This window comes from Bufo gargarizans, chromosome 3 (genome assembly GCF_014858855.1).
Source record: "Bufo gargarizans isolate SCDJY-AF-19 chromosome 3, ASM1485885v1, whole genome shotgun sequence".
NCBI lineage: Eukaryota > Metazoa > Chordata > Amphibia > Anura > Bufonidae > Bufo > Bufo gargarizans.
The window spans coordinates 127,002,314-127,290,671 of record NC_058082.1 but is presented as its reverse complement, the minus strand read 5'-3'; the positions used below and the strand labels follow the sequence as shown (position 1 = coordinate 127,290,671).

Below are 288,358 nucleotides of genomic sequence, written 5' to 3'. Positions count from 1 at the left end.
TGTTTTTTCCATAGTAAAAACAAAAAAAAGGTTCAAGTAAAAAAAAGGCCCCTTTCCCAAAACAAAAAATAAAATTGTAAAAAAAAATGATAAAAATTTAAAAACAGACATATTTGGTATCGCCACGTCTATAAAAATGTCACATGGCCTAACTCCTCAGGTGAACAATTAAAAAAAAATATAAAACATTCTTTGTCACCTTACATCACAAAAAGTGTATTAGCGAGCAATCAAAAAGTCAAATGCACCCCAAAATAGTGCCAATCAAACCGTCTTCTCATCCCGCAAAAATTATACCCTACCTAAGACAATAGAAGAAAACGTAAGGCAGCTCTCACCTGCGGTAGTGAAATCACCAGAGGTGCACGGATGCCGCTCCTGGATGCGGTATATACAATAAGAAAGAGAAGAAAATCCAGCTCTCTCCGGTGAAAAAATGAAAAACTTTAATCCAGCAAGTTTAAAATCCATACAGGTGTACAAATAACAGTCAACGCGTTTCAGACCTCAGAGAAATATGGGTCCTTCCTCATGACAAACGTTTGTCATGAGGAAGGACCCATATTTCTCTGAGGTCTGAAACGCGATCAAAAAGTCATATGCACCCTAAAATAGTACCATTCAAGCCGTCATCTCATACCCAAAAAAATGAGCCCTACATAAGACAATCGCCCAAAAAAATAAAAATTAACTATGGCTTTCAGAATATGTTTTATTATTTATTTGGTCATATTTAGTTTTAACAACCTGCTCTATAAAAATAGCTCATGATCTAACCTGTCAGATGAATGTTGTAAATAACAATAAATAAAAACATTGCCTAAACAGCAATTTTTGGGTTACCTTGCCCCACAAAAAGTGTAATATAGACCAACCAAAAATCATATGTACCCTAAAAATAGACCATACCAGCCAGTCTTGAGTGGGACTCGCAGACTCCTCCCATTGCTTGCATGGTAGATGCTGGAGTTAACTGGTGAGTTGTCTGTGAGTCGAACCTCACACTCCTGTAATTCGCCCACTGGCCCCTGGTATTGCCCATACGGCTCAGGTAGGTGAGTGTCAGGATTCGAGCTACTTGAGAAACCTTGACGCGGTGCTCGGGTTCAGACATGTCCTCCTGGTGGGATATGTTTGCTAATCTCTCAATTTTAACATCAGTTTGAGGGCTTAGGAAGATCGCAGCGTGCACCTGTCCTTGTTGTTATTATATTGTTTATCACATCCACATAATTGCTATCTTGTGTAGGATGTGCTTTGTGGAACTTGTGGTCCGCTGCAGGCATCCTCCACTGTATGCATTTTTGCTGGGGATTGCCATTAGCAACGGGCCACAAGTGCAGGATTTGCTTCCCTGTATATATATATATGCACAACTGCATATGGGTTTGAGCACTTCCTGCCTGTTTAACACCACGCTATTCTTGTTAGTACCCTAAAATAGTATCAACAAAACTGCCACCTTATCCCATAGTTTCCAAAATGGGGTCACTTTTTTGGAGTTTCTATTCTAGGGATGCATCAGGGGGGCTTCAAATGTGACATGGCAAGTTAAAATTATCCCAGTGAAATCTGCCCTCCAAAAACAATATGGGGTTCCTTTCCTTCTGCGCCCTGCCATGTGGCCTGTACAGCAGTTTATGACCACATATGGGGAGCTTCTGTTAACTACAGAATCAGGGTAATAAATATTGAGTTTTATTTGGCTGTTAACCCTTGCTTTGTTACTGGAAAAAAATTGAATAAAATGGAAAATCTGCCAAAAAAGTTAAATTTTGACATTTAATTTATATATTCCTTTAATTCTTGTGGAACACCTAAAAGGTAAGAAAGTTTGTAAAATCAGTTTTGAATACCTTGAGGGGTGCGTTTTCCAAAATGGGGTCCCTTTTTAGGAGTTTCTACTCTAGGGGTGCATCAGGTGGTCTCCAAATGTGACATGGCAACTTAAAATTATCCCAGTGAAATCCTGCCCTCCAAAAACCATATGGCGTTCCTTTCCTTCTGTGCCCTGCGGCGTGCCAGTACAGCAGTTTACGACCACATATGGGGTGTTTCTGTAAACTAAAGAATCAGGGCAATAAATATTGAGTTTTATTTGGCTGTTAACCCTTGCTTTGCTATTGGAAAAAATTTATTAAAATGGAAAATCTGCCAAAAAAGTGAAATTCTGAAATTTTATCTACATTTTCCTTTAATTCTTGTGGAACACCTAAAGTTTGTAAAATCAGTTTTTAATACCTTGATGGGTGTAGTTTCTAAACTGTGGTTTCTATTATGTAAGCCTGACAAAGTGACTTTACACCTGAACTGGTCCGAGGTTTTGGAAATTTCCTGAAAAATTTAAAGATTTGCTTCTAAACTTCTAAGCCTTCTAACTTCCCCCCAAAAAAAGGCATTCACAAAATAATCCAAACATAGTAGACATATGGGAAATGTAAAGTAATAACTATTATATGAGGTATCACTATCTGTTAGCAGGGAAATGGAAATTTGGAAAGTTGCAATTTTTTCTGTAAATTATTATATATTTTTTTTAATAGAAATGAAAAATATTGACTGAAATTTACCACTATCATGAAGTACAATGTGTCACAAGAAAGCATTCTCAGGGTTTAAATATACGAATACAGAATAATAAAAAGTAAATAAACATCACTAGCCTAAATGGGGTCGAGACTCCATCGATCATGCTATAACCCATGGCTGTTATAACACATCACTGACACCCCAGGATGTATAAGAGATAGGGCAAGTCATACTTACATCCTACCTAGGATGAAGTCTTCAATGGATTTTCCTGAGGGAATGTGTGTCACAATGTTTAAACCTGTTAGCCACTCCTCCAGTGTGCAGCACGCATGTCTTTGAGATCACTCAGGAATGTAGTCTTATCAGCACAATGGGGATGGGTACTATCGCTAACCCACTTCATTACAAGAGAAACTTATAAACTATTACACAGAGTATTAAACAGAATTAAAGGGAACAGTACTTAAAAATACACTTACAATACAAATATATATACATATATATATATATAAATATCAAAAGGATGAGGCAGCACTCCAGGTAAAGTGAAAATGGTGGATCTTTTATTCCCTCTGCAACGTTTCAACCGTCTCAATGCAGTCTTTCTCAAAGACCGCATTGAGACGGTTGAAACGTTGCAGAGGGAATAAAAGATCCACCATTTTCACTTTACCTGGAGTGCTGCCTCATCCTTTTGATATTTATCCATCCATAGCCGTTTGAGCCCACGGCTGAGAGGACTTGCACCTATATTTCTGTCTTGTGCTGCTGGGACCCGCATTTTGGTTTCTACATATATATATATATATATATATATATACATACATACACACATATATTTATACACATATATACATATATACACACAAATTTTTGGTATCCTTTATTTAAAGAAAGAAAAACCCACAGTGGTCACTGAAATAACTAGAAACTGACAAAAGTAATAATGATTATAAAAAATTACTGAAAATTAACTAATAAAAATTAGACATTACTTTTGAATTATGGTTCAACAGAATAATTTATGATACAAACTATTGAATCTCGCTTGGAAAAAATGATGGTACCCTTAACAATATTTTGTTGAACAACCTTTTAAGGCAATCACTGCAATCAAGCGATTTCTGCAACTCTCAATGAGACTTCTCCACCTGTCCACAGGTATTTTTTGTCCACTCCTCATGAGCAAACTGCTTCAGCTGTCTCAGGTTTGAAGGGTGACTTCTCCAGACATCATGTTTCAACTCCATCCACAGATGTTCAATAGGATTTAAATCAGGACTCATAGAAGTCCCTTCAGAATATTCAAAATGCTTCACTCTTAGCCATTCTTGGATATTTTTAGTTGTGTGTTTTGGAAAATGAAATGTGGAATCTTATTGGTTGCTATGGGCAACTAAGCCAGTTTTCCGTTACACCAGTTTTGATAAATCTCCCCCAATGAGTACATATATTCACAGATCAGGTTTCTTTTCACTGACCATCTATCCATTTACCGAAAATCACAGCATGTTCCATTTTATTTATTTTTCACAACCAAATTTCCCAATTAAGTCAAGGGGTTAATGGAAAAAACTGTGCATGGACACCATCAGTGTGTGGGGGCCATTTTTCAATGATGGTTGCTAAGGGTTGAGCTCTGCATTCTTCAGTTTTTTTTCACCAACATGGCATACTGATGCCACACGGATGGAAAAAATGGACAAACCGAATGTAGTCACATGAATAGAAAGTCGTTAATCTGAAAGTGGTGTAATTGATCTTTACCTCAAAATGCCCCTCATGGATGTTTAGACTTTACAATGAGAATTCATAAGGTTCCCTTTTCAGTGTAGGCATCAACTGAAAAAACTGAAGGCTTGCAAGTGGTAGAAATTGTCAGACGCATGACCATACAAGTCCAAGGTCAAGAATGGCAGAGTTCATGCAAAACAGATATGGGTTAGACCAGTGATCAATAAACGTAATTGGGAAACAGTCCAAGAATATCCAGATGAGCCAATATATAGGACTTCTACAAACTCAAAGAAATCAAAGAACCTTGGTGCTCAGACAATGCATGAGGATCCTTAATAATAATATATAAATAATCAGAGGTGCTAAGTAGAGATAGCCTTGCAGCTCGCCCGGTGGTCGTTTCGCAGCAAACTTTGCGCTGTTCGCGGTTTGCCGAACGGGCGAACAGATAGAGATGTCCACCGGCGCCATATTCTTTTACATTGTAAAGAACTTTGACCCATGACACATCCATCAGGTGGTACAGGACAGCCAATTGAGACGTTTCAGCACATGGATATACCCCCTACCTTATAAATAAACCTGATTTGGCCACCATTTTACATTTAATCTTTTGCCAGTGTTAGAGAGAGGTTGCTCTGTGGAGCAGGGACAGACTGTTAGGGACACCAAACGCTAGCTAATAGGGTCACAAAAGTCCTTTTAAGGACTGGTATAGGTGTGCTATCGAAAGGTGTGACTTACTGAGGGGTATAATATAGTTATAATATACTTACTAACATAGAAAGTATATTATAGTGCATTGGTATTGTGCAGTTGTTGTGTCCGGTTCTGCTGCGATACTGCAGCTACACAGAGTGACAAACGCTATTAGAACTTTCTACTGGTGGGATATACCAGTTGCCCCACAAAAAAACTGATTGAAGCAGGGGTGTTATATACCAATTATATACTTTCTATATAGTGCATTTGGGTAGTGCAGCATTTGTTTGCAGTTTAGCTGCGTTACCTCAGCTACAGATAGTGACAAACGCCATTGGAACTAATAATTTCTACTGCTGTGATATACCAGTTGCCCCCCCAAAAAAGTGATTGAAGCAGGGGTGTTATATACCAATTATATACTTTCTATATAGTGCAGTTGGGTGGTGCAGCATTTGTTTGCGGTTTAGCTGCATTACCTCAGCTACAGATAGTGACAAACGACAGTGGAACAACGTACTCCAGTGGCCTAAAATAATTTTTTTCTAGGCTCAAACAGGACACATTTCAGAGAATTTCCCTTTAAGATGCATAAAAATGTCAACTGATACATATTTTTTGTTGAAATTTTTGTCATTGATCCGCCTCTAGTAAGTCTCTGTCCATGTTGTGAGACTATTTGTACACTTCTACTAAGTATTTGGTGGCTGCAAATATGAGCTGAAGGTTTTTCAGGTTCGACTGCCATTAAAGTGAATGGAGCCTGCCGCGAACGTGCGGTTTGCGAACATTTGATCTCGTTCCCGAACCGTCCTGGCCGATGTTCGTCCATCACTAGTGCTAAGCCATAAGCTGATCATCCATCAGTTGATTTAACCAGGCTTTTCGTAAGTAGAGTGCTGTTAGGAAGGAAGGCATAGGCACCGGCATCCCATTATAATTGCAAGACAAGGTAAATTTTGGATGCATTATTCAGAGTGCCATAATGTGACATACAATGCCAAGTAGTAATATATATTACCCAATTAAAAGTGCACTATATGAGCATGCAGTACTAATATAATGCATTACATCGGACAGATAAATAGTGAGTACAACGTGCAGATTCAGTATCGCAAAATTATCATACATTGCCCAAATAAACAATGTACACATTACACTAATTATCACGACCGGCGTGCCGATCACATACGTGACGGAAAGGGAGGGAAAAGGGAAGGCCCTGTCCAAGGGAGAGGGAAAGGTGGTTACCCCTATCTCACCTTGAGGCTGGCACCTGACTGCCCTGATGTCACTAGATGGGTTTTTCACCTGTACTCCGATCACGTGCCTAAACCCTGGCTTTCCTTAAGATGAGCCCTAAGTAGTGAATAGGGCAGTGAGAACACTAGTCCGTGCCACTAACACTAAAGGGAAACACCAGGGAGAGGACAGACAATACTGACGGAACATATAATCCCAGGTGGGCGACAACAGCGGACAACAAAAGACCAACAGGGTTCCGGAGGGTAATGCTTTGGTACGACAAACAGGAATAACAGCTACACAGCTCCAGTGGGTCAGTATAGAAGTCCAGGCAGAAAGCTCTATATCTGGCAACCAGAGAAGTGGGAGAGGGGAATATAAAGAGGTTGGGAGTGCCGGACAAGAAACAGCTGAGGAGAAGAAGCTACGGATCCCTCGGTGAGACAAAAAGGATTGCAAGGCAAACACAGAATGCTACCATTAAGTAACAGCGCGATCTTTAGACATAGAGCGTGCAGACACACTCGTGACAGTACCCCCCTTTCCACGAGGGGCCTCCAGACACTCAGGACCAGGTCTCTCAAGATGAGAGTGTCACGAGGGTGTCAAGAGCCACATCTGACTCCGTTATATCCGGGGTCAGGAAGTCGCAGCGGGTGGCAGGGAATTGTGCTAGAGGTCTATTTGCAGTGTTATGGGGGATCTGTGGATGGCACTGTTATGGGGGATCTGTGGATGGCACTGTTATGGGGGATCTGTGGATGGCACTGTTATGGGGGATCTGTGGATGGCACTGTTATGGGGGATCTGTGGGTGTCACTGTTATGGGGGATCTGTGGTTGGCACTGTTATGAAGGATCTGTGGTTGGCACTGTTATGAAGGATCTGTGGTTGGCACTGTTATGAAGGATCTGTGGATGTCACTGTTATGGGGATCTGTGGATGGCACTGGTATGGGGATCTGTGGTTGGCACTGTTATGGGGATCTGTGGATGGCACTGTTATGGGGGATGTGTGCTATGACACATAGGGCCATGAGGGGGGCCAGCATAAGATGCTATATGTGTCACAGCATTACTTTATAAATGTCCCCTCATGTATCCTAAACCACGCACAAAACTGTCTTTTTATGCAAAGTCTTTCTTTACTGCTGAAACAATCGCTCTCCTATTGAAACTCCTATTGATATTGAAAATCACCAGCCTCTCTGTACTCAGCCTCCTACCTGACACACAGCCCTGAACAGCCGGATGACAGCTCTGCAGTCCAGTGGCGTTGCTAGGGCTGGTGTCACCCAGTGCGGTAGAAAATGGTGTCACTCCCCCCCCCCCCCCCGAAGCAATAATTTTTTAGCCATATATGGGGGCTATGGTGGTGCTACTGCCATAGGGGACATCCGTTAACTCAGCAGACCCCCCTAGCAGTCAGAGCCTGGTCTCGGGAGGGGCACTTCCAGATTATTTTCTGTCCGCCGCCACAAAACAATGGTGCTTATAGAACAGACTACACAGTGTAGTGGTATACTGTATATTGGGTGTGCACAGTGTATGTTATATGTGTATAACAAACATATTTCATATGAAGTAAGGAGAGAAAAGAAGAAATGAATCACACATCCACTGCTAATGCTATGATCTCATCCCTGCATTCCTGCAGGAGACAGCAATAAATAGCGCATGTGTACCACCTCCAAGCTACATGCTAAATGAGGCATTTGTGTACATTTTGATCAAAAGGCAATAAGCCCATTCACCACGCCAAGGTTGCCTCTATGAGTGGGTCCTAACCTAAAATTGGCGCGGCGCTACACGGCGACCACCAGCGCTGTGGTGCCATCCCGGCCGGTGGCGGGACCCAGTGGCCAAACAGCACCCTTGCTGCTTGACCATGCCATACCTAGCTCAGATTACCTAGATTTCATAATAAGGATTTGGAGAATGGGCAGAGGGATAGCAGAGCAGGGAGAGGCTGTGCTACTACTAGGGGGTCATACCATGGGGGAGTAATAAAGCCCACTATAATGCCCCCCACCCCAGTAGAAATAATTCTCCTTATAATGTGACAGATGAGCTAATGTCCCCATAGTGCCCCCATGATGTCCCAATATAAAATACCCCTATATAGTGCCCCCAGTAAATTCGCCCATAGTGCTACTCTCCCCCCTTTCTCCTAGTGCCCCCCATAATGTACCAGTATCAAATGCCCCATATATAGTGCCCCAGTAGATGCCCTCAGTGTCCGACCTCTGATAGGCTGCCGGCCTAGTGTCCCCCATAATGCCCCCCAATAATGTGCCAGTAAGTGTCCCCATAGATGCCCCCCATCATGTGCCAGTATCAAGTGCCTCTCTCCTCCCCCCCACATGTCCCAGTATCAAGTGCCTCTCTCCTTTCCACCCCCCACGTGCCAGTATAATAGTGCCAAACCCCCCTTCTGCCAGTATCAAGTGCCTCTCTCCTTTCCCCCCATGTCCGAGTATCATAGTGCCATCTCCCCCCCCCAAAAAGTGCCAGTATCAAGTGTCTCTCTCCCCCCATGTGCCAGTATCATAGTGCCATCTCCCCCCCAATATGTGAGTATTAAGTGCCTCCCCCCCCAATATGTGAGTATTAAGTGCCTCCCCCCCATGTGCCAGTATCATAGTGCCATCTCCCCCCCAAAAAGTGCCAGTATGAAGTGCCTCTCTCCTTCCCACCCCCATGTGCCAGTATTAAGTGCCTCTCCCCCCATGTGCCAGTATCATAGTGCCATCTCCCCCCCCCAATGTGCCAGTATTAAGTGCCTCTCCCCCCCATGTGCCAGTATCATAGTGCCATCTCCCCCCCCAAAAAGTGCCAGTATCAAGTGCCTCTCTCCTTCCCACCCCCATGTGCCAGTATCATAGTGCCAAACCCCCCATGTCCCAGTATCATAGTGCTATCTCCCCCCAAAATAAAGTGCTAGTATCAAGTGCCTTCCCCCATGTGCCAGTATCATAGTGCCATCCCCCCCCAAAAGTGCCAGTATCAAGTGCCTCTCTCCTTCCCACCCCCCATGTGCCAGTATCATAGTGCCAAACCCCCCCATGTGCCAGTATCAAGTGCCAAACCCCCCATGTGCCAGTATCATAGTGCCATCTCCCCACCCCCAAAAGTGCCAGTATAAAGTGCCTCTGTCCTTCCCACCCCCCATGTGCCAGTATCATAGTGCCAAACCCCCCCATGTGCCAGTATCAAGTGCCAACCCCCCCATGTGCCAGTATCAAGTGCCTCTCTCCTCCCCCCATGTCCGTATCATAGTGCCATCCCCCCAAAAGTGCCAGTATCAAGTGCCTCTCTCCCCCCCATGTGCCAGTATCAAGTGCCTCTCTCCTCCCCCCCATGTGCCAGTATCAAATGCCTCTCTCCTTCCCCCATGTGCCAGTATCGTAGTGCCAACCCCCCCATGTGCCAGTAACAGGTGCCAACCCCCCCCCCCTCATGTGCCAGTATCAGGTGCCTCTCTCCTTCCCCCATGTGCCAGTATCAAAGTGCCAACCCCCCATGTGCCAGTATCAGGTGCCAACCCCCCATGGCAGTAACAGTCGGTTATTAAAAAAAAAAAACCACTTATACTTACCTCCATGTTAGTGATGTGATGCAGCCTCTTCCTGTGTCCTGCCCTGTATGTCCATATATGGAGTCAGTGCTTGTGTATTCTAATTTAGCCTATATTTCAGAAAAGCTTCTGCTGGGATTCAAACCTACAACCTTTGGTATCAGAGGGAAAGCACTTACCCACACAGTCATAAGAGCCGCATTGACAGTGACTGAAAAAATATGAGACTTCTACTGTTATAGCTGGCTAAGTGTATATCTATACACATGACAGCTGCCCTAACACACCCAGCACTGCTATATCTCTATATGACAGCTGTCCCAGCACACTCCGCTATATCTCTATATATGATGTACACTTAGCCTGCTATAACAGTAGAAGTCTCATATTTTTTCAATCAGAGACATTGCAGCTCTTATGGCTGTGTGGGTAAGTGCTTTGCCTTTGATACAAAAGGTTTTGATTCAGAAGGTCGTGGGTTCGAATCCCAGAATTGGCAAGTTGCCTGCTGGCTCCTCTCTCTGTCAGTCACTCTGTGTAATATACTGCACCAGCCAAGGATCCTCCCCACTGTCGGTGCGGCAGTCAAGGCTACCGGCCTAGCGGGAATCTTCCCCTGACCGGATCACCCACATTCTCCAGGGAAACTACGAGATAATGCATCTGCCTTGGTATTTTTTGCTGATGAAAAAGTTAAACCTGGTAAAAAATAGAGACCACCTAGCTTGTCTAGGGGTGAGATGCTTAGCTGATTCGAGGTACAGAAGGATTTTGTGGTCCGTAATCACTGTGACGGGGTGGACTGCCCCCTCTAAAAAGTGACGCCATTCTTCAAACGCTAGTTTAATAGCTAATAGTTCCCTATTGCCAATATCATAGTTCTTCTCCGCTGCAGAGTTTTTTAGAAAAGAAAGCGCAATGACGCCATTTGCCAGGAGACGGATCCTGAGATAGTACAGCCCCCACTCCCACCTCTGACGCATCTACTTCCACAATAAAAGGCTGGGTGACATCAGGTTGGATTAGTACAGGTGCTGAGGTAAACCTCTCTTTAAGGCTCCTTCCACACTAGCGTTTATTGCCCCTCACATTAGATATGCTCACATATGTGCCCCTCACATTGGTTATGCCAGATTAGGCTCCTTTCACACTAGCGTTCGTCGGTCCGCTCGTGAGCTCCGTTTGAAGGAGCTCACGAGCGGACCCGAACGCCTCCGTCCAGCCCTGATGCAGTCTGAATGGAGCGGATCCGCTCAGACTGCATCAGTCTGGCGGCGTTCAGCCTCCGCTCCGCTCGCCTCCGCACGGACAGGCGGACAGCTGAACGCTGCTTGCAGCGTTCAGCTGTCCGCCTGGCCGTGCGGAGGCGAGCGGATCCGTTCAGACTTACAATGTAAGTCAATGGGAACGGATCCGCTTGAAGATGTCACCATATGGCTCAATCTTCAAGCGGATCCGTCCCCCATTGACTTTACATTGAAAGTCTGAACGGATCCGCTCAGGCTACTTTCACACTTAGAATTTTTTCTAAGTTATTAATGCAGACGGATCCGTACTGAACGGAGCCTCCGTCTGCATTAATATGATCGGATCCGTTCAGAACGGATCCGATCGAACGCTAGTGTGAAAGTAGCCTTAGAGAGGAAAATGCTATTTTGGCGGCTTCAGACCATATAGAAAAATCAGTCCCCTTCCTAGTCATGTCGGTAAGGGGTTTGACAATCACAGAATAATTTTTAATGAATTTTCTATAGAAATTAGCGAAACCCAAGAACCGTTGCAGTGCTTTAAGGTTCTCAGGAAGGTCCCAATCTAAAATTGCCTGGACTTTCCTAGGATCCATACGGAAACCTGAAGCAGATAATAGATATAATTATAGATATAATTTATTCGTCCGTAGGACCCGAAGTACCTGTCTGACATGTACCTCGTGTGTCTTCAGATCAGACGAGTAAATTAAAATATCATCTAGGTATATCACCACAAACCTGCCGATAAGAAGACTAAAAATATCATTAACTAAATATTGGAAGACAGCAGGAGCATTGGTCAGACCGAAAGGCATGACTAGATTTTCATAATGCCCCTCAAGGGTGTTAAAAGCTGTCTTCCACTCATCCCCTTCCTTGATACGAATCAGATTGTAGGCCCCCCTAAGATCAAGTTTGGAGAACCACCTAGCACCCGCAATCTGATAAAACAGATCAGGAATGAGAGAAAGAGGGTATGGGTCTCAGATGGTTATCCAGTTTAGTTCGCGGAAATCTAGGCAAGGACTCAGGCCCCCCATCTTTCTTTTTAACAAAGAAAAACCCTGCAGCCACGGGTGATGAAGAGGGTCTGATGTGTCCCTTAGCCAAGCTCTTGGAGATATAATCTTTCATGGCTTGTCTCTCGGGACCCGAAAGATTATATAACCTGGCCTTGGGTAATTTTGCACCGGGAATCAGGTTAACCAGGCAATCATAAGGACAGTGAGGTGGTAACTTCTGACACCCCTCTTCAGAGAAAACGTCCTCAAAGTCCGAAACAAATGTAGGTAGAGTAGCTATGGAGGTGACTAAGCAATTGCTATTTAAGCAATTTTCTCTGCAATGCTCACTGCACTCCAATATCTCCGTGGCCTGCCAATCCACCACTGGATTGTGCGCTACCAACCAGGGAAAACCCAATACCACAGGAGAGGGAAGGCCCTCCAGAACATAACATAAAAAGACACTCGTTATGGCGGTCCCCTACCCGAAGGTGTAAGTTATGGACAATGTGAGTAAGGTTTCTCTGAGACAGAGGAGCAGAGTCAATAGCGAAAATGGTAATAGGTTTCTGTAGCGTACAGAAAGACAAACCCATAGTCTGGGCAAACTGGGCATCTATCAAATTTACTCCTGCTCCACTGTCTAGGAAGAAAGAAATAGTCTCCGTCTTAACGCCAAAAACAACAACCGCTGGCAACACAAATTGAGATGTTCGTATGGAGGAAACATATACCCCCCGGCTGACATACTCCACACAGCCTGGGGTTAGTAGTTTTCCAACGGTCTTTTGTTTTTGAGTATGGAAGGACAGACATTAATGAAATGACCCCTCCCCTCACAGAAAAAACAAATCCCACGCCTACGATGAGCCTCAGGAGGACGGACCTGACGAGTAGTTCCTCCTAGCTGCATAGGTTCGTCTAGGTCTGTACAGACTAGCTGCTGCTTGGGAGGGGTTACTAATTGCTCAGGATCTTTCAATCTGTCCCTAAGACGTCTATCTATTCTGATAGAAAGGGACATAACAGCATTAAGGGAAAAGGGGGTCTCATACAGCACAAGCACATCCTTAACCCTTTCAGATAACCCTGAGCAAAACTGACTCCTGAGAGCCGGATCGTTCCACTGGGTATCCGTAGCCCACCTACGGAACTCTGAGCAATGCTCCTCTGCTGGCCGCTCTCCCTGTAGGAGTCTCCGTAACTTCGACTCATCCAGGGCGACTCGGTCAGGGTCATCATATATGAGACCCAAGGCCCCAAAAAGTTCCTCCACAAACCGGAGAGCCAGAGAATCAGTGGGTAAAGAAAACGCCCAGGATTGCGGGTCCGCCTGCAGCAGGGAAATAACAATCCCCACTCGCTGTTCTTCATTACCAGAGGAGTAGGGGCGCAGCCTAAAATATAACTAACAGGCCTCACGAAACGTCACAAATTTGTCCCTTCCCCCAGAAAATCTGTCAGGAAGAACAACCTTGGGTTCTGGAGGAACCTGGTTACCCATAGCAACTGCTGGGCTTGCGGTCTTCTGCAATTGCTGCTGTTGCTGGAGGACCGACGCCTTCAAGCCTGCCACCTCCAGGCCTTGAAGTTGCTTTGTCAAAGCGGCAATAGGATCCATGCTGGATTCTAAATAGGCAGGGGGGGGGGGGGGGGAAATAGGCAGGGGATTGAAAGGCAAACACAGAAAGCTACCATTAAGTAACAGTGTGATCTTTAGACATAGAGCCACCCGCTGCGACTTCCTGACCTCGGGTATAACTGAGTCAGACGTGGCTCTTGACACCCTCGTGACACTAATACTGTAAATAGTGTTGACAGTCCTCATATAGTACATGTAAGGGCATATTCACACAACCGTATGTGTTTTGCAGTCCGCAAAACATGGATACCGGCTGTGTGCGTTATATGATAGAAATGCATATTCTTGTCCGCAATTGTGGGCAAGAATTGGACATGCTGTATCTTTTTTGCATGGAATGGAAATATGGATCTGGACAGCACAGTGTTCTGTATGCATTTCATTGAAATGAATTTTGTGGAATGGATGCAGACCTGTTGTATAGTAAAAGTGGAATCTTTTTTTACATGACTTTTTTTAAACACATTAGATCACTACTGTAATTATCATTCATATTGACTTCTAATCTAGGTTCTTCTGGTGTGTGTCTCCCTCTTCAGGAGCCAAGCAGGATTACACCATTATAGGAATAAGTCAATACAAAATGTAAATCAGCTTACATTTTGAAATGTTTGAAGGAATACAAAAATCTACTACTGAATGAGACAAAATAAAAACATGGAAACTGACTAAAATCTGAACTACAAAAACAAATTCAAATCCCAGCCTTCATCTTGAAATCAGCAACAGCTAAATGACTGCTGGAATTAGACTGGTTTCAAGCTCCATTTTTCTGATTAGATTTCATAAAGAAGTACTTTTTTGCCTGCCATGTAGATCATGATCTTGTGGTCACCTTGCACATAAATAGGGCTTTGTGACTTTTTGAGCTTACTTGTGTAAATCATTTGTGACATTTTGCACTTTTACACCTCTCACTTTTTTTTTTCCCTTCAAATATCATTTTTATTGAAATAGATAGATCATATCCAGTTAATACAATGCAAGACAATACATATGATTACATCATCCATTTGTATCCTTACACATATGCATTTCCTGGTGTTTTACATCAATAATGCATTTCAACATGCAGCGTACAGATCTCATTGCATAAGTGTCACATTCTTTTGCATTGCATATAGCCGCCTTGCAAATCCTTTGTGAACATACGTCTATCTATTTTTTTTTTCCATCTTTAATCCTCGAAAGACCCCAACTAAACCCCCCCTCCCCCAACTCCTCCAGGTCCGCTATATATACCTATATCTCTTCTAATGTGTTAAATATTAAGTTACCCACTCCTCATTAGTCCACCTGCATCCTCCCTAGGGTGTTCTTTAACCTTATTTTCAAATACCACTCTGAGCCTGTGAATGGTTGCATAGTTTCTAGCAGCTCAGCATTACTTAGGGCAACTTTTATGAATGGTTCCCATCTGCTAAAGAAGACATTAACCCACTTTCCCTTGAGATGTTCTGCTTCCGCTCTTTCAAGCAGAAAACACGCCTTAGTTTGTATGAAAACTTCGTCCATTGAGGGAGTTGTAGGCTGAAGCCAATTCTTGAAGAGACATCTTTTAACTGCTAACAACAGTAAGTGCACCAACGGGGTTACCTTTTGTCCCTCGGGGGCCGCCTGAAATATCAACAGCTCCGATACCATCGAGATTTCTATTTTCAGGTGGTTCTTAATTTGGAGAGTAACCTTTGCCCAACATTTTTTAGTCTCCGTACAAGACCATACCCCATGGAATAGGTCCGTACCGATTTCGTGGCACTTTGGACATTCAGTGATCCTGTTAGTTTGGGACACCCGAGGAGCAAAACGAAAACCATAAATAGCTTTGTGCATCATTCTAAAGTATACATATTAGGTATCACCGCATCCGTAACAACCTGCTCTATAAAAATACTACATGACCTAACCCCTCAGGTGAACAGTGTAAAAAAAAAAGAAACTTCGCAAAAAAAGCAATTTTTTAATCACCTTACATCACAAAAAGTATAATAGCAAGTGATCAGAAAGTCATACGCACCCCAAAATTGTACCAATCAAACCGTCATCTCACCTTAAAAAAATTATATCCTTATAAAAAAAAAAAAAACAACTCTGGCTCTCAGACTATGGAGACACTAAAACATGATTTTTCTTTTTGTTTCAAAAATGATATTAGTGTCTAAAACTTAAATAAATAAAAAAGTATACATATTAAGTATCTACATATTAAATATCACATGATTTAACCCCTCAGCTAAACATCGCAAAAAAATCTAATAAAAATGGTGTCAAAAAGCCATTTTGTCACATTACATCACAAAAAGTGTAATAGCAAGTGATCAAAAAGTCATACCCACCCCAAAATAGGCTAATCAAACCATCACCTGACCCCGCAAAAATTATACCCTACCTTAGATCGCTAAAAAAAAAAATATAGCTCTCAGACTATGGAGACACAAAAACATGATGTTTTTGTTTGTTTCAAAAAATATATTATTGTGCAAAACTTAAATAAATAAAAAAAGTATACATATTAGGTATTTCCACGTCCGTAACGACCTGCTCTATAAAAATATCACATTAACTAATCCTTCAGGTGAATACCGTAAAAAAAAGAAAAACTGTATCAAAAAAGCTATTTTTTGGTCGCCTTACATCACAAAAAGTGTAATACCAAGTGATCAAAAAGTCATAGGCACCCCAAAATCGTACCAATCAAACTGTCATCTCATAGCAAAAAAGAATGAGCCCCTACATAAGACAGTCGCCCCCCAAAAAAACTAAAAACTATGGCTTTCTGAATATGAAGACACTAAAACATGATTTTTTTGTTTAAAAAATGCTGTAATTGTGTGAAACTTAAATAAATAAATAAAAAGTATACATATTAGGTATTGCCATGTCCGTAATGACCTGCTCTATAAAAATATCACATGACCTAACCTCTCAGGTGAACACCGTAAAAAAAAAAGCGGTGTCAAAAAAGATTTTTTTTTGTCACCTTACATCACAAATACCAAGCAGTCAAAAAGTCATAAGCACCCTAAAATAGTACCAATCAAACCGTCATCTCATAGCGAAAAAATGAGCCCCTACATAAGACAGTCGCCCCCCCAAAAAAAACTTTGGCTTTCTGAATATGGAGACACTGAATAACCATATTTGGTATTGTCACGTCCCTAACAACCAGTTCTATAAATAAAATAGCTCATGATCTAACCTGTCAGATGAACGTTGTAAATAACAAAAAATAAAAACAGTGCCAAAACAGCCATTTTTTATTACCTTGCCTCACAAAAATCATCTGTACCCTAAAATAGTACCAACAAAACTGCCACCTTATCCCGTAGTTTCCAAATAGGGGTAACTTTTTGGGAGTTTCTACTCTAGGGTGCATCAGGTGGTCTTCAAATGTGACATGGTAAGTTAAAATTATCCCAGTGAAATCTGCCCATTTCTGTCCAGACAGGATATCAGATACACAGAAAAATAAACAAACATGTATCTAGGCAAGAAGCTGGGGATAAGGGTCACCTCCTGACAAATCCCTACCAGCTCTCCCTATACTGCTATGCCCACGTTCAGACCCTTAAGGTGGGAATAATGTGTCCTTGTGCCTGGGCTGAAAATACCCTAAAATCCCTAAGATGGTGAAGGGGAATAAAGTCAGCCTGCTCCCTCAGAACCTGGAGGGGACAGGCGTCTCTCCAACAGCCTAGACAGCAAACAACAAGAAAACAACAAGCAACTTATCTTTTCTGAGCAGGAACAGCCAATCCTTTCTTCCTTGCTTTCACAGAGCCAGACAGAAGCTATAACCCACACTGAACACTGGGAGTGGGTGTAATTTAAACCAACGACCCCACCCAGTGCACCTGAAGGGAGGCGGATCTAGCTAGACTCCAAAACAAAAGACTAGACACTTGCTGCTAATCTGGCAGACCTCCGCACGTAGCCCGAGCTGGGCATGACAGTACCCCCCCTTCTACGGGTGACCTCCGGACACCCCGGACCAACCTTATCCGGGTGGGATCTGTGAAAAGCCCTCACCAGTCGCCTGGCACTGACATCCAGCGCCGGAACCCACATCCTTTCCTCAGGCGCGTATCCCCTCCAGTGTAGAGCAGGGCATGACAATTTATTTCCTTCTGCGCCCTGCCATGTGCCCGTACAGCAGTTTACTACCACATATGGGGTGTTTCTATAAACTACAGAATCAGCGCAATAAATATTGAGTTTTGTTTGGCTGTTAACCCTTGCTTTGTTAGCTGCAAAAAAATGATTAAAATGGAAAATCTGCCAAAAAAGTGAAATTCTGAAATTTAATCTCCATTTTCCATTTCCATTTCATCTCCATGATCTGCAGGAGCCTGTCCGCCCCAGCACCCCACCTACTCTGTCCCGGATGAAGGGAGAATAAAGAGAAACACTTTTGTTACTTCGGTGAGTGCCGCATGTTTCTTTCAGCTGTTTCCTCTACATTGTTGCATCAACACTAATTATAACCTAAGAGATACTGGATGAAAAGAAAGGCAGATCAGGTAAAGAATCTCTAGGTTATAAGGGTACTGGTCTAAAAAAAATATATATATATTTTATAATTGTGTGAAGTCATAACAACTTGCCATTTAATCACTTTCCGAAGGAGTGCCGTTGCAGCCACTGGTTTACTGTCACCATAGGTGGACTCGCTGGAAAAAAAATCTAAAAGTTGCCCTATGTTGTAAGTGAGTCCAAATTTACTGAAAGTCAGCCAACACAAATAGGACAACAGAAGCCTGCAGTACTGTAGTGCAGCAAAAAATACCGCTCCAACAGAACCAAATAGCACAAAATACTGTCTCAGCAGAAGCAAATACTACAGTGCAACACAAAATGCAATGTATTCAACTGTACAACTGTCCTGAGGAAGGCAATATAGTTAAGTTCAGGAGGGCATCTGAGGTTGTTGGCCAGGTGCATAATTAATGTTTAGAGCATCAGATTGTTATGTATCTAGCTGGCAGCCGAGAGGAGTGTTAGGGTGACCCCCTGGGCATCAACCCACCAAGAAAATTCGCTGTAGGGTCTATGGACAACCTGCCCCTGACTGCCATCTTAGACCTTATAGAGTCAAATTCTGGGAAAGCAAAGGAGTGATTCAATGTGACAAAGAAAAAGTTGATTCTGGGATCTGTGCTGCCCACAAATGATAGACTAAAAATAGGAGAGTTGCCAAAGGATATTGATTAAATTAATAAATACATACTTTATTCAACTTTCCCGTTATGTGTTTTTAGGTGATTAATATATTTTTTATATATCCTTTGGGAACTCTATTCGGGAACAATTTTTTATTACTATTGGCTTTGATTAGTGGGTTATGTAGAATCCAAGAACAGACTTTATCTTTTTTCCATTGGCACATTCTACCTAAGGAACAGTAGATGGCACTATGTGAACAATGCCAAATGCAAGCTAGCCAGCAAGCTACAAATCTTTTTTAATTTAGCTATGGTCCGCATACAGCTAACATATTGCATTCCCGCAGAGCTGATATTAGGCATGTAGGAAAGCCATACCTAAATGCTGTAATTCGTGAAATGATAAAACTGCACTGTATCTGATGTTTCGATAGGACCTTAGTGGAACATTATACTAAATGAAATTTATCTTAATGTAATGTACAATGTCTGAACAACAGAAAGTAAGACAGCAAAGAGACTACTGCAAGGAACAAAATGAATGAATAACAGGCAATTTTCCATATGTCTTATTAGGGTGTACAGAGGTAATTGCAATTAGCAGAGCAGAGAGCAGCTCTTCTTGCATCAGTGCACTACACAATACAGAAGCACTGTCTGTTTCAATTAAAATTCAATATTATCAGCAGTGTTCTTGATTGCATGTGCGTCTGTGCCTGTGTTTCTATGGGGGGAAGGGGTGGGGGGTCAACCCAGTAGCTGAGCTCTCTTTGGTCATTTACCTGCTGAGGGATATGCTCACAGAAACCACAACCCACCTAAGATAAGAGACTAGCCAACACCTCCTCAATTTATTAGAGTGATATTGCTACTCCACCACTACCAACTGCATTGGAAGAACGGCCCCTTTTTAAGATGTGAGTGGTGCAGCTGTTCCATTGAGTGAAGTCCTGACCTCGAGATAGGGAAGCAATCCGGCCACTAGATGGTGTTGATGCGTCACAAATAAGGATGCTGCACTGCTCTCCTGCAGGTAGAGAGCTGTAAGCCATGTACCGGGGTGGGCTCCCCAGGATACAGCAAAGTCACGAACGTGGAAAACCACTCCAACACCAGTTTTTGCCAAAACAGTATTTTGAGTAAATAATTACAAGAATAGGTACACTACTGTGGTGGATGCAAACAATAACATCTGACTAAACCCTCACAAATCTGACTAAACCCTCACATTGATGTTAAAAATTAGACTTTAGCCAGTATATTCTTATATTAAGGACATACCTGAGCCTGCGCACCACGTCAAGGTTTCTCAAGTGGCACGGGACCTAACGCTAAACCTACCTGTACCAGGAGCCAGTGGGCAAATTACAGCAGCGTGAGGTCCGACTCACAGCAAACAGCTCCTATTTCCCTCCAGTGTGACTAACCACACATGCAATGGGAGGAGGAAGGAGGCTTAGAGTCCCACCCATGGCTGGCTGATATGTTGTAGGCCTCACAGGTGCACCTAAATACTGCCTATGGATGGTAATCAAGGCCCATTTAGAATGGAGTTTATACACCTCCACAAAACAGTATTTTACTTAAATGTGGTAATGAGCACAACCATATATTCTGGTAACATGCAAATAAATGTACATACACCCAGCCAGAAGGCTTTGATTCTTGTGCTGCACAGCGCAGCACCCTCCGGTGGATGCTGGAGGTAAGAGTGGTAATTTACCTACTGGCAGGTACAAATAAAACAGCCACGCCTTACCTGTTATTACCGTAAAATCAGGAACAACTGTTTGGGTGCGTGGTGCTGGCTAGCCTGCGGTACAGCACAACAGCTTACAATCTTATTATACTCTATAGTATTCCCCCTCAAATAACTTGTCATGTTGCACATGCCTTAGTGTTTCTTCTGAGTAAACGCCAGCCTGGCTTGAGTTTGTGGTGCAGCTTATCAGTGAATTAAGTGTAATGAACAGTTAACAATCCTTGTGGCCTGACCTCACTCTAAAATGGCTGCTGGAACACTTAATCCTCCAGACTTTTGTTTAACTCCACCCCTGAGTTTCCAACAGCACATGAAAAGCAGTCTGTTGCTGTGCTTAGAAAACAGCAGCCTCTTGTGATCAAACAGTAGAATGTCAGGCCAGATCATTTAACTTCATTTTCACAAACACAGTGTGCACACAATGATAGTTGTTTCCCCGTCTCACAGAGCAGTGAAAGATGAGCATGATTTTCTGTTTGGTACAGTTATATCAAAATTTCACATGTATAACCCAACTGGTCATGCACCAGAAGAATAGTGCGGTACATGCTGTGTATACGCCAGAGGCCACATGCATTCCCCTACTTGGGTGCAGCAAGAGTGGGCTACAAACAAGGCATCAGTGAATCCCCTAGTTTGGGATGTCGAACAGCAGCCACCATGGCGTTTTTGACTTAAAGTGATGCTGCAATAACATGATGTGGAATGGCTACAGGTACTGCAACGTGGGAGAAGAGGGAGTCTTCCTCTCTACAGGTGTGTCACTGAAGACAGTTGCAGATGTGATTGGCTGTAGCAAAATTCGATATCCTGTAGATGAGCTGCATTGATGAGTGAAGTGTTAGGTGAGATGGGTCCCTTAAGAGATTAAGCACTAGGGTTAGTACGACATTGCCCAAAAAGGAACCAATGCCCTGACCTGTGTATCAGCCAGTCGGAACACTGAACTATCAGGAGGAGTAATGACCTGGGCAAGTGTGACAGTTACAAAGTAAGCGGGGACCCCAGGGTAAGGCACTTAAGCCTAGTGGTCAAATATCCCTGAAATAGGGAGGTGCCTCTTGGGACTAGTATCATTGACTGTAAATGACTTGCCCTACATGAGTAGCTATACACTTAGTGTCCCCTGGACTGTAGAGGAATAGTTTTCAATTAATTCTATTTTTTTTATTCGTCCCATATGAATCACATAAAATGGTGTCTGCTAAGTCAGAGAAGAAGGCATCTTCCATATACAGGTAAAGCTTGAAAAATTAGAATATCGTCCAAAAGTTCATTTATTTCTGTAATGCAACTAAAAAGCAGTTGCATTAATGCAACTTAAATATTAGAATATTGTGAAAAGGTTCAATATTCTAGGCTCAAAGTGCCACACTGTAGTCAGCTAATTAATCCATACCCCCTGAGAAAAGGGTACCTGAGATTGTGACTTTGGGGTTTTCATAAACTGTAATCTATAATGATCCAAATTATATAAAGGCTTGAAATTAGAATTGAGCGGACACCTGGATGTTCATAAAAATAAAAAATAATAATCTTGATCTGTGAGAAGGAGGTCCATAAGGAGTAGGAGGTTGAGGAGGCAGTGGATGTGGCAGTGTAAGTGGAAGCGGCAGTGGAGGAGGTAGCCAACACTGTTTTTTGTTTTTGTTTTTTATTTTATTATTAATATTTTTTTGTTTAAATTTGGGTAGACCCCAAAACATTGGGAAATATAAAAAATAAAACAAGGAGAAAGTGCGCTGGAGTACAACAATGGCTGGGTGAGGCCGGTATACATGTCTATTCTGCAAGTCCTGTGGGATCCCTGCCTGGTTTATTTTAATGAACGTGAGCTTGTCCACATTGGCTGTGGACAGGCGGCTGCGCTTGTCTGTGATAACCCCCTCCTGCCGTGCTAAACGAACGTTCAGACAATACACTGGCTGCAGGGCAGGCCAGCACCTCCAAGGCGTAAGGGGCAAGCTCAGGCCATGTGCCCAATTTGATGACCCAGAAGTTGAAGGGGGCAGACCCATCAGTCAGTACGTGTAGGCGTGTGCACACATACTGCTCAACCATGTCGCACGTCCCCGTGACGTCCACGATCTAATTGGATATCTTCCTTATCAACTTTTGATGTTCTTTTATGCGCCTACCATGGTGATAACGGGTAACGGGGAATCAGAGTTCTATGCCGGAGAAGGAGCCTGAGAAAGGGATACCACATCCAAGGGAGGTGAATGGCTGAAATGTGATCGAGCGGAAATATAGGACAAGTTATTGAAGGAGAAGCATCGAAGTAAAGAAGGGGGCGCGAGGCAATTACCCACTCTCGAGTCAGGGAGGTAGTGACGATAAATAACAATACAGGACTCTTAAGATGCTCTGTTATTGGAATGATTAATAAAAATTTACAGGGAATGTCACTGCAGTATTTTGGATTAGGAAACGTTAGACAGGAGAGGTCCTGCTGCCTCTTTGTTGACTATAGATAACTTCTGGCTGATCGCACGTCCCCGTGAAGTATATGATCCAATTGGATATCTTCTTTCTCAACTTTCAATGTTCTTTTATGCGCCTACCATGGTGATCACGGGTAACGGGGAATCAGGGTTCCATGCCGGAGAGGGAGCGTGAGAAAGGGATACCACATCCAAGGGAGGTCAATGGCTGAAATGTGATCGAGCAGAAATGTGGGACAAGTTATTAAAGCGGAAGAATCGAATGAAAGGAGGGAGCACGTGTCAATTAAAGATGAATTTTAGAAATTTAAGTCCCTGTCACCTATGCAGAGCAGGGGTTTTTCAACTGCAAAAATGGGTTAATGTCACCTACCAATGGAATAGACGATTTTTTTTAAAATTTCGGTCCCTGTCAACTATGCAGAGCAGGGGTTTATTCACTGCAAAACTGGGTTCATGTCACCCACCAATTGAACAGACGATTTTACAAAAATTAGGTCCTTGTTACCTATGCAGCGCAGGGGTTTGTATATGGCAAAATGGCACCTGAGAATGTAACAGACGATTTTTCGAAAATTTAGGTCCCTGTCACCTATGCAGAGCAGGGGTGTATTCACGGCAAAAATTTTAAAATGTCACCTAAGAATGTAACAGACGCTGTGCTGGTGCCTCTGTGCGACCACTGCCTCTTCCTCCAAACTGCACACGTCACTCGCATGACCTTGATTCCATGTGGGGTCTAGTACCTGAATCAGTGTATATATATACTCACAAGCACTTCCTAGTTTGCTCTTGCTATATATGTGCTGTGAACTGTGAATAGTAATGCCTTCTAGTGCAATGTTTAGTTTTTTTCTAGTGTAATGCTTTAGTTTAAATGTCAGTTCTTGTTCCTCTGTCCATGGCATCTGGCCTCACCATTCGTACTGCCCTAAATGCAGTGTAGGCCGCAAATGTACTTTCTAGCGCAAAAGATGAGAATTTGTCACTCAACAATGTAACAGACACATTTCTAACATTTATTTCCCTCTCCACTATGTAGAGCAGGGGTATATCACAGCCAAAACCTGGTGAATGTCACCCAACAATGTAACAGAAAAATTCATGAAATGTATTTTCCTGTCCACAATGTAGAGCAGGGGCATATTACAGTCAAAAATTGGTGAATGCCACACAACAATGTAACAGACGAATTAATGAAATGTATTTCCCTGTCCACTATGCAGAGCTGGGGTATACCACAGCCAAAAATTGGTGACTGTCACCCAACAATGTAATAGATGAATTAGTGACATGTATTTCCCTGTCCACTAGGTAGAGCAGGGGTATATCACAGCCAAAAATTGGTGAATGTCACACAACAATGTGTCAGACGAATTAGTGAAATGACTTAAAATAACATAAAATATGTAAAAATAAAAAATAATAATCTTGATTTAGAAGGTGGAGGTCCATATGGAGTAGGAGGTTGAGGAGGGGATGGACGTGGCGGTGTAGGTTGAAGCGGCGGTGGAAGAGTAGGAGGTAGCTAACCCTGGTATTTTATTTATTTTTTATTTATTTTTGTTGTTGTTTAAATTAGGGTACACCCCAAAACATTGGGAAATATAAAAAAATAAAACTATGAGAAAGTGTGCTGGAGTATAACAATGGCTGGCATACATGTCTATTCTGCACAAGGTACAGACAAGTCCTGTAGGATCCATGCCTGGTTCATTTTAATGAAAGCAAGCTTGTCCACATTGGCTGTGGACAGGCGGCTGCGCTTGTCTGTGATAATGCCCCCTGCCATGCTAAACACGCGTTCAGACAATACACTGGCTGAAGGGCAAGCAAGCACCTCCAAGACATGAAGGGCAAGATCAGGCCATATGCCAAATTTGGAGACCCAGAAGTTGAAGGGGGCAGACCTGTCATTTACTATGTGTAGGCGTGTGCACACATAATGCTCCACCATGTTGCTGAAATGCTGCCTCCTGCTAAGACGTTCCTTATCAGCTGGTGGTGCTGGTTGCTGTGGCGTGCTGGCAAAGCTTTTCCACATTTTGGCCATGCTAACCCTGCCGTCTGAGGTGCTGGCGGAGCCCCAGCTGCTTTGGTGACCTCTTCCTCCTCCTCTGCCTTCGCCTTGTGCTTCCACTGTGCCCCCACTGTCAGGTGGGAATGCCATCAGCAGTGTGTCAACCAGCATGCACTCGTACTCGCGCATCTTATGATCATGTTCTAGTGACGGAATGAAGGATGATACATTGTCTTCGTAACGGGGATCCAGCAGCGTCGCCACCCAGTAATCAGCACAAGTTAGAATGTGTCCAACTCGGTGGTCATTGTGGAGACACTGCAGCATGTAATCGCTCATGTGTGCCAAGCTGCCCAGAGGCAACGACAAGCGGTCCTCTGTGGGAGGTGTATCATCTGTGTCCTCTGTATCCCCCAGCCACGCAACATTGATGGCCATGAGATGGTTTGGGTGCCACCCTGCTGTGAACACGGTTCCTCCTCCTCCCTCTTATCCTTCACTTCATCATCCTCCAGAACTTTGCCCTGGCTGGACAATTGTGTACCTGGCGTATGTTGGTGCAGGAACCCACCCTCGAAGCCACTTGTGAATGACTGGCCTGAAAAACTTGTAAATGATCCCTCTTCCTCCTCCTCCTGTGACACATCCTCTTCCATCATCGCCTGATGTTTTTTCAAGGAGGCATAGAAGTGGGATAGTAACGCTGAGAACGGCGTCATCGGCACTGGCCATGTTGGTGGAGTACTCGAAACAGCGCAACAAGGCACACAGGTCTCGCATGGAGGCCCACTCATTGGTGGTGAAGTGGTGCTGTTCCGCAAAGTGACTTATCCTTGCGTACTGCTCGCACAGTCTGGCCAGCATGTGCAAGGTGGAGTTCCACCTTGTGGGAACATCACATATGCGGCGATCGGCGGGAAGGCCGAAGTTATGCTGCAGCGCTGATAGGCGAACAGCAGCAGGGTGAGAACGCCAAAAGCGCGCACAGACGGCCAGCACTTTCTGCAGCAGCTCTGACATATTGGGGTAATTTTTCAGGAAATTCTGCACCACCAAATTCAGCACGTGCGCCTGGCAAGGGATGTGCATCAAACCGGCTAGGCCCAGAGCTGCTAAGAGATTTTGCCCATTATCACACACCACCAGGCCGGGCTTGTGGCTCACTGGCACCAACCACTCATCGGTCTGTTGTTCCATGCCCGTGCACAGCTCCTGCGCGGTGTGGGGTTTGTCCCTGAAACAGATACGTTTTAAAACTGCCTGCTGTCATTTACCCATTGGCTGTGCTGAAGTTGGTAGTGAAGGTGTTATGTTGACCGGATTAGGAGGCGGTAGAGGATGAGGAAGTATAACATCCTGAAGTATGTCACTAAACTTCTGTCACCCTGCTTCATAATATGTTAAGTGTATGTATTATCATCTTGTGTAGTCTTGCTCTGCATTTTCCATTATATGTATTTTCTATGCCTGTTTCATATTATTGCTGTAATTTTCCATGTATACCAGCAGGTGGCAGCAATGTGTAAGCAGTCCATGGTTAGTTAAGTATATCTAGGCTGGAATAGTCCATTCCAGTCTAGGCTCCCCTGTGTGAGCAGAAGTGAGACGTTCCCATGTCCTGTCTTATGAGGAGGAGAAGGAAGTGTAGTCAGTGTACCAGCCACCCCTGGTACACTGGTGGTCTGGTCACGTGAGGCCATGACTCACCACCCAATCCCTTTAGCTCCAGACTGGAGGCGGAGACTTAGTCCCTGCTGCTGGCTGCTCCGCCGTGGCGCCACTCACCAGGCTGCGGTGAGTCACACACCCCCTTTTACCACGTGACGACGGGGCACTGACGTGCTTGCTAACTAAGCAGCGCAGTTGTAAGTTGTTCTGAAGACTGCTGCGCTGCTGCCTGCTGCATAAAATTAGTGAATGGACGGGAGTCGGGATTCGGGAAACGGAACTCCCTTGGGCCCCCAGGAGCAACTGGGCCCAGGGCAGCTGCCCCTTTTGCCCTGCGGCAAAGATGGCCCCTGGCTGGCACATCCTCTGTTTGCGAGTTGGCAGGTGCCACTGGCACTCCAGAGGGGGATGAAGAGGCCGAGACTGCAGCAGAAGAGGAAGCAGGAGGAGCCAGAGAACTTTCTTGGTTTTTGAGTTGTCTACTCCACTGCAGCTCGTGCTTTGCACTTAGATGCCTGGTCATGCAGGTTGTGCTCAGGTTTAGAACGTTTATGCCTCGCTTCAGGCTCTGATTGCACAGCATGCAAACCACTCTTGTCTTGTCGTCAGCACATTGTCTGAAGAACTGCCATGCCAGGAAACTCCTTGGTGCTGGCTTTGGTGTGCTCGGTCCCTTGCTGCGTTGGGCAGTAGCAGGAGTACTGTCTAGGAGACGGCCGCTCCGCTTTTGCACCCTGCTCCCTCTTTTGCTGTGCTGGTGGCTCTGTGCGACCACCGCCTCTTCCTCCGAACTATACAAGTCACTCGCATGACCTTGATTCCTCATCGTCCTCCACATCATCTTCTACCAAGTCTTCACCCCTGCCCTCCTTGTCGGTCTGCACACTGCAGAAAGCCACAGCAGTTGGCACCTGTGTTTCGTCATCATCCGAGACGTGCTGCGGTGGTCCTCCCATGTACTCATCCTGAAATATAAGTAGTTGGTCATCGGTGCACTCAATCTCTTCCACTTCTGGGGCAGGGCTATGTGGATGGCCCTGGGAAACCCTGCTAGCAGAGTCATCAAAAAAGATAAGAGACTGCTGCATGACTTGGGGCTCAGACTGCTTGGCCGATTTGCAAGGAGGTGAGGTGAAAGACTGATGGCCATGGGCTGCAGGTGCCAACTCTGATCTTTCAGCAAGGGACTGGGTGGGAGACAATGTGAAGGAACTGGAGGCACTGTCAGCAACCCAATCTACTATCGCCTGTACTTCTGGCCTCACCATTCATAGAGCCGCATTCGGCCCTACCAAATAACGCTGAAGGTTCTGTTGCCTACTCGCACCTGAGGAAGGTGTTTCACTTGTGCGTGTAGCTGGCACAGATCGACCACGTCTTCTCCCTGCAACAGGTAGCTCCAACAACACCAGCAGCACCACGACCAGGGCCACGTCCCTTATTTGACGCTCTCCTCATTCTTTGCGTTCACCCACCAAACTAACAGATGATTTATGTCAGGCGACAATGTAACCGCCAATAGTCAACAATTAAGTTCACTGACAGTAAGGCTGTGCCGGTGTCATAGAGAGAAAAAAAATTCTTGAGGTGAATTCTTGATGCGAATTTTATGCAATTACTTCACGGTCACAAAAAATTTGAATTTGTCAACCAACAATGTAACAGCAGTATTGACTGGTTGTATTGGACTGTCAGAAATGCAGCGCAGGCCGCAAATGTACTATCTAGCACAAAATGTGTGTTTTTTTCAAACAAAAATTTAATATATTATTATATGTATATATTATATATAGATGTTATATATATAACAGTAGTTTTTAAACGGTTGTATTGGACTGTCAGAAATGCAGCAAAGGCCGCAAATGTAGTATCTAGCACAATATGGTTGTTTTTTTCAAACAAAAATTTAACAGCAGTATTTAACGGTTGTATTGGACTGTCAGAAAGGCAGCAAAGGAGCAAATGTAGTATCTAGCACAAAATGGGTGTTTTTTTCAAACAAAAATGTAACAGCAGTATTTACCGATTGTATTGGACTGTCATAAATGCAGCAAAGGTAGCAAATGTATCTAGCACAAAATGGGTGTTTTTTTAAAACCACAAAATAACAGCAATATATAAAGGCTGTATTGGACTGTCAGAAATGCAGCAAAGGCCGCAAATGTAGTATCTAGCACAAAATGGGTGTTTTTTTCAAGCAAAAATTTTACAGCAGTATTTAACGCTTGTATTGGACTGTCAGAAATGCAGCAAAGGCCGCAAATGTAGTATCTAACACAAAAAGGGTGTTTTTTTTGCAAACAAAAATAGAACAGCAGTATTTAACGGTTGTATTGGACTGTCAGAAATGCAGTGCAGGCCGCAAGGGTACTTTATGGAAAGAAATATATGATTTTTTTCACCCACAGTGAAACAGATTGATTTACTAATTTTGTTTCACTATCAGATTTGCAGTGCAGGCCGCAAAGGTACTTTATGGAAAAAAAATATAGGATTTGTTCACCCACAATTAAACAGATGGATTTAACTGATTTTCTTTCACTATTCCCTTCCCCTGGCACATATGCAGTGCTGGTTCACTGAACTTGCACAAAATGGACGCCGATGCCCACCTAACTAACAGACGGATAAAACAGTATTTTTATATCTGTGTCACTGGGCTCAGGGCAGGGTAGAAAAATGTTGCATTGCACCCACAAAAAAAATCATTGTAGATCGCAGAGTTAACAACAAGTTCTGATATCAGATAGATTCTTTCCTATTCTCTCCCTCACAGCAGCAGCATCCTATCTCTACACTAGTAAGAGCAGAGTGACGTGTGACGCTACGTGACTCCAGCTTATATAGAGTCTGGGTCACATGCTGCACTGGCCAATCACAGCTATGCCATTAGTAGGCATGACTGTGATGGCATCTAAGGGCACACGAGTTAAACGCTTGTTGATTGGCTGCTCTGCAGCCTTTCAAAAAGCGCAATTAAATCACTGAACACTGAACTCGAACCTGAACTTTTGCTGAAATGTTTGGGTTTGGGTCCGGGGTCAAAAAATCCTAAAGTTCGTGACGAACCCGAACTTTACAGTTCAGGTACGCTCAACCATACTTGAAATATCTCACTGCATGTAATGAGTCTATCCCATATATTAGTTTCACCTTTTAAGTTGCATTACTGAAATAAATGAACTTTGCACAATATTAAAATTTTCACCTGTAGATAGTTTTTAGAATTTTTTCTTTTTCTTTAAATCAGCTAGAGTGCTGATTATCTATATAGCTGTCACATTGACATTAGTAGTGCTGTCTTGGTGTTAAAGATATTGAAAGGGGTTGGATATACTATAGAGTGTCATACATGATTTTTAGGGCAATCGGGACACTTTTGATTGGGACCACATCAAAATGAATTTTGGGAAATTTGCTTATCTCTACATGAAACTAGAAAATGTGCATAAAAGTTAAAAGGGTTGTCTCATCTCGACTTAGTAACGCGAGATGAGACAACCCCATTAATATTTATTTTTTATCATTTTTTTAATGGGAGAATACATACAATTCTATCGTTTTTTTAAGGGTTTTATACTGTTTTGTGACTTTGAAAAAACATGTTTAAAAATATGCAAAGCTGCCCACCCACTGATTGTCACGGCTGAGGATGGGGAAAACCCTCAGCCGTGCGATGCCAGAAGATGTTAATGGCTGCTCGACCAGGACGACAGAATTAGGGAGCAGGTCACCTCCTAATCGTATCCCTAATCTGACCCTGACTCCTAGCTGTATGAGCCGACCCTGATGGTAGGAGGGCTTATACTCCGGAACCTTGAAGTCCCTGCTAGCCCTCAGGGTGGCCCTAAACTAGGAGCAGGGTAAGACGACCTGTTCCTTCTGTATATGGAGGAACAGGAGTCTCACTGGCCAAGCTGCAAGGAAGGGGGAACATATACAACTTATGGCAATGGCAGGTACATGCCACAAACACAACATTCACCTGCCACAGACACAAAGCCTGGAACCCGTGTGCAAGTGCTGCTGTCCACAACAACACAAACAGACACAGCACACACCACACATCACACCGGAACCGAGGACCATAAGCTGCAAAGAATAAAGACCAAACAAACATCTTCATAACATAAACCTATGACCACAAGGGTGGCCCCCACTGGCAGATGGTATAACACAGGAGGATGACTCCAGCTAGCCATGGCTGAAGTACCCCTCAGACTACTGATCTTAACTGAGGCTTTATAGCCCATGTAGCCACACCCACACACAGACACACCCAGTGCACACACACTAGGAAGGAAGTTAACCCTTCCAAACACAAGGCAAGGGAAGATTGCCACTTAAAGGGGAAGTACACACATAAGCACACACTTCTCCTGTTGCCGCGGGCAACGGCATGCGTGGCAACCATGTCCTGGGGATCAGCCAGAAGGCCGAGACACTGCCACCACATGCATACAACACCAAATCACATTAAAAAGGTTGGAAACAGGTGATTTGAAGCGATGAGACAAAAGTCAATAGACTGGGCTCTGATGGGTCTAAAAGATACAAGGGAAAAAAGGGCTAGCGGATTGAGAAATTTAAGGAACTGTCAAGTTCGGTGGAGGAAGCCTGATGATACGGGGTTGTTTCACAGCCAAAGGCGTTGGATACTTGACCAGAATTGATGGTGGTCCCAATGCTGAGCTATATGTTAGTATCTTACGAGTTACTTTATACACTCGAGTACTGTGGGTATGAAAAAGATGACATAGTGTTCCAGCAGGACAATGACCTGAATAATATATCGAGATTGGTGAAGAAATGGTTCAATGACAAAGTTAGGAGTAACAGCAATGTCCCTGTTGTACCTAGCGGCTTATTTACATATATTAAAACATTATTTTTCTCAGGCATGTGGTCACATATGAACATGGGACCAACACAAATGCCTTCAGCTACCAAGTGCTCATGCAACAGGTTAGCCAGTTTCATAGATACAAATCTGCTGACATATGCCCTTTAAAGGGTTAATAAAGTTTGGGGGCAGTGGGCATGAAACCAGGGAAGCTGTTGTGGTGTACATACAGCTTTAGAGTGATAGTTGTACAACTGATATATAGAGTTTGTCCATCTTTGTCTGCACTGGGCAGTAGTGGTATTTTTCATTAAAGGGGTTGGCCACTATATCAGTACTTTACACAACATTGTTGGAGGCAGGGTAAAAAAGAGATTCCAAATATACTTTATTTAAAAAATCTGTCTGGTTTATAGTAAGCCACGCCCCCTGAGCCCCACTCTGCCGTGCAACCAGTTCGTCCATTGCTGCACACGACATGGAGAAAGCTCGCCCATGCCTTTATTGTACCTGCACATGTGCTGCTTTTCCTAATCTGCCTAAGAGCAGCGCATGTCCAGTCTGCCCCCCCAGGGATCGCTCTGATTGGCTAGTCCGTACAGACTAGTCAATCACACGGTCCTAATGCTGGCTGAAAGGTTCTGATCCCCACAGTCTGCGACTGTGGGGATCAGAACCTTCTAAAATGTGTGCATAAATAATATCCCCCCTGTAGGCTCCAGCCCCTATTGTGCCCCCCTAATTTCAGGATGGCCGGCGGTAGCGCTGCTGATCCCCCTTCCGCCCACCCTTCCGCCCCGATCTGTTTCAGGATGGCCGAGCGGTTAGCAGAGTGTCAGCTACAATATACATCTCACACTCTGCTTGAAATGACCATAGGGACTGGACTGCTGTATGGAAGGGGTTAAGGGATGGAGTGAGCTCCCTCCTTCTCCCATCGGGCTGCTGCTGTGCTGTGGCAGCGGCCCGATGCTTGATGGGTTAAAATAGGCAGGGAGCTCCCTCCCAATACAAGCGTGAAATAAAGTAAAAAGTTAAATAAAAAATCTGCACATTTATAATTGATTAAAAAATATATATATATATATAATGAATACACTACACATGTTTGGTATCATCGCGTCTGTAACAACCGCACGGTGAACTCCATAAAAAAAAAACTGAAAAACTATGATGGAATTGAAAATTTCCCCACCTCACTTCCCAAAAAAGGTATTAAACGTGATCAAAAAAGTAGTATGTACCCAAAGATAGTACCAATCAAACCTCTACATGAGACAATCGCCCAAAAAAATAAAATGGCCTTCCGAAAAAGGAGAGACAAAAAATATTTTTTTTTCTAAAATGCTTTTATTGTGTAAAGCCAAAATATTAAAAAAAGACAAATTAGGTATCGCTACATCAGAAACGACTTGCTCTTTAAAAATATCATACACTCTTCCGCCAAAGGGTAAATGCCGAAACAAAATAAAATTAAAAGTGTGCCAAAACAACCAATTTTATTTGTCTATTTGCCCAATAAAGTGTAATATTGAATGATCAAAAAATATTATGTACCCAAAAATGGGACCAATAAGAATGGCAACTATTCCCACAAAAAAAGAGCCCCTGCACAAGACGATTGGCAGAAAAATAGAAAAAAATGTCCTTTAGAAAATGGAGACACAAAAACATGATTTTTTTTTCAAAAATGCTTTATTATGTAAAACTGAAACAAAGAAAGTAGACATATTTGATATAATCGCGTCCGTAACAATCTGCTCTATAAAAATAACCCATGATCTAACCTCTCAGATAAACATTGTAAAAAACTAAAAATGAAAACTGTGCCAGAGCAGCCATTTTTGGTTACCTTGCCCAACAAAAAGCGTAATATAAAGCGATCAAAAAGTCATATGTAGCCAAAAATAGTATCAATAAAGAAAAATCATCTCATCCTGCAAAAAATTAACCCCTACATAAGACAATCGCCCAAAAAATTTAAAATATGTATTTCAGAAAAAGGATACACTAAAACATTAGATTTTTTTCAAAAATGCTTTCATTGTGTAATTTCTTTTAAAAAGTAGACATATTAGGTATCGCTGCATTTGCAACGACATGTTCTATAAAAATATCACATGGTCTAGCGCCTCAGGTGAATGGCGTAAAACAATAAAATAAAAACTGTGTCAAAACCAATTTTTTTGGTCACCTTGACCAAGTAATATTGAATGATCCAAAAATCATATGTACCCAAAAATGGTACCTATAAAAACATCAACTCTTCCTGCAAAAAATGACCCTGTGCACAAATGATTGTGCGAAGTATAGCTTTCAGAGAATGGTGACACAGAAAAAACTGGATTTGTTTTGTTTGGCCAGGGATGTCATTTGATCACTCCTCTGAAGATGCTTGTTGTGATGCAGTGATGCATGCTGGGATTTTTACTTTCACTTTGAAGCTGCTCCGTCCACACAGCCTCTCATCAATGAGAGCATGCTATGCTGAACACATTAGAAAAATTATATGTACACAGTATATCTCTCATGATACAAATACCTTGTGGCTTTAGTTATTATCTGGGACCCTTTATTTTTTGTATGGTGGTCAACCCCTTTGATTTCCTTTTTTGTGTATTTTATTTTATTGAATATTTGAGATCAAAGAAGCAACTGTATGCTGTGAAGTGTAAATTTTAACTAGCAGAATTTTAAAAATGGAGTGGAGTTCTACTTTAATGTAAGCACAATAGAAACACCCATCAGACAACCATCTAATGTGTATCAGGGTGTTCCAACACTCCCCATGGCAGCATTACAAGGGAAAGAACACATGCATATCAGAATAAGAAAGAATAGCTGCCAATTCTAACAACAGTTTAGTTGACAGCTATATAAGGTGCCAGGCAACCTTTATACTATGCCTACATAGTGATCTTCAGTCTCTTACAACATCACTTTAGTTGCTTCTTATGAGTAAAAATAGCCAGCCTTGTTAAAAATTTCAGACCATTATTAATAATATGAATTTACCCTTAAAGGGGTTGTCTAACTTCAGCAAATGGCATTTATCACGTAGATAAAGTTAATATAAAGCACTGACTAATCTATTGTGATTAATATTGTGGCTAAATTAATTTTTCCATTACAATATACACTGCTTGTTTCCATGGCTATGACCACCCTGCTATCCATAAGCAGTGGTCGTGTTTGCACAATATATGGAAAAGTGCACGGCTTTCTGGTGGCCCAGACCGCGGAAGTAGACATAGTCCAGTAATTTTTTCTATAGTGTGCAAGGACAACCACTGCTAATGGATTGAAGAGTGGCCGTAACCATGGAAACAAGCAGTGTATAATCTGATGAAAAAATGAATCAGGACAGCAAAGGAGGCAATATGGATAATCACAATATATTTGTAAGTGCCTTGTATCAACTTTATCTACATGATAAATTCTATTTGCATAAATGAGACAACCCCTTTAAAGGTGATACCAGAAACCCCTCTTGATATTTCCAGGCACGGTGCAGGGCTCTTGTTCCTACACTGAACTCCCCTCTCCTCCGCCTCTGGTCCCAACTGGACCAGAAGTGTGACGTGCCATCTTACATGCACATCATCGCTGCTGGCCAATTAATGGCCTTAAGCAGCGGTCATGAGCTGTGCCTGTACACATCACTGCTGAGAGTACTGATTGGCTGGCAGTCATGATGTGCGCCTAAACGGCACGTCACACTTCCAGTCCAGCGGATACCAGAAGAGGAAGGGACCCATTGACTTGAATGGAGCCACGGAACATGATTTGCGGGCAATAATAGGACATGGTCTATCTTTCAACGGAACGGAAAAACTGAAATACGGAATGCATGAGGAGTACATTCTGTTTTTTTTTTTGCGGAACCATTGAAATGAATGGTTCTGTATATGGACCGTATACGGAATGCAAAAACGAAAAAAAAAAAAGAACTGTAGAACCTAAGTCTGTATATGTTAAATTTTTTGGGTAAATAAATTCAATTAATCCATTCACAATGTCATGCTCGTCCGGAGGTCTTTGTAAGATTATTGGGCAGTTTCTCTGCCTACAAGATATTATCACAGATGCTTGGTTTACTTTTGCAGTTCTCAAAACTGAATTTGACTCAGCAGAGATCACATGCCTCTTCTTCACAGCAAATATGTTATAACATAAACAGAGTTGAGAAAAATACCTTAATCCTAACTTCTACAAACCTATGAATACAGAATCAACCTAATCAAACTAATATGAAAAGTTATTCTAAAAATCTTCATTACTTCCATATTATAAGTTATACCAGCAAGAATTAGTCTTTATGTAGAAAACTATGATTTAAATCAAGCCTTACAGTGACCACAATCTGCACATTTGAGGTCTTCCTTTCTTAGCACTTTTAGCACTCTTCTGCCATAGTATCTTGACTATAGATGCTATAATTCTCTTTGCCTCATCTTTACTATTTCACTGAGATTACTTTCAGGGAAAGTTCCGTAAGCCTTTGAACACACTTTATCTTCTAAACAGGGAAGCCTAATATCTAATTTGTCAAGTCTCCTTAGTTGCTTATTTCCCAACTGAGAGTAAAGACTGCAAGTTACCGCTATAGGTGTATTTTTGAGTATGGTTAGTATATCTTCTTTCTTTTACTCCAAATGTATCACAGTCGTCTCTAAGTAAAAATCAGTAGCTGTTAATTTCATCAGAGCTAAAAATCATCTCACCTGACACATCATTTGTTTCAGTTCTGCTATTTTTATGCTGCAAAAACAAGAAAGAATTAGTCAGAGCCACAATATATTTGATGGAGGCGACCATTTATCTTATAAGTGTCCCTCTGGAAATTCTCCTGCATTAAACTTTTAAGAGTGCTGCATTTTTTTTAGTTTTCACCAATAAAACTCTTTTAATCTCTTAGTGTTCGAGCACAGTAAATTGTATTTCAATCTTGCCAATCTTTCTGCTGTTTTTTGCATTAGGAGAGATCTTTTGGAGCACATAAACCCATTAACAACACACCGAGGATCCTTTGCAGTAGCACTGCACATTTTTATGAGCAATTGCACATCTTTCTTCACATAGTGCATGCACGGCTTTTCAGCCAAATTGTACTTTTGATGGCTGCCTATGGAATTTGTGGAGAAATTTGAAGATTATCACCACATGACAGAAAAGCACACACCAGTGAGGAAAAATAACATCATGCAGAGCTACACCTGGCAACAACTAATTCTCTTATGTGTATTTTTTTGTAGTCTTTTTGTATCTTTGATGTACCTTTTCAGGACCAGAAACCATTCATGTGTTTTAGAAAAAAAAATTCTATAAGTGAATTCGTATTTCATAGCTTAGGAAACGTTTCTGTTGCTGGTAGAGATGAGCAAATCAATTCTAAAGTAATTGAATTCACTAGGTATCTTCCTAAAAATTCAGATTCTAGTGTATAGGATGAATCGGTCAAAACGGGGGCACCCATTTTACAGGTCAGAAGACAGAGAAGAAGGCATCCATAATCGTATTTGGACTTTTTAATAGATAACAAAATCATCTCTCCAATGTGTCTGTCTGTTACTACTGGCTACCATGCATTGGGATTGGACACAGTCCTAGGAGACCTCAGAGTATCATGAACAACTTTTCAGGCAATTGAGGCACTTTCAATTCAGGTCAAATTTATTCAGACCCAAATTGAATCAGACAACTTATTCATGCTAATGGGACACAAAATTAATTTCAAGAGATGTGCTTATCTCTAGTTGTAGGTTATAATAGTCCTCCTATCGCAACACAAGGAAATATAATTTTTGGTTTGTCTATAATATAATGCATACCTTGAGGAAAATGGACTAGTGAAGAACCAAAATTCATTACCCTTGGTTATTTCACTTTGTAATCTAAAGTGCTTGGTAGTGTATATCCAAAGAAATCTACCACATAAACTAAAGCTGGATTTATACGTCCAGATAATCGGAACTAATGTTCCTGCAAACACTCATTCCTGATAATCTGCCCATGTAAAGGTGCCACATATCACCTGATGAACGAGATAAATCCTTGTTCATCAGGTTAAATGATTGTTAGTGCAAATACATAAATTTATGTTTCTGGGCAGCAGATCGTGCTCTAAATAACGATCTGCTGCCCAGAAACAATGCACTCCGTTTCGTTTACAGTTTTTGTCCCCATTGACAATGAATTGGGACAATACGAAAGCGTTTTCCCCCGCTATTGAGATCCTATGACGGATCTCAATAGCGGTAAGGAAAAGCGCAGATGTGAAAGTAGCCTAAGCAAGTTTGAGCACCAGGGAACAGTGTTGAATCTTTGGAGCACCGCTTTGAAACAACCCCGTGCTCTACACACTGCCCCTACCCTTGATTGACAAGACTAGACAACAGCATGCTGAGGGCAGAGCTGTGTCCAAGCATGTACATATCATATATACTCTCTACCATCTGTTGCCTCCAAGACCCAGAAGCTGCTACCACCCTATATAACACCACAATAAGTACAGCTCTAGACACTGTTGCCCCCCTCACACACAACAAAATCCGGAAAATCAACAGACAACCCTGGCACACCAACCTGACCCAAAAACTCAGACAAGCTTGCAGGGCTGCTGAGCGGCGATGGAAGAAATCCCATTCTAAAGATCATTTCACTGCATACAAGCAATCCCTCCTCATTTTCAAATCCTCACTCGCTGACGCAAAACAGGCCTACTTCTCATCTCTCATATCTTCCCTGTCACACAGCCCTAAACAACTTTTTAACTCCCTTCTCCATCCCCCAGCGCCCCCACCCTCTCCTCTCTGCTCAGCTGAGGACTTTGCCAAATATTTCAAACAAAAGATAGTCCACATCAGAGAAAGCTTTACTGCACAGTACCCACAGACCCTTTACACAACTGCTCAGTTCTCTTCTCCCAAAACCTGCTTCTCCACCATTACAGAAGAAAAACTCTCCACTCTACTCTCCAAATCTACAAACCGGATTCCAAAAAAGTTGGGACACTATACAAATCGTGAATAAAAACTGAATGCAATGATGTGGAGGGGCCAACTTCTAATATTTTATTCAGAATAGAACATAAATCACGGAACAAAAGTTTAAACTGAGACATTGTACCATTTTAAAGGAAAAATATGTTGAATCAGAATTTTATGGTGTCAACAAATCCCCAAAAAGTTATGACAAGGCCAATTTCACCACTGTGTGGCATCTCCCCTTCTTCTTACAACACTCAACAGACGTCTGGGGACCGAGGAGACCAGTTTCTCAAGTTTAGAAATAGGAATGCTCTCCCATTCTTGTCTAATACAGGCCTCTAACTGTTCAATCGTCTTGGGCCTTCTTTGTTGCACCTTCCTCTTTATGCCAAATGTTCTCTATAGGTGAAAGATCTGGACTGCAGACTGGCCATTTCAGTACCCAGATCCTTCTCCTATGCAGCCATGATGTTGTGATTGATGCAGAATGTGGTCTGGCATTATCTTGTTGAAAAATGCAGGGTCTTCCCTGAAAGAGATGACGTCTAGATGGGAGCATATGTTGTTCTAGAACCTGAATATATTTTTCTGCATTGATGGTACCTTTCCAGACATGCAAGCTGCCCATGCCACACGCACTCATGCAACCCCATACCATCAGAGATGCAGGCTTCTGAACTGAGCGTTGATAACAACTTGGGTTGTCCTTGTCCTCTTTGGTCCGGATGACATGGCGTCCCAGATTTCCAAAAAGAACTTTGAATCGTGACTTCCATTTTGCCACACTCCATTTTAAATGATCCCTGGCCCGCCTGAGCTTGTGGATCTTGCTTAGAAATGGCTTCTTCTTTGCACTGTAGAGTTTTTAGCTGGCAACGGCGGATGGCACGGTGGATTGTGTACACTGACAATGGTTTCTGGAAGTATTCCTGAGCCCATTCTGTGATTTCCTTTACAGTAGCATTCCTGTTATGGTGCAGTGTCGTTTAAGGGCCCGGAGATCACGGGCATCCAGTATGGTTTTACGGCCTTGACCCTTACGCACAGAGATTGTTCCAGATTCTTTGAATCTTCGGATGATGTTATGCACAGTTGATGATGATAGATGCAAAGTCTTTGCAATTTTTCACTGGGTAACACCTTTCTGATATTGCTCCACTATCTTTCTGTGCAACATTGTGGGAATTGGTGATCCTCTACCCATCTTGGCTTCTGAGAGACACTGCCACTCTGAGAAGCTCTTTTTATACCCAATCATGTTGCCAATTGACCTAATTAGTGTTAATTGGTCTTCCAGCTCTTTGTTATGCTCAAATTTACTTTTTCCAGCCTCTTATTGCTACTTGTCCCAACTTTTTGGGGATTTGTTGACACCGTGAAAATTTGAATCAATGTATTTTTCCTTTAAAATGATAGATTTGCTCAGATTAAACATTTGATCTGTCATCTACGTTCTATTACAAATAAAATATTGACATTTGCTATCTCCACATCATTGCATTCAGTTTTTATTCACAATTTGTTTAGTGTCCCAACTTTTTGGGAATCTGGTTTGTAATCTGACCACCTGTGCACTTGACCCAATCCCATCCCACCTCATCCCTTGCCACAGTGTTTATCCCAGCCCTAACTCATCTCTTCAACCTATCACTAAACTCTGGTGTCTTCCCCTCTGCTTTTAAACATGCTACCATTACACCCATCCTCAAAAAGCCTTCACTTGACCCATCTTCCTTGTCCAGTTATCGCCCCATATCACTTCTTCCGTATGCCTCAAAGCTACTTGAACAAAATGTCCATTCAGAATTGTCCTGCCACCTCTCCTCCTGCTCCCTCTTTGACCGCCTACAATCTGGCTTCCGACCCCACCACTCGACTGAGACTACCCTTACCAAAGTCACCCATGACCTACTGACAGCCAAAACCAAGAAACAATACTCTGTCCTCCTTCTCCTTGACCTGTCGTCTGCCTTTGACACTGTTGACCACTCCCTTCTGTTGCAAAGTCTCTCATCTCTTGGCATCACTGAACTGGCCCTTTCCTGAATCACATCATACCTCACAGACCGGATGTTTAGCGTCTCCCACTCCTGCACCACCTTCTCGCCTCATTCCCTCTCTGTTGGTGTCCCGCAAGGCTCTGTTCTAGGACCCCCGCTCTTCTCTATCTACACTTTTGGCCTGTGACAGCTCATCGAGTCCCATGGCTTTCAGTATCACTCCTACGCTGACGACACACAAATCTACCTCTCTGGTCCAAACATCACCACCTTACTATCAAGAATCCCACAATGTCTATCTTCTATATCATCCTTCTTCGCCTCTCGCTTTCTTAAACTTAACATGGATAAGACAGAATTCATAATCTTTCCCCCATCTTGTTCAACCCCCCCAACAGACCTATCTATCATGATCAATGGCTGCACACTCTCCCCAGTCAACAAAGCCCGCTGCCTTGGAGTGACCTTGGATTCTGCCCTTTCCTTCCGACCAAACATCCAAGCCCTTTCAACACCACCTGCTGCCTCCAACTCAAAAATATCTCCCACATTCCGGCCGGGGAATGTCCTTCCCGATACAACCCCACACGCACTCTCCGATCCTCACAAGACCTCCTTCTCTCCTCTCCTCTTATTGCCTCTTCCCACAATCGACTCCAAGATTTCTCCCGTGAATCCCCCATACTCTGGAGCTCGCTACCCCAACATATCAGACTCTCACCTACAGTGGAATCCTTCAAGAGAAACCTGAAAACCCACCTCTTCAGACAAGCCTACAACCCGTGACCCTGCTGCCTCATCTGCTACTGCCATGACCTACTTAACCCGCACCTACTGTGTCCTTCTCCCATACCATGTAGATTGTAAGCCCTCACGGGCAGGGCCCTCTCTCCTTCTGTACCAGTTTGTAACATCTTGTTTATGATTAGTGCAATTGTCTGCATTATGTGTGTGCACCCCTTATCATATGTACAGCGCTATGGAATGACTGGCGCTTTAATAATAAATAGTAATAATAATAATAATAATATACACTACTTATTATAGCCTTCCATAATGAGAAGAGTGGATTTCTTTGAAAGCTAATATATATTACTGCTTTATATCCAGGAACAATATCATTTTAAAGAAACCAGAAATATGTATTAGCTTTTTAATTATAGAAAAACACAGTCCTCATTATGAGGCTGTAGCCTGGAGGTAAGTAGTCTACCTTCCATGTACAGTATAATTATTTGGAGAGACTTTTAGATTTTTTTTTTCTTCAGATATTTTTTAATCCCTCATTTAACCCATGATAAAAGGCTATACCGTTATCATATTGAGAATAATGTATGTTAGCTCCTCACTCTTCTCAATGTGGCAAGGCTACAGTAAATAGTGTATATGATGCTAGGATACAGCTCTTGGACACAGCTCTACCCTCAGCATGCTGATGTCTAGCCCTGTCAATCAAGGGGAAGGGGAGTGTGCAGAGCACAAGGGGGTGTTGCAAAAGCAGTGCTACAAGGATTCAGCCCTGCCCCCTGATGCTAGTTTGCACATGAATAAAAACTCAGATATCATTGCAGCTGTTTACAAACAAACAAAAAGACAGGTATTGTTTAATCACCATAAAGAATCCTACCAGGCATTATGCCTGGTTTAATAGGGTTGATCATGCTGACAAAGCTTTATTAAAGGGACACTGACAGGCCGTTAGAGCATATAAAGTGACATATATTCTTCTATTGGTCTTAATAGGCCTAACTAGAAAACTAGAGGAATGGTCAAAAATCTGGCAACTAAAATTTATAAAATCAGTGATACAGTCCTAACCTCAGTATCTGAGGAAAGGGATTTAGGGATTATTATTTCAGAAGACTTAAGGGTAGGCAGACAATGTCACAGAGCAGCAGGAAATGCTAGCAGAATGCTTGGGTGTATAGGGAGAGGCATTACTAGTAGAAAGAGTGAGGTGCTCATGCCGCTCTACAGAGCACTAGTGAGACCTCATTTGGAGTATTGTGCGCAGTACTGGAGACCATATCTCCAGAAGGATATTGATACTTTGGAGAGAGTTCAGAGAAGAGCTACTAAACTGGTACATGGATTGCAGGATAAAACTTACCAGGAAAGATTAAAGGACCTTAACATGTATAGCTTGGAAGAAAGACGAGACAGAGGGGATATGATAGAAACTTTTAACTACATAAAGGGAATCAACAAGGTAAAAGAGGAGAGAATATTTAAAAGAAGAAAAACTGCTACAAGAGTTTTAAATTAGAGGGGCAAAGGTTTAAAAGTAATATCAGGAAGTATTACTTTACTGAGAGAGTAGTGGATGCATGGAATAGCCTTTCTGCAGAAGTGGCAGCTGCAAATACAGTGGAGGAGTTTAAGCATGCATGGGATAGGCATAAGGCCATCCTTCATATAAGATAGGGCCAGGGGCTATCAATAGTATTTAGTATATTGGGCAGACTAGATGGGCCAAATGGTTCTTATCTGCCGACACATTCTATGTTTCTTTGTTCTATGTAATTAAACTATACTATTAAAATATGCAAATAACCTTACTTTGTGCCCAAGGGGCTGTCCCTCATTTAGTTCTGTGCCCAGCCGCGCCCCAACTGCTATCTCCTAGTGCCGCCCAGCTCATTAGTATTCACTGCACTGGGTGGCTTTTTTTTTTTTTCCCGATGCGGCGAAATCCTGCACATGCCCAGCACTATCTTCCTGGCATCAGCCTCATCTTGTCACTCCGTGCCCGTGCCGGATAATTTCCCCGACACCCTCCAGCTCCAGTAGAAGATAGTACTGGGCATGTGTGGGATTTCACTGCGTCGGGAGAAAAAAAAAAAAGCCGCCCAGTGCAGTGAATAGTAATGAGCTGGGCGGCACTAGGAGACGGCAGTTGGGGCGCGGCTGGGCACAGAACTGAATGAGGGACAGCCCCTTGGGAGCAAAGTAAGGTAATTTGCATATTGATAAAAACACTTTTTATAAGTAACGGAAAGGCAGCGAGGGGTGATAATGGTATAGTTTAATTAAGCATATTAAGACCAATAGAAGAATATATGTCACTTTATATGCTCTAACGGCCTGTCAGTGTCTCTTTAAAGGTGTCCTCTCTGGTAATTAATAAAATTGCTGAAAATACCTAAATATTAAATTTATTTTTTTATAAACACAGATTCAAATATCTTTCATAATTTCTAATGGTTCATTTTGTCTAGTGGGCATTTATTAGAGGAACTACCGTAAAATTACCACCATCACATTAGTACACACAAAACCCATCATAATCGTACAACAGAACAGGCTGCTTTAGAACACATAACTAGATCTGCATTATCTGTTCCTCTGCCCTGCCTTCTCATGAAGACAAAGCTGAAATTCAGAGAGGAAGTAATATTTAAGTATTTTCTGTCATTTTATATTATTTATACCCAGAGACCCAGTCAGTCATTCCTTTTTTGTAAATATGAGAAGATGTAAATTGCAGATATATCCGTTCACACAAATGTCCCGACTCGTTTTGTTGGCACCTGCCAAATCCTCAGGGGACCAATATTATACTGATGCCAATAAGCCCCAGCAAATGCTATGGCCACAATCAACAGTTTTAAAGTAAACATATACCAATGAAACACATCAGAACATTTGTGTGAACTGATATATGTGTGTACCTTTTTTTTCTCTTCAATTTTCTGACGAAGCTAGGCAGTCATTGCCGGTTTCAAAGGGATACCAAGGGACACATAGAAAGGAAGGATATAGGAGATAGATACTGGGATATGTAGGGTAAGAGACCCAGCACCTGTGTCCCTCTAACACTATATTATTACTATCCCCTCCTCTGCTTCTTTTCCATTTCTGGATGCCTAATGAAACTGGCATGCAAGCTATTGGTTGCACTTGTTTGGTGCAACTTTTGTGAAGTTATTTTAGAGATTGTGTATTTTTGTTTATGGGCCTATTTCTTAATATATTAGATATTAAATGTTAAGTTTTAACATGGTCACCTACTCTTGTGATTTAGTAATCTAAACTCTTGGGTTACCCATGACGATATCAGTAACTGACCTCAGCAATCTGGTCGTGTGAGAATCTTTCACACTGCTAAAAAATAAAATTTTAGCCTGACATAATGTCATAAAATCATTCTAATCCAGATAATACTCTCATAAATCTAACAGATAATATCTGTTACTGTTGGGCTATGACCCAATACGTCAAATCCTCAATAAAAGAAAGCCACATCTAGCCAAAGTGGAGGAGATGTGAATGAGGTGATGCTCAACTTTAAAATTCCCATCCTCTTTCAACATTTCCCACCAAAATGAGTGTATGCACAACATGCCACCAGCTTCTATGCAAGAAAACAAATCATTAGTAACAAATGTCAAATACCAGCTCACCTAATTTTAGTTTTTAATGGTGTCTATTTAAATCTGGTTCATCCTAAATTTACAGCTGGAAGGAAGACAAAACAGTCAAAATTTCCCATTAGGGCCATTAAGAATATGGGGCCAATCACTAGTTTTTATTGGCTGTAAAGTTTTTTATTATCTTTTTTTTTTTTTACAATATGTAATCTTTTCAGCTATGAGAATACTCTCTGTAGTCTTCTTTAATGGCAATCATGAAAATATATGCCCCCTAATTACTACTTTATCTCTCATATCTCCATTTCTCAGAACCTGCACATTATAAGTATTCATTAACAAAAAGTTTGTGATATTTGGCTTGTGGGTGAAATATCAGGATGAACCTAAAATGTACTCTAGCCTTTACAGGTGAACTTAATATGACCTTGTCGAAACTTTTGAATGCACATGTTCAACAGTTTAGTGTTTCAGTACTTTTTGCACATCTTGCCGTTCTCTAAAAAGGAACTTAACGGCAAAATTCACAACAGGTGCTTGACCCATGAATTGCCTAATAAATTTCCTGGTTTAATTAAAATTGGTATTTAAACAGTCCTTCTCATCATGCTGTTCACATTTTGACATCATGAGACCAAGAGGACACTTCAAGGCTTTAAGCAGCTGTTCAAAGATTTTCTCAGACAGAAGTGGCCACTAGAGTCTAGAGTGTCAAGGAGTGTCATCAGCAGGTTGCAACAGAGATAGAGAGACTGGAAGAGTCACAGAAAGGCATAGAAGTAGACGTCCTCTGGCCACATCCCACATTGATGACCACTTTATTGGGAACAATGCCCTGTGGAACCGAATGATGAATGCCTAACAACTCCAGGCACATTTAAGGGAAGTGAGAGGCACCCAAGTGTCAAGTCAGACCATTCAAAACCATTTACAGTACATCAGCGTGGTCTGCTTGCTAGACAACCTGCAAGGGTACTTGACCACACCACCAGGCACAGGCATCATCGTCTTGCATTGACCAGAAAGCTTCTACGCTGGACGAAGGACATGAAAAAAGTCGATTCATGCTGAGCAGAAATGATAGCCGCCAACGATGTTAGAGACGTCAAGCAGAGCACTATGTGTCAGCCACCATTGTCACCAGACAAGCCTCTGGTGGTGGTGATATTACAGTGGGGCAGGTGTGTCTGGTCAATATAGAATTTCCCTACACTCTGTAAATTGTACAGTGACAAGCCCATACTACTTGAATAACATCATTAAAGGAGTTACCCAACCCCAAAAATGCCTTGCCCCCAAATGCCAAGGTCCCTACGAGGGTGACTCTAGGGAGGCTCATTCCCATCGCTTCCTGCTTTTGGCTGCTGCTCGCAGCAGCTCCCGTGTGGGCATCAAAAGTGACATGAGTGTCAGGGAGCAAGGTAAGTACAATGTGTGTGAGGGGCCTGGGTATTTGGGGTGCATTTTTGGGGTTGAATAACCCCTTTAATCCAGTCATTGTACTTCTGCATGAACAACACAGGTCTAATTTTATCTTCGTGGAGGACAATTTGCCAGCTCATCGAGGTCGCATCATTAGGGAATGGCTGCTGGAGACTGGGGTACGTCAAATGGAGTGGCCTGCACTTTCTCCAGACCTGAATCCAACTGAAAACCTATGCTGCTGAGTCGCCCTGTAGAGGCTTGTAACTCTGTACCCCAGAACTTCAATGACCTGAGGGCTCACCTTCAAGAACAGGGATGCCATGCCCTACTTTCATGATACAATATCACTGTAGTGTGAACTTTTTACGTTTTCCATAAATTTAACCCAGAAGCCAAATATCCCTAACTTTTTGTGAGTAGTATAGCATTTGTTGTCAGCTTAGCTTTAAAGCTAGGGCTACATGGCGTCATGATTGTTGTGCGACAAAAAGAGAACAACTACACTGCGACAATGCGAGATGTGTTGCGTGACAATCATGTCGTGCAACATTTTTTGTAATGACAGTCAATGGTGTTGCACTGCAACATGCTGCAACTGCAAAGTGACAGTCGCACAAAAATCTAATTTGGATGGATGTATTACATCTGTCGTGTTGCAGTCGCAGCATGTTGCAGTGAGACCATATCATTATAAAAAATGTCTTGTGGCAGGAAGTCGCCGTGTAGCCCTAGCCTAAAGGGGTTTACTCATCTCAGCAGTTCAGGGCTGCTGCTGTTCCCAATGCCATGAATTATCTGCTGCATAGGGGCTGTCAATCCAATTTGAATTAGTGGCCCAAGCAAAAAGATAAAAGGAGGAACTTTGGATGAAGGACATATATTAGTAAATGGATTATATTGAGTTGGGCATGTTGAAAGCAATTTAATTAGGTGAGACACCCCCATTCAAACTCTTAAAAAATTGTTTCTAATCCTGACATGTCTGCACATGGCCATAAGTGTTTTGCGTTGTGTTTACACAGATATTGGTCGAGTATATGCCGCCATTTTTTTTTTACTCCTGCAGAAATGTCCTATCCTTGTCCCCAAAATGGACAAGAATAGGACATGCTGTATCTTTTTGCAGGGCCGCAGAACAGACTTACGGATGTGGAAATGAATGGGTTTGGAGGATTGGATGTGGACCAGAACTTCAGCCATGTGCATGATCCCTTAGGATATCTGTTATATGCTGAGACTATGGGACAGATAACCCATGGTCAGGTTGGAACTCACAGCATAATAGATCATGATGATGCAGTGATTTTAGGTCAGCTGAGCTGCTATCGGTCCAGGAAATGTGGCTGTCACATGGACTGTTTTTTCTGGCCTGCACAAGGCCACGTGAAACTGGTCTTAAAGTGTAACTGTCATTTCAGTTTATTTTTAATATAGTGTAAGGATGGGGATGTTAAAAAGTCTTAGCAAAGCTCTAACTGAACATAAGTCTGTCTTCTGTTCTGCTAAGTGCTGAAGGCACCTGTGTGTAACATAAATAAGCTTTCTGCCTCTTGTCATTACCCCAGTCCCTGTCTATGTACATGTCCACTAGTACTCTCCACCACCCTGACTTATTATACATAGGCGTCTTCAGCACTCAGTAGAATGCTGAAGACAGATTCTTGATTGCAAATCTAAGGCTACGGTACTTTCACACTAGCGCTTCTATTTCCTGGTATTGAGATCCATCTTACCTCCTTAATATCTGAGAAAAACACTTCCATTTTGTCCCCATTCATTGTCAATGGGGACAAAACGTAATTGAGCAGAACAGAATGCGACAGTTACACTTTAAATAAAAGTTAAAAGTCCTGTCACAATAATAAGATGTGCATTGCAATGCATTGACTATTATAAACTACAAAGTGTAGTAAACCGTTTCCATTAAAAATAACATTGTTGGATATATAAATAATAAAAACTACATAAAACCATTTAGACAATAGCTTCTTTTAAAGATAATGGATTTACAAATAATAAAAGCACCAGAAAAACACTTAAACAGAAGGGGCACAATACATAGGGGTTAACAACAACCTTCAAAACTTTCAAGGTAAGTTCAGATAGATATACTCTTAATAATATTGCAGCAATAAAATGAAATGTATTTCTTTGTTAAGTCAAGTAATAACATTTGAACAGTAACCTCCTCACCCAAAGTATCTGTACGTCTCTGGAACAATCATTTTATAGAACATTCAGCTACATCTTTAGCTACATACCTCACTGTCAAACAGAAAATTTTATGGCTTTATATATGAGTGGGATCACAATGAACAAATAATAAAGGGATTTTTTGTTACGTTCAGTTTAACAGATACCTTTGATTTTCTAGCTGTCTTCAGCCATCATGAAAAATGATAAACTGATTTTTTAAATAGGATAGAATAGAATAACAGCAGCTTGCATAATAAAATACCTCTGTAACGTCTCCTATGCCTGTTTTTGCATTCTCCATGTAACAACAATTCTGGAGGATTATTTTATTCCTGCAAGAATTTATGAATGAATCGCTAGCAGTTTTGCAATAAAGGTCCAGAAGAGTGTTACCAGTTGGGGGTGTCCCTCACAAGGGCAGTGGCAGCACTAATTGGATAATTTCAGACTGTGCAGGGACAACCTCACCCTCTAAACTAGTTAGGCTACTTTCACACTGGTGTTTTGGCTTTCCGTTTGTGAGATCCGTTCAGGGCTCTTACAAGCGGTCCAAAACCGATCAGTTTTGCCGTAATGCATTCTGAATGGAAAAGGATCCGCTCAGAATGCATCAGTTTGCTTCCGTTCAGTGACGAAGCGGAGCCAAACGGACACAAGCAGAGCCAAACGTTTTCTCTGACACAATCTGGCACAATAGAAATCCATCATGGCTATAGAAGACATAATACAACTGGATCCGTTCATGACGGATGCATGCGGGTGTATTATTGTAACGGAATCGTTTTTGCAGATCCATGACGGACTGTCATTGCCAACTGCTCGCAATTTATTCATAACTTCTAGCAGGAATAGTAACCAAAGGGTAGATCTTAGAGTGATAAGAACACATGCTCCAGAATCGTTATAACATGGGGGATGTATGTAATTGATAAAACAAAAAGTCTGGTACCGTGTTAGCCAATAGAAAAATAGTTTAGTGCTCTCAGGTATTGCAGGTATCAAACCTGCAATACTCTTATTTTGTTTCTCTTAATGAGAGCACTAAACTATTGATAAAACACACATGGCAGAAGAGGTGACAGGGCCTCGCTAAATCCCCTACTGCTCCAGGAGGTGTTTTTCTTTGCTTTTTTGCTTACAGTCATTGGACATCCAGAGTCAGTCTCCATCATTGTTATCTGCCGTGTAGTCACAGATCAGTGATGAGCACTGGAGCACGGGTCAGACATTTTCATATCTTTTGATATTTGCTCTGATTATTCCAGCAAATTCTTCTTTGTCTGAGCAATAATATCCCTTGATGACAACTTTCTTGTGTACTTTTTGGAACTGTGTGCTGATTGTGAGTACTGGCTACTGTATAACACTAATAATGATTGGTGTTTTGTTTGTGTGCTCCATTGTATCACTGTAGGTTTTTCCTCAGGTGGGCTATCCAATATTTAGTTTTTGCTTACATTTTGCTACTGTATCTCACATGTGTTTCACCTTGGTTTCCATTAAAGGGGTTGTCCAGGTTCAGAACTGAACCTGGACATCCCTCCATTTTCACCCCGGCAGCCCCCCTGACATGAGCATCGGAGCAGTTCATGCTCCGATGCTCTCCTTTGCCCTGCGCTAAATCGCGCAGGGCAAAGGCATTTTTCTGAGTTCCGGTGACATACCGGGCTCTCTATGAGGCTGACAGGCAGCCCGGTGACGTCACTGGCACTGATGGGCGGGATTTGGCTCTGCCCTAGCCAGTAAAACGGCTAGGGCAGAGCAAAAGCCCGCCCCTCAGAGCCGGTGACGTCACCGAACACACTGCTGGGCGGAAGTTACCGCCCGGCAGTGTGTTATTGTAAACACAAGAGCCTGTGCCCTGCGCGATCTAGCGCAGGGCACTGGAGCGCATCGGAGCATGAGATGCTCCGATGCCAGGCTCAGGAGGGCTGCCGGGGTGAAAATAAGGGTATGTCCGGGTTCAGCTCTGAACCCGGACAACCCCTTTAAAGAAGCACTCCCACTGGCCCGGTGTATGATGTAAACCATGGTAAAGGTAGGTTACTTACAGGTGACTGTATTTGTTAGTTATCCACTCCATTCTGATCCTCAGCTGTGTCATGTCACCAACACTCTGTTCAGCTGACACAGCGTCTTATGTGTGGACAGGAAGTAGGTGTCTAGGTTCATTCCTATGAGACAAGGTTCTAATAATAATAAAGGGGTGCACTCCCTCTGTCCCTGTCACTAGTGACTGAAGGCCACCACGTACATATGGATGTATGTGTGTATGCATTTTGCAATGTTAAATCACTGATGAGAGTGGCAGGGAGATGCATGGTTAGCTCTCCCCTCAAATCAGATCCAAAAGGGTATATAAATATGTATATATGCAACGTACTACGCATTATTAGATGGCATAATAACACATATTTAAGGTATCAGATATGCTACCGACATATCCTTCTGGCTGTGTGCAACTCCACCCCAGACTTCAACACGTTTCACACTCTCACTACATTAAGGGGTGAGAGTGAGAGTGTCAAATGATTAATGGGGTTTGAGAGCTGTACCCCTTTGCGTATGATCGGCTTCATTTGGCTTTCCTCAGAGTCACATGCAGTGGGCAGATCTACAGAAAGTATATGAGAGCGAACACTGCTCTGCTTGCTTGTCCAAGAAGAATTGAGCAGACCCCAACACAGCATGAAGGGCACAGCGCTCAGCTGAGAGATACCGCCCCTTCATTTCAGCAATTAGTGGGGAGCTCAGGAGCCAGATTCATACAGATCAAAACTTCGGAAGTGTCAGAAACTTTTCAAATGTTTAACATCTTCCTATAATAAATAATTTACTTATTGGATTAAACTCTGTTTACATTTCCATTGGAAGCCATAACCCTGTGTCAGATCCAACACATGACTGCCATGACTTATAACATTATATAATTATGTACAGTGTCTAAAAAAAAAACCTTGCAAAATAGTCTTGGCTTAAAAATGTGTTTATTGCAATGTACAATTAAAGGGGACGGTTTCTTTGAACAATCATGACTTAATCATGGGCAGTTATAAGGATCCCCTGACACTTAGCCGATCAGAAATTTTCTCCCTGCTAAGGCTACATGCACACGACCATGCCGTTTTTTGCGGTCCACAAAAAACGGAAGCCGCCCATGTGCCTTCCGCAATTGGCGGAACGGAACCGGCGGCCCATTGTAGAAATGCCTATTCTTGTCCGCAAAACGGACAAGAATAGGACATGCTATATTTTTTTGCGGGGTCACGGAACAGTGCAACGGATGCGGCCTCATTGAAGTGAATGGGTTCGCATTCATGCGGACCAAAACAACGGTCATGTGAATGAGGCCTAAAACCCCCAGCTATCCGCAATACCCTTGGGGGAAAATGGCAGCAAATGTTCAATTTCCATGCAGCACCACCACAGGGGAAGTGAAGGACCAAATGGCGCCTATTAAAACAATAGGTTCGTTAATATAGTACCTCTTGTTCACAGAATAATACTAAGTCATAAGTCCTTAAAAAATCTAAAAAAATTTAAATAGGAATTCAAATGTCCCTTTCTTATAGGCAAATCACAATCTAATGGGTCAGCTTATAAATGGATCGTGCCCATTTCAAAATTGCAGTCCTTGCTTGCTATCTATATCCACCAAGAGAATCCTATCCTCAATTAATTTAAACAGTACTTTATTTTGTATACACAGAATCACAGTGGGGTATATTTTTATTATATTTTTATTCTATTCTTATTATATCCTGTTTTCTCCTTTATCTTTATCTCTATTTATTTATTTTTTTAACGTACTTTTACAATGTGATTACTGCATACTGCCGCCAATCTCTCGTGCCGCATTATACTGCTCACATTGAGAAGTAATATATGTATTCAGTCAAAATTGTATACATTTTAATACAATTGCGGAATATGCAGATTAATCATTTCTGTTGAATAAAATATTATTTTTTAACTATATGTTGGGTTTCCATGTCAATACCAGATAATTGAGTGCCTTCCACATTTTCTTCATTATTATTATTATTACAAATTGGAAAGGGTGTTGTCATAGGTGAGTGCATCTAATTCCATATACCTGTGTTGGATGAGCCACTGTCTGTTTAGTCCTTTTTAAAACAATAGGTTGGTTATGTAATGCTGGACAGGACATGTCCCCCTGAGTAAGACATGGTCTTTGTAACCTTTCCCCCCACTTCCCTGATCAAGAGATGTGAATTCCAAACAGAATTCCCTAATAGCATATGTACAAATTAGTTTCTGAACTGGACAACCCCTTTAGGGCTCATGCCCATGGCCGTGTGCTGGCTGCGCCCGTGCTGCGGACTGCAAATTGCGGTCTGCAATGCACGGGCACCTGACCGTGGGGCAGCCGCATGCGGATCGCGGACCCATTCACTTTAATGTATTCCATGATCCGCATCCCATGGTCCGCACCACAAAAAAGTAGTGCATGCAGTACTTTTTTGCGGTGCGGAGGCACGTCCAGAAACACCACGGAAGCTCCGTAGTGCTTTTGTCGGGTTCCGATCCGTGCTTCCGCACCGCATCTCCGGATTTGCTGACCTATTCAAGTGAATGAGTCCGCATCTGTGATGCGGGGTTCACACGGTCGGTGACCCGTGTATTGTGGACCCGCAACGGCCGTGTGCATGAGCCTTTAGGTAGTACCCTTAAACAGTTCTGTAAAGGAGCAGCACAGGCACAATACAGATTAAACCTGTTTGCCTGTTATTAATGTTAAAGCAAGTGGTGGAAATATAGATGAAATAATGGCCATAAACTCAACATTTAGGTGGCACAAGTTGACCATCTGTGGTATATAGTGTCAATTATTAGTATAGTTTCTCAGATTTATTATAAGCATTGTGTACCGGGGTATTATGGCTCTTTTCTATACATGTACATGTCACAACATTTGGAGAAATGAAACCTTACAGACCAATGACTAGATACTACTGAGAGTGATTTCAGGGGCGTTACTATAATTCATAGGGCCCCAGAGCAAAATAGGATGGGACCTCCACCACATAGTATAAGAAAATTAAAATAAGCATACTGTAAGTAGCATACAGCAATAGCACCATGTATCAGAAAAAAACACATTATAGCAAAATGCACTGTATTGTTACCACAAAAGGGTACACTGTTCTTGCACCTGGTAGGGCCCCCCATCCTCTGGGCCCCATAGAAAGTGCTATGGCTTATCTGGCTATAGTTACTCTCATGAGTGATTTAAACATGAATATACAGTACAAGAGATGACTGACACAATTGCTCACACAACCCATCGTTCCTAATTACAGTAAGCTGAAAGTACTGATCGTTTTCTTTTCTGCAAATCCTTTTAGAATTTCTTATAGAATTCAACTTTGCATGGCTGTAGGTGGACATCACTTCTTGAGTGAACTCTAAGCCTTGAAGAGAAGGAAATATTTCTGTAATTAATAACTTTGCCTTATGTTGCACCTAAATCATATACAGTGAGCATGAAAACTGGACATATCTGTACATTTTATGTAGTGTTAGCAAAAACGTGATTATGGGATAGGAATTGTATTCATGGAATTGTTGTTAAAATTTCTCATACCAATGCATAAACGTATACACAGTTCAATTATATAACAAATTATATCCTTTATCAGTATGAAATACATAAACTTTAAATATCAGTAGCAGCAGCAATCATGTATTAATAAATAGGAATAATACAGGTGGTATACGTAAATACCAATCAAACTATATAGGGCCCCTCAGAATGCTGATACAAATACTACTAGCCTGAACCAGTGAGCAAACAGCTCTACTGCCCATACAGGTAAAGTGCAGGGTGCATCAGACACATAATAAATGTACCGGGGATAAAAGGTCGAGAGAATATACCGACCAGTATACTCCTAGTCTTGACGCGCATTTTGCATATCGCTTCCTTAGGGGATGTTTTTCATGTAAGCAATTTGTAATTAACGATGAACAAATCGATACATACAAATCGATTCCTGACAGCTTCCCCATCTTGCGCTGCCTTGATAATCTTACACATGCGCCGTTACTGCGTGTATTTTTCCGTGCGCAGATGATATGCCTATAAATCTACATCAATGAATTTGCATACGCCGCTAAAAGGATTTTAGAGGCCCGCTCAAAATCACTGATTTGTTTTTGTAGGCATATCATCTTTTGCACACGTGCATATACTTGAAGATATGCAACCAGGCATGGGATTTAGCCAGTTCCCTTCAGTTCTCCAGATCCGGTTGTTAAAATTAGAGCAAATAGACATTGGGTAGAGTTAGAGGTGTGGGCCAACACTGTAAAAAACTTAGGCTTTTAAAAAGTTGGGCAGTATGTGTGTGTAGTGTATATATATATATATATATATATGGTGTATTTATGTATGTGTACCATGTATATGGTGTATTTATGTGTATGTGTGTTGCATATATGTATATGGTGTATGTATATATGTGTCATGATGCCGCATGTCCACCGTTGAGTAGGGAACCTGCAGGGCCAGCGCCACCTGTAAGGCGACCTAGGCATCCGCCTAGGGCACAATTTAGCAGGGGGCGCCGGCACCGTGTGGTTTTAAAAAAAAGCGTTGGCTAAGTGGTGGCCGGGCCGGTCCTGCCGCAAGTTTTTTTTTTAAAGTACGGCGGCGGGCCCTCCCCTGCACCGGGCGGCTGGCTTGTCTATGATTGTGCACCGCCCGGGCGCAGCCTAAAAAGAGGGACTGACAGGAGGGAAGCGCCTCTTATGTAGCCTGGCCGAGCTCTGTTCGGTCCGCGGTACAGGAGCTTTTGTTTCCTGTACCCGGCCGGACTGCATAGACAAAAAAATTCCACAGAAAACACTAAGATAAAAACATCCTGCACGATATGATATACACATGTGCAGATGTCCCTGGCCATATTATTGAAGAAAACCACAGAAATAAGATAATAATTCACTTAGTAAAGTAGATGCAAGCACTATATATGGACAAAGTCCTTACTCTGATATGATAATATCTGAGACACTTAGTCAATATATTTTGATCAAAACACATCTAAGCCCGCCTACCGAACGCCAAGGTGGTCTCAGGTCAGGCGGGTCCTATGCTAAACCTACCTAAGCCGTTGGGCTCTGTTTCTGTGGATTTTTTTTGCTTGAGGGAGTGGCACCTTCAAGTGTGAATGCGCACCTATTTTATCTTGGGAGTAGCATTACTCTGCACTTTTGCCCTTCCTATCCAATAGAGCGCCTTGATTAGGTGGTACATATGGCTGTGCTTGCTCCTTCTCCCATTGGTTGCTTGATGCACATGGAGGTGACTAGGAGCACCACACCATATGTGCGGCGTCTGCGCTCCTGAACATAGAAGCCCAACGGCTTAGGTAGGTTTAGCGTAGGACCGGCGTGACGTGAGACCACCTTGGCATTCGGTAGGCGGGCTTAGATGTGTTTTGATCAAAATATATTGACTAAGTGTCTCAGATATTATCATATCAGAGTGAGGACTTTGTCCATATATAGTGCTTGCATCTACTTTACTAAGTGCATTATTATCTTATTTCTGTGGTTTTCTTCAATAATATGGCCAGGGATATCTGCACATTTGTATATCATATTGTGCAGGATGTTTTTATCTTAGTTTTTTCTGTGGAATTTTTTTGAATATTATTATTACCAGAGACCAGGGGTGTAACAATCGCGATTGTAGAGGGTGCAATCTTGACCAGGCCCAGCAGGGGGTTACCGATCCACAGTTTGCCCTGGGGTCGTAGAACTCCAGTTATGCTGCTGTCTTCAATGATTATGAAGTAATTGCATATCCTAACAATACTCTATTTTCAGAAGAATGTAGCACTCGTGTGCTGGTTTGAGTGCTCTAGTCGTGGGGTCCCAACCCCGTAAACGTAAATAGAGAAAATAGACTTAGGCACTCCTGAAGATTCATTGAAAAAACAGTGCTAACTTTTATTTGGTTTTCTTATGCCAGGCAACATCAATGTGTACGTGTAACGTTTTTCAAACACTGATTGACAAATTCACAAAATAATATGTGAATAACACAGACAATTAGAAGATCAATAAGAAGAACAATAAGAAACCAAATTGTTTGGAGTCTATATATGTTAAAGTAGAGATAGATCAGGATAATACAGTAGGGTCCTATGGGGACCTGCATCGTCTAAACTTAACATGATATTTCACATATTATGGTAAAGAGTATATATATAGTAAGTGTAAACAGATTCATATGGCAGGGACATCAATGTCATAGATATCATCTACATGAAAATACAGTAATGTAATGCATATTAGGCATAGACAAATTCAGAAATCTTCTTAATCCATCCTCTGATAATGGTTTCATTAGGTAATTCATACCATCTGTATATATTCGGAAAAGGTTGTGAACAAAGGTTAAGGACATCAACAGTAGTTTGATATAATTAGCAGATACACTGTTAGATCCAAGTATCGAGTTCCCTGGGTAGTAGAACAAATGAAACTCACCTAGTTGCCATAGGGAAGAAGAAAGTAGAGGATGAGAGTTGTGGAAATGTGTATTCACACCATGTGCTAGGCTGATGTCTGTATTAAACCATCAGAGTATGGATTAGGATATTTCTGAATTTGTCTATGCATAATATGCATGACATTACAGTATTTTCATGTAGATGATATCTATATGACATTGTTGTCCCTGCCATATGAATCTGTATATATATATACAGTACAGACCAAAAGTTTGGACACACCTTTTCATTCAAAGAGTTTTCTTTATTTTCATGACTATGAAAATTGTAGATTCACACTGAAGGCATCAAAAATATGAATTAACACATGTGGAATTATACACATAACAAAAAAGTGTGAAACAACTGAAAATATGTCATATTCTAGGTTCTTCAAAGTAGCCACCTTTTGCTTTGATTACTGCTTTGCACACTCTTGGCATTCTCTTGATGAACTTCAAAAGGTAGTCACCTGAAATGGTTTTCACTTCACAGGTGTGCCCTGTCAGGTTTAATAAGTGGGATTTCTTGCCTTATAAATGGGGTTGGGACCATCAGTTGCGTTGTGGAGAAGTCAGGTTGGATACACAGCTGATAGTCCTACTGAATAGAATTTGTATTATGGCAAGAAAAAAGCAGCTAAGTAAAGAAAAACGAGTGGCCATCATTATTTTAAGAAATGAAGGTCAGTCAGTCCGAAAAATTGGGAAAACTTTGAAAGTGTCCCCAAGTGCAGTCACAAAAACCATCAAGCGCTACAAAGAAACTGTCTCACATGCGGACCGCCCCAGAAAAGGAAGACCAAGAGTCACCTCTGCTGCGGACGATAAGTTCATCCGTGTCACCAGCCTCAGAAATCGCAGGTTAACAGCAGCTCAGATTAGAGACCAGGTCAATGCCACACAGAGTTCTAGCAGCAGACACATCTCTAGAACAACTGTTAAGAGGAGACTGTGTGAATCAGGCCTTCATGGTACAATATCTGCTAGGAAACCACTGCTAAGGACAGGCAACAAGCAGAAGAGACTTGTTTGGGCTAAAGAACACAAGGAATGGACATTACACCAGTGGAAATCTATGCTTTGATCTGATGAGTCCAAATTTGAGATCTTTGGTTCCAACCACCGTGTCTTTGTGTGACGCAGAAAAGGTGAACGGATAGACTCTACATGCCTGGTTCCCATCGTGAAGCATGGAGGAGGAGGTGTGATGGCGTGGGGGTGCTTTGCTGGTGACTTTGTTGGGGATTTATTCAAAATTAAAGGCATACTGAACCAGCATGTCTACCACAGCATCTTGCAATGGCATGCTATTCCATCCGGTTTGCGTTTAGTTGGACCATCATTTATTTTTCAACAGGACAATGACCCCAAACACACCTCCAGGCTGTGTAAGGGCTATTTGACCATAAAGGAGAGTGATGGGGTGCTGCGCCAGATTACCTGGCCTCCACAGTCACCGGACCTGAATCCAATCGAGATGGTTTGGGGTGAGCTGGACCGCAGAGTGAAGGCAAAAGGGCCAACAAGTTCTCTGGGAACTCCTTCAAGAATGTTGGAAGACCATTTCAGGTGACTACCTCTTGAAGCTCATCAAGAGAATGCCAAGAGTGTGCAAAGCAGTAATCAAAGCAAAAGGTGGCTACTTTGAAGAACCTAGAATATGAAATATTTTCAGTTGTTTCACACTTTTTTGTTATGTATATAATTCCACATGTGTAAATTCATATTTTTGATGCCTTCAGTGTGAATCTACAATTTTCATAGTCATGAAAATAAAGAACACTCTTTGAATGAGAAGGTGTGTCCAAACTTTTGGTCTGTACTGTATATATATATTCTATCCCATAATATGAGAGATATCATCTTAAGTATAGACGTAGCAGGTCCCCATATGACCCTACTGTATTATCCTGATCTATCTCTACTTTAACATATAAAGACTCCAAACAATTTGGTTTCTTATTGATCTTCTTATTGATCTTCTAATTGTCTGTGTTAGTCACATATTATTTTGTGATTTTGTCATTCAGTGTTTGAAAAAGGTCTATGTCTGACCAAAATGTCACATGTACACATTGATGTTGTCTGGCATAAGAAAACCAAATAAAAGTAAGCACTGTAATTTCAATGAATCTTCAGGAGTGCCTAAGTCTATTTTCTCTACCCACAATACTCTATGCCATCACTTAATAACATATGAATAATCTTTTAACTGTACAGTATTGTGACCACAGCAACCCTTAGCTGTTCAATAAGCAATGGACACTGATATTCATTCCTAGAAATCATGAGATATGATGCCTGGGTGACAATATAATAATCTCTAGGATAGCTAAATAGCCTTGCCTCCAAAGGGGACATTTTAGACATGTGATGATGCTTCCAGAACTGGGAGATCCAGATACTTATGTGACCTGTTTTGCAAGTCTGTTTGACTTTTAGATTAAGGTTAGCTCTGGTTTGAAGGATACCAACTACAGAAGGGTGTTAAAATCTACAACTCTGTCTGCAAACTATAAATGGACTGTGCTTATCGGCTAATACAGTATCTTGAAAGTTTTCCAGAGGTAGGCAATAGAGCTATATGAGTGCATACATAAGCATACACAAAGAAGTCCAATTAGGCACCTGTAATCTCCCACAATCACCTTTTGACTTTCTTTGTACACTTTTTCCTTAGTTTCCTGTACAGGTCCTTCTAAAAATAATTAGCATATTGTGATAAAGTTCATTATTTTCTGTAATGTACTGATAAACATTAGATTTTCATATATTTTAGATTCATTACACACAACTGAAGTAGTTCAAGCCTTTTATTGTTTTAATATTGATGATTTTGGCATACAGCTCATTAAAACCCAAAATTCCTATCTAAAAAAATTAGCATATCATGAAAACTTTCTCTAAACGAGCTATTAACCTAATCATCTGAATCAACTAATTAACTCTAAACACCTGCAAAAGATTCCTGAGGCTTTTAAAAACTCCCAGCCTGGTTCATTACTCAAAACCGCAATCATGGGTAAGACTGCTGACCTGACTGCTGTCCAGAAGGCCATCATTGACACCCTCAAGCAAGAGGGTAAGACACAGAAATACATTTCTGAACGAATAGGCTGTTCCCAGAGTGCTGTATCAAGGCACCTCAGTGGGAAGTCTGTGGGAAGGAAAAAGTGTGGCAGAAAACGCCGCACAACGAGAAGAGGTGACCGGACTCTGAGGAAGATTGTGGAGAAGGACCGATTCCAGACCTTGGGGGACCTGCGGAAGCAGTGGACTGAGTCTGGAGTAGAAACATCCAGAGCCACCGTGTACAGGCGTGTGCAGGAAATGGGCTACAGGTGCCGCTTTCCCCAGGTCAAGCCACTTTTGAACCAGAAACAGCGGCAGAAGCGCCTGACCTGGTCTACAGAGAAGCAGCACTGGACTGTTGCTCAGTGGTCCAAAGTACTTTTTTCGGATGAAAGCTAATTTTGCATGTCATTCGGAAATCAAGGTGCCAGAGTCTGGAGGAAGACTGGGGAGAGGTAAATGCCAAAATGCCTGAAGTCCAGTGTCAAGTACCCACAGTCAGTGATGGTCTGGGGTGCCATGTCAGCTGCTGGTGTTGGTCCACTGTGTTTTATCAAGGGCAGGGTCAATGCAGCTAGCTATCAGGAGATTTTGGAGCACTTCATGCTTCCATCTGCTGAAAAGCTTTATGGAGATGAAGATTTCATTTTTCAGCACGACCTGACACCTGCTCACAGTGCCAAAACCACTGGTAAATGGTTTACTGACCATGGTATTACTGAGCTCAATTGGCCTGCCAACTCTCCTGACCTGAACCCCATAGAGAATCTGTGGGATATTGGGAAGAGAAAGTTGAGAGACGCAAGACCCAACACTCTGGATGAGCTTAAGGCCGCTATCGAAGCATCCTGGGCCTCCATAACACCTCAGCAGTGCCACAGGCTGATTGCTTCCATGCCACGCCGCATTGAAGCAGTCATTTCTGCAAAAGGATTCCCGACCAAGTATTGAGTGCATAACTGAACATAATTATTTGAAGGTTGACTTTTTTTGTATTAAAAACACTTTTCTTTTATTGGTCGGATGAAATATGCTAATTTTTTTAGATAGGAATTTGGGGTTTTCATGAGCTGTATGCCAAAATCATCAATATTAAAACAATAAAAGGCTTGAACTACTTCAGTTGTGTGTAATGAATCTAAAATATATGAATATCTAATGTTTATCAGTACATTACAGAAAATAATGAACTTTATCACAATATGCTAATTTTTTTAGAAGGACCTGTATATACTGCATTTACAGTATACCCTTGGTATAATATACCCTTTAAAAATCCAGTTGTCTTTTATCAAAACACCCCATCAGGTTCTACAAGGGGAGCTTTGTGAAACCACAGTATATTGGTTTCTTGTTTTCCATTTGTTGATTTGATGAAGGTGGGGTGCTAGCTATCCTTTATGGGTGTACATATCCACCAGTAATTGTGAGCCATGGATGAGACTAGCTTATTACATGTGATCTAATAGACAATATCGAGCACAATCTTTTTTTAAGGTTGACTGCACTACTTATTAATTTCTAGAACTGGATAATTATAAATGGAAATATTTCTTATATTGCTTCACATATTTTATGTGCCTTGGTTGTAATATCCAACTGCATGATCAAAGAGCAGCCATAGTCAATTTGATGAATAACTTTATCATGTAAATTGTATTAAACCTTTTTGTAAATCCATATTTATTCAGATGTGCTGGATGTCATAAATTATATGCCCTAAGGGCTCTTATTTACTACATAAAACTATATAAAATAATGCAATTGAAGAAAGAATACTGGAAGCTTAATATGACTCTCACCCATGTGTTTGACTCTCCAGAATATTCGTTTTGGCTAGTGTTTTGCCTTTGAAGTCTATCCAGGAAAGCATTGTTCACTCTTTAAAATATAAGAACATAATGCCATTAGATATTTTTTAATAAAATGTTGTAATTCTAAACATAGGCATTTACCTGACTTTCAGTGACAGTACCAAAATGTAAGACATAGTAAGCACTTGGTAGTAGGAATAACTTCTGCCCAAGAAGCTGAAAAGATCTATCTCTCTAGCTATCTATCTTGTTTTATACAGCATACTTACAAGTATTATTGTATATGTATCCATGATCATTACAGTTTTTACGATCTGCTATTGACATTTAATATCCAGTATAAAGCTAGAGATGTGAGATGGAAACTTCAGTAATTTTCATGAAAATTACTGAAACTTGCTTCGCCACATCTCCAACTTCAGCCCAATCATAAGAACAATTTAAGTGGCAAGATGGACTTGAAACGTGATAGTGAGCTAAAGGAGAATAGGTTAATCCCAGGACCCATCTTACCCACCACCAGAACCATTTAGGAAAAGAAGTTACAGCAACTACTTGAAAGGTAGCAGCTGATGGAAAATGGAGGTGGACATGAGGCGAGTATCCAGATACTGAAGATGAAGGAGTTCAAGTGAAGAATTTGCTAGATATGATATGTAAGGTGAACTTAAAAAAAAAAGGTTTTGACAGTTACAGCCAAAAATATATATATATATATATATATATTTTATCAGATAGTAGCTTTCAGCTTCTCAATGATCTTCTTTACTATGGTATGTTCTCCGAAGGTCAAAAAACACAAATTCCTGCATGTCTTGGTGCTGACTTTAATTAAAATTTAAAAGATGATATGGAGATAAGGTCTTCTTTTGACCAGACAGCAGTTTACAGAAATGGAAAAAAAAGCAAGACTTTGAGATCCAAAAGCCAGGAAAAGGCAATGTAGAAAATAACATAATGACCTACAAATCTCCAGCTAACCAACACAAAGCTGGTGTGTTTTTGAAGCAGAGAACACCACTGCAGCATGATGACACCTCTACTGAATACTTTTCTGATCTGCTGACTTAATATGCCCTAGAAATGAGCAGTACACAAAAGAGACATATATAGGGGGCTGCTGGTTATTCCAGCGAGTTTCAGAATTTATGATATTGGAACTAGAAAGAGGATGCAGGAACAAATTATCTGTACTTCTTCAGACTTATGTTTATTATATTAGCCTTTGTTGCCCTTGTCTAGATCACAGTAAAGAAGAGCTCAGAAAACCCTTACTACCTCTTGCTGAAGTGCCACAACCATAGTGTAAAAAATTGACATTGACAGTAATAGGGTAAGGTATGTTCTCTAAGAGGAATGGGCAGATGCAGATTTCGAAGTGGTTCTAATTATGCAAGACTCTAAATGCACGCTTACATTTTTCTTTTTGGAATGATAAGGCAAATATTGCTTTTTTTTTTTCAAAACTGGTGCAATTTTACATAACTTTTTAACCTGTGCAGTCAGGCGTAAACCAAATAATGCATTATATACAATATATGCAGTCATGTATCAATCTGATCAGCACTTGATCCCATAGTAGTGCTGCAGCTGGAAAGGGCAATCCCCAAGCTATGTAATCCAAGCAAGTTTGCACTTTATTTCACTTCATAGAGTACAGTGTCAGGACTCAGCCCATTCAGCCTTTCTCAACTGATACACGCATAACGTAGACACGGTATCTTATACAGTGAAAGGTGTTGAGCAGAGGTGACCTCGGACACTCCTAGAATGGCACCAGATTCAAAATCGACAACACATCAAAAGCAAACAATACAGAAAAAGCTGTATAAGATACCCTGTCTGCGTTACGCACGTATCACTTGAGAAAGGCTGGACAGGCTAAAATGCTTCCTGACACTGTACTCTAGGAAGTGAAATAAAGTACAAACCTGTTTGGATTACATAGCAGCTGCTGGGATTTCTTTGCTTCTGTTTGTGCAATTTCTTAATATCTTATAAGTGAATTGCACTTCATATTAAGAGCTGTAATCCACAGTTTGTGAACAGACTGTTTACTACTACTGAAAGATAATAGGCTTGAAAGAGGTTATAAAATTCCTACAAAAATGCATCATACCTCCTGCGTTCCTCTTCTTGAGAAAGTGTATTTTCCTCTTGATGCTGCTTGAGTGCTTCAGCCTAGAAAAACCAAAACACTTTCTTATAAACCTAATGCTCTTTTAATAATCCCAGAATTCTTCTAGTCTGGGCGGTGGGGTTTACAAGATCAAAACTGTTGTCAATGGAAATGTAATTTATTGTGTATATAAGAATATCAGTATAGCATATCTATCTATCTATCTTTATTTTATACACTGGAGTCATATTATTATGACCACTTCCTACTTTTGACATCAGCAACAGGTAAGTTCATAAAGGAAGTGTGTGATAGACTGTCTGCACACAAATCCCTTGTGGCTGTCATGTGTAAAAGGGGCAATGGATCAGAGTTGCAAAAAGGGGTGATTCTTGGCTTTCGGTGTAAGGGTGGCAGTATTTCTGAAACTGTGCAGTTTGTGAACAGTTTGCGTGCTGCTGTGGTGAAAGTGTATCATTAATGTGGACCAATGGCACCATTGTGAATAAACAACGGAGCACCATGTACCATTTATGTGAGAGATGGAAGGTATAAGAGCAGATCAAAAGAAGGAACAAGGGCGGACCAACACGCTACAGTGGAGCAGCTCACCACCAAAATGAACCAGGGGACTACCAGACATGTGTCTAAAACAGTTCAGTGAACTCTATTGTGTATGAGCCTCAGAAGCAGACAAATGGTCACTGAACCTCTGCTAACAAAGTTAGATCGGCAGAAAAGGCTTCAATTTTTGTGACAGTATCAGAATTGGACCTCCTCTGATTAGCAAAGGGTTGCCTTCTCTAATGAGTCATGTTTTCTGCTTTATCGAATGGATGGACATTGGTACATCAGGCGAGAAACATCAGAGATCACACCCTATAACCATTGCTGGAAGAATACAAGCTGGTGGTGGCAGTGTTATTGTCACAGTGTAGGGGGAGGAAAGGAACACCAGAATGAGAACAGAAGGGAAATGACCAGCAAACTAGGCCTCAAGGCTAGGGAAAGGGAAATGGTGAACATCTAAGGAAATCTGAAACCTAGAGTGAGTGCAGACTAAATAGAGGAGCAGTAATGGCCATAAGCTACACCTGAGACAAGAGGCGTGGTCATTGCCAACAACAACACTGCAACAAGTGAAAACAGATAGGCTGTCTTCTAACCTCTGTCACTGGAGGGACCTTGACAGTTATGGTCTGAGGAATGTTTTTGTTGCATTCTCTGACCCATTTTGGTATGAATCATCCTTACAGATCACGGACACCCATACATGCTGATTGTCTAGCCAGGGGTGGGGAAAGACAATGCAACGTTTCACATGGCTATAAATGTCCGACATTGGTTGGAAGAGCATGATTACGATTTCCAAGTGCTACTCTGTCTCCCCAATTCCACAGACTTGAACCCAACTGAGCATGGGTGGGACCACCTTGATCATCGTATTTGCCCTACAGATCCTCCTTCACGCACACCCTCCAGCAGCTGTGGGATGCACTGCAGTCAGCATGGCTCCAGATACCTGTGACAACCTACCAGGATCTTATTAACTCCCAGCCTGTCTAGATGCTATCTGTGCTGCACTCAGCGGTTACACAGATTATATTAGCTGGTGGTCATAATAATGTGACTCAACCGTGTATTAATTGATGCAAGATGTGGTAAATACCCTTTAATACTTTGAACATGAAACATTTTTTAACTGTCATTTCAGTTCAATTTTAATATAGTGTAGTGAGTGTGATGCTTAAATTTTTTATTATATACTTAATTAGGTCAAGATGTTGCTTTGTACTAGAAAGCTGGGTTTAAAGAGTTTTCTTAGCGAAACTCTGAGCATTGCAAAGTAAAGTCAGTCTTTAGCAGTCTACTTAGTGCTGAGTCTGTGTGTAGCAAGTCAGAGAGGCAAGGAGATGGGCAGTGATAGGGCACATGTAAATAGTCATGGACTGATCTAGTGACAAGAACAGGCTGGATGTCTGTGTATGTTACAAACAAGCATCTTCAGCGCTCACTAGGACTGAAGACAGAATCTCCTTAATGCTCAGTTAGAGCTTTGCTAAAAATTATTTTTACTTCCTGTTTTCTAGCACAAAGAAATATATTTCCCCAAATAAAGTATATTACAAAAATGTTTAGCATCCCTGTCCTTACACTATATAAAAATGACAGTTACACTATAAGTAAATATTCACATGTAAAGAAATGCTAAAGTGCCAAATATTTACACAAAATGTTGTCAATTGCTACATATTATTTGTTATAAAATCAGCAATGGGGGCAAAGGTCAAGGTCAAAATAAGAATAAACTAATTTTGCAACCGAAAGAGGATACTGTACTTTCATAATTCATAAAATATTTCACACTGCATGCATACATAAATCAAATAAATAGAACTATACCTGCACCTCTTCATATAATCTAAAATACACCCTACTGCATTATAGATCAAATGAGATTTATTTAGACTGACAGTTGTAAGTCTCTTGACTCAGGAAGAATTTATTTGGACCCAAAACTAATCGCCCCCGAATCGAGAAATTCACTCATCTCTAAGAGTGGGTGATGAATGCTTGCACTATATATCTCCCAGCAGGATTTGGCAGAGTGAAATGGACAGACAGAACCCTCATCACAGTCTTCTAACCAGATACCATTTTCAGTTGGATGGCGAGGAATGTGATCTTTTCCTCAGTCTCTGGTTCTAGGGCTGGTTAGCTAAGGTTCTCTTCAGCCACAAGTTTACCCTTTTATAGATGCCCTTGTTAATGGACAGTAATGCTTTAACCACCTCAGCCCCCCTAGCTTAAACCCCCTTAATGACCAGACCACATTTTACAATTCTGCACTACACTACTTTCACGGTTTATTGCTTGGTCATACAACTTACCACCCAAATGAATTTTACCTCCTTTTCTTCTCACTAATAGAGCTTTCATGTGGTGGTATTTCATTGCTGCTGACATTTTTTCTTTTTTTATATTAATCAAAATTAACAGAAATTTTAACAAAAAAATGAAATTTTTCACTTTCTGTTGTAAAATTTTTCAAATAAAACTCCATTTCTATATACATTTTTCTCTAAATTTATTGTTCTACATGTCTTTGATAAAAAAAATGCAATAAGTGTATATTTATTGGTTTAGGTAAAAGTTATAGCGTTTACAAACTATGGTGCAAAAATGTGAATTTACGCACTTTGACTTTCTGAGCACCTGCCATGTTTCCTGAGGTTCTACAATGCCCAGACAGTAGAAACACCCCACAAATGACCCCATTTCGGAAAGTAGACACTCTAAGGTATTCGCTGATGGGCATAGTGAGTTCATGGAAGTTTTTATTTTTTGTCACAAGTTAGCGGAAAATGATTATTATTATTATTTTTTTCTTACAAAGTCTCATATTCCACTAACTTGTGACAAAAAATTAAATTTTACATGAACTCACCATACCCCTCATGGAATACCTTGGGGTGTCTTCTTTCCAAAATGGGGTCAATTGTGGGGTATTTAAGCTGCCCTGGCATTTTAGGGGACCTAAAGCGTGAGAAGTAGTTTGGAATACAAATGCGTAAAAATTGCCCTGTGAAATTGTAAAGATACTTATTGGAATTTGGGCCCCTTTGCCCACCTAAGCTGCAAAAAAGTGTCACAAATGTGGTATCGCTGTACTCAGGAGAAGTAGGGTAATGTGATTTGGGGTGTATTTTTACATATACCCACTGTGTGAGATAAATATCTCTGTAAAAGACAACTTTTCCCTTTTTTTATACAAAGTTGTCATTTTACAGAGATATTTCTCTCACCCAGCATGGGTATATGTAAAAAGACACCCCAAAACACATTGCCCTACTTCTCCTGAATACGGCGATTCCACATGTGTGACACTTTTTTGCAGCCTAGGTGTGCAAAGGGGCCCAAATTCCAATGAGTACCTTTTTTTTTTTGGGCACAAGTTAGCGGAAATTTTTGTTTTTTTTCTTTACGCACCTAGGCTACAAGAAAATGTCACACATGTGGTATTGCCATACTCAGGAGAAGTAGGGCAATGTGTTTTGGGGTGTATTTTTACATATAACCATGCTGGGTGAGAGAAATATCTCTGTAAAATGACAACTTTGTATAAAAAAAATGGGAAAAGTTGTCTTTTACAGAGATATTTAGCTCACCCAGCATGGGTATATGTAAAAATACACCCCAAAACGCATTGCCCTACTTCTCCTGAGTATGGCGATACCACATGTGTGACACTTTTTTGCAGCCTAGGTGCGTAAAGAAAAAAAAAGAAAAATTTCTGCTAACTTGTGCCCAAAAAAAAATAATTCTATGAACTCGCCATGCCCCTCATGAAATACCTTGGGGTGTCTTATTTCCAAAATGGGGTCACATGTGGGCTATTTATTTGGGCCCGCAAAGGGGCCCAAATTCCTTTTAGGAGGGCATTTTTAGACATTTGGATTCCAGACTTCTTCTCACACTTTAGGGCCCCTAAAATGCCAGGACAGTATAAATACCCCACAAGTAACCCCATTTTGGAAAGAAGACACCCCAAGGTACTCCGTGAGGGGCATGGCGAGTTCCTAGAATATATTTTTTGCACACGTTAGCGGAAAATGATTTTTTTTCTCTTGCAAAGTCTCATATTCCACTAACTTGTGACAAAAAATAAAATTTTACAACTCGCCATGCCCCTCACAAAATACCTTGGGGTGTCTTCTTTCCAAAATGGGGTCACTTGTGGGGTATTTATACTGCCCTGGCATTTTAGGGGCCCTAAAGCATGAGAAGAAGACTGGAATATAAATGTCTAAAAAATGTTACGCATTTGGATTCTGTGAGGGGTATGGCGAGTTCATGTAAGACTTTATTTTTTGTCACAAGTTAGTGGAATATGAGACTTTGTAAGAAAAAACAAAAACAAAAAGATTTCTGCTAACTTGTGCCAAAAAAAAATCTTCTATGGACTCCCATGCCCCTCAAAAGTGATCTTTCTATAGCGCCGCAGCGATTTTATGGTGTTTTTGCAGTGATCAGAAAAAGAAATCCTGTCACTGCGGTGGGGCGGACTGAACGCAAGTGTGCGCACAAGATCAGGCCTGATCGGGCAAACACTGCGGTTTTTGTAGAGCCTATAGAACATGTCCTATTCTTGTCCGCAATTGCGGACAAGAAAAGGCATTTTCTATGTAGTACTGGCAATGTGCGGATCCGCAAAATGCGGAAAGCACATTGCCGGTGTCCGTGTTTTGCAGATCCGCGGATCCGTAAAACACATATGGACGTCTGAATGGAGCCTTACAGGGGGGTGATCAAAGACAGGGGGGTGATCAGGGGTTAATAAGGGGTTAATAAGTGACCGGGGGGTGTAGTGTAGTGTGGTGCTTGGTGCTACTTATTACAGAGCTGCCTGTGTCCTCTGGTGGTCTAACAAAACAGCGTCTGATATACCTTTCAAGGGTTAAAAAAAAATCGCATCTACAGCCTGCCAGCGAATGATCGCCGCTGGTAGGCTGTAGATCAACTGGTTTACCTTCCGATCCTGAGAACGCGTGCTGACGCGCCGGCGTGTCAAGGAGGAATAAACCGACCGCCCGCAGGATGCAATCCTGCGTTAGGTGGTCGGGAGGTGGTTAAAGTGTAACTGCCATTTCACTACCAAAAATGGAATCCCTAACATATGTGATGCTGAAGGGAAAGTATTCATGAAGCTGCATTTTTCAGCTAATTTTATCTTTCTGATGTCTGTATTCAGCCCTTAGCAACCATATTTCTCTGTGCCTCTATTTCTTCCTAAGATGGCATCTGCTGCTCTTCCTGTGATGATCTTTGCCCTTCCTTGAGGCTATCCTGTATTTCCTTCACTTCCCATAAGCCCTTGCTCTCCTGAGTCTCCTCACATGAGCTAGCAGGACCAATCATAACGCAGATAACTTCCCACAGTACCCAGAGCAGTTTGTATCCTCACATACAGCTAACCAGAGACAAGCCCTGCAATTACATTAAATCAGTAAGCATTTCTTTTAACCTCTTAATAGCCAGCTGTCCCTCATTCTCTTCCAGACTGACAGGGAAGAGAATGATTTAGCTGCTTATATCTCTGGTTTAGTACCAGCTAGAAATATGTATAGAAATATGTTATATTGTCTGAAAGCTAACATTCCAAACTTTCAGACAATAACAGAATGACATAAATCTGTTCAGTACAGGGAAATATAGCAATGATAGAAATCGGGATGCTGTGAATGAAGCTGAAAGTAAAAGCAGATTTTACCTGCGATTATTCCTGACTCTATTTCTAACAGTGATTTCTCCTCTGTTGCCTGGACTAGAATTGTCATTCTGGTCTTGTATGAAAGCCTGGACTGTCAGCTTATTACATGCATATTTCTAGCTGCTACCATTGAGAAGATATCACCATCTATAGTAGCCCTCCCCCCTCCACTTTCTGCCTCAGCCCAGCTCCAGGCTTTTAGGACTGAGCTCCTCCTCCCAGAGCTCATCCGTCTCTTGTTATAATACTGAGAAGACGGACTGCACATGGCAACGCTGGGAGATGAGAGCTGCTGAATAGGAAAGTAGCATGCATTTGTGGGAGTTATTAGCAGGTAAAACTAAAAATGATCAAATTTTAAATCACAAAAGCACTTATACAGCAGGGTGTACTATTCCATTAGGGAATAAAAAATGAAACGGCAGTTACACTTTAAGCATCAGCATAGGATGTCTTCAAGGTAACCTTACCCTGCATTAACAGCTTTTCTACAGTATTATCTACAGTAGATCCACTATCAAGGCACAATAAAGGCAGTCACTGATGGAAATCAACTTGGCAAACCACCAAGGGTTTTTGACTTGTTATAATTTTACATTCTAATGTTAATTAATACCTTAAATCTACTATTTGGGTTGGCAATGAGATGTGTCAGAAATTACATCAGCTAGAACCCAAGCAAAGGGACACACTGGTAGACTGGAGAAGTCAAGTTTCAATGTGATGTTAGGCAAGTGCAAATTGCTCCCTTTCATAACTGACCTCTGTATATATGAGGGTGTGGGGGGAAGGGCTCACATGAAATGTTAGAAGTGAGATTTCCCTTTAAAGAATATCACCTGCTTACTACTGATATTAATTATCTGCTGGTTCCAGTTGTGCAGTGTGACTTTTATATTAAGACAGAGTGATTCTTTAAATGCTTTAATTCATTCATGCTTATAGAGAATATTGTAGTACTTAAAAATAGACCAACAGTGCAGTGCTAGAAAACTGATGTGCATCAGAGTAAAACCTTTAGAATTTATATTAAGTGTAGAAGAAATATCATTACAATTTAAAAACAAGTTAAAAACCTCAAGTCGTTCTGGAATAGCCAGAGGTTTATCTGAAGTTGATGAAACACCGGGAAGAATAAAAGGTGATTTAACAAATGTGGAAGCCAGTCATCGGGATGATTAGGGTAATGCAAAAAAGAAAAATGGTTTGAAGGGAACATAAAAGATACATCATAGGAGAGAAGAATGATTGATGCAATGAGTTAAAAAAAAACTTGTAATGCAATATTAAGTAGAAAAAAAATCTGTGTCTTTCTGGAACAAGGATGGTAAATGTGAGCGGCTGACAGAAGCTAATGCAATAACACCTTGGTGACAGATTTATAAATGCTTAGGAAAATAAAGGTTAGCTAACAAAACTAATCAATTATATATGTCAGCTGCTCAGGGATTTATGTTACAATTTCAATATACGGTACATGTTACACCAGTTGTATGCCAAAATCAAAAACACCCGACAGGGTCGGGCTACTAAGCTGACTAATGGCTAGTAGAAAAACACAAGATGAGGCCATAGTCTCTGTTACTAGTAATATTTATAATATTAAATGGTGGAAGTTCATAATTTCATAATAGAGCAAATTTTTATGGAATAAAATTCATTACAAAGGATATTCTGACAAGTTATATATTTTGTAGGGGGAATAGCTTAAGACCGGCGTTGATTCCATCTGTCTTAATAGCAAATACCACTGGCGTACGATGCACCAGAATTATTAGGAGGTAATAATTCTGGCTCATCATCAGGATCTCCATGTACCAGGAAAATAAAACTATGCCAATGAGGGAGCTGGCATACGTTTCTAAAGTGCCCCATATACATGATGGATATCTTGTAAAGTGAGTCAGGTTGCAGAGGTCTCAACTAGTGTTGATCGAGCACCAAAGGGCTCGGGTGTTCGGGTTCACCAGAGGACAATCAAAATCAATGGGAGGGTGTTTGGATCAAAGGAAAATGTCAGAAATGTATGGAAACACCACCTAAATGGTTCGGGAACAGCATGGGGAGAAAGTCTGGATGCATCTTGGACTCCCCGGTCGCTGCTGGGAACGATGTTGTCCGAGTAGTACGCCACTTTTACAGACTGACAATAATATGCACAAAAGCGAAGCTAAAATTGATTTTTCTGTATATTTACTTGTATATAAAGTGCAAGTGCTGCCAGAAATTACAAGGAAGAGGCACTCCGATACAACCTGTATATCACATAAATAAGAGCCTCATTCACATTGTGGTACAATTTTTCAGGTAGTGGGACTCCTACACTCATAAAGCCTATGCACTAAGTGTAAGGGTTTCCAAAAATTACAAAGAACCGGCACTCCAATACACCCTTTATTACACATAAAGGAGGGCATTCTACACCTTTAAAAAATTATGATTGACAGTTTGCTGGTGACCCTCAAAAACATTAGGCGCAAGGGCCTGCTCGTGACCCTCTAAAACATTATGGGCGAGGGCCTGCTGCTGAGCTGACCATCTAAAACATTAGGGGTGAGGGTCTGTTGCAGAGCTGACTCTCTAAAACATTAGGGGCGAGTGCCTGCTGCTGATCTGACCATTGAAAAAATTATGGGCGAGGGCCTGCTGGTGAGCTGACCCTGTAAAACATTATGGTAGAAGGCCTGCTGGTGAGTTGACCCTCTAAAAGATTGTAGGTGAAGCCTGCTGGTGAGCTGACCCTCTAAAACATTATATGCGAGGGCCTGAAGGTGAGCTGACCCTTTAAAAGATTGTAGGTGAGGGCCTGCTGGTGAGCTGACCCTCTAAAACATCACCTGCAAGGGCCTGCAGGTGAGCTGACCCTCTAAAAGATTGTAGGTGAGGGCCTGCTGGTGAGCTGACCCTCTAAAACATTACATGAAAGGGCCTGCAGGAGAGCTGACCCCTAAAACATTATATGCGAGGGCCTGCAGGTGAGCTGATCCTCCAAAAGATTGTAGGTGAGCGCCTGCTGGTGAGCTGACCCTCTAAAACATTATATGCGAGGGCCTGCAGGTGAGCTGACCCTCTACAATATTAAGAGCGAGGGCAGACTAATAAGCATGTTGATAAGATGGAAGAGGAGGAGGAGGAGGAGGATGACAAGAAAAGGAAGATTAAACCATATAGCCTTTTTTGTGGTGGAAGGGGTGCATTGGAATACAGTGTATTCAGTACATTATAAAAAACACATTTAAAGTACCTTTATGCTCCGCCGCTTTCCTCTGATGGAGTAGAGAAGTCAGGGGCAATCCAGGCCTTGTTCATTTTTATAAGAGTCAACCTGTCAGCATTTTCAGTTGACAGGCGGATGAGCTTATCAGTTATTATGCTCCCTGCAGCACTAAATACCCACTCTGACAAAACGCTGGCGGGAGGGCAGGCCAGCACCTCCAAGGCGTAGAGTGTCAGCTTGTGCCACGTGTCCAGCTTGGACACCCAGTAGTTTTAAGGCACATAGGGATCATTGATGATGCTGACGCTGTTTGCTACGTACTCCTTCACCATCTTCCAAAATGTTTCCCTCCTTGTGACACTAGGCCACGCATCAGGGTGAGGGTGCTGGCGGGGTGTCATGAAACTGTCCCAGGCTTTAAAGAGTGTTACCCTGCCTCTGTTGGAACTGCTGTGTGTTGCCCTCGTCTCCCCTCTTCGGTTGCCCAAGGAACTATGTACTCTGCTGCCAGCATTGTCAGCTGGAAATATTTGGAGCAACAAGGACCTTCTGCTATTGCACCATTTTGTTCATCCTCTCTACCACAGGAATGAGAGATGAGAAGTTCTCTTTGCAGCGGAGGTCAAGAAGGGTGAACAACCAGTAATCGGTGTTGTCCAAAATGCGTAAAATGCGTGGGTCACAGGAAAGGTAGCCTAAAATAAAGTCAGCCATGTGTGCCAGAGTCCCAACAGGCAAGACTTCGCTGTCATCATCAGGAGGAAGAATCTCAATCTCCTCATCCTCTTCCTCCTCTTCTGCCCATCCACGCTGAACAGATGTGCAATGAGCAGGATACGGGTACGCGCTGACACCACTTATGCAGTGGATCAAGATATGGGTGGTTAATAGTCTATAGTTTGTTTGTGACGCCAATTGCAGCGTGCACAGGGTACTATCACAGGGCCCTCCCAAGGTTTATAACGCACATCCAAGGTTTGAATGCCAGAGTGGTGTAATGGCCTATAATGTCTCTGTATGGTGATAATAATGGTGTCAACGGTGTCTCCTACCTGGGTACGGATGGACTCCTGGCTCCTGGCTCACTTGCAATAAATTGAGTGTAGTGATAGTAGGAGTAATAGAGGGATTTTACAGCAGAAATTGATGTCCAGACCTTTAGGTGAAAAAACTTGTCTTTCCTGAAGATAACTTTTATCCAAGCAGAATACAGTTGTGGTCTTTGGTCCCAGCAGGTTTTGGCAATGGTTGCCAGGAATGAATCTTCTGCACTATAAATCTGGAGCTTGCAGGATAAGACGTCTGCTTAGTAGCTCTGTAACTGTGGCAGGAATTTATCTTCTGTGCTTCTCTCTATCTTCTGCTTTGTTGGGACAGACTAGCTGAGGAGGATATGGCTTCTCCTAGGTCTCTAGACTTGACTCTCAGATAGGCTCTCAGGGAATGCTTTCATCCTGGAACTCTGGAGGTTGTCTGTTTTCTTGTCATCCAGCTGAGGCTGCAGGGCTCAGTCTGGGTATGTGATCAATGTCTCAGCTGAGACAAGATCATGGCTTTCTTCCCTATGCAGGGGGACTCCTGAACTCTATCACACATCCTTCCCCAACAGGGCTGGCTGGCACACTACCTAACTTCCTTCTCCTCCCATACTGCAGGATGTGGAAACAGTCCACACCTCCACAGAAGGGGAGCTAAGCTTGAATAATCCATTGCAGTCTAGATATACTAATCTGTAACTAGTTCCTTACCAATGCATTGCTGCCACCTGCTGGGGAACATGGAAAATTACAAGGAAATTTAAATTTAACATAGTTTTAAATGCACAGTTGTGAAGACATGAGCAAAATCATTTCAGATGACAGGCTAAAGGCTCTTAAGAGATAGTAGCGGGGTAGAGGAGTGTTGCAGATGGAATTAAACTTCCATGGGTACTACCCTCTGTAGCAGAGGCAACAGTTTCCTGCTCCTCCTACTCTTCCTCCTCATCATCCAATTTGCGCTGAGAAGACGAACGGAGGGTGGTCTGGCTATCACCCTGTGTAATGTCTTCCACCTATTGCACATGCAAAGCGTCAGCATTAATTGTGAGCAGCGAGCGTTTGAGTAGACACAGAATTGGGATTGTGACGTCGATAATAGCGTTATTGCCGCTCACCATCTGTGTTGATTCCTCATAGTTTCTTAAAACCTCACAGAGGTCAAACATCCATGCCCACTCCTCGCTTGTGAAGAGCGGAAGCTGACTGGAAAGGCGACGACCATGTTGCAGCTGGTATTCCACTAATGCCCTCTGCTGCTCACAAAGCCTGGCCAACATGTGGAACGTCGAGTTCCAGTGCATGCTCATGTCGCACAACAATCGGTAAGCTGGCAATTGCAAGCACTGCTGCAGTGTTGACAGACCGGTGGAAGCTGTCGATGACTTGCGGAAATTGGCACACACGCGGCGCACCTTCACCAGTAGCTCAGGCAAATTAGGGTAGGTTTTGAGAAACCGCTGAACCACTAAGTTGGAGATGTGGGCTAGGCATGGGATGTGTGTGAGCTTGCCGAGCTCCAAAGCCACCACCAAGTTAAGGCCATTATCAGACACAACCATGCCTGGTTCAAGGTTGAGTGGCGAGAGCCACAACTCAGCCTGGTCTCTTCTCCCCTGCCACAGCTCTACGGTGGTATGTTATTTGTCACCTAAGAAGATCACCTTAAGCATGGCCTGTTACACTGACGGCTGACTGGTGCTGCAAGAGGATAATTCTGAGGTGGAAGTGGAGGAGAAGTGGGGGTTCGAGCCACTAACATAGGTGGTGGCGGAAACCCTGATGGAATTAGGGCCCGCAATCCTTGACGGCAGTAGCAACTGTGCCATCCCAGGGTATGACTCCCTCCTGGCCTCCCCAACGTTCACCCAGTGTGCCGCCATCGAAATGTACTGTCCCTGACTGAAAGCACTTGTCCATGTTGATTTCCCCAGTAACTGCATTGGTCAGGGCACGGGTGATGTTACGGGACACATGCTGGTGTAAGGTGCGCACGCCACACTGTGAAAAATAATGGCGGCTGGGGACTCTGTAATGAGGGATGGCCGCCGACATCAGGCTGCGGAAGGCCTCAGTGTCCACAAGCCTAAATGGCAACATTTCCAGGGCCAGTAAATTGGAAAGTTGCGCATTTAGTGGTATAGCCTGTGGGTAGGTAGCTGGGTATTTGTGCTTGCTTTCAAATGCCTGGGGTAAGGACATTTGTATTCTGCGCTGGGACACAGAAGTGGATGTGGTCGCTGATGGTGATTGCAAAGGTCCAGGTGCAGGGCAGGAGGGATCCGGGCCTGCGCCTTCTACAGGGGATTAGCCAGCACGTAACACAGGGGAAGAGGAGGCAGTGGTGTGACCCGCAGACACAGATTTTGGACCCAGGCATTAGGCCCACTTATTACGGTGCTTTGATGCCATATGGCTGGGCATGCTGGTGGTGGCGAGGTTGCTAGTGTACACGCCCCTGCTCATTTTTGTATGGCACAGGTTTAAAATAGAATTCTTTTGTCGTCCACACTTTCCTCAAAAAAGCGCCAGACTGCAGAACACCTACCCCTTAGCAAGGGAGATTTTCCGCAAGGGTGTGCCCCGGGGAACATTTGTGGGCCTTTTTGGTGTGGCGCGCCTTCTCCTTTTTGCCACCCCACTGCCTCTTCCAGCATGTTGCAGTGCTACAGATCCCTCCTCCTCTGTACTGCTGTCCTCGCTCGGCTTACCACCTTCCCAGGTTGGGTCAGTGACTTCATCGTCTACAACCTCCTCTTCCACTTCCTCACTCTGCTCATCCTCCTGACTTGTTAACCTAACAACAACCTCAGTTATTGACAACTGTGTCTTATCCTCATCATCACCCTCTTTTGAGACACTAATTGCCGTTGACTTATTGGCAACCGTGTCTCATCCTCATCATCCCCCTTGTGAAACACTAATTGCCGTTCCCCACCGTCATCTTCTTGTGACTGTGAATGCTCAAAAGTTTGGGAATCAGGGCACAAGATCTCATGTCCCTCTTCAAGCGGGCTTGTCGAGAAGCTGAAATGAAGGAATGGCGCCGAAAAGAGCTCCTCAGAATATCAGAGTGTGCAATCACTTGTTTGGCAAGACTATCCATTGTGGGAGGAAGGAGGATTAGGGTGAGGATTGTGTTGACCAGACTCTTGGCTACTGAGACTGGACTTGGTGGAAGACAGGGTCATTCTTAACCGACTGGAAGCATTATATGATGCAATCCAACCGACCACCTGGTTGCACTGGTCTGACTTTGAGAGTCTGACTTTGAGAGCGTTGTCCTGCATCGCCCTGCAAAATGGGACATGAAGCTAGGTATCGTGGATAATAGTTTTTCTTGTGCTCTGGCAGCAGGCACAGTTTGAATGCGCACAGGGTCACCGCCTCTGCGTGCACCATCAGCATCACGGCCACTTCCCTGTCCCTTACTGCTCGGCTTCTTTATATTAAATGTTATATATGCTTGAAAGTATGTCACACATAGAGTAGTGTAGGATTTGTAAGTGTATGCGGCAAAAAATTAAGAAAGGTATTTGGGATGTGGAAACGTCATACAGGAGATATACCGCAAATAATGTCACTGATTTCAGCAGCGGCTAATAAAAAAAATTACAGGGAATGTCACAGGTATTTGGGATGTAGAAACATTACACAGGAGAAATATTGCAGATAATGTCGCTGATGTCAGCAGTGGCTAATATAAAAACACAGTGAATGTCACAGGAATTTGGGATGTGGAAACGTTACACAGGAGATGTAGCGCAGCTAATGTCACTGTCCGCAGTGAACATCGTCTACGGAAAAAGTACACTGGATGTGACAGATATTTTTGGGATGCGCACACGTTACACAGGAGATGTAGCGCAGATAATGTCACTACTGCAAGCTATTTAGCGCAGGATGTGCTAAAAATATATATTTCTGCCACACACAATAGTGCTTAAAAGGACTTTTGGTATTTGTAAAGTTTAAGCAATTTAGCGCAGGTTGCTGCCACACATAATAGTCCTCAAAAAGACTTTTGGGTCTCTGACAAGTTTTTTAACTTACAAAAAATTTTTTTCACTCCCTACACTATCTTTCTCTTTTTCAGCACAGCTCTCCCTGACTAACACTAAGCCAAAACACGTGTCATCGGGTGCTATATAGCACCCGATGACGCTTTCTGGCCAGCCAATCACTGTAATGCCACTAACCAACATGGCTACGGCATTACAGTGAAGGGCAGAACTTACCTGCATGTTTATTGGCTGTGTAGCCAACAAACGTGCGGGGAGGAGACTCGAGCATTGCGCTCAAGCACATGCGGTATTCGGCCGAATACCGCCATGTGCCGAGCATCGAGATGCTTGAACCGAAGTGGTGTTCGGCCGATCATGCTCGATCAACACTAGTCTCAACCTCTGCCCACTTCCTCCTACCCATGCCCCACCAATTATTGTTTGTTGAAACATGGCAATGGCACCAAAAACTGAGGAGGAAAAGCACCTAAAAAAAAATACTGTTTGTAGTGTATTTCATATTAAGCTAACATCTATCCCAGTGAAAAATGTGGGGAAAAAGAAGCTTTTCACTAAAAATGCTGTTGGATGAAACCTTCCCAAATGTTGTTTTAGAAAACTACAGCTGAAGCACTGTAGATATTTAAGCTCTTGTGTAGGGAAGAGTTCATTAAATTATGTCCATAACTCTTTTTTTCATTTTAGCCAGCGCTTTTGATAAACTCAACCATTGTGTATGTGATGTAAGAAGATTTCTTAGGGAAATGGTCAATATAATTTTTCATTTAAATGTTACTATTGTACATGCATTCACTTGTGAATATATACTATATATTATGCATGTTTTTTTATTTTAAATGGGGGTGGGGCTAGTTTCTACCTCTAGATCACCAGCTTATAGTGAAAATCGTTCATGCTATATTTAATGCAGGAATATTCCTTATTGGATCTCAAAATCTGTATTGTATAGATGACTGACCTTCACAAACAGGTACTTAAATTGGGGTATACAGAAGAAAATTACATATAACCTAGTGAATAGAATTGCACCCAACTTACACTATTACATACAATATCTCTTTTCTTGACTTTATTATAGACTTTGCTGCTAAAATCACTTCATTCACATATGAAAATAAAAATTATAATGCCCTATATCAGCGGTCCCCAACCACCGGGCCGGGGACCAGTACTGGGCCACAGATCATCTGGTACTGGTCTGCGGGGAGTGTTGAATGGCAGGGACAGTAACTGTTGGCTCCTGTGTTCTGTTGTTTAGCCTCATAGGCTTAAGGCCACTAGACTAAAGTGCTAAGGTGCGTCATCGTGACTTCCTGTGCCGGGTCAGAGGCAGTGTGACAACAACATCACGCCGCCAGAGACCCAGCGCAGGAGTCGTGGCCGCCTGTACTGTAAAGCAGGGAGCCTGGGCAGCAGGCTGGAAGAGGCCTGCAACACAGACAGCCAGATAGGGTTGAGCATTTTGCTCTCTTTTTTTATTTTTGCATTTAACCTTTTTTTATTTTTGCTTTTTTTTTTCCATTGTGAACACTACAGGGTCACCAAGGAGCCAAGGAGGATACTGAAAAGGTCTTCCAACAGTCTTGAAGGAGTTCCCAGAGACGCTTAGCACTTGTTGGCCCTTTTGCCTTCACTCTGCGGTCCAGCTCACCCCAAACAATCTCGATTGGGTTCAGGTCCGGTGACTGTGGAGGCCAGGTCATCTGGCGCAGAACCCCATCACTCTCCTTCATGGTCAAATAGCCCTTACACAGCCTGGAGGTGTGTTTGGGGTCATTGTCCTGTTGAAAAACAATGATGGTCCAACTTAACGCAAACCGGATGGAATAGCATGCCGCTGCAAGATGCTGTGGTAGCCATGCTGGTTCAGTTTGCCTTCAATTTTGAATAAATCCCCAACAGTGTCACCAGCAAAGCACCCCCACACCTCCTCCTCCATGCTTCACGGTGGGAACCAGGCATGTAGAGTCTATCCGTTCACCTTTTCTGCGTCGCACAAAGACACGGTGGTTGAAACCAAAGATCTCAAATTTGGTTTCATCAGACCAAAGCACAGATTTCCACTGGTCTAATGTCCATTCCTTGTGTTCTTTAGCCCAAACAAGTCTCTTCTGCTTGTTGCCTGTCCTTAGCAGTGGTTTCCTAGCAGATATTCTACCATTAAGGCCTGATTCACACAGTCTCCTCTTAACAGTTGTTCTAGAGATGTGTCTGCTGCTAGAACTCTGTGTGGCATTGACCTGGTCTCTAATCTGAGCTGCTGTTAACCTGTGATTTATGAGGCTGGTGACTCGGATGAACTTATCCTCCGCAGCAGAGGTGACTCTTGGTCTTCCTTTCCTGGGGCGGTCCGCATGTGAGCCAGTTTATTTGTAGCATTTGATGGTTTTTGTGACTGCACTTGGGGACACTTTCAAAGTTTTCCCAATTTTTTCGGACTGACTGACCTTCATTTCTTAAAATAATAATGGCCACTCGTTTTTCTTTACTTAGCTGCTTTTTTCTTGCCATAATACAAATTCTAACAGTCTATTCAGTAGGACTATCAGCTGTGTATCCACCTGACTTCTCCACAACGCAACTGATGGTCCCAACCCCATTTATAAGGCAATAAATCCCACTTATTAAACCTGACAGGGCACACCTGTGAAGTGAAAAGCATTTCAGGTGACTACCTCTTGAAGCTCATCAAGAGAATGCCAAGAGTGTGCAAAGCAGTAATCAAAGCAAAAGGTGGCTACTTTGAAGAAACTAGAATATGACATATTTTCAGTTGTTTCACACTTTTTTGTTATGTATATAATTCCACATGTGTTAATTCATAGTTTTGATGCCTTCAGTGTGAATCTACAATTTTCATAGTCATGAAAATAAAGAAAACTCTTTGAATGAGAAGGTGTGTCCAAACTTTTGGTCTGTACTGTATAATTATATATATATATATATATATATATATATAGTGGTAATGTGTACCGTATAGTGGTGAAAGGCATGTATATCCCACCCAGATACCTCCGCTGGGGAAGATAACTGGAATCCAGAAAGCTGCAGTGGTTTCAGCAAAGTGTAGTTTGATGAGACAGTTTTGTCTAGATTTTGTTCTGGGCTGGATTTTATTTGGACTGGTGGATAGGTTTGGGAGTGGGATCTATCAGTCCACAACCTTCCAGTACATGTATTGCCTCAAGCTGAGGAGATCGCAAGTAAGGCCTGCTTTTGTAATCACGGAGGGATAAAACAACCCTCTGTGTATGACTGTGAGAGAGAGGACCGGATGATCGGCGGCGCACTCCGGAAATGCAGATGCGGAGAGCATATACTGTGCTCTCCGCATCCATTCCGTCGCCATAGAGAATGAATGGGTCCACACCCGTTCTGCAATTTGCAGAACGGATGCGGACCCATTATTACGGACATGTGAATGGAGCCTTAATGTTGGGCCGGGATTTCCCCTAGTTCTGGGAGTTGTGGGGAAATGGAGACACTTCTGCAGAAAGTGACGAAACTCCTGCAGAACCTGTGCCTATCTTTTAAATGAAGGTGTAGGGGAGATGCACAGTATACACAATGGTTTAGATGAAACTACCATTGAAAACAATGGTGCAGATGAGGTGCAAAGTGAACCTGGCAAGCTAATTAAAATGCATAATGAAAATGCGGAGTCATGTGAAATATGTGATGATGATGATTACACCCTCTTTCCTTTGCAGGTTGTGATCAGGGAAGAAGCTCCCCCTGCTGGTAAAGATGTATGGGATTTAGAAATGCTGATTGATGTTGAGCGCACACAGCTGAGGGAACCCACTGTGATAATTGTGCACGAAAGTGTGCCAGTGCTAGAGGGTGTACTACGCATACCAGGTTGCGGATAAGCAGTCTCCGCTGTGTTCTATGGTTAGCAAGCTCGGGTGCAGGGTTGTTGAAGGTGTTGTGACATACAATGTGAACCAGACACATGAAAGAGCCTGACTTGGATCAGGACATGAACCTGATCAATCTGGCAGAAGTCAGCATAGAGTCCTGACAGCTATATCCAGGCAGTGGAAGACTGCCTGGCATATCAGTATAGCTGCAAACATGAGGATGACATTTCTCATCTAGTAGAGAAGAAGGTAAATAGAAAACCTGAGGAGGAGAGTCTGAAAAGATGCAAATAAGTCCAAGTCAGAGCATGTTGAGAATGGGTCTGGAAATGGTGACACAGTGTTGCTGGCGAAGGCAGAGAAAATGGAACAAGTTCCTGCTCTTTCAACATCTGCTGAACAAGTTGATGGGGCTGATGTGGATCCAGAAGCCAAGAGACTTATGGTAGTGATGTCACTGCCAGATCTCTGAGAAGCTCTGACAGACGTTCTTCAGTGCCTCTTGCTTGAGGTTCTTTTGTTTTGGTTTCGTTTTGTCATCTCGTTTCCCTCTCTCAGCTGTCATCTAGTTGCACTGATTGCATCCCTTTATATCCTCTCCCATACTGCATCACTTTGCGGTTTATACAACTTCCTGGATTGTGCTCACTGCTAAATGCTGCAACTGCTGGTTCCTCAGCTAAGTTTTTTCCTTTATTTGTGTTTTCCTGTTGGCTTGATTCTAAGTGACCCTGACTCCCTCCGTATTAAGTGCAGGGAGCCGGTGGTCGTGTCCCCTCACTATTGTAGGGTTTTCAGGTGTCACTCAGTCTAGGTACGAGGGCATGCAATTTTCTATCATTAAGGTCTTTCCATGGGCTGAGCAGGGAGAGCTCTAGGGCTTTTATAGGGCTCACCATATGTTCCTTAGTTTCGGATCAAGTCAGTTCGATCTTTATTTGTGACTTCTAGTTTCCTGCAACACCATCTGTGACAAGTGAGTAGCCAGGACCTGGTCATGAAAGACAATCGCTCTGTCGTCGACACTTTCAAGGAAGCTAGCAGCCTTCTGGGGAAGAAATATGGGAAGACGGCTGACCAGTGTGCTGATGCCGTCTACTATTATGGAATGGCTCTTCTGGAGCTTGTATGAATGGAGAACAATGTCCTGGGTAACACTCTGGAGGGAATGCCATAAGAGGAAGATGAAGAGTCTGATAAGGACTCCAATATCCCCAGTGCCTCCAACCTCAATAAGAGAGAAAGGGAGTAGTAAAGAGTGTAGGTATAGGATGCCATGTTCGAGAAGGATAAGAAGGCTAACAAAGGGAATGTAGACTCCAAAGAGATAAAGGCTGAAGAAGCTAGAGCAGAGGAATTGGAGTGGGAGAAATCCTCAGATGCTGCAGCGACCAAAGATGAGGCTAAAGGCATCTAGGCAGAAGTGGAAAAAGCCACTGAAGAAGCAGAGGACTCTAAAGCTGTTGCCAAACCTGAGAAAACCACTGCTGAAGAGAAGGAAGAGCGTGTAAATGGAGCTTCTGATCATTCCAGAACTAGCAAGTCAGGAAGCAGAGATGCTGAAAGATCTATCAAAAAAGAAGTTGAAACAATATTGAGGTCCCTGGAAGGGAAACTGAAAAAAGCCTAAGAAGATGTGAACCAGATCCGTCTAAAAGGAGTGAGCAGCGACAAGCATGCTCTGCGGAAGAAGCTCTGCAAAGCAAAGGTAAAAGTGTCTGGACACGACCATGACTGGTAACAACTATGCGAACAGTTCAATCAAGAGCTGAAGCAGTCCAAGAAAGGGCCTGAGCATGTGCGAGAGCCAGAGAAGTTAAAGGGAGAGCCTGTCGTTTGGACAAAAATATCTTCTGAAAGGTGTTCCATAGGCCAAGATCGAAACTCTGAGAATAAAGAGAGAAGAGAGATGCGATCTTTTGATAAAATAAAGAAACAAAGAGAGCATAAATGCCAGAAAGACAATGAGAACGAGGTAAAAGAATGTGAGAGCGCATCATTGTCGCTCGTGAAAGAGTAGGACGAGTAAGAGTGTCTGGTCCGTTAGATGGGCACTGTAACAGTGGTTGTGGTGTGCCGCTGTTCCCCCGATTACTGCTGCAGTCCAGGACACTCTGTTTGTATAAGTGATATTGCTTCTGAGGATTCCGCTCCACAGCTTCTATTCAGCCCTGGACACAGACTGAGTTTGGCTGGTGTCATGTTTCCCTGCTCTAGAGGCGACACGCATCACTCCCCGGGCGGGCTGGGTTAGGTCAGGTGACCTCTCTGACCAACCCTGGCTCTCCTGCAGGTATTTAAGTGGTTCAGCCCTTCTCCCAGACACCTCAGTGTTAAGGTCTTTGTCTTTTGCTAAAGAGCCTGTGAACCACTGGTGCTCCTGACTTGTACTTTGTTTCTGGACTTTGCTTATCGTGTGATCCCTGCCTGTTTGATTCGTATTTGATACCTGGGTAGGTACCGCAAGTACAAGCGTAGCCAGGTGGCAGAGGCGTTACCAGGAGCGACAATGCAGGACCGAAGGATAAGGTAGAGATGAAGTCAGACAGGCAGAGGATCAGGGCAGGTGGCACAAAAGCAGGTCAGGCAATCCGGGTTGGCAACAGGAGATACGAATCAAACAGGCAGGGATCAGAAGATAAGCAAAGTCCAGAAACAAAGTACAAGTCAGAAGCACCAGTGGTTGACAGGCTCTTTAGCAAAAGACAAGGACCTTAACACTGAGGTGTCTGGGAGAAGGGCTGAAACACTTAAATACCTGCAGGAGAGCCAGGGTTGTTCAGCAAGGTCACCTGACCTAACCCGGCCCACCCGGGGAGTGATGCGCGTCGCCCCTAGAGCAGGGAAACATGACACCAGCCGAACTCAGGCTGTGTCCAGGGCTGAATAGAAGCTGTGGAGCGGAATCCTCAGAATCAATATCACTTATACAAACAGAGTGTCCTGGATTGCAGCAGTAATCGGGGGAACAGCAGCGCACCGCAGTTGCTGTTACAGGCAATGGCGTCCCTTAGATGTTATCTAGTGGTAGAAAGTCAATGTTGGTGACAAACCAAGCTCTGCTGGCTTGGGTGTGGCAGAATAAAGGGAAAAGTGTGACTCTGGCCGCATCTTCTGGAGGACACGGTGCGATGTGGAAAAATGTTCAGACCTCCGGTCTGAAGAAGAGGGGGGCATCATATGTTCACAGGGCATTAATGGTGGGCATTACATCTACTGTTGCCTAAATGGGCATAAAAGGAGGCGCTAATACTAAATATCTGTGTTCTGTTTGTTCAATTATGTAAAAAGAAGTTGTGGTCAGGAGATGTCATTAGAGCAATCTGTGCAAGACCGAGAAAAAAGTGAACAATTCCAATCAGAGTAGACATTACCTGTAAGTCATTGAGTGGGGTTCTATACGGATTCCTTAATTACTGTATCTTGGACCCCCCAGTCCGCAAGATAATAGTTTTGTGTGAAACTGGTCACTGGCACAAAAAAGGTTGGGGACCACTGCCCATATTTCAGATGACTTTATACGCTGATTTCTAGCGGTGCTGTTGTGAGTATAATAAAGCGTTTATTTTTGACATATTCACGGGTACTGCACTATGTTGCTGATCTTTTGAAGGGTCACCGCTGTCCTGTGAAGTTTCGATCGGCAGTGTGGCGTGTGTCTGTGCGGAAGTTTCAGCGTGGGATATGATTTAACTGCGCTTTTCTTCTACAAGGCGTTTCCAAACTACATCTCCTTTGAAGTGCGGACCTGGACTTTGGTTTATTGATTGCATGTGATAAGGAGGTTGGACTCCTATTCTCAGGACTGCTGCTTAGTTTGCGATATTGACACATAGAACAATTTATTTTCTTCTCTATTTGACCCCCATAACAGTTCCTATAAAATAGTACTTGGGCTTCAGCGAACCGAAGTCAGTTCATTAAAATACCTTGATTTTAATGCTTTTTCCAAACAGCAATAAAATGTATTGGCTCAGTGGAGTGAAAGTTGGTCTCGCCTGAAGTCACGCAAGACTTCTGTGAATTACTACTATATTCATATATGTGTAGTGTAGAGTTGAGCGAACACCTGGATGTTCGGGTTCGAGAAGTTCGGCCGAACTTCCCGGAAATGTTCGGGTTCGGAATCCGAACCCGACCCGAACTTCGTCCCGAACCCGAACCCCATTGAAGTCAATGGGGACCCAAACTTTTCGGCACTAAAAAGGCTGTAAAACAGCCCAGGAAAGAGCTAGAGGGCTGCAAACAAACAAATGTGGATAGGGAAATGAATAAAAATAAAATAAATAAAAATTAACCAATATCAATTGGAGAGAGGTCCCATAGCAGAGAATCTGGCTTCACGTCACCCACCACTGTAACAGTCCATTGTCAGATATTTAGTCCAAGGCACCCAGGCAGAGGAGAGAGGTCCCTTAACAGAGAATCTGGCTTCATGTCAGCAGAGAATCAGTCTGCATGTCATAGCAGAGAATCTGGCTTCACGTCAGCCACCACTGTAACAGTCCATTGTCATATATTTAGGTCCAGGCACCCAGGCAGAGGAGAGAGGTCACATAACAGAGAATCTGGCTTCATGTCAGCAGAGAATCAGTCTGCATGTCATAGCAGAGAATCATGATTTACGTCACCCAACACTGTAACAGTCCATTGTCATATATTTAGGCCCAGGCACCCAGGCAGAGGAGAGAGGTCCCGTAAAAGAGAATCTGGCTTCATGTCAGCAGAGAATCAGTCTGCATGTCCTAGCAGAGAATCAGGCTTCACGTCAGCAATCACTGTAACAGTCCATTGTCATATATTTAGGCCCAGGCACCCAGGCAGAGGAGAGAGGTTCCGTAACAGAGAATCTGGCTTCATGTCAGCAGAGAATCAGTCTGCATGTCATAGCAGAGAATCATGCTTTACGTCACCCAACACTGTAACAGTCCATTGTCATATATTTAGGCCCAGGCACCCAGGCAGAGGAGAGAGGTCCCGTAAAAGAGAATCTGGCTTCATGTCAGCAGAGAATCAGTCTGCATGTCCTAGCAGAGAATCATGCTTTACGTCACCCAACATTGGAACAGTCCATTGTCCTATATTTAGGCCCCGGCACCCAGACAGAGGAGAGGTTCATTCAACTTTGGGTTGCCTCGCAATATAATGGTAAAATGAAAATAAAAATAGGATTGAATGAGGAAGTGCCCTGGAGTACAATAATATATGGTTAAGGGGAGGTAGTTAATGTCTAATCTGCACAAGGGATGGACAGGTCCTTTGGGATCCATGCCTGGTTCATTTTTATGAACGTCAGCTTGTCCACATTCGCTGTAGACAGGCCGCTGCGTTTGTCTGTAATGACGCCCCCTGCCGTGCTGAATACACGTTCAGACAAAACGCTGGCCGCCGGGCAGGCCAGCACCTCCAAGGCATAAAAGGCTAGCTCTGGCCACGTGGACAATTTAGAGACCCAGAAGTTGAATGGGGCCAAACCATCAGTCAGTACGTGTAGGGGTGTGCACACGTACTGTTCCACCATGTTAGTGAAATGTTGCCTCCTGCTAACACGTTGCGTATCAGGTGGTGGTGCAGTTAGCTGTGGCGTGTTGACAAAACTTTTCCACAACTCTGCCATGCTAACCCTGCCCTCAGAGGAGCTGGCCGTGACACAGCTGCCTTGGTGACCTCTTGCTCCTCCTCTGCCTTGGCCTTGGGCTTCCACTTGTTCCCCTGTGACATTTGGGAATGCTCTCAGTAGCGCGTCTACCAACGTGCGCTTGTACTCGCGCATCTTCCTATCACGCTCCAGTGCAGGAAGTAAGGTGGGCACATTGTCTTTGTACCGTGGATCCAGCAGGGTGGCAACCCAGTAGTCCGGCAGCAGCAGAAGAGGCCGAGGCGGCAGCAGCAGAAGAGGTAGCAGGGGGAGCCTGAGTGACTTCCTTGTTTTTAAGGTGTTTACTTCACTGCAGTTCATGCTTTGCATGCAGGTGCCTGGTCATGCAGGTTGTGCTAAGGTTCAGAACGTTAATGCCTCGCTTCAGGCTCTGATGGCACAGCGTGCAAACCACTCGGGTCTTGTTGTCAGCACATTGTTTGAAGAAGTGCCATGCCAGGGAACTCCTTGAAGCTGCCTTTGGGGTGCTCGGTCCCAGATGGCGGCGGTCAGTAGCAGGCGGAGTCTCTTGGCGGCGGGTGTTCTGCTTTTGCCCACTGCTCCCTCTTTTGCTACGCTGTTGGCTCGGTCTCACCACTGCCTCTTCCTCCGAACTGTGAAAGTCAGTGGCACGACCTTCATTCCATGTGGGGTCTAGGACCTCATCGTCCCCTGCATCGTCTTCCACCCAGTCTTGATCCCTGACCTCCTGTTCAGTCTGCACACTGCAGAAAGACGCAGCAGTTGGCACCTGTGTTTCGTCATCATCAGAGACGTGCTGAGGTGGTATTCCCATGTCCTCATCATCAGGAAACATAAGTGGTTGTGCGTCAGTGCATTCTATGTCTTCCACCGCTGGGGAAGGGCTAGGTGGATGCCCTTGGGAAACCCTGCCAGCGGAGTCTTCAAACAGCATAAGAGACTGCTGCATAACTTGAGGCTCAGACAGTTTCCCTGGTATGCATGGGGGTGATGTGACAGACTGATGGGCTTGGTTTTCAGGCGCCATCTGTGCGCTTTCTGCAGAAGACTGGGTGGGAGATAATGTGAACGTGCTGGATCCACTGTCGGCCACCCAATTGACTAATGCCTGTACCTGCTCAGGCCTTACCATCCTTAGAACGGCATTGGGGCCCACCAAATATAGCTGTAAATTATGGTGGCTACTGGGACCTGAGGTAGTTGGTACACTAGGACATGTGGCTGTGGCAGAATGGCCACGTCCTCTCCCAGCACCAGAGGGTCCACTAACACCACCACGACCATGTTCGCATCCTTTACTAGATGTTTTCCTCATTGTTATCGTTCACCACAACAAGTATACGTTTACAGACAGAATTAGACTGGGATATGCACAGTAGCGTGTGTGTGAAGTTATTTAGAATGACCCTATGTGCACCTTGAATCTTATATACCCTTTTAGGGATAGATTTAAAGTAGGTCTGATACAGCAGAAACCACTAAATTAGGAAATTGCAAAATTGGGAATTGTATTTCAACCCAGAACAAAAACTGTGCTTTGACGGACACTAAATAACTTGACCAGCTACAGCAATAATGACAGATTTGGATGAATATAAATTTGAGGCCTATTATTTAGGCGCTGGGTGACAGGTATACGTTTACAGACAGAATTAGACTGGGATATGCACAGTAGCGTGTGTGTGAAGTTATTGAGAATGGCCCTATCTGCACCTTGAATCTTATATACCCTTTTAGGGATACATTTAAAGTAGGCCTGATACAGCAGGAACCACTAATTTAGAGAATTGCTAAATTGGGTATTGTATTTCAACCCAGAACAAAAACTGTGCTTTGACGGACACTAAATAACTTGACCAGCTACAGCAATAATGACAGATTTGGATGAATATAAATTTGAGGCCTATTATTTAGGCGCTGGGTGACAGGTATACGTTTACGGACAGAATTAGACTGGGATATGCACAGTAGTGTGTGTGTGAAGTTATTGAGAATGACCCTATCAGCACCTTGAATCTAATATACCCTTTTAGGGATAGATTTAAAGTAGGCCTGATACAGCAGAAACCACTAATTTAGAGAATTGCTAAATTGGGAATTGTATTTCAACCCAGAACAAAAACTGTGCTTTGACGGACACTAAATAACTTGCCCAGCTACAGCAATAACCACAGATTTATCTGACTATAAATTTGAGGCCTATTATTTAGGCGCTGGGTGACAGGTATACGTTTACAGACAGAATTAGACTAGGATATGGCCAAAAAATAACCACACTATTGATGGTTAAATGCACTTGGTGTGACAGCTTCGCCCTGATGTAGGATATAGCCAAAAAACAACCACACTATTGAGGGTTAAATGCACTTGGTGACAGGCTCAGCTTGCCCCTGATGTAGTATATGGCCAAAAAATAACCACACTATTGATGGTTAAATGCACTTGGTGTGACAGCTTCACCCTGATGTAGGATATAGCCAAAAAACAACCACACTATTGAGGGTTAAATGCACTTGGTGACATGCTCAGCTTGCCCCTGATGTAGTATATGGCCAAAAAAGTAACCACACTATTTATGGTTAAATGCACTTGGTGTGACAGCTTCACCCTGATGTAGGATATAGTCAAAAAACAACCACACTATTGAGGGTTAAATGCACTTGGTGACAGCTTGCCCCTGATGTAGTATATGGCCAAAAAATAACCACACTATTTATGGTTAAATGCACTTGGTGTGACAGCTTCACCCTGATGTAGGATATAGTCAAAAAACAACCACACTATTGAGGGTTAAATGCACTTGGTTACAGCTTGCCCCTGATGTAGGATATAGCCAAAAAATAACCACACTATTGAGGGTTAAATGTACTTGGTGGCAGCTTGTGCTGGTGCACCACAAGACACAAAATGGCCGCCGATCACCCCAGAAAAAAGTGAATGAAAAACGCTCTGGGCAGCCTAAAAACAGTGAGCAATTGAATAGCAGCAGTTCAATCATCCACAGCTGCAGATCGATCTCTGAATGAAGTCTTTTGGAGGAGTTAATCACTGCCTAATTTTGCCCTAACGTGGCAGCTGCAACCTCTCCCTACACTGATCAGAGCAGAGTGACGTGCGGCGCTACTTGACTCCAGCTTAAATAGAGGCTGGGTCACATGCTGCACTGGCCAATCACAGCCATGCCAATAGTAGCCATGGCTGTGACGGCCTCTTAGGGCAAGTAGTATGACGCTTGTTGATTGGCTGCTTTGCAGCCTTTCAAAAAGCGCCAAGAAAGCGACGAACACCGAACCCGAACCCGGACTTTTACGAAAATGTATATACAGTTCGGGTTACGCTCATCCCTAGTGTAGTGAAAACAAGTTTAAATAACAAGCTGAAGTGGGATTTGGTGCCGAGGTACCAGCCAGTACCAAAGTCCACTTCGGATTGCTATTTTAAATTGTTTTAAATAAGCAGATATGAATACAGTAGTAATTCACCAAAGTTTCGCGCAACTTTGGGCAAGATGAACTTTGGCTCCACAGATACATTTGAACGTATTGACTTCTACCCACAGAAGGTCATATTAATGCCCTTTTAATAGGACCTGACATACTTCCTATATAATAATTCAAGCCACAATGTCTATATAATAACATAAACTCTGACATTAGGCTTCTCTCAAGCTGAAAATTAAAAGTTACATGCTAATTAATGAAAAGATGAATGAGAATATTAACTATTGTGATGTTTACTACATAGAAGTATACTGTGTTTAGCAAAATTTTAGTTTCTAAAATAATCAATTGGGTTATTTGAGCTTAGGAAGGATGGCTGTAAGGTAGAATTATTTTTTATCACACAGGAGCATACACAGATCTCATAATCTTCAGGTAATTGGATTCCAGCTCACCCGCCTTCTCTTTGAAAGGTGCACGAAAAAAAAAGGATGAAGCCCTGTTGTAGTAATTGTGTATGAATTGAAAAAAATACAAATAACTGCTCGGGGAGGAGATTTGAAAAAACGCATTGTGTGCAGAGAGGCTTACTGGATCTTACGTCTGAAAACTAGAAGTCCAGCAGGACTTAATGTTAGAAAAGAAATAATGCATGTGTACTAGTTATGTTATCATGAAGTTCTTTCTGACCGTATTACATATAATATGGTTTGACAGTATGCATAGACTTTCAGCTAATTTAAATAGAGTCTCTATATGCCATGCTTTTTGTCAATACTTGGTTTTATAATACCCATTTGTATATGGACCAGTAAGAAGACCTAGCGGTTATTTAACCATGATAGCCAACACACATCTGAACTTTATTTAATCATGTCGATTTGTTTCACTGGGCATATAGAGTATTTTACGATGCCCACACACATAGAGATATACATATAGAAGGGTTGGGGCTCTGCGGGCCAGTCCATATATCCATGTCCATGAAATCCATGAAATCACACCCGCACCTGTTAATCCACTCCCAAAGGAGCGGCTAGGGGAGAAGGCAGGGAGGATTTATTTTCCTATAAAAGTGTCAACTTCAGAATACTCCTCAGTCATGAATAAGAACGTTGTCGTTTGACACGCGTAGACTGACAAGGGCATCCCTGGTTATGAATCACCCTGTACCTCTGTACCTATAATGCATGACCAAATAAAGGAACCTACGACTTCACCAATTTGAGCGCCGGATTTCCTTTTTACTAAATTACAGATCTCATAATGCCCCACAGCAAAACTTAGTACGAGCCCCTGTGCCCCACTTAGTTTCCCAGTACGATGCAAACATCACTCCCAGACAGGACAAAGTGCAACTTCCCAGATTTCAGCCGAATTTACTTTTTTTTTTTTTTATTAATGCGGAAATAATATTACTTAAATTTTTTTTATAAAAAGTCGCCCTCCATTTCACCCACTTTACCCAACTTCTATGTCAGAAAAATCAGAATAAGTCCATACTGTAAATATGACAACATATTTGTCAATGTAATAACACCAGACAACTAGCAAAATAGATCAATAAAGCTGCTTCCCTTCTATTGTAAAGCTACCTCTTGCAGCCACCACTAGGGGAGTTCAGTGCATAGGACTTCATACAATTACCATTGCCTTTATGTAAAGTCCGGTCTAAAGCCCACACTCCGCGAAGATATAAGTGAGGGACATGAACATGTGGAGTCACTGTGGGTAGAGATACATGGAGCTAAAAACAACAATAAATTACTAATAGGAGTTTACTATAAACCACCTAATATTCCAGAGTCCATAGAAAATCTACTACTAAACGAGATAGACGAGGCGGCAAACCATAATGAGGTGGTTATTATGGGGGACTTCAACTACCCAGATATAGACTGGGAAACTGAAACTTGTATATCTCATAAGGGAAACATGTTCTTGGCAATAACCAAAAACAATTACCTCTCCCAACTGGTTCAGGACCCGACTAGAGGGACGGCCATACTGGACTTAGCATTAACCAATAGGCCCGACAGAACAACAGACGTGCAGGTTGGGGGACACCTGGGAAATAGTGACCATAAAGTAATAACCTTCCAATTATCATTCAAAAGAGCATTTCTACAGGGAGGAACAAAAATACCAAACTTCAAAAAGCTAAATTTAGCCAACTAAGAGAGGCCATAGGCCAAACTAACTGGGACAAAGTCCTCAAAAATAAAAATACAGCCACAAAATGGGATATCTTTAAAAACATCCTAAAATCTCATTGTGAGAGGTACATACCGTATGGTAATAAAAGGTTAAGGAACAAAAAGAAACCAATGTGGATAAATAGAACTGTAAAGAAAGCAATAAATGACAAAAAGAAAGCATATAATTCACTGAAACAGGAGGGTAGCACGGAAGCACTGAAAAACTATAAAGAAAAAAATAGAACATGTAAAAAACAAATAAAAGCGGCCAAACTAGAGACTGAGAGATTAATTGCCAAAGAGAGTAAAACTAACCCTAAAATGTTCTTCAATTATATAAATGTTAAAAAGTATAAATCTGAAGGTGTCGGCCCTTTAAAGAGTAATGAGGGGGAAGTCGCAGAGAGCGATGAGGAGAAAGCAAAGCTGTTAAATATTTTTTCTCCAATGTATTCACTGAGGAAAATAAATTGTCAGATGACATGCAGAATGCAAAAATAAATTCCCCATTAAAAGTGTCCTGTCTGACCCAGGAAGAAGTACATCAGCGACTTAAACTTAAAAAGATTAAAATAGACAAAATCGCCAGGACCGGATGGCATACACCCCCATATCCTAAAGGAATTAAGTAATGTCATAGCCAGACCCTTATTTCTGATATTTGCAGACTCTATACTGACAGGGAATGCCCCACAGGATTGGCGCATGTCATATGTGGTGCCAATATTCAAAAAGGGGCCAAAAACAGAGCCTGGAAACTATAGGCCGGTAAGTTTAACATCTGTTGTGGGTAAACTGTTTGAAGGTTTTCTGAGAGATGCTATGTTAGAGCATCTCAACGGAAATAAGCAAATAACGCCATATCAGCATGGCTTCGTGAGGGATCGGTCATGTCAGACTAATTTAATCAGTTTCTATGAGGAGGTAAGTTCTAGACTTGACAGCGCGAATCAATGGATGTCGTATATCTGGACTTCTCCAAAGCATTTGACACTGTACCACATAAAAGGTTAGTATATAAAATGAGAATGCTCGGACTGGGAGAAAACATCTGTATGTGGGTAAGTAACTGGCTCAGTGATAGAAAACAGAGGGTGGTTATTAACGGTACACACAGATTGGGTCACTGTCACTAGTGGGGTACCTCAGGGGTCAGTATTGGGCCCTATTCTCTTCAATATATTTATTAATGATCTTGTAGAAGGCTTGCATAGTAAAGTATCAATTTTCGCAGATGACACTAAACTGTGTAAAGTAATTTACACTGATGAGGACAGTATACTACTACAGAGAGATCTGGATAGATTGGAGGCTTGGGCAGATAAGTGGCAGATGAGGTTTAACACTGATAAATGTAAAGTTACGCACATGGGAAGGAAAAATGCAAGTCACCCGTACATACTAAATGGTAAAACACTCTGTAACACTGACATGGAAAAGGATCTAGGAATTGTAATAAACAGCAAACTAAGCTGCAAAAACCAGTGTCGGGCAGCTGCTGCCAAGGCCAACAAGATAATGGGTTGCATCAGAAGGGGCGTAGATTCCTGTGATAAGAACATAGTCCTACCACTTTACAAATCGCTAGTCAGACCACACATGGAGTACTGTGTACAGTTCTGGGCTCCTGTAAACAAGGCAGACATAGCAGAGCTATAGAAGGTCCAGAGGAGGGCATCTAAAGTAATAACTGGAATGGGGCAACTACATTACCCTGAAAGATGATCAAAATTAGGGTTATTCACTTTAGAAAAAAGATGACTGAGGGGAGATCTAATTACTATGTATAAATATAGGGGATTCACAGACTGAACATACAACCCTGTTCACGGGATTATAGTAGAATTAGGTCAAATTTACAAACGGGTGTCACAGAAGGAACCATTTAATTCTAAAGCTTCACTTTTAATATTTATATTTAAAATTAACGCCCCATGATGTATAAGAAATATGTAAACAAAAAAAGAGAAAATAAAGCAAACATAAATCTATCCCACTTGACTTCTTGGATGTAGGAGATCAAGTGAATGATGAATATGGGGCAGTGTCCCTAATGGATTCCCCTACAATTAAGGCCCTGCCTGAAAACGGAATGGCCGCCCCGATAGGGGCGATCCCGTATCTCGTACCTCCTGTAATGCCCTGGAGGACCCTGATACAGGTGACTGATGAAAATGATCCTATGGGGAGACCAGTACTAGTCTACAGGTGTGCCAAAAATAAGAAATGCTTTATTTATACAAATAACACCCCAACCCCCATATGGTAGAGGTAAAAAAAATGACAAAGACAAAGTGCGATTGTGATGTGTTTGTATAGAGCGTCCCTACGCGTTTCGCCCTGTTGATATTGGGCTCCTCAGGGGACAAAAACCAGAATAGCACACGGGGTGTGTCACATACAATTACAAAGACAGCAAAGCAGCCACCAAAAACAATACTAATTAAGTGACTGAATATAGTATGATAGACTGGTCACTTAATTATGAATAATTATTAGAGAATAAGACACATAAGACTCCAGTAATACAGTGAGGCAGGAGGTATGCCGGACAGCACAACTGGAGGGTGATGATATATCCCTGATCACAACATAATGAGCCAACAATCACAGTAGTGACACATGTCCTATCATTTGTTAATAATATGGATGGACAATTGTGTAGGTATAACAAGTGATGGCGGTCTATTCCAACTATAGTTATAGCTGAGAAATTGAATATAATAATATTATTAGAAAGTCTGTTAGTATGTCGCAGTGGTCTATGCTGAGTGTATATAGAGCTATCAATATATAGGGATTATCTATCCCCTTTAGCTGTATCGACAGTCAGACCCCAATATTTGCATTATGGCGGCATGCTAAAGCTAAAACAGACCAATCAGCTATTATATAGTGGCAATGCACATGGAAACTTGCGTGTCCGGGAGATGATAAAGATTATTCCATTGATGTCTGGCCCACACCGGTAAGTAAAGATATCCTGATGGTGGAGGGCTGCAAGGAATGGTGTCACGAAGTCTCGGCGTGACCGCTCGCCCAGATGAAGACGCGGCCGCAGCTGGAGAGCGGCGTCTGTGCTTAAATCAGCACCACTTCCGGGTATGACGCGCGGACATGTGATCGCAAGGCAGCGGTCACGTGACTTCCAGTGACGTCATGAGGACAAGGCCCGCATACTGCATCGGCAACTAGGGAGAGACGACTATTGCGATGCGAATAACCGATCGCTGAGCTGTTAAAGCTTGTAGTCTATAGGATGTTAGGATGTTAGTATGCGGAGGCCCCATGTACAAATGTAATTCCATAGGGTCGCAGAAGGGCCATCAGTATCTATATCAATTTCTATTAACAAGTATATATGATTTTGATCCGAACAGAATCTGGTATCTGATCTTATTTTTATTTAATATTAAGCAAAATATTGTATCAAATCCTATAAGGGACACCCATATGATGTGATTTAGATACACAATATATAGTGTAATGCAGTAATTAATCTGATAAATGCCGGTAAATACAAAGCAGGTAGATAAGGTTATCAGGTTATAGTGTCATATATGATGATCATCACCTATGTCCTAATCATGTTCTATAGTCGGCTAGTGCTCCATAATATAATTAGAGACTGTCGTACAAATTGATGGGTCCAAAATAATAAATAAACAGTATTTAGATAAAAATTGAGAAAATTATTCTCTATTTGATATGTTGGTATGATACCACTGGTCTACAGATTACCAGTATTAAGATCTCTATATATTTGATTTTTGACCTCTTCATAAAAAGCACGCAAAATCAATGTGTTCGTTTAGTCCAGCCGGTGTAGTGGTATTAAGTCTAAAAATCCATTTAGATTCTTTTTGTTTTAGGAGTTTATCTATGTCTCCTTTTCTGGTTGTGAGTTTCAGTACCTCAATCACTGAGAATCGGACAACTTCAGGATTCCCGGCGTGGTTAGACCAAACATGGCGGGAAATTGGTTTATCACGTCTTTTACGGATATCTCCAATATGTTCCAAGACTCTTACTTTAAATGATCTCTTTGTTTTCCCTATATACTTAAGGTCACAGGGACATGTGGCCATATAGATCACACCCATAGTGTTGCAGTTGGCGAAGCTGCGGACGTGAAATGTTTTCTCGTTCGAGCTATTCTGAAATGTATTGCCTGGAGACAGAAAACTGCAGGCTTTACATTTCCCACATCTGAAGGTGCCCACTTGTCTATTTGTAAGCCATGTATTTGATACTGGGGGGTCAAAATGACTATGCACCAGAGTGTCCCCTATACTGCGTCCTCGTCTGAATGTGATGGATGGATTCTCTGGCAGGACATGTGTCAAATCTGGGTCTGTTTTAATTAAAGACCAATAACGACTCAGAATGTCCCGGACCTGTTGGGACTCAGAGTCAAACGTACCAATGATTCTGATCGGTCCTGGAGTGTTCGTTATTTCTTTTTTTGGAGTTTGTAAGAGGGAGGGGCAGTCCCTCGATTTGGCCCAGTTCAGGCCTCATAAAGGCAATGGTCGGGTACCCCCTTTCCTTAAAACGATGGAATAGTTTTGAGGATTCCCTCACAAAGGTTTCCGGGTCCGAACAATTACGTCGCACCCTCAGGAATTGACCTTTGGGGATGCCCTTTTTGAGGGACCTCGGGTGGAAGCTCTCCCACCGGAGAAGACTATTGGTGGAAGTCTTTTTTCTGAACAACGTTGTTTTAATATAATTATTTATGTCCCGTTCGAGGGTCACATCTAAAAACGTAATTCGACTATGATGTATTTCTGACGTGAAAAATAGTCCTATCTGATTAGAATTCAATGTATCCATAAATAGATGAAATTCCTGTTCTGTTCCAGACCATAGAAGCAGGATGTCATCTATGAATCTGGACCAAAGAGATATATGTTTGGTCCACTGATTCATAGCTTCAGAGAAGACTATCACGTCTTCCCACCAGCCCAGGAGCAAATTTGCATATGTCGGTGCACACGGGCTACCCATAGCGGTGCCCCTGAGCTGGTGGTAGAGGCGACCATCAAAAACAAAATAATTATGTGTTAGAACAAACTTAAGTAGTTCGAGAACAAAGTTATTGTGATGAACCATGTTAGTGGATCGAGTCTCCAAAAAATATTTTGCTGATATCAGACCTTTATCGTGGGGGATCGATGTGTAGAGTGCCTCTACATCAATCGAGGCGAACCAGGTGTATGGTTCCAGAGAGATGCCTTCTAGTCTTTTAAGCAAGTCGGTGGTGTCGCGAAGATAGGAGGGTAGAGCGGATACAAATGGTCGTAGGATGTAATCAATGTAGGTCCCTACATGTTGGGTGAGGCTATCAATACCAGAGACAATAGGACGTCCCTTCAATGGAACTGTTCCCTTATGGATTTTTGGAAGTCCATAAAAGGTCGCTATTTTTGGATTAGTTGGTAGTAAAAATTCGGATTCTTTTTTGTCTATACATTTGTTGAGAAGGCCCCATTGTATGATTTCAGTCAGTTCAGCTAGATAGGTTGGTGTGGGGTCATTTTTCAAGCGTTCATAACTATTTGTATCTGATACAAGGGTATAGCACATGTCCCTATATTGTTGGAGGGAAAGGATAACAATGTTTCCCCCCTTATCTGATGGTTTCACTACAATGTTACTATTTTTATTGAGATTTTGTAGTGCTGTCATTTCAGAATAAGTATAGTTTTTATGTATGTTTTGTTCTTCAAGCTTGTGTAAATCGCGTGTTACTGATCTCAAAAAAGTTTCAATGTTGGCATCGTTAAGGGTTTTCGGTGGCATTTTAATGCTTCTGTTTTTAAGAGACGTGAAAGGGCCTTGTCCAATGGGGCGTTCATTTTCATCTAGTAACTCAGTGAGATTGTTCAAACTATCTAGATCTTCCCTATTGATCCCCAGTTCTAGGCATCTTTTTTGATCTGTTGTGGCAAAAATTTTATGCCAACGAAGTTTTCTAGTGAAGAGATTTAGATCCTTGATCCAATTGAAACAATTGTAACGTGTAGTTGGAACAAAGGTCAGGCCCCTTCTTAAAATGGATATTTCGTCTCTGGATAATGTAATATCTGAGAGGTTAATAATAGACATGTCAGATGAAGTACAACTTATTTCTTGTTTAGTTGATGAGGTAGAGGGCGATCCCTCAGTCCATAGATGTTTCCTTGTGGTGGGCCTAAAAAAGGCAAGGAGTTGGAAGTTGGTATACCAGAGTGTGTAGAGGGCCCCAATGTACAGCCATCTGAAGTATATTCCTGCCTTCTGTCGTCTCGTGTTCTGTCTCCTCTCTCCTCCATATTTTGTGACTCCCATTGTCTCTGATATTGAAAGCCTGTCGATTGTTCCCCCCTACCGGTGGGTCTGGGTCCCAAATATCTGCTCCGTCCCCTCCTGCGACCTCTCCCTCTCCAATTAGTTCTTGGGTGGGTGTAAGTCTGACGATATGTGGTAGACTCTGGATCAGAACTCTCTGCCTCTGAGGCAGATGTGTCAGTAATGAAACCCCTTTGGTCTGTTCTTATGCTCGTGTAGGCTGTGTTGCTTCTAAATTCTGTAAGGTCTTTGGTAAATTGGCGGTGTTTCCTTTCTACCAAATTATTCCTAAATTTTTCGATGTTGTTTTGAAGTTCGAGTTCTTTTTTGGGGAATTCAGTATGATCTTTGAATTTAAGGGCTTGCTCGGTTAGGTTTTGTTTACGTTTATCTAGTTGTTGAATATTGTTTTTTTCCTGATCTAGTAATAAACGCATGAACCTGACTGAGCTCGCTGTGGCCTCAGCCTCCCATTTCATCAGTAGTTCAACGTTACTGATGCGTGCGGCTGGGCGTATGAAAATTCGAAGACAGTCTCTAATTATATTATGGAGCACTAGCCGACTATAGAACATGATTAGGACATAGGTGATGATCATCATATATGACACTATAACCTGATAACCTTATCTACCTGCTTTGTATTTACCGGCATTTATCAGATTAATTACTGCATTACACTATATATTGTGTATCTAAATCACATCATATGGGTGTCCCTTATAGGATTTGATACAATATTTTGCTTAATATTAAATAAAAATAAGATCAGATACCAGATTCTGTTCGGATCAAAATCATATATACTTGTTAATAGAAATTGATATAGATACTGATGGCCCTTCTGCGACCCTATGGAATTACATTTGTACATGGGGCCTCCGCATACTAACATCCTAACATCCTATAGACTACAAGCTTTAACAGCTCAGCGATCGGTTATTCGCATCGCAATAGTCGTCTCTCCCTAGTTGCCGATGCAGTATGCGGGCCTTGTCCTCATGACGTCACTGGAAGTCACGTGACCGCTGCCTTGCGATCACATGTCCGCGCGTCATACCCGGAAGTGGTGCTGATTTAAGCACAGACGCCGCTCTCCAGCTGCGGCCGCGTCTTCATCTGAGCGAGCGGTCACGCCGAGACTTCGTGACACCATTCCTTGCAGCCCTCCACCATCAGGATATCTTTACTTACCGGTGTGGGCCAGACATCAATGGAATAATCTTTATCATCTCCCGGACACGCAAGTTTCCATGTGCATTGCCACTATATAATAGCTGATTGGTCTGTTTTAGCTTTAGCATGCCGCCATAATGCAAATATTGGGGTCTGACTGTCGATACAGCTAAAGGGGATAGATAATCCCTATATATTGATAGCTCTATATACACTCAGCATAGACCACTGCGACATACTAACAGACTTACTAATAATATTATTATATTCAATTTCTCAGCTATAACTATAGTTGGAATAGACCGCCATCACTTGTTATACCTACACAATTGTCCATCCATATTATTAACAAATGATAGGACATGTGTCACTACTGTGATTGTTGGCTCATTATGTTGTGATCAGGGATATATCATCACCCTCCAGTTGTGCTGTCCGGCATACCTCCTGCCTCACTGTATTACTGGAGTCTTATGTGTCTTATTCTCTAATAATTATTCATAATTAAGTGACCAGTCTATCATACTATATTCAGTCACTTAATTAGTATTGTTTTTGGTGGCTGCTTTGCTGTCTTTGTAATTGTATGTGACACACCCCGTGTGCTATTCTGGTTTTTGTCCCCTGAGGAGCCCAATACCAACAGGGCGAAACGCGTAGGGACGCTCTATACAAACACATCACAATCGCACTTTGTCTTTGTCATTTTTTTTACCTCTACCATATGGGGGTTGGGGTGTTATTTGTATAAATAAAGCATTTCTTATTTTTGGCACACCTGTAGACTAGTACTGGTCTCCCCATAGGATCATTTTCATCGGTCACCTGTATCAGGGTCCTCCAGGGCATTACAGGAGGTACGAGATACGGGATCGCCCCTATCGGGGCGGCCATTCCGTTTTCAGGCAGGGCCTTAATTGTAGGGGAATCCATTAGGGACACTGCCCCATATTCATCATTCACTTGATCTCCTACATCCAAGAAGTCAAGTGGGATAGATTTATGTTTGCTTTATTTTCTCTTTTTTTGTTTACATATTTCTTATACATCATGGGGCGTTAATTTTAAATATAAATATTAAAAGTGAAGCTTTAGAATTAAATGGTTCCTTCTGTGACACCCCTATGTATAAATATATCAGGGGTCAGTACAGAGATCTCTCCCATCATCTGTTTATCCCCAGGACTGTGACTGTGACGAGGGGACATCCTCTGCGTCTGGAGGAAAGAAGGTTTGTACACAAACATAGAAGAGGATTCTTTACGGTAAGAGCAGTGAGACTATGGAACTCTCTGCCTGAGGAGGTGGTGATGGGGAGTACACTAAAGGAATTCAAGAGGGGCCTGGACGTATTTCTGGAGCGTAATAATATTACAGGATATAGCTACTAGAGAGGGGTCGTTGATCCAGGGAGATATTCTGATTGCCTGATTGGAGTCGGGAAGGAATTTTTTATTCCCCTAAAGTGGAGAAAATTGGCTTCTACCTTACAGGTTTTTTTTTTTGCCTTCCTCTGGATCAACTTGCAGGATGACAGGCCGAACTGGATGGACAAATGTCTTTTTTCGGCCTTATGTACTATGTTACTATGTTAACTGGAATGGGCACTGAAATAATCTTTTGGCGTTGAGCTCCCCCTAGTTGTGGGTGCAGTGTTTATTTGTAGAGAAAAGAGAAAGGAGGTTGGGTCCCCCTCCCCTGGGCCCCAAAATAGTCATACAGTCTGCCTCCATTGAAGATTGACTACTGTTATCACAGTATATCACGCTCTCACCTTTTTGCACTGCTCTGCTTTCATCTCTTTCAGTCTTCTTTCCTCTTCTTCTTTTTGCTGTTGTCTGTAAGTCTGATGCTTTGACTGTAATATATTACATAAGGAATAGTAGTTATGGATAATTTGTGTTTTATAAAATAACAAGATTCTGAGAAACAGAATTGATTACGAGAAATAACTAATAACCAGGCAACATTGACAAGTGATGAAATACTTAATCAATCCTGAAAGTCCTGTAGTATGCTGGGAAAAGACCATCAACAGTGGTACAGTGGATTATTCATCTAGAATCAATAAAGGCCACTGAAGAAAAATAATTTTTTGTACGCTTTATACTTCAGAATCAGCTATCCTGGGTTTATTAAATGTTTTAGTGTAGAGATGGTGTGTTTCCATCCTTGATGACACTTTACATCTTCATTGTGCATGTCTTATTTTTTATTTGCTCATGTTATTCTATGTCCAGCATATATGCATTTTTACTTGCCATCAATCAGAGTCAGTCGGGCAGTGGGAGGGCAAATAAAGCCACATGAGCTGCCTTGTTCATACGAATGTTCATTCCAGCTGCTCAGAATCTTTTTACTTGGCTAAAGATCTCCATATGTGGATGTTTATGGTAAATCGCAGTGACTTTTATTGACTTGTACTGAAAAATTATCAAATGAAAAACAATCTATAAAAGAGGTCAGCAACTCTGGCACTCCAACTCCCATCATGCTCCAGTCAGTTTGATGAGTGTTCTGCGAACAGCCGAGCCAGAATGCATGCTTGGAGATAGTCAGGTTGCTGTTGACCCATTGCTCTATAACGTGAAAGTTAAAGTGTAACTGTCGTTTCAGTTTAAAGAGTCTTCTATCAAAGCTGTAACCAAGAGTGACTAAGGAAAGTCTGTCTTCAGCATTTTACTGAGCACTAAAGATGCCTGTGTGTAACAAGTCAGGCAGATAGACAGTGATAGTTAGGCTGCATGTCAATAGTCAGGGACTGAGGTACTGAGAATAGGTGGCTAGAGGCCGCTGCAAGTCTGCATGTTACACACAGGCGTCTTCTGCAGACTGAATACTGATTCTCGTTAGCAACACTGTTAGAGCTTTGGTAAGAAGCAGGGGCATTGCTAGGTTAAAACATTCGGGGCCTGGGCCCCTGATGTTTTGTCCCAGGACCCGAATGTACTGCCTGCCAGACATATCCAACTGTATTGCCATCCTCAGGACGGCAATACAATTGAACCTAATGCCCTGCAAGATCTGAAGGACCTGTGATGACATCACAGTCCATGTGATCAGTTCTGAATGCAGTAGCTGAAAAGGACCTGCGATGATGTCACTGTCATGTGACCAGTGCAGGAGAGGATGGTTAAGCAGTGAAAATAAGTCATGGGAAGTAGCTGTGGTGAGGTCTGCTACATGAGGAGAGGTAAGTGAAGGGGTAGATGACTCAGTGTGAGAAGCAGAGCAATGTTATTTACATGGGACTACATGTTGGAGGTGGATGGGGAGGGGGTGATTTTATTTATATGGGACTGTATGTAGAAGGTGTATGGGGAGGGAGTGATGTTATTTACATGGGACTGAATATTGAGGGGGTGATGTTCTTAACATGGGACGGTATGTTGAAGGCGGCTTGGGAGTGGATGATGTTATTTACGTGGGACTGTATATTGGAGGGGCAGGAGAGATGATATGATGTTATTTACATGGGACTGTACTTTGGAGGGGATGAGGAATTTTAATATTTGAGGACAGTAAACGGATGAATATAACTACAGGGGGTACTGCAGGGGGCATTATAAATTCTGGGGGCGCTTCAGGGTGAGCATTATAACAGTAGGGGGCAATATGAATACTGGCGACACTTCAGGGTAAGCATTATAACAGTAGGAGGCAATATAAATACTGGGGGCAATGTGGGGGCATTTTAAATCTAGGGGACATTAAGCGTTCTTATTGCTACTGAGGGCTCTATAGGAGGGACTTATAGATCTGCATTATTTCTACTTATATTCTACTAATATAGCACTATGGGGGCCTTATTACTAATGAGGGGTCTGTAGAGATCTTTATTACCACTGGGGAACAATAGGGGGCCTTATTTCTACAGGGGGCTCTGTAAGGGCATTATTAATACTGGAGGGCTCTTCTACTAATGTGAGCACTCTTGGGGAAGCACTATCACTTTTGGGGCACTGTAGGGGGCAGTATTAGTAATGAGGGCATTCTAGAAGGTAATTACTATTGGTGGGACTATGAGGAGTACCGTTACTATGGGGGGCACTCATTTTTCTTCAGCATAGTATTTGGGGGTACAGAAAAGGGAGGAAGCCAAGATGTCTGTGTGTCACACTCTGCAGAGACGAGGCACGGCTGAGAGAAGTTATTCGGACCGAATGGAGAAGATGATGACAGAAAAGATCTACATCAGAGGAGACATCGCCTGGAGGCACTGGATGTGAAAGGTAAGTGCTGCTGTATAGCTGTACAGCAAATACAGTAAAATGTCTTCAGAGCTAGTGTTTGGGGCGGTCGGTCGACTTAGAGAATTGGGCCATATGCATTGGGGCTTGGGCCCCAGATCTTTTGAGACTATAGCAATGCCTCTGATAAAAAGACTCTTTACCCTCTGTTTTCTGATAGAAAGAAAAGCAAATTTCCCTAATTAAGTGCATTACAAAAATGTTTAACATCCCTGTCCCTACACAATGTTAAAAAATAAACAGAACAGTTTAATAGTTACAGTACAAGTAAATATTCACATGTAAAAGAAATGCTGAAGCGTCAAATATTTATACAAATTTACAAATTCACTAAATTTACTACACAAGATATAATTGAATGTGTAACCATATTAATGTAAAAGGTCTACATGTAAGTGGCTGCATCACAAGCTTGCTAAGAGTTACAGAAAATTGCTTAGAAACTGCAAGAAGACAAGCCTAAGGGAAGCTACTAAGGGGCAACAAGATTTTACAGTAACTCTTACGTAGGTGCTTCAACAGGGAACGCATTGGGGGAGAGTACCAGTCATGGGGAAGAATAAACATTAACATTGAAAAAGCATAATAGTGGCGGTATAATGTTTAGCTCAGTCCCTGGCTTGTGAATGTAGAAAGAAAAACAAAATACAAAGAAAAACCTGCTGCACTATGCAAGAAAACTGCATATTGGCAGAGTAAAGCATGAAAGTGTCTACAACTGGACACAGCAGAAATATTTTTCTAAAGAACAGAAAAAACTGTTGTCCTTCTGTGTAAAATAATAGAGACCCTTACACAAATATATGCTCTGATTTATTCAAACTGATATAGAGGAAAACTGGCTTAATTGCCCACAGCAACCAATCAGATTCCACCTTTAATTTTTCAGAACTCGTTTAGAAAATGATGGAATCTGATTGGTTTCTATGGGAAACTGAGCCAGTTTCCCTTTACACCAGTTTTGATAAATCAGAGCCATAGTGTACAAAGCTGTAATTTGTATATAGTAATAGCTGTGCATTTAAACATGTATTCTGTTTAATAGTTGTAATGATTGTTTATCTCTTTGTAAAGATCTGATTGATTCAATATTACATAAGACTTCTTTGTTTATTAGTGTAAAAAAACGCAGCTAAATCTGATGTCATTCCATGTTGTTACACAATGAAACATGAAAAAGTTCACAGCAGGGGTGCCAAACACATTTACGGGGAATTACACCAGTTTCTTCAAAGACTTATAGTATGAGTATATTTTTCAAGAACGAAGAAATGCACTTAAGTACGATCAAACAAATGTTGCAAAGAAATACATTCAGAAATAGATAAATCATATTCACTGATCAATGAATGCTTTAAACAACAAACGTTTGAGATTTGTCCTCTGTCAGAGAACATCAATATCCCATCAATATACTTCAACATCAGGAAAGCTTTTGAACCTCTAAATGTTGTAAATGGAGGTCAGCAGGCAAAAAAGGAAAGAAAACTTCATATTCAAGACATTTTCTCATATGAGCACTTTTTATACTGAATAGGGTGTCATAGCATAATGTATGACACAGGGTGATTAAAAAGAATGGTGCAAAATTATAGTCCCAGTGTTCATAAAAGAGAATATAAGTCAGATTTATTAACATGAAAAAACACACTGTCTATCCAAGTTTTATCTATACACTTCCAATGTTTGATGTGAGCTCCACTGGTGACATGGCAGATGTCTAAGTGGTAGTCCAGACTCATATTCTCGGATATGGACTCCACATTTAAAGTGATCTCAGGTCGCTGAGATCATGTGGCCAGGGGAGGGAGGGGCAGAAACACAGAGTCCCTGATGTAACCTCACAGAAAAAAGTTGTAGGTTGTTAGATCTGGTGATCGTGGAGGCCTGCTCAACATTTATTATGGCCCTGCTGATCCAACATGCTCAACATTTGTTATTTATTATGGCCCTGCTGATCCAACGGTCCAGTAGAGTTTCATTCAGGTATCAACGAACATCCAATTGGAAATGAGGAGGAGCACCATCCTACCAATAAACTATGGCAGATATTCCTCTATTTGTGCCATAACCCATTCCCTTAACCTTTCCAGGTATTAATGCCCAGTATCCTCAGCAAATAAGAAGGGACAGTAGCCTTTGTGCCTGCTCATTGCAAAGAATACTTTTACTTTGGGGCTCCATGTACTCGATAAGGCATGTGGGTTTTCTGAGCCCTATATTCTAACTTTGTGTATGCCGACCTTCCCACTGAGTTAGTTCCATACCAGTTAGCCAGGTCCACTTGCTAGGGCTATGCTCATACACGACTCCAATCAATTTCACTGTCTCCTCAGAAGTCTTTAGGTGTCACACAGGCTTTTCCCATTACATACAGAAAACAGCCAGTGGTTTCAAATTGCTTCACGCAACATTAAATGAAGTTTCTATGTGGATCAGGGGCAGATTGGCCATAGACCCTACAGGGAAATTTCCCGGTGGTCTGATGCCTAGGGGGCCACTCAAGCCCTTTTGGTGGCCGCAGGCCAGATACATAATTATCTGATGCTCAACGACCACAGTTCCCTCCTGCAAAGCTTTTTCTTGCTGTGATGTTGCCATCTTAAACCTGCCCCATTGTGTTGTTCAAATACTTTTATTGAAAAGGACAGGAAAAAAGTTCACTAGATAACGACTTTGAAGTGTATCAAGTTACTGTCATTAGTATATTCCACAACAGAATGAGTTCTTTTGAAAACTTTCAGTAAAGGTCAGAATTTTCTCATTTTCTTTCTAGAACGTATCTCGAGAGCTTGATGTAGTTGACGTCAGTCAGGCAGCCGTGAGGTGTGGTATTTGTCACACATGGGTAGTAAGTAGAAAACCTCAAAACTTAGGCCTGAGTAACCAGTGAAGGTGATCGCTTGTCTGAATACCCATGTGTGACGAATACTGCACCTCACGGCCGCCTGGCGTCAGCTACATCGAGCTCTCGAGATACATTTTAGCAAGAAAATGAGAAAATTATGACCTTTACAGAAAGTTTTCAAAATAAATCATTCTGCTGTGGAATATAATAAAAGTACTCAAGATGAGGTCTTGGAGAACAGTAACGTAAATAATTATAGTACCACAGGAGCAGACATTGAAGATTAAAGGAGACTCGATTTCACTTGATGTGCCTTTAACCTGCATGCACTTGTGAGTATATCAGCGCATTTTTACTTGACATCTAAATAGCTGTGTTTCACTATTTGGCGCAATTTGATGTTCCACAGGATTTTCTAAAGTAGAGGACGTCTGTGGGACCTGGCTTCTCTTTGATGCAGTGGGAGTGGTTATACCATTATTTGGGAGAACTGAAACATGCGCAGTCTCATTAATCTACTAACGCTCTGTGTGAAATGTACCCACATCACTCCGGAGACTCGCTGCACATTCCATCGAAACTAATGGACTTGATTCATTCTATTTATTATTGAGATGGGTAACCCTGGCTGCTGCATTAAGAAATGATTGGAGAGGGGAGAGTCTGGTGAGGGGGAGACCTATTAATAGTGAGTTACACTAGTCAAGGTGGGAATGGATCAGGCAACAATGAGAGTTTTTGTTGTTTCCATAGTGAGAAAGGGGCAGATTCTGGAGATGTTTGTGAGGTGCAGGCGACATGAACGGGAGAGAGACTGGATCTAGGAGGTGAAGGATAGATCAGTGTCAAATGTCACCTCGAGACAGTAGGCATGCTGCCTAGGCTTGATAGTAGTGCCACACACTGAGAGGGTGATATCAGGTTTAGGTAGTTTAGTAGATGGAGAGAACACAAGAAGTTCAGTTTTTGAAAGATTTCATTTCAGATAGAGAGAGGACATGATATTAGAGGTGGCAGACAGGCAGTCACTGGTGTTCTGTACTACAGCATGGGTGATGTCGGGGGATGACGTGTATAGTTGTGTGTCATCAGCATAGAGATGGTACTGGAAACCAAATCTGCTGATGGTCTGTCCAATTGGGGCTGTGTAGAGAGAGAGGAGGAGAGGGACTAGGATTGAACCCTGAGGAACTCCAACAGCGAAAGGGAGCCAGTGAATGATACACTGAAAGAGTGGCAAGAGAGATAGGAAAAAAACAGGAGAAGGCATTGTCCTTTAGGCCGTTGGATTGGAGCACTGTGAGTAGGAAATGGTGGTCTACAGTGTCAAAAGCTGCAGAGAGGTCAAGGAGAATGAGCAGAGAGTAGTCACTATTGCTGTTTGCTGTCAGGAGGTAATTTGTCACTTTGGTGAGGGCAGTTTCTGTCAAGTGTAGGGTGCAGAAGCCAGATTGTAGTGGATCAAGGAGAAAGCGAGCAGAGAGATAGCAGATAAGGTGAGAGTAGACCAGACGCTCCAAGAGTATAGAGATGATGGGAAGATTGGAGACTGGTCTATAGTTAGTTGTGCAGGTTGGGTCAAGAGAAGTTTTTTTTTAATAATGGAGTAATGATGTAGTGTTTAAAAGAGGAGGGAAAGATACTAGAATATAGGGAGAGGTTGAAGATTTTTCTTAGGTAAGTGGTAACAGCCGGAGAGAGAGGCTAGAGTAGGTGTGAGGGAATGGGGTCAGAAGTGCATGTGGTAGGACAAGAAGAAGAGAGGAGCCTGGAGAATATTCTTCTGTGACTGGGTCAAATGTGGAAGGTGAGCTAGAGTAGATGAGTGGGAAAATGGTGTTCAATAGTACTGATTGGCTGGGAGCTGATTTCATGCCATATGTCTCTATTTTCTCTCCGAAGTAGGCGGCTAGTTCTTCAGCAGAGAGTTCTGTGATGGGTATCTAGGTACGACCAGATAAGCGGCTTGAAAAAAGAATTTCAGGAGGCCCCTTTTTAGGGTAGAGCTGTATACTGGGAGAATAGATAGCACAGCCTCCTCAAGGGTCCATTGCAAGGTGCTGTCGCTTATCTGGTTGTATAAAGTAGAGGTGGGACGATGAATCCGGCGAATCCACGAATCCCTCGAATCTTGCTGGATTCGTGGACTCGAATCCCGACGTTCGATAATGGGATTCGTTATCGAATAATCGGCTGATTCGTTGCTATGTGGGCGGGAGCGGGCGGTTTAGTTTAACTTTAAATCAGTGCATCTTTATTACCTTACAATGAAGCTCCAGTAACAGGCAGAGCGGGCGGCGGCATAACATCACTTACTCACGTGATGCGCCTGCTCCGCCTGCTTCATTCATAAAGCGGGCGGAGCAGGGCATCACGTGAGTGAGTGACGTTACGCCGCTGCCCGCTCTACCTGTTACTGGAGCTTCATTGTAAGGTCATAAAGAAGCGCTGAACCTGATTTAAAGTTAAAGTAAAAGTTACTGCCGGGCCGGGGCTGTTATGGGGAGGGGGATCTGTGGATAGCACTGTTATGGGTGATCTGTGGATGGTGTTGTTATGGGGGGATCTGTGGATGGCGCTGTTATGGGGATCTGTGGATGGTGCCGTTATGTCATCCACAGATCCCCTCCATAACAGTGTCATCCACAGATCCCCCTCCCCATAACAGTGCCATACAGATCCCCTCCAGAACAGCACCATCCACAGATCCCCCTCCCCATAACAGTGTCATGCACAGCTCCCCCTCCCCATAACAGTGCCATCCACAGATCCCCTCCATAACAATACCATCCACAGATCCCCCCATAACAGTGCCATCTACAGATCCCCATAACAGTGTCATCCACAGATCCCCCATAACAGTGTCATCCACAGATCCCTCCCATAACAGCGCCATCCATCCAGAATGTGAAGCTATAATGGAGCATCTTTTGAAATGCCGGGGGCTGGCAGGACTTACCGGCATTGGATATTGGTTAATTCTTGATTAATCTAAATTATGGACTAATATTCTGGTGAGGGTTCGGGGCTCAGGACCTTGGGGGGTCTGGGCATCGGGTGTGACCCGGGATGCGGCTTTTTCTCTTGGACGTGAGTTTCTACCACGGGCAGTGAGCTGACTCGGGTGTGGTTTGGGTCCCGTCATTTGTCCCTTCTTAATGAACTGGAGTTTATGCTGGGCACGGTTCTCTTAATGAGACAGTGCTGGCTGGTTACGTTTTTTTCTTGTCTTCTCAAGTGCTGGAGATTGTTGAGTGACACTTTGATTGTGTCCTCTCTTCACGAGATACCGCGGTGAACCCATGCGAGTCATGCTTAAACAGGCTATTATCATTTAATCCAACTTTATGGGGATGAGGCAGGAAATCCTGGGAGTGGGTTTTATACCACTGGGATAGAAGACTGCTGGACCCCCTTTTGTTCTTCTCCGGTTCTATGGAAGGGTGCGATTAAAGATCGCTATGAGCCTGCCCCAGATGGGATAGGTGTGCATCAGAGGACTCGCCCCACGGGTCTTGGTCCTGTCCGTGGCGCTTGCTTACGTCTGAGAGAGGCCGTGGCAGGTGCGTGTTCGCTGCTTGGCGGGCCCCCCGGGCCTCGGGCCTATGCTCCCTCCCAGTATAGAGATAATTATAATAAATAAGATGTCTCCTTCTATCTGTAATTCTAAACCCTTCAATGCCGGGTGGGTCCTGCTTCCCCCTCAGGCAGAGAGACCTCTATCTGAGTTTGGTCAATATCTATTTAATTATGGGTATTTGCATGAAATCATATTTAACTATGCTTTATGGACTAGAACTGACGGACACTTGGATCTTATTGCATTGTAAATGGTATATTGTCATGTATCTTTTTGTATGATAACTAAAAAAAATAAAATAAAAGTTTATATAAAAAAAAAAAAAAAAATAACAGCGCCATCCACAGATCCCTCCCATAACAGCGCCATCCACAGATCCCCCATAACCGTGTCATCCACAGATCCCCCATAATAGTGTGTCATCCACAGATCACTTTGTTTCTAACACCGTTCACACAATTCTTATGTACAGGATTCGTAGGATTCGAGATTCAAAAGATTCAATATATTCGAGAACCTTTTCGGATTCGGATTCGAAAAAAAATTGGATTCATCCCACCTCTAGTTTAAATCATTCAAGGACCTCCAGAAAGGCGGCACCCGAACATATTGCCACCATATGTGGGACATAGTACCCACCTTCATGCCGCAGTGCCAGCACAAATCCAAACATGAGGGGTAGAATGAGTGTAGAAGTGCAGGAGTCCTGTAACATCTGGATATTATCTTGAAGTTCTTCTCCTGGAGTCTACAGCTAATCGACGACTTGTGCGACAAAATGAATGCCTTCTCGCATTGGTCCGAGGAGAAAGATCTCCCCAACTCTCTCCCATGCTGCCACATACGGCAGCGAAGATGGGGTTCCCCCATTCCCCTGGACCAACCCGTAGACCAGAGACACCTAATGTATGGGTGGAGTGGATTGAAGGCAGATAGATTCAAAAGGGGTAAGGTCTCTATAAAGAGTTGAAAGGGGGCCCAGAGAGGAAATAAAGCTTTTGAGTCTGACATATTGATACCATGCCCCACTACTGCTCCCCCCAGGGAATGAGTCAAGTGGACGCAAGGCCGAGTCCTTGAGAAAGTGGTGTACCCAAGGACTGTCCTCTTTCATAAGACCCAATATCGCTGATTGCTTCACTCCAAGGGGGAAATCTGGGTTATTAAAGACAGGGGTCATGGGTCCTGGGTAGGTAGTTTGGCCCATAGACAACGCATATCTATCCCAGGTTTGCAATATTCCCATTGTCAGCAGGGCGAGGTGTGGGGGTCTGTCAGACTTTTTAATCCAGAGCCTGTCCTGGGCTGGCAGTCTCACTTCCTGCCTTTCAAACTGAGTCCATCTTTTAGATGATCCAAAGTAGAACCAATCTAGGACATACGAAAAGATTGCGGCTTTGTGGTAAAGTTGAAAGTTAGGAAGACCCACCCCTCCCCTATGCTTACCACAGGTTAAGAAACGTATACCTAGTCTAGGGGATGTGCCTGTCCATACAAAATCCAGGAACATTGAGCGGAAGGCCCTAAAGAATTTAGTTGGTAAGGGGATTGGAATAGTTCTAAAGAAATATAATATTCACAGAAGAATATTCTTTTTAGAGTATGAATCCTCCCAAACCAAGATAATGGTATTTTATTCCAAGACTGGAGATGTTTCTTAATCTCCTTGCTAATGGGGGAGAAGTTGGTAGAGTAAAGATCAGCTAATTGTGTCGGGATAGCTGTGCCCAGGTAAGTGATATGTCCCTTTGCTCACTGAAAGGGGAATGAAGACTGCAACATAAATACAGTAACAGAAGGTATAGATATGTTAAGAATCTCGGATTTGTGGAGATTTACTTTAAAGTTGCTGAGGTATCCGAAGGTCGAGAACTCCCTCAAAATATTGGGGAAATCAATAACTGGGTTAGAACAATAGATGAGTAGATCGTTTGCGATGGTCTGCGTAACTTGGACTCCAGTTCCCTCAGTTTGAATCCTCTGATAGATTCATTGGCACTTAGGGCCCTGGCCAGAAACTGCATGACCATTATGTATAACAGTGGGGAGAGTGGGCACCCCTGCCTGGTACCATTATGTATTGCAAAGGGGGAGGACAAAGAGCCATTGACACGAACCTGGGTTCTAGGGTTGTTGTATAGAGCCAAAATGCGAGTTACCATGCAGGGTCCCAAGCCAAAGGATCTCAGGGCCTCCCTCAAGAAGTGCCAGTCCACTTGGTCAAAGGCTTTTTCAGCATCAATCGAGAGAAGACAAAGGGGGGAAGCGGTCTTATGGACCTGCGCAATGAGGGCCAGAGAGCCTATTATATTGTCTCTCGTTTCCAATCCCGGGACAAAGCCCACCTGGTCACTATGTATTAAAAGAAGACATACAGATCTTCAGCCTATTGGCCAGAATTTTAGCATAGATCTTTACGTCTATGTTGATCAATGATATTGGCCGGTAGTTACTACAGATCAGGAGATCTTTGCCCGGTTTAGAAATTACATATATGTGTGCAGTCAATGCCTGATCGGGGAAGGAAGAACCTTCAGTGAGCGAGTTGCACATTCTAGTAATAAGGTTAGAGACATTATCCAGGAACATCTTGTAAAGGCGGGGTGTGAATCCATCAGAGCCTGGACATTTACCAACATTTACCAAATTTGCAAGGTTATCTCTCTTTCCAGGGTATCCTTATTAGTCATAGATATCAGTCATAGAGAGGCTGGGGCCTAATAGGTTCAAGATGTAGTCCCTAATAGTCCCTGAGTCTTAGGTTCTGTGGAAATATCTGCAAATTTACCTTTCAGGTTATAAAGAATCTCGTAGTAGGATTGGAATTCCTGCAGAATGTCCTTAGTGGCGTGAATGCGGCCTCCCTCCCTACGATTAAGAGTGGAGATGAAAGAGGTAGCTTGTCTGGGCTTGAACATCCTCGCCAACAACCTGCCGCTCTTGTTCAAATGGTAATACAAAAGTGTCTTGAGCTTGTCTCTAGCTCAAAAATATGTTTGATCTATCAGTTTCCTGAGGGCAGTCCTCGTGTCGCACAGCTCCTGGTAGGCCTCAGAAGAGAGGAAGCCTTTAAGTCGCCTCTCCATCACGGATAGTTTTTAAAGAAGTATTTGAATCTCCGCAGACCACATTTTCTTAAGTGTAGAAACGTGCGATATGAGTCTACCCCATACCACACACTTTAGGGCTTCCCATTGAATTGTGGGGCTAGAGGTATCTATCGTGATAGTGGATCTATTATCTGCCACGCAAGTTAAGCTTCCATGAGTCCCTAGGATGTGTAGGTTCCCCCAACCTCAGGGACATCCAGGTAAAGGAGTGGTCAGAGAAGAGAATTGGTTCAACGCCTGCCGCAGGGGAGAACTCGAGAAGTGAATGTGAAATAAAAAGGTAGTCAAGTTGGTAATATGAGTTGTGAGTAGTAGAGAAAAAGGTGAAATCTTTTGTGGTGGGAAAGAATACCATTCTCAAGGACTGTAGGTGTCTTCTGAATCTACGGATCGCCCCAGCAGACATAGAGGACCTACCTGTTGAGGTGTCTAATGCAGTATCTAAAGGAAAGTTGAGCTCGCCTCCCAGGATGATCGGAAGGCCATGTGCAAAGTCATCCAAATCAGCAAACACTGAGGAGGTGAATGGGATCTGCCCCTTATTAGGGAAGTAGACAAGTGTCCTAGAAGAAAGGGAGAGTTTAAAAAAGAGGTACCGGCCTAAATCATCTGATTTGGTGTCCAGTATGGTGCAAGGGACCGATTTATGAATGGCTATGGAGACCCCTCTGGCCTTACCATCAGCAAACGTACTATGGGACCACACTGAGAAAAACCTGTTCCTGCAAGAGGGAACGTGTCCTGATTTAAAGTGCATTTCTTGCGGGAGGGCTATAGTAATCCTCTGCTTATGGAGGTTATACAGGATTTGGTTCCTCTTGGTGGGTTCATTTAAGCCAGTCCCATTGTATGAGCATATTTTGATAGAAGTCATGTGTCTGTAGGAAAAAGCATATGCACTAGCACCATGCACCAGGAAGTAGGAAGGGGTGGTAAAAACATAAGGGAGGATGAAACAGACAAAGGGGAACAAACAAACAGCTCACTGAAGCACATGTGAGCCACTAGACTGAGATACAAATACCAGACAAATCAGTAGCACAAGGGGAAAAAAAACCTTCTGCCACCACTATCAAAGCAAGGGGTAATTAAAAACCTTGACGAAGCGAAAAGGCTGGATAGGTGCATCCCCAACTTCTCTGATTGATGAGCAGCCCTCAGAATGTCCTCCTTTATTTTGAAAAACTGCACCCGGCATACTATGTCTTTATGTCTAGATGCATCAGTTGGCGTGGGGCCCAAAGCCCTGTTGCGGTCCAGTTCAATAGGGAGTGGCACAGTGCCATTCAGCAAGGAGTCAAATAGGGTCTGGATCATGGCCTCTAGGTCGCCCGCCTGGACAGTTTCAGTGACCCCTCTTATCCGCAGATTATTCCTGCGGTGGCGGTTGTCTATATTGTCCAGGTGGGACAGTAGCTGAGTAATATTCTAGGAATGGGCCTGCAGTACCTTCTGGTGTTTGTCTAAATGAGTGTGCATAGCCTCCTGTGTCTTTTCTGAGGCCTTTACACGGTGGCCCAAGTGCTGTATTTCACCTTTTAATACCTACATCTCCATGCGGTATGTCTGCTCCAGTCAAAAAAACTGATTTCTCCAAGTCCTCTTTTGTGGGCAGAGCCTGAAGCTGGGCCCAAAGGTGCCATCCTACAGTAGAGGGGCATGAGGAGGGGCTCCCTGGGTCTCTTTCAGGCGTCAAGGAGCGCAGATTATGATCTGAGGCCAGGGAAGACGTGTCGGCGGCCATCTTGGGGGAAGCTGAAGGCCCTGTTGCAGGCGTCTGGGATCCAAAGAACTTTTGGATACCAGCATTATCAGGCTGTTGGCCAGTGTCAGGGGTGCCCTTGGCTGTTTTACGACCCATCTGGTCGGTGTGCAGGTCAGGGAATGTAGCTGGGTAGCTGTAAAGGCAGAAGCGAAGGGAGAGCTGCAGTTCCACACGTCCTACTCCGCCATAAGCAAGCCATGCCCCCAAACTACCCCATTGTGTACAGGTTTAAACTGTACACAATGTTTTTTTTGTAAAAACTGACTTTGTTGCCCATAGCAACCAATCACAGCACTGCTTTCATAACAACTAACCACAGCACAGCTTTCTAGTAACCGCACTGCTTTCATTTTTTTAGGAGCTGAATTAGTTTACTTTAACTACAGGCCCTTACCTTTGCACCTTTTTTAATTGCCCTGTATAAGTAAAAAGTATATAGTGGACACATGGATGATGTACAACAGCGAATCTATCATCCGTTCAGGCTTCTTTAAATAAGTTAACGTCACCCAAAGTAGTTTGTGCAAATACTTCTGCCAAAGAGTTACACTAATGTGATAAAATAATCATGTTACATATACCATTAAAGCAGGGTGGTTTAAAAGGAGTTTCTAAGCATGTCCGAAGATCCTGTTTTGCATTACTCACTGGCTAAAACAAGTGAAATAGTAACCCTTTGGAATGGGGGAAAGAACAATAAATGGATTTTTTTTAAGTCTTTATTTTAAATCTCTCTATAATTTGCCAAAATGTGTAAAAATGTGGCAAAGCCTTTTTTTATGAATCATGAAAGTTTTACCTTATAACTAATATTTTCCGTGAAAGATAAGTTGTTGTTTTTTTTCTCCATGTTCCTGAGATTCTTTTCTGGATCTTGTGTATACTGAAAGAGTTTAGTTAAAATTACACAATTTATTTCTTCTTTTTCAAAAATCATAGAAATAAGTCATGAACGAATTTACAGATAGTAGGCAACCCTAGTACTTATATTCAACTCTGGCATTCACATGAAACACCACTGCATTGCTGCGTTTGCCATCATTTGACCTCAGAGTATATTCACACATCATTAGCGTTTGAATTTTTCCCATAATTTCAGAAAATCATTGCAAAAAAACACAATATGATGGTGACATGTGAGTATACCCTAAGGGCTCCTTCATAACAGGATATAAAAATACGGATCAATTAAGGATGCACAATACAGGTCTTTTTTTTCTAAAATTTATTCTTTTAGGTTCTGTATTATATATACGTTTGTGTTCCGCATTTTGCTATATGCTGTCAGATTTCATGCATTTTTATTGCTGGTTTAGTATTGTTGTTGAAGTATGGATATTAAATGCTGTATATGTAACTATGCACATGTGCTCTAAATCAAATATGGAACATATGTTTTTACGTTCAACCAACTGACCTCTATGGGCTAAAAGCCGTACCAGAAACCACCAACCATCATGTGTCATTTGGGACCATCAGTCACAAGAGTCGCTTATTAGCAATCATCTTGCAGCGTAATACTGTTGCCGATTGCCAGATGAACGAGCAAATGCTTGTTAATCAGGCAATTCTTATTTTTAAGCATGCTTAAAAATCAGAGCTTGTTGGCAGTAGATCATGCTGTCTAATAGTGATCTACCGCCAGCAAGCAACTTGACTAGGCATGCTCAACCTGCGGCCCTCCAGCTGTTGCAGAACTACAACTCCCATCATTCCCTGACAGCCTACAGCTATCATTCTACTGAAGGGCATCGTGGGAGTTGTAGTTTTACAACAGCTGGAGGGCCGCAGGTTGAGCATGCCTGCACTAGACGGTAGGGGCCAAGCGATGGCATAGCGATAGCTCTTCCCCATGCTGTGGAGGAGATCACTGCATGTAATAGCAGTGGTCTCCTCCGTTAGCTAGCAAGCGATTTCCAGGAGGTAACGCTTCCCTCACGACAATCGCTTGCTCAATCAAGCTTAAGAATGCTTTAAAATAGTGTTAATAGATTATTTTTATCAATGAAAAAAGTGCAACATGAACTAGAAAAGCTACAATTTATGAGGAAATTGTGTGAAGTGTTCTTGCCTCCACCAGTAGTTTACAACTGGAGTGGGCAGAGTAACTGGGTGGAGTGGCTTGAGTAACTGTTGTGTGGTTGGAGTGGCTGGAGTAACTGTGGAAAGGTTGGACTAGGCAGAGTAACTTTATGGAGTGGGCAGAGTAACTGTGTGGAGTGTTTGGAGTGAGTAAAGATAGTAATTGATTGATCAAATTTAAAAAGTGCAAATGGCAAGCTTGATAGAGTGAGAAATGCATTTCAACTTTTATTTATTTATTTATATAGCATAACATACACTTATAAAAAACATTAGCAGCCAATATGTGTAGGTGGGCTTGAAAATGAGGGACTGGTGGCAGTTTAGAAATTATGTCCTGATTTTTCAGTTCACACTCTAGCTTTTGTCACTTTGCTGGCTGCTCACACACCTTTGTTCCTATGGCAACTTACTCTACAGCAAGGGCAGAGAAGAGCGGTTAAAAAATCGAACTGCTCCAACTTGCTCACTTCACTGGCGGTTGCCATCTTCAAACTGTTGTAGTTAAAAAAAATTATAAATCCTACAGCGAAGAGCTTTATATTGTGAAAATCACAAGACCCAGACCTACATGCACAGTATGTCTCTAAAATATTTAAAATGAAGGCACAGTCTCAGTTTAGAAATTGCTCTTCAAATTTCAAGTCAGACTCTACCATCATCAATGCAAGATCTTGGTAAAAAATGAATGCAACACTGGATGGAAATAAATCTTGTGACATTGCAGAAGCTTATCGAAACAATGCCTCAGAGAATGCGTGCCATAATCAAAGCTAAAGGCTTTTTTTTGGTGGCGATTTTTTTGGACATTCATTTTGGTGGCGATTCATTTAAATTCCTGTTCATTCTGGGCTTTGAAGTCAAGAGACGTTCCTATCAATGATTGACTTCCCTCTATGACTGTGTATACACAGTCTGCTCAGCTCCTCTTGCTTTGTAAGATGCAGCAGATCAAACACCACATGGATAGATAGATAGATAGATAGATAGATAGATAGATGGATAGATAGATCTCAACTACATGGACTTATTCATTTCTTACTTATGTAACCTGAATTGCATTGGACTTTATAATAAATATCACAAACAGTGATGGCCAGCGAACACATGCGGGCTGCTATCTTGACTCACAAGTCCGGCTTACCTGTGCATCGCCGGACTTGTGAGTCAAGATGCGAACTGGCCATCACTGATCAAATACTACTGGAAAGTACATTAATTCTAGTCTTTCCTGCTTGTGTTGAGGCATTTTAATTTCCTGTAATCTATTTTGTTCCTCAATTTTTTGCTGTAGAGTTGTATAGAAATTATGAATTACTGAAAAACCAAGAGCTCATGCTATATCAGTGCAAATGTAATTGTAGTAATGAATAATTGTGAATATAGTTTTATAGGTTAAAGGAGATTGTCACCTCCTCCAACATCTGCAGCTTTCTTTACTTTGGTCTAGCTACCACTCCACATATTTGATATTTTTTTTCTAGGCCCCACTCTATTAGTTTTACTGATGAGGAGTGAACCTAAGCACTCAGAGTCTGTGGAGTGGTGGCTATACCCAGGTAAAAAGAGCTGCAGTTGTTGGAGAAACTCTGTTTAAGGGCTCATGCACACGACCGTATGTATTTTGCGGTCCGCAAAAAACGTACGCGCAAAAAATATGGATGACATCCGTGTGCATTCTGTATTTTACGGAACAGAACAGCTGGCCCCTAATAGAACAGTACTATCCTTGTCCGTGATGCAGGCAATAATAGGACATGTTCTATTTTTTTGCAGAACGTAAATACGGACATACGGAAATGGAATGCATACGGAGTAACTTACATTTTTTTTGCGGACCCATTGAAATTAATGTTTCCGCATACGTTCCGCAAAAAAACCGGAACGGACACGGTAATAAAATAGGTTCATGTGCATGAGCCCTAAGGGCTTGTTCACATGACCGTGTGCAGCCCATGCTGTGGACCGCAAATCGTCACAGTCATCACATGATCCATCACATGATCTTTTACCATGGTGATGGATCATATGATGACCGAGGTGACGTCACCACAGGTCCTTGTTGCTGCACAAAGCTAAGATGAAGACAGAAGGAGATGCCGGGCAGCGAACACAAGTGTGCAAACAAGTGGACTAAGGTGAGTTAAATTTTATTTTTATTTTTTAACCCCTCCAGCGCTATTGTACTATGCATTCTGTATTCAGAATGCTATTATTTTCACTTATAACCATGTTATAAGTGAAAATAATACAATCTACAGAACACCGATCCCAAGTCCGAACTTCTGTGAAGAAAAAACAACCTGCACTGTTTACTAAGAATACTACCTGAAGCATGAAACTATGTGTAAATAAAATGTGTAAATAAAACTGATCAATGTGGCTGTTTAACATGTGATATTTCAGCAGTTTTATTGTTGCAAAGGTTGCACCATGTTTTATTCATTTCACAAAGAAAGATCAATTCTATTTTGTGGATCAATGAAAGGGAAATGTCTTAGTGGAACTGAGTATTTCTAGTCTGGTGCAGAATAAGGACATTAAGAAAATGTACCTAACTGCTGCAGATATATTTTTCTATTCTCGTTAGCCTGTAACACAATGTGATTTTGGTTCTAGATGAACAGGTGTGAATATAAGAACGATTCTAATGAATTCACCTAGCGCTCCTGCGCTTGATTTACATGCTGTTACTTTTTTTTCATCTCAGTTCTGTTTCAAACTTTGTTCTTTCCATTTCTTTCCATTAGATCACCCCTGTTTCTTAAGGCTAAATGCACACAATCAGGATTGCCTATGGGTTTTCCACGTGGATTGGTGTGCAGAAAATCCGCACCGTAGGTCATGTACATTGTATTCTATGAGAAATTGAAATTCTCATGTACAGTACATGGTGAAGATTTTTTTAATATATGGGCACTGTCAGTGTGAATTCCGTATCACGGTTGCGGACCTATTGACTTGAATGGGTACACAATCCGCAAGATACAGAGCGGAGGCATGATTTGGAAGCCCACGGAAGCGCTTCAATGGGCTTTGGGTTCCGTGCTTCAGCACAGCAAAAGATAGGACATGTCCTATCTTTTGCCGTATATTGTGGATTTCGGACCCAATCAAATCAATGGGTCCTCGCCACAATACAGGATTCACACAGCCAGTGCTTGTGCATTGCGGACCGCTATTAGTGTTCTGCAGCATGGGCACAGATGGCTTACATTCATATGGATGAGGCCTTACTGTATTAATGAGGCGTGGCATGGAAGTGATCAGCCTGTGGCACTGCTGGGGTGTTATAGAATCTAAGTTTAGTTTGGTAGCAGCCTTCAGCTTGTCTGCATTGTTGGGTCTGGTGTCTCTCATCTTACTGTTGACAATAGAGAATCTATAGGGTTTAAATCAGGAGAGTTTCCTGCCCAATCAAGCACAGTGATACCATGGTTATTAAACCTGGTATTGGTACTTTTGGCAGTGTGGGCAGGTGCCAAGTCCTGCTGGGAAATTAAATCAGCATCTCCATAAAGCTTGTCAGAAGAGGGAAGCATGAAGTACTCTAAAATATCCTGATAGATGGCGTTGCTCAATTTGGCCTTAATAAAGCACAATAGACCAACACCAAGGGATGACATGGCTCCCCAAACCATCACTGACTGTGGACACTTCACACTGGACCTCAAGCAACTTGGATTGTGTGCATCCCCACTCTTCCTGCGGACTATGGGATCTTGATTTCCAAATGAAATGCAAAATATGCTTTCATCTGAAAACAGAACTTTGGACCACTGACAACAGTCCAGACCTTTTTCTCCTGATCCCAAATAAGACGCTTCTGACATAGTTTCTGGGTCATGAGTGGCTTGACATAAGGAATGTGACAGTTGTAGCTCATGTCCTGGATACATCTGTATGTGGTGGCTCTTGAAGCGCTGACTCCAGTTGCAGTCCACACCTTGTGAATCTCCTCCAAATTATTGAGTGGCCTTTTCTTGAAAATACAACTCAACTTTCAATTAATATGCTTGGATACAGCACTCTGTTAACAGCCAGCTTCTTTAGCAATAACATTTTGTGGCTTACGATCCTTGCGGAAGGTGTCAATGACTGTCTTCTGGACAGCCGCCTGGTTAGCAATCTTCACCATTATTGTGTAGTCTGCTGAACCAGACTGAGGGATCATTTAAAGGTTTAGTAAACATTTGCAGGTGTTAGCTGATTAGAGTGTGACACCATGAGTCTACAATATTGAACTTTTTCACAATATTGAAATTTTCTGAGATACAGACTTTTGTTTTTTTTATTAGCTGTAAGCCATAATCATCAGCGCTAGAAGAAATAAACGCTTGCAATAAATCACTCTGTGTGTAATAAACCTAGATATTATGTGAGTTTCACATTTTTTATTGAATTACTTAAATAAATAACTTTATGAGGATATTGTAATTTATTGAGAAGCACCTGTATATCAAACTACTGAAACTAATGGAAAAAGTGTGTTGTATAGCGGCACTATAAATGTGTACGCTATAGCAGTAGTGCAGTAAAATGGTATGGATGTTACATTTTATTTTATAGGGGGAACAAATTAAGTTTTGTGTGTGTACGGTATGAACAAACTGAATCTTTGGCCAGGTTATAAAATGTCCAGCTACGACTGTGCCAGCCAGAAGTACCAAGAAGATAAAGAGTTGAGATACCCTACTGCCACATTAAGCAGCATTCTAGTACAAAAGGTTGGACAACCCCTATCAGGATCAATCAAGGCTGCCTACCATTTTTGTAAACATTCAGAAGGACAAAGACCTGTATTACAGAATCAGAACCAAATTTATATTAAACCAGAAAGAGATGAAGAAAAGTCTTGATTAGCATCTATCTGATATTTAAATTTTTTATGCTCTATATATATACTCATACCATTTTATGAGAAAGTTTCAGCGGTTGTTCTGACTTCCAGTCCTCGTCTTGTTCTTGATTAGTAGCCTGCAATGTAAATCAAACACACTGTAACTTTGGTATTATTATGGGTCAATTGGAAGAAGTAAAGAAATCAGTGTGTATGGCTATTTATCTATACCATCTTTTTTCTCATAGTGTGAATTGTCTTCTACTTTTATTTTTAATGTGCCCCTTTACTGCAAGGTGATGGTCTCCAACCTGATGCTCCCCAGCTCTTGTAAAACTACAACTTCCAGCAAACTTTTACATCCTGCTAGGAGGTATAGTTTTGCAACAGCTGGGGAGCCACAGACTGGAGACCACAACTTTAATGATATGGCATCATTTAGGGCAATCAACCACACAAAAGGATTGATAAAGCAGTGAATGTGTTAAGAATAGCACAGTTAATAACTTTTAAAAAAATGGGATGAATCCTTGCTGATTCAACAGTGGGAATATTCTTTAAAAAAAGCTATGGATGTTCATGCCTTGGTAAAATAATTAATGTGGATACATTTTGATACTTTATTTTTATACCTAAACAACATTTGAAAAGTGGACGTGGTTAGCTATGTTAATGATTTTCACTCCAGACTTATCATTGGGACTTTTTTTAAAAGTCGCAAAAAAGTTGCAGAATCACTCCAATAGGGCAGTGTAGTTTAAAAAATACTGTGTGTGTAGGAGTTCTTGTCTCACTAAGATAACGTCTTTAAAAAAAAGGGTCCTGATTGTTTGTCCTCTCACCTCAGGAGGACAAATTTAATTAAAGGTCCCTTTACATGGCCCAATGGAATAGATGATTGTTGGTAAGGAAGCATTCCTTCCTGACAACTACCTGCTTGTCTGAGAATGAAACCACTGTATAGTATGGGGAGGAACAATTGCCAATGCCATTATTCACCCCAGAATCACAGTTGGCCAGCAGCAGAGTGCTGCGGCTAAACGATGATTAAGGTGTCTGCATGAACAATGCTATTACCCAATGAATGATCGTTTTGCTTGTTCATTGGGTAATTGGCAGCACCTTTATCACAGCAGATTATCGCTAATGAGAATTTATACTTACGAACGCTCATTAGTGAAAATCTGGCAGTGTAAAGGGGCTTTAAGTGTGGCCATGTAGTCCATGAATAGACTGGGTCTGCCAAAGCAACTCTCTGTTCTTACTCATAGAGGGTGGTCCTGAGTGGGAAGCCGCGTCTATAATATCCATGCGCACTAATTGCCTTCATGAGACAAGCTCTTTAAATAATTTTGTGTATTATTGATGGACTGTGTTAGCGTTTAATCACAGCTATTTACCCATTCATTCAGTTGTCCGAAACGTCTGTCATATGTATGGTTTGTAGGTTGAAATCGATCCAAAAAGTGATTGTTTCTCCTAGTTAAAAGTAAAATAACATGAAAATTACCCAATTTTCTTGATTTTGAATATTTTTTTGTTAAAAAATCATACCTCAGTTGGTTATTTTATCATTTTCAGAACAAATGTGTTAAAGGGCTTCTGTCACCCCACTAAACGCATTTTTTTTTTTGTCTACTTATAATCCCTATCCTGCCATATTGCCATACATTATGTTATTAATAATTTTCGTTCAGTAGATTTAGCCAAAAACGTACTTTTATGATATGATAATTACCTTTCTACCAGCAAGTAGGACGTCTACTTGCTGGTAGCAGCCGCAGAAAACCGCCCCCTCCTTGTGTTGATTGACAGGGCCAGCCTGCGATCTCCTCCTTCAGCCGGCCCTGTCAGCATTTCAAAAATCGCGCGCCTGTGTTTATTCGGCGCAGGCGCTCTGAGAGAAGGAGGCTTGCCTCCTCAGCACTCCCTCAGTGCGCCTGCGCCGATGACGTCTTCTCTTTCGGTGACGTCATCGGTGCAGGCGCACTGAGGGAGTGCTGAGGAGGCGAGCCTCCTTCTCTCAGAGCCCCTGCGCCAAATCAACACAGGTGCGCGATTTTTGAAATGCTGAGAGGGCCGGCCAGAGGAGGAGATCGCGGCTGGCCCTCTCAATCAACACAAGGAGGGGGCGGTTTTTTGCGGCTGTTACCAGCAAGTAGACGCCCTACTTGCTGGTAGAAAGGTAATTAGCATATCATAAAAGTAAGTTTTTGGCTAAATCTACTGAACGAAAATTATTAATAACATAATGTATGGCAATATGGCAGGATAGGGATTATAAGTAGACAAAAAAAAAATATGCGTTTAGTGGGGTGACAGAAGCCCTTTAAGCTTCTCAGTTTAATAAATAAATTGTATGAAAAATATAATTTATGGGCCTAACATTTTTTTTGGTTTGGCTATCAATCAGTTGCAGAAACTATATAGCTAATATCCTATTCTGCTTCATCCTGTATAATATTTAAAGAATAATAGGCCGGTATGGGTATAAGAAAATCCCCAGTGACATCGAGAAAGATTGTCTAGAAATGATTCTCTTGTAATTCTTACTTCTTTTACAACCATTTATATAATACTATATCAGTTATAGTACTATATCAGCACAAACTAAAAAAAAAATGTTGTACACCAAGATCATGGTGGAATGTGTGGGATAATCATTCACCATCTATAAGTCATAAATAAGGACAAAAACAAAACTTGTTTTAAAATTCACCTTTTGAGTCAAATTACAAATATAAACATTTTAGTTTTCCTTTTGGTATTTAAATTCCAAACCCTGTTTTAATACCAGAATAACACATATACTGTACTTACTCGAATAGGAAAATGTCTATGGTTTAAAGGTTTTGCATGGTAGACGAGTAGTGGAAGTCCTGGATAATGTGTTAGTAGGCACTTAGGAGAAGCTTGGTAAAGCTAAGATTGATTGTGATTCACAGTAATGGGTAGCCAGCAGAGAGACTAAAGTTGGCCATGCACAATAGATAAATGTTGGATCAATCCACTGATTTCGGCTGACCATCAAATATGTATGGGGGCACCTAACTCTCCCCCAACAGCTGGTGTCAGGGAAGATAAAAAATTAATTTCAAATGCCTGATCCTTTTGTTCTGGGTAGATAAGCCCTGTTGAGCCAAGCGTTTGTGTGTACATAGGAGTGTAAAAGTTGGATAAGATAGCTGTTGACCGAAAAAGTGTTTTGCCAACAGCAGTCTAATGTGTGTAGCCATCTTATCACAGAGCTTTGGCATTTAGGGTAGGGGCAAATGGTGTGGACAGCAACGTACAGAAGACCACATCCACTGTCTTGTGCCAAAGGCTGCACAAAGAAAATTATGGGCCTGGCCGATTGGGTGTGGCAGGCCGCAGCTTGGAGGACAATTTAGCCGTAATCTTAAGTAGAGATGAGTGAATTTTTCAAAAATGCAATTCGCCGGTTCGCCAATTATAATTTTTTATTTTATTTGGTTCGATCCGAATATATTCACGGCAAGTTTTGTTAAACATCTATTTCTTGGTTGCAGACAGCCTTTATAGTGGTGTAGAACATTGTGCCTGCAGTAACACGCATAGGGAGTCTGCTTTGGTAGTGAAATAATACTGCGAGTCCGTATACAATGCAGATGACAGGCGTCGCTCTTAGAATCACTGCACACTTCACTTATTTGGGCATTCGCGGGGCCAAAACTGACCAAATAACTTATGGTGAGTAAGTATGAACTCAGCCTTACAGGTCGAAGTTAGCGCCAAGAAGAAGCACACTCCTTTTACACCATCGTCAGCTGATTCCACATAGATGACTACAAAACCTGTTCTATTAAACGCTTATACAAGTAGAGCCCCGCGACAGAGTGGAGAGGGTGTCAGCAGTAAGTTTGTGTTGATGTCACTGATTATTTTGCCCTTCCTCTGATCTGTCAAAACAATAACCCCCAAAAAAAGGATCCTGTCTGTTGAGGATCGGCCTTAGAACATATAACTGCACCACTGAATATATTTTTCTTTTTTCCACTTATACACTCCACAAAAGGGCTTTAGAACATAACTGCACCGCTGAACGGCAAATAGTCCCTTATTTTTTTCCACTTATACACGACACAAAAGGCTTTAGAACATATAACTGCACCGCAGAACGGCAAATATATTTTTTCTTTTTCCGCTAATACACACCACAAATGTCTTTATAACATATAACTGCACCTCTGACCGGCAAGTATATTTTTTCTTTTTCCACTAATACATGCCACAAAAGGCTTTAGAACATATAACTGCACTGCTGATCGGCAAATAGGCCCTCACTTTTTCCCACTTATACATGCCACAAAAGGCTTTAGAACATATAACTGCACCGCTGAACGGCAAATAATATGTATTTTTTTGCCACTAATACATGCCAAAAAGGGCTTTAGAACATATAAATGCACCGCTGAACGGCAAATATATATTTTTTGGCCACTAATACACGCCAAAAAGGGCTTTAGAACATATAACTGCACCGCTGAACGGCAAATATACCCGTATTTTCTGGCGCATAAGACGACTGGGCATATAAGACGACCCCCAACTTTTCCAGTTAAAATATAGGGTTTGGGCTATACTCGCCGTATAAAACTACCCCTCTTCCAACGCCATTTATTTTGTCATCAAGATATGCAGGTAATTGTTGTGCAATTTTCGTCTTTTGCCTCAGCACCATATTATGCCTTTTCCAAGAATCTGGTACACCAGGATACAGTGGCCTTAAATCTGTTGCTGTGATCTGGGTTAGATTTGTCCCACTGAAGTGCAAACAAACGTATTTTATTTCGTGTCACTACATAACCGTTTTGGCGATGCTCATTCACCATGTCTGCGGGGGTGTGGGGTGCCTCTTCTTAATGCACACTTACCCCTTGGCATACTCTTTAATGCTTTTTCCTGCTTGGATTGGGTGGGTCAGCTCTCCCTTCCTGCCCAGCCCTCCCTGTCTTAAAGACGATCTGAGCAGTAGTACGCAATGTGATACTGCCGGCATGAGAAAACCACTGAGAGCAGGGAAAGGGGGCTGTTTCAGGAGCGGCTGGCCGTGATGCAGCACACGGTGGCTCAGCTAGAGGGTGCCTGTCCCTGAAGCTGGAGAAGGACAGCTTCTCCAGTCCAGCTAGGAAGTAAGTTTCAGCACGCAGTATACCGGCATATAAGACGACACCCGGCGTATAAGACGACCCCCGACTTTTGAGAAGATTTTCATGTGTTAAAAAGTAGTCTTATACACAGGAAAATACAGTATATTTTTTGCCACTAATACATACCAAAAAGGGCTATATACTTTTCTCACTTCACCACACAATGGCAAATACTTTTTTTGTGCCACTAATATATGCAAAAAAGTACTTTAGAACATATACCTGCACCTGTGAACGGCAAATAATATATTTTTTTGTTGCCACTAATGCACGCCAAAAAGGGCTTTTGAACATATAACTGCACCGCTGACCGGCAAATATATTTTTTCTTTTTCAACTAATACATGACAAAAAGGGCTTTAGAACATATAACTGCACCACTGAACGGCAAATATATTTTACTTTTGCCACTAATACACGACAAAAAGGGCTGTAATTTTAGCACTTCACCACACAACGGCTAATAAGCCCTTTTTTCCCACTAATACAAGCAAAAAAATGTTTTAGAACATATAACTGCATCGCACAAGGGCAAATAAGACGTAGAAATATCTCCTTGCAATAACCCCTGTTAATGCCTGTATCAAACAGCACTTGCACCCTAATAAGAACAGTTTGATGGAATTACAGAGCTGTATAATGCCAATTTGAATCCCCAGTCAGTGCAGCAAGGTGTAATAGGAATGTTCCTATTACCCAGGCTGTAACCTCCCCTACTGAACCCTGTTCTACATAAATGCTCTGGAATAATTCCTCCCTATCCTTTCTCTACACCTTAAATAATCTTGCCCTGCACTTGTAAATCGTTTTTTTTAGCCCAATTAAGTTTTTTCTATCACTGTCCCTAGCGCCTGCAGACACGTCTCTCCCTGCACTAAATGGCAGAATCTAAGATGGCTGACGCTATTTATTGGGCTGTGACATCACAGGGCTGGCTGGCTGCTTATTGGTTGCATGCATGGCATTATGGGTGATCCTGCCTTCCCTGAGTTCCTTTCTACATGTCCTCACACGTGCAGCAGCCATTTTAGGAAAAAATGCAATTTGTTACCATGAAGCGCAAGGAAATTTGGCTTCGGTGAGAATCAAATTTTTCCTGAAATTCTGATCGAATTCCACTTCGTCAGTTTGGATTTGCTCATCTCTAATCTTAAGGTAAGAGAAGGGAGGTTGATAAAAGGTGTTGCAGTAGTTAAAGGGAACCTGTCACCAGTTTTATTGTGTCCTAACTAAGGGCAACATAAATAAGTGACTGATTCTCTTAGCAAAATGCTGGGTCACTTTCTTTAATTGACCCAGTCAATCTGCCAACATCTTGTATTGAAAAGCTCCAGCTGATAATGATGAGTCATGAATATTCATAAGCTTCTGACTCTTCCCGTCTACCGGCTGCAGATTGTCAGTTCTTTTCCATATGAATCAGCAGCAGGTGGGCAGGGGAGTGGCTATAGCTCTGAATTAAATAAACGCTGGACTCAATGACATCACGCTGGACTCAAATCAGCTCATTAGCATGCGGCATGAGGCATCTTTGTGTGTATATTATGAGGTAACCATCTGTCACACCAGTAAGTGAATACATCTAAGGTACTTTTTAAAAGTTAATGATTGTATATAATTAGTTAGATTATAATCAAATATCAACATGACAGGTTCCCTTTAAGGCATACTTTGAGAACAGCATGGTTTAGCATTTTGGTTGCATCATGCATGAGCAAAGAATAACATGGGAAATGCTAGAGTTGGATAAGGCAGGTTATGGCTAGTATGTGATGTTTATGTTAGCTCGGAGCACCAGTTTGTGAAGAAGGGTTTAGTCGGGTTAGTGCTGTCTCTGTAGTGACATCATCAAAGAAAAATTTGGGCTCAGAGAACACTCATAAAGCAGTGTTCATAGAGTATAGATACCAGGGGGCAGTCTACAGACACGCTATTCATGTTATTGATCACTTTTTACTGGGTTATAAGAAAACGTTTTCTATATTTCTAATTATCATCAAGAAGATTTGGCTATAGCATAGGTTAGGCCTATGATACTTAAAGTATTCACTAAACAGCTATATCATCATCATATTTGTAAAAATAAAATTATACTTAAAATAAGTGTTTTTATGTATTGAAACATGTAAAAATCACTACCAACTATTCAAATAAATGAGCCATACAAATAGAAAAAATAACAATAAACTCTTAAAATGTTTTGCTAGTCTCATATTGGCATACATCAATTGATATTATGTTTGCATTCATAAGGCAAAGTACGATCCCAATTAGCTGGTGCAATCTGTTTGCACACTTTACACAAGCAAGCACGGTTAGATTAATGTGCACAGCTTGGAAAGCAAGCTCATAGGCATTCAATAAATTGCTTTCATTATTACACTCTGGAGAGCCTCTTCAAAAGCACATAAAAGCCTAGTTTTCTGCCTGTTAGCTAAATAATTGACCTGCTTTTAAATCATCAGGAGGGAGTAATTTGCCTAAAACTAAAGATATAATAAACTATTCAGGAAAATAAGTTACATTGTATCAAGTAAAACAGGCACATGTGGAAAAGGGTTGACAGAGCTCTTTATGAAGTGCACATTTTGGTCTTCCGATTTTCCCATATGGTGGTGTGGTCTTGGTGAGTGTATCATTTGTCTCCCTGGCAGATGGTTAAAGTTGCACTCTACATTTGGAAAAGCTTTGATATGTCATTGCAACATATGAAAAAAGTCTGGATTTGTGGGGGTCTGAGTGATGATACACCCGGTAATCTCTATGACATATTACAATTTTCCCAAAGTACAGTGCCACTTTAAGGGGTTAAAATATGCAGTATGGGGAGATCTATCAAGACTGGTGTAAAGTAAAATTGGCTTTGTTGCTGATAACAACCAAATTTCACCTTTCATTTTCCCAAGGAGCTGAAAGGTGGTATCTGATTGATTGCTAGGGGCAATTAAGCCAATTCTACCTTTACAAAATTTCAATAAATCTCTCCCTATGGGGGTCATTTATTAAAATCTGTTATGCCAGTTTTGTGGCATAAAATAAGACGCAAGTGATGCACACGTACAATTTTTTGCAGCATTTGGTCACATTTTGCAACATTTGATGAGCCTCACTACCTTTAGAAGTGTAGTGAAAAGAAGATCAGGATTTCAGATTAAAACACCTTTAAATTTCATTTATGTGTAACTTTTTAAAACATCACATCTCCATGCCAGGTAACTTAATTTCACAGACACAGCATACACCACATTGCACTTGCGCCAAATATATAATTACTCCACTGGCGCACCATTAATATAGACAGACTTAAGCTTGTTTTACACTACTGGTACATCCTTCCAGCAGGCTGTTCCAGCATACAATGGCAGGAATCAGGCAGGCAAAAACTGCTACACACAGCCGTATTTGTCCGGTTGATTCTCGGCATATTTGCTACTTTTCAGCCAGATCTCCACTGGACCCAATTTTAGTTAATCTGTCAAAGCGAAAAACTGTCAAAGCAGGAGTCAAACAAGCCTTAAAACTGACACTAAAACTATAGCAAACAATAACTTCTTCCCTATGTGTTTTCATATTCTGCTCCTAATCAGCATTACTGCATTTCATTGCTGTCATTAAAGGACCTGCTGAGATCATTTCAGTAATCATCTTGTTAACTCAGGTGAGAATGTTGACGAGCACAAGGCTGGAGATCATTATGTCAGGTTGATTGGGTTAAAATGGCAGACTTGACCTGTTAAAAGGAGGGTGATGCTTGAAATCATTGTTCTTCCATTGTTAACCATGGTGACCTGCAAAGAAACCCGTGCAGCCATCATTGCGTTGCATAAAAATGGCTTCACAGGCAAGGATATTGTGGCTACTAAGATTGCACCACAATCAACAATTTATAGGATCATCAAGAACTTCAAGGAAAGAGGTTCAATTCTTGTTAAGAAGGCTTCAGGGCGTCCAAGAAAGTCCAGCAAGTGTCAGGATCGTCTCCTAAAGAGGATTCAGCTGCGAGATCGGAGTGCCACCAGTGCAGAGCTTGCTCAGGAATGGCAGCAGGCAGGTGTGAGCGCATCTGCACGCACAGTGAGGCGAAGACTTTTGGAAGATGGCCTGGTGTCAAGAAGGGCAGCAAAGAAGCCACTTCTCTCCAAAAAAAACATCAGGGACAGATTGATCTTCTGCAGAAAATATGGTGAATGGACTGCTGAGGACTGGGGCAAAGTCAGATTCTCCGATGAAGGAAAAAGGCTTGTCTGGAGAAGAAAAGGTGAGCGCTACCATCAGTCCTGTGTCATGCCAACAGTAAAGCATCCTGAGACCATTCATGTGTGGGGTTGCTTCTCATCCAAGGGAGTGGGCTCACTCACAATTTTGTCCAAAAACACAGCCATGAATAAAGAATGGTACCAAAACACCCTCCAACAGCAACTTCTTCCAACAATCCAACAACAGTTTGGTGAAGAACAATGCATTTTCCAGCACAATGGAGCACCGTGCCATAAGGCAAAAGTGATAACTAAGTGGCTCGGGGACCAAAACGTTGACATTTTGGGTCCATTGCCTGGAAACTCCCCAGATCTTTTTTTTAATAGCGTTTATTTAGACATTTTCAGTTTTTTTATTACAACACTCCCAGAGGGAGAACACAAAAAACAGTTCAACACGACGCCCCCATTCACTGCAGCAAGTACATCGTCATACTATATCATGACCATAAAAGACAGCAATACACTATCAATACAAGTTTCTCCTACCATCACTAACGGATATCCGTGACTCGCTCAACCACACACACACTCTCACACACACGTTGGGTGATACAGTCTCCACCGGTAACAATTCAAGTCGTACCTTCAGCCTGGACCCAAAGACCCCAGATCTTGTCAAAGCGATCAGGCATCCCTCTTGCCTCATACGTCAGCTTATACATCTGAAGGTCCTTATTAACCACCTCCCGACCGCTGTACGCACCGATGCGTCCGGGAGGTGGTTGATTAGTTCCTCCTGGACGCATCGGCGCGTCTTCTCGCGAGACGCGAGATTACGTCACAGCCGGCCCGCGCATGCGCATCGCGGGCCGGCATTTCACTGCAGAGTATTTCGTCAGCAGCCTGCCGGCCACGATCATTGGCTGGCAGGCTGCTGATTTTCTAAAAAATCAATCAGCAGCCATTTAACCCCACATATTAGTAAATATGATGGGGTTATATGGCTGCTGTGCTCCTCTGCTCCTTCTTTTGGTCGGTTGGTTCCAGCAGAGGAGCAGAGGAGCACATCATTACTGTGAGTACCCACTACACCACACTTAGCCCCCAGATCACCCCAATTAACCCTTTGATCACCCCTTTTATCCCCCCTGTCAATCACTAGTGAAAGGAAAAAAGTGATCAGTGCAAACTGTCACTTTTTTTTTTCACTGGTATTGACCGTTAGGTTTCAGTATAGTTTAGGCCCCTTGGTTAGGTAGTTTAGGGATCGGTTAGCGCCCAGCCCACCGCACCGCAGTCCGTTATTCGCTGATTAGCGTATCGCTAATCAGCATTTGTACTTTTATAGTATCTGGAAGTGATCAAAACTGATCACGGTCAGATCTATAATAGTACTAGTGTCACTTTAGTTCGCCCTCCACCCAAAACGCAGTGTTTGCCCAATCAGGCCTGATCGGTCGCCCACACGTGCGTACACCCACGCCCGCCCCACCGCAGTGACAAAAAAAAATTTTTTTTTTTGATCGCTGCACATTCACTTTACACGCACTGCGGCGATAAAAAAAATCAGTTTTGATATTTTTTATCAACCGCAGCAGCCTCCGGTACTTCGCTAGCCTCCCATTTGTAAGACAGGCTTGCTTTTTTTTTCTTGGGTAGTCTCAGGGAATACCCCGAAATTTAGTTGCCCACATGTCTAACAGGGGCTATTCTTCTGAAGAGGCCTACAGGCTTCTGACCCAGTCGGATGAGGAGTGGGAACCCTCATCTGATGAATCCAGCGGGTCAGAATACGAACCTGTAGAAAGCAGTGGCTCTCTGACCCAAAGTTCGGACGAGGAGGCTGAGGTCCCTGATAGCACCAGGCGTACCCGGCCCCGTGTCGCTAGACCGCAGGTTGCGCAGGATCCGCTTCAAGAGCAGCAGAGTGGGGCTGGTGCTGTCGGATTACGTGGTGAGGCATACACCAGCAGCCCAGCCCTTCCTGGACCTAGTACCAGCACTGCCGTACAACCTGGTGAAGTAGCGAGCACCAGAAAGGCAGTTGAAGCTGGTACGGTGGCACGTGCAGTAGTGACCCCGTCGCAGCCACCGCAAAGACGTGCCCGTAGAGCCCCTAGAATCCCAGAGGTGCTGGCAAACCCTGATTGGCAGTCCCCAACTTCAGCCGCACCCGTAGTTTTCCCTTTCACCGCCCAGTCTGGAGTTCGGGTTGAGACAGCTCAGATCGATTCGGCCCTGGGATTTTTTGAGCTGTTCTTGACTGCGGAGCTTTTAGACTTAGTCGTGGCAGAGACAAACAGGTATGCCACACAATTTATCACCGCTAACCCGGAAAGCTTTTATGCCCAGCCTTTCCGGTGGAAACCAGTCCAAGTTTCCGAATTTAAAACTTTTCTGGGCCTCCTCCTCAACATGGGCCTGACAAAAAAGCATGAATTGCGGTCATATTGGTCCACGAACCCGATTCATCACATGCCCATGTTCTCTGCTGCTATGTCCAGGACACGATTTGAGGTCATCCTGCGTTTCCTGCACTTTAGCGACAACACCGCCTCCCGTCCCAGGGGCCACCCTGCTTTTGACCGGCTCCACAAAATTCGGCCCCTCATAGACCATTTCAACCAGAAATTTGCAGATTTGTATACCCCTGAGCAAAACATCTGCATAGACGAGTCCCTGATACATTTTACCGGGCGCCTTGGCTTCAAACAATACATCCCAAGCAAGCGCGCCCGGTATGGGGTCAAATTGTATAAGCTCTGTGAAAGGGCCACAGGCTATACCCACAAATTTCGGGTCTATGAGGGAAAAGATCAGACCCTGGAGCCGGTCGGTTGCCCTGACTACCTGGGGAGCAGTGGGAAGACAGTTTGGGACTTGGTGTCACCCTTATTCGGCAAGGGGTACCATCTTTATGTGGACAATTTCTACACAAGTGTGGCCCTCTTTAGGCATTTGTTTCTAGAACGGATTGGCGCCTGTGGTACCGCGCGAACTAGTCGCGCGGGCTTCCCCCAACGGCTCGTTAGCACCCGTCTTGCAAGGGGGCAGAGGGCCGCACTGTGTAACGAAGAACTGCTCGCGGTGAAATGGAGAGACAAGCGTGACGTTTACATGCTCTCCTCCATTCACGCAGACACGACAATACAAATTGAGCGAGCAACCCGTGTCATTGAAAAGCCCCTCTCAGTCCACGACTATAACCTCCACATGGGAGGGGTCGACTTCAATGACCAGATGTTGGCTCCGTATTTAGTTTCCCGACGCACCAGACGCTGGTATAAGAAGGTGTCTGTATATTTAATTCAATTGGCTCTGTACAATAGTTTTGTTCTCTACAGTAAGGCTGGGAGAACTGGATCCTTCCTCAAATTTCAGGAAGAGATCATCGCGAACCTCCTGTATCCAGGAGGTTCCGTGGCCCCATCCACCAGTGTAGTTAGCCGTCTACACGAGCGACACTTCCCCAGTGTCGTTGCTGGTACCTCAAACCGACCGCCACCCCGAAAAGAATGTCGTGTCTGTAGCAGGAGTGGAATAAGGCGTGACACCCGCTATTTCTGTCCTGACTGTCCCGACCACCCTGCCCTATGCTTAGGGGAGTGTTTCCGAAAGTACCACACACAGGTACACCTAGCATAGGGATCACATCTCACCAGGATAGGCACACAGGGCTATTAGGGCCCATTCACTCACAGCTGCTGCAAACGTCTCCTTTCACATGGGACAAAGTGCATAACGCACTTCGCCACATCTTTGGGCGATTTGCGCTTTGCACATTGACCCATGGGGAAGGAGAGGTTTGTTCTATAAAGGTAAAAAAACAAAAAAAAAAAAAAAAAAACAGGTAAGCAAACAGGTTAATGTTTAGTTCCAAAAGTTAAAGTTACATGTTCTGTTCCAAAGTTAATAAAATTATTGCGTTGTGGCCTGGTTTTTTTTTTTTTTTTTGTCTTTTTACCTTCCAGGTGGACCAACCGATCTACTAGCTGCAGCACCGATGTGCATTCTGACAGAAGCATTGCGCTGCTGTCAGATTACACGCAAGTCGGTGTATGCGGCGCTGCAAGACGGGATTTTCTCCTCTGCAGTGACAGATACGTTTGCCGAGGCATACGAGCTGAGGAGGAGGCGGCGTTCCTATGCTTTGGCAAGCACTTTGTATGTATATATATATATATATATAAAAAAACAAAATCCCGGCAATGATTTATTCATCCACATCGATTGATGCGAATGGAGAAATCTGGTTTGCCAGGGCATACGAGCTAAGTGGGTATGGATGTAGGGCGGAGCTCCTATGTCCTGGCAGACGCCTTTCCCCTCCATTTTTTTTTTTGGCAGAGATTTTTTCATCCACATTGATCGATGCGAATGAAGAAATCTGTGCCGTTCATTTTTTTCTTTCAGCCCAGAGGCTGAACGGAAAAAAAAATCTCATTACCTGTATGCTCAATATAAGGAGGATAGCAGAAACTCCTAATGCTGGCCATACATGTAATGATTGCGGAGACCCTCAAATGCCAGGGCAGTACAAACACCCCACAACTGACCCCATTTTGGAAAGAAGACACCCCAAGGTATTTGCTGAGGGGCATATTGAGTCCATGAAAGATTGAAATTTTTGTCCTAAGTTAGCGGAAAGTGAGACTTTGTGAGAAAAAACAAAAAAAAATCAATTTCCGCTAACTTATGCGAAAAAAAAAAATTCTATGAACTTGCCAGGCCCCTCATTGGATACCTTGGGGTGTCTTCTTTCCAAAGTGGGGTCACATGTGGGGTATTTATACTGCCCTGGCTTTTTAGGGGCCCTAAAGCGTGAGAAGAAGTCTGGGATCCAAATGTCTAAAAATGCCCTCCTAAAAGGAATTTGGGCACCTTTGCGCATCTAGGCTGCAAAAAAGTGTGACACATCTGGTATCGCCGTACTCAGAAGAAGTTGGGGAATGTGTTTTGGGGTGTCATTTTACATATACCCATGCTGGGTGAGATAAATATCTTGGTCAAATGCCAACTTTGTATAAAAAAATGGGAAAAGTTGTCTTTTGCCAACATATTTCTCTCACCCAGCATGGGTATATGTAAAATGGCACCCCAAAACACATTCCCCAACTTCTCCTGAGTACGGCGATACCAGATGTGTGACACTTTTTTGATGCCAAGGTGGGCAAAGGGGCACATATTCCAAAGTGCACCTTTCGGATTTTGCAGGCCATTTTTTACACATTTTGATTGCAAAGTACTTCTCACACATTTGGGCCCCTAAATTGCCAGGGCAGTATAACTACCCCACAAGTGACCCCATTTTGGAAAGAAGACACCCCAAGGTATTCTGTGAGGGGCATGGTGAGTTCCTAGAATTTTTTATTTTTTGTCGCAAGTTAGTGGAATATGAGACTTTGTAAGAAAAAAAAAAAAAAAAAAAAATCATCATTTTCCGCTAACTTGTGACAAAAAAAAAAAATTCTAGGAACTCGCAGTGCCCCTCACGGAATACCTTAGGGTGTCTTCTTTCCAAAATGGGGTCACTTGTGGCGTAGTTATACTGCCCTGGCAATTTAGGGGCCCATATGTGTGAGAAGTACTTTGCAATCAAAATCTGTAAAAAATGACCTGCAAAATCCGAAAGGTGCACTTTGGAATATGTGCCCCTTTGCCCACCTTGGCAGCAAAAAAGTGTGACACATCTGGTATCGCCGTATTCAGGAGAAGTTGGGGAATGTGTTTTGGGGTGTCATTTTACATATACCCATGCTGGGTGAGAAAAATATCTTGGTCAAATGCCAACTTTGTATAAAAAAATGGGAAAAGTTGTCTTTTGCCAAGATATTTCTCTCACCCAGCATGGGTATATGTAAAATGACACCCCAAAACACATTCCCCAACTTCTCCTGAGTACGGCGATACCACATGTGTGACACTTTTTTGCTGCCAAGGTGGGCAAAGGGGCGCATATTCCAAAGTGCACCTTTCGGATTTCACCGGTCATTTCTTACACATTTTGATTGCAAAGTTCTTCTCACACATTTGGGCCCCTAAATTGCCAGGGCAGTATAACTACCCCACAAGTGACCCCATTTTGGAAAGAAGACACCCCAAGGTATTCTGTGAGGGGCATGGTGAGTTCCTAGAATTTTTTATTTTTTGTCGCAAGTTAGTGCAATATGAGACTTTGTAAGAAAAAAAATAAAATAAATCATCATCATTTTCCGCTAACTTGTGACAAAAAATAAAAAGTTCTATGAACTCACTATGCCCATCAGCGAATACCTTAGGGTGTCTACTTTCCGAAATGGGGTCATTTGTGGGGTAGTTATACTGTTTGGGCATTGTAGAACCTCAGGAAACATGACAGGTGCTCAGAAAATCAGAGCAGTTTCAAAAAGCGGAAATTCACATTTTTGTACCATAGTTTGTAAATGCTATAACTTTTACCCAAACCATTTTTTTTTTTGCCCAAACATTTTTTTTTTATCAAAGACATGTAGAACTATAAATTTAGCGAAAAATTTATATATGGATGTCGTTTTTTTTGCAAAATTTCACAGCTGAAAGTGAAAAATGTCATTTTTTTTGCAAAAAAATCGTTACATTTTGATTAATAACAAAAAAAGTAAAAATGTCAGCAGCAATAAAATACCACCAAATGAAAGCTCTATTAGTGAGAAGAAAAGGAGGTAAAATTCATTTGGGTGGTAAGTTGCATGACCGAGCGATAAACGGTGAAAGGAGTGTAGTGCCGAAGTGTAAAAAGTGGCCTGGTCATGAAGGGGGTTTCACCTAGCGGGGCTGAAGTGGTTAATGAGGAGTACCTACTGGCTCACAGTAGGACACTTGGGCGGTTTCCAGTTCAGGAGTATATTTTTCCTACCATAGAACATCAACAACCGCAACAGTATTCTGTTATATTTGGAGGGCGTAGCTTCGGACACTAGCCCTAGCATACAGATTGCCGGGCTACAAATCCCTGGGAGCCCCAACTTAGCGTTAATAAAGTCACATATGCCCTTCCAATACGTCTTCATCACCGGGCAAAGCCACACCATATGGAAAAAGGAGCCTATAGCCTCCCCACATCTATCGCAACCAGGCGTCGGAATTTGCCGCATCCGATGAAGACGCAGCGGGGTCAAGTACACTCTATGCATCCATTTAGCTTGAATGAGCTGATCCCTAGCACTTATAACCGATGTCTTCCACCTCAGACGCCACTCCTCCAAATGAGAGTCCTCCAGCTCCGGGATATCCACAGCCCATTTAGCAAAGGACCGCTTAATAGGAGAATCCTGCATTCGGACAATTTCAGTATAAAAGGAAGAAATTGGTTTGTGTGGGATAACCCTCCTAGCTACCGACTCTAGTGGGCCGCACTCTAAGTTTAAGGACAGGGATTTAAACTGCTTCTCACAGGCATGCCTCAGTTGGAGATAGCGGTAAAAGCACGTCCGGGGCAGCTGAAACTCAGTGCGTAGGGTCTCAAAAGAACGGAAGATCCCTTCATGAAACAGTTGTGTTAAATATTTAAGGCCACTCCTAGCCCAGAATTCAAAATCCGGGAGATGCAAGAGCTCTGGGGGGAGCTTGTTCCGCCAGAGCGGAATGTATGGAGACCAGGTGTCACCTGTCTGACCCTCAGTATGTATCTCCACAAATTTTACCCAAGCCTCGATAACTGTTACCATGTTATCCGAACTCCCCAGATCTTAATCCCATTGAGAACTTGTGGTCAATCCTCAAGAGGCGGGTGGACAAACAAAAACCCACTAATTCTGACAAACTCCAAGAAGTGATTATGAAAGAATGGGTTGCTATCAGTCAGGAATTGGCCCAGAAGTTGATTGAGAGCATGCCCAGTCGAATTGCAGAGGTCCTGAAAAAGAAGGGCCAACACTGCAAATACTGACTCTTTGCATAAATGTCATGTAATTGTCGATAAAAGCCTTTGAAACGTATGAAGTGCGTGTAATTATACTGCATCACAGAAACAACTGAAACAAAGATCTAAAAGCAGTTTAGCAGCTGTTTAAGCTGAGCAAAACTTTTGGCCACGACTGTATGCTACATACATGCATACATACATACATACATAAAGCTGTGATGTCACAAGTTCACAACAATACTTAGTGCACCAATCACTAATATGTAGTCAGACCTGTTAAAATGTGAAGTTGCACGTATTGCGCCAAAATATTTACATCATTATGCCGATTTCACAATCGCAAATACAAACCGGATTCCAAAAAAGTTGGGACACTATACAAATCGTGAATAAAAACTGAATGCAATAATGTGGAGGTGCGAACTTCTAATATTTTATTCAGAATAGAACACAAATCACAGAACAAAAGTTTAAACTGAGAAAATGTACCATTTTAAGGGGAAAATATGTTGAATCAGAATTTCATGGTGTCAACAAATCCCCAAAAAGTTGGGACAAGGCCATTTTCACCACTGTGTGGCATCTCCCCTTCTTCTTACAACACTCAACAGACGTCTGGGGACCGAGGAGACCAGTTTCTCAAGTTTAGAAATAGGAATGCTCTCCCATTCTTGTCTAATACAGGCCTCTAACTGTTCAATTGTCTTGGGCCTTCTTTGTTGCACCTTCCTCTTTATGATGCGCCAAATGTTCTCTATAGGTGAAAGATCTGGACTGCAGACTGGCCATTTCAGTACCCGGGTCCTTCTTCTACGCAGCCATGATGTTGTGATTGATGCAGAATGTGGTCTGGCATTATCTTGTTGAAAAATGCAGGGTCTTCCCTGAAAGACATGACGTCTGGATGGGAGCATATGTTGTTCTAGAACCTGAATATATTTTTCTGCATTGATGGTGCCTTTCCAGACATGCAAGCTGCCCATGCCACACGCACTCATGCAACCCCATACCATTAAAGATGCAGGCTTCTGAACTGAGCGTTGATAACAACTTGGTTTGTCCTTGTACTCTTTGGTCCGGATGACATGGCGTCCCAGATTTCCAAAAAGAACTTCGAATCGTGACTCGTCTGACCACAGAACAGTCTTCCATTTTGCCACACTCCATTTTAAATGATCCCTGGCCCAGTGAAAACGCCCGAGCTTGTGGATCTTGCTTAGAAATGGCTTCTTCTTTGCCCTGTAGAGTTTCAGCTGGCAACGGCGGATGGCACGGTGGATTGTGTTCACTGACAATGGTTTCTGGAAGTATTCCTGAGCCCATTCTGTGATTTCCTTTACAGTAGCATTCCTGTATTCCAGATTCTCTGAATCTTCGGATGATGTTATGCACAGTTGATGATGATAGATGCAAAGTCTTTGCAATTTTTCTCTGGGTAACACCTTTCTGATATTGCTCCACTATCTTTCTGCGCAACATTGTGGGAATTGGTGATCCTCTACCCATCTTGGCTTCTGAGAGACACTGCCACTCTGAGAAGCTCTTTTTATACCCAATCATGTTGCCAATTGACCTAATTAGTGTTAATTGGTCTTCCAGCTCTTCGTTATGCTCAAATTTACTTTTTCCAGCCTCTTATTGCTACTTGTCCCAACTTTTTGGGGATTTGTTGACACCGTTAAAATTTGAATCAACGTATTTTTCCTTTAAAATGATACATTTACTCGGATTAAACATTTGATCTGTCATCTACGTTCTATTACAAATAAAATATTGACATTTGCCATCTCCACATCATTGCATTCAGTTTTTATTCACAATTTGTTTAGTTTCCCAACTTTTTGGGAATCCGGTTTGTATATTGGAGAACTCTATCTGTATATAAAGCTATCGTAATAAAGAGATTTTAGGAAAAAGCAGCTCTCACCTGCTAGCTGTTTAAGCTGAGCACGGACGACGGCCCCTGGGCTTAGCCGTTCCAACGAAAATAAAAAAAAACTTTAGAAGTCCAGCTCATAGCATAAAACAGAGGGATCTTTATTTCAGCGGTTAAAAACTTCCAAAACAGGATACAATGTTATGCGTTTCAGACCTTCTTTAATTCGGGTCCTTCATCATGACACACCAAAACCTCAAATGAGTGCACCATATATGCTAACCCACCACCTGGCCCAAAATCAGCGGATCACGTGATCGGAGCACACAAAGCACAATCAAGGAACACATGTGCATAAACATTAGCAAAAGGTGTGCAATTAAAATCATATAGCTCAGAACAATATCAAAGTAAAGCGAGTCTATTAATACTGTAATATTAAATCATGCCTCTTATTGAGGCCAGTCGGATGACAAGTAGCTAGCTGAAACATCCAGAACGCCTCCCTGTTTAATAATTTCCTTTTGTATTCTCCCCCTCTTACAGGCATCCTGACTATTTATACAGACCTGGTGTCCTGTATAAATCTAGGAATAAGAGGGATCAATGGCTGTAGAATTGAGTCAAAAATCTCTCTGAGTAAGATCCTATGCCTCCTATAATTTGTCTCAGTGGAGGAGGAAAAACATTCTTGTGGATTTTAGGCAGAGCATGAAAAATAGAGACGACCGGATGGGTTATGTATATATGCTCAGATTCTTTTTTATTCAAAATACCTTTTTCGAAGCCCATAGACAATATTTTGGCCTACTTTTTTTGGAAAGAGGGGAGGGGATTGCCAGCAAGAACAGCGTAGACCGTAGTATCATTTAACATATTTTATACCTGTGATTTGTAGATCTCACTGTCCAAGATGACAACCACACCTCCCTTATCCGCTTGTCTGATAATTAGGTTGTCTCTACTTTGCAGGGTCCGCAGAGCATTAAACTCACAATAGGTCAAATTTGCCTGCTTGCCTGTATGTATACAAAGATAGGGAAGGATCATACTGGTTTCTATTTGACACATTTCTATCCTTTAAAGCAAACAGGTCCCTCTCTACTAGCTCCTGATATTTATCTAGGGCTGTGGACCTTGATTGTAAAGGATAGAAGTCCCTATTAGAGGTTTTAAATAATACAGAATTATTCACCAACATTTGGTCATCTTGTTGTGACCGCATTTCCTGCAAAGAAACCACATGAACCATTTCCCCAAAAGACAAAACATTTAGTAGAAGGTGACAAAGCAGTGGCCTCATCAACAGTAAAAGAAGTAGCTAAATCCATCTCTGCAACATTTTCAGATGCAAAATGCCTTTTTAAGGTGAGGTTCTGTGCAAGTCTATTCACTTCCATAATTGGTCGATACAAGTCAAAATGATGTGTGGGGGCAAACCTTTTTTCAAAACATTGATCTGATCTGCTGTTAATATCGAGGCAGATAAATTAATAATTTGTATATCATCTATCTTCTCCTGTATCGAGAGGGATAACGGCGAGCATTTTCTTTCGTGTTTCTTACCTGCTCTCCGTTTTTTGAGTTCCTTTGCTTCAGAGAGGCTGCCTTGGAGTCACCTGTAGTTGTTGTGCTTGTTGTCAGTGAATGATCACCAGAGGAAGAATTAGATGAGTCCGCATCAGTAGAGCTAAAAGACACTTTTTTTGTGATTGCTTTCTTCTAGTGCGAGATTTCCTCAAAATAGACCATGGTGTATTAGCTCTAGCCTCAAACCAGGTGTATACTGTGTTGGCATTAGAATCCAGCAGATCCCTGATATATTTGTTTTGTTTAAACTGGATAAGATTATCCTCCAGTTTATTGAGGTTTTCATTTGTCATTCAATTGAATGAATGCAGGGTTATCCACAAGTAATTTGAGACTGTCTTGCGTGATTTTAAGCTTGCTGTTTGTGTTGGACTATCAGCTGCATCAGTTTTATAGAGCACTCTGAGAGAATTGTTTGCCATTGTAAAGTGAAGGACTCTGAATAAACAGTTGTTGGTTTCTTTTAGAGCCTTAGACCTCGTGGAATCATATTTTTTTTAATATATCTTTGAAGTGAGGTCAGGTCCCACCATGTACGTAGCTTCTTCACTAAGAGCTTTTCAAGCGTAGACATGAGTCCTTTTAAATTGAGGTTGTCCTGTATTGACTGGTCAGGGATATCAAATATGGCATTCATTTTTTGCATGCGATTACCCATCTCATCCATGGAGCGCAATTATGCGCGTGCCATATCCCGGACCAACTCGGAAGAAAAAACGCAATATACGATTATCCACCAAATGCTCTCTACCCCAGTCAAAGCAATAAAGAGGTTTTAGGAAAAAGCATCTCTCACTTGCTACCTGTTTATGCTGGGCTTAGCCGTTCCAGCTCATAGCATAAAACAGAGGAATCTTTATTTCAGCGGTTGAAAACTTCCAAAACAGGATCCAATGTTACGCATTTCAGACCTTCATTAATTCGGGTCCTTCATCATGACACACCAAACACTCAAATGAGTGCACCATATGTGCTAACCCACCACCTGGCCCAAAATCAGCAGATCACGTGATCGGAGCACACAAAGTGCAATCAAGGAACACATGTGCACATAAAAAAAATGCATAAACATTAGCAAAACGTGTGCAATTAAAATCATATAGCTCAGAACAATATTAAAGTCGAGTGCCTCCCTATTTAATAATTTCCTTTTATAGTCTCCCCCTCTTACAGGCATCCTGACTCTCTCAATCCCCCGCGCCTTAAGTCCTGACGTATTTCCACCATGCACAACCCCAAAGTGCAGACTGCAGACACATTGCGGTACCGACAAAGGTGGTGGTATGTCTCCTATGATGGTTTTGCTTGCTCAGAGTATCAGAATGTCGCTTAACTGGAAAAATTAACTCCCTCCTATCCATAGCAGATATGTCTTTGTTCTGTCATCCGCTGGCGTGAATATGATCTATTAGATATACACTCACCTAAATAATTATTAGGAACACCTGTTCTATTTCTCATTAATGCGATTATCTAGTCAACCAATCACATGGCTTGGGCCCCAGATATTTTGCCCAGAGCCTCAAACGTGGTTGCCGTCTCAGATCCAAATAATTTTCCCCAATCTCTTAGGCCCAGGTCACTAGGCATGAAGCCTATGGGGCAGCACAGGTGGTCGTTAAGAAATGATTTTCCTGCAACCACCTGCGACAGGTCTCAGTTGACGCAATGACATCATTGTGACTGTTACTGATTAGTGGTCACTTTTAGGGTGGTTTTTATCTGTAATTGTTATGAAGAATCTTTGTTGTCCCTGGTATGGGGTCAGATGCTGCCTGACAGTTTTTTTTACAGTGGTTTGTGGTGGACACTGTCTTAAAGGTCTATGACTGACATGGTTTTATTTATGGCTGAAGTTGAAACTGCTATGAATGTACAGTATGTGGCTGTAACTGTTATGGGGGTATTGTGGCAGGCATTAATATAAGGGACTGTCACTGTTATTAGTGAGAAAGCTCAACCCAAGTAAAACATTAAATGTGCTCATCCCCTTTCTATAGCAAACAAACAAAAAACTATTAAATAAATCTGGCTATACTCCTTAAAGGGTCACTAATTTGTCACAAAACTTTTGATGGATACATCATGGAGACATTAAAAGCTGTGTTTGGTGGAGGTCTGAGTGCTGATAGAGTTGGCCTTGCGGTTCGCCTGCCGGTCATTTCACAGAGAACTTTGCTCGTTCGCAATTAGACCGAACATGCGAACATATGGCGATATTCGCACGCGCCATATTTGCGCCGAACTTTGATCCATGACACATCCATTAGGTGGGACAGCCAATTGAGACGTTTCAGCACATGGACATACCCCCTACCCTAAAAATAAACCTGATCTGGCCGCCATTTTACATTCAGTCTTTTGCCGGTGTAGGGAGAGGTTGCTGTGTGGAGCAGGGACAGACTGCTAGGGACACCAACCGCTAGCTAATAGGGCCACAAAAGTCCTTTTAAGGGCTGGTACAGGTGTGCTATCGATAGGTGTGACATAGTGAGGGGCGTGATATACTTATAATATACTTTCTAACATAGAAAGTATATTATAGTTAATTTGTATTGTTCAGCAGTTGTGTGCGGTTCTGATGAGATACCTCAGCTATACAGAGGGACAAACGTCATTGGAACAACTAATTGCAACTGGTGTGATATACCAGTTGCCCCTCCAAAAAACAGATTAAGGGGTTCTATATACCTATAGAACCCTTTAATCAGTTTTTTTGAGGGGCAACTGGTATATCACACCAGTTGCAATTAGTTGTTCCAATGACGTTTGTCCCTCTGTATAGCTGAGGTATCCCAGCAGAACCGCACACAAATGCTGCACTATACAAATGCACTATACAGAAATTATATTCCACAAATACTGCTCTTCTATAGGGACTTTGTCACAGGGTCATTTTGAAAATGACAGGCAGAGGAAGAGCCAGGCCATTCCGCAGGGGTGGCCAGAGCCTAAGTGGGAAGTTAGAGAAGGTCTGTGAGATTACGTGAAAGGACGCACCAGAGTTGGTTGAGTGGCTCATTCAGCCTTCTGCTTTTGCACCCTCCTCATCCTCTGTATCTGCACCCCCAAAGACACCACCACCATAGCCCCTCCACTCAAGTCAGAGGAATTATTTTTCCATCAATTCCCAGACCTTACCGATGCGCAGCCATTCTTGGCATTGGATGAGGAAGAGGAGGTAGCAAGGGCCGCCAGCCAGTGGTCTGACGACAGTACCTAGATCAGTCCGAGGAGGGTGGTCCTCACTGTTGCTGCCTACTCCGAGATCTCTAATGTCAGTGGTGATGAAGGTGACGATGATGACGTGTCGATGGACGTCACGTGGGTGCCCACAAGAGAGGAAGAGGAGGGGAGTTCAGAGGGAGAGACGGAGCAGCAGATAGGGAGGAGAAGGAGGAGAAGCAGGCAGAACTTGCAGTGCACAGGAGGCAAAAAGCGGACTGCAAATGTATCTGGAGCGAGCCATCCACCACACACAGTCACATCTTGCGCTCCCAGGATGCCGGCACATGGCTCCACAGTGTGGGCTTTTTTTTACTTGTCAGCTGCTGATAATAGTGCTGCCATCTGCAGCCTGTGCTGTTAACGCATAAGTCGCGGTAACCCCAACACTCACCTGGCCTCCCATCACCGAGCCCAGTGGGAGCAACACCATCAGAACCCACAAAGCCACACTCCTGGTGCTCCATGTCCTGCCTCTTCTCCTTCTCCTCCCATTTGTCCTCCACTCCACCTTCCACCATGCTCTTGTCGAGTTCATCTGGCACAAGGCAGGCTTCTGTGTCCCAAATGTTCGAGCGTAAAAAAAATGATGACGCCAGATAATCCTCTTGCCCAACTGCTGACCACTGACTTGTCGTAACTGCTAGCCCGCCAACTACTGCCATATAAATAGCATATATATGGACTCCAAGGCCTTTAGAAAATTTGTGGCCATTGGCACACCGCAATGGAAGGCCCCAGGAAGGAAATATTTCTCCTAGAAGGGCATCCCAGAGCTATATGGCCATGTTCAGCAGCAAGTGAATGCATTAGTGTGGGTGCCAAGATACATCTGACCACAGACACGTGGCCTAGCAAACACAGGCAGGGAAGGAACATAACTTTTACTGCCCACTGAGTGAATCTTCTAACGGCCGTCAAGCATGTAACCCGTGGTACCCATGTGGATTTGGTGTTACTGCCACTGATTGCATGCAGGCCTGCCTCTTCTCCTCCTCCTCCTACTCCATCCTCCATCTCCTCCTCGGCTGACTCCTTATTTTCCACTGCTACGGCCTCTTCCGCTGCACCCCCCCCCCCTTCCCCAGCTCCCCAGAACCTATTCGACGTGCCAGGTGAGACATTGCCATGCTGTGCTGCGGTTGTTGCGCCTGGAAGCCAAGAGCCACACTAGTTCTGCACTGCTTTCAGCTCTGCGGTCACAGGCTAATCGGTAGCTAACCCCGCTCAATTTGACAGTTGGTAAACTGGTGTGCGACAACGGTGCCAATCTGCTGAGCACGATGAAACAGGGTAAAATGACACACGTGCCGTGCACGTCCTGAACTTAGTTGTGCAGCGATTTATTGCCAAATACCCCGGAGTCCAGGACATCTTGCGGCAGGCCAGGAAAATTTCAGGCCATTTTAGAAGATCTTACACGCCCATGGCTCACCTTACTGACGTTCAGCGGTGACGCCATTTGCCCATCAGACGTCTGATTTGTGACTACCCGACGCTCTGGAACTCAACCTTGTATATGCTTGATAGACTTCTCCAGCAGAAACGTGCCATTAACGACTACCTGTACGAACTGGTCAGTTGCAGCTAGAGCGCCATCAGTGACATCGTACCTCACGCCTTCTTTCTGGAGCGTGCATTGCGTCGTGTCATTGATTAAGCCGTCGAGGAGCAGGAGCAGGAAGATGAGGAAGTCGCAATGCTGAATGAATTCCCAGGGGGGCTACTCCATCTGAGACAAGTCAGCAGGAGTCTGAAGAGGAGTCAGAAGAGGATGGTGCCTGGGGGGAGAAGGAGGAGCAAGAAGAGCAGGCTTTAAACTTTTCTGGGATCCCTGGTGTTGTCCGTGGATGGGGGGAGGAGACCGAGGACAACATTCTCCAGGCCGCTCCACCGCTTCCAATTTAGTGCAAATGGGGGCCTTCATGCTCCAATGTTTGAAAAGGGACCTCCGTATAAAAAGCATAAAGCGCAAGGACCAGTACTGGGTGGCAACGTACTTAGACCCCCGGTACAAACACAAAATGGCAGAAATGTTACCACCATCACAGAGGGCTGTCAGAATGCAGCACTTCCAGACCTTGCTTTGAGAAATGCTGCATTCTGCTTTTGCGGACGCTGGCAGAGGAATTTCCACTCACAGAGAAACAGTCACCCTCCAGATCCAGCTCCAGGGAACGCCTAGACTGACAGGTGTCCGACAACATCGGGTGAACGGCCCATGTGGACGCTCTGAGAAGCGAGGAACCCCTGGACTACTGGGTGTGCAGGTTGACCTGTGGCCAGAGCTGGCACAATTTGCCATGGAATTCCCGGCTTGCCCCTCGTCGAGTGTCATGTCTGAAAGGACGTTCAGCGCAGCAGGGGGGATCGTGACCGATAAGCGCACTCGCCTAGCTCACGACAGTATGGACTGCCTCACATTTCTAAAAATTAATGAGGCATAGATCTCAGAGGAATTCAACACCTGTGACGACCACATTTAATGGAATTTCCCCATGACAGCCCACAAATATCTGCCACCACCCAGAACAAATAATGGTCCCTGTCTTAGGTAAATACAGCGGCATAAAGGGCCTTTTCTATCCAGTGAATGCCCAATGTTTGTGACCTCGGAGGAATTCAACACTTGTGACAACCACGCGTTATCGAATTTCAGCTATTATCATTCGTTTTTTTTCAAGAGGGTGGATTTCGTTAGTCATGTTTTTAATCTAATTTTATATTTTTAGTTTTTTTTAAACATATGTATTTGACATCTATCTATTTTTACTGGCCTGCAGTAAAATTGATATCTAATGACCGTCTAATATACCTCCAGCCACATAATTGCTTGTTCTTTTTTGTCCGGTGAATGCTTAATGTTTTTGGCCTGTTCTACACTGGCCTGCAGTAAAATTGATATTGAATGGCTGTCTAATATACCTCCAGCCACATAATCACTTGATCATGTATGTACGGTGAATGCATAATTTTTGGGGCCTGCAGTCCACTGGCCTGCAATAAAATTGATATCCATTGACCGTCTAATATACCCCCGGCCACATAATCACTTGATCATTTATGTACGTTGAATGCCTAATGTTTGGGGCCTGTACTACACTGGCCTGCAATAAAATGAATAACTGGCCAATGGTAAAATTGTTATACAGTGACCGCCTAATTTACCTCCAGCCCAGTGGCATTGCTAGGGCTGGTGTCACCCGGTGCGGTAGAAAATTGCGGCAGACCCCCCCTAGCAGCCAGAACCTGGTCTCGGGAGGGGCACTTCCAGATTATTTTCTGTCCGCCGCCACAAAACAATGGTGCTCATAGAACAGACTACACAGTGTAGCGGTATACTGTATATTGTGTGGCACAGTGTATGCTATATGTGTATAACATAAACATATTTCATATGAAAACTTACAGTTATTTGGCTTGGCCCTTGGGGATCTCGGACACCACTTCAAGCCGGGGGCTCAGTGGAGCTGATGTTGTGCTTTATCCTAATGAGAAAGATTTCATAATAAGGATTTGGAGAAGGGTCAGAGGAATAGCAGAGCAGGGAGAGGATGGTGCTGCTACTAGGGGCTCATACCATGGGGGAGTAATAAAGCCCACCATAATGCCCCCCCAGTAGTAATAATTCTCCTTATAATGTGACAGTGCAAAAAATGCCCCCTTGTAATGCCCCCAGTTGAGCTAATGTCCCCATAGTGCCCCCATAATGTCCCAGTATAAAATACCCCTATATAGTGCCCCCAGTAAATGCCTCCATAGTGCTCATCTCCCCCCTTCCTGCTAGTGCCCCCCGTAATATACCAGTATAAAATGCCCCATATATATAGTGCCCCAGTAGATGCCCTTAATGTCCGGCCTCTGATAGGCTGCCGGCCTAGTGTCCCCCATAATGCCCCCCAAAATAATGTGCCAGTAAGTGTCCCCATAGATTCCCCCCCCCATCATGTGCCAGTATCAAGTGCCTCTCCCCCCCCCCCACATGTCCCAGTATCATAGTGCCATCTCCCCCCATGTGCCAGTATCAAGTGCCTCTCTCCTTCCCACCCCCCATGTGCCAGTATCATAGTGCCAAAATCCCCCCATGTGCCAGTATCAAGTGCCTCTCTCCTCCCCCCATGTGCCAGTATCATAGTGCCATCTCCCCCCCAAAAGTGCCAGTATCAAGTGCCTCTCTCCTTCCCCTCCATGTGCTAGTATCATAGTGCCAAACCCCCCATGTGCCATATCAAGTGCCAACCCCCTCCATGTGCCAGTATTAAGTGCCAAACCCCCACCGCATGTGCCAGTATCATAGTAGTGCCATCTCCCCCCAAAAGTGCCAGTATCAAGTGCCTCTCTCCTTCCCACCCCCCATGTGCCAGTATCAAGTGCCAAACCCCCCCATGTGCCAGTATCAAGTCCTTCTCTCCTCCCCCATGTCCCAGTATCATAGTGCCATCTCCCCCCCAAAGTGCCAGTATAAAGTGCCGCTCTCCCCCCCATGTGCCAGTATCAAGTGCCTTTCTCCTCCCCCCCATGTGCCAGTACACTTATACTTACCTCCATATCAGCGATGCGATGCAGCCTCTTCCTGTATGTCCATATATGGAGTTAGTGCTTGTGTATTCTAAATTTAGCTTGTATTTCAAAAAAGTTTCTGCTGGGATTCGAACCCACGGCCTTCTGCTGTATCAGAGGCAAAGCACTTACCCACACAGCCATAAGAGCTGCATTGCGAGACTTCTACTGTTATAGCTGGCTAAGTGTCCATCTATACACATGACAGCTGCCCTAACACACCCAACACTGCGATATCTCTATATGACAGCTGCACCAGCACACTCAGCTCTACTATATCTCTATATATGACAGCTGTCCCAGCACACCCAGCTCTACTACATCTATACACATGAAAGCTGCCCCTGCACACCCAGCTCTGCTACATCTATACACATGACAGCTGCCCCTGCACACTCAGCTCTGCTATATCTATATATATATGTATTGCTATACAGTAGATAGATATATAGAGATATAGCAGAGCTGAGTGTGCTTTGGCAGCTGTCATGTGTATAGATGTAGCAGAGCTGGGTTTGCTGGGGCAGCTGTCATATATAGAGATATAGTAGAGCTGGTTGTGCTGGTGCAGCTGTCATGTGTATTAGATGTAGCAGAGCTGGGTGTGCTGGGGCAGCTATCATATATAGAGATAGAGCAGAGCTGAGTGTGCTGGGACAGCTGTCATATAGAGATATAGCAGTGCTGGGTGTGTTGGGGCAGCTGTCATATGTATAGATGTAGCAGAGCTGGGTTTGCTGGGGCAGCTGTCATATATAGAGATATAGTAGAGCTGAGTGTGCTGGTGCAGCTGTAATGTGTATTAGATGTAGCAGAGCTGGGTGTGCTGGGGCAGCTATCATATATAGAGATATAGCAGAGCTGAGTGTGCTGGGACAGCTGTCATATAGAGACATAGCAGTGCTGGGTGTGTTAGGGCAGCTGTCATGTGTATAGATGTACACTTAGCCAGCTATAACAGTAAAAGTCTCATATTTTTTGAGTCAGTGGCAATGCAGCTTTTATGGCTGTGTGGGTAAGTGCTTTGCCTTAGATACAGAAGGTCGTGGGTTCGAATCCCAGACACATCCTCTCCTGAAGATGGCAATACAGATGATCTATGCCTGGGATTCGTAAATGAGAAGTGTGCAAGTTGCCGGCCGGCCCTGCTGGTGTCACCCGGTGCGGCCCGCACCCCCTTGCAACGCCACTGCTCCAGCCACATTAACAATTGTGCTTTTCTGTACGGTGATTGAATAATTTTTTGGGCCTGTAGTCCATTGGCCTGCAGTAAAATTTAATTTATATCCATTGACCGTCTAATATACCTCCGGCCACATAATCACTTGATCATTTATGTACGTTGAATGCCTAATGTTTGGGGCCTGTACTACACTGGCCTGCAGTAAAATTGATATTGAATGATTGTCTAATATACCTCCAGCCACATAATTACTTGTTCTTTTCTGTCTGGTGAATGCCTAATGCTTGGGACCTTGGAGGAATTCAACACCTATTGACGACAACCACGTTTTATCGAATTTCAACTATTATCATTTGTTTTTTAAAGGGGGGATTTAATTAGCCATGTTTTAATCCAATTTTATATTGTTTGTTCTTTTAAACATATGTATTTGACATCTATTTGTACTGACCTGCGCTAAAATGGATATCCAATGGCCGTCTAATATACCTCCAGCCACATAATCACTTGATCATTTATGTACGGTGAATGCATAATTTTTGGGGCCTGTAATCTAACTGGCAAACAGTAAAATTGTAAAATATACGGTGACCGCCTTATGTACCTCCAGCCAATTATCAATTGTTCTTTTCTGTACAGTAAATGAATCATTTTTGGAGCCTGTAGTCCACTGGCCTGCAGTAAAATTGATATCCATTGACCGTCTAATATACCTCCAGCCACATAATCACTTGATCTTTTATGTACGGTGAATGCATAAGTTTTGGGGCCTGTAATCTAACTGGCCAATGGTAAAATTGTTATACTGTGACCGCCTAATTTACCTCCAGCCACATTATCAATTGTGCTTTTCTGTACAGTGATTGAATAATTTTTGGGGCCTGTAGTCCACTGGCCTGCAGTAAAATTGATATCCATTGACCGTCTAATATACCTCCGGCCACATTACTTGTTCTTTTCTGTCTGGTGAATGCCTAATGTTTGGGACCTCGGAGGAATTCAACACCTGTTGACGATGACCACGTTTTATCGAATTTCAACTATTATCATTTGGGGTTTTTTCAAGAGGGGGGATTCCGTTAGCCACATTTTTTAATCCAATATTATATTTTTTTGTTCTTTTAAACATATGTATTTGACATCTATTTTTACTGGCCTGCAGTAAAATTGATATACAATGCCCGTCTAATACACCTCCAGCCACATAATCATTTGATGTTTTCTGTCAGGTGAATGCCTAATGTTTGGGGCCTGTACTCCCATGGCCTAAAATAAAATTTTTATAGGCTCCAGCAGGCCACATTTTTAACAGTTTCCCTTTAAGATGCATAAAAATGGCCCCTGATTAAAATACATATTTTTTGTGGGAATTTTGCCATTGATCCCCCTCTGGTATGTCACTGTCCATGTTGTGGGACAATTTGTGCACTTCTTGTAAGTATTTGGTGGCTGAAATACAGACCTGAAGGTTTTTCAGGTTTGCCTGCTATTAAAGTTAATGGGGCCCGCCACGAACTTGCGGTTCGCGAACAGTTGATCGCGTTCGCAAATAGTCATGGCTGATGTTTATCCATCACTACTCACTGATCCCTACTGCAAAGAGAGAAAAGAGCACACATATTGCGCAGTCTCTACTCAGTGCCTAGATTTCTATGGAGCCAGTCTCATGCAAGGAGAGAGAGCACAATATTCATGCACTTTCTCCCTTCATTCTAGGGAATGATGGGGGTCTCAGTACTCAGACCCCCACCAAATCACAACTTTTGCTATATCTCAATGTGAAAAGTTAGTGACCCTTTAAATAAATGCATTTTTTTTTTCCATAACCCTGCAAACTATATAATTAGATTTGTAGTTTTGTACTTTTTTGTACATATTACAGATTTTTAGAATTTTTAAGTAGTACTAATCCCCTCAAATTAATGTTCCTGCAGTATAAAATCTAATAACCAAATCACTTGAATACTTCTGCCAACACAAATACAGATTAGAAATAGGTTGATTATGCACTTACATGCTCTTGAATGAGAAAAATGTGTGCCATATCATGCTCCTTGTTATTATGATTTTTGGGAGTAATTTTAAAACTATTAAATGAGCATCAGGAAGAGCCACATGGAAAACATTTTGTATATATGTCAGAATTTTACATAACTGCAATAGAAAATTTTAAGAGAATCTGTCACCAGCCACCTCCCTAACAAACTGTTTGGATAAAAACGTGGCTGTGTTTCACCTGATTAAAATGCTGTTTACCAAGTTTTGATACTTTGTCTTAGTATGCAAATTAGATCTGTGGTGCAATGGGGGTGTCAACCTCAAAAGGTTACCAATTAAAAATAATCAACTCATCTGTCTACGGTTCTCCCATTCTTATGCTGCTCCCCCATTTCCAGCCTCTCTTGGTCCCAAACGGACCAAAAGTGGCTTGGTCCATAACCGTTGCGGGCAATCACAGTCACATGTGCTAGAACGGCACATCATTAGGACATCACTAGCAGTGGTATGCTGTCCTAGCACAGTAGCTGGGAACGGGGTATTGGAACTCGAAGGGAGGGACTGATGAGTGTTTTTTCTTTCAATTTGCAACAGGTTACGATTAGAGATTAGCAATTTCTTAAAAATTTGATTCAGCTGATTCGCCAAATTTCACCCAAAAATTCGCTTTGTGACGAAATACTTCGTCACGAAGTACTTTTTTTGTAAGTAGTGGTTGCAATGACAGGGAGCTGCGATAACGCCGCCCTGTCATTGTACCCCTCAGATGCCGCTTTCATACATGATCGTGGCATCTGAGTGTAAAATTAACAATAAAAAATAAATCAAATCAAACTTACCACCTCCATATGCTTGTGACGGGCCGGCTGCCGGCATCTTGCTTGAAGATCTCAGCCGAAATCCTGTGCGGCGCGAGATTATGTCATCACGCCAGCTTCAATTGTGATACCCAGAACATACAGGCTGTTAATATGTGATAAAAAAAATGTTTGATAGCAATTAGGGATGAGCAAATCGATTTCTACTGTAAAAAAACATTTCCTGACCTCGGGTTCGGTTCCAAGTGGTTCGGGAAATGTTTTTTTACAGTAGAAATTAATTTATGAAGTTAATATGCGAAGGCTCGTCAGACTTCGCCAAGTTATAACTTTGGCTCATCTGAGCCAATACATTCTAATACTGTACGGAGTGCTTGCTCTGTACAGTATTCAAATGAATTATTATGCAAATCAACTTTGGATGTTTCATCCTAAGTCGATACGCTCATCCTTAATAGTAATGTGTCTTTAAGGTGAGATCCAAATGTTATTTGTTCTTATAAATACCCTATCAAAGGGAAATCACAATGTTTTTTAAAATATTTTATATGTACTCTTAATCTTTGGGAAAGATATGTATTGAAGATGATTTTTTTTGCATTGCTAAAGTTATATTCAGGATTAGCTAATACATCATAATGGCAGCAGCAGTATTCCAAGGTCTGCCAACACAGAGTAAAGCATTTGATATGCTTATATGCATCTGCTCAGCTGCAAATGTTCCTGGATATTATCTTAAAATGTTGCTAATTATGCAACACATTTATCTGTCAAGGCATAGCTCTACAAGGACAGTGTTCTGCACATCATTTTGGAGGTCGATAAATAAATGATATGCATGCACAATGCAGAAGGCAAAAGAGACGACTAGAGCCATCTGAATCCTTTGTGTTGGTTGAAAGGCTCTCTGTGGACAACTATTAAAACAATATTCATCAGTATTTCCTGTGTCCACTCAAAACATCTATAAAATAAAGAATTGTAAAAAATCCTTTTATCATATCATGTATTATATTGCACTAAAATTTGCGATAAATATACAAAGACTTCTATACATCTCTCAGGAGTTAAGTCAGCTCCGTTATTGATCCTTCTTCCACTGCTTTGCCTGCATTAGGAGACAAGGCATGATAAGACTTGCAAATTGGATAAACCCACTTTCCATTTGGCATCAAAAATGGAAAGCACCAGAAGAAAACGACCACGTATGTTCTCTGTAAGATTTCTACTAGCCTGCTTAGGTCACAATATGTAGAAAATCCCACACACTGGCAAGCATTGTGGACAAACTTTCACTTATTTTTACTCTTTTCTATTTATTGGTAATCAAAGACACAATACTTATTATAAATGTGGTCATTATAATTGTAGGAAATGTACCTGGTTACAGTAAGGGTACATTAACATCTCATGTAAAAATCTGTCAGAGGCTGTTCTGGCAGAGGAATAGCCTGCCAAAGTCCACTGCATCCAACATATACAGTATAATGCCAGGAACTGCCGGATACCCATTGACTATAATGGGATCCAATGGTGATCCGGCCTCTTTCCAGCAGAAATGCCGGGTTTTTGCCAGATAAATACGATTTTTGTCTGGCCAAGAGTCAGCATTTATGCAGTAACAGGCGGCCGGATCGCTGGTGTGAGCCTAGCGTATGGACCTTATACCTTAGGCAAACCTATGCTAAGAGGTTCTTCAAGACCCATGATTAGGGGGCATGGTGCAAAAGTAAAAAAAAAAAAAGCTCACCTGTCACAAGTGCTTTAGGTCCGGCACCAAGCTCCAGTCTCTGCCATTTCCTGTCTATGTGGTATGTAGTCTGTATGCATGTTACCACTGCCTGACAATTAATGGCCTCAGTGAAGACCTGTACAGGAGCGGCATGTGACCAAGGTCTGGCCAGCAGCTGTGACCAACATGTAGATGGCGCTCCACACTTACAGTCCAACTAGAAACAGAAGTGGCAGATACAGGAGCTTGGTACTGGGCATTTGTGTCAGGTGAGTCTTTTTGTTTAATTTTTTTACTTTGGCACCATCCTCAACCCCTTGCCCATCAGTTTCCAGTCTGGGAAAACCCAAGGAGATCTACTATATACCAGTATCATATTGCAAAGTATTTAGCAGCTCACACCACTGTTTATTAGTTCCTGGGTTTCATATTGCAAACGGACTGCAGTAGAATAAATCAATTTAACTACTTTCTTTTTATATATTTCAATTTAACACTGACAATTTGATAAGCAGTAAGGAGAACAAATTAGTTTATGCTTAATTCAACACCTCAAGTAAATCAGTGACAGCTGCTCTAAGTAGCAATCAAGCAAAATTAAAAATATAATTGCACAATTCTCACCTTCACAGTATGTTTCACTGTTTTACCCAGCTTCAAAAACCAACATAATATAATCTTTAAAGGGAAATGTGTATACACTGTATAAATTGCACATTGTGTACACTGCACTATTAAGGCAGTATGCGTTGTTCGTGCAAAAAGGGGTGTTATTTCAAGTGTATTGAACTATTTAGCCTACTTGTATCTGTCTTCATGCCACCTTTGTCTTCTCTCCAAATCCTCTTGTTGCCTTTTATTCTCTAGCTTTTCAGCCTAAAATATGCACAAAGAACACAATAAACAACTTTGCCATTTAATACATGGTGCACTAGTCTGAATATAAAAAGGAACCAAAATGTGCTTTTTAGTTGACATGACACTGTCTGAGCAATATGAACTCTTCTGAATGGAAGCTCATGTACTAGACATCTTCCAAATAAAATACTCACTAGAATATTTTCACGAGCAGCACCTTCCCTATGTACAACATGTTTAAAAAGCTATCTACAGTAGTTATTTTGGCTTTTCTTTTTATACCAATTGCCTTATAATACATAAACTAATGTAACTATAAGAGTATAATATGGAAGAGACAGTAAATGGCCAATATAATATTTGGTAGTAGAATGGTCACAACTAGGAAAAAAATGTTTGCTTTTTTTAAACAAAACCAGTGTACAAAATTCTAAGTTGCAAAAAGACCTTAAAGGGTTTCAATTGGTCTTTATTAAAGATATGGAATCCTTTTTTGTGAACAGAGCTGAGATACTGTAGTAGCAGCCTGTGGATTTTCTGTCTTTTCCATCAGACCATGAGCTGATGACTTCTTATCTCTGCTCTCTGACATTATAAAGCTCAGTTCTTATCTTACCCATAAGAATGTGGCTTAAATAAGTGTTTATGACCTTTTAGTAGTTTAGAGATAAGGTTTTTTAGATGACCACAAAGTGAAAGTTACTAGACAGTTAACCCTTTGTGACATGGCTCAATAGAAGGCATATTGAAAATATGATGTTAGCCAAAAACGAGTAAAATGCAATCATAAACAAAAATTGCCTCTGAAAGTGTACATAGCATTTAAGGGTAATTTACTAAAGCTTTGCATTTCACAAGCCAGTGTTAGTATAGTCCCTCTAGAAAAAGATCTGAACATCTTTTGTGGCATGCCACTTAATAAATTTGTTGCCTCATTTGCACCTAGGAGTTGGAATAGATATCTGTTGTAATGAGCACCAGTTTTCTGACGTATATGTCTTTAAAAGAGTGAGGCTGTGGAGGTCCTGCCCATCACATCCAGCTCCTACTCTGCGCACTTTTTGGAAAGGTGGCAAAGGTGTTGGAAAAATCGAAGTCACACTTGTAACAAAATTTGCGACTTTTCTTCTGCAGTAAACAATGGTAGAGATAAATTAAATGACCCTTATAGAGCACAGATACAGGTAAATCGCAATGACCTTGCAGATCATGAGATATTGCTGAACAGCATAATTTTAGCCACTAGATCCAATTAATAAAAGTACAGTATTATTCAGCATTAAAGGGGTTATCCGAGGCTGGAAATGTCCCCCCATACGCCTGGGCCCCTCAAACTGATTGTACCTACCTGGCTCCCCGCTCCCTGCACTGCTCCTGGTCCCCACATGGCTGCCGCTGCTGCACAGATAAAAACATCCCATGTTGGGGGAGCAGCCAATGGCAGGCGGTGATGGGGACGAGCTTCCCTAGAATTTTATTTACAATTGGTCCTTAGGACCATAGGTGTCCCTAGATTTACACGTGTCATTAATATTAAAATGTAACGTTTATTTCTTGTCCTTAAAACATGATAATAATATCTAGAACTATGTCTGACTAGTGTGTTCTTGGTCATCCTATGTCTGATTATAAGGTACTATCTGTTGTCCTCTTAATTTCTTTTGTTATGGCATAATCTATGCTCGGACAGTGCTCACTGTTAATTGCACAGTGTGCTGCCTTCTGGCAGCGATTGCCTTAGTGGACTATATTCCTCTTCCTCATCTATCTATTACACTACTATTAGTTCAGGCATGCGCTGGCTAAAAGACACACTGTTGTCACTATCTGCCCCTCGACATGTTTCACCAGGAACTTGGCGTCTTCAGGGGTATGGGCAGTGGATATACCCCTGAAGACGCCAAGTAGGAACATAATGTTATGCACCTGGCCAGCAGCCACAGATGCCCTCCTAAATTTAACTGTATTGCTGCCCTCAGGATGATGATATAGCTTCATATTGTGGGGTGGTCGGCAATATTTAGTGCTGCACTGTGGTAGTTGGTTTTGCAGAGGCAGTATTATGTGCTGCACTGTGGTATCTGGTTCTGCTGGGGCAGTATTTTGTGCTGCATGTGGTGGTATCTAGTTCTAAAATGAAATAAAACAAGTTTACTGGCGCTCTTACTTAAAAATGTTGTGAGTATGCTGCAAGGAAGGTCAGTGCTGCAATGACAATTTGAAGAAGTAAAAGAAGAATTCCAGCACTTACTCTCTGACTGCACCTAAGTATCAGTGACTAGAAGTAGGGTTGTACCACGTCTGCTGTCCTCTGAGTTGTAATTAGTATCTATTTGTGACTACCTGTACTTTTAGAGGAGAGTCTGAAATGTTGATGTGTAGTGGTGAATACTTGATAGTTGCCCCAATTCTCCAGTCCGGTAGAAGCAGTCAAGCTGTGTGGTTGAAAAATATGCCCCGGCCAGCAGCACGTTTCCTATTCAAAAACTCTTCAAGTATTGGTATCTAGTTCTGCTGTGGCAGTATTTTGGGCTGCACTGTGGTATTTGGTTCTGCTGGGGCAGTATATTGTGCTGCACTGTGGTACCTAGTTCTGCTGGGGCAGTATTTTGGGCTGCACTGTGGTATATGGTTCTGCTGGGGCAGTATATTGTACTGCACTGTGGTATATGGTTCTGCTGGGGCAGTATTTTGTTCTGCACTGTGGTATTTGGTTCTGCTGGGGGCAATATATGGTGCTGCACTGTGGTATCTAGTTCTGCTGGGGCAGTATTTTGTGCTGCACTGTGGTATCTGGTATTGCCGGGGCAGTATTTTGTGCTGCACTATGGTATCTGGTTCTACTGAAGTGGTATTGTGTGTTGCCCTGTTGTATTTTGTTCTGCTGGGGCTTTATTTTGTTCTGCACTATGGGACTGCTGGCCCCACCTACTTCTGTCACCCCACCTTCCATCAATTTGGACCAACTACAACATGGGGCCACTTTAAGTTTTTTTCCAGTGCGACTTTAAGTTCCTAGTCTGCCCCTGCATGCCACTTTGGGACACGTGACTGCTATAGTAGTGCACACGACCTGACTCCATCCGTGTGGACACACAGGGACTGGAAGACTAGTGAAGAGAGCCATGTAGATGGAACAGAGCGACAGGGAACAGGGGAGTATGGAATTCTCCACAGGCATGAGTGGATGGGGGTAAATTTAACACAAAAAAAAAGCTGGAGAATCCCTTTAGCACAAATGCTACAATTGACAGACTACCAGACTATTTTGTCTCTGCTACTTTGAGCTTCGGGGAAATAGAACAGAATAGAAATCAGCTTTTTTCAACTATAATGACAGTATGACTAGATTTCACATATAGATATAAAGGGTTAGGAACAATATAAAATTATGTAAAAACGATTCACCTTTCTTCTCTGAATGTCTTTCATCTCTTGTATCTGGGCCTCTTCCTCCTCCTTTTGCTTTCTTTTGTATTCATCTCTCTTGAACTGCACAAAAAAGCTCATAGTCACTGTCAGAATATCATTAGAAAATGAGCGAGAGGTAAATAACCAAGGCTTCATACCTAGTTTCATCTGTAAGCAACCATAGAGTCTACTGTTAGCCATTAGAGATGAGCTAATTTCTTAAAAGTTTGATTCGGCTGATTTGCCAAATTTCACACAAAAAAATTGCTTTGTGAATAATTACTTCGTCACAAAGCGCATTTTTTTGTAAGTAGCTGGTGCAATGACAGGGAGCTGCGATAGTGCTGCCCCTGTCATTGTACCCCTCAGATGCCGCTTTCATACATGATCGTGGCATCTGCGTGTAAAATTAACAAAAAAAAATGTACTCAAACTTACCGCCTCCATTTGCTCGCAACGGGCCGGCCGCCGCCATCTTGCTTGAAGATCTCGGCCAAAATCCTGTGAGGCGCGAGATTATGTCATTGCACTGGCTGGTGTGGTGACGTATGACGTCATCATGGCGGCCGGCATGATGATGCAATCTCGCGCCGCACGAGATTTCGGCCGAGATTTTCAAGCAAGATGGAGGCTGGCGGCCTGTTGCGAGCAAATAGAGGAGGTAAGTTTGAATTTTTTAGTTTTTTTATACTCTTTCAGGTGAAATCGATTCGCTGACACGAAGCACGAGGAAATTCTGTTTCTAGGCGAAATTTATCCTGAAATTCTGATCGAATTCCACTTTTTTTAGCTCTTCAAATAAAAATTTACTTTTTGAAGCCAGAATTCTGAAGTGTAGGGTCCAATTCATTTTTCCAATTGTTTATTGACTCTTTAACTCCATAGCAACCAAGTGTCACACCATACATGTACAGCCCTTAGTGCCTGGCTTTAATCCAGACCACTGGACATGAATGGCATGTGATTAAAGCTCTTGCAATCTAGGAGGGGCAGTTAGGGTCCCCTGCTGTCAGAGACAGCCGGCGACCCCGAGGAAATTACCACTTCTGCCTTTTCCTGAGCTCAGTGCCTAGTGTTCAATGAGACCCACATGGCGGGTGTCAGCTGTTTAATACAGCAGACATCTGTTGCAGTGAGCGGTATTGGAGATTACTCCTGTGCATTAAACCTCTGATACGCAGTGGTCAATAGCTTCTGACCGGTAAGACAGAGGGAGGGGCTCCCTGAGTTCTCTAATCAGAGTTCCTCACGGCCAAATCATGGGGCTCTGATGAGTTGCTATGATAGCCCGGGGCCTTGAGAAGGTTCCCACCACTATCATATCATAAAAAAAATTCACAGTTTGAGAAAATAGATATATGTTGTAGGAATATATAACTGTATATCACTGAATAATTATCCTACTAAAACTTTGCTTTTATATAAATTATAGTTAAAAATAAGTCCCACAAAAGAGTCTTAGATAACTGCATATATGAGATAGGCTTATGCACAAATAAACACTGAGTACACAAAAATAAGGAGTACAATTTTGGACTGAATAGTCACCATTTACGGTTTGATGTGCACTTTGTGGAGGTATATCGTACCACGGCGGATGGATGTATTTGTGGTAGAAGGTCGACAGAATCCACAGTACGATATACCTCCACAAAGTGTACATCAAACCGTGAGTGGTGACTATTCAGTCCAAAATTGTACTCCTTATTTTTGTGTACTCAGTGTCGATTTGTGCATAAGCCTATCTCACATATGCAGTTATCTAAGACTCTTTTGTGGGATTTATTTTTAACTATAATTGATATAAACGCTAAGTTTTAGTAGCATAATTATTCACTATCATATCATACAGAGGCACAGCTTCACAGGCATCCAGTGAAAATCCCACAGACTCTAATAGTATTCTATTGCAGTCTATGGGATAAAATATCAGAAGATCACATGTACAAGGGGACTACAAATGAGCAATAAAAAAAATATATAAAACGTGCAGTTCGCCTTTTTTAGTCACCTTGCACCTCAAAAAATTGAATAAAAAGTGATAAAAAATCTGTATGTTCCCTGTTTTTACCAATAAAAACTAGACCACAGCCCTAAATAAATGAGCACTCACATAGCACTGTAGACAAAAAGATTTAAAAAATTATCGCTGTCGAAATATGGCAACGCAGAAAAGATAAAAAAAAATTGAAAGTTTTTTACTTTTTATAGTAGTAAAACATAATAAAAACTATATAAATTTGGTATCGCAGTAATCATACACACATTAAAGTGATCATATACACATTGCAGTAATCATATACAGTACATATTGCAGTAATCGTATTGCAAGATCAGTAATCATATACACATTGCAGTAATCATATACAGTACACATTGCAGTAATCGTATTGCAATATATATATAAGTAGATGGTGGCGGCTGGCCCATTGCGAGCAAATGGAAGTGGTAAGTATGATTTAATTATTTTCTGTTAATTTTAAACTGTATTCTTACTCTGAGATGCTGTCATTGGCGCTACCTCCAAAAAAAGTTTTTAGGAAAATTCGGCGAAGCAGCCGAATCAAAATTTTCCAAAAGTTTGCTAATTTCTATATATAATGGAATACTAATGTACACATTTAGTACAACATCTCCCTGATAGATAATTCAGTTGTGAAAACACGGCCTACTGAGGATTTGCCAAAACTAGTTTACAAAAATGAATTGTGGACTGATGTAGAAACTTCAACCATGTAGCTTGATTTTAGTTGCATTTTAATAAAAGCAAGCAATTTTTTATACAGTAGTATTGTGTTGCAGCTGACATTCAGTAAGTCAGCCCCAGCCTGCAATTTCTTTTCTTTGTAATTATTGTAGATACATTCAGAATATTTACAACAAAGATTTGAAACCTTACTAAAACTCGAGATTACGGCCTTAAATATAGACAAAGGAGATGTGACAGTGGTAATAATCACTTGCATTATCTCTCTTGCTGTTCAGTTGTGATTATACAATATATCATAATAATACACAGATTTAATAAATGACTTGTTCATTAAAAAGAATGAAAAATATTTTCCCCAGCAAATAATTGTCCCCTGTGTCTTTTGTGTTTATGATTTTAATGCATCAAGTGTTCTATTGTGTACTTCTGTATCATAATAAAAACATTTCTAATTGAGTCAGCTAGTATTCAAATATCAATCACCTTTTCTTAAGAGTATAATTAAACTCCAACTGGGTTCATGGCTGGCAAAAATTTCTGAACAGTGCATTCTTAGCAAATTAATATGGAGGGGGAGGTGAAAATATGTAATTTTTCCAGTCTTTGCCATAGTCATGTTTCCCATCAATAAACCATGTCTCCAATACAGATATATAGCAATGCTTCTAATCGCAGGGCAAAGGCATTTTTAGAAGTTCCGGTGACGTACCGGGGCTCTCCATGGGGCTGACAGGAACCCCGGTGACGTCACCGGCACTGAAGGGCGGGATTTAGCTCTGCCCTAGCCAGTAAAATGGCTAGGGCAGAGCTAAAGCCCGCCCCTCAGAGCTAGTGACGTCACCGAACACACTGCCGGGCGGAAGTTACTGCCCGGCAGTATGTTATTGAAAACAAAAAAGCCTGTGCCCTGCGCGATTTAGCGCAGGGCACAGGAGCGCATCGGAGCATGAGATGCTCCGATGCTAGGCTCAGGGGGGCTGCCGGGGTGAAAATAAGGGTATGTCCGGGTTCAGCTCTGAACCCGGACAACCCCTTTAAATGAAATTAAATGCAGCTGCGGGCTAATTGACCGCGTGGTTCTTCACCGCAGCATGGCTGTTCCGTGTTGCCGTACAGAGTGGCCTGGGTATGCCTGATTTAGAGCGATTTGTGACAAATTAATTCGTAACAAATCAAATTTCTTGGCTATTTTTGGCGAAGTTGCTGAATCAAAATTTTCAAAACTTCGCTCATGTCTAAATATCGCTATAAAGCATCTAAATAAACTGAAATAATCCAGCCTAAAAAATCCAGCCTAAAAAATCCTTAAAATTATACCGTCATACAGAGCCTAGATCATAACTCACTAGTAGCAAGCTGGATAGTCAAAGTACAAAAACCTAAAAAACATAGATTAGTATATGGAAAAAAAAATGGAGAAAAAAAAACACAGCACAATACAAAATCAATAAAAATATGTTAAATTTGTACTTTTGTTAATGCCAGCAGGGTGTCTGGTATCCAAAGTCAGGAATCAGTATGCTTCTCTTAGTTGCAGCTTGCGCTATCAATCCCCACCCATATTAGGTCTCTTAACCTTTTCCAAGCCCATAACCCCCAAGGTATCAGTATTCAAGTACAATCTACATATTGGAACCTACAAGATATGCAAGCTATAAAATAATCAGTAGTACAATTGATAAATGAACATGATGTCCTGTAGAATAAGAAACTATCTGATCAGTTGTGGTCATACAGTTACATAAACCACATCTATTGAGCCCACATTTGAATGATCCTTTCAAATGTAAGTAAGAAGAAGGAGGGGGAAAAAAAATGTAATAAAAAAAAGGAGTATTAGGGCTTGTGCACACAGAGTGCTTCCGCGGGATTCCATTCTGTGCCTCCGCACCACAAAAAGATAGAACTTGCTCTAACAAGCCCTTAGTCAAAGAGCTATTTGAATGAGAGTCCAAAAGATCTTAGAATAACTGCCGGGCGGCAAACGGAGGAGAGACTATCACCAACGTATAAAAGGTGGAAGGCTGCCGGTAGTGACTGTATATGTAGAGAAAACTACTGCATATGTAGATACAGCAAAAAGAAAAAGAGAAAACACAGCCACAGAGAAAGCGCCAAACCACTTATTGTCACTGTGATAAGTGATCAAAATAGGGATAAGAGTAGCGTAGAGGCTTATACAGTACATAAATATAATCACAAAATATGTTATCACCTAAAATAGAAGGAGATGATCAAATAAAATAAAATCAAAGCATTAAAAGCTTTTTTTGTAAAACCAAAATTATAGGCAATTTTAGGTAATATTTTACGATTATATTCATGTATAAGCCTCTACTCTTGGTCTCAATCCCAATTTTGATCATTTATCACAGTTACAGTTAGGGGTTTGGTGCTTTCCCTGTGGCTGTGTTTTCTATTTTTCCTTTTGCTGTATCCTTTTAAATGTAACCATGTATCTGATTTCTTCAGACGCCTGTTCAGATTATACATACTAGGTGATAACCTGTTGCCTATAGTATGGGGCCGCTTAGCAACAAACGCATGGCAAAAGCCACGCAGGGCAACAAGGCGCACACCTGTGTGTAGAACGTTGCGTTTGTTGTGCATTCTATTGCCGTGCATGGCTTTTCAGGCAGTTAGCCATGACACCCCTGGGAAGTTTTCCAAGGCCCCAGGCAGTTATGGCAACCAAATAGAAGCCAGTGATTTCGCAGCAGGGGCTATTATCAGAAGGCAGACGGGGTCCCCCCCTTTCTGCCTAACCCAACAGATCGTGTGAGGGGTTAAATGATTGGGATCAGCATCATCCGCTACATATAGATTAAAGGGGTTCTGCACTTTGTTTAAACTGATGATCTATCCTCTGGATAGATCATCAGCATCTGATCGGTGGGGGTCTGACACCCGGGACCCCGCTGATCAGCTGTTTGAGAGGGCAGCGGCATTCCAGCAGCGCCGCGGCCTTCTCACTGTTTACCGCAGGCCCAGTGACGTCACGACTAGTATCAATGGCCTGGGCGGGGCTAAGCTCTGTTCACTTGAATGGAGCTTAGCCCCGCCCAGGCCAGTTGATACTAGTCGTGACGTCACTGGGCCAGCGGTAAACAGTGAGAAGGCTGCGGCGCTGCTATAGCACCGCTGTCTTCTCAAACAGCTGATCGGCGGATGTCCAGGGAGTTGGACCCCCGCCGATCAGAAGCTAATAATCTATCCAGAAGTGTACCATACTGTATAAAACCTTCATGAATACTGCTGTACAGTGCCCAGTGCTATTAGTATACCTTGACCCCTTGCCAATTGCCCGTTGTCTATATATCAGTCCAGGTGGTCAGCCCCCACAGTGCTGTCAGTGACAGCAGGGCTTCCTGAAGGCAGGGATGATTTTTCACTGTCCCTGCCTTCCCCATCGCTGAATGAGTGCTGTGTATAGGGATCAGAAAGTAACCCAGATCAGCTCTGCACTGAGGCTCTACAGCGATGTACAACCTCTTTGGGGGCTGTATTCCTCTTACCTGGGGCTAATATGTCAGCTCCAGTTACAGAAGAAAGCAGAAATAAAAAAAATGTAAAGTTAAATGCCCCCCAAGGGTCTTGTATAGAGGACACATAGTGTAAAATAACAAAAAAATAAGACAAAATAAAGAAAAATTTAAATAATGCCACCGCACACTGCACCATAGCTTCTAGCCCCATGCCCTGCCACCATAATCCATACATTACATATATCAAAATGACTGCTATTGAAAGGAATATCAACAAAAGAGATAAATACAGCACCCACCATGGACATAGTGTACACCCCACCTGGAGCAATGTCCAATGCTCCTTCAGGAATCAATAGTAGGAAATGGGGGCAGCACCTAAAAATGATCAAAAAGTGGTCTTTTAATCCAGGGCTGCTCAACCTGCGGACCTCCAGCTGTTGTAAAACTACAACTCCCACCATGCCCTGCTGTAGGCTGATAGCTGTAGTCTGTCCAGGCATGCTAGGAGTTGTAGTTTTGCAACAGCTGGAGGGCCGCAGGTTGGGCATCCCTGCTTGAATCCATGTATGGCAACCCAATTACATGCTATGTTTTGGCAATACCTTAGCCACATGTAATTGGACTGCCATACATGGATTAAAGGAACACTTTGTGATCATCATTTTTGTGTGCTGCCTCCATTTCCCACTATTGTTATGGAAAAAGGACATAATAAAATATATATATATATTTTAGTTGCACAATGTTGTATTAACTAAAAGAAAATAAAAAAATGACTATTCATCTTTTTTAACATTTTTCTAAGTCTACAAAATAGAACCAAAAAATACTAAAATAAAAATGATAAAAAAACAAGGCCCCACGTATCACCCCAAAAAGGTGAAATCATTTTTACATATTCGAACAGAAAAAAAATTATGGCTTTCCAAGACGATTGCAGTAAAAAAATGGAAAATGTGCCCGATCAGGAAGAGGGGGAAATGGCCAAGTCTTGAACTAGTTAAATAGTTATTTATGATTGTCTGAGTTTCCAACACGTACGCCGATCCAGCGTAGCTGCTCTGTAATCTTCCCTGAGCCTCAGCCAGTAACGTATTATTTTGCTGCTGCAGGGACGTTCTATATACCTCACTGATGCTGAGACCAGTGATTGGCTACAGTGGTATACAGAACATGAGTGCTGCATTCAAACAATACATAATAGGCCGCAGCCTGGGAAGATGAGCGAGCAGCAGCCCTGGATCGGTGCAGATGCAGGTAGGAAAGTTTTTTACTATTTATTTAGGATAAGGGCAAACATGAAAAAAAAAAAAAAAAACCTCAGGCAACCCTTCTAAGCTCCCCACACTGAACTGATAAAGTGCAACTAAAACATACATTTCAAACTCCCTTCTAGACCTACTGATGTATAATTGATAAAGGCATGACTCTTTGACATCATTATATTGATTGTCATCCTGTATTTGGCCTAGAGTGGGTCATAAATAGACAGCACTTTCATGGTGGAGTGTGAAGAGGAGCATGGAACTATTGGTGCCTGCACCTGTTCATTTCACATTGGTGATATTAGGGGAGCTGCTTGAAATCACCAGTGACCTACTGTCCCTCTTATATGGTTGAATGGAAAAATACACTATAGGTAAAAGAGGTTTTCTGGGAGTAGAATATTGATGACCTATCCTCAGGTCCTCAGGAAAGGTCATCAGTATCTGATCGGAGGGAGATCTGCTTCTGGAATCCCCAAAATCAGCTGTTTCAAGAGGTCATGGCGATTCTGTGAGCACTGCGGCCTTCTCACAGCATATAATGCATAGCACTGTACATTGTACAGCGGCTTTGCTTGGTAATGCTGCCGAGGCACATTGACTTGAATGTGAATGGGCTGCAAATAGGTCATGTAACCAATGAATGTGATGTCACTGGCCTAGGAATAGCTGTGCAGCATCCCACTAGCTTATGTGGGAATTGCAAAAGCTTTTGTCGTCTTCTGTAATATCATGCTGCATTGTACTACCATGTGAAATCCCTTTTTACCAGGCTGTCGGGTGCACTACATAAATCCACCACTAGATGGGGCAGCACCACAGTGTATATATAGGGCAGGGCAGGCCTAGTTAGGGTGGTTCAGAGTTGGAAGTGTAAAGGAGATGGAGTGAGGAGCTAAGGGGGAAGGAGCGGTCCCCTCTCCTCTCAGCTCTCTCTCTGGAGCTCCACGGCCCAGAGGAACCAGCTTAAACTTCAGTAACAAAGCCAGGAAGACAGGCAGAGGAAGGTCTACATTCTACTATTCACTCTCCAGGGGTAACAAGTGAATTTCTGTTCAAGTTTATTACTGGATCAAGACAAAGGAAGGACAAGGCCATTATTATAGGCTCAGTCTAGGCGCCTTTGTAATTAGGTGAAGGACTTATTAGCTTCTGGCAGCCTCACCGTTATTCCTAAGACAGATAAGGAATCTGTCATATCACTTGTGTAGAATATCAAGACTGGAACTGTAGTGTACGGGAGAGTAATACCCCGTCACTACTGAAGGGTCACTTGGGTATTGTCGTTCCCCCTGTATTTAAGGGGAGGTTGGTATAGAATATCTTATAATGTCATGCTATGTATTTTCCTGTTACTGTGAAACGTGCATTTTGCAGGCCGGCTAGGGTGTAGTTCCAGCTCTGAGTCACTAGAGGGAGCTAGGGAACCCTAGGTTATATAAGGCCCAGTCAGGAAGTAGTAGCAGGAGGAGACAGACTGTGGGAGCAGAGGTCAGAAATGATCCTGTGTCTGAGAGAAGGCCAGGCTATGGGCCTGTGAGAGCATAGCAGGCCTGAAGCCTGCCGGCTAGGAGAGGGTAGTAAAGGCCCTGTAACCGGGTTCCGGATCCAAGGAAAAGGTTCCCCTCCTGAGTCACCATCCGTTCAGCTGAAGCAGCATAAGTGAGCCACAAGCCAAGACACAGATTACCACAGAGGCCGATCAGATAAAGCGAGAGGTACTCAAGATAACAGAGGAGGTACTAGATAAGGACAGCTTCAAGGGTACGCCAGATAAAGGGCATTAGACCTTGGAGGAAATTCACATATAGCGGGACCAGTCAGGAATAGTGTGCAAGCCGCCTGTACTGCATCTCCTGTAATTAACACTCTGTATAATTCATCGCTAAGACCGGCCTTCCTGTAATGTCAAGAACCATCTGTATTCTTCTAAAACCAACCGTCTTTTATGGAACTGTGCACTACCAGTGTCCGTGTATTATCCTGACTGATATTCAGTAAAAGTTCCAGTTTTTGTTGGCTATCCTGTGCTTGCTTCATTCTTCCACCATACTTTACACGGCGTGTCACCGTCTAATTGACACTGGCGTCACGAACTGTTAAATACCTGCCTGTTCCAGTATTTGCCCCAATTGAAGACGACAGTGGATCCCAGGTTAGTGGTCAATCTGCACTACAAAGCCCAGCATCCACTACTGACCCCCTGGGACACTGCATCGCTCTTTTTGGCGTCACGAACAGGATCCGCATACTTCTACAGTGCAGAGAAGTGTGAACTGTGTGCTTTAACTACTCCAGCACCGTATTACAAAGACTGTAACCCTTTATTTCTACAATCTGTGGATTACAATTGCGCCTGGGAGGAATCAAAGACGCTATGCTGTGTTGCGCTACCCCCAGAGAGAAAATCGCGTTTGTGGACTGTGTTTTACTGGACTTTTCATCATCCTGCTTGCTGTCAGTGAATTGCAGCATCAGGAAACCTAAAATGGCCGCCGGCGCCATGAGGCTTTTTACTGCGCCATCAGGATGTGCAGAGGCGCGAAAACTTGGCGCCGAAACCTTCCAAGAAGAAGGAGGAGATTGCCCTGGAGCGCCACCCACCTTGAGGAGTGACGACGCGACTGACTACCGTGAAGAGTTACGCCTGGGAGGCGGGCCTCCGATTGAGGTAGACCGGCCCAGTGTGTGGGAGGAGTCAGTGTCGACGCTGCACCCAGTGAGAGAGGAGAGAGAGCGGCTGGACAGCTGCCAGCGGGCGGAAGAATGCGCTGAGGCCCGGCGTCAAGCAGCAGCTGCCACCGTTACCCCAGAGGCCACTGTCCCTGAACCTCCGGTAGCTCCGACCACCTGCACTAAAGCTGAACTAGAGGCCCAACGTAAGAGGGTGTATTGGGTGGCGGACCTTGGCTGCGCTGGAGGCGTGCAGTGGTTTCCGTTTCCGAGGACGGAGGCTGAAATGGAGGCCGTGAAAGACAAACCTCCCCCTCTAAAAATTGTCAGAGGAGACGGGTTCCAAATGTGGCCGGCCTTGCCAGAAGAATTGCTGCAGGTTCCCTATGTCGACTCGTCATCTGAGGAAGAACAGGACACTCGTCTGTGAGTACTTCTGCCCTCTTGTCCATTTCCTTAATGGCCGTTTGTCCCTCCAGTTGGCAGAGCTGGTGAAGCTCGCTGCCAGTTACCCACGGCCGGTGGCCTCCTAGTTGAATGATGTGCCACTGTGAGTCAATGCTTCCAGCTGCCTTTGTTTTGTTTGGGACATCCGGTTTGCTGCTGAATTCCCGGTTGTGCCTTGAAGTTTTTGCACAAATTTTACCCCTTTTACCCCCATTTCAGGTTGAAAAGACATTTTTATGTCAGCACTATTTTAAAGGGTAAGCAGGACTTGCCAGGATAACAAGGCCCTGGTATTGTCAGAGTCCTGTATTGTCATTTTATATATGTGCTGCTGACAGTATTTAATAACCGGTTTTTCTATTCAAGTATATGTGCCCAGAGATGGACTTCCTATGTGCAAGCCTCTGAGAGGTTAATTTATCATGGACTTATTTATTGTCATGGACTATCCTGGTTCTTTCAACATCCGCTGTGCCAGGTCAGCGCCCCCGTTCCACTCACTATCCTGTGGAAAAAGAGAACGACGCCCCTTGTCACCGCACTTCGCCATTTCCAATTGGGTCTGATAAGAGTGTAAATGACATATCTGTATGCATGCATGTGTCTTCCTCTATTGCAGGTCATGATTCCAGTTGGGCGGGCCCTGATGGAGTACGAGGTCGTACTCAGCTTAAAGCAGCGGGGTATGTAGTGTACGGGAGAGTAATACCCCGTCACTACTGAAGGGTCACTTGGGTATTGTCGTTCCCCCTGTATTTAAGGGGAGGTTGGTATAGAATATCTTATAATGTCATGCTATGTATTTTCCTGTTACTGTGAAACGTGCATTTTGCAGGCCGGCTAGGGTGTAGTTCCAGCTCTGAGTCACTAGAGGGAGCTAGGGAACCCTAGGTTATATAAGGCCCAGTCAGGAAGTAGTAGCAGGAGGGAGACAGACTGTGGGAGCAGAGGTCAGAAATGATCCTGTGTCTGAGAGAAGGCCAGGCTATGGGCCTGTGAGAGCATAGCAGGCCTGAAGCCTGCCGGCTAGGAGAGGGTAGTAAAGGCCCTGTAACCGGGTTCCGGATCCAAGGAAAAGGTTCCCCTCCTGAGTCACCATCCGTTCAGCTGAAGCAGCATAAGTGAGCCACAAGCCAAGACACAGATTACCACAGAGGCCGATCAGATAAAGCGAGAGGTACTCAAGATAACAGAGGAGGTACTAGATAAGGACAGCTTCAAGGGTACGCCAGATAAAGGGCATTAGACCTTGGAGGAAATTCACATATAGCGGGACCAGTCAGGAATAGTGTGCAAGCTGCCTGTACTGCATCTCCTGTAATTAACACTCTGTATAATTCATCGCTAAGACCGGCCTTCCTGTAATGTCAAGAACCATCTGTATTCTTCTAAAACCAACCGTCTTTTATGGAACTGTGCACTACCAGTGTCCGTGTATTATCCTGACTGATATTCAGTAAAAGTTCCAGTTTTTGTTGGCTATCCTGTGCTTGCTTCATTCTTCCACCATACTTTACACGGCGTGTCACCGTCTAATTGACACTGGCGTCACGAACTGTTAAATACCTGCCTGTTCCAGTATTTGCCCCAATTGAAGACGACAGTGGATCCCAGGTTAGTGGTCAATCTGCACTACAAAGCCCAGCATCCACTACTGACCCCCTGGGACACTGCAGAACTACCTAAACTGAGACTGAAGCAAGACATGGAGCTGAATATCAGTAAGTACCTAACTAACTACCCTAGCCTGACACATTACTACCAGCACAGCCTGTTACTGGGATTCCTCACATCCAACTTGTAAGTATACCAGAGACTGTATTACTACTGTATTTAAACTGTTATCAAGTACCTGGTTATAATAAGGTTCACAGTTGGATTTAAACCTGCCTCATTCTTCTAACTCCATACTACTACAACTCTTAACATTTTGCACCGTCAAGGTGCTGGCATCACGACAATACCTAAGTCAGGGGCCCAGCTGCACAAGCACTCAGAAACCCAATCACCACCAAGGGCACCTCGATCACCACCTGGCCGGTGTCCCCTGTAACAGAGTGTGCCCCGGAGAATCCAGTGCTGTTCTCCCCTTCACTGCACTGCTGGCCCAGGGAGGTGTCTGCTAAACCGTGAGTACCCGATAAACTGTTTGTACACTTCGGCCCACCGTGACCCTCACGTGTTCTACCCCTGCGGACTGGCAAGCTGCAGATGGGAGCGCTGCGGCCTCTTCAAATAGCTGCTCAGCGGGGGTGCTGGTAATTGGACCCATAGTGATGACCTATCCTGAGGATAGGTCATCAATATTTTACTTCCAGAAAAACTCTTTAATTTATTGTTAGGTCTCTTTCACGCAACCGTATGGCTTTTTCAGTAGTTTGCGGTCCGTTTTTCACGGATCCGTTGTTCCGTTTTTGTTTCCGTTTCTGTTGCGTTTTTCCGTATGGCATACACAGTATACAGTAATTACATAGAAAAAATTGGGCTGGGCATAACATTTTCAATCGATGGTTCCGCAAAAATGGAACGAATACGGAAGACATACATAGTACATTCTGTATGTGTTAGTTTTTTTTTGCGGACCCGTTGACTTGAATGGAGCCACAGAACGTGATTTGCGGGCAATAATAGGACATGTTCTATCTTTCAACGGAACGGAAAAATGGAAATACAGCAACAGAATGCACACGGAGTACATTCAGTTTTTTTGCGGAACCATTTAAATGAATAGTTCCGCATACGGACCGTAAACAGAAAGGAAAAATGGTTGTGTGAAAGAGGCCTTACTGTGTTGCCATGAGAACGTGTTTGGTTCCTGTTATGGCAAATTATCACTAATGAACACTGGGCCTGATAGCATTTATTTTTCTACTACAATGAAGTTATGAAAGCTAGCAGTCGATCTATCAAACTTATGCTTTCAGAAACCTGCCTGGTTCCCTGTAACATTGTTCTGTATATCTGCAATGTGTAGCTTGCTATTGGTTGCAATTGTCTGATCTCACTGCTTTGCAAAGATTTCAGAACAAAACTAATCGCTATTTCCGATATACAATGCACAAAGGATTGCATCCAGTAAGTTGCACTTCATTAAATTTTCTTAGCTATATTTATACACAAATAAAGATCTGTTATGCAGATAAAGGAAACACAAACCATTTTTTGATACTTGGACTGAGCTTGTATCCGTTGCTGCTGCTGTCGTACTTCTGGTTCTGGCGTTTGCCCACCTATAAAAGAGTGCAGAGTAAACAAGCTACATTAAAAAGATCTAATGAAAACTATTTACACAGAGGAAGAAAGGTCTTGAGTAAATTCATGTTTAAACATCTTTTACTGAATACAGACGCCATCCGTGATTTGCGGACCGCAAAGCACACCACGGTCGTGTGCAGCAGGCCTAAAAAGGAATTTTGTAAATGCATCACATTACTTATTTTGTATTGATGCAAATGTCTAGGTTTTCACTTGCTTTTTAGTTCACAACTGCGATTGCATTCTTATTTTTCACCCCTTTCCCGACCAGCGGCGTAATAGTACGGAGCTGGCCGGGTCTTTAAAGATGGCTCCTGAGTGGAGCAGGTGCCATAGCCGCAGGTGGCTTGCTGTTTCTTATAGCAGACACCCGCGGCTAATATCTGCAACCGGCAGTAATGCTGATCGTGGATATTTAACCCCTCAGATGCCGTGGTCAATCCTGACAACGGCATCTGAGTGGGTTAAACACCGGAAGAGCGCACTTCCGGTGATGCTCCGGCCTCCCCAGGCGGCAATCGGAGGAGCCGGGGCTTGTGTGCAGCAGCCCCTGTCTTTGTGAATGAAAGGAGGCTGCTGCATAGTATTTCCTATGGAGCCCTTGCCTGTAATAGGGCTCCATAGGAAACTAGTAATTTTCGGATAGACTCCAATGCTAGTGCATTTGAGTCTATGAGAATAGCAATCTAATAATTGCTTGTTTAATTGAAAAATATAAATTCTAATCCCCTATGGGAACTATAAAAAAGCGTTTAAAAATTATTATTTTTTTTAATAAAAATATAAATTCTAATCACTCCCCTTTTCCCAAAATAAACATAAAAGAACTAAAAAATACACATCATGGGTGTCAGCATGTGCAAAAATGCCCATAGTATAAAAATATAAAAAAAACTTCCCTATATGCTCCAAATGATAGGCACTCGACGTCTGGAATCACTCTGAATTTACCATTTATTAATAAAACCTCATCAACTATATATATATTGCTAAAAAATATAATAAAATCACAAAATAAATATATTACTCAGGGAAATTAAAATGGGAATAACACTCAACAGTGGAATATGTCCACCTGGGGTAGAGCCACACCTGTGGAGCGTGTCAATACGTCACACACCACATAAACCAATTGTGACAAAAACCCTGCCAGAGATGTGCCACTGCAAAATAAATGCCGTCATCCAGTACACTCAAATGTAATGTTCCACATTATACATGTTATAAACCAGATATGTTGTCCTGAAGGGATCAGCGAATATACTGTATATGTTATGTATTCACTTAATCCTAATACAGTCGGCTGTTATCCCAATCATGTTACAGCGCTAGTTGGTCATGAAATTGCTATAAACTTATTTCAGTTAATAAATAATATAGAGGCTCACCCGTCTGTTAATATGGATATGGTGCACTTGACCTAATTGATTCACCCAATCAATGAATGTAACAAATGTAAAGTTAAATTAATAGCGGCAGGCACTCATTATCTACAACCACCCGAGGATGACAAGTCGTAAAAGAATCACATTTATTACCATATAAACCTAATAAAAACTAATAAGTAAAAACACACAAGGTATAAAAGTACAAAAGTAATATGATGCATATATTTATATTTACTTCCTATTGTGGTTGTATTCACTTCCTAATGTATCTAATACTGTGGTCCAGATATATATATCAGATTGATCACATAGAGATCTACAAGAAAATCGACCACAAAGGAAAAAAGAAAAAGAAAAAAATGAAAAATATGTAGCCACAGAATTGGGACCCAAAACAGATCAATAGTTTATCAATATAGAAAGTAAGTAGTTCATCAATGGTAAATAAATACATCGCAGACAATTATGGTTTATATCCAAAAAAAGGCCGCGCAGCTCAAACTCCTTCCATAGGGATGTTGATAATTAGGGTACGTTGATAGTATTTTTAGGTGCAATCGATCACTGGATTTCAAATTTTAGGTTCCTTTCACATTCAGATTTTTCATCTCCTGGGTGTTAAATAAGAGAACTGAACATAGTGAGGTACCGCAACTCTTCAATAGACAAATGTGTTTTATTGTACTCACATTAAAACAGATCCGTACATATAAAAGTATAAAATATTGCTTAAATATCGCGTGCCCGTCCCGGGTTTGGCTTTCACTTGCTTTGTCATGGGCTGCTCTGAATTCAATTGTCTAACCCACCCTTTTATACTCAGGTGCACGCTAATTAAATAGGCCATTTATACAATCCCAAAAGTGAAACTCCAAAACTCTTTACTATAAAATCGGCAACAAAAACATAACATCCATAAATATAATCCCCAATCAGCACATATTCTAATAAAATGACATTTCACAAGTAAAACATATTTCTCCTATCTCACAGCTTTCATGAGCAATACAAATAAAAAACGCATTCCTCTTCTCTAACGGTATTCACATACAGAAACGCACATAATTCTCAACCATGTTAATATAGCCACACCTTTTTTGGAATATACTATCACCCCTTCAGGCATGTCTTGATATCAAATTCTATTTTTAACCCATCAGGTTGCAATGTACGATAAATCTATTCTACCTCTTTTCTGGTAATTTTTACAGTCGGATCCTCCCCTCTCCATTTCATCTCGACCTTCTTCAAACCCACAAACTTTAGTCCTCCTGGGTTTTTAGGGTCCATTCACACGTCCGCAATTCGAACACGATCTGCACCTGAAAAAACCCTCAGTGGTTGTCCTTTTTCTTATTGTTGTTAGATGTTTTTACCGTAGGTGCTATTTTTAAACCCAAATTATTTGCACGTGTGTATACTATTTTTGGGTTTGATGGTATTAGTGGTCCTATAGTTTTATCCTTCTGCAGAAAAGACCAGTGTCTTGCAATGATGGTCTCGTTTTTTATACTGAGTGTTAAATCGAGACCATCATTGCAAGACACTGGTCTTTTCTGCAGAAGGATAAAACTATGGGACCATATAATACCAGCAAACCCAAAAATAGTATACACACGTGCAAATAATTTGGGTTTAAAAATAGCACCTAAGGTAAAAACATCTAACAACAATATGAAAAAGGACAACCACTGGCTGTGCTTTGAGGGTTTCTTCAGGTGCAGATCGTGTTCGAATTGTAAAATAACGATTTTCCCTAGAAAGACGACGAAAGCCTCTTCGACTAGCAATAGCTATTCATATGAAATTAAAACTTTTTGGACCTGCAATAGTAAGAATGTCATTTACTTGCTAATGTGTCCCTGTAGAAAACAGTATGTTGGTCGTACTAAGAGATGCCTAAAGAAGAGGATCTCAGAGCATGTAGCAAACATACGTAAAGGCTATGAGAATCATACTGTCTCAAAACATTTTAAGTTATGCCACAATAAAGACCCAACAGGTCTTATCTACACAGCTCTGACAACTGTGACACCAGAGTGGAGAGGTGGTGGTCTAATAAAAAAGATGTCAAGAATGGAATCTAAGTTTATATTTGACTTCGGTTCCCTAGTTCCAAATGGGTTAAATGCAGTTTGGGAATTTTTTGGCTTCCTGTGACCCCTTGACTTCTGACCTCCCCCTTTACGAATAAATCTTGTTCATATGTCAAGTATGGTATTTTAGGATATAATTATTATTAGTGAATTGATGCCGATGTGGACTAATAAGGATATTTAATGCTATAGAAATTGCTAGGTTTTATTATGTAATTAGTTTTTTTAGCCTCTTTTTAAATTCATTTTAAAATAAATTTTACATTGAATGTTATTTAATTTGTATTTAAACAGCAATGGCACAAAAAATGCAACTTCTAAAAAACCGCATTGTAAAAAAACCGCATAGAAACCGCATAAGGACTATACTGGGAAATCCGGGTTTTCCATGTCTCCCTGGGATGATGAGATTCCTGTCCGGACTTTGATTCTCACCATGATCTTACATAAAAGGATATGGGGAAACACTTCAAGGTTACCACTAAGGAAGGGGTCATCTAAGTAACCCCAAAACGCGTATGGTCTATACCTTGTACCGGCATGCTGGGACAGTAGCTCCCCTGGATTTTGGAACCAAACGGCTGTGATTAAGACCGACGAACACCGGAGCCTCGTGAGCAGATATCCAGGTGACGTTGTGTCCACAGCGAATCTTTTAGGTCCGGATAAGGATAAGAATACACCGGCCAGGTAAAACTGACACAGTTGTATGAATAGGTGGGACGCCACCTATATACATTATTGCACTGTGTCCTTGTGATTATTTACAAAGGACTGGCAACACTTATCCATGCCCCGCTGATAAAGAGTGGCACATAAGACTTATTATTCCATCTGAGGCATATGCGATTTCATGATTATTTTGAAATAATAATATCCACTTCAAACAGGAATTGCGGTTTCTCAGATTCAAATAAGAATTGCGTTTTTTTCACATTTACACAATATAATTGTGGTTCATGCTGTTTACATCTCGGTTGAGACATTGCTGCTATCAATATGCTGTTGAATTTATGTGAATTTACGTGATTTTATTGTAATAATATATTTTATTGTTATATTGTATCGATATATTTTATTGTTATATTTACTGCTATCGTGGGAGTTAATCCCTTATTAAATAGTCCTCTCACTTACTCCATATTTGAGTGCCTGGTTTTACTGGGTTTTTTCGCAATTTTCTTCTGTGACTGGGTGGGTCACATAAACCAAGAGCACCTTTAATCCAGATTACCCAGCTGTAGTGATCCACAGACTTCTTGTTTTGGCCTGTTTTTCAATTGAGTTGTACAGTTTATAGGTCACATTAAAGGTGGAAAAAGTTCAGAAATTATTGATCTTTGTCTCATTTTTTTACAGCATAGAAACCTGATATTTTGACAGTGGGGTGTAGACTTTTTATATTCACTGTAAGTGGTTAAAATGATGGTTACAATGTCCCTCAAGGGTTAAGTTAATCATCCCACAAAAGGACTTCCACTTTAGTTCAATGGATTTAAGTCAATCCACAAATAATATCCCTTCATATTCATATAATCAATATAATAAATTAACTATAGTGGACACGACTTTAAATGGTAGATGTCACTTACACTGCTCCCAATGTTAGTAGGGGTCAGTAGAATTTTTACTTGCCGCCGTTTTGTGGTGTCCCACGTGTCCGGCTGGGTACATAGACATTTTTTACCTTTCTCCTGAAGAGTAAAGGATAGGTAGAATCTTTTCCTCCGACTGCGCCGCTCCTCACTATTCACATCGGGCGTCCCACGTGGTTCGATAGTTCAAAGTTTAGATTGTCACGTGTGCCGGCACTGAGCTTGCAGTCCTGCCTTCAATAGGATATCGGGAGGAAAGTTGTAGATTTTCACAGCGGCACTTGTATATACTGTACATTTGCCAAAGTTTTGTCTCTATTGAGTATCCATGGCTATTAAATGGGAGTAATCCACATTTGCAGGTATATGGGCACCAAACGCATTTCAGAGTGTAACCTTACTCCTTCCTCAGTGACATCAATCCACTGAACACGTGGGACGCCGACCAGGCACTCTAAACCACACGAAAGTAAGCACAAGAAAATAGTACTCACGATCAGAAGGAGGACACGAAGGTAAGACACACCGGTGCCGTGTATCACGTGGGGCGCCACAACCGACACCCGACTCCGCTCCTCAACAGTGAGTAACAAACTGTTATATTGCGCAACTGTGTGATGCACTAGTACGGAGGATTGATCACTTATTACTCAGTATTGGCATATAGAAAGACATTTGAATAAGATCCAGTCAGCAGTCTCAAATGAGTCTGGATAAATAATGAAGGAGTCGTATAAATGTGAATAAGAAGCATGCAAAGAAAATGAACTGATACTATTAACAGACTTACAATTCTGTGATAGAGTCAGATATATGGGGATACAACCTATCGCCTTACTCAACACCGGTATCAAGACTGAAATATAAGTTTGTAGCAATTTCATGACCAACTAGTGCTGTAACATGATTGGGATAACAGCCGACTGTATTAGGATTAAAGGGAACCTGACACCTGGATTTTTGGTATAGAATTGAGGACATGGGCTGCTAGATTTCCGCTAGCACATCCGCAATATACAGTCCCCATAGCTTTCTGTGCTTTTTTGTGTCAAAAAAAAGATTTTATAGATATGTACTGTAAATTAACCTTAGATGAGTCCTGTCTCCTCCATGCTTGAGAGATGTGTCCAGCGTTCTCTGACTCTGAGCCCAGCCACGCCCACTGTGAAGGAGCCCAGCACCACCCCGCATCCTCCAAATCTCCTCCTTGCTCCCCGATGTCACAAAGCTAGAGCGCTGTAATCTCGCGATGCGCGAGCTAGCGCATGCACACGGAAGGAACACTATGCCGACACTGCGCATGCACATCGCGAGATTACGGCACTCGAGCTTTGTGACGGGCTACTTCACAGTGGGCATGGCTGGGCTCCGGAAACATTAGTAGTCTCATTTACATATATTTAAAAAATCATTTATTTTACACAATAAAAGCATACAGAGAGCTATGGGGACTGGATATTGCGGATGTGTTAGCGATGATCTAGCAGCCCATGTCCTCAGCTCTATACCCAAAATCCAGATGGCAGGTTCCCTTTAAGTGAATACATAACATATATTCGCTGATCCCTTCAGGACAACATATCTGGTTTATAACTTGTATAGTGTGGAACATTACATTTGAATGTACTGGATGACAGCATTTATTTTGCAGTGGCACATCTCTGGCAGGGTTTTTGTCACAATGGATTTGTGTGGTGCGGACGTATTGACACGTGTAACATCCAAGAGTATGTCACTAAACTCTGTCTCCCTGCTACAACATGTCAAGTGTATATGTATTACCATCTTGTGTAGTCAAACTATGCATTTTCATCATTATATGTATTTTCCAGGCCTGTGTGATATATTATGCTGTCATTTCCCTATCCGCCAGCAGGTGGCAGCAATATGTAGCAGACCATAGCTAGGTTAGTATATCTAGTCTGGAATAGTCTATTCCAGTCTAGTCTCCCCTGTGTGAGCAGAAGTGGGATGTTCCCATGTCCTGTCTCATGAGGAGGAGAAGGAAGTTAGTTAGTGTACCAGCCACCCCTGTTGGGGTAGGTTGTGTTAGTAGGAGCTCCCAGTTACAGGGATCCCAACCTAGGATCCAGCCTTGGCTGAGGCCAAGGATCCATCTTCCCAGCCTGAGTCATCTATCTCAGCTGGTGCCAAGCAAGCAACAACCTCCAGAACTTCAGATCTCCAGGACGACCTCATTCCCTGCGAGCAGTGCTGTGATTACTAATCCAGAGTCCAGGAGAAGGCAAATTCCTCCTCAGCTAGTCAGGCCCACGTCAAGCAGAAGACAGACAGTTCAGAAGATAAATACCTGTCCAGATTCTTTAGGCATATGATCAGAAGCAGAATAGATATAAATTCCTGCCACATATTGCCAATACCTGTCTGGGACCCAAAAGACTATTGCTGTAACTCGTATGGATATCTGTTGCCATTAAGTAAAGACAAGTTGGATTATATCTCCCGTTTGGATCTCAATTATTCCACCAATACTCCTACTGACCACACTCAATTTTATTGCAAGTGAGCCAGGATCCAGGAGTCCAGCCGTACCAAGGTAGGAGACACCATTGACACTACCATATCTGCTATACTGAGACATTATCCCCCTCTGGCATTTCTCGCCTGATACGTGAGTTATAACATCTTAAAGGGCCCTGTACAGTACCTGCACAAGCTGCAATTGGCATCGCAAACTACTTATAGACTTTCATACACATATCCTGACCCACTGTATTATACTAGTGTCCTGCTCATTGCACACACTCCACAGGTGTGAGTCTACCCCAGGTGGACATATTTCACTGTTGAGTGTAATTCCCATTTTACTTTTCCTGAGTAATATATTTATTTTGTGATTTTATCATATTTTTAACAATATATATAGTTGATGAGGTTTTATTAATAAATGGTAAATTCAGAGTGATTCCAGACGTCGAGTGCCTATCATTTGGAGCATATCATTTTTAATGCATGGTGAGTCATAGCGATTAGTGCACCAATTCCATATCAGTGAACAGGGGAGACTGTTTGATGTTTGCACCAGCAATAATTATTATCTTCCCTATATAGCAAACAGCAAAACTGAAAAAAGCGTCAAAATGGCCGATTCAATGTTTTTGGTCGCTTTATTTTCTATAAAACAATTTAATAAAAAGTGATCAAAAAGTCATACACACCCCAGAATGGTATAAATGAAAAGTTCAGATTGCTCCGCAAAAAATGAGCCCCCCATATGAAGCATATGTAAGTGGAGCGCAGTTTGTAGTGAGGCTCTGCACCCTTCACCCCTCACAAACAGCACTACAAGTGGAGGCATCGTGTCCTAGTCACATTCTAGGACTGTTTGCTTGCGGCCATTTGAAATAATTCTGAGAGAACTCCTTTAAGGACACTTCTTAGGAGTAAGGGACATAGTAAAAGGTCTGAAATTGCATTATTATACTAGTAAATTGGTTTACATATTAGGACACTTTCTTTTGTTTCCTTTCCTTACTTACCCAGTATCATAGGGGGCAGATGTATAGGTCCAGGCCTTTTAGATTCCTTGAAGCGCTCATATTCCTCTTCTTCTTTTCTTGCCACTTAAAGACAATAATAAAGTTTTTCTCGTGTTGTTAACTTGGCTTTTTTTATAACACTGATCCACTGACAAATGTCACTGTGAAATCATTACAGAAGTAGCATAGTTCGTAATCTAACACAGATGCGCTCTGTAATTGTATATTTATTTGAGAACCATAAACTGAGTCAAGATTACTATGCAAATGATTAATTTCAATTATTGTATTTTAATTTTCCATCTGCTTACTAAAAGAACAGCTGCAGACTGACTCTATTGTGTGTCATATATGCGCCCTTGCCCTTCCTCGTTGTTAACGTAAAAGCTCACCAGTAATGTTAATGTTTTCATGTTACATGCCAGAAAAAGTACAGAAGCAATAGGCATATTGTATACGGTATGTGATGTTTTTACTGCTGTATCTGCCCTATGTATTTTGCAAAATGTATTGTTTGTCATCATAAATTATGAATCATAAGGCCCCTTTTAGGGCTCTTGCACACGACCGTATGGCTTTTTCAGTATTTTGCAGTCCGCAAAAAATTGATCTGCAAAAAATACGCATGACGTCCGTGTGCATTCTGTTTTTTGCGGAACGGAACAGCTGGCCCCTGATAGAACAGTACTATCCTTGTCCATTATGCGGACAATAATAGGACATGTTTCATCTTTGAACGGAACGGAAAAACGGAAATACGTAAATGGAAGGCATACAGAGTACCTTCCTTTTTTTGCAGGTCCATTGAAATGGATGGTTCAGTATACGGTCCGTATACGGAACGCAAAAAAAGGAACGTAAACGAAAAAAAAAGAGTTTGTGTGCAAGTGGCCTTAGGCCCCTTTCACACGAGCGTTGCAGATTGGGGCCGGATGCGTTCAGGGAAAATGGTGCGATTTTGACACTAAAACAAGTAAGTTTTCACTGTGATTGCGTTCCATGTTTGCGTTTATTCCGCGCGAGTGCAAAACATTGCAATGCGTTTTGCACGTGTGTGAGAAAAATCGGCAGGCTTGGTACCCAGACCCGAACCCGGACTTCTTCACAGAAGTTCAGGTTTGGGTTCAGTTTTCTGTAAATTTTATTATTTTCCCCTATAACATGGTTATAAGGGAAAATAATAGCATTCTTAATACAGAATGCATAGTACAATAGGGCTGGAGGGGTTAAAAAAAAATAATAATTTTAACTCACCTTAATCCACTTGACCGAGTAGCCCGGCTTCTCTTCTGTCTTCTTCTTTGCTGTGCACAGGAAAAGGACCTGTGGTGACTTCACTGGGGTCATCACATGGTCCGTCACATGATCCATCACCATGGTGATGGATCATGTGACGGACCATGTGATGAGCGCAGTGACATCATCAATGGTCCTATTCCTCAAAGAAAAAGACAGAAAAGATGCCGGCTGCGCAAATAAGTGGATGTGGTGAGTTAAATTATTATTATTTTTTTAACCCCTCCAGCCCTATTGTAGTATGCATTCTGTATTCAGAATGCTATTATTTTCCCTTATAACCATGTTATAAGGGGAAACAATACAATCTACACAACCTTGAACCCAAACCTGAACTTCTGTGAAGAAGTTCGGGTCTGGGTACCACATTCAGTTTTTTATCACGTGCGTGCAAAACGCATTGCATCCGCTCGATAAAAACTGAACAACGGAACGCAATCGCAGTCAAAACTGACTGCAATTGGGTACCTACTCGTGCGGGTTTGCCGCAACGCATCCGGACCTTATCCGGACACGCTCGTGTGAAAGAGGCCTAAGGGTAGTAAAAGGGACCAGGGCCATGTTCATATGTGCCCGCATTGCTAAGAAAAATGCAATTTTTAATAAATGAAAATGAAGCTCTAAGTGCAATAGGGGCATTGCCGTTACACCCTGCAAAAAATAAGCTCTCATACAGCTCTGTACGCATAACTACAAAAAAGTTATAGGGTTCAGAATTTTTTTTTCAAGGTTTTTAATTTTTCGCAGTATTAAAATGCAAGAAAAACTATACATGTGTGATATTGTTTTCATTGTACTGACCTGGAGAATGAAGGTAAAAGAGCAATTTTACTTCATAGAAGATTTTTTTCCAATTCCACCCCAATTGCACATTTTTTCCTGCTTCCCACTAAATTGTATGCAACTGTAAATGGTGCCATTAGAAAATATTACTTGTCCCACAAATAATAAGCCCTCAAAAGGCTATGTGAACGGAAAAATTTAAAAATGTTATGACTTTGGGAATGGGTGAAAAACGAAAATGCAAAAACAGAAAGCAGACTGGTCCTCTAAGGGTTAAGCAACTTGTAAAATTAGATACATTTGGTGCAAATTACTGTAAGGCATACTGAAGAGAAATTGGCTTCAAAAATTCTTCTCATGATAAATTCCCCACTAGGATCCGTTACAATGCTATGCTGAAGCTTTTCAGGTTATATGGAGTCTTGCACAATAATAAACAGTTGTGATGAAGCAATTTGGAGTTTGTCTTATTTTATAACATTTAAGATTTGTACATTGTAAGAGTGGCATAATGCAATCATAGCGGTTCAAGAACAGGTTTCACAGTTTGACCATCTGACTAGGCCCTAGGAGATGAAACTTACTGTTTTTACTCTGAAATGTCATAGTAATGAACAACCTCCTAAATGTTCTCTATAGGATGCTAGTGAGCTTATTTCCAACTCTTTGAATTATTTAAATTCATATTTGAACATTTTTCATGAAAAAAAAAAGTTTTCACTAGAAATGTAAAATATCACATTGGTACAATTAAAGGGATAATTACACAAAATGTTTTTTTTTTCCCATTGGAATAATTTTTTTAATGATGATTCTGTGTTTAGACATTGCTGTTACCTACTATCTTATGCTGGTGGATGCACATGGTCAGTAGCTCTGTCCCACCTGCTGAGGCCTCCTGTATATAGACAGCAGAGTAAGGCCTCTTTCACACAGGCGTCATATTTTTGGCCCGGATAAGAGGCGTGTGCGTTGCGGGAAAATGCGCAATTTTTCTGTGCGAGTGCAAAACATTGTCATGCGTTGCACTCGCGTGAGAAAAATCGCGCATGTTTGATACCCAAACCCGAACTTCTTCACAGAAGTTCGGGCTTGGGATTGATGTTCTGAAGATTGTATTATTTTCCCTTATAACTAGTGATGAGCGAACTTCTGTTTTAAGTTCGGCGTCTAAAGTTCGGCTTCCGGTTAGCGGAGAATCCCGATATGGTTCCCGATATGGATTCCGACTTCCGTTGTGGTCCGTGGTAGCAGAATCAATAATCGGCCATTATTGATTCCGCTACCACGGACCACAACGGAAGTCGGGAACCATATCGGGATTCTCCGCTAACCGGAAGCCGAACTTTAGACGCCGAACTTAAAACAGAAGTTCGCTCATCACTACTTATAACATGGTTATAAGGGAAAATAATAGCATTCTGAATACAGAATGCATAGTAAAACAGCGCTAGAGGGGTTAAAAAAATAAACAAGTTAACTCACCTTATCCTCTTGATCGCGAAGCCGGCATCTCCTTGTGTCTCCTCTGCGCTGAACAGGACCTGGGGACTGGGGTGAGCATTAAATAGAGGTTAAGGACCTTTGATGACGTCACTCCGGTCATCACATGGTACGTCACATGATCTTTTACCATGGTGATGCCGGCTTCGCGATCAAGTGGACTAAGGTAAGTTAAATTATTATATATTTTTTTTAACCCCTCTAGCGCTGTTTTACTATGCATTCTATATTCAGAATGCTATTATTTTCCCTTATAACCATGTTATAAGGGAAAATAATAATGCTCGGGTCTCCAGCCCGATCGTCTCGTAGCAACCGTGCGTGAAAATCGCACCGCATCCGTACTTGCTTGCGGATGCGATGCGATTTTCACGCTTCCCATTCACTTCTATGGGGCCTGCGTCGCGTGAAAATCGGACAATATAGAGCATGCTGCGATTTTCACTCAACGCACAAGTGATGCGTGAAAATCACCGCTCATGTGCACAGCCCCATAGAAATGAATGGGTCAGGATTCAGTGCGGGTGCGGGTGCAATACGTTCACCGCACGCATCGCACCCGCACGGAAAACTCGCCCGTGTGAAAGGGGCCTAAGGCCCCCTTCACACGGGTGTCGCGGGTGAGGGCCGGATGCGATGCAGGTGCGTTCAGGAAAAATTGTGCGACTAGGCATGCAATTTCAGTCAGTTTTGACTGCAATTGCGTTCCGTTGTTCAGCTTTTTCTGCGCGAGTGCAATGCGTTTTGCACGCGCGTGAGAAAAAACTGAATGTGGACCCAAACCCGAACCCGGACTTCTTCACTGAAGTTCGGGTTTGGGTTTGGTGTTCTGTAGATTTTATTATTTTCCATTATAACATGGTTATAAGGGAAAATAATACAGTGAATAGACTTTAATGGGGTCCGGGGTTGCTTATCCCTATCATCTTCGAGCAACCATTCGTGAAGATCACACTGCATCCACACTTGCTTGCGGATGCTTGTGATTTTCACACAGCCCCATTCATTTCTATGGGGCCTGCATTGCGTGAAAAATGCAGAATATAAACATGCTGCGATTTTCATGCGACGCACAAGTGACGCGTGAAAATCACCGCTCATCTGAACAGCACCATTGAAGTGAATGGAATTCTCGGCCGTGTGAAAGGGACCTAATTCCTGCTATTGTAAGGACCAGCCAATACAAATCAGTGCTTCAGAAGCAGTTTCTTTACAGGGGGCACCATGATATGTAAGTGACAGCGACATGTAGGCAAAGGATCATTTTTTAACAAGTGGTTCCACATTCCAGATTCTGCAAAGCTCTCCACAGTACTGCACCCCTACATCTTCTCCTTTATCTCTGTCCACCTCCCATCCCATGCTCTTCCTTCTGGCAATGATTTAGGACAAACATCGGCCAAAATCAAAACCTATCACTCCTGTCTTCAAGATTGCTCTTAAGCTGCAGTTCCGAGCAATAAGGTTAATTCCCAACACCCACAGTTTTAGGTGCTCCCTAAAGAAACATCCCCTAATCCTTCTAATCTAACTGTTCTTTATTCAGGGCAATTTCCCAGGGCCCCCATCCCTAAATGGGGCCCCCTGCTGAGCTGCCCAGACAGATGTGTGCAGCATACGGGTAGGTTACCCGACACTGCTAGATGGTAATGTGTATTTCCCTTTAAGCTAGTCAGGCCTGCTTCAGGCAATCCTTGTCATCGCCAGCAGAGGGAGCCCCCAGTTCAGTATAAATAGGCTAGGGCCTAGCCCAGGAGAGAGAGAAGTTTCTAGACTCAGTGTTGAGAGGTTCAGAGCTCAGTCAGCAGTGCTGAGACTGCATCTCTGGTGTGTAGGGTCCTACTCACCCAGCTTTCCAGGTCAGTGATACCTGAAGAACTCCAAAGGCAGAGCCAACCGTCAGGAGGGAAGAAGACCTCTACCAAGTATTTGCTCAAGGGTTATTACCAAGAATTAGGTGTCTGGACCTTGAGAGTATTACTGCAAGTAGAGTTAGAGGAAAGCCCGGATCCTAGGAGGCCTGTCTCGAAGTTAACCTTGTTGTAAGTGAAAGCTTGAACCTCCACTGTTAACTGCATGAAAAGGGTGAAATAACTCTGGAACTGTATTAACTGGCTGTTTACCCTATTACGTATCCATGCAGTAAAGTTGACCTGTTGTATGAATACCAGAGTTACTCCATTATTTCACCTATCATTAAACGGCGTGCCACCGTTTAATTGGCACTGGCGTCACAACATTCATCACCTGCCTGTTCCAATGCTGACCCGTTTGAAGACGACAGTGAGTCCCAGGTTAGTGGGTTATCCTGCACTACAAAGCCCAGCATACCTAAAGCTACACTACTGACCCCCTGGGACACTGCATGTGTCAGAGAGCTGGTGGCCGCACCTGAGAGGAGCACAGACAGCACAGCAAGGAGCGCTGGTCCCTGGTCTCCCGCCCACTGTAGCCCGCAGGGTCCTTATGCTGTAGTGAGGAGCTGGGTGCTGCATCCATAGCACCGCCTCCACAGCAGTCAGGCCTTGGCCCCGCCCCCTTCCTCTCTCTCACCAGAGGCCCTCCACTGTGAATGAAGTAGCCTCCTCTAGCCTGCTCCCGAGGTGTACTGGTGAGTTCAGAATGTCACCCTCTAATGACCTGACATATTTGCTGCCGCCCCTCTCTCTTCTTTGTGCTGCAATAAATTACAAGGGCTGCTTGTTAGCTGATGTGCCCTGCAGTGGCCAGCACTGCAGCAAGGGACACGCCTCCTACAAAAAATCTGTCAGAGGGAGCGCAGACACCGGAGCCTATAACGGGCGAACGGAGCGGCGCCCAGGCATACTAGTAAGTGCAGGGGGACCCCTGGGCGCCGCTCTGCCCACTGATCTAGTTAGTTTTTAGTTTATGCTGTAGTGAAAGGTCCTCTTTAACAGGGTTAAGACTCATGCAGACATCCGTGGAACACGGTCCATGAGATACTGGACTGGCATCCTGCTTAGTGCAGGAGCGCACAGCGTCATTGGTTGCTATGATGCCGTGCGCTTTGTGCCGCCGCCACAGTACAGTATTACACTCGTATAGATCAGGATGCCAGTCCGGTATCTCACGGACCGTGTTCCACGGACATCTGCATGAGTCTTAACCCTGTTAAATAATCAGAAAACACCTGAAAATAGTCACTGTTACCAGTGCTCTGCATATAGAGACAGCGGGGACATGTAGATAATTTGTTCTCTGCGTTCAAAGTAAAAATATAAATATCAAATAGAAAGAAATCTGAAAAAAAATAAAAAAATGCAAGTAAAAAAAATTAATAAAAAAATATGGATTTCTTCAGGTCTCCTGGGCAAACTTGCTAAGGGAAGCACACTTAGGGCTCATGCACACAAACGTGTCCCAGCCGTTCCGTGCTTTGGGGACCATAGTTTGAAGTCCCCACGGGCACCATCAACTTGAATGGGTCCGTGATCTGTCCACACTGTAAAAAAAATAGAACATATTTTTTTTGCGGTGTAGAGACACAGAAAGAAACCCAATGGAAGTACTCCACAGTGCTTCTGTGGGGTTCCGTGCCTCCGTTCCACACTGCTCCTCCTGGATTGCAGACCCATTCAAGTGATTGGGTCCGCATCCGTGATATGGTGAGCACACGGTCAGTGCCCATATACTGCAAACGAGCAACGGCCGTCTGCATGAGCCCTTAGGCTGAGTTCACACTTCAGTTATTTACATCAGTTATAGCGAGCCAAAGCCAGGTGTGGGTCAAAAACACAGAACAGGAAGAAAATACTTCCATTATACCTTATCTCTGAAGGCTTTACTACTGGTTTGGGCTCACAATAACTGATGGAAATAACTGATCAAATAACTAAAGTGTGAACTGGGCCTTACCTGCTTTCTGACACTGGCTCTCGGCTCTGGTGCTCTCGGGCCTTTGCTCAGGTCCCTGGATGTCATCATCCATTTTGACGCTGCCTGCAACCAATAGTGGGCCACGGCGGTGACTTCTCCCCTTGCTACTACAGATATCGTCTGGTGACAGGCTCATGCAGCTTTATTCCTACTCTGCTATTTTGTAAAGACAGCTGGACCATTGTACAAAACAAGATCTTTTTACCTTACGTGTCACCCCATCTCCTCGTAGATTGTAAGCTCTTGTGAGCAGGGCCATCTCTCCTCTTTTATTGTTCGCTTGTTTGTTGCTATGTAATATATGATTTTGCTTGTACAGTACCTGAACACTCTAATTGTAAAGCCTGTGGAATATGTTGGTGCTATATAAATAAAGATTATTATAAATGAATATGTTTTATGTTTTGTATGATCTAACTGTGAAATGTAATATTTTATCTGGGAAAGTTGTTAAATGACGTCCCATTTGTGGTCACGACCACCACTGGAACCATTTGTGCTTGTCTGCTTTTTACTATTCATGACCTATCCTGAGGAAAGGTTGTCAATATCAGATCAGCGGGGGTCCACCAAATAGGACACCGTACAAACAACACCACACACCGTAATCCAGCACACCTGATACTGCCTGGGCTCCATACAGCAAGGTGCATGGCAGCCCCAGGCAGCACTGCATCCAGACTTATGGTTCACCCCTCCGGGTAACCAGTCCCCTTCCGGAGGTATCAACATACCGGGTGACGAATAGCATACATGCAGGGACCAACACCAACAACAGCCCAGACATGTAACAACTAACAAAACGCTTCACACACCCAGAACATAAACCAACATCACATATACAACAAGTGAGGGTAAAGGTACATGGAGGGTACATGAGGGAGGGCAATTTATGTTCCATGAAGTGGCCCTCAAGGACTGGGCAGAAACACCCAGGCAAGGAGCAAAGCTCCAACACCAAGCAAGGCTGTAGTAAAACTGCTCCCAGCCAGCAAGCCACAGGTATATATCAAGCCCACGGCCACACCCAGGAAACACCTTAATCCACACTAGCAAGAAGATTAACCCCTTGCCCACCAAACAGCAGGAAGGCAAACCTTAAAGGGAAAGTGCACATGCAAACTGCCAACAACAGGTTGCCACTGGCAACCAGTCTGCATTGCAACCGCGTCACGGTCAAACACCATTATGACTCCATTCCTACAGAGATTCTGCTAAAGATCATATTAAACTGTATTCAGGATCATAATCCCTGACAATGAGAGCAGAGAGGGGGATAGTCAGCTCTTTACCTCAGTGTTGTGAAGTAACTTGTCCTGCTGTGTGATTAGGACAGGTTAGGTTTTGTGTGTACTAATAAGACGGCAGCCATTTTATTTTTTCCTAATGTTTGTTCGCCAGGCAAAACGAGCCATTATAACTAATGAAAGGTATTTGGGAATATAGTTACAATAAAGTAATATTCACTTGTATAAACTATGTGAACTGAGTATGCTGCCATATAGAGCGGCGCCCGGGGATCTCACTGCACTTACTATTATCCCCGGGCGCCGCTCCGTTCTCCTGTTATAGGCTACGGTACCTTTGCTCCTAAAGTTATAGTAGGCGGGTCTTCCCTTGTCCTGTGGGCGTCTCCTTCTCCTAGGCTGCAGCGCTGGCCAATCGTAGCGCACAACTCACAGCCTGGGAGAAAAAAACCTCCCAAGCTGTGAGCTGTGCGCTACGATTGGCCAGCGCTGCAGCCTAGGAGAAGGAGACGCCCACAGGACAAGGGAAGACCCGCCTACTATAACTTAAGGAGCAAAGGTACCGGAGCCTATAACGGGGGAACGGAGCGGCGCCCGGGGATAATAGTAAGTGCAGTGAGATCCCCGGGCGCCGCTCTATATGGCAGCATACTCAGTTCACATAGTTTATACAAGTGAAAGGTCCTCTTTAAGTATTTTCATTTTTTTTATTCCTGGAGAACCCCTTTAAGCTCCACCTTTTTGCTGAGTTCTTGATCCAAAGAAAGGAGAGATCAGCAGGAGACTAACTTTTTTGTTCTCTACAAAATTTCTACTACACTGTGTCAGGATTATGGAGGAAGCGATGCAGACTTACAAACAGTGACGAAAGCTATATTTATTGCTTATTTTTATTATTCATTTGCAGGTTTAGTGTTTTTTTTAACAATAAGTCTGTACAGGCTCGGACTGGCCCACCGGGGAGCCTGGGAAATCCTTGGTGGGCCCCCAAACCAGCAAGTGAGCTTCCTTGCTTAGAGGCTGTCTGTGATGAGCTCCGCCTGTACACAGTGGGGTGAATGCTGCCTGCGATTCATTATAAATGAGAAGGAGGGCTCCATACCAGCGCTGGTTAATGGGAACGTAATCAGCGCTCCTGGTCAGTAAGGCTATTTCCACATGATCAGATTTTCATAAAATCGCTGCAAAAAAAGAGGCATTTTGCAGAAATTTTATGTAAATTAGATCATGTGGAAACAGTCTTACTTTGACCAGAAGTGCTGATTGGACTAAAACCAGTCAGTCAATACCACTGACAGGATCTCCTCCAATGAGGCAGCTCTGCTAGAAGGACTGCTGCCTGTGTGATCAGTCTGGAGCCCTGTCCTGCTGCGAGGGGGAGAAGTCTGGCTCAGGACCTGGGGACACAACTAGCAACACAGAGGGCCATGAGGTGAGGAAGGAATATATGTATTGTAATTGGTTTAAAAAAGTGTCTACATGTATGACAGTGTGTGTATGTAAGAGTACCTACATGTATGACAGTGTGTATATGTAAGAGTTCCTGCATGTATGACAGTGTGTGTATGTAAGAGTACCTGCATGTATGACATTGTGTGTATGTAAGAGTACCTGCATGTATGATAGTGTGTGTATGTAAGAGTACATGCATGTATGATAGTGTGTGTATGAAAGGGTGCCTGCATGTATAACAGTGTGAATAGGAAAGAGTGCTGGCATGTGTAGAAGTGTGTGTGTAGCAGAGTTCTGTTGCTGTATCTATGCACAGAGCTTGGTATTGTTATGGTATCTAAGTATTGAGCTTGAAGGGGGTGCCTAAGTTCACATTTTGGGGTCAAACTACAGGGATGATGTGTCACAGCCATTATCTCTGGCTGTGACCTTCCGTCCTTGCTCATTCGGCACTCCTCGCTGCAGTTTCAATTCTGTGTGTTCTTTGTGATTCTTTATGGGTTAACTCCCCTGTGTTCCTATCTGGAGTTAATCCTCTCTGTCTGCTCCATGGGTGTGGCCTCTCTGCTGCACTCATGGAACCTGTATATAAGGCTGAGGTTTCCTCAGTTCTGTGTCAGCTCTCGTGGTGTGTGTTGTCTTGTCCTGCTCCTTGTTTGTACTCACTCTCCCATGCTGCTGACCCATGGGATCCGTGTCTGTCTGTGCTCTGTGGGTTTCCTACTTGTTCATTGCCGTCCTCTTTCCTGTGTTTCTGTTATCTGTTCTGCTAGTTATGTTTGAGTCACCTTGTGTGTATTTATATCTCTCTGTTAAGCAGCAGCGTGCCTTGCTGCAGAGTTCTATGGGCAAGGCCACGCAGTATACCACTGGTGGAGCTAGTCCTTCTCTGCTTGTGTTTTTAGTTGCCTGCTTGTATTTGCCTGTTTGTTATGTTTGCCTATGTACCGTCGTTACCTGTTGTCCGTTTGCTCCTGTTGTCACTAGTTGTCTAGTTCACACTCCAGAGTGGACCCTGGCAATTCCCTGCGGCAAAGCCTAACCCTACCATCTGGGGCCCTAGTGAATACCAGGAGTTTCTTAGTCACCCCCCTCTGGAGTATTACTAGACAGTGGCACAGTGGGGGGTTTCCTCCCACTGTGCGGACGGTACATAGAGCTCTCAATTTCCCTGTGTTTCCCTCCTTGGGTTCTGTTTGTGCAATAAACTCTGTTGTGACTGTACCGTATTGCTTTTTTTTTTTTTTTTGCTCGGCGACGCGGAGGTCTCTCCTGGGACCTCCAACTCTTTTTTTTTTTTATATTTTTATTATAAGTTTCCAAGTATAAACAAGAGGTATCAGGGTACCAAGGTATAGGCTCGCAGGCCACGCAAAAGTGATTTTAAGTACAGAGTAGGTACATCACAGATACAAAAATAGTGCAACATGTATAAATTAGCAAGAGAATCAATTACTAACAGACTTGAGAGAGGCATACACTGATGAGAGAGATGCGGAGCTAAGGACGGGTGGTTAGCGGTATCACCTGGTGCGACGGGATTTGAGAATGCAGCGGGTGTTAAGGAGGTCCTCCGGGTGGGGTGCACATTATATTATAAGGCAGAACCAAGTAGCTACATATAATAGTTCAAAACGACTTAGGAGCCGTTAGAGTTCACTAAGATTTGGGGGTTCTGTAATTAGACCAAAGGGACCATTTTTTGAGAAATGTCAAATGTGTGCGTGTTTCCCAAGAGGACAATTCCTCGAACCTATGGAGCTGATCTATTTTATGGATCAATTGTTCTAGAGTTGGGACTAAAGGTTGTAGCCAAAATTTAGGGAGCAAAAGGCGAGCCGCCAACAGCATTTGTGTGAAAATCAAGGGCGGTTTCACATGTTCCTTTTCTTGGGAGAGGGATAAGAGGGCAATTTTTCGGGCTACCGAAAAAACCTCACTCCCCCACTTATAGATGACAGGGCATATCCACCAGATGTGGAGAAATGTTCCTCTCTCCCCAAGGCACCTCCAGCAGGTGTCCGAAGCAGTCTCAGTGTATCTTGAGGTCTTATCTGGCATGTTATACCATCTGGTGAGGATTTTGTAGCAGTTTTCCTGAATTTGGACACAGCGGGAGGCTCCATGGGGAGATTCCAGGAGTTTAGGTAGGGATTCAAATGAAAAGCTGATGTTCAGGTCCAGTTCCCATTGTTTCACGAAGGACGGCTTAGCTAACAGTGGTGGCAGCCGCAGTTTACTATAAATCTGTGATATGAGTTTTCTGGGTGCAGAGTGTAGGGATACCAGTGCCTCAAACCAAACCAGAGGGCGCGATAGGTCACCTATTTTAATATGTTGTTTTAGGTAAGCTCTGAGGTAAGCGACAGAGGGACCTCCAACTCTTGACATGATGTTAAAATAAAACTAAAAAAAATATATATTTTTTTTACTCACCAGCCTGATCACTATTTGATCCAGCACCAATGCCCTGTTCTATCTGTCGGGCTGCAGCTGGGACATAATGTTTTGGCTGCTGCTGTAAAATGCCTGTGTACCGCACCTGACTGCTGTAACTGATCACTGTCCTTAGCTGAAGCGGTCATGTGCGCTATTGCACTACAGCTTCCTATATAAAGGTTTATTTTAAAGAATGTTGATGCAAATCGGAAAACCCCCTTGTGTCAATATTTGCATGAAACTATAGGGTGGGCCCCTAGAGTCACTTCTAATGGTGGTCTCTTGGCACCCCAGTCCCACACTGAGTCTGTACTATATTCTGAAACACCCTCACATTTTATGAGACCATTTTATGAGATCAGATTTATGTATTATGAGCAGCATACATAACGCAGGTACCATAAACACAGCAAGGCAGTTTTCATGGAATACATAGGTAGGAACATGGAGTCCCTACAGTTTTGTACTATAAACGATTAGACAATCTGTGTTCTCGCATATGGTTTGGAGACCTACAGCATGGATTCATAGAATCTATGGGTGCTGTAGTACAACTGGAAGGTTGTATGGAGCCTCAATAAAGGTGTTTTAATGAGCCCCAAGCAAAATTTAGAATTTTCTTCAAATTAAGCATTTTTAGCAATGAAGTAGGACTACACAGACAATAGATAAAACTGTGTTATGTGTGTAAGTTTGAAAAATGTTCTTACATCTTAGAAGTCTTTCTCTCTTTGATGGATCTGGTTGAATAATTCGGCAGGGACTTGAGCTGAAATATGACAGACATTAAAATAACTAACATTGACTCAATATACATTACTTCAACAACTACTATTCAGCACAATTCAAACAGAACTTGAGCAACAATAAATGCTGCACAGCGAATGTATGGCTCACAAGCTAACACCAGTAGATAAGAGGATGAGTTATATTATGGGGAAACTGCAGTGAGTTTTATTTTAGATCTACAGGAACTTCATTCCAGAGTCCTTATTAGAGATGAGCGAATCGATTCTAAAAATCGATTCGTCTCATCAGCAGGGTTTCTTCACCTGTGGGGGGCAGTGTCTGCAGGTGAAGAAGGACACACCTATCGCAAGATTGACAGGGCCAGACATTTAGCCCGGCCCTTACAATTTCCTGTTGGCACCGCTGCTCCGATTAGCAGAGCAAGGGCACAGGTTCTGCTTCGTCTTTGGAGTAGCAGCAAAAGTGGGAAATTGTAAGAACCAAGGTAAAGGGGGGGGGGGGGCGCACTGCCAACCAATGATTTTAATACTTAGGAGGGGAAGGGGGAGGGTGCACTGCCCACCAATGATTTTAATACCGGGAAGGTGCACTGGGGGCTGATGGAGAAGGCACCGGGGGGCTGGTGAGAAGCACTGGGGGCTGATGGAGAGGCACTGAGGGCTGGTGAGAGGTACTGGGGGCTGATGGAGAGTCACTGGGCGCTGATGGAGAGGCTACTGGGTGCTGATGGAGAGGCTACTGGGGCTTCTGTGAGTCTACTGGGGCTGCTATGAGGCATGGGGCTCTTATCTGAGGTCTGATTGGAGGTCATTCATATTGGGGTCTGAGCTGAGGTGTTATCTAAGGTCTTATTGGGGTCTTATTAACATTGGGGATCTTATTGGGGCTGTAAACTTAGGTCTGATTAACATTGGGGGTCTGATTGGTGGTCTGACTTGAGGTATAATGAATTATTTTTTTCCGGAGCAGCTTGGAGAAAAAAAGGCCTCACAGTCTCCCACACTTCTGCCTGGCCTAGCCAGCCAGCACCCCTGAGGCCAAGCCAGCCAGCACCCCTGAGGCCAAGCCTGCCAGCACTCCTGAGGCCAAGCCAGCCAGCACCCCTGAGGCCAAGCCAGCCAGCACCCCTGAGGCCAAGCCAGCCAGCACCCCTGAGGCTTAAGAACTGTAAGTAAATTATATACAAGGGGAGCTTATAATATGAAAGAGACAAATTATGTCTGAACAGACATATAGCGCAAATTCCAGTTTTTGTTTACATTTTATGTTGCACTGAATTTTCTGCTAAATATATATACACGTGTATCAGCACTAGATATATATCCCTTACTCTCCCTAATCCCCAAACTACACAAGATACATATCCCTACCTTCTGTCTAATACACATACATACCCCACAATATGTACTTTCACCTTCTTGTGTTACAGACCCCTGTACAATTTAACAATCTTCTTTAATACACAGACATTTAGATTCATACATTTCCTACACTTGCACAAAGGCGTTGCCAGTGACCAACTGTCTGTGCTCAGTCTTACGCGTAACCATCGCAAGTGCATGAGAGCTGCGGTGGCGAGGTCCGAGAGGTATGTGGGGGTGGGAGATCCGGTAGGGGGGAGCCCATAAAAAATGTAGCTATGGGGCCCAGTCATTTCTAGCTACGCCCCTGCTGCCGTTAACATTATTTCATACTGAAGACAATCACTAATGACATTGATCAGCAGATGTTTGACAATTAGTGACCAGCAGAAGTTTAATATAGGGCGTAGCTTACACTGGATTTAGAATTGCCATGATTGCTGGGCGCCATCTGTGTGACATGTGAATGAAGCGGTGGTGTGCATGCCTTTTGTTAAGGGTACAATATGAAAAAGGAAAATACCATTCAGCAGTTGCAGTACACAAGAGTACCAGCAGACCTGAAGACTACTAATACAGATTAGTTAAGGAGAAAACAAAGTCAGGTAAGAGGCTATAAGCTACTGTAAATGACTATAGGCAACAAGAACTGGAGAAGAATAAGTGGCTGTTCACACAGCGTTTTTTTTCTGCTGGAATTTTGGGGCAGACACTGCGGTAAAGTTCCACCAGTTGCCACACTGTTTCTGCATCCTATTGTTTTCAGGAGGAGGCAGCTCTGAAAATCGCAGAGAGGCTGCACCAAAAATGGACATGTCCTTTCTCAGAGTTGCCTCTCATTGAAAAGAATGGGAGGCATAAACATCACAGCCTTGTCTGAGCCACAGAAAAAATGCCAATTCAATGGCACCTAAGTGGTCATTGAGGACAGAGTATTTTTATAATTAGAAATTAAAGAACATTCCCTTTCAAACTTATCCATGGTCTTAGGGTACTTTCACACTTGCGGCAGGACAGATCCGACAGGCTGTTCACCCTGTCGGATCCGTCCTTCCGCTGTTTCGCCTGGCCACAGGAACGCCGCTCCGTCCCCATTGATTATAATGGGGACGGGGGTGGCGCTCCGGCGCAGTATGGCAGTGCACGGCGAAAGGCCGCCGGACTAAAAGTCCTGCATGTCCGACTTTTTAGTCTGGCGGCCTCTGACCGCGAACTGCCATACTGCGCCGGAGCGCCGCCCCGTCCCCATTATAGTCAATGGGGACGGAGCGGTGGTCTGGCGGCATGGCGAAATAGCGGAAGGACGGATCCGACAGGGTGAACAGCCTGTCGGATCCATCCTGCCGCTAGTGTGAAAGTACCCTTACATAAAGAATCCATGAGGTGTTCTGTTTAACAAATCTCTTAAAGAGGACCTGTCACTTCTCCTGACATATTTGTTGTTTCATATAGAAACGGACAAGTCAAAAGTCATGACTAGAGATGAGCGAATCGAATCCCACGAAGTGGAATTCGATCCGAATTTCAGGGTAAATTCCATTCGCCTCAAAGCCGAATTTCCTCATGCTTCGTGTTAGTGAATCGATTTTACCTGAAATAGTGTAAAAAACAACAAAATTCAAACTTACCGCCTCCATTTGATCACGACGGGCCGCCATCCGTCATCTTGATTGAAGATCTCAGCCGAAATCCCGTGCATGGTGATGTACTGTATGACGTCACCACGCCAGACGGCGTGATCACGTCATCTTGCGCCGTGTGAAATTTCACGGCAGATCTTTAAGCAAGATGGCGGCAGCCGGCCTGTCGCAAGCAAATGGAGGCGGTAAGTTTCATAAAAAATGTATTTTAGGTTAATTTTACACTGTTTTTACACTCAGGTGCCGCAATCATGTATGTGGAGCTATCGCAGCTCCCTGTCATTGCGCCTGCTAATTACAAAAAAATTCGCTTTGTGACAAGTAATTCGTCACAAAGCAAATTTTTTTGTAAAATTCAGCGAATCAGCTGAATCTAACTTTTCAATAATTCGCTCATCTCTAGTCATGATATGTCAGAAGTCATAACAGGTCGAGTTGTAAGTTACTGTATTTAGCAGTGGTCAGAAAATGTGCAAACAGTGGACTGGGATTGACATCACCTCTAACACCTTTTGTATATGGGCTCTTAATTCTATCCAGAAAATAGAAATGGTAGGGACAATCCCTAAAATATGAGATCAAGTGACTTATACAGTCAATAAGCAGTGGGAGGATAATTTTTCCTTGTTCTGGAATCTGTTCCTGCATATAAAGAAAAGAAAATTTACTGAAAAAGGGTTGTCCCTTCTGGAAGTATAGCATATTGCTAGGACCATGCCATAAATAGGAAAAAGTAACCATCTGACATTTATGGCATATCCTAGCAATATGCCATAGATATCCAAGACGGGAATATCCCTTTAAAAGTAGATCTCCAAAATATGGTGTGTGACATTTTATCGTGTATGATGGTATTTTTTAATCACCTTCCATTATTGGTTGAATTATTCACTCTATGGTGTGTGGGGTTTCGCTCTGGTAGATAGGGTAAGCGGACGCAGTACAGAGGCAAAAGACAAGTTCTTAATGCAAAACTTAAGTGTTTATTCACACTTGAGGCAAATGCACAAAACAATGCATTACTTTGCAGTCTTGGTGTTTACTTCACACAAAATGGAAGTGCATCTTGGTGTTACTTCACGCAAATTGGAAAGTTCATATAAGACAAGTCACCTTGATGTCAGTTCTGCCTCCAGCAGTCCATGGCAGGCTTTAGGTGGCCTGTTTGCTCGGCCCATGGGTCTCAGCCCTCCAACCTGGCACCAAGACTCAGATCCCAACACAGAGATCCTGCTGCTGAGCCCAGCTGTCTATTTAAGGACAGCCAGGTGCTGCCAAAAACCCGGACCAGCAATTAAAATCCAGTCCAGTATTTGACCCCATCTGGCAGCAAATCAGCCCAGCAGCACACGCTGGGAGGAAAATACCTGTTTTCCCAGACCATTCCCCTCACTGTGTCACAGGTGGTATAATTCATTTACAGTATAGCAGTACTGTTTGGAAAATGAATTTAAAAAAAATTATACAGAAAAAATGTTTCACCGATCAGCATCTTGAATCTTAAAATAGATGAGGAAGTATAAAGTATATAAGAGTGATGCATGGCATTGAATTATTATACAATGAATATATATATATATATATATATATATATATATATACATATATATATATATACACACACACAGTGCCTTAAAAAAGTATTCATGCCCCTTGATCTTTTCCGCATATTTTCACGTTACTCCCACAAACTTAAATTTATTTTATTGGGATTTTATTTGATAGACCAACACAAAGTCGCAAGTATGTGAAAAGAAAATGATACATAGTTTTCAAAATCTGTAATAAACAAAAATCTGGACAGTGTGGCATGCATTTGTATTTAGCCCCCTTTACGCCGTACCCCTAAATAAATTCTAGTGTAACCAACTTCCTTCAGAAGTCATCTCATTAGTAAATAGAGTCCACCTGTGTGTAATTTATTCTCAGTATCACTACAACTGTTCTGTGAAGTCCTCAGAGGTGTGTTAGAACATTAGTGATCAAACAGTATCATAAAAACCCAAGCTCTGAGCATCTCACGGAACAATTTTCAATCCATCATCCGAAAATGGAAAGAATATGGCACAACTTCAGATCTACCAAGACATGGTCGTCCACCTAAACTATCAGCCCAGGCAAGGTGAGCACTAAGTAGAGAAGCAGCCAAGTGGCCCATGGTCACTCTGGAGGACCTGCAGATATCCACAGCTCAGGTGGGAGAATCTGTCCACAACTACTTGTCGTGTACTCCACAAATCTGGCCTTTATGGAACAATAGCAAGAAGAAAGACATTTTTGAAAGCAAGCCAGCAGAAGTCCAGTTTGTAGTCTGCCACAAGCCATGTAGGGGATACAGCAAACATGTGGAAAAAGATGCTCTGGTCAAATGAGACCAAAGTTGAACTTTTTGGCCTAAATGCAAAACGGTTTGTGGGACTGAAAACTAACACTGTGCATCACCCTGAACACACCATCTCCACCATGAAATATGGTGGTGGCAGCATCATGCTGTGGGGATGCTTTTCTTCAGCAGGGACATGGAAGCTGGTCAGAGTTGATGGGAAGATAGATAGAACTAAATACAGGGCAGTCTTGGAGGAAAACCTGGTAGAGGCTGCAAAAGACTTGAGACTGGGGCAGAGGTTCACCTTCCAGCAAGACAACGATCCTAAACATACAGCCAGAGCAGAGGCATAGCTATAGGTGGTGCAGAGGGAGCCTTTGGCCTAAGGGGGCCCAAAGACCCTTGTGCCACATAAGAAGACACCGTTATTATAGAAAGTGCATGCTGGTCAAGTCACACCTTTTGCTGTAGAGAAGATTTTAGGTCCAGAATGTGGCATGGGGAGTGCCGTTTCAATATTTGCCTCAGACAGCATGAAGGCTATGTGCTTCATGGCCCCTGGCCACAAAGGGGGAAGGGGGGCCTAAGCTGAACTATTGCACCAAGACCCATGAGCCTTTAGCTGTGCCCCTCACCCAGAGCTACAATGAAATTGTTTAGATCAAAACATATTCAGGTGTTAGAATGACCCATTCAAAATTCAGACTTAAATCCCATTGAGATTCTGTGGCAGAACTTGAAAATTGCTGTTCACAGAGGCTTTCTATCCAATCTGACTGAGCTTAAGCCATATTGCAAACAAAAAAGGGCAAACATTTCAGCCTCTAGACTCTAGATGTGAAAAGCTTGCAGACTTGAAGCTGTAATTACAGCGAAAGGTGGTAGTCCTACAAAGTATTGACTCACTTTTCAGATTATTATTTATTAAAAATAAAAAATAAACGTTTTCTTTTCACTTCACAAATACTTGCTACTTTGTGTTGGTCTATCACATAAAATACCAATAAAATACTTTTAAGTTTGAGGGGTATTGATATTTTTTCAAGGCACTGTATGTATGTATATATTATATTTTATATATATATATATATATATATCTCATATATTTACATATGTTATATATATATATTGTGGCAATGTGAACATTAAGGTGTTGTTTGCACCAGGAGCGTGTGACCAAGGGGCCCGGCCTTGGTGGAGTAAAAGCCCTAGCCCAGGTGTCCACTAAAGTAGTTGGGGGATACCATATAGATAGTGTAGCTGGTTCAGCTATTTCAGGGCGGGCTTTTACTGGGAACAGGCAATGTGTTGGGTGGGTGCCTGTTCCCCATGCTCCAGTGACTTGGGGCATGCTCATGACTTGGGGCATCCTCATAACTTGGGGCTTCCCCATGACTTGGGGCATGGTCATGTCCAGGGATCCTATTTAATCCTGCTACTGGATCTTGGGTGTGGCTCACTCTGGAGTATCTTGTTAAGCAGAGTCCTGGTGAGGCTCTGTGTAAGTGGTCTCAGCCGGGTGGGCTGAGGGGCCACTAGGCTAGGCGATAGCCTGAACTTTGGGGGACGCGGTGACGCCTGTGAAACAAGGATCACGAGGCCAGAGTCGGGAGGACTACTGGGCCACAATCCCCCAAAAGGCATTAAAGTGTCACGGCCTGGAGGTTGCTGGACTGAATGGCTAAGGAAAGCCGCATTTGTGTTCCATGTGTTAACAGGGCTCTCTAGGTGAGTCAGGGATATGCTTATGTGTTTAGTTAGAACCTAGCCGGGCAAGGGTTTGTTATTTTGTGTTGATGTCACAAGTGATAAGTTGAAGCTGCGACTTCTTAACCTGTGCTTTGCTAAAGTGTCGGAAATAAAGCAAGAGTTTGGACATTATAATCGTGTCTGCGAAGATATCTGTGAGTGTGACCCCCTGAAAAGAGACGATCCCCTACAACATATATATAAAATATAGAAAAATAATAAGACGTTTACAAGTACCATATAATTCATCCAGGGGAATTAATTAGGGGAATGGTGGTGGTCTGACTCGGTATGGTATTACTTATTTTGGTGGGCATGATGATTGTTTTTTATCTTTTTACTTTGTTAATGTATTATTGGTGTTGCATGTAAATTGGGCTACACAACCTTTGTATGACTAGTTACTTCACGGCCATACGTGTTGTGCCGTGGTTACATTGCCACCTATTGATTTATACACTTGTACTTTATCACCTTTACCTTGTTGCCAGACCACCATAACTGATTTGTTTTTAATAATTTTTAAATTCTTGTGCGTGCTAATCATGTTGAGCAATATTTTGTGAATAAAATCAATTATTTAATTAAATCTTTTTGTGTGCATATATATTTTATTATCTATATATCTGTATTGGTCTTGCTATTAATGATAAATATGGGTTAATGTTACCTAATTGGGAAAAGTAGTTTTGGTGTTTATATAATGAATCCTCCCTTCAGTAATTCTAGTTGCTGTAGGGCCCTCAGGGTAAGGCTCATGCACACGATAGTCGTTTTGAGTGTCCGCAAATTGTGCGTCCGCTAAAAAAAACTGATGCAGCATCCGTTTTTAGTTTTTTTTTGGAGGATCTGTTTTTTTCCACAGATCCCTTGTAATAAATGCCTATCCTTGTCCGCAAATGTGAAAAAAGTAGGACATGCACTATTTTTTGGGCTGAAGGGAAACACGGACACACGGATGAACTATCAGCATTTTTTTGCTGACCCATTGAAATGAATGGGTCCTTATCCTATCCGCGAAAAAAAACGGAACAGAGGCCGAGAAAAACAACGTGTGCATGAGGCCTTATAGTGAAGATGCACTGAATAGAAAGTAGCCTTATAATTAGAGATGAGCGAATTTCAAAAAATTTCGGTTTGGCTGGTTCGCCAATTTTTAAAAAAAAGATTGGATTTGATCCGAATTTATTAGAGGCAAATCGCGTAAAAAAAACGACTATTTCCTGGCTGCAGAGAGTCCAGTGACATAGTGTTGAGTTAGCAGCAGCATGAGGAGGCCACATACTGGCAAGGTGACATAGTGAGGAGGCGGCAGCAGCACCATGAGAAGGCCACAGACTGGCAATGTGGCTTAGTGTGGAGGTGGCAGCAGCATGAGGAGGCCACAGAGTGGCACAATGACAGAGTGTGGAGGTGAAAACAGCATGAGGAGACCATAAAATGGTGCAATGACAGAGCGTAGAGGTTGCAGCAGCAGCATGAGGAGGCCAAAGACTGGCAAGGTGACATAGTGTGGAGGTGGCAGCAGCATGAGGAGGCCACAGACTGACAAGGTGACATAGTGTAGAGGTGGCTACAGAGTGGCACAATGACAGAGTGTGGAGGTGACAGCAACATAAGAAGACCTGAGTGGTGAGGTGGAAGCAGCATCAGGAGACCACAGAGTGAACCCATGACAGAGTGTGGAGGTTGGTGGCAATAACAGAACCCGCTGATGATTGTGGGTGTAAGAAGGAGCACTTGACATCAGATGTGTGGCATCAGGCGGGTGGCAGCATCAGAATAATAGCTGAGGCAGGTAGCCAGAAGAAACCGGTCTCTTTTGTCAAGGTTTAGGTAAGGAAGCATGGATGATCTAATCTGATTCATCAGGCATTAATGGGTGGAAATCCTAGCTGATCCATGCCTGATTCATCTTGACAAAGGTCAGTCTCTCCACATTTTGAATGGACAGGCGAGTTCTCCTTGGGGTAACTATGGCCCCCACCGCACTAAACACCCGCTCTGATGCCACACTACTGGCCGGACAGGACAGCTTTTCCAGGGCAAACTCGGCCAGTTGCGGACACAAATCGAGTTTGGCTGCCCAGTAGTCCAGCGGATCTTCAATGTGGGGTGGCAGGGTGCTGTCCAAGTATGCCACCACCTGCTGGTTCAGGTTGTGCTCCAGGTCTAGCTGCTACTGGTGGTGAGTAATTTCTTAACTAGGCGGGTTAAGAAAGCTGCTCATCATCGACTGTAGACTCAAGCTGCTGCTGATGAAGCTGGTACTGCTCCTATTCCCCCACCCCCCACAGCAGCCATAGCAGTAGAAGGAGAGCGCAGAGGGCCCCCCGGTCAGACCTGCGAAAGGATGGACATGGCGCAGATAGGCAGAGGCCAACTGACTACATAGTATGTCTCTATAGTAGTTCAGTTTGTTCTCCCTCTCAGCAGATATAAAAAAGGCCCCCATTTTGAACTGGCAGTGAGGGTCCAACAAGGAGGAGAGCCAGAAGTCATCCATCTGCCGAATGGTGATAATTTGGCTGTCACTACCCAAGCAAGTGAGAATGCAGCAGGCCATTTACGCAAGTGACTCGGAGGGACTCCCTGCATCCATCTCCACTGCATACTGCCACGGTGTGCCTGGGTCATCTGCCTCGTCTTCCTCATCTCCCTCTTACTCCTCCGGCTGCTCCTGCTCTCCTGTCACCTGTGTAGAAAAACCACCCATTTCGCTACACATTGCTTGTGCTCCAATGTCCTCCCTCAGTTCAGCCCCCACAGGGCTCATGTAGCCATGAGATGTAGACGCCATGTCTCCAGCCCCCTAACCCAGATTTACCAGCATCTGTTCCAGGATATGAAGCAGTGGAATGACGTTGTTCATCCTGTAGTCCTGGCGACTGACAAATAACCTGGCATCCTCAAAGGGCCAGAGCAAACGGCAGGTGTCATGCATGAGCTGCCAATGGCTGACATCGAAGTTATACAGTGGAGTACTCCCGTCCGCTTAGATCATCAAGAAATCATTTATGGCCTTTCTCTGTTCATATAGTTGGTCCAACATATAGAGGGTGGAATTCCAACGGGTGAAAACGTCGCATAACAGCCTATGTTGGGGGACGCCGTTCTGCTGCTGCAGTTCAAGGAGGGTGTGCTTGGTGGTGTACGAGTGGCTGAAGTGCATGCAAAGTTTCCTGACAATTTTTAGGATGTCTTGCAAATGGGTGGAAGACTTCAGGAACTTCTTGACAACCAGATTGAACACTTGCGCCATGCAGGACACATTGTTCAGCCCTCCTTGATGCAGCGCCGACACCATGTTCTTCCAGTTGTCGGTCACCATGGTTCCGATTTTGAGTTGTCACAGACAAGGCCCACCTTCTGTTCTACATATTTGTGCAGGACTGGTACTGCCTTTTTGGCAAAGAAATCACGCATTGGGACTCTCCACCTCGACTCGGGAAAAGCCATCAGTTCTCTGAAAGGTGCAGAGTCCACCACTTGAAAAGGGAGGGATTGCAGCACCAGCAACTTGGCCAGGAGCACGTTCTGTTGTCTCTTGGCAATAGCTTCGGTAATCGATTGCTGACGGAATGAGTGACGAAGAGTAGGAGGACAAGGAGCAGGAACAGTAGATGATGGGAAGGACAGACAGCTCGCTTTGGCTGAGGTGTTGGAGCCTTGACTGCCTGAAATCGGGTGTTTGCCACTGTGTGATGCAGCGGTTGCTGCGGCAAGCTAGACCACCACGTTGGAGCCACGGTTCTCCCAGGCCACTTTATGGTGACGCTGCATTTGTTGACGCAGGGCCATAGTGCCAACATTGGCACCCTGGCCACGCTTCACCTTCTTCACACAGATTCGGCAAATGTCCATGTTCACCTCCTTTGGCAGCCTAACAAAAAACTGCCACACCGCCAAGTAGGTGATTTTACCCCCAGCACTGCTCACTGACTAACTGCTATCGCCGCTGTCTCCGAGAACCCCTGCACCACTACTTTCTGGTCAGGTAGGCTCTTGCGAAGCGGGTGGTCCTTCCACTGCTGCCACCCTGCTGACTCCGGTCCACGCTACTGCTTTGCTGGCTCTGCTGCTGCCTCACACGCAAGCTGCCACCCTCTTCTCCCGATGATGATGAAGCCCCTTCGTCACCCGGCTCCCAATTGCGATCAGCTACATCATCATCGAGTACTGTCTGCATGTCACTGATGTACTCCTCCACGGTCTCTGAGCCAGGAGCCTGACCGCTCGCATCACAAGCTCCCACGCCACTCTCCTCATCACTACTTGCCAGCCTACCGGAGGAAGCGGCGGATGTCTCCTCCAGATCTTGGCTGGGCAGTAGCTGCTGACTGTCCTCTAGTAGCTCACCCTCGCTGTATAGTGGAACTGAGTCCACAGCATATAATACTTCTCTGGCCTTATTCACATTTTGGTACAATTATTAAGGTAGTGGGACTCCTACACTCATAATGCCAATGCACTAAGGGAAAGGGCTTCCATAAATTACAAGGAATCGGCACTCCAATATACCCTTTATTACACATAAAGGAGGGCATCATACACACCCTTGAAAAATTATGATTGCTGGCCTGCTGGTGACCCTCAAAAACATTAGGAGCAAAAAATGTTTTGGGTGAGGGCCTGTTGCTGAGCTGACAATCTACCAAATTTTGTGGGTGAGGGCCTGCTGCCAGCTGACCATCTCAAAGCATTATGGGTGAGGGCCTGCTGCCGAGCTGACCATCTAAAAAATGTTGTGGGCAAGGGCCTGCTGCCAAGCTGACCATCTAAAAAAAATTGGGGGTAAGGGTCTGCTGCCGAGCTGACATCTAAAAAAAATTGTGGGCGAGGGCCTGCTGCCGAACTGACCATTTAAAAAAATGTGTGGATTAGGGCCTGCTCCCAAGCTGACCATCTAAAAAATTTTGTAGGCAAGGGCCTGCTGCCGAGCTGACCATCTAAAACATTTTGTGTGCGAGGGCTTGCTGCCGAGCTGACCATCTAAATAATTTTGTGGGTGAGAGCCTGCTGCCGAGCTGACCATCTAAATAATTTTGTGGGCGAGGGCCAGCTGCCAAGCTGACCATCTAAAACATTATGGATGAGGGCCTGCTGCCAAGTTGACCCTCTAAAAATTTAGGAGTTAAGGAAGGCTGCTGAGCTGACCCTCTAAAACATTATGGTTGAGGGCCTGCTGGTGACCCTCAAAAACATTATGGGTGAGTGCCTGCTGGTGGCCCTCTAAAACATTATGGTTGAGGGCCTGCTGCTGAGCTAACCCTCTAAAACATTAGGAGGAGGGCAACCCAATAAGCATGTTGCTATGATAGAGGAGGAGGACGACAATAAAAGGGAGATTGAACCATATACCCTTTTTAGTGGTGGAAGGGGTAAATGGGAATACAGTGTATTTAATACCATATAAATACCACATTTAGAGTGCCTTTATGTTCAGCCGCTTTCCTCTGGTGGAGTAGAGAAGTCAGGGGCAATCCAGGCATTGTTCATTTTTATAACAGTCAACTGGTCAAAATTTTCAGTTGACAGGCAGATGCGCTTATTAGTTATTATGGCCCCAGCAGCACTAAATACACGCTCTGACAAAACGCTGATGGCGGGGCAGGCCAGTACCTCCATGGCGTAGAGCGCAAGTTCGTGCCACATGTCCAGCTTGGACACCCATTAGTTGTAAGGCACACAGAGATCACTGAGGATGCTGACACGGTCTGCTACGTACTCCTTCACCATCTTCCAAAATGTTTTCCTCCTTGTGACACTAGGCCGCGCATCAGGTTTAGGGTGCTGGCGGGGTGTCATAAAACTGTCCCATTTCTTGGAAAGTGTTGCCCTGCCTCTGTTGGAACTGCTATGTGTTCCCCTGGTCTCCCCTCCTCGATTGGCCAAGGAACGACGTACTCTGCAGCCAGTGTTGTCAGCTGGAAATTTTTGGAGCAATTTTTCCACAAGGACCTTCTGGTATTGCACCATTTTGCTTGTCCTCTCTACCACAGGAATGAGAGAAGAGAAGTTTTCTTTCTAGCGGGGGTCGAGAAGGGTGAACAACCAGTAATCGGTGTTGGCCAAGATGCGTAGAACACGAGGGTTACAGGAAAGGCAGCCTAACATAAAGTCAGCGCCTTTGAGGAAAAGCAAAAAGATTCAGTGGCACTCACAATTAGTTGTAGTGCGTCTTTATTATTGATTCCACAGCTGAGGTATAATGTAAAAGAACAGACGGCAGCAGGTGGACAATGTGCTTGCAGTGCAAAGGAATTACAGCGACGGCCATTTTGCACGTACGGTGCTTCGTCAGGCAAGCATATCAGCGGCAAAAAGATGCCTGCTTACATACCTGTTCGCACACCCCTTGTCTGACATCACTGGGCGGCGCTCATCTGTGAGGTCTTACTGGGGTCAAAGGTGTGCTTACCATACAGAGACTGTCTGCATTTACTTAAAAAAAAAAAAAACATACAAAGAAACACAAACAAAAACATACCTACAAGAACATTCCCATATCAATTTTCTCATTCAATCCCAAGGGACCCATGGCATCGGTGCTCAGTATCCACCTGCTTTCTCTTCTAAGTAGCTCCCGATGCTTGTCTCCGCCCTTGGGTGGGTCCCTGACGATCTCGATACCTGCAAACCTGAGTACTTCACTTCTTCCTACGTGATCATGTTTTACATGATGTATGAGGCGCGGACAGTCATTTTCAGAGGTGAGAGAGGCAAGGTGTTCTTTTATTCTCTCATTAAGACTTCTTATAGTTTTTTATGCACAGTATGAGGTAGACTACGAATCTACTTCTACAGGTAATCAGGGTGTCCACCGTATGTTGTAGACCCCCGAATACCAAGGAAAGCAAAGAAAGTGTTACAGACCCGGTTAACAGAAAATCCACTGCAAGTGTACACTAAAAGCCTTCATAAAAAATTAATAGTGATCCAAGGAGACATAAAAGAAAAAAAGAGAGACAAATTCCTTAGAGACAAATAGGACTTTGACACAGGGAAGGTCTTTAACTAGAACCAGAAGAAACAAGCAAGGCAACATAAACGTCAGCGCCAGAAAAAAAGTGACTATTGTACAACTGATTCCGACTCCAGTGCCTCAGACGATCCACAATCCCAGGGCATGTCCAGTGGCACTGGCCTCAATCAGGGAAAATACCCTTTAGAAGGGAAATCAGAAACTCTCTTCTCATCCTGGAATAAAGTCTTCCCGGATGTAGGAATACAGCAAACAATACTGCAAGGTTGGGAAAAAATTAGAAACATAGTTTTTAACGAGGGTTGGAGGGAAACACAGTACCGATTAATGCACAAGGCAATTTACAGATTTCGCTTCTCCTCTCAGTCTCAAAAGCAGGACAGACTGACGTACTGCCCAAAATGTCACCTAGATGGATCAGATATAGTACACGGAATCTGGTCTTGCCCCGAGTCGTCGAGCATTCTGGGAATTAATAAAGCAGCAATTTAAAAGATACTTGGAAGTAAATATCCCTATCACTCCTGAGTTCATCCTGTTCCATGTTCTTCCAGAACATAGACACGTGCAGCCAATTATTCACATTATTATTTTGGCAGCTAAGCGATGTATATTGAACAGCTGGCTCCGACCACAAATACCTACAATGAATGAAGTACTTCAGCATGTCAAAAAATGCTTTCATTTGGAGAGGATAGATGCGAACTCCCTTAGAGGAAAGCGTATTGAGATCTTCTTCAAAAGATGGGAAGATTTTATGTTGGTGGCTTACTCAAACCTGGAACTGAAGGAGTTAATGACACCTTTTCTGTCCTCGGAATGGTATTTAAAACGTAAAATAGCAGGAACTCTGGGAAGGTTGCTGTCTGATTAAAGTATGGTACTTATTGGAATCCGGTATACTGAAGGGAATCATTCTGGGAGGGTGGGACGGGGACAAGGAGTTTTTTTTTCACCTGTTATGAGCTAGAAGACTAGCTTTGAATGTCACAATTTGAATTGAATGATCATTATATCAGTATGCAAGTAATACCTGTTGCTATGCAGCTACACGCATGTATAATTCTGTCTATCATACCCCAGATGTAATGTATCACATGTGTTAACACCTGTCAAATTACCATACTATGGTGACGTGCTACTGGAATGAAAATGATAAAAGCTAATAAAGATTATATAAAAAAAAAAAAAGAAGGGAAATCAGAAGGGGCCGACACAAAAGGCAAAACAAATATGAAAAAAGGCTACAAATGGAAACAAGTCTCTTGAAGACAATAATTGAAGAGGACACCACCTCAAATAACTTGGTTATCAATCTGACCGGCTCCGAGCTACCACCAGGTTTTGAGAAGGTCCTAAACCGAGGCCTTAATTACAGCCTGGTAGAGCAGTTTGACCCGGTTGGGTTTGAAATTGATTTGTTTAAATCCGTGAGATAGTTAAACTTAAAAAGGTTGTTTAGTAAGGTACCAGGCAGTATACAGGAGAAGGGTGAGGGTGAGAAGCCGGCGGCCATAGGACCATTGGGGTTCAACGTGACTGCCGACTTTAACCCTATGGAAATATCCCGCTTGGAATGGATGACTGATTCCACTTTGAGTACTCCACCATAGGGGGTTTCACAGGAAGAGTTTAGAGGGGGAGTGGGATCAACGTTTAATTCCCCCTTGCCCGTTGGCAATAGAATAGACATCTTTCAACGTAAGGTGCTAGAGGGAATCAAAGCCCGTGTTTACCATCGGGCACATAAAAACATAGATGTTAAAGGGATTCTGTCACCAGGATTAACGCTATAGCGATATTTATATGTGCCCATGAGTCTCCATGCTGTGTTTAAAATTATCCCACTGTTACTGCTCTGTGTGTGTTAGATTCTTATAAAAATCGATCTTATTGATATGTAAATTACCTTGGTCAGGAGCCCAAGGGGTTGTCCCACAGTCTTTTGGAGCCCAGTCGCACCCATCGATCCGGAGCCCAGCAGCGCCTACCACTTCATTTATCCAGTCCACTTGCCCTGACGTCATTTCTTCTCAGTGCCGTAGTCTCGCGCAGGTGCAGTTGACACTGTACTCTGCACCCGTGGGAACTACTGGCACCGGCTTCGACGAGTCAACTGTGCATGTACCGGCTCCCTTTTCCAGTGCCAGCGTGGTGTGCAGGGAGCCGGCGCATGCGCAGTTGACTCTTCGAAGCTGGTGCATCCCGCAGGATGAAGGCATAAAAGCTGTTAAAGAAGTTCTGGGCAACACAGACAAAAGTGAGGATTTTAGGGATTTCATCAGTGATGCTCTTAGCCTAGTTCTTAAGCATAATGCCTTCACGTTTGGGGATGTGTGGTACAGGCAAAAATTTGGTACAGCAATTGGCACACCAGTCACATGTACTTTCGCAAATCTGTACCTCGCTAGGTTCGAGGACAAATATATCTATTCAGTCACCAACCCTTTTCTCCCGTACATGCAAACATACCACAGATTTGTAGACGACATATTTATATTATGGTCAGACACGGAAACTACCTTTAAACAGTTTGTTGAGCATCTCAACCAGATGACTGATATGAACATGGTGTTTACATTTAAGTTTGGAGGCCTGCAGCTTGAATTTTTAGAATTTTTTTATATCTGCTAGGGAAGGCAAGTTGGTGACTGAGGGATATCGCAAACCCACAGCCACCAACTCGCTGTTACATTACTCCAGTTACCATCCGCTAAGTGTGAAAAAAGCAGTCCCTTATGGACAATTTGTCAGGTTGAGACGCATTAACAAAAGGGATGAAGATTACAGGGAGTAGGCTCTGGATTTGAGAAATCGCTTATTATCCAGAGGGTACCCTAGTAGTCTATTGAATGATGCAATGATGAGAGTCACTCATCTAGACTTTAAAAATAAATTGAAAATAGAACAGGCTGATAAAAAAATAACAACACAGAAGAATAAAAACCCTTGCGTGTTTTGCTTTAAGTTTAGTCCTCTAGCTGACCAAATCAAGAAAACCATAAAGGATAACTGGGATTTGTTAGAGAATGACGAGAGTCTAAGCGACATCAGAGGCACTTGTCCTATAGTAACATTTAGGAAGTACCATACACTAAAGAACAGATTATTTCATAGCCGCGTGCGCACAGGTATGTATGCAGGCATCTTTTTGCCGCTGATATGCTGGCTTGACGAAGCGATGTACGCGCGAAACGGCCATCGCCGCAATTCCTTTGCACTGCAAGTACATTGTCCACCTGCTGTCTTATTTTACATTTTACCTCAGCTGTGGAATCAATAATAGAGAAGAACTACAACTAATGGTGAGTGCCACTGAATCTTTTTGCTTTTCCTCAAAGTCGCACACTTTTGTTTTCTATAACAGTCCATACAGTGGAGCACCGCCAGGTTGTGACCCTATGTACCCTTGTTGCCAATCGAGTGATCACCAGCACACCCATATGGGAGTACTATAAAGAGGAAATCAGTGTGTAGTGCCACTTAAACTATTCCTCCTGTTACATGTAACATAAAGTCAGCCATGTGTGCCTGACACGGAAGGTGTACAGGAAACAAGACAATACAAAATGAATATATGACTCACTGGATCCAAAACTAAGGAACAAAAAGGGAGACCCCTGCATAAGACCTGGCACTCTCCCTGACTGCTCAGCCTATGCGAACATCCCAATGGTAGATGATCGCATATCCTCGTACCTCGACTGTATAACACCTGAACACCCTATAATAGTGAGGGGACACGACCACCGGCTCCCTACACTAGACACGGAGGGAGTCAGGGTCACCTGGGATCCAGCAAACATAAAATCACAAATGAATGTACAACACTTATCTTATAGAAGACTGGGAAATAGGATCAGCATGCACACACACTCCAGGAAGTTGTATAAACCACACACTTATGCATTATGGGGAGGAATTTAAAGGGATGCAATCAGTCCAACTACAAGACAGCTGAGAGAGGCTAACGAGATGAGGAACTGAAAACCAAAACAAAGAAAGCTCAAGGAGGAGGTTCTGAAAGGCATCTGTCAGAGCTTCTCAGATGTCTGGTTGTAACAGTGCCAGAGTCCCAACAGACAAAACTTTGCTGTCCTCATCAGGAGGATGACTCTCAATCTCCTCATACTCTTCCTCCTCTTCTACCCATCCACGCTGAACAGATGGAATAAAACTTCCATGGCTACTACCCTCTGTAGCGGAGGCAACCGTCTCCTGCTCATCCTCATCATCCAATTCACGCTGAGAAGACAGACTGAGGGTGGTCTGGCTATCACCCTATGTACTTTCTTACCCCATTTCCACCTCTTCCACATGCAAAGCGTCCGCCTTAATTGTGAGCAGCGAGCGTTTGAGTAGACACAGAAGTGGGATAGTTACGCTGATTATAGCGTTATCGCGCTCAACATCTGTGTAGATTCCTCAAACTTCACAGGTTGCTGCCAGATACAACTATAGTCCTTAACAGGACTTTTGGGTCTCTAACAAGTTTTAGCAATTTAGCGCAGGTTGCGCTAAAAATATATATTGGTGCCACACACAATAGTCCTTAAAAGGACTTTTGGGTCAATAACAAGTATAAAAACAAAAATATTGCTATTTCACTCCCTACACTATCTCTCCCTTCTGCTCTCCAGCTCTCCCTGTCTAATACTGAGCCAAACACGTGTCATCGGGTGCTATATAGCACCCGATGACGCGTTCCGGCCAGCCAATTACTGAAATGCCAGCAGCCAACATGGCTACGGCATTACAGTGAATGGCAGTACTTACCTGCATGTTTATTGGCTGTGTAGCAGCCAACAAATGTGTGGGGAGGAGATTCGAGCATCACACTCGAGCACACGCAGTATTCGCACGAACACCACGATGTGCCGAGCATCGTGATGCTCGAGCGGAACTAGTGTTCGGCCGAGCATGCTCGCCCAACACTACTAATAAGCCCTTTTTTTCCCCACTAATACACCCCAAAAAAGGCTTTGTAAGCCTTCACGGGCAGGGCCCTCTCTCCTTCTGTACCAGTTTGTAACTCGTCTGGTTTATGCTTAGTGTCTGTATTATGTATGTATGTATACCTCTTATCATCATATGTACAGCGCTATGGAATGAATGGTGCTTTAATAATAAATAATAATAATATAACTGCACCGATGAATGGCAAATAATACTTTTTGTTTTGCACTAATACATGGCAAAAAAAAGCCTGTAATTTTGTCACTTCACCACACAACGGCTAGTAAGCCCCTATTTTTGCACTAATACACCCCAAAAAAGGCTTTAGAACATATAACTGCACCGTTGAACGGCAAATAAGCCCTTATTTGTTTCCACTAATACACGTCTAAAAGGGCTTTAGAACATATAACTGCACAGCTGAACGGCAAATAAGCCCTTATTTTTTTCTACTTTAAGGGCTAATAAGACATACAAATATTTCCTAGTAATACACCCTGTTAATGGCTGTATCACACAGCACTTGCACCCCAATAACAAGAAAGGTTTGCTGGAATTACAGAGGTACCATCTATTGCAAACCTGAAAGCAGCAGTATAATGGCACTTTGGATCACCAGTGAGTGCAGCAAGGTGTTATAGGATTGCTCCTATTATTGGACCCTGTTCTACTTTTATAGTGTGGAATAATTCCTCCCTATCCTTTCCCTACACTTCTCATGATCTTTCCCTGAACTTCTATTCAGCAAAATAAAAGTTTTCAAGTCTTTTCTAGCACTTTCCCTAGTGCCTGCTAATGTCTCTCTCTGCACTAAGTACAATGGAAAATGGCTGAATCCAGGATGGCTGAGGCTATTTATAGGGCTGTGACATTACATGGCTGGCTGGCTGTTGATTGGATGCATGCATGGCATTGTGGGTAATCCCTCGTTCCCAGAGTTCTTTGCTCCATGTCCTAATATATAGTAGCAGCCATTTTAAGAAAAAATGTCATTCGTTACCACGAAGCGTCTGGAAATTCGGATTCGGTACAAATCGAATTTTTCCTAAAATTCTGATTTGAATTCCACTTTGTCAAATTTGATTTGCTCATCTCTACTTATAATAAATAAAAGCAAAAAATAATAATGAAATAATAATGTAAAAAATACAATATATATACTGTATACATATATATATATATATATATATATATATATATATATATGTATAAAGGCAGTATGGAAGGCACTTAATTGGTCTAACACTCAAAATCCATGTCCATTCATAATGATAATTTTGTAGCAAGTGTCATATTAGTTGCCATTTTGTATATTGAGATCATAAAAACATAATATAATAAATAAAAACAGTCACTATATCAGTACTAAAAAATAGTACTAAGTCACCATTTTACGGGGTGAGTGAGAGTGCCAACTTTTTATACATTTTTATTCATTACCCTTTGTTTTGGCCTTTTCAGACACCCAATTAGCTAGATCACTCAAGACATCCATATTCTAATATTAGAGAGCTGCTAGCTAGTGGGATTTTATAAATATATATATATATATATATATATATATATATATTCTACAGCTTTCAAAGGCAGAGATGAAAACGGAAACAAATTGGCCTTAAGTCCCAAAATAGGCTGTCTCTCTAAAGGGTTAAAGCATTTGGGTTGTGGTGATAGATACCCTTTCATGAATACAACTTACTTATCATTCCTTTCCACATTCGTACAGGTTTCATCTTACTAATTTCACAGGACAGTGAGAAAGAAGAAATGAAAGTGAAACAAGCAATGAGTCAGAGAAATGAAACCTAGTGTGAAGCTGTACAGTAAGGGACGGACTTCAGGACCTACAGAATATTACAACACTGCAAAGCACTATAATAAACGAAAAAAGAAATTTAAATTCAATTAAAAAGACATGAACAATTCTTAGAGAATCCCAGCTTTGTTTTTTTTCTCATGTCACTCTATTGCTACTAATAAAATCTGGCGATAAGTGGGATTTTAATACAATTCTGGGGGCTGTCTCTGTCTTCATGTTTTATTTTATTTATTTTTTGTCAATTTTCAAGCACCTAAAAGACTATTTTCAAGATCACCATCAACATTAGGGCTCATGCACAAGAACGTATTTTCTTTCGGCGTCCGTTACGTTTTTTTCCAGACCGTATGAGGAACCATTCATTTCAACGGGTCCGCAAAAAAAACTGAAGTTCCGTTTCCGCATGTCTGTTCCACAAAAAAAATAGAACATGTCCTATTATTGTCCGCATTACAGACAAGGATAGTACTGTTCTATTAGGGCCAGCTGTTCCATTCTTCAAAAGACAGAATGCACATGGACGTCATCTGTTTTTTTTTGCGGATCCGTTTTTTGCGGACCACAAACTACATATGGTCGTGTGCATGAGCAGGTAAGGTAAGAGTAGAAGAGATAAAACTTACGTTTGGGGTTCTTGAGGAGCTGGTGGAGCTGGCTGTACTTTTACATCACCCTGTTCAGGGTCTGGGTTCTGCTGTTCCCCATCTTTGTAGTTTCTTTGAGACTGGTAATTGTTCTGAATTCTGCTCCGATTTCCGGCCCTGCCAGATACAGTTTGTCCATACATACTGTGCTGCTTTCTTATTTGTGTCTGAAAGAGTTATACAAGTAAGTAGTGATTGCAGATCAGTGCTGTAGCTGGCTCTCCACCCATGTACTGCTCCTTTCTCCTCATTCAGCCTCAGGGAGTTTCTACTCTCCAAATGAGGAAATAAAAGTTAATTCGTAATCTGCTTATTTATATAGCACCAACATAATTCCGTAGCACTTTAAGCACTTTACTATTAAGAGGCTACATGTAAACCCAGGATCAGACATTGCAAAACTAACAAAACTAATAAAAAACTTAACTAGAATTGAACACCCTGCTACTAACAGCTTACAATCTATGAAGAAGTAGGTGAGGCACAAAATGTAAAGAGTGTATTTTGTACATAGGCCAGACATCTTTTGTATAAAGTGTATATAGAATAAAATAAAATAGGGATGTACCGTATTTTTCACCCCATAAGACGCAGTGGGGGGAAATGCACCTGCATCTTATGGGGTGAATACTAATGAGCGCTTCCATTACAGCACAGCTGACAGCAGGATGAAGAGGATCGCAATGTAGGTGAGGAGCGGCGGCGTCCGGGAGCAGGAGAGGTAAGTGGGTTTTTTATTTTGTCATCTGAGGCAATGTGGGCTGATCAAGAGGCAATGTGGGCTGATCAAGAGGCAATGGGAGCTGATCAAGAGGCAAAGGGGCTGATAAAGAGGCAAAAGGGCTGAAAAACAGGCAATGGGGGCTAATATGAGACTGGGGACTGATCAAATGAGGCATGGGGGCTGATTTGAGACTGGCGGTCTGATCTGAGGTCTGAATGGGGGTCATTCACTTTTGGGTGTGAGCTGGGATCTGATTGTGGGTCTGATCTGAGGTCTTATTGGGGTCTTATTAACATTGGGGGTCTGATTGCAGGTCTGACCTGAGGTCTAACAAAAAATATTTTTTCTTATTGACCTCCTCTAAAAACAAGGGGTGTCTTATGGAACAAAAAATACGGTACCTGAGCCAGTCACCAGCCAGTATCTGTGTGTGCACATATATACAGTGTATCAGGATGCATGGAGTATAGGGGATATTCCTGATTTAAGAAATAAAAGCAAAGGAGTCTTGGAATGTGATAAGCCTGCTGAAAAAGAGGTGTTTTAGGCATTTTTGTCAACTCCCGCAAAACATGTCATGTTTAAGATGGCAAATCTGTTGAGTGTCACATAAGACTCCCAGCACCTCTCAGAAAGCTGTCCTAACTGTGTGCACTGGAATGCTGTGTCATCAGATTCATGCACATTCAGGGAGTGGAGCCAAATCACTAAAGAACTAAAGGGGTGTGGCTTATTATAAAAGGAGCATAACCTGAGAAAATGGGTGTGTCAATGCACACAAGTCATGTCATACTCTTGGACCTCCTCTAGGCCACTTTATAAGGCCTCTTGCACACGAACTGGTCCGCAATCACGGAGATGAGGAACGGAAGAACGGATCGGAACCCCACGGAAGCACTAGTGAGTGCTTCCATGGTGTTTCTGTCCGTGCCTCCGCACCGCAAAAAAAAACAACAAGTTGAATGGGTCTCTATCCGTCCCAGCCGCAGCATAAACGTTGCCTGTGAATTGGGGACCGCATATTGCGGTCTCCAATGCATGGAACGGATGCACAACGTGCAAGAGGCCTAAGAGTTGGATGATGGTTTTAGGGAACACTTAAAGTGCAACTGTAGTTTCAAGTGACTTCAGAATAAGTTGTCATGTGTGTACATGAGGAATAACACTATACCTGGCCATTCTATGACTTTTATTCAGCATTTATCACCAGATGACTTTTATTCTGCATTTATCGCCAATTTTTCCCTCTGCAGGCGATCAATCACTCATTTGTCAGCTGATTTGCATTTTTCATCGGCTGCACTTCTCCCTGTGTAATTAGGAATGTGCTACCAATAATCAGTAGAACCGGATGAGGGAGGAATGACTGTGGTAGCGATCATTCCTGCCCATTCACTGTTTATCTGCCTATGTAATAGGCCAGCACGGAGCAACATATTTTTTTTTTTTGCAGCCCTTTAAAATAGAGCAATGTGACAATGTGGCCCCCAGATGAAAAAAGGTTTTGCACCCCTGATCTAGAGACATAAAAATAAAAGCACAGGTTGTTTCCCTACAATGGGCAGAATGGACCCGACCATGGTCTGCTTGTACCCTAAACAAAGAATTAATAAATGTAAATCACAGAAAAGGAGCGGTTCTAACGGCGTTTGATAGCTATATGACAATTTAGCTGAATTATAAAAATCGAATAAATAAAACAATCAAATATAGCAAATGTATACCAAATATATACTATTTAAAAATATATCACTATATCTAGAGATGAGCAAATCGAAGTTGACGAAGTGGAATTTGATTTGAATTTCATTAAAAACTTGATTCGCACCGAAGTCAAATTTCCTGACGCTTTGTGATAACGAATCAAATTTTTTCCTAAAATGGCTGCTGCATGTGTTAGAACATGGAGCTAAGAACTCTGGGAACGAGGGATCACCCACAATGCTATGCATGCAGCCAATCAGCAGCCAGCCAGCCCCTGTGATGTCACAGCCCTATAAATAGCCTCAGCCATCTTGGTTGCAGCCATTTTCCAGTGCACTTAGTGCAGGGAGAGATGTGACAGGAGCTAGGGACAGTGTTAGGAAAGACTTTATTCAGCAAAAAAAACAATGATTTAGAAGTTCAAGGAAAGATTATTCAAAGTGTAGGGAAAGGATAGGGAGGGATTATCCACACTATAGGCAGACAGCAGGGGCCCAATAGGGGAGTGTAAAGCCTGGGTAATATGAGTGATTCTATTACACCTTGCTGCACTAAAAGCAAACCTTGCTTTTTATTGGGGTGAAAGTGCTCTGTGATACCACCAGTTTTGGGATGTATAAATAGGAAATACAAGTGTGTCTTATTAGCCGTTCTGCAGTGAAAGTACATTGTGAGACAGCCATTTTTGGGGTGTATTAATAGGAAATATAAGTATGTCTTATTAGCCGTTCTTTGGTGAATTTACATTGTGACTCCGCTTTTTTGGGGGTGTATTTATAGGAAATACAAGTATGTCTTATTAGCCATTCTGCAGGGAAAGTACATTGTGAGACAGCCATTTTTGGGGTGTATTAATAGGAAATCTAAGTATGTCTTATTAGCCATTCTGCGGTGAATTTACATTGTGATACAGACATTTTTGGGGTGTATCAATAGGAAATATAAGTATGTCTTATTAGCCGTTCTTTGGTGAATTTACATTGTGACTCCGCTTTTTTGGGGGTGTATTTATAGGAAATACAAGTATGTCTTATTAGCTGTTCTGTGGTGAACTTACATTGTTATACAGCCATTTTTGGGGTGTATTTATAGGAAATCTAACTACTTTTTATTAGCCAATCTGTGGTGAACTTACATTGTCATACAGCCATTTTTGGGTTGTATTAATAGGAAAAATAAGAACGTGTTATTAGCCTTTCTGCGGTGAACTTACATTGCCATACAGCCATCTTTGGGGTGTATTTATAGGAAATCTAAGTACATCTTATTAGCCGTTCCGCTGTGAACTAACATTGTCATACAGCCATTTTTGGGGTGTATTTATAGGAAATAAAAGTACGTCATATTAGCCGTTCTGCAGTGAATTTACATTGTGATACAGCCTTTTTTGGGGTGTATTTATAGAAAATACAAGTATGTCTTATTAGCTGTTCTGTGGTGAACTTATATTGTTTTACAGCCATTTTTGGGGTGTATTAATAGGAAATACAAGTACTTGTTATCAGCCGTTCTGCAGTTAACTTACACTGTGATACAGCCATTGTTGGGTTGTATTAATAGGAAATATAAAACGACATGTTATTAGCCTTTCTGCAATGGATTTACACTGTGATACAGCCAGTTTTGGGGTGTATTAATAGCAAATATAGTGGCCTAATCATGCTGCTGCCACCTCCACTCGGTGGCCTTCTCCTAATGCTGCTGCTGCCGCCACCTACACACTGTCATTGTGCCACTCTGTGGCCTGCTTATACTGCTTCTACCTCCATACCCTGTCATTGGGCCACTCTGTGGTCTCCTCATGCTGCTTCCACCTCACCACTATGTCATAGATCTACTCTGTGGACTTCTCATGCTGTTCCCACCATTCTCCACTTCATGATTGGTCCACTATTTTGGCTTTTGGCCTGGCTGTGTCACCACCAGACATCTGAGAAGCTCTGACAGATGCCTTTCAGAACCTCCTCCTTGAGCTTCCTTTGTTTTGCTTTCAGTTCCTCATCTCGTTAGCCTCTCTCAGCTGTCATGTAGTTGTACTGATTGCATCCCTTTAAATTCCTCCCCATAGTGCATCAGTGTGCGGTTTATATTACTTCCTGGAGTGTGTGTGCATGCTGATCCTACTTCTCAGTCTTCTAAAAGATAAGTGTTGTGCATTCATTTGTGTTTTTCTGTTTGCTGGATCCCAGGTGACCCTGACTCCCTCCATATCTAGTGTAGGGAGCCGGTGGTCGTGTCCCCTCACTATTGTAGCGTGCTCAGGTGTTATACAGTCGAGGTATGAGGATATGCGATCATCTACCATTGGGATTTTCGCATAGGCTGAGCAGTAAGGGAGAGAGCCAGGTCTTATGCAGGGGTCTCCCTTTTTGTTCCTTAGTTTTGGATCCAGTGAGTCGTATATTCATTTTGTGCTGTCTTGTTTCCTGTACACATTCCGTGACATTATAAACCGCCAAAACCGTCTCAAGCATGGATCCGGTTTCACTTTTGACTTCACTTTCATTGGAGGTAGCAGATCTCCGTAAGACTCTTTCTCAGTTTTAAGTGACCGGTTCAGCTTGCGTTCATGGAGTTTGTTCTGAGCCTAAGATCTCACTCCCGGATACGTTCTCCGGGGGTAGTGAGAATTTTGTGCGTTTTAGAGAGGCTTGCAAACTCCATTTTCGCCTTCTTCCCCATTCCTCTGGTGATGAGGAACGGAGGGTGGGGATCATTATACCGCTGCTCAGGGGTAACGCTCAGTCGTGGGCCTTTCCGCTGCCAGTGGGGGCACGGCCCCTCCGTTCAGTGGAGGAATTCTTTTTAGCCCTGGGTCAGATATATGATGATCCGGATCGTATTGCTTTGGCTGAGTCTAGACTACGTCTGTTATGCCAGGGTAAACAATCCGCAGAGATATATTGCTCAGAATTTCGGAGATGGGCAGCTGATACTGGTTGGAATGATGCTGCACTCCGAAGTCAATTTTGCCATGGTCTTTCAGAGGGATTGAAAGATGCATTTGCCTTTCATGAGAGGCCTACCTCCTTGGACTCTGCCATGTCTCGGGCCATTCGTATTGACAGGCATCTTAGAGAGAGAGGAGAGATCACTCCTTCCTGTCATACTCAATCCCAGGACAGTGCAGTGGTCTCATTCAGTGCGCAGGGGTCTCAGTCGCTGTCAACCCCTTCTGAGCAGGAGCCCATGCAGCTGGGGTTGATTGCCTCTGACAATAGAAGATTCAGCCCGCATGGGAAGGTTTGTTTTTGTTGTGGAGGTATAAATCATTTGGCAAATGTTTGTCCCTCTAGGAGATTCAGGCAGTTTTTTGGGAGTAATAAAGAAACAAAAGGGAAAAAATCCTTAAAAAATGTTCCATCTGTTAACATTGGCAGGGTTGAGGCGGAAATTGAAGGTTTTCCGTTTGCTTGTAGTTCCCGTTTTGTCCTGCCTGCCAGGGTGGCGCTAGAGAGCAAGAACATTTTTTGTGAGATTTTTGTAGATAGTGGAGCAGCTGTCAATCTAATTGATAATCAATTTGCGATAAATCATGGTTTCCAGGTATGCATTTTGGGAAAGGATATTCCTATTTTTGCTATTGATTCCGCTCCACTTTCTCAGAAATCATTAAAGGGCATAGTTCACAATATCCGTTTAATTGTGAGTGATGCTCATGTTGAGGATGTGTCATGTTTCGTCCTTAGCGGATTGCCTACTCCTCTAGTGTTGGGGCTACCCAGGCTCGCTAAACATAACCCCACCATTGATTGGCAAGCGAGGCAAATAAATGGTTGGAGTGACTTTTGCAGAGAGAATTGCCTCACGACATCTGTTTCTGAGGTTTCTACTAAGACTGTACCATCTTTTCTCTCTGAATTTTCGGATGTCTTCTCTGAGAGTGGTATTCAGGATTTGCCCCCGCACAGGGAGTACGATTGCCCTATTAATCTCATCCCAGGCACCAAGCTTCCTAAATCTAGTTTATACAATCTCTCCCAACCTGAAAGGGTCTCTATGCAGGCTTATATCTCTGAGAGTCTGAGAAAAGGACACATACGACCCTCGAAGTCACCTGTTGCCGCTGGTTTTTTCTTTGTTAAGAAAAAAGATGGTTCTTTAAGACCTTGTTTGGATTTCAGGGAGCTGAACAGTATCACAATTCGTGACCCATATCCGCTTCCTCTGATCCCGGACCTGTTTAACCAGATTGTTGGGGCTAAAGTTTTTTCCAAATTAGATCTAAGAGGGGCATACAACCTGGTCAGGGTCAGAGAAGGAGACGAATGGAAGACGGCCTTCAATACCCCTGAGGGCCATTTTGAGAATTCGGTTATGCCTTTTGGTTTGATGAATGCTCCAGCCGTTTTTCAGCATTTCGTTAACAGCATTTTTTATCATTTAATGGGGGAAATTTGTATTAGTGTATTTGGATGACATTTTGATTTTTTCTCCTGATTTCAAAACTCATAAGGAACACTTACGTCAGGTCTTGCTCATCCTGCGGGAGAATAAATTATACGCGAAACTGGAAAAATGTGTTTGCAGTTCCAGAAATTCAATTTCTGGGGTTTCTTCTCTTCCCTTCTGGTTTTCGCATGGACCCCGAGAGGGTCCGCGCTGTGCTTGAGTGGGAGCTTCCTGAGAATCAGAAGGCGCTGATGCGTTTTTTGGGCATTGCCAATTATTACAGGAAGTTTATTTTGAATTATTCCTCTGTTGTTAAACCACTCACTGATATGACCAGAAAGGGGGTAGATTTTTCTTCCTTGTCAGTAGAGGCGTAAGGCCTTTTCTAATATCAAGGAGAGTTTTGCTTCCGGTCCCATCTTGGTACAACCTGATATTTCTCTACCCTTCGTAGTTGAGGTTGATGCTTCTGAGGTGGGTGTGGGTGCGGTCTTGTCTCAGGGTTCCTCTCCTGCCAAATGGCGACCGTGTGCCTTTTTCTCGAAGAAACTCTCCTCCGCAGAGAGAAATTAGGATGTGGGAGATAGGGAGTTGTTGGCCATCAAGTTGGCTTTTGAGGAATGGCGCCATTGGCTAGAGGGAGCCAGACACCCTATTACCGTGTTAACTGACCATAAAAATCTAGCCTACTTGGAGTCAGCCAAGCGTCTGAACCCGAGACAGGCCAGATGGTCTTTGTTCTTTTCAAGGTTTAATTTTGTTGTCACGTTCCGCCCTGGGGTTAAGAATGTGAAGGCAGATGCCCTGTCACGTTGTTCTCCGGGAGGTGGGAATTTTGAAGACCCGGGTCCCATTTTGGCTGAAGGTGTGGTGGTCTCTGCTCTTTATCCTGAATTGGAGGCAGAGGTGCAGGCAGCCCAGTCAGAGGCTCCTGATCTTTGTCCTCCTGGGAGGTTGTTTGTGCCTCTCGCTTTAAGACACAAGATTTTTAAGGAACACCACGATACGGTCCTTGCTGGGCACCCGGGGGCAAGAGCCACAGTGGATCTCATCGCTCGGAGACTCTGGTGGCCGGCGCTTCGTAAGTCGGTTGAGGGTTTTGTGGCAGCCTGCGAGACCTGCGCTCGTGCCAAAGTCCCTCATTCACGGCCATCAGGTCCTCTCCTTCCCTTACCCATTCCTTCCCGACCTTGGACTCATCTGTCCATGGACTTCATAACGGACCTGCCTCGTTCCTCGGGGAAGACTGTGATTCTGGTGGTGGTGGACCGTTTTAGCAAAATGGTGCATTTCATCCCTTTTCCTGGCTTGCCCAATGCTAAGACGCTGGCGCAGGCATTTATTGATCACATTGTCAAATTGCACGGTATTCCTTCAGACATAGTCTCTGATAGGGGCACGCAGTTTGTTTCCAGATTCTGGAAGGCTTTCTGTTCTCGCTTGGGGGTTCGGTTGTCATTCTCTTCTGCTTTCCACCCACAGTCGAATGGCCAGACAGAGCGCGTCAATCAGAATCTGGAGACATATCTGCGTTGTTTTGTGGCGGAGAATCAGGAGGATTGGTGCTCTTTTTTGTCCCTTGCTGAGTTTGCTTTAAATAACCGTCGTCAGGAGTCCTCTGATAAGTCACCATTTTTTGGTGCATATGGGTTTCATCCGCAGTTTGGGACATTCTCGGGAGAGGGGTCTTCTGGTTTACCTGATGAGGACAGATTCTCCTCGTCTTTGTCATCTATTTGGCAAAAGATTCAGGATAATCTAAAGAGCATGAGTGAGAGATATAAGTGTGTGGCAGATAAGAGACGTGTGCCTGGTCCGGACCTGAATGTTGGTGATCTGGTGTGGTTGTCTACTAAGAATCTCAAATTGAAGGTTCCCTCCTGGAAGTTGGGTCCTAAGTTTATTGGGCCTTACAAAATCTTGTCTGTCATCAATCCTGTTGCCTACCGTCTTGATCTTCCTCAGACTTGGAAGATCCATAATGTTTTTCATAAGTCCTTATTAAAACCTTATGTCCAACCCATTGTACCCTCGTCTTTGCCTCCTCCTCCGATTATGGTTGATGGTAATCTTGAATTTTAGGTCTCTAGGATTGTGGATTCTCGTGTTGTCTGCGGTTCTCTCCAGTACCTCGTTCATTGGGAGGGTTATGCTCCTGAGGAGAGGATGTGGGTCCCAGTGACGGACATTAAGGCCACTCGTCTCATCAGGGCTTTCCATAGATCCCATCCTGAGAAGGTGGGCTCTGAGTGTCCGGAGTCCACTCGTAGAAGGAGGGGTACTGTCACCACCAGACATCTGAGAAGCTCTGACAGATGCCTTTCAGAACCTCCTCCTTGAGGTTCCTTTGTTTTGCTTTCAGTTCCTCATCTCGTTAGTCTCTCTCAGCTGTCATGTAGTTGTACTGATTGCATCCCTTTAAATTCCTCCCCATAGTGCATCAGTGTGCGGTTTATATTTCTTCCTGGAGTGTGTGTGCATGCTGATCCTTCTACAAGATAAGTGTTGTGCATTAATTTGTGTTTTTCTGTTTGCTGGATCCCAGGTGACCCTGACTCCCTCCGTATCTAGTGTAGGGAGCCGGTGGTCGTGTCCCCTCACTATTGTAGGGTGTTCAGGTGTTATACAGTCGAGGTATGAGGATATGCGATCATCTACCATTGGGATTTTCGCATAGGCTCAACAGTAAGGGAGAGGGCCAGGTCTTATGCAGGGGTCTCCCTTTTTGTTCCTTAGTTTTGGATCCAGTGAGTCGTATATTCATTTTGTGTTGTCTTGTTTCCTGTACACATTCCGTGACAGGCTGACATCATCATTTATTTGACACTTCTGATCTGTCAGAAGGAAGGAAAAATGAGACACACAATAGATCCTGTCTATGTAGCAGCTTTAAGGCCTGTATGGTCCCATCAGACTTTGCTTATGATTTGGTGGGTATAAAACACAGAAGACATGCAAATATTCGGTTCATGTGTCCACTCCTATTTTTTTGGCATTAGCAATGCTGATGGATTACTGACCAAATGCTGACCGAGTGAAGGCAAATGCTCAACAGACAGGATCTGAGAGGTTATTGTTGTGATGGATCAGAGGAAGGGCAAAAGAATCAGTGATGTCAACACAAACCTACTGCTGACACCCTCTCCACTCTGTCCGTGGGGCTCTGCTTGTATAAGTCTTTAATAGAACAGGTTCTGTAGACATCTATGTGGAATCAGCTGACGAGGGTGTAAAAGGAGTGCGCTTCTTCTTGGCGCTAACATCGACCTGTAAGGCTAAGTTCATACTTGAGTTATTTGGTCAGTTTTGGCCCCGTAACTGCCCAAATAAGTGAAGTGTGCAGTGATTCTAAGAGTGACGCCTGTCATGTGCTTGTCATACTGACTCACAATATTGTTTGACTACCACAGCAGACTCCCTATGTGTGTTACTGCAAGGCACTGTGTTCTACACCTCTATAAAGGCTCTCTGCAGCCCGGAAATAGCTTCTTTTTTTTTTTTTTACGCGATTCACCGCAAATAAATTAGGATCGAATCAAATTTTTCCGAAAAATTGGGCGAACCGGACGAATAATTATTTTTTTTTATTCGCTCATCTCTACTCACCACTCTGTGACTGGGCCACTGTGTTGACGACTCATGCGATTCCTCATGTGATTCCCACCCTCACCACTCTGTTACTTTGTTGACAACTCATGCGATTCCCAACCTCACCTCTCTGTGACTGAGCCACTGTGTTGACTCCTCATGCTGTTGCCTCCTCACCACTCGGTCATGGAGCACTACTTGTTTCAGCGTGTAACAGAACTTGTTTCAGCGTGTAACAGCGTGTAATCTATGTGGAATCAGCTGACAATGGTGTAAAAGGAGTGTGTTTCTACTTAACGCTAACACTGACCTGTAAGGTGGGTTCACACGGGCGATATTTCCCTTATAACCATGTTATAAGGGAAAATAATTACATCTACACTTCACCGAACCCAAACCTGAAATTGCACCCGCGTGATAAAAACTGAACAACGGAACGCAATCGCAGTCAAAACTGACTGAAATTGCGTACCTACTCGTGCGGGTTTGCACCCGGGACGCATGCACCCGGAACGCATCCTGAGCCAAAACGTGACGCCCGTGTGAACCCAGCCTAAGGCTGAGTTCACACTTGAGTTATTTGGTCAGTTTTTGCCCCGTAACTGACCAAATAAGTGAAGTGTGAAGTGATTCTAACAGTAACGCCTGTCATCTGCATGTCATACTGACTCACAGTATTGTTTCACTAACACAGCAGACTCCCTATGCATGTTTCTGCAATGCAGTGTTCTACACTACTATAAAGGCTTTCAGCAGACAGGAAATAGTTGTTTTTTAATGTGATTTGCCACAAATAAATTTGGATCGAATCGAATCTTTCTGGAAAATTCAACAAACTGACCGAATTGAATTTTTGAGAAATTCGCTCATCTCTAACTATATCATGAGACAATCCTGGTTCTGGTAGCAGTCTACAGTATCTAGCGGGCCCATGCAAGAAATGACTACAAATTTGTACAAAAATATGTAAAATTATCTGTACCCAATCATGTAGCCATAAATGTCCACAAACTCCACATGCATCCAAAACTGAGCAGCACAAGATACATAAATGATATATGTCCTTGTTGCGACAAATGTCTTATAACTTGTATCATAAGCTGCAAATGATGTTACAACCTCCTGGAACAATGACATCAAATACGGTATGTTGTGCTTGCCAATCCATCAAATAGAAAGATATTGATGGATGAGAATCGATCCTCAGTCACATAAATGTAATTTGTTCAGTGATGTGCCAATATCACAATGTTAATTATGTTCTCCTCAAATGACAATAATATCCATTACATCCTCCTAAAATGGTAATATTAAAGGGGTGGTCTCACTTCAGCAAATGGCAATTAACACAAGACGCTTCCTAATGTATTGTGATTGTCCATATTGCTTCCTTTGCTGGCTGGATTCATTTTTCCATTGCATAATACACTGCTCATTTCCATGATTATGACCACCCTGCAATCAAGCGGCGGTGGTCGTGCTTGCACATTATGGCAAAAAACACTAGTCTATGTGTGCTACCACAGTCCTGGCCACTAGAGAGGCCATCGCTTTTTCCTATAGTGTGCAAGCACGACCACTAATGGATTGTAGGGTGGTCTGTAACCATGGAAGCAGGCAGTATATATTGTGATGGGAAAATGGAGCGCAATACATATGATACATCATAATTCCTTTTAATGGGTTGTTTCATTTCAGCAAATGGCATTAATCACGTAGAGAATGTTATACAAGGCACATATTGCCTCCTTTGCTGGCATGATTTATTTTTCCATCACATTATACACTGCTCATCTCCAGGGGTTACGACCACACTGCAATACAGCCTCGTGGTCGTGCTTGAACACAATAAGAAAAAGCACCAGCCTATGTGCACTCCCATAGTCCCAGCCAGCCACCAGCGAGGATGGCGCTTTTTCCTATATTGGGCAAGCACGACCATCAGGGCTGGATTGCAGGGTGGTCATAACCCCTGGATACGAGCAGTGAAAAATGTGATGCAAAAACGAATCAAGCCAGCAAAGGAGGCAATATGGACAATCACAATACATTAGTAATTACCTTGTATTAACTTTCTCTACATGATGAATGCCATTTACTGAACTGAGACAACCCCTTTAAAGGAATCATGATGTATCATCTGTCTTGCGCTTGCAAGTGTTGTTCATCGCCTCTTGGGTCTGCCAGCTATGGAGGATATAGATGCTCATTGGCATCCGTAGGGGGGGAATCTGTGAACTGAGTTCTGCCTCTGCTCTGCAGCACTGGCGGAAGCGTTCATCTCCATAGTCATCTGTATCGCTGTCCTCAGGACAGCGATGCAGATGACTGTGCTGAGGCAGGGGAGGGAGAGGCGTGTCCCTTTCCCTTCCTCTGATAGGCTGCAGGCACTAGGCCGGCAGCCTATCAGAGGCCGGCGCAGGTGGCGCAATGACGTCATCGCGCCGCCTGAGCTGTACAGCGCGGGACACAGGCCGGAAGAGGCCTGCATCGCATCGCTACCAAGGAGGTAAGTATAAGTGTTTATTTTTTTTTTGTGTACAATACTGGTGGCTACTGGCACATAATGGGGGTCTCTGGCTACTGGCACATAATGGGGGCTCTGGCTACTGGCACATAATGGGGGGCTCTGGCTACTGGCACATAATGGGGGCTCTGGCTATTGGCACATAATGGGGGTCTCTGGCTACTGACACATAATGGGAGGGGGCTGTCATTACTGGCACATAATGGGGGACTGTCATTACTGGCACTTAATGGGGTGCTGTCATTACTGGCACATAATGGGGGTCTGTCATTACTGGCACATAATGGGGGCTGTCATTACTGGCACAAGGGGGGGATGTCATTACTGGCACATGATGGGGGGCTGTTATTACTGGCACATGATGGGGGGCTGTTATTACTGGCACATGATGGGGGCTGTTATTACTGGCACATTATTGGAGGCACTATAGGGTGATCTACTGAGGCCACAAAGAAGGGGTGTTTTATATGGGGGCTCTGTACAGTAGAATTTTATACTGGACACATTATGGTGGGTACTATGAGGAAGGGGGAGAGGAGTACTATGGGCTCATCTACGGGGGGCACTAAGAAGGGGTATTTTATACTTGCAAATTATGGGGGACACTGAGGGCATCTACTGGGGTATTTTATACTGGTACATTATGGGGCACTAGGAGGAAGGGGGAGAGGAGCACTATGGAGGCATTTACTGGGGGCACTATATAGGGGTATTTTATACTGGCACATTATGGGGGAACTATGGGGACATTAGCTCAACTGGGGGCATTACAAAGGGGGATTTTTTGCACTGTCACATTATAAGGAGAATTATTTCTACTGGGGGGGCATTATGGTGGGCTTTATTACTCCCATATGGTATGACCCCCTAGTAGCAGCACCATCCTCTCCCTGCTCTCTATTCCTCTGCCCCTTCTCCAAATCCTTATTATGAAAGCTTTTTCATTAGGATAAAACACATCAGCTCCGCCGAGCCCCCCAGCCAAGTGTTGAAGTGGTGTCCGAGATCCCCAAGGGCCAAGCCAAGCAACTGTAAGTTTTCATGTGAAATATGTTTATGTTATACACATATAGCCTACACTGTGCCACACAATATACAGTATACCGCTACACTGTGTAGTCTGTTCTATAAGCACCATTGTTTTGTGGCGACGGACAGAAAATAATCTGGAAGTGCCCCTCCCGAGACCAGGCTCTGGATCCGCCACTGCACAGCTCATGTGTTATTATACTTTGTGATAATGAATATGCCCCTCCCCTTCACTACATTCTCAGAAACAAGCAGAGCATGGATGTCAATAAAATTATGCCCCACCCTGGAAAAATTTCTGCGGACGCCCATGTAGATGCTACTTTTCTTTTGGTTTCCTTGAGTCAGTAATCGGGTCCTGCTGGAAGTGCTGGGTATGGATAGTAGCTCCTGCTGTCAGTGACAGGTGTGGGTAACAGTCTGGACCTCTAAGTTTTGATTTACTGGTTGGCACATGAGTGATGAGGTTCTATAAATGCCAAAATCTGCAATATAAATAATGATACTACAGTCGTGGCCAAAAGTTTTGAGAATGACACAAATATTAGTTTTCACAAAGTTTGCTGCTAAACTGCTTTTGGATCTTTGTTTCAGTTGTTTCTGTGATGTAGTGAAATATAATTACACGCACTTCATACGTTTCAAAGGCTTTTATCAACAATTACATGACATTTATGCAAAGAGTCAGTATTTGCAGTGTTGGCCCTTCTTTTTCAGGACCTCTGCAATTCGACTGGGCATGCTCTCAATCAACTTCTGAGCCAATTCCTGACTGATAGCAACCCATTCTTTCATAACGACTTCTTGGAGTTTGTCAGAATTAGTGGGTTTTTGTTTGTCCACCCGCCTCTTGAGGATTGACCACAAGTTCTCAATGGGATTAAGATCTGGGGAGTTTCCAGCCCATGGACCCAAAATGTCAACGTTTTGGTCCCCGAGCCACTTAGTCATCACTTTTGCCTTATGGCACGGTGCTCCATCGTGCTGGAAAATGCATTGTTCTTCACCAAACTGTTGTTGGATTGTTGGAAGAAGTTGCTGTTGGAGGGTGTTTTGGTACCATTCTTTAATTATGGCCGTGTTTTTGGGAAAAATTGGGAGTGAGCCCACTCCCTTGGATGAGAAGCAACCCCACACATGAATGGTCTCAGGATGCTTTACTGTTGGCATGACACAGGACTGATGGTAGCGCTCACCTTTTCTTCTCCGGACAAGCCTTTATCCTGATGCCCTAAACAATCGGAAAGAGGCTTCATCGGAGAATATGACTTTGCCCCAGTCCTCAGCAGTCCATTCACCATATTCTCTGCAGAAGATCAATCTGTCCCTGGTTTTTTTTTTGGCGAGAAGTGGCTTCTTTGCTGCCCTTCTTGACACCAGGCCATCTTCCAAAAGTCTTCGCCTCACTGTGCGTGCAGATGCGCTCACACCTTCCTGCTGCCATTCCTGAGCAAGCGCTGCACTGGTGGCACTCCGATCCCGCAGCTGAATCCGCTTTAGGAGACGATCCTGGCTCTTGCTGGACTTTCTTGGACGCCCTGAAGCCATCTTAACAAGAATTGAACCTCTTTCCTTGAAGTTCTCGATGATCCTATAAATTGTTGATTGAGGTGCAATCTTAGTAGCCACAATATCCTTGCCTGTGAAGTCATTTTTATGCAACGCAATGATGGCTGCACGCGTTTCTTTGCAGGTCACCATGGTTAACCACTTCAACTCCGCTAGCTGAAACCCCCTTCATGACCAGAGCACTTTTTACACTTCGGCACTACACTACTTTCATCGTTTATCGCTCGGTCATGCAACTTACCACCCAAATGAATTTTACCTCCTTTTCTTCTCACTAATAGAGCTTTCATTTGGTGGTATTTTATTGCTGCTGACATTTTAACTTTTTTTGTTATTAATCAAAATTTAACGATTTTTTTTGCAAAAAAATGACATTTTTCACTTTCAGCTGTAAAATTTTGCAAAAAAAACGACATCCATATATAAATTTTTCGCCAAATTTATTGTTCTACATGTCTTTGATAAAAAAAAATGTTTGGGCAAAAAAAAAAATGGTTTGGGTAAAAGTTATAGCGTTTACACACTATAGTACAAAAATGTGAATTTCCGCTTTTTGAAACAGCTCTGACTTTCTGAGCACCTGTCATGATTCCTGAGGTTCTACAATGCCCAAACAGTAGAAAAACCCCACAAATGACCCCATTTCGGAAAGTAGACACCCTAAGGTATTCGCTGATGGGCATAGTGAGTTCATAGAACTTTTTATTTTTTGTCACAAGTTAGCGGAAAATGATGATTATTTTTATTTTTATTCTTACAAAGTCTCATATTCCACTAACTTGCGACAAAAAATAACAAATTCTAGGAACTCACCATGCCCCTCAGGGAATACCTTGGGGTGTCTTCTTTCCAAAATGGGGTCACTTGTGGCGTAGTTATACTGCACTGGCAATTTAGGGGCCCATATGTGTGAGAAGTAGTTTGCAATCAAAATCTGTAAAAAATGACCGGTGAAATCCGAAAGGTGCACTTTGGAATATGTGCCCCTTTGCCCACCTAGGCTGCAAAAAAGTGTGACACATCTGGTATCACCGTACTCAGGAGAAGTTGGGGAATGTGTTTTGGGGTGTCATTTTACATATACCCATGCTGGGTGAGAGAAATATCTTGGCAAAAGACAACTTTTCCCATTTTTTTATACAAAGTTGGCATTTGACCAAGATATTTTTCTCACCCAGCATGGGTATATGTAAAATGACACCACAAAACACATTCCCCAACTTCTCGTGAGTACGGCGATACCAGATGTGTCACACTTTTTTGCTGCCAAGGTGGGCAAAGGGGCACATATTCCAAAGTGCACCTTTCGGATTTCACCAGCCATTTTTTACACATTTTGATTGCAAAGTTCTTCTCACACATTTGGGCCCCTAAATTGCCAGGGCAGTATAACTACCCCACAAGTGACCCCATTTTGGAAAGAAGACACCCCAAGGTATTCCGTGAGGGGCATGGCGAGTTCCTCGAATTTTTTATTTTTTGTCACAAGTTAGCGGAAAATGATGATTTTTTTATTTATTTTTTTTTCCTTACAAAGTCTCATATTCCACTAACTTGCGACAAAAAATAAAAAATTCTAGGAACTCGCCATGCTCCTCACGGAATACCTTGGGGTGTCTTCTTTCTAAAATGGGGTCACTTGTGGCGTAGTTATACTGCCCTGGCAATTTAGGGGCCCAAATGTGTGAGAAGTACTTTGCAATCAAAATGTGTAAAAAATGACCAGCAAAATCCGAAAGGTGCACTTTGGAATATGTGCCCCTTTGCCCACCTTGGCTGCAAAAAAGTGTCACACATCTAGTATCTCCGTACTCAGGAGAAGTTGGGGAATGTGTTTTGGGGTGTCATTTTACATATAACCATGCTGGGTGAGAGAAATATCTTGGCAAAAGACAACTTTTCCATTTTTTTTATACAAAGTTGGCATTTGACCAAGATATTTATCTCACCCAGCATGGGTATATGTAAAATGACACCCCAAAACACATTCCCCAGCTTCTCCTGAGTACGGCGATACCAGATGTGTGACACTTTTGCGCATCTAGGCTGCAAAAGTGCCCAAATTCCTTTTAGGAGAGCATTTTTAGACATTTGGATCCCAGACTTCTTCTCACGCTTTAGGGCCCCTAAAAAGCCAGGGCAGTATAAATACCCCACATGTGACCCCACTTTGGAAAGAAGACACCCCAAGGTATTCAATGAGGGGCATGGCGAGTTCATAGAAATGTATTTTTTTGGCAAAAGTTAGCGGAAATTGATTTTTTTTTGTTTTTTCTCACAAAGTCTCACTTTCTGCTAACTTAGGACAAAAATTTAAATCTTTCATGGACTCAATATGCCCCTCAGCGAATACCTTGGGGTGTCTTCTTTCAAAAATGGGGTCAGTTGTGGGGTGTTTGTACTGCCCTGGCATTTGAGGGTCTCCGCAATCATTACATGTATGGCCAGCATTAGGAGTTTCTGCTATTCTCCTTATATTGTGCATACAGGTAATGAGATTTTTTTTCCGTTCAGCCTCTGGGCAGAAAGAAAAAAATGAACGGCACAGATTTCTTCATTCGCATCGATCAATGTGGATGAAAAAATCTCTGCCAAAAAAAAAAAGGAGGGGAAAGGCGTCTGCCAGGACATAGGAGCTCCGCCCAACATCCATACCCACTTAGCTCGTATGCCCTGGCAAACCAGATTTCTCCATTCACATCAATCGATGTGGATGAATAAATCATTGCCGGGATTTTTTATTTTTTTTTATGTACAAAGTGCTTGCCAAAGCATAGGAACGTCGCCTCCTCCTCAGCTCGTATGCATCGGCAAACGTATCTGTTACTGCAGAGTAGAAATCTCGTCTTGCAGCGCCGCATACACTGACTTGCGTGTAATCTGACAGCAGCGCAATGCTTCTGTCAGAATGCACATCAGTGCTGCAGCTAGTAGATCGGTTGGTCCACCTGGAAGGTAAAAAAAAAAAAAAAGAAAAAACCAGGCCACAACGCAATAATTTTATTAACTTTGGAACAGAATACATAAACTTTAACTTTTTGAACTAAACATTAACCTGTTTGCTTACTGGGGTTTTTTTTTTTTAAATTTTTTTTTTACCTTTATAGAACAAACCTCTCCTTCCCCATGGGTCAATGTGCAAAGCGCAAATCGCCCAAAGATGTGGCGAAGTGCGTTATGCACTTTGTCCCATGTGAAAGGAGACGTTTGCAGCAGCTGTGTGAGTGAATGGGCCCTAATAGCCCTGTGTGCCTGTCCTGGTGAGATGATCCCTATGCTAATAGCGTACCTGTGAGTGGTACTTCCGGAAACACTCTCCATAGCATAGGGCAGGATGGTCAGGACAGTCAGGACAGAAATAGCGGGTGTCACGCCTTATTCCACTCCTGCTACAGACACAACATTTTTTTCGGGGTGGCGGTCGGTTTGAGGTACCAGGAACGACACTGGGGAAATGTCACTCGTGTAGACGGCTAACTACACTGGTGGATGGGGCCACGGAACCTCCTGGGTACAGGAGGTTCGCGATGATCTCTTCCTGAAATTTGAGGAAGGATCCAGTTCTCCCAGCCTTACTGTAGAGAACAAAACTATTGTACAGAGCCAATTGAATTAAATATACAGACACCTTCTTATACCAGCGTCTGGTTCTGCGGGACACTAAATACGGAGCCAACATCTGGTCATTGAAGTCCACCCCTCCCATGTGAAGGTTATAGTCGTGGACTGAGAGGGGCTTTTCAATGACACGGGTTGCTCGCTCAATTTGGATTGTCGTGTCTGCGTGAATGGAGGAGAGCATGTAAACGTCACACTTGTCTCTTCATTTCACCACGAGCAGTTCTTCGTTACACAGTGCGGCCCTCTGCCCCCTTGCAAGACGGGTGGTAACGAGCCGTTGGGGGAAGCCCGCGCGACTAGTTCGCGCGGTACCACAGGCGCCAATCCGTTCTAGAAACAAATGCCTAAAGAGGGCCACACTTGTGTAACAATTGTCCACATAAAGATGGTACCCCTTGCCGAATTAGGGTGACACCAAGTCCCAAACTGTCTTCCCACTGCTCCCCAGGTAGTCAGGGCAACCGACCGGCTCCAGGGTCTGATCTTTTCCCTCATAGATCCGAAATTTGTGGGTATAGCCTGTGGCCCTTTCACAGAGCTTATACAATTTGACCCCATACCGGGCGCGCTTGCTTGGGATGTATTGTTTGAAGCCAAGGCGCCCGGTAAAATGTATCAGGGACTCGTCTATGCAGATGTTTTGCTCAGGGGTATACAAATCTGCAAATTTCAGGTTGAAATGGTCTATGAGGGGCCGAATTTTGTGGAGCCGGTCAAAACCAGGGTGGCCTCTGGGACGGGAGGTGCTGTTATCACTAAAGTGCAGGAAACGCAGGATGGTCTCAAATCGTGTCCTGGACATAGCAGCAGAGAACATGGGCATGTGATGAATTGGGTTCGTGGACCAATATGACCGCAATTCATGCTTTTTAGTTAGACCCATGTTGAGGAGGAGGCCCAGAAAAGTTTTAATTTCGGAAACTTGGACTGGTTTCCACCAGAAAGACTGGGCATAAGAGCTTCCCGGGTTAGCGGTTATAAATTGTGTGGATACCTGTTTGTTTCGGCCACAACTAAGTCTAAGAGCTCCGCAGTCAAGAACAGCTCAAAAAATCCCAGGGCCGAACCGATCTGAGCTGTCTCAACCCGAACTCCAGACTGGGCAGTGAAAGGGAAAACTACAGGTGCGGCTGAAGTTGGGGACTGCCAATCAGGGTTTGCCAGCACCTCTGGGATTCTAGGGGCTCTACGGGCACGTCTTTGCGGTGGCTGCGACGGGGTCACTACTGCACGTGCCACCGTACCAGCTTCAACTGCCCTTCTGGTGCTCGCTACTTCACCAGGTTGTACGGCAGTGCTGGTACTAGGTCCAGGAAGGGCTGGGCTGCTGGTGTATGCCTCACCACGTAATCCGACAGCACCAGCCCCACTCTGCTGCTCTTGAAGCGGATCCTGCGCAACCTGCGGTCTAGCGACACGGGGCCGGGTACGCCTGGTGCTATCAGGGACCTCAACCTCCTCGTCCGAACTTTGGGTCAGAGAGCCACTGCTTTCTACAGGTTCGTATTCTGACCCGCTGGATTCATCAGATGAGGGTTCCCACTCCTCATCCGACTGGGTCAGAAGCCTGTAGGCCTCTTCAGAAGAATACCCCCTGTTAGACATTTGGGCAACTAAATTTAGGGGTATTCCCTGAGACTACCCAAAAAAAAAAAAAAGCAAGCCTGTCTTACAAAGGGGAGGCTAGCGAAGTACCGGAGGCCGCTGCGGTTGATAAAAAATATCAAAACTGATTTTTTTATCGCCGCAGTGCGTGTAAAGTGAATGTGCAGTGATCAAAAAATAATAATTTTTTTGTCACTGCGGTGGGGCGGGCGTGGGCGAACGCACGTGTGGGCGACCGATCAGACCTGATCGGGCAAACACTGCGTTTTGGGTGGAGGGCGAACTAAAGTGACACTAAATACAATTATAGATCTGACCGTGATCAGTTTTGATCACTTTCAGATACTATAAAGGTACAAATGCTGATTAGCGATACGCTAATCAGCAAATAACGTACTGCGGTGCGGTGGGCTGGGCGCTAACCGATCCCTAAACTACCTAACCAAGGGGCCTAAACTATACCTAAAACCTAACGGTGAATACCAGTGAAAAAAAAAAAGTGACAGTTTACACTGATCACTTTTTTCCTTTTCACTAGTGATTGACAGGGGCAAGAAGGGGTGATCAAAGGGTTAATTGGGTGCTGGGAGGTGATCTGGGGGCTAAGTGTAGTGTAGTGGGTACTCACAGTGATGTGTGCTCCTCTGCTCCTCTGCTGGAACCAACCGACCAAAAGAAGGAGCAGAGGAGCACAGCAGCCATATAACCCCATCATATTTACTAATATGATGGGTTATGTGGCTTCTGATTGTTTTTTTTGAAAATCATCAACCTGCCAGCGAATGATCGTGGCCGGCAGGTTGATGATGAACTTCTTCTTTGAATTTTGCCGGCCCGCGATGCGCATGCGCGGGCCGGCTTACCCGGAAATCTCGCGTCTCGCGAGAGGACGCACCGGCGCGTCCACCCAGAGCTACACGACCGCCGAGAAGACGCAATCCTGCGTACGGCGGTCGTGAGGAGGTTAACAATGGAAGAACAATGATTTCAAGCATCACCCTCCTTTTAACAGGTCAAGTCTGCCATTTTAACCCAATCAGCCTGACATAATGATCTCCAACCTTGTGCTCGTCAACATTCTCGCCTGAGTTAACAAGACGATTACTGAAATGATCTCAGCAGGTCCTTTAATGACAGCAATGAAATGCAGTGGAAAGGTTTTTTGGGGATTAAGTTAATTTTCATGGCAAAGAAGGACTATGCAATTCATCTGATCACTCTTCATAACATTCTGGAGTATATGCAAATTGCTATTATAAAAACTTAAGCAGCAACTTTTCCAATTTCCAATATTTATGTAATTCTCAAAACTTTTGGCCACGACTGTACAGGATCTTAGATATTATTATGCTGCCCAATTCAGCCAAATGCGATTCAGAGCTCACTTGCCTTAAATGGGAAACATGTATCTATAAAGCCCCATATACATAGCTCTCATACAGGTATACAGGATCAGGATAACAAAATACGGATCAGATTGTCTCTAGGCCCTCATGCACACGACTGTATTTTGTATCGGTGTCCATTCAGCATTTTTTGATGATTGCACACAAACCCATGCATTTCTATTGGACAGATCAAAAAAAACATGCAGCAGACAGATGTCATCCATGTGCTGTCCGCATCCATGTGACCATTCCACAAATTATAGAACATGTCCTATTCTTGTCTGTATTGAGGATAATAATATTCATTCATAGTAATGGGAGTGAGAAAAATGCAGATTGCACATGGAAGGTGTCCGTATAATGTGGATCTGTGGTTTGCAGACTCCAATCATGACTGTCTGCATGGGGCCTTAATAAAATAAGAGTTAAGTAAAAATATAACATAACATTATGTATAAAAACACAATATCATTAATGTATAAAACAGAACAATAACTATAAACCATGTAATTTATATACATAAAAGTGATGAATACATGAAATTGAGAACAAAAAATAAAATTATTATGTTTTAATGTTTTTAAAATGTTTTGTTCACTTTTTTGTTCTGTTGTTCTCTATTTTTTGCTTACTGAATGTCAATGGTCACATAGCAAATAGGCCATGTAGCAAAAAGACCGGCACTTCGCAGAATTTCAATCAGGAATTCGGTTTATTGGTCACATATTATTTTTTCATAGTGATACGTCACTATGAAAAAATAATATGTGACCAATAAACCGAATTCCTGATTGAAATTCTGTGAAGTGCCGGTATTTTTGCTACATTGTTTCATCGGACGCCAATCAATTGACACGTGCACCGCAACTTCAAAAAGGTAGTGCCGACCTGTTATTTATTGAATAGCATAAAGGCCATGGATACATTACACAGGACTGATGTCACGGCTGTTTCTTGGTTTTGTTGTTGTTGGCCGTGACACGTTTTCTGTGCATGCTGGTTGCCTGGGGCAATGTGTAGTTGTCAGCATATGTGTACTCTTCTCCTTTTACCCCTTAAGGACATGCGCCGTACATGTACAGCGCTGTGATCGGGCAGGTGCAGGATATGCGCCCGCCCGATCCACGGCAGGGGTCCGCAGTCACTGATAGCCGGACCCCTGCTGCATGCGCTACCATCAGTGAAATCACTGATGCCGGCGAATTAACCCTTGATGTGCCGCGGTCAGCGCTGACCGTGGCACGTGCGATGTGTGGAGGGAGGGAGAGAGCAGCCATCGGGTCCCCTCGCTGCTGTGACGGGGAACTGATGTCAGGGAAGTCAGCCCAATGCCTTCCTTAGGCATCGTGGCTGCCTCCTGGGAGAGCCTGTGAGATCCAGCCCCCTGGATCTCACAGGCAAACAGGCTGTAAGTATATTACAGTCTGTAATACACTTACAGCCATTGCATCACAATACAGAAGTATTGTGATGCATTGTAAAGGGGATTAGACACCCAAAAGTCCCAGAGTGGGACAATAAAGTGATAAAGTTTTACAAAAAAAATTAAAAGTTTGAAGTAAAAAAAAGTGTCCTTTTCCCAAAATAAAGTAATAAAAAAATAAAAAAGAAAAATAAAGTTGACATATTAGGTATTGCCACGTCCATATCGACCGGCTCTATAAAAAATATCACTTGACCGAACCCCTCACAAATGAACACTGTCAGAAAAAGAATCTAAAAACTGTGCTAAAAAAAAAAATTTTTGTCACCTTACATCACTAAAAGTGCAACACCAAGCTTTTAAAAAGGCGTATGCCCCCCAAAATATTACCAATCTAACCGTCACCTCATCCCGCAAAAAATGAGCCCCTACCTAAGACAATCGCCCAAAAAATTTAAAAAATATGGCTCTCAGAATATGGAGACACTTAAACATGATTTTTTTTTGTTTCAAAAATGATATTATTGTGTAAAACTTAAAAGGGAGGCTTTCACAGCGATGTTACAGAGGGAGAGCTGGAGGCGTCACAGAACGGCAGCAGGTGAGGGCGGCAGCTTGGAGCCATTTACATCCCCTTGGGCACCTTATTTTTATGACTGACAGGTTAGTAATAGCGTATTTTTAGCAAAATGAGCCTACAGATTACATTTATAAGACCACATTAGGAATGGTTAAATCTCCCTGAACATAACCATATTTTTATCTTAAAGGGGTGAAACCTGGTGACAGAATCCCTTTTTTTTTTATCTACTTAAAGTATTCATATTACGTATCGCTGCATCCATAACAACCTGCTGTATAAAAATATCACATTACCTATGCCCTCAGGTAAACACCGTAAAAAATGACAATAAAAACTAAAAAAAGCTATTTTTTGTCACCTTACATCACAAAAAGTATAATAGCAAGCGATCAAAAAGTCATATACAACCCAAAATAGTGCCAATCAAACCATCATCTCATCCTGCAAAAATGATACCCTACCTAAGACAATCGCCCCCCAAAAAAATAAAAAATATGGCTCTCAGACTTTGGAGACACTAAAATGTTTTTTTTTTTGAAAAAAATGATATTATTGTGTAAAACTTAAATAAATAAAAAAAATTAGACATATTAGGTATCACCGCGTCCGTAAGAACCTGCTGCATAAAAATATCACATGACGTAACCCCTCAGGTAAACATAAAAAATTAAAACGGTGTTAAAAAAAAGTCATTTTTTGTCACCTTACATCACAAAAAGTGTAATAGCAAGCGATCGAAAGTCATACGAACCCCACAATAGTACCAATCAAACCGTCATCTCATACCGAAAAAAATTAGCCCCTACTTAAGGCAGTCGCCTAAAAAATAAAAAAAACTTTGGCTTTCAAAATGTGTAGACACTAAAAAATAACAAAAACATTGTAAATAACAAAAATTTTAAACGGTGCCAAAACAGCTATTTTTTGTTATCTTGCCTCACAAAAAGTGTAATATAGAGCAACCAAAAATCATATGTACCCTAAAATAGTACCAAAAAAAATGCCACCTTATCCCATAGTTTCCAAAATTGGGTCACTTTTTTGGAGTTTCTACTCTAGGGGCGCATCGGGGGGCTTCAAATGGGACATGTGTCAAAAATCCAGTCCAGCAAAATCTGTATTCCAAAAACCATATGGTGTTCCTTTCCTTCTGCGCCCTGCCGTGTGCCCATACAGCAGTTTACAACCACATATGGGGTGTTTCTGTAAACTACAGAATCAGGGAAATAAATATTGAGTTTTGGTTGGCTGTTAACCCCTGCTTTGTTAGCAGAAAAAAATGATTAAAATGGAAAATCAGCCAAAAAAGTGAAAGGGCTGTTTCACACAAGCGGATGCCGTGCGTGACATCCGCTCCGTGAATGACATCCAAGACCCGATGCAGACTGCAGAGGCACAGAGCATTAACATGATTGATAATGCTCCGTGCCTCTCTATGACCTCTTTACTACTAAATCACAATGACAACTGGTAGCATGGAGTTAGTTGTCCTCCAGCTTTTGTTGGTGCTGGAGCTACGCTCTGGTGCTGGGTATTCCATCTGCCCAGTCCTTGAGGGTCACCTTGCGGGGCATCAATGTCTCCTCAATGTCACCTTCCCTTCCTTACCCTATTCTATGTTTGGTGTAGTATGTTCAGGGTTTGTTTAGTATGTCTAGTTCTTGTTCCATGTATGGTCTGTCTTTGGTGTGTACAGTCCCGCATGGATGCTAGACATTCCCCTGTCTGTCTGTGCCTTCGGTGAGAGGGCTCCTCGGTTCCCCGGAGGTGTACAATGAGTCAGTGAGCAGCTCTGCCTGGGACCGCCAGGCATCCTGTCCGCTTGGGGGTTCAGGCAATTGCTGGTGAGTTGGTTCCTGTGTTTTTTGTTCTGTACTGAGTCCGGTACAGTGTTCCGGTACCAGTACATATGCATGGATTCCAGTTCGTTGTGGTGTGGACTGCTCGTGTGCCTTCCAGCAGCCGCAGCAGGTAAGTGACCAAGTATTCTGGTGTTCTTGGGTCAGTGGTTATTCTTGCTACTAGACTCTTACCTGCCAATCCAGTTTGCTACTTTCTGTCATCTCTGTTGTGGTGTAATGTTCTAAGGGTCAGGTGGACCCACTCTAGGACATGACAGTAAGTTTTGTTGTTTTCCCGTTGTCGCTGGTAACTAGGCCTTAGGGAGATGCTTGTTCATTCATCTGGGAAGGAACAGGTCGTCCCTAGTCCTGACATTACTTCCAGGGATCATTAGGGTTAGTAGAGCCCGAGGTTCCTGTGTATGAGCCCTCCTACCATCTGGGTTCGCTCATACGGTTAGGAGTCAGGGCTTGGATTAGGGGGTGCCCTGCTCCTTTTCCTTGGTGTCCTGGCCTAGTCTTTATTCCCGCTTCCTATCAGTGTTTGGCGGGGCATTTCCCCCCACTCCCCACCGTGACAACTGATCCATGGGACGTACCATTCAAAATGTGCATAGGGTTCAACTACTTAATATGCAAAGGTATGTCAGCAGAATTTTAAATAAGTGTATATTAAAAAATTTATGATTTCGAATTATATCAACAATTACATAAAAAAAAATGGAATACCCCTCTAAGTGCCTATTAATAGGAACACATTAATTTGCCTGTAGATTTCCCCAAAGCTCTACTCTATGGTAGAAGTGATATAAGGGGGCTAAAAAAAAAAAGTTAGGGTACTTTCACACTAGCGTTATTCTTTTCCGGAATTGAGTTTCGTCCTAGGGGCTCAATTCTGGAAAATAACTGATCAGTTTTATCCTAATGCATTCTGAATGGAGAGCAATCCAGTATGCATCAGGATGTCTTCAGTTCAGTCTTTTTGCCATTTCAGGATGGAGAAAATAGCGCAGCATGCTGCAGTTTTCTCTCCAGCCAAAAATTGAACACTTGCCGAAATGCCGGAGACATTAAATGTTCTGGCAAACCGGAGACACGGATCCGGCATTTCAATGCATTTGGCATCAATTTGCATACGTTTTGCCAACTGAACTGCCTGCCGGGATCCTCTGCCGCAAGTTTGAAAGTACCCTTAAAGGGGTATTCTGGTTACCATAAATATAACTTATGTTTTAGACTAATTCATCATTAATAAATGCCTAATATATAGGGTTGAGCGAACTTGAACTGTAAAGTTCGGTTTCGTACCGACCTTTAGGATTTTTGGACCCCGTATCCGAACCCGAACATTTCAGTAAAAGTTCGGGTTCGGTGTTCGGCGCTTTCTTGTCGCTTTTTGAAAGGCTGCAGAGCAGCCAATCAACATGCGGTTAACTGTCTGACCTTAGAAGCCATCACAGCCATGACTACTAATTGGCCAGAACAGCATGTGACCCAGGCTCTATATAAGCTTGAGTCACATAGCGCTGCACGTCACTCTGCTGTTACAAGTGTAGGGAGAGGATGCTGCTGGACTGGTGATTTCAGGGAGAGAATTGGAGAGAATCTAACTCAGTGATCTACAGAGAAATAGTTGTGTGGGTGCAGGGCACAATTGTTTTACCCTGCCCTGAGCTCATTGACCAAAAAAAACTAACTTTTAAAATTCTGTTAGCTAGGTGGGCGGCGGCCATTTTACGCAAACTCAGTGCACCAGCATAGCATCTGAGCTTTTGGGACATTGCAAATCACCATTTTTTTGGCAAACTACAACATCTGGATTAGTCAGTGTGCAATTTAAGGTAGAATTACACCCATAATTTTCTGGGGTTTTAAAAACACACTTTTTCTGCCCAAAAACTGTATTTTCTTGATCTGCAAGTGTTAAATTCAAGTTTAATATATACAGCTTTCATATTCTGTTAACCAAAAAACACTTTTTGGGCAATCCACAACATCTGGATTAGTCAGTGTGCAATTTAAACTAGAAATACACCCATAATTTTCTGGGGTTTGAAAAACACACTTTTTTCTCTCAAAAAACTGTATTTTCCTGATCTGCAAATGTTAAATTCAAGTTTAATATATACAGCTTTCATATTCTGTTCCCCCCCCCCCCCCCAAAAAAAAAAAAACAATTTGGGGCAATCTACAACATCTGGATTAGTCAGTGTGCAAGTTAAGCTACAAATACACCCATCATTTCTGGGGTTTGAAAAACACACTTTTTTGACAAAAAACACTATTTTCAGGCCTAGCAGCATCAGCACGTGTGAAATTACAGGCTTATATACTGCTGTCAAATTCAGTTGTTAAACAAACATTTGTTTGGGCCCAAAAAAATTAGTTGCCAGCCTTTAATGCAGATGTCATTGTAAAATACACCCTTAATTCATTTGGGTTAGATTCAGAGATTTGAAATACCGCCATTTGGTGCACCAATATTGAATTCAGCCCTACACTGGTTCAGGCCCTGTAAGATACACCCACTACATACAGGGGTTTCATTCAGGCATTTGAAATACAGCCATTTGAAATACAGCCATTTTGGGCAAATAAATATTTAATTCAGGCCTACACTGGTTCATGCCCTGTGAGATACTCCCTCTACATACAGGGGTTTGATTCAGCCATTTGAAATACAGCCATTTGAAATACATCCATTTTGGGCAAAGGAATATTTAATTTAGGCCTACACTGGTTCAGACCGTGTGAGATACATCCTCTACATACAGGGGTTCGATTCAGGCATTTGAAATATAGCCATTTGAAATACATCTATTTTGTGCAAAGAAATATTTATTTTAGGCCTACACTGGTTCAGGCCCTGTGAGATACCCACTCTACATACAGGGGTTTGATTCAGGGATTTGAATACAGCCATTTTGGGCAAAGAAATATTTAATTTAGGCCTACACTGGTTCAGACCGTGTGAGATAAACCCACTACATACAGGGGTTTGATTCAGGCATTTGAAATACAGCCATTTTGGGCAAAGAAATATTTAATTCAGGCTTACAGTGGTTCAGACCGTGTGATATACAACCTCTATATAAAGGGGTTTGATTCAGGCATTTGAAATACAGCCATTTGAAATACATCCATTTTGGGCAAATACATATTTAATTCAGGCCTACACTGGTTCAGACCGTGTGAGATACACCCTCTACATACAGGGGTTTGAGTCAGGGATTTGAAATACAGCCATTTGGGGCAAAGAAATATTTAATTCAGGTCTACACTGGTTCAGACCATGTGAGATACCCCCTCTACATACAGGGGTTTGATTCAGGCATTTCAAATATAGCCATTTGAAATACATCAATTTTGTGCAAAGAAATATTTAATTTAGACCTACACTGGTACAGGCCCTGTGAGATACCCCCTCTACATACAGGGGTTCGATTCAGGCATTTGAAATACAGCCATTTGAAATATGAAAATCAGGGGTTTGAGCAGCTCTCACCTGCCAAGGATTCCACTAATATAGCGCGGACCGGCTCCTTCACCCGAAGTAGGAGAAATATAGATATGAAGAAAAAAAGGATTGGTTGGTCCAGCTTGTATGCGTGGTAATCCAAAGCTTTATTCAATATTCAGTAAAATCCAGGTACAGGAATGCAGGTCTACATGTTTCAGGCACAATAAAATCCTAGCCCTTATTCATGACATTTTCCAGTACACTGCAGAAAGTTTTTATAGAGAGGAGGGAGGGACTGACTTTCTCACCTGAGGTAATCAGGCTGAGGTTCAACCACTCCCATCCCATCCACAAATCAACACTCAATTAAAAGCATACCATAAATTTATGTGATTTATAAAAACATAAAAAGAAATAGCAATGACATATTCAGAAAAAAATATAGTAATGATGACGGAACTAGGTGAGGAAAATAAGAAAGGAGGGATACTATATGATCAATAGTTTAAAGATCAATATTGTAGGATAAGGTCAAGTTTTTTATTCAGACCATGGGGTTGGCGACTTTCTAACTGGAAAATCCAGTAGGATTCTCTATTCAGAAGTTTGCGTTTTCTGTCACCACCTCTTAAAGGTTTTTTGACTTTTTCGATACCTTGTGCTGACATATATGAGACATCCCCACCATGCACTGTGGCAAAGTGGAGACTTGCCGCAGATACATTGCGGTTTGCATGGTGCGGTATGTTTGATATATGTTTTCTAATGCGCGTTTTTATGGCATTTGTTGTACATCCTATATATTGCAGCTTGCATTTGGTGCATGTTATGCAGTAAATGGCAAAGGTGGTGTTACAATTGAGAAAGGAGTGAATCTTAAAAGTCTGGCCATTAACAGTAGATTCAAAATTCTGGCTGATTTTCATGTATTTGCAACAAATACAAATGGAATGACCACATTTGTAGTTCCCCTTTGTGGATAACCAAGTGCTCTGAGTAGAGCAAGATTTGTCATTTCTAAAAAGGGAGGGACTTACTGAGCTAGCTATGGTAGGTGCTTTTTTAGCTGCACATTTTACGCCTTTTTGTGCCATTGCTGCCCATGCCTTGTCGCAGGCCAGAACCGGAAAGTGTTTTTTTACAATATTACAAATTTGGGTGTATTCTTTGCTATATTGTGTTACAAAGATATTTTTTCTTTCATGGTTCAATGTCTCTCTGATATTATGACTGTGTTTTTTCACATTAGTAGTTAATAATGAATTTCTGTCAATGTTTGATACCTCTCTATTGCATTTGTCCAGCATTTTTTGTGAATAAGCCCTATGTGTCAATCTTTTAGTAATGTTTTCTGCCTCTGTTTTGTAGGTTGACTCGTCACTGTGACGAGTCAACCTACAAAACAGAGGCAGAAAACATTACTAAAAGATTGACACATAGGGCTTATTCACAAAAAATGCTGGACAAATGCAATAGAGAGGTATCAAACATTGACAGAAATTCATTATTAACTACTAATGTGAAAAAACACAGTCATAATATCAGAGAGACATTGAACCATGAAAGAAAAAATATCTTTGTAGGACAATATAGCAAAGAATACACCCAAATTTGTAATATTGTAAAAAAACACTTTCCGGTTCTGGCCTGCGACAAGGCATGGGCAGCAATGGCACAAAAAGGCGTAAAATGTGCAGCTAAAAAAGCACCTACCATAGCTAGCTCAGTAAGTCCCTCCCTTTTTAGAAATGACAAATCTTGCTCTACTCAGAGCACTTGGTTATCCACAAAGGGGAACTACAAATGTGGTCATTCCATTTGTATTTGTTGCAAATACATGAAAATCAGCCAGAATTTTGAATCTACTGTTAATGGCCAGACTTTTAAGATTCACTCCTTTCTCAATTGTAACACCACCTTTGCCATTTACTGCATAACATGCACCAAATGCAAGCTGCAATATATAGGATGTACAACAAATGCCATAAAAACGCGCATTAGAAAACATATATCAGACATACCGCACCATGCAAACCGCAATGTATCTGCGGCAAGTCTCCACTTTGCCACAGTGCATGGTGGGGATGTCTCATATATGTCAGCACAAGGTATCGAAAAAGTCAAAAAACCTTTAAGAGGTGGTGACAGAAAACGCAAACTTCTGAATAGAGAATCCTACTGGATTTTCCAGTTAGAAAGTCGCCAACCCCATGGTCTGAATAAAAAACTTGACCTCATCCTACAATATTGATCTTTAAACTATTGATCATATAGTATCCCTCCTTTCTTATTTTCCTCACCTAGTTCCGTCATCATTACTATATTTTTTTCTGAATATGTCATTGCTATTTCTTTTTATGTTTTTATAAATCACATAAATTTATGGTATGCTTTTAATTGAGTGTTGATTTGTGGATGGGATGGGAGTGGTTGAACCTCAGCCTGATTACCTCAGGTGAGAAAGTCAGTCCCTCCCTCCTCTCTATAAAAACTTTCTGCAGTGTACTGGAAAATGTCATGAATAAGGGCTAGGATTTTATTGTGCCTGAAACATGTAGACCTGCATTCCTGTACCTGGATTTTACTGAATATTGAATAAAGCTTTGGATTACCACGAATACAAGCTGGACCAACCAATCCTTTTTTTCTTCATAGCCATTTGAAATACATCCATTTTGTGCAAATAAATATTTAATTCGGGCCTACACTGGTTCAGACCGTGTGAGATACCCCCTCTACATACAGGGGTTTTATTCAGGCATTTGAAATACAGCCATTTTGGGCAAAAAAATCTTTGAGGCCTAGTCTGGTTTAGGTCGTGTGAGATACACCCTTTACATACTGTCGTTCTATTCTACTATTAATTAAAAGATCCTAAATTTGAAAGATATGAGGAGAGCGTCAAAGAAGGTACGTGGCCCAGGTCGTGGTGCTGCTGGTGGAGCTCCTGTTGCAGGGAGAGGACGTGGTCGATCTGTGCCAGCTACACGCACAAGTGAAACCCCTTCCTCAGGTGCGAGTAGGAGACAAAACCTGCAGCGGTATTTGGTCGGGCCTAATGCTGCTCTACGAATGGTGAGGCCTGAACAAGTACAGGCAATAGTAGATTGGGTTGCTGACAGTGGATCTAGTTCCTTCACATTGTCCCCCACCCAGTCTCCTGCTGAAAGACCACAGTTGGCACCTGCAGCCGATGTCCTTCAGTCTTTCACCTCACCCTCTTGCAAATCAGCCAGGCCTACACTGGTTCATGCCCTGTGATATACACCCTCTACATACAGGGGTTTGATTCATGGATTTGAAATACAGCCATTTTGGGCAAATAAATATTTACTTCAGGCTTACACTGGTTCAGACCGTGTGAGATACACCCTCTACATACAGGGGTTTGAGTCAGGCATTTGAAATACAGCCATTTGAAATACATCCATTTTGGGCAAATACATATTTAATTCAGGCCTACACTGGTTCAGACCGTGTGAGATGCCCCCTCTATATACAGGGGTTTGATTCAGGCATTTGAAATACAGCCATTTGAAATACATAAATTTTGTGCAAATAAATATTTAATTTAGGCCTACACTGGTTCATGCCCTGTGAGATACCCCCTCTACATACAGGGGTTTGATTCAGGCATTTGAAATACAGCCATTTTGGGCAAAAAAATCTTTAATTGAGGCCTAGTCTGGTTTAGGCCGTGTGAGATACACCCTTTGCATACTGTTGTTCTATTCTACTATTAAACACCCATTTAGGGTAAGATCCTAAATTCGAAAAATATGAGGAGAGCATCAAAGAAGGGACGTGGCCCAGGTCGTGGTGCTGCTGGTGGAGCTCCTGTTGCAGGGAGAGGATGTGGTCCATCTGTGCCAGCTACATGCACAAGTGAAACCCCTTCCTCAGGTGTGAGTAGGCGACAAAACCTGCAGCGGTATTTGGTCGGGTCTAATGCTGCTCTGCGAATGGTGAGGCCTGAACAAGTACAGGCAATAGTAGATTGGGTTGCTGACAGTGGATCCAGTTCCTTCACATTGTCTCCCACCCAGTCTCCTGCTGAAAGACCACAGTTGGCACCTGCAGCCGATATCCTTCAGTCTTTCACCTCACCCCCTTGCAAATCAGCCAAGCAGTCTGAGCCCCAAGTCATACAGCAGTCTCTTCTGCTTTTTGATGACTCTGTTAGCAGGGTTTCCCAGGGCCATCCACCTAGCCCTGCCCCACAAGTGGAAGAGATTGAATGCACTGATGTCCAACAACTTATCTTTCAAGATGAGTACATGGGAGGACCATCGCAGCACGTCTCGGATGATGACGAAAAACAGGTGCCAACTGCTGGGGCTTTCGAAAGTGTGCAGACTGACAAGGAAGGCAGGGGTGAAGACTGGGTGGAAGATGATGTGGAGGACGATGAGGTCCTCAACCCCACATGGAATCAAGGTCATGCGAGTGACCTATGTAGTTCGGAGCAAAAGGCGGTGGTCGCACAGAGCCACCAGCACAGCAGAAGAGGGAGCAGGGTGCAAAAGCGGAGCGGTCGTCCTCTAGACAGTACGCCTGCTACTGCCCACCGCAGCAAGGGACCGAGCACACCAAAGCCAGCTCCAAGGAGTTCCCTGGCGTGGCAGTTCTTCAGACAATGTGCTGACGACAAGACACGAGTGGTTTGCACGCTGTGCAATCAGAGCCTGAAGCAAGGCATAAACGTTCTCAACCTGAGCACAACCTGCATGACCAGGCATTTAAGTGCAAAGCACAAGCTGCAGTGGAGTAGACACCTCAAAAACCAAGAAAGATCTCTGGCTTCTCCTGCTTCCTCTTCTGCTGCAGTCTCTGCCTCTTCATCCATCTCTGGAGTGACAGTGCCACCTGCCACCCTGCAAACAGAGGATCTGCCAGCAACACCAACACCTGGGTCACCAAGCATCTCCACAATGTCCCACGGAAGCGTTCAGCTCTCCATCTCCCAAACGCTGGAGAGGAAGAGGAAGTACCCCCCTACCCACCCACGATCTCTAGCCCTGAATGCCAGCATTTCTAAATTACTGGCCTTTGAAATGCTGTCATTCCATCTGGTGGAGACGGATAGTTTTAAAGGCCTTATGGCGGTGGCTGTCCCACAGTACGTCGTGCCCAGCCACCACTACTTTTCAAGGCGAGCCATCCCTTCCCTGCACAACCAAGTAGGGGACAAAATCAGGTGTGCACTGTGCAACGCCATCTGTGGCAAGGTGCACCTGACTACAGATATGTGGACCAGTAAGCACGGTCAGGGCCATTATATCTCCATAACAGCACACTGGGTAAATGCAGTGGCAGCTGGGCCTGAGGCGGATAGCAGTTTGGCGCATGTCCTTCCACCACCGAGGATTGCAGGGCGCTTCAGTTTGCCTCCTGTTGCTTCCTCCTCCTACTCTGCTTCCTCATCCTCTACCAGCTCCTCATCCGGTCAGTGTAACACCTTCACCACCAACTTCAGCACAGCCAGGGGTAAACGACAGCAGGCAGTTTTAAAACGTATCTGTTTGGGGGACAAACCCCACAGACCGATGAGTGGTTTGTGCCAGTCAGCCTCAAGCCCGGCCTGGTGGTGTGAGATAATGGGCGAAATCTCGTATCAGCTCTGGGACTAGCCGGTTTGACGCATATCCCTTGCCTGGCGTATGTGCTGAATTTGGTGGTGCAGAGATTCCTTAAAAATTACCCCGATATGTCAGAGCTGCTGCATATAGTGCGGGCCATCTGTGAGCGCACTTTCGGCGTTCTCACCCTGCTGCTGCTCGCCTGTCAGCGCTGCAGCGTAACTTCGGCCTTCCTGCTCACCGCCTCATATGCGACGTGCCCACAAGGTTGAACTCCACCTTGCACATGCTGGCCAGACTGTGCGAGCAGCAGCAGGCGATAGTGGAGTTTCTGCTGCAGCACGCACGGGTGAGTCGCTCGGCGGAACAGCACCACTTCACCACCAATGACTGGGCCTCCATGCGAGACCTGTGTTTCTTGTTGCGCTGTTTCGAGTACTCCACCAACATAGCCAGTGCCGATAACACCGTTCTCAGCGTTACTATCCCACTTCTATGCCTCCTTGAAAAAACGCTCCTGGCGATGATGGAAGAGGATGTGGCACAGGAGGAGGAGGAGGAAGAGGGATCATTTCATAGGGTTTCCGGCCAGTCATTCCCAAGTGGCTCCTTCGGGTGGGTTCCTGCACCCACAAACCCAAGGTACACAATTGACCAGCCAGGGCACAGTTCTGGAGGATGACGAGGTGGAGGATGAGGAGGAGGAGGAACCATGTTCACAGCAGGGTGGCACCCAGACCAGCTCATGGCCCTCACTGGTGCGTGGATGGAAGGATACAGAGGACACAGACGATACACCTCCCACAGAGGATAGCTTTTTGTTTCCTCTGGGCAGCCTGGCACACATGAGCGATTACATGCTGCAGTGTCTCCGCAACGACCACCGAGTTGCCCACATTCTAACTTGTGCTGATTACTGGGTGGCCACGCTGCTGGATCCCCGTTACAAGAACAAAGTACCGTCTTTAATTCCCTCACTGGAGTGTGATCGTAAGATGCACGAGTACAAGCGCATGCTGGTAGACGCGCTGCTGGTGGCATTCCCACCTGACAGCGGGGGCACAGTGGAAGCACAAGGCGAAGGCAGAGGACGAGGAAGAGGGCGCCAACTCAGCTGGGACACCACCAGCACCTCAGAAGGCAGGGTTAGCATGGCCGAAATGTGGAAAAGCTTTGTCAGCACCACCAGCTTATATGAAACGTCTTAGCAGGAGGCAGCATTTCACCAACATGGTGGAGCAGTATGTGTTCACACGCCTACACGTACTGAATGACGGGTCTGCCCCCGTCAACTTCTGGGTCTCCAAATTGGGCACATGGCCTGAGCTTGCCCTTTACGCCTTGGAGGTGCTGGCCTGCCCTGCAGCCAGTGTATTATCTGAACGTGTGTTACAACGTAGCACGGCAGGGGGCGTCATCACAGACAAGCGCAACCGCCTGTCCACAGCCAATGTGGACAAGCTCACATTTATTAAAATGAACCAGGCATGGATCCCTCAGGACTTGTCCATACCTTGTGCATAATAGACATGTATACTGGCACTAAACAGCCATTGTTATACTGCAGTGAAATTGCTCATTTTTGTATTTTGGATATTTCACACTCTTTTAGAGTGTACCCTGATTTTAAAAAATAAAATTAAAACCAAAAACCTGTTTTGGCTACCTTGTCCTCCTCCACCGCCGCTTCCACCTACACCGCTATGTCCACCGCCTCCTCAAACTCCTACTCCATATGGAATTCCACCTCATAAATCAAATATTTTTATTTATTTGTACTTATTTTATTTTATATCATTTCACTACTTTGTCATTAACATTTTTGGGTGAAATTCACCAATTTTTGGGACTATAGTACCACTGCTATACATAGTAGGCCGTTTAAAAAATAAAATAAAAAATTGTCAACATTTTCGGGTGAAATTCACCAATTTTTGGGTGTATAGTACCACTGCTATACCTAGTAGGCCGGTTAAAAAATAATAATAATAATTTGTCAGTTACATTTTTAGTTGAAATTCTGAAGTTTTTGGGTGTGAAGTACCACTGCTATACCTAGTAGACAGGTTAAACAATAAAACAATTTGTCTGTTACATTTTATGGTGAAATTCACCAATTTTTGGGTGTGATGTACCACTGCTATACCTAGTAGGCCGTTTAAAAAAAATAAATAAAATTGTCAGTTACATTTTCGGGTGAAATTCACTTTTTGGGTGTGATGTACCACTGCTATACCTAGTAGGCCGTTTAAAAAAATAAAATAAATTGTCAATAACATTTTCTGGTGAAATTAACCAATTTTTGGGTGTATAGTACCACTGCTATACCTAGTAGGCCGCTTAAAAAAAATAAAAAATTGTCATTAACATTTTCTGGTGAAATTCACCAATTTTTGGGTGTATAGTACCACTGCTATACCTAGTTTGCCGGTAAAGAAAAAAATATTGTCATTAACATTTTCTGGTGAAATTAACCAATTTTTGGGTGTATAGTACCACTGCTATACCTAGTAGGCCATTCAAAAAAAAATTGTCAATAACATTTTCGGGTGAAATTCACCAATTTTTGGGTGTATAGTACCACTGCTATACCTAGTATGCCGGTAAAAAAAAAATATATTGTCATTAACATTTTCTGGTGAAATTAACCAATTTGTGGGTGTATAGTACCACTGCTATACCTAGTAGGCAGGTTAAAAAAATAAAAAATTTGTCAGTTACATTTTCAGTTGAAATTCAAACGTTTTTGGGTGTGAAGTACCACTGCTACAGGCTCGGACTGGCCCACAGGGGTACAGGGGAATCCCCCGGTGGGCCCCTGAGCAAGGTGGGCCCCTAGTCTCCCACCCCCTGCACAAGTGGCACATAACACATTAGATTTAGTACACTACATACATATATTCAATGTACAGCACCTCAACCAGCTTATGTTCATATAAAAAACTTGTTAGATTATTTATTATATTTGAATGTATCCGTACGATGGGCCCCCAAAATAAATTTTACTGGTGGTCCCTAGGTACTCCAGTCCGACACTGCACTGCTATACCTAGTAGACAGGTTAAACAATACAACTATTTGTCTGTTACATTTTATGGTGAAATTCACCAATTTTTGAGTGTGATGTACCACTGCTATACCTAGTAGGCTGTTTAAAAAAATTTAATTGTCAGTTACATTTTCGGGTGAAATTAACACATTTTTTGGTGTGAAGTACCACTGCTATACCTAGTAGATGGGTAAAAATAAAAAAAATAAAAAAAATAAAAAAAAAATTGGCAGTTACATTTTCTGGTGAAATTAAGCAATTTTTTGGTGTGATGTACCACTGCTATACCTATTAGACCGGTAAAAAAATATTAACATTTGTCAGTTACATTTTAGGGGTCAAATTCACCAATTTTTGGGTGTAATATACCCCTCCTCTACCTAGTTGACAGCTTAATAAATTCAATAATTTGTATTTTAAATTTTCGGGTGATAATAAACAATTGTTTTCTGTCATAGACCCCTGCTCTACCAAGTAGACAGGTTAATTAATTTCTGTAATTTTTCTGTTACATTCTTGGGTTGACATCATACAATTTTAGACGTGAATAAACCCCTGCTCTGCATAGGTGACAGGGAATAACATTTCTGAAAAGCTTCTTTAATTGCTGCGTGCCACCTCCTTTGATTCAATGCTTAAACTTAAACAAGTTGTACCACATTTAAGCTTCAATACTTTGTCCCACATTTACACTATACTCTTTTGGCCAACATTTGCGCCTCAATAGCTTTTCCCACAATTCTGCTTGACTCTTTTGGCCCACATTTGGGCTTCTGTAATTTGTCCCACATTTGCGCCTCAATAGCTTTTCCCACATTTCTTCTCTATCCCAATTTTTTTTTATACATTTTTCTCCCTTAACCCCTTAAGGACACAGCCTTTTTACACCTTAGGACCAGGCCATTTTTTGCAAATCTGACCAGTGTCACTTTAAGTGCTGATAACTTTAAAACTTTGACTTATCCAGGCCGTTCTGACATAGTTTTTTCGTCACATATTGTACTTCATGACACTAGTAAAATTAAGTCAAAAAAATATTTTTTTTTGCACCAAAAAATACCAAATTTAACAAAAATTTAGAAAAATTAGCAAATTTCAAAGTTTCAGTTTCTCTACTTCTGTAATACATAGTAATACCCCCAAAAATTGTGATGACTTTACATTCCCCATATGTCTACTTCATGTGTGAATTATTTTGGGAATGATATTTTATTTTTTGGGGATGTTATAAGGCTTAGAAGTTTAGGAGCAAATCTTGAAATTTTTCTGAAATTTACAAAAACTAAATTTTTAGGGACCATTTCAGGTCTGAAGTCGCTTTGCGAGGCTTACATAATAGAAACCACCCAAAAATGACCCCATCTAAGAAACTACACCCCTCAAGGTATTCAAAAGTGATTTTGCATATGTTGTTAACCCTTTAGGTGTTGCACAAGAGTTATTGGCAAATGGGGATGAAATTTGAGAATTTAATTTTTCTGTCTAATATTTCATTTTTACCCATTTTTTCCACTAACAAAGCAAGGGTTAACAGCCAAACAAGACTGTATCTTTATTGCCCTGACTCTGCAGTTTACAGAAACACCCAATATGTGGCCGTAAACTACTGTACGGCCACACAGCGGGGCGTAGAGTGAAAGGTGCGCCGTATGGTTTTTGGAAGGTTGATTTTTATGGACTGGTTTATTTACACCATGTCCCATTTGAAGCCCCCTGATGCACCCCTAGAGTAGAAACTCCCTAAAAAGTGACCCCATCTAAGAAACTACACCCCTCAAGGTATTCAAAACTGGTTTTACATACGTCGTTAACCCTTTAGGTGTTGCACAAGAGTTATTGGCAAATGGGGATGAAATTAGAAAATTTCTTTTTTTGCCTTATTTTCAATTTTAACCCATGTTTTCCACTAACAAATCAAGGGTTAACAGCCAAACAAGACTGTATCTTTATTGCCCTGACTCTGCCGTTTACAGAAACACCCAATATGTGGCCGCAAACTACTGTACGGCCACACAGCGGGGCGTAGAATGAAAGGTGCGCCGTATGGTTTTTGGAGGGCTGATTTTTATGGACTGGTTTATTTACACCATGTCCCATTTGAAGCCCCCTGATGCACCCCTGGAGTAGAAACTCCCTAAAAGTGACCCCATCTAAGAAACTACACCCCTCAAGGTATTCAAAACTGGTTTTACATACGTCGTTAACCCTTTAGGTGTTGCACAAGAGTTATTGGCAAATGGGGATGAAATTGAAAATTTCATTTTTTTGCCTTATTTTCCATTTTAACCCATGTTTTCCACTAACAAAGCAAGGGTTAACAGCCAAACAAGACTGTATCTTTATTACCCTGACTCTGCCGTTTACAGAAACACCCAATATGTGGCCGTACACTACTGTACGGCCACACAGCGGGGCGTAGAGTGAAAGGTGCGCCGTTTGGTTTTTGGAGGGCTGATTTTTATGGACGGTTTATTTACACCGTGTCCTGTTTCAACCCCCCTGATGCACCCCTGGAGTCGAAACTCCCTAAAAGTGACCCCATCTAAGAAACTACACCCCTCAAGGTATTCAAAACTGATTTTACATACGTCATTAACCCTTTAGGTGTTGCACAAGAGTTATTGGCAAATGGGGATGAAATTGGAAAATTTCATTTTTTTGCCTTATTTTCCATTTTAACCCATGTTTTCTACTAACAAAGCAAGGGTTAACAGCCAAACAAGACTGTATCTTTATTACCCTGACTCTGCCGTTTACAGAAACACCCAATATGTGGCCGTACACTACTGTACGGCCACACAGCGGGGCGTAGAGTGAAAGGTGCGCCGTTTGGTTTTTGGAGGGCTGATTTTTATGGATCGGTTTATTTACACCGTGTCCTGTTTCAACCCCCCTGATGCACCCCTGGAGTCGAAACTCCCTAAAAGTGACCCCATCTAAGAAACTACACCCCTCAAGGTATTCAAAACTGATTTTACATACGTCGTTAACCCTTTAGGTGTTGCACAAGAGTTATTGGCAAATGGGGATGAAATTGGAAAATTTCATTTTTTTTGCCTTATTTTCCATTTTAACCCATGTTTTCTACTAACAAAGCAAGGGTTAACAGCCAAACAAGACTGTATCTTTATTACCCTGACTCTGCCGTTTACAGAAACACCCAATATGTGGCCGTACACTACTGTACGGCCACACAGCGGGGCGTAGATTGAAAGGTGCGCCGTTTGGTTTTTGGAGGGCTGATTTTTATGGACCGGTTTATTTACACCGTGTCCTGTTTCAACCCCCCTGATGCACCCCTGGAGTCGAAACTCCCTAAAAGTGACCCCATTTTGGAAACTACGGGATAAGGTGGCATTTTTTGGGGGAGTACTTTTAGGGTAAATATAATTTTTGGTTGCTCTATATTACATTTTTGTGAGGCAAGGTTACCAAAAATTGAAATTCTGATATTTCATCTCCATTTGCCATTAACTGTTGAGGAACACCTAAAGGGTTAATAAAGTTTGTATAATCATTTTTGAATACCTTGAGGGGTGTAGTTTCTTAGATGGGGTCAATTTTAGGGAGTTTTTACTCTAAGGGGGCATCAGGGGGGCTTCAAAAGGGATATGGTGTCAATAAAAAAGGCCATCAAAATCGGCCTTCCAGAAACCATGTCGGTCCTTTCCTTTTGCGGCCTCCCTTTTACGGATACAGCCGTTTACGACCACAAATGTGGCGTTTCTGTAAACTGCAGTATCAGGGTAATAAATTTTAACTTTTGTTTGGTTGTTAACCCTTGTTTTGTTACCGGAAAAAACGGACTGAAATGGAAAAGTGCCAAAAATAGCGGTTTTGGCACCGTTTTTTTTTTTTTTTTTTAACCGTGTTAATCTGGGTAGTTAGGTCATGGGATATTGTTATAGAGGAGATTCTTACGGACGCGGCAATATCTAATAAGTCTACTTTTTTTTACAATTATTTAGGTTTTTGACTATATTATCTTTTTTGATACAACATTTTTTTTTGGGTATCTCTAAAGTCTAAGTGTCATTTTTTTTATTTTCTTTTAGCCAATTATCTTATGTGGGGGCTCATTTTTTGCGGGATGAGCGGACGGTTTTATTGGCACTATTTTGGGGGCTATATGACTTTTTGATCGCTTGCTATTAAACTTTTTGTTATGTAAGGTGACCAAAAAAATATTTTTTTGCACCTATTTTTTTTTTTTTTTACTGTGTTAATCTGGGGGGTTGGGTCATGGGGTATTTTTATAGAGGAGATTCTTATGGACGCGGCGATACCTAATAAGTCAACTTTTTTTACAATTATTTAGGTTTTAGACTATATTATCCTTTTTGATACCCTAAAAAAAATTTTGTATCTCTAAAGTCTAAGAGTCATTTTCTATTTTTTTTTTTATCTGATTATCTTATGTGGGGGCTCATTTTTTGCGGGATTAGATGACGGTTTTATTGGCACTAATTTGGGGGCTATATGACTTTTTGATCGCTTGCTATTAAACTTTTTATTATGTAAGGTGACAAAAAAAAACTTTTTTTGCACCTTTTTTTTTTTTTTTCCTGGACCGTGTTAATCTGGGGGGTTAGGTCATGGGGAATTTTTATAGAGGAGATTATTACCGACGCGGCAATACCTATGTCTACTTTTAATAAATTATTTTAGTTTTTTTGGGTGTCTCAAGTCTGAGAACCATTTTTTTTTATCCGATGTCAGTGCTAAATTGGGATATAAATTTAGTACTCCATGGAAGTGTGATACTCCCTGAAGCAACTGTCAATGCAGAGGCCCGGATGATCGGGGCATGTGTCGCACTGAGTAGTCGTGTCCTTCCGTATCCCCCTCCTGCGACACACTCTGCACTTTTTTTGGGTTCGTCCCTTCTTTCCAGTATGGTGGACCACACCTGGAAAGTGTTGGCCAGGGACGATCCAGGCGCCTACAGTTCCCGAGGTACTCCGGCCTGCTCTTTCCCGGTCCGAAAAGATCAGGGCCTTTAGGACTGCCTCATAGAACTGGAGGAATGTCCCTGTGCTGCCAGCGCTTCGGGATAGTACAAAAGAGTTGTACATGGCAACCTGTACCAAGTAGACCGCAACTTTTTTGTACCATGCCCGGGTTTTGCGCATGGCGTTATATGGCTTGAGGACTTGATCCGAGAGATCAACTCCTCCCATATACCGATTGTAGGCGACGATACAATCGGGCTTGAGGACCGTTGCCGCGGTACCTCGCACAGGGACAGGGGTGATGCCGTTACCATGAATTGTGGACAGCATAAGGACATCCCTCTTGTCCTTATACCTGACCAGCAACAGGTTTCCAGTGGTAAGGGCACGGGTCTCACCCCTGGGGATAGGTACCTGGAGGGGGTGGGCAGGGAGGCCGCGTTGATTTTTCCACACGGTCCCACAAGCGGACGTGGATCTGGCGGCAAGGGACTGGAACAAGGGGATACTGGTATAAAAGTTATCCACGTACAAGTGGTAACCCTTATCCAGCAGTGGGTGCATAAGGTCCCACACAAGTTTCCCGGTAACACCCAGAGTGGGGGGACATTCTGGGGGTTGAATCCGGGAATCTCGCCCCTCGTATACACGAAAATTTGTAAGTGTACCCTGAGGTACGCTCACAAATTTTGTATAGCTTCACGCCATACCTCGCCCGCTTGGAAGGCACATACTGGCGGAAAATGAGTCTCCCCTTGAACGCAATGAGAGACTCATCAACCACGACCTCCCTTCCAGGTACATAGGCCTCCATGAATTTGGCCCCAAAGTGATCGATGACCGGCCGTATCTTGTACAGACGGTCATGGGCAGGATCACCTCGGGGTGGACATGCTGCATTATCGGAATAATGCAGACATTTCCGGATGGCCTCAAACCGGGAGCGTGTCATAACCGTACTGTAAAGTGGGGTCTGATATAGGACGTCCCCACTCCAGTACAGCCTGGCACTGGGTTTCTTGACCAGGCCCATATGCAGCACGAGGCCCCAAAATGTCCTCATTTCGGCTGCACTGACCGGCGTCCAGCCACCGGGCCTGGCCAAAAAGGAGCCCGGGTGTTGAGCGACGAACTGTTGGGCGTACAGATTCGTCTGCTCCACCATCAGATTTACCAGTGGGTCACTGAAAAAATGACAAATAAAGTCATATTCAGTGTAGCCCACTGTGGAAATCTGGATTCCTGATTGGCCTACGAAATCAGGAATCACGGGCTCGTATCGCTCTGGGCTACACCAGACAAGTTCACCGGCAGGGTGCTCCGGTGGATTTAACTGGTGGGCCGGGAAACCAGTACGAGCCCCAGAGCTGCTCGTTCTAGTGTGGGCCACAGGGTCCCTAACATGGCGGTCCCCTTGCTCCACCTGGCGGCGTCTCCGCCGCCTTGGGGGCTCATCATCATCGCTAGATGATGAGGAGGATGCGGATGACAACAGGAATGTGGGGTCATCCTCATCCTCACTGGGACTCTCGGACTCGGAGGCAAGCTGGGCGTATGCCTCCTCGGCCGAGAACGTCCGGCGGGCCATAGGGGAGTGTGTGTCTGCGTGTATATGTGCGTGTGTGTAACTCTTTATTTGGTGTGCGTGTGTGAGGGGGCACGGGTGTTCACGAACTCACCCTAAAACTAACAGAAAAAATAAATAAACGAACTAAAAAAAGGGCAAAAAATGTGGGGAAAAAAAATTCAAAACTGCTGATCAACCGTCCGAAGTTGATCAGCGGTGGGGTGTGCGATGCGCTAACAGTGACCGGACGCTAAGTGCCGGCCACAGTCAGCGAACTCAAAAAAAAAAAAAAAAAAAAAAAAAGCACCCCAAAAAAGGTGGGGGGGGGGGGGCAAGTGGCAGGGGGAGGGGGGCAAGTGGCAGCACCCCTGGGGGGTCTAGGGTCACACAGCTGTGCTGTGGACCCCAGACACCCTAACTGGGGTGATGCAATAAAAGTTCAAAAAAACTACCTTTCCCTTTTTTTTCCCTGCCTAAACCAAACTTTCCCTAGCTGTCCCTATGTACCTGATGGGGTGCTGGGGGCAGAGATCGGGTCCTGGGGGGCACAGATCGGGTGCAGGCAGCGGTGCAGCGGTGGCAGCAGACACGTGCAGGCAGCTCCTCTCTCCTCCGGCTCCGGAACACAAAAGGAGGAGGAGAGGGGCGCCTGCCTCTTTTGAATCTGCCGCCGGACCGCCCACAGACCAATCAGAAAGCGATCCTGAGTGGTGATGTCACCATCACCACTCAGGATCGCTGGATGGTGATTGGTGGAGTGAAATCACACCACCATCACCATCCTGTTCCGGGTTATCGGGTCTTCAGAGACCCGAATAACCCGGAAACGCAGAAAACCGCAGGTCTGAATTGACCTGCGGTTTTCTGCGATCGCATACATGGGGGGGTCACCGGACCCCCCGACGCATTTGCTCCAAGTGCCTGCTCAATGATTTGAGCAGGCACGGGGTTCCGATCGCCGCCGGCCGCGCGGCGGTGATTGAAAATGCACAGGGCGTACATGTACGCCCTGTGTCCTTAAGTACCAGGGCACAAGGGCGTACCTGTACGCCCTGTGTCCTTAAGGGGTTAAATTTGATCTCTTTTTCTCATGCTCCCTCTCCGGCCTGGAACCCTGATTTCACGCTACCCATAATCACCATGGTAGGCGCATAAAATAACATTGAAAGTTGATAGAGCAGATATTAAATTGGATCGTGAACATTACGGGGATGTGCGACATGGTGGGGCAGTAAGTATGCACACGCCTACACAAACTAAATGACAGGGGTCAGCTCCTGCAACTTCTGGGTCTCCAAATTGGGCACATGGCCTGAGCTTGCCCTTTACGCCTTGGAGGTGCTGGCCTGCCCTGCAGCCGGTGTATTGTCTGAACGTGTGCTTAGCACGACTGGAGGGTTATATTTCCCAATGTTTTGGGTTGTACCCTAATTTAAAACTTTATAAAAAAAATTTAAAACAAAAAGCAGTGTAGGCTACCTCCTCCTCCTCCACCGCCACTTCCACCTACACCGCCACATCCACAGCGTCCTTAACCTTCTACTCCATATGGACCTGGTCCTCTTAGATCAAGATTATTATTTTAAATTTTTACGTATTTTGTTATTTTAAGTCATTTCCCTATCCACATTTGTTTGCAGAGCACTTGCCATGCTCTTAACCACATTTTGACGGCATTTGCAAAGTTCGGGTCCCCATTGACCTAAATGGGGTTCGGGTTCGGGGTCAAGTTCGGGTCCCGAACTCTAACTTTTTTCCGAAGTTTGGCCGAACCCGAACATCCAGGTGTCCGCTCAACTTTACTAATATAATGTAAATTACTGAGTAGAGGGGGCGTGACTGGACTGTATATCAGGCAGCCAACCAACAAACATCAACACTCATGGACAAGCACAAATTCACAGCAGGAAAGCTAGGGATTGTGGGGATTGTAGTCTTTGAAGTTTTTTATGAGGGAAGATCAGGTGATACTCTCAGTGTGTTGCTGTCATGGTCCCTCCTGTGACAGGGGTAAGAAGATCTAAGAGACTGGCTGCATGTGATGTTATCTGACAACCTCTCTGGTTTCACTTTTCTGTGTTGTTGCTGGGTATGACCACACCTATGGTCTCAGGTGTAGCTTAAGCGGTCATTCTAACTCCTTTATTTAGTCTGGCCTCACCCATAATGCTATGCGGTTAAAAGCTCCTTTCAGGTTGTGAAGAGCTGGTGTCTGGTTCTCCTCTGAGTTCCTGCTCGTCTGCATACTTCGGAGTTAAGTGTCTTTTCCCTATTTCTTGTTCGTGGTTTTCCCCTACATTTTGGGTTTAGGCCTCAGGGAGTCCCCTGTTCCTTATGCTGGGAAGGAACAGGTCATCTCTTGTCCAGACACTATTTCCAGGGCCCTTTAGGGTCAGATATGGCCCTAGGTTCCAGCTTATGAACATTCCTACCATGAAGGTCTGCTCATACTTATAGTAGTCAGGGCTCGATTTAGGGATTCACTAGGTGGTGACCTTTTCCCCTTTCTCTAGTTTCCAGGCCTAGTAAATTTTCCCTTCCCTCTTGTGGTCGGTTTGGAGTTATCTACCAATACCACGGCGTGACAGTTGCAGGCTCACATAGGAGCTACACAAATGGATTGCAAGGTAAATTGAAACTCTAGTTATATGTGAAGGTATGGGTTCTGGTTGGGTCACAGCTTGCAGCCTTAATGCAGTTTTTCAAAAATGAAGTTACCGTATTTTTCGCTCCATAAGACGCAAAAGGGGGAAAAGTGCGTCTTATGGGGCGAATGCTTAAATTTTTATATCGCTGGCTGCGATGCATGCGAGAGCGGGGAGGGACTGGGAGGAGGAGCTGGGGGCCGGCAATTGCGGCGGGGCGGTGCAGTCACTGTAGTCCGGCCTCGCTGCTCCAGTGCTGCACTATACAAATATAAAATGTCTCATTCAATTTAAAGTGATTACACATGCCCCCCCACTCCTAATATTACCATACATCCTAACAGCTTCTGTAGAATGCAGGCAGTCAGGCCGGGTGGGCGGTAGCATAACTCCCTGATGTCACGTGCCTGCGCCGCCTACTTTATGAATGAAGCAGGCGGAGCAGGCAAGTAATGTCAGTGAGTGACGCGCCGGTCGCACGGCCTGCCTGCCTGGGTTGTACAGAAGCTGTTAGGATGTACGGTAATATTAGGAGTGGGGGGGCATGTGTAATCACTTTTAATTGAATGAGAAATTTTATATTTGTATACTGCAGCACTGGAGCGGCGGGGGGGAATCTGTGGATGACAGTTTTATGGGGAACATCTGTGGATGGCACTGTTAAGGACTGGGGGGTCTGTGGATGGCACTGTTATGGGCTGGGGGGTCTGTTGATAGCACTGTTATGGGGTGGGGGGTCTGTGGATGGCATATCCATATACATATATACATATATAACAGTGCCACCCAGAGATCCCCCATAACAGTGCCACCCACAGATTCCCCCTGTAACAGTGCCACCCACAGATCCCCCCTGTAACAGTGCCACCCACAGATCCCCCTGTAACAGTGTCATACACAGATCCCCCTGTAACAGTGCCACCCACAGATCCCCCCTGTAACAGTGCCACCCACAGATCCCCCCTGTAACAGTGCCACCCAAATATCCCCCCTGTAACAGTGCCGCCCACAGATCCCCCCTGTAACAGTGCCATCCACAGATCCCCCTGTAACAATACCATCCACAGATCCCCCCTGTAACAGTACCATCCACAGATCCCCCCCGTAACAGTGCCATCCACAGATCCCCCCTGTAACAGTGCCATCCACAGATCCCCCCTGTAACAGTGCCAGCCGCAGATCCCCCCTGTAACAGTGTCAGCCACAGATCCCCCCCTCATAACAGTGTCCGTCACAGATCCCCCATAACAGTGCGTCATCCACAGATCCCCCATAACAGTGCGTCATCCACAGATCCCCCCATAACAGTGCGTCATCCACAGATCCCCCCATAACAGTGCGTCATCCACAGATCCCCCCATAACAGTGCGTCATCCACAGATCCCCCCATAACAGTGTGTAACGGATCACCTGGCACCCCGACTGAGTACCTCCGTTGACGGATGCTCCTAGCGTTTTCCTGAGGTTTCCAAGCACTCTGGCAGACACCACTATCACCGAACCGAAGCAGCATAGAAATCCTCTTCAGGCATATGAATGCTGTAGACAGTTGAATAGGAAACCATACAAATAGGTTTACACTCCTAGCAGTCAAACTGGGACAGCATGCAATAAATCCTCCCCCAAGAATGAGACGACACTTCACCTTGAGGGTAAAAACAGGAACTGACGTGCTGGCACACCCAGCCTGGTTTTTATTACAGTTTTGCAAATACAGGACAGATACAACACATCCCCACAATGCATCATGGTTTCCTCCTCTCTGTCCCGGAGACAACCGAGAAGTAATCCAATTATCTCTCAGGACAAAAGGGAGATCGCCAATACACATGTGGAGACAACAGGACAGACATCACCATTTAAACACACAATGGCACAATGTCACAACCAGACAGCTGAGAAGCTCCGACAGAGGCCTTTCAGAACCTCCTCCTTGAGTTCTCTTTGTTGTGCTGTTCAGTTCCTCATCTCGTTAGCCTCTCTTAGCTGTCATGGAGTTGGACTGATTGCTTCCCTTTAAATTCCTCCCCATAATGCATTACTGGGCGGCTTATACTTCTTCCTGGAGTGTGTGTGCATGCTGATCTTGTTTTTCAGTCTGCTACAAAGTTAAGTGCTGAACATTTATCTGTTATTTTCTGTTTGCTGGATCCCAGGTGACCCTGACTCCCTCCGTGTCTGGTGTAGGGAGCCAGTGGTCGTGTCCCCTCACTATTGTAGGGTGTTCAGGGGTTATATAGTCTAGGTACGTGGATATGCAACCTTCCACCTTTCGGATCTTTGCATAGGCTGAGCAGCCAGGGAAAGTCTCAGGTCTTGTGCAGGGGTCTCCCTTTTGGTTCCTTAGCTTTGGATCCACTCAGTCATATATGCATGTTGCTTTGTCTTGTTTCCTGTACACCGTCCGTGACATTAAAAGCCGCCAAAACCGTATCAAGCATGGATCCGGTTTCACTTTTGGCTGAACGCTTCCAGGGTCTTTCATTGGAGGTAGCTGATCTCCGTAAGACTTTTTCTCAGCTTCAAGTGACCGGTTCAGCTTGCGTTCATGGAGTTTGTTCTGAGCCTAAGATCTCGCTCCCGGATACGTTCTCCGGGGGTAGTGAGAATTTTGTGCGTTTTAGAGAGGCTTGCAAACTCCATTTTCGCCTTCTTCCCCATTCCTCTGGTGATGAGGAACGGAGGGTGGAGATCATTATATCGCTGCTCAGGGGTAACGCTCAGTCCTGGGCCTTTTCGCTGCCGGAGGGGGCACGGCCTCTCCGTTCAGTGGATGAATTCTTTTTAGCCCTGGGTCAGATATATGATGATCTGGATAGTATTGCTCTGGCTGAGTCTAGACTACGTCTATTATGCCAGGGTAAACAATCCGCAGAAATATACTGCTCAGAATTTCGGAGATGGGCAGTTGATACTGGTTGGAATGATGCTGCACTCCGAAGTCAATTTTGCCATGGTCTTTCAGAGGGATTGAAAGATGCATTTGCCTTTCATGAAAGGCCTATTTCCTTGGACTGTGCTATGTCTCAGGCCGTTCGTATTGACAGGCGTCTTAGAGAGAGAGGAGAGATGTCTCCTTCCTGTCATACTCAGCCCCAGGACAGTGCAGCGGTCCCATTCTGTGCGCAGGGGTCTCAGTCGCTGTCAGCCCCTTCTGAGCAGGAGCCCATGCAGCTGGGGTTGATTGCTTCTGACAATAGAAGATTCAGCTCGCATGGGAGGGTTTGTTTTTGTTGTGGAGGTATAAATCATTTGGCAAATATTTGTCCCTCTAGGAGATTCAGGCAGTTTTCTGGGAGTAATAAAGAAACAAACAGGAAAAAATCTTTTAAAAATGTTCCGTCTGTTACTATTGGCAGGGTTGAGGCGGAAACAAGGTTTTCCGTTTGCTTGTAGTTCCCGTTTTGTCCTGCCGGCTAGGGTGGCGCTAGAGAGCAAGAACATTTTTTTGTGAGATTTTTGTGGATAGTGGAGCAGCGGTCAATCTCATTGATAATCAATTTGCGATAACTCATGGTTTCCAGGTGCGCACTTTGGGAAAGGATATTCCTGTTTTTGCTATTGATTCCGCTCCACTTTCTCAGAAATCATTAAAGGGCATAGTTAGCGGTTTGCCTACTCCTCTAGTGTTGGGGCTACCCTGGCTCACTAAACATAACCCCACCATTGATTGGCAAGCGAGACAAATAAATGGTTGGAGTGACTTTTGCAGAGAGAATTGCCTCACGAAATCTGTTTCTGAGGTTGCTACTAAGACTGTACCATCTTTTCTCTCTGAATTTTCGGATGTCTTCTCTGAGAGTGGAGTTCAGGATTTGCCCCCGCACAGGGAGTACGATTGCCCTATTAATCTCATCCCAGGCGCCAAACTGCCTAAATCTCGTTTATACAATCTTTCCCAACCTGAGAGGATCACTATGTGTGCTTATATCTCTGAGAGTCTGAGAAAAGGACACATACGACCCTCAAAGTCACCTGTTGCCGCTGGTTTTTTCTTTGTTAAGAAAAAAGATGGTTCTTTAAGACCTTTTCTGGATTTCAGGGAGCTGAACAGTATCACTATTCGTGACCCTTATCCGCTTCCTCTGATCCCGGACCTGTTTAACCAGGTTGTTGGGGCTAAAGTCTTTTCCAAATAAGATCTAAGAGGGGCAAACAACCTGGTCAGGGTCAGAGAAGGAGACGAATGGAGGACGGCCTTCAATACCCCTGAGGGCCATTTTGAGAGTTTGGTTATGCCTTTTGGTTTGATGAATGCCCCAGCCGTTTTTCAGCATTTCGTGAACAGCATTTTTTATCATTTGATGGGAAAATTTGTATTAGTGTATTTGGATGACATTTTGATTTTTTCTCCTGATTTCAAAACTCATAAGGAACATTTACGTCAGGTCTTGCTCATCCTGCGGGAGAATAAATTATATGCAAAACTGGAAAAATGTGTGTTTGCGGTTCCAGAAATTCAATTTCTGGGGTTTCTTCTCTCCGCTTCTGGTTTTCGCATGGACCCCGAGAAGGTCCGCGCTGTGCTTGAGTGGGAGCTTCCTGAGAATCAGAAGGCGCTGATGCGGTTTTTGGGCTTTGCCAATTATTACAGGAAGTTTATTTTGAATTATTCCTCTATTGTTAAACCACTCACTGATATGACCAGAAAGGGGGTAGATTTTTTTTCTTGGTCAGTAGAGGTGCGTAAGGCTTTTTCTAATATCAAGGAGAGTTTCGCTTCCGCTCCCATCTTGGTGCAACCTGATATTTCTTTACCCTTCATAGTTGAGGTTAATGCTTCTGAGGTGGGTGTGGGGGCGGTCTTGTCTCAGGGTTCCACTCCTGCCAAATGGCGACCGTGTGCCTTTTTCTCGAAAAAACTCTCCTCCGCAGAGAGAAATTACGATGTGGGAGATAGGGAATTGTTGGCCATCAAGTTGGCTTTTGAGGAATGGCGCCATTGGCTAGAGGGAGCCAGACACCCTATTACCGTATTTACTGACCATAAAAATCTGGCCTACTTGGAGTCAGCCAAGCGTCTGAACCCGAGACAGGCCAGATGGTCTTTGTTCTTTTCTAGGTTTAATTTTGTGGTCACGTTCCGCCCTGGAGTTAAGAATGTGAAGGCAGATGCCCTGTCACGTTGTTTTCCGGGAGGCGGGAATTTTGAAGACCCAGGTCCCATTTTGGCTGAAGGTGTGGTGGTCTCTGCTCTTTTTTCTGAATTGGAGGCAGAGGTGCAGGCAGCCCAGTCAGAGGCTCCTGATCTTTGTCCTCCTGGGAGGTTGTTTGTGCCTCTCGCTTTAAGACACAAGATTTTTAAGGAACACCACAATACGGTCCTTGCTGGGCACCTGGGGGCAAGAGCCACACTGGATCTCATCGCTCAGAGATTCTGGTGGCCTGCGCTTCGTAAGTCGGTTGAGGGTTTTGTGGCAGCCTGCGAGACTTGCGCTCGTGCCAAAGTCCCTCATTCACGGCCATCAGGTCCTCTCCTTCCCTTACCCATTCCTTCCCGTCCTTGGACACATCTGTCCATGGACTTTATAACGGACCTGCCTCGTTCCTCGGGGAAGACTGTGATTCTGGTGGTGGTGGACCGTTTTAGCAAAATGGTGCATTTCATCCCTTTTCCTGGTTTGCCCAATGCTAAGACGCTGGCGCAGGCATTTATTGATCACATTGTCAAATTGCACGGTATTCCTTCAGACATAGTCTCTGATAGGGGCACGCAGTTTGTTTCCAGATTCTGGAAGGCTTTCTGTTCTCGCTTGGGGGTTCGATTGTCATTCTCTTCTGCTTTCCACCCGCAGTCGAATGGCCAGACAGAGCGCGTCAATCAGAATCTCGAGACATATCTGCGCTGTTTTGTGGCGGAGAATCAAGAGGATTGGTGTTCTTTTTTGTCCCTTGCTGAGTTTGCTTTAAATAACCGTCGTCAGGAGTCCTCTGATAAGTCACCATTTTTTGGTGCATATGGGTTTCATCCGCAGTTTGGGACTTTCTCGGGAGAGGGGTCTTCTGGTTTACCTGATGAGGACAGATTCTCCTCGTCTTTGTCATCTATTTGGCAAAAGATTCAGGATAATCTAAAGAGCATGAGTGAGAGATATAAGCGTGTGGCAGATAAGAGACGTGTGCTTGGTCCGGACCTGAATGTTGGTGATCTGGTGTGGTTGTCTACCAAGAATATCAAATTGAAGGTTCCCTCCTGGAAGTTGGGTCCTAGGTTTATTGGGCCTTACAAAATCCTGTCTGTCATCAATCCTGTTGCCTACCGTCTTGATCTTCCTCAGACTTGGAAGATCCATAATGTTTTTCATAAGTCCTTATTGAAACCTTATGTTCAATCCATTGTACCCTCGCCTTTGCCTCCTCCTCCGATTATGGTTGATGGGAATCTTGAATTTCAGGTCTCTAGGATTGTGGATTCTCGTCTTGTCCGCGGTTCTCTTCAGTACCTTGTTCATTGGGAGGGTTATGGTCCTGAGGAGAGAATGTGGGTCCCAGTGACGGACATTAAGGCCTCTCGTCTCATCAGGGCTTTCCATAGGTCCCATCCTGAGAAGGTGGGCTCTGAGTGTCCGGAGTCCACTCGTAGAGGGAGGGGTACTGTCACAACCAGACAGCTGAGAAGCTCTGACAGAGGCCTTTCAGAACCTCCTCCTTGAGTTCTCTTTGTTGTGCTGTTCAGTTCCTCATCTCGTTAGCCTCTCTCAGCTGTCATAGAGTTGGACTGATTGCTTCCCTTTAAATTCCTCCAGATAATGCATTACTGGGCGGCTTATACTTCTTCCTGGAGTGTGTGTGCATGCTGATCTTGTTTTCCAGTCTGCTACAAAGTTAAGTGCTGAACATTTATCTGTTATTTTCTGTTTGCTGGATCCCAGGTGACCCTGACTCCCTCCGTGTCTGGTGTAGGGAGCCGGTGGTCGTGTCCCCTCACTATTGTAGGGTGTTCAGGGGTTATATAGTCTAGGTACGTGGATATGCAACCTTCCACCTTTCGGATCATTGCATAGGCTGAGCAGCCAGGGAAAGTCTCAGGTCTTGTGCAGGGGTCTTCCTTTTGGTTCCTTAGCTTTGGATCCACTCAGTCATATATGCATGTTGCTTTGTCTTGTTTCCTGTACACCGTCCGTGACACACAATGGGACAATAGAAACACACCCACACAAAATTCTCCCCTCTGCCGATGATGATTATTGAACACACTGGCGAATATAATCATCAAAGGCAGAGAAAAACAGTTTTATAAAACATATCACAGGTACCCCAAAACATGCAATAACCCCATAACCAATATATCCTCGGAACCGGGGGATCTGGGTGAACCACATATCCAAAATTTACCCACATCCGTTCAGTAGTTTGGAAGATACAGTTTTATGCCAGTTACACTGAAAATGTACAAGTTATACAGAAAATAGTCACTAATAAATGTGTCCCCTGTTTGGTAGTTTCAAACTACTGAATGATGTCTCTGTGCACCAAATACAGGCAAGATAGCACCGTGTTGAAAAGTCAGAACAGTGTCTGTGAGTTAAAATGGCCGCTATCTATTGTTCTCACCATGTGCTTCATCCAAGCAAGTAAGGCAAATGATGCAATCCAGGGACAGAGGGCTCAGTCCCAAGTGTCTTAAGACCCAATAACTTAAGGGACCATAATCCCAGGGCAAGAGGCGGGCACGCAGCCCCCTCCAAAAGCTCATGGCAAACTCTGGCAAAAAGGTGAGTTTGCTACATTTCTCCCCTTTACCAAAAAGACTATCCAGACTCCAGACCTTCAATCGGTCTGGGGTTCTGATAGTCGGCCGGCCTTTCTCACCCAGTGTAGCTGTCCCAGTGTCCTCCTGCCACATGTGCTCAGTTATAAATCCATAGTCTGGTGGAAAGGTACCCAGGGCGCCCTCTCCCCCAGTTGGACAAAGCTGTTGCTGGAGGGAAAGGGTAACAGGCTCCTCTCTCTGCGACACCCTCCCTTGTTGTAGGGGAAAACAGACTGCCTCTCCTTCAAATACATTGTCCTGTTGTTGTGGACCAGGACAGACTGTCCATATCCCCAGTGGTGTAGGTGCAGAGACTACGGTCCCATCTGCACTGTTGTGGGGCTTACTGTCTCCCCTTGGTGTGCTAGGCAAACCGCTGGGGCTACTTGGGGAACAGCGGCCAGCGGTGTTCTGCACTTATGCCAGCACTTCTGCTGGGGTGAGGGGGGTGCAAGCCAGCCCTGTAACAAGGGGGTCGGTTGAGCAGAGGCTAGCGGCGCTCTGCCCGGATGCCAGCTCTTCTGCTGGGAGGGGGCCAGAGGGGGCTAACGACTCCTCTACTGACCCCAGTACCTGGTTTGGAGTTGGCTGTGGAGGGGAGGGGTTGCTTACCTCCTCCTCCTGGTACTGCTGCTGTTGGGGAGAGAGACCGACTGTCTCCCCTTCCTGTAAAGCACTCTGCCGCTGTGGAGTGAGACCGGCTGTCTCCACTCCCTGTAAAGCACTCTGCCGCTGGGAAGGAAGGACGACACACTTCTCTCCCTGTATTACCCCCATCTGGAGTTGGAGATCTGGGCTGGCTGCCCAGTATCCCTGTAGGGCCGGTAGAGAGATCTTGGTCCCATCTCCACCTGCCATCTGTGGGTCTTCCCAGGACCAGTCTGTGAGGTCCCTCATTTCTGGGGCTGGTTGGGGAGTAGGAGGTACCGGATGCAGGTCTCCTAAAGACGGGCTTAGTTGTTGGGGAGGGAGAACGAAACTCAACGCTCCCAATGGTGTACAGTCCATAAGCCCTATCAGGTTAGAGACAGGCGGTGTCACTGGATCATATAAGTCCGCATAATTCTGTTCGATCTCCCACTGCTCTGGTGGTACTTGCAGGGTATAGGGCGACCGACTGGAGCTGACCAGGTGCTGGTAATCCTGCTCCAGTTCCCATTCCTGGACAGCCAGTTCAAGCAGGTCTGGCCTTAGGTCTTCGGCCATAGGGAGATCCAGCACGGCCTCTCTGTAGTCAAATATGTCCCAAAGCCATGACTCTGCCGCACTCCCAAATTCCGGTTCTGCAAAGGCCCCCCATAATAAGCCAGGGCCATTATAATCCTTGCCCTCGGGTTTGTCAAATTTGGCCATTCCGGGAACCCGCTGAACCGCGTACCAACGTAGCGCTTGGTATGCATCATCGAGACCCAGTTCCCTCCATGCCAGTGAATTAAGTTGCATCACCAATTCCTCCTGGGCCTGTTCTCCCAGCATAGGTATCCGTAGGGCCACTCTGGCTTGTAACCGCTGCTCCTTGCTGGGAAGACGCTCACCTCGCCAACGCTGGACACCTTCTAGGGTTTCTTCCCACATCTCTTGTCGGGCGCTCTCTCTGCAGTCCAACCTGGTTGCCTCTCCTATTGGCTTGACCAGTGGTGCCAAGAGGTTTTGTAACCTCTGGTTACATTCCTTTTCTACCTCGAGCGTTGTCCAGGGACTCGCTGGTTCTATGCCGCTCCATAATAATTCCTGTGTCTCCAGGGTGTTGTTCCTCTCACACCAGGACGCCATCCCACCGCTTGCCACCAATGTAACGGATCACCTGGCACCCCGACTGAGTACCTCCGTTGACGGATGCTCCTAGCGTTTTCCTTACAAAATCCTGTCTGTCATCAATCCTGTTGCCTACCGTCTTGATCTTCCTCAGACTTGGAAGATCCATAATGTTTTTCATAAGTCCTTATTGAAACCTTATGTTCAATCCATTGTACCCTCGCCTTTGCCTCCTCCTCCGATTATGGTTGATGGGAATCTTGAATTTCAGGTCTCTAGGATTGTGGATTCTCGTCTTGTCCGCGGTTCTCTTCAGTACCTTGTTCATTGGGAGGGATATGGTCCTGAGGAGAGAATGTGGGTCCCAGTGACGGACATTAAGGCCTCTCGTCTCATCAGGGCTTTCCATAGGTCCCATCCTGAGAAGGTGGGCTCTGAGTGTCCGGAGTCCACTCGTAGAGGGAGGGGTACTGTCACAACCAGACAGCTGAGAAGCTCTGACAGAGGCCTTTCAGAACCTCCTCCTTGAGTTCTCTTTGTTGTGCTGTTCAGTTCCTCATCTCGTTAGCCTCTCTCAGCTGTCATAGAGTTGGACTGATTGCTTCCCTTTAAATTCCTCCAGATAATGCATTACTGGGCGGCTTATACTTCTTCCTGGAGTGTGTGTGCATGCTGATCTTGTTTTCCAGTCTGCTACAAAGTTAAGTGCTGAACATTTATCTGTTATTTTCTGTTTGCTGGATCCCAGGTGACCCTGACTCCCTCCGTGTCTGGTGTAGGGAGCCGGTGGTCGTGTCCCCTCACTATTGTAGGGTGTTCAGGGGTTATATAGTCTAGGTACGTGGATATGCAACCTTCCACCTTTCGGATCATTGCATAGGCTGAGCAGCCAGGGAAAGTCTCAGGTCTTGTGCAGGGGTCTTCCTTTTGGTTCCTTAGCTTTGGATCCACTCAGTCATATATGCATGTTGCTTTGTCTTGTTTCCTGTACACCGTCCGTGACACACAATGGGACAATAGAAACACACCCACACAAAATTCTCCCCTCTGCCGATGATGATTATTGAACACACTGGCGAATATAATCATCAAAGGCAGAGAAAAACAGTTTTATAAAACATATCACAGGTACCCCAAAACATGCAATAACCCCATAACCAATATATCCTCGGAACCGGGGGATCTGGGTGAACCACATATCCAAAATTTACCCACATCCGTTCAGTAGTTTGGAAGATACAGTTTTATGCCAGTTACACTGAAAATGTACAAGTTATGCAGAAAATAGTCACTAATAAATGTGTCCCCTGTTTGGTAGTTTCAAACTACTGAATGATGTCTCTGTGCACCAAATACAGGCAAGATAGCACCGTGTTGAAAAGTCAGAACAGTGTCTGTGAGTTAAAATGGCCGCTATCTATTGTTCTCACCATGTGCTTCATCCAAGCAAGTAAGGCAAATGATGCAATCCAGGGACAGAGGGCTCAGTCCCAAGTGTCTTAAGACCCAATAACTTAAGGGACCATAATCCCAGGTCAAGAGGCGGGCACGCAGCCCCCTCCAAAAGCTCATGGCAAACTCTGGCAAAAAGGTGAGTTTGCTACATTTCTCCCCTTTACCAAAAAGACTATCCAGACTCCAGACCTTCAATCGGTCTGGGGTTCTGATAGTCGGCCGGCCTTTCTCACCCAGTGTAGCTGTCCCAGTGTCCTCCTGCCACATGTGCTCAGTTATAAATCCATAGTCTGGTGGAAAGGTACCCAGGGCGCCCTCTCCCCCAGTTGGACAAAGCTGTTGCTGGAGGGAAAGGGTAACAGGCTCCTCTCTCTGCGACACCCTCCCTTGTTGTAGGGGAAAACAGACTGCCTCTCCTTCAAATACATTGTCCTGTTGTTGTGGACCAGGACAGACTGTCCATATCCCCAGTGGTGTAGGTGCAGAGACTACGGTCCCATCTGCACTGTTGTGGGGCTTACTGTCTCCCCTTGGTGTGCTAGGCAAACCGCTGGGGCTACTTGGGGAACAGCGGCCAGCGGTGTTCTGCACTTATGCCAGCACTTCTGCTGGGGTGAGGGGGGTGCAAGCCAGCCCTGTAACAAGGGGGTCGGTTGAGCAGAGGCTAGCGGCGCTCTGCCCGGATGCCAGCTCTTCTGCTGGGAGGGGGCCAGAGGGGGCTAACGACTCCTCTACTGACCCCAGTACCTGGTTTGGAGTTGGCTGTGGAGGGGAGGGGTTGCTTACCTCCTCCTCCTGGTACTGCTGCTGTTGGGGAGAGAGACCGACTGTCTCCCCTTCCTGTAAAGCACTCTGCCGCTGTGGAGTGAGACCGGCTGTCTCCACTCCCTGTAAAGCACTCTGCCGCTGGGAAGGAAGGACGACACACTTCTCTCCCTGTATTACCCCCATCTGGAGTTGGAGATCTGGGCTGGCTGCCCAGTATCCCTGTAGGGCCGGTAGAGAGATCTTGGTCCCATCTCCACCTGCCATCTGTGGGTCTTCCCAGGACCAGTCTGTGAGGTCCCTCATTTCTGGGGCTGGTTGGGGAGTAGGAGGTACCGGATGCAGGTCTCCTAAAGACGGGCTTAGTTGTTGGGGAGGGAGAACGAAACTCAACGCTCCCAATGGTGTACAGTCCATAAGCCCTATCAGGTTAGAGACAGGCGGTGTCACTGGATCATATAAGTCCGCATAATTCTGTTCGATCTCCCACTGCTCTGGTGGTACTTGCAGGGTATAGGGCGACCGACTGGAGCTGACCAGGTGCTGGTAATCCTGCTCCAGTTCCCATTCCTGGACAGCCAGTTCAAGCAGGTCTGGCCTTAGGTCTTCGGCCATAGGGAGATCCAGCACGGCCTCTCTGTAGTCAAATATGTCCCAAAGCCATGACTCTGCCGCACTCCCAAATTCCGGTTCTGCAAAGGCCCCCCATAATAAGCCAGGGCCATTATAATCCTTGCCCTCGGGTTTGTCAAATTTGGCCATTCCGGGAACCCGCTGAACCGCGTACCAACGTAGCGCTTGGTATGCATCATCGAGACCCAGTTCCCTCCATGCCAGTGAATTAAGTTGCATCACCAATTCCTCCTGGACCTGTTCTCCCAGCATAGGTATCCGTAGGGCCACTCTGGCTTGTAACCGCTGCTCCTTGCTGGGAAGACGCTCACCTCGCCAACGCTGGACACCTTCTAGGGTTTCTTCCCACATCTCTTGTCGGGCGCTCTCTCTGCAGTCCAACCTGGTTGCCTCTCCTATTGGCTTGACCAGTGGTGCCAAGAGGTTTTGTAACCTCTGGTTACATTCCTTTTCTACCTCGAGCGTTGTCCAGGGACTCGCTGGTTCTATGCCGCTCCATAATAATTCCTGTGTCTCCAGGGTGTTGTTCCTCTCACACCAGGACGCCATCCCACCGCTTGCCACCAATGTAACGGATCACCTGGCACCCCGACTGAGTACCTCCGTTGACGGATGCTCCTAGCGTTTTCCTGAGGTTTCCAAGCACTCTGGCAGACACCACAATCACCGAACCGAAGCAGCATAGAAATCCTCTTCAGGCATATGAATGCTGTAGACAGTTGAATAGGAAACCATATGAATAGGTTTACACTCCTAGCAGTCAAACTGGGACAGCATGCAATAAATCCTCCCCCAAGAATGAGACGACACTTCACCTTGAGGGTAAAAACAGGAACTGACGTGCTGGCACACCCAGCCTGGTTTTCATTACAGTTTTGCAAATACAGGACAGATACAACACATCCCCACAATGCATCATGGTTTCCTCCTCTCTGTCTTGGAGACAAGCAAGAAGTAATCCAATTATCTCTCAGGACAAAAGGGAGATCGCCAATACACATGTGGAGACAACAGGACAGACATCACCATTTAAACACACAATGGCACAATGGGACAATAGAAACACACCCACACAAAATCCTCCCCTCTGCCGATGATGATTATTGAACACACTGGCGAATATAATCATCAAAGGCAGAGAAAAACAGTTTTATAAAACATATCACAGGTACCCCAAAACATGCAATAACCCCATAACGAATATATCCTCGGAACCAGGGGATCTCGGTGAACCACATATCCAAAATGTACCCACATCCGTTCAGTAGTTTGGAAGATACAGTTTTATGCCAGTTACACTGAAAATGTACAAGTTATACAGAAAATAGTCACTAATAAATGTGTCCCCTGTTTGGTAGTTTCAAACTACTGAATGATGTCTCTGTGCACCAAATACAGGCAAGATAGCACCGTGTTGAAAAGTCAGAACAGTGTCTGTGAGTTAAAATGGCCGCTATCTATTGTTCTCACCATGTGCTTCATCCAAGCAAGTAAGGCAAATGATGCAATCCAGGGACAGAGGGCTCAGTCCCAAGTGTCTTAAGACCCAATAACTTAAGGGACCATAATCCCAGGGCAAGAGGCGGGCACGCAGCCCCCTCCAAAAGCTCATGGCAAACTCTGGCAAAAAGGTGAGTTTGCTACACAGTGCGTCATCCACAGATCCCCCCATAACAGTGCGTCATCCACAGATCCCCCATAACAGTGCCATTCCCAGATCCCCCCATAACAGTGTCCTTCACAGATCCCCCATAACAGTGCCATCCACAGATCCCCAGTAATAGTGCCATCCACAGACCACCATTAATTCCAAACCCACCAAAAGCACACCATTTGGTTAAAAATATATTTTTTCTTATTTTCCCCCCAAAAAACCTAGGTACGTCTTATGGGCTGGTGCGTCTTATAGGGCGAAAAATACGGTACTTTACCGGTATACTACTTTAAAGAAGTTTAAAAAACTTAAAAAATAATTATGCATAAAAAAACAAAAATAATTCAAAATTCAAATCACCCCCTTTCCGCATTTTACAAATAAAAATAAACAATAAAAAATAAACAGAATCGGCACTACAGAATCTGTAAAAATGCCCAAACTAATAAAATATACTGTAAAAGTATTTATCTCTTTGGTGAATAGGGTAATAAAAAAAATGAATATGCACTGATCTACTTTTTGGCTTTTTTTGACCCCCCCCCCAAAAAAAAAGTACTAAAAATAATCAAAAAATCATACACATCCCAAAATTGTACCAGGAAAACAACAGACTGTTCCACCACTGTAGATAGAAATAAAAAAATGCTATGGATGCTAAAATATGGCAATATTATTTTTTTCTCCGTTTTTTAAAAATCTTTTTTACGTATTAAAACATAATAAAAACTAAAACAATATATTACGGGAGGTTTCTCTGTTGCCTAAGGCTGTTCATCTCTGACTTTCTTCTAAAGACTTTAAAGAGGTTGTCATTTCAACAAATGACATTTATCAGAGATCTCCCCATTCATTACTCCAATTGCTTTCCTAGAGTTATCTCAAGCTGGCAGCTCAGGGAGGGCAGAGGACCCCATACTTGTAACCATTCAAGAAGTCACACGAATGCCCTGTGCCTAAATCCCCATTGCAGGACCATCCGCCGCGTGAGTGGAAAGTGGAAAGTTACAGCGCTTGACCCGATACCATAAGGAAGGGCCACAAGTGTCAAACAACACTGACAACATGGGAGATCAGACAGACATTATCTATTATGTTTATGTTACTGTATCTAAAGGCCCTGGACGGCCTGATACATATTACATGGACTCTTTCACTGTGTACCTTGCTTTTTTTTTCAACTGAATTGTTCTACTACCTTCATCTATTTGTTTTGTTTTGTTTAATTTAGTAACATAGTACATAGTATATAAGGCCGAAAAAAGACATTTGCCCATCCAGTTTGGCCTGTTATCCTGCAAGTTGATCCAGAGGAAGGCAAAAAAAAAAAACTGTGAGGTAGAAGCCAATTTTCCCCACTTAAGGGGGAAAAAATTCCTTCCCGACTCCATTCAGGCAATCGGAATAATTCCCTGGATCAACGACCCCTCTCTAGTAGCTATAACCTGTAACATTATTACACCCCAGAAATACATCCAGGCCCCTCTTGAATTCCTTCATTGTACTCACCATTACCACCTCCTCAGGCAGAGAGTTCCATAGTCTCACTGCTCTTACCGTAAAGAATCCTTTTCTATGTTTGTGTACAAACCTTCTTTCCTCCAGACGCAGAGGATGTCCCCTCGTCACAGTTACAGTCCTGGAGATAAATAGATGATGGGAGAGATCTCTGTACTGACCCCTGATATATTTATACATAGTAATTAGATCTCCCCTCAGTCGTCTTTTTTCTAAAGTGAATAACCCTAATGTTGAAAATCTTTCAGGGTACTGTAGTTGCCCCATTCCAGTTATTACGTTAGTTGCCCTCCTCTGGACCCTCTCCAGCTCTGCTATGTCTGCCTTGTTCACAGGAGCCCAGAACTGTACACAGTACTCCATGTGTGGTCTGACTAGGGATTTGTAAAGTGGTAGGACTATGTTCTCATCACGAGCATCTATGTTGTTGAAAATGTATAAAAATAAATTTGAAAAAACAATGAAAACTATATCAGTTTGGCATCTCTGTAATTGTACTGCTCAGAAAGACACGTCACACGGTTAGAAATGTCCAACATTGGTTGGAAGAGCATGACCAAGACTTCCAAATACCTACCCTGGCCCCATATTTCCCCAGTCATGAACATAATTGAGCACCTGTGACTACCTACCAGGACCTTATTGAGTCACTCCCAGCCTGTCTAGCTGCTGTCTGTGCTGCACACAAGGTACTCTGGATATTAGTTGGGGGTCATAACAATGTGATTAGTCTGTGTATAGTTTCTTTGTAGGATCCCTTTGTGTTGAATAGCTTATTTTATTATGTTTTTCAATACAGATGGACTATTAACTGTTGATTACCGCCCAGTTTGGGCGTCTGACGTCATTATAAGTGGCCTGATTGATTCCCTATATATACATTGTATTTGTATGTAGAAGGATGTACCTGTTGATGAAGGCATATTGTCGAAACGCGCAAAGGTTTTTTGGGACACATGATTTCGCCAAAAAATAAAATATATACATTTATGAAGACATTGCTGCTGGGATTTTTCGTACGGTACTGGTGGGGTTCGCTCCTCCCCTTGGCACCGTGCACATACGAGTGAGTGCCGGCCGGTTTCGCTATTTATAATGGCATACTTAAAGGGAACCTGTCACCCAAAAATCGCCTATTAAGCTGTTTACAGTACCTTATAGTGCTGTATAGTCGTTTCCTGATGCACTTTTTGTTAGTTTTGCAGCATGTATGCTCAGTCAGAAATCGATGTTATATTCAGCTGCTGCCCCGTGCTTCAAGTCAGGCTTGAAGTCACGGGGGCAGCGGCCTCGGCGTCTTACATGGCCCTCTCCCCGCCCCCTGCCTCTGTGACTGACAGCCGAAATCCGATTCCGGGACCGCGCTCAACGGCCGCATGCGCAGTAAAGGGCGGCAGGAGCGCGGTCCCGGCTGCCGCGCGTACTACGCGCCGTCTTACTTTCGCCGCACTGTGCATGCGCCCGACATCCTGTATCAAACGCGCCCGCGCCCGGCATCTGGGCGCGGGCGCGTTTGATACAGGATGTCGGGCGCATGCGCAGTGCGGCGAAAGTAAGACGGCGCGTAGTACGCGCGGCAGCCGGGACCGCGCTCCTGCCGCCCTTTACTGCGCATGCGGCCGTTGAGCGCGGTCCCGGAATCGGATTTCGGCTGTCAGTCACAGAGGCAGGGGGCGGGGAGAGGGCCATGTAAGACGCCGAGGCCGCTGCCCCCGTGACTTCAAGCCTGACTTGAAGCACGGGGCAGCAGCTGAATATAACATCGATTTCTGACTGAGCATACATGCTGCAAAACTAACAAAAAGTGCATCAGGAAACGACTATACAGCACTATAAGGTACTGTAAACAGCTTAATAGGCGATTTTTGGGTGACAGGTTCCCTTTAACAACATTATTGTTAGAAAAATTGGGACATGCAGGCAACGTTACTGGGGATGCCCCCAAAACTTCCCAGAACCACCCACTTTTGGGAAGGCTTACATAAATCCCACCAATATTCAGCCCAAGACAGCTCCAATTTGCCAGTCTCTGAAAATTTGTGATCGTCCCTGAAAATTTGGGACTGTTGGCAACTATGTATTTTTTAAACAAGTGGAACTATCCCACAGATTATGGATTTTTTTTTATAAACTTCTAATAATATCTGGTGGCTTGTAAAGGCAATTTGGGTAATAGATGTATATTAGGGAAGTACTCCTATTGCAGTACTCTAATTAAAGTGGCTCCAAAGGTAAGCCATTGCGTTAAACGTTAATATAGAACAGGGATATTTGAGGTCATGGCTAGTTAATATGTAATGTGCCTGGCTTTGTCAGTCTAACAGAATGTGTTTGGTTTTGATTGCATAAATGAAATTAATGTGCAGCTCTTATTTAATAAGATGAGCAGACCAAAGTTTGATTTAAGAATATTCTATCCTCACACATTCACTTTGTGGGAGCTGCATGGAATTCTGAACGAAGGCGCATTTTCAGGGGTCTGACATTAGCAATTAATCTGTTGTGAAATACATGTTTATAAATTAGCTGTCAAAAGCGGAAAATGTGATTGCTATACTCCACTGACATTTAACTAGGTTTCCATAGCAACCAAATCTCCAAGAAATTAAAATGTACAAAAAACATGAGGGAGCTAGATATATCTGCACTGACCTGTGAGAAAGGTGTTAATAAAATAAGAATCAGTGAAATCTCAGGTGTTTCTGAAGTTTATTTTCATAATCATATATGATCCACATGAACGATATTGTGGCATCTTTGGTTACATCTGTTTTCTGCTTCAGCAATTATTTTCCATCATTGTGTTAAATCCCAGTATTATACTTTATTATCAGCAGGTATAATGTGACAACTGGGGCACTGGGGGCTGAGGGCCCACATCCCGTTGTTCAGTTAAAGCAGTCCTTTATGAAGTTTTCAGGATAGTCCAGCAATATATGATCGGTGTGGGTCTGACACCCAGCAACTTGCCAGTCGCCTGGTACCATAACCTTGTAGCTCTGGTGTTGAAACTACAAAGTTTTTTCCAGGGCCACTTTAAGTTTCCAGTTCCCCTAGTTGCAGGGGCAGACTGGGGACTTAAAGTGGCCCTGGAAAAAAAAAAAAACGAAAAGTAGCCCCATGTTGTAGGCAGGTCCAAATTGACAGAAGGTGGGGCAACAGAAGTAGACGGGGCCACCAATACCGTAGTGCAGCACAAAATACCGCCCCAGCAGAACTAAATACCACAGTACAGCACAAAATACTGCCTCCGGGAAGCCAAATATCACAGTGCAGCACAAAATACTGCCAGCGTGTATGGCCTATAAGCCTCCTCACGACGAATAAGGTGCTGTCTCCCCAAGGAGAGATAGTACCCCCAAATAGTAAAATCCTGGCATACCCCTTTTAAGTGACTCTCCACCTTGAAAAATCCTGAATTCACAAATAGCTTAACCCCTTAGTGTGCATGTTTTGGGCAAAAAAAAAATGCATTTTTCTTCTCTTTAACATCACCTTCCAAGAGCTATAACTTTAAAATTTTTTGTCTATGTTGTTGGATGAGGGCTTGTTGTTTTACAGGACAAGTTGTAGTTTTTAACGGTGTCATTATGGGGTGCAGATCTTTCTGATTATCTTTCATTAACTCTTTCTGGGAGGGTGATGAGAAAAACAGCAATACTGCCACTTTTTGCATTTTTTAATTTAACGGCGTTCATATTTTGGTTGCTTGATGCACATAGAGGTGACTAGGAGCAGCACACCATTTGTGCAGAGTCTGTGCTCCTGGACATAGAAGCCCAACGGCTTAGGTAGGTTTAGCGTAGCACCCGCCTGACCTGAGACCACCTTGGGGCTGGGTAGGTGGGCACTGATGTGTTTTGATCAAAATATATTGGCTAAGAGTCTCAGATTTTATTACATCAGAGTGAGGACTTGGTCCATATATGATGCTTGCATCTATTTTGTTAGTGCATTATTAATTTTTTTATGTGATCTTTTGTAAATAACATAACTTTTTTTTTTTGCAAGAAGACTTGTAGTTTTCATTGGTATTGTTTTGGGGTAAATGATGCTTTTTGATCGTTTGTTATTACGTTTTTTTCAATAGCAAATAAGAATAAATTACCAATTCTGTCATTTTTTTCTATTTTTTTTTACTGCGTTCACCACAAGGCATAATTTACATGATATTTTTGTAGTGCGAGTCGTTATGGACGCGACGATACAAAACATCTGTGGGAGATTTTATTTTTGCAATTTTTTTAAATTGAAAAGTGTATTTTCAATGGAAAAAAGCGTGTTTTTTTAATTGGAATTATTTATTTTTTACTTTTTGTTAACACCTAATACTCCCACAAGGGGACAATATTCTGATTGCTTTTAAAATACAATGCACCATCCCTTTAGTCACCGCTTACATGTGGTGGGCGCCATTGCCCACAGTTAAACAGCCTGGAACAGCACTCCTCTCATGTGGGAGCCGAGCCCCGACTCCCTGATGCATGGGAGACCCATGCAGCGCTTAGACCGGGCCGCTGGGAAAAGTCAGTGGCCCAGCCTAAGGCCCCTTAGTGACTGCCATAAAAGGCCTTTAGACCTCTTTCACACTACCGTTTTTTTGTTTTTCCGTTTTGCGGGCCGTTTTTTGCGTTCCGTATATGGTTTGTATATGGAACCATTCATTTCAATGATTCCGCCCAAAAAACGGAATGTACTCCGTATGCATTCCGTTTCCGTATTTCCGTTTTTCCGTTCCATTGAAAGATAGAACATGTCCTATTATTGCCCGCAAATCACGTTCCGTGGCTCCATTTAAGTCATAGGGTCAGAAAAAAAACGGAACACATACGGAAGTGCATCCGTATGTCTTCTGTATCCGTTTCGTTTTTGCAGACCCACCTATTGAAAATATTATGTCCAGCCCAATTTTTTCTATGTAATTACTGTATACTGTATATGCCATATGGGAAAAACGGAACGGAAACACAACGAAAACAAAAAAACGGAAGAACGGATCCGTGAAAAACAGACCGCAAAACACTGAAATAGCCATACGGTAGTGTGAAAGAGGCCTTAATTTGCATTTTTCCACTGCATTTTTTCAAAAACACTATAAGCAGATGTTACTATAAATTCTATAGCAAAATATCGATGAGTATACATACACAGCTGCTTAATTTTTTTTTGGGGGGGGGGGGAGGGGAAGTTTGTTGCACTTTTTCCGCGGCCGAGAGCGGTCCGTGGTAACACGGCCTGGCATCCTGTTGAGAGCAGGAGTGCACGGCTGTCATTGGTTGCTATGACGCCGTGCGCTTCATGCCGCCGCTGGACTACAGTAATACACTCGTATAGTATATTACTGTAGTCCAGTGGCGGCATGAAGCGCACGGCGTCATAGCAACCAATGACGCCGTGCGCTCCTGCTCTCAACAGGATGCCAGGCCGTGTTACCATGGACCGCTCTCGGCCGCGGAACACGGCCATGTGCATTCGGCCTAACTCAAAAAGTGCAACAAACTCCCCCCCCCCCCCCCCAATAAAAACAAAAAACTAAGCAGCTGTGTATGTATACTTAGTGGAGTTTTTTTTATCAAAACTAAACATTGCTCAAAGCATATAATTTTTCCCATAGGCTTTCTTTAGGAACTAAAAAAAAAAAAGCATTGCAAAATTTTAGATTATACAAGCAGAAACACTTGAATGCATGTTTTTTGTAAACAAGCACTTTAAAACACTGCAAAAATGTGTGAAGATGCCCTTTTGTAGCTTTATAGTCGCCAGACCTTTGTTTTTCTGCTACAGAACATCTAATTCCCTGCATAGATTTAGTTTGAAGAACTAACATGCTGACTGCCTGCAACTGAGACTAGAGGGAGCATAAGAGCTTACGGCATTCTGATTCATCATTGAGTTCAATGGATAACAGTAAGCAGTAAGGCACTGTTCACATCACGTCAAAGCCTTCTGTCAGAGCTATATGTCAGGAGGATTTCCAGACATATACTGTACCTCCAACAGAAGGCTTCAACATATGCTGCTGCATAGGAATATGTTGCCCATAGAGTCCCATTGTAAATAT

The 288,358-nt window shown here is 43.3% G+C and overlaps 1 protein-coding gene across 2 annotated transcripts; it reads right to left on the bottom strand.

The window, feature by feature from the left end:
* Positions 1-53,156: 53,156 nt before the first annotated feature.
* On the bottom strand, positions 53,157-219,777 carry EPSTI1 (epithelial stromal interaction 1). Of its 2 annotated transcripts, XM_044285068.1 has the most exons (13): positions 219,498-219,777; positions 197,999-198,057; positions 184,672-184,755; positions 175,994-176,067; positions 162,252-162,335; positions 158,788-158,861; positions 125,152-125,230; positions 123,823-123,888; positions 117,629-117,712; positions 103,051-103,134; positions 64,097-64,158; positions 61,966-62,044; positions 53,157-54,002 (listed from the first exon to the last, which is right to left on the bottom strand). In XM_044285068.1, the coding sequence occupies exons 1-13, from the start codon at positions 219,659-219,661 to the stop codon at positions 53,997-53,999; spliced, it is 999 nt and encodes a 332-aa protein (XP_044141003.1). In that variant the 5' UTR covers positions 219,662-219,777; the 3' UTR covers positions 53,157-53,996. The 2 variants fall into 2 exon arrangements, with proteins under 2 accessions (XP_044141003.1, XP_044141004.1); XM_044285069.1 differs by lacking the exon at positions 117,629-117,712.
* Positions 219,778-288,358: the final 68,581 nt, after the last annotated feature.

Excerpts from the sequence above, each read along its gene's own strand:
- EPSTI1 (XM_044285068.1), bottom strand. The coding sequence starts at position 219,661 with ATGTATGGACAAACTGTATCTGGCAGGGCCGGAAATCGGAGCAGAATT. Across the intron at positions 198,058-219,497 it reads GCTCCTCAAGAACCCCAAAC|CTCAAGTCCCTGCCGAATTA; the intron begins GTAAGTTTTATC and ends GTCATATTTCAG. Across the intron at positions 117,713-123,822 it reads TGAAACTTTCTCATAAAATG|TATACACAAGATCCAGAAAA; the intron begins GTATGAGTATAT and ends AAACTCTTTCAG.